Genomic DNA, 288,358 nt, shown 5'->3' on the forward strand with positions numbered 1-288,358 from the left:
GGCTTCAGAGGCGAGCGGACACAACAGGTAAGACTTATGAAAGACCCTCTAGAAACCGTAATAAAGGTGGGAGGTAGACTAGCCCAATTCTGTGGGCATTAGAATTTAGTGAGTCAGGATACTTGGATCCCGGATACAGTCAAAGGGTACAAGATAGAATTCACAAACACACCAATACAAAGGAAAATACCTTAGGAGATGACCCTCTCACAAGAATATTATGACCTTCTCACAAAAAGATTCAATCCTAGTGGCAAAGGAGTTAAAGGACTTATACACTAAAGGGGCGATCCGAGAGGGAACAGAGTTAGGTTTCATCAGTAATATCTTCCGAGTGGAAAAGAAAGACAAAGGAATGAGGCCTGTTATAAACCTAAAAGAACTGAACAAATGGATGGTTTACCACCACGTCAAAATGGAAGGAATTCACCTACTCAGAGAAGTACTGAGGAAAGGGGACTGGCTAACTAGTCTAGACCTAAAAGACGCATACCTCACTAATCCAATCGGGCCACCACACCAGAAGTTTCTCCAGTTCACGTGGGAGGGCAAACTCTGGCAGTTCTGCAGCCTCCCCTTTGGTCTCTCATCAGCCCCCTGGTGCTTCGCCAAGGTCCTAAGCCCAGTAGCAGGATAGCTAGGAGCAAGAGGAATAAGACTGATATTGTTTTTAGACAACATACTAATAATGGCCCAATCCAGGGAAATAGCGTCACAGCACATAGACCTCACCATAAAGTTATTAGAATACCTGGGGTTTGTCATAAACAAGAAAAAGTCATCCATAATTCCAAGCCAGGATACTCAATTCCTGGCCTTCATCATAAATACAATTCAAGCAGAATTAAAACTACCTGGGGAAAAAGTAAGGAAAGGTCGAAAAGATTTACGGAAAATACTAAAGAAAGAAGGATTCCCAAGCAAGAGTCCTAGGCTTCTTATTCTCGATGATCAAAGCTATAGCTGCATTACCAGACTCTCCAGAGACTCAAGGCCAAAGCATTGAGATCAAACCAATCTTACTCCCAGGCAGTATCCCTATAATCAGGCTCAAGGAAAGAACTACTCTTGTGGTTGAGAAAGGCAGAAGCATGGAATGGCAGAGCCATCTTTGGGGAGGAACCAGAGATAGTAATAGATTCAGATAGGAGTGCGAGATGTGGCAACTCATCAACGGGGAAACGATGGACAGAACAAGAGAAGGAGTTACATATCAACTGCCTGGAACTATTGGCAGGCTCCTTTACAATTCACAGCTTTACTGGGGACTTAATGAAGTACTCTGGCATGCTTTGCATGGACAATGTATCTGCAGTTAGATATGAAAAACAAAATGAAGGGACCCCACTCCAAAGACCTTTTGGACCTAGCCAAGAACTTCTGGGCCTACTGCCTAAACAAGGGCATATCAGTAATTGCCGAACATATTCCGGGCCTGGACAATTGGGTTGCAGACTGGTTTTCCAGGAATTTCAAAGATTCTAGCAATTGGAGACTAGACAAGCAATTCTTCAAGACTATTCAATTGTAACGGAGACCCTTTGGGTAGATCTCTTTGCAGACAGACTGAATAGTCAACTACTGAAATGTTTCAGCTGGAGGATGGACCCTCAGGCCTTGGGAGTGGATGCCTTCCTTCAGAAATGGCAAGGGGTAGCATCCCTCCCTCCATTTGTCATGCTATCAAGACTACTATTACAGGTTGGCAGGAACAAGGAAACAACAGTAGTAATAACACCCCTCGAGCATGTTTCCCAATGCTAATAGAAATGGGTATAGACCTGCCAATCTTAATACCAACATTCGAAGAAATAATAAAAGTCCCTCAGGGAGAATCACATCCTCTTGTACAGCAGGGCCTTCAGACACTAATAGCCTGGAGGATTTCAGGAGACAGTGGCAGATGCCAGGACTTGCGACAGATTCTTTTATACTCATATCAGAGTCATGGTCACCTGGCAGAAGAAAATCATATAGACTGGCTTAGGAAAAATGGGTTCGTTGGTGTCTTCGATGGAATTACAATCCTGTTTCGACCAATTTAGTGCACGTAATTAACTATCTATCTGAAATATTCACATCAGGACTGTCCTACCGGACAGTTAATGTCTACAGATCAGCCATTGCAGCAGGCCGTTGCCTTGTAGACGTAACTTCTGTGGGTCAAAACCTACTAACTAAAAAATTATTGAGAAGTATGCTTGGTTTAAAACTACCTTCTGCAAAATACTCTGCCCTATGGGTCATTAGGGATGTCCTTCAAGTGATTACAAGCTGGGGTGAAAACTCTGGACTATCTTTAAAACAAATATCTTTCAAACTCACTGTTTTAGTATGCCTAGCCCCCTCCAGATGGAGCTTAGACATGAAAGCCTTAGATCTCACCAGAAGGGCCTACCAACCAGAAGGGCCTGCTTTTACTTAAAGAGACGAACTAAGACTATGTCAACTTCGGTTTTCTACCCCTTCTTTACACAGAATGAAAGACTATGCATGGTGAAGCGCCTGATGGAGTATGAAAGAAGGACTAAAGGGTTAAGAGGAAATGTTGAACAAGTACTAATATCCCATAGGTCTCCCCATAGAGCAGTCTCCTCACCCACCTTGGCAAGGATGGGTAAAAGAAGTTATGAAAGAAGCAGGAGTAAATATACCTATATTCGGTGCTCATTTCCTTAGAGGGGCTTCAGCTTCCGAAGCTATTATTTTGAGTCGGGGTCTACAAGATATCCTTAGAGCTGCGGATTGGTCCAACAAAAGTATTTTTAAAAGCTGTTATTTTAGACCTGTAACGAACGCAATTGATAATGTGCTGAACACACTTTGAACTTGTATAATGTTAGTCTCCTTGACATGCAATAAAATTTAGATTTTTCACAGCCTGGTGGGCAGAAAATGTGGATTTTATTAAAGACACGGAAACTAAAATTATCCTTCCACGAGATACCGTCCTTATTGGGTAAAATGACTGTCATACATTAGATCACATTTCTAAAAGTGATAACTGAGCAAAACTCCAGTGTTTGAATTGTTAATTTTGTTTAGAGTTGACTGTTTTATAGAATAATTGTGACCAACATTCTCATTTCCCCCTCCATTATTTTTGTGTTGAAACTTACGCACAGCTGTCTGGTTTGCTATGGACATCTTGTGGGGACAGTCTGAAAGCTTCCCTAGGAATGCATGCCGTCCATTGCTTACCATTGGCTCGGTGTCTTGTAACTCACATTCGCTTGCTTTCTATTTGCTGCTTTATTTGTTTTAGGCTGTCTAGATTGAGTTTGGTCCTCCTGTGTAGCATAACCTATTTACTATATTCTCCTTCCACTAGTGCTTGCTTTCTGTAAACAGGCCTTAAACCTTGTCACATTTGCTGTGGATTCAAAGACAGAGGTCAAATGTTTCTAAGCGCTCTGACTTCAGAGAGAGGTTGGTGTTTACTTCTTTCTCTGACTTCAAAGTGAGAGGATTTATGTGACAATCTTGCTGTAAAAGCAAAGGCTTTTTTCTAGCACACAACAACACTTAAATGTCTGTAAATGATCTGTACACATATTTCAGACTACATCAGAATTAGGAACGCTCAAACTAAGCACTTTCTTTGTAATAATTCTGACGTGTGGAACAAAATTGTTTAATACAATCAAAACCATACACTAAGTGATGACATTTCCACATATTGTTTGTGCGCTGTATACTTTTATCAGTAAAACGGTATGTCTTTGCAAATGTAACGGTCATTTCAATTGAAAAGGTGTTGTCTGTAATGGCATTAATGGGGTGTGGAATTCAATAAAATATCCACTTGTCCATGGGGCAGGCTGCTTCATAAATCTACTTGTCCTGTAACAAAATCCACTTGTCCCTTTGGTGCCATGTAGTGTGGCAACAAATTATGACAGCAATCTCATTGTATAAGAGTGCTGATATAGCCTCTCTGATTATGCCAGTGCTCATACCATAGTAGTGTTTGAACACTTGCAATCCTCTTATGTTGCTATGTTTCCGTAGATCTACATACTGGGGCTGAAGGCAGTAGTAAGCAATAGTTCCAGGGTTAGAATGCCTTTTTGAGTCTGTACAAACCTACTAACTTGCATGTTTTCAGGGTTTTCAACAACTCTTCTATAATCTTTTCCCATACTGAGAAATGTTGGACATATTCTCCTGACAATGGCAGATGTAAATCTTCTTCCAGAGTTGGGAACAAAGTGGTTGGAGGGAAAGTGAACTTGCAAACACTCAAATTTTCGCTTGAGCAAATCTACACATGCATATTTGCTCATGCTAAAATGCAGTTCACAAATATTTTCTAGTACTATTTCTTCTCCTACTTCTGTAAATTCTTGGGAATTCACGAAAGCCATAAAGCTGCTCTTAATGCAAGGACATATACCATGGGTGCACTTTTGAGACTTTCTTTAATAATTGGGCCCCTAATTTGGTCTGGCGTTGACCATTACCTTTTTTGTGTTTATTAAAATTCTGTCTCTCTGTCTGTATCGGCTGGCCTTACTGTGAGTGACAGCATTCTGCTCTTTCACAAGGACCATATCGGCACACAAAGTAGTTTTGTTCAGTGCCAGTAACTACTGTGGCAGTGTGTACTTTTCGAGACCAAAAACAATTTTTGCTTTCGCCAATGTTTGTTATAAGGGTGAAGGTGCGGAATCTCCCACACCAATAAGGTTTAACAAAAACCATGCCAAAACAATTCACACATTGACAAAACTAAAAAGCTGACCACCAATTTCAGACTTTGCCAATGCTTGTTTATTTGTGTTTCCCATAATCCTACTGAAACTGATTACACTGATTTTCCATTATGAATATTTTGGGGAAATACTAGCATGCATCAACACATGTTACGACATGATGCTGCAAAGAAATGGTACCTGAAATTTTGCAGTAGTTTAGCTAACTTTTTTTTATCCTGCTTTCATTTTTTTATTGAACATTTTATTTTGAAAGCAAAGAATCATCAATCTTGCTATCAAGCTTCTGCAAAAATCTGCATCAAATCAGAGAGCATTCTGGGAGCATTATACATAACCTCATATTGCTAAACTTTGGAAACGTTTGTACACATTTGAAATGAAACCACTGTCATTACTGCAGTCAGAGCTTACTACATTTTACTAAGAGCGCTCACCCTAATAATAAAGGCTTTCAATTAATGAACCATAAAATACGAGTTTGAACAGCATTAACATACAAACAAAAATATTACCTTAACTGCAGAGAGTGCTCTTCCCTGATCCATAATGTGGTACTGCAAACTGGCAGCCAAAGGGTTTGTGCTGCAGGGGGTTGGGCCTACTTGTCCCAAGGACGAAATACACATGGAAACTTGTTGACCTTGACCCCAAACAATATGTCCTGGTGTAGTGTAGTTCCTATTTCCCTTATAGGCTCTGTGCATTGGAATAATATACACTATAGTTTTTGCATAGGACTAAGGTCAGTATGCTCCTATCGAGTAAATTAAACTTAATTACTTTGTGTGCCAGCTAACTCAGAGGTCACTAGAAACTTCTCGAATGGACAAGAAGGGATTAGCTTCTGACAACCACATAAACATGACAACTTTGTTTCCCTTAGAATCGGAACGTGTCTCAGAATCGTGGAAACAATAGGTAACAGTTTCACTCACTCAATCGTGCATGCTCAGTTTCTCCAGAGTTACACAGAAATAGATAGACGGGTGTTTCAATAAAAGGGGTTTATTGAACAGTCTTGTTTCTCATGTAAGAGATGTGAGCTGTTACGATCATTAGACAGAAAGCAATATATAATACGCACAGCGTAAGCAGTAAGAAGAAATAATACTGCAATAGCATTGTCTTTTAGCTATGACATATATTCATATATACATACATAAATAACACAGGCTAAAATGTGAATACTCGTCTGATGCTTCTAAATAGTCCTACCCTTGTGTACCTAACCTAAGTGTAGTGCGAGGTAAGAAGTAGGTGCTGTTTTCTATAGTATGGTATATACTAAGTTTAGTATGCCAAGAGTCCCTCTAGGTTCTAGTTGGCTCCATACCTTTAGAATGAGCGAGGTGGGAATCTCTATCCGGGTCTCAAACTCTAACACCCCGCGAAGGGAGTCAGAACACTGGAAGCTGGATTCTCTGCGAGCAGGGATGACAGCGTCTGGTCAGTGCATCAGGCCGGGATATGTTCTCTTCCGAACTTGCCGTGGCGAACCGTGCAGTCAAGTCGTGCTGAGTCGTGCCGTGGTTTGCCAGGGTAAGGGGAGGCATATTTATACCTGGAAGGTCCTTAGGAGTGCTAGCATTGACGTAAAGTCGGGCAGAGGAAGACGTCATGGATGAACCCCTAAGGAATAGTAGTTCATGCATAATAGATGAGTTCTTGGAGAAATCAATAATCCTAGCTAGGGAAAGTCCAGTTCGGCTTAAGGGTCTGGTTTCTAAGAACTCGTTGTGACGTGGGATGGGCGGATGTAGGTGACCATGCCTGTATTTGGTTAGCATGGTTAATGCCTAAATAAGGGCTGGGATTCTATGCCTAAATAAGGGCAAAGCGAGCTGTGCCTATATAAGGACATGATTCAGGGAAACCTATATACGGGTATCTAAATCGAAACACAACACTGGGTGTTGGGCTATAGGAATTCCACTTCCCTGCAGTGTGCATGCATACTCCACTCTACACAATTTCACTCTACAACGCTCAATGCCCCTCCACTCCCTTCTACGCCCCTCTACTCTGCTCTGAAAGTCTATGCCACTCCTCCATGACACTCTACTACACTCTACAACATGGCTGAATCACATTGGCAAAGCGAATAGTTCTTGGATATGAGAGCGCTCTTAGCTTTGCCAATGCTTGTTTTTTAGGGGGTGAGCCCTGCAGGGTGCTTTGTTTTTAATTCATGCAGGTGCAGGGCTAGCTTCAGGCCTCTGCAAGCATCTGTTTAATTGCTGATATTATGCAGAATGCAGCGATTAGACCAAGAGAAAGAGGTGCATACACATATAAATGTGTTCAGCCGAGCCTAGTCTGTGGCAGCTGAAATGGATATTGATTGACATTTCAGCCTATTGGCAGCAGGGCCCAATATAGGAGGGCCCGTCTGCTGCATGCACCATGGCTGCAAGACCCAAGGGAGGGGTATGCCCACCTGGAACTCAGACAATGCCCAATTACTTATCGGTAATCTTCATTACTCCTGGTCCCGTTGTCCTTGTCCCATTCATTTATAAAGTGAGATAACCTATCTCACCGACAGAAAAAAAGAACAAAGAAATGCTAGCCCTACCCCACCCTCTCCCTCTGGTAGTACATAAGCGTACCGATCCCAGCTTTCCTCCTGAAAATACCAAGCCCAGATGAAGGCCGGCAAGACAGGGAGGGAGGGAAGTAATGAATGGGCCGAGGACAAAGGGACCAGGAGTAATATGCCCCCAGGTCCCTCCTGTCCTCGTCTCATTAATTTACAAAGTGAGAATACCCAATCAACCACTGGCATTCATCCACAACACACCACCAGGACACAAACCACATCAAACCCCAATGATTTATTGAACAGCAGAACAAGAACATAAGGAGCACACAGCATGCAGTACCCCCAAACCAAAATTGGCATCATCCCCCAGCAAATTCTGGAGCCGATAATGCCTCACAAAGGTATTAGAGGTTGCCCAAGTGGCTGCCCTACAGATCTCGGACAGAGGGACCCCACCGAACCTCAGCACAGGAAGCAGCCATACCCCCCCCCCCCCCCCGAGTCGACAGCCCCTGCACCCTGCTGGAAGAGACCCAGAAAGAGAGTAAGCCAACCCAATGACCTGTTTAAGCCAATGCCCAATGGAAGCCGAAGAAGCCTTCCCACCATGAGAGGCAACCCTACAGGAAACTAAAAGGGATTCAGACTTCCGAATGGAACGTGTGCGGTTCAGATAGACACGCAAAGCCCTGCACAGACACATCCAACAGAGACTAAGAAAGTTCATCGGGAGAGTCAAGATCAGCACTCACGGCAGGCGAAGTCAACTCCTGGGAGCGATGGAACTGAGAAGACACTTTGAGAACAAAAGCAGAATCCAGCCGAAGGACTACCCCGTCTTCTGAAAAGAACAAAAACAGCTCTCGCGCCATCAGAGCCCCCAACTCCCCCAGGTAGCGAGCTGAGGTAATGGCCACAAGAAAGACCACCTTAAAAGTAACAAACTTAATGCCCACCTTAGATAAAGGCTCAAAAGGAGAAGCCACCAAAGCTCTGAGAACCAAAGGCAAATCCCATAAAGGAAAGGAAGGCTGCACCACAGAACAAGATAAGGAAAAACTCTGCAACAGATGAGAGGCCAAATTCAACACATCCGATAAATTTCCCCAAGGGGAACGGAAGGCCCGTATAGCGGCCCACTGAGCCCTCAAAGTGGAAACCGCCAAACCTTTCTCAAAGCCCTCCCAAAGGAACTGCAGAAATTCCTGCAAAGAGCAAGCCAAAGGGGACTAACCCAGAGCCAGACGCCAGCGCTGAAAATTACCCCAATGACACCCATAGGATTTCAAGGTAGAAGGTTTGCAAGACTGCTGAAGGGCCACTGCTAAATGTTCCGGAAATCGCTGATGTCGCCACCCCTGCCTCTCAACTTCCATACAGACAGCCGCAGCTGTGGGAGAGACAACATTGGAGTAGACCGCAGGGGAGACAGAGAGCAAGGGAGAAACCAGGGACCCTGCACTGCTAACAGCAGCAGAGAGGGGAAGCAGGACCGACAAGGCCAAAACGGAACCATCACCTCCCGGGACTCCCAGCCCAGGCGAGCCAAAAACCAGGGAATCAGAGCCAGCGGAGGGAATGCATAGAAGAGGCGAGACGGCCAGGGAATGGTCAGATCATCCACGCCCAGTAGCCCTCATGATGAACCCGGAAGCAGGACTGGGGCAGCTGGGCATTGTGCCGGGAAGCAAAGAGGTCGAGATAGGAAAGACCAAACCTCCTGCACACAAGTTGAAAAGCCACTGGAGTCCGAGACAACTCCTGAGAGTCAGGGAAAAAATGGCTAAGAGCATCCCTCACCCCCTTGTCCACACCCCGAATATGAACAGCAGACAGAGACAACAGATGCCCTTCCACCCAACAAAACAAAGGAACCACCACTGCATTCCGAGACGTGGACCTGGAACCTCCTCGATGATTCAGGTAGGCCAGTGATACCATGTTGTCAGAACGCACCACCACATTGCGCCCTGACAACTGGATGTGAAACCCCATCACAGCATGGGACACTGCCCTCAACTCCGGTCAATTGGAAGAATGCTGAACCTCCAGAAGGGACCAACGACCCTGAAGAGACAGATAATCCAAGGTTGCTTCCCACCCGAAAGAACTGGCATCCGTAGCCAGGACCGCTGGAGAAGAGGGCTTTAGCCGCAGACCCCGAGAAAGATGGTCCAACACCGCCACCAGAGCAGGGCAGGGAGGATGGAAGGGGACAAGGGAATCCGAAGGGCCTGATTTTGAGACAATGGATTCCAACGAGCCAACAGATACAACCACAGAGGACGGAGGTGAAAAGGAGCCCAAGCCACTGTAAACACTGTCGCCACCATGAGACACGGAAGCCGCAACCAGAGGCGAACAGTAAAGGAATCCCCCTCTCAGAATCTCTGAGCAAGGAACCCCAAGGTCACCACCCGAGAGACCAGCAGGAACACCCTGTTGAGATCAGTCCGAAAGTGAGCTCCAATGACAGTCAAGTCCTGAGAGGGCTCCAGCTGACACTTGGGAAGATTCAGAAGAAACCCATGAGCCCTCAAAGCAGAGCACACCATTTCCCAATTCACCACCAACTGGACCCAAGAAGGAGCAAGAATCAACCAATCATCCAGGTAAGGGTAAACCAGGACACCCTGAAGATGCAAGGAAGCCACCAACGGAGCCACCACCTTGGTGAACACTAGCGGAGCCGACCTCAGGCGGAATGGCAGGACCTGAAAATGAAAATGACGGCCCTAAATGCAAAATCTCAGGAACCGACGAGAGCGGGGGTCAATCGGGACGTGATAATAAGCGTCCTGGAGATCGAGGGTTCACATGAAATGGCCTGGAAGAATCAACAGAATATAACGCTGAAAAGTCTCCATCCGAAAAGGCCAATGAACCACCTATTTGTTCAGAGCCTTCAAATCCAGGACCAGCCTGAACCCCCATCACTTTGGGAACCAGAAAATTCACAGAGTAAAACCTCCAGAGGCGGAACAACCTGAATTTCCCCTTTGTGCAAGAGAATCGACCTCCAGAGACAGATCAGACCTCTTGGCCAGGCAGGATGGCCAAGGAGTCGGACGAATCCCTGATTCCGGAGGAGGCGCCGAGATTTCAATGACATGACCCTAACAAACAATGTCCAGCACCCACCCCTCTGAACAGGACTGTGCACAAGCCGTTAGGAAGAACCACAGTCGACCTTTGACCAATAATCCGGAATCTGCAGCCATATAGTCAGGAACGTAGTTTGGGAGGCGGGGACTTAGCCTTCCTCTGCCGACCCCGACCAGAAGAGAACTTCCCGTGGCCCCTGGAAAGCAGCCTACAAGAGGGAGGATGGAAAAAAGATTTAGGCTTAGAGGAAATGTTTGCAGCAGAGGGCTGCTTAAAGGAAGAAGAGCGCTTTTTCTTCTTAAATAACTTATGCAATTTCCCCTCCAACTCCTCCCCAAACATCATTATTCCCTGATAAGGCAAGCGTAAGGCACAATCCTTTTGAGCGGAGTCCGTCTTCCAGTTCTTCAACACCAGATTGAGGCCCACTGGACAGGACAGAGGCTCTCACCACAGCGAAGGAGACATCAGTAAGGAACTACACCAGTCTTTCGATATGCTCCAAAAGTCAAGAACAGTCGGAAGCATCATCCATCGTCTGATACAGAGCTTTGATATCGGAAATCAGGGATTGAGCCACATAAGTACCATAAATGCCAGCCCTTAGAGCCAGATGAGAACCAGAGTACACCTTTTTGAGTGATGCATCCACCTTTTTATCAACCGGATCCTTAAGCACCGCAACCTCAGCCAAGGAAGCCTGACCCACAAGACTGGCCACAAATGATTCAATAGGAATAAAGTCAAGAAACTCTTCAGCGTCATCCAGGAATTCACCAAGCCCCCCAGCGAAACCACGGACATCACCCCCTCCCAGAACCTCTCGCAAAGCTTGGATCCTACTTCCATCTGAAAATCAAAGGCCTCTACGACCACTTCAACGACTAGACACCTGACACCGAAACCACCTCCCTCTCCTGCAACACCAGATGGACTACCATCTCCTCCTGGACCCCAGTCACCACCGAGGACACCACCTCAACCATAAAATGCATCCACTCAGGGGCCCCCACGGACCCCTGCCTCCGCACATCAACCACAGAGCTGCCACTGCCATCGCCCCTGAACAATGACGCACCATCAACACCACCTTCAAGACTGGCACCTTTCCCAATGACTGGAAATGCGCAGAAGTCAGACCCCTGCTCAAGAAGTCGTCAGAAGACCCCTCGGACCTCAAGAACTATCGACCCATTTCCCTCTTCCCCTCCACGGCAAAAGTCGCTGAGAAGATCGTCAATGTCCAGCTAACAACATTCATCGAAGAAAACTCCAGCCTCGACCCCTCCCAATCCAGATTCTAAAGCAATCACAGCACAGAGACCACTCTACTCACCGCCACAGATGACATCCACTCCCTCCTCCACCAAAGACACACCTCAGCCCTGATCCTAGTTGACCTCTTTGCAGCCTTCAACACCGTCTCCAACTGCACTCTCACTGTCAGACTCCACATCGGGATATAGGGAACCAACCTCAAATGGATCCGTTCCTTCCTCACCGGCAGATCCCAAACAATCAGACTGCCACCCTTCCTCTCAGAACCCAAGGATCATCGCTCAGCCCCACGCTCTTCAACATCTACATGACCCCCTTGTCGCCATCGTCAGACAGCACGGACTCAGCATAGTATCTTACGCCGACGACACTCAGCTAATCCTCTCCCTCACCTAGGATCCCGTCACCACCAGACTCAACTTCCAGGTAGGAATGAAGGATGTTGCATCCTGGATGAACAGCAGCTGCCAGAAGCTCATCTCGGACAAGAGAGAGGTCCTCGTCCTTGGACCCTCCCCTTCAGCATGGGACAACACCTGGTGGCCTACTGCCCTTGGCAGCCCTCCCACCCCCACGGACCACGCCCGAAACCTGGGCCTCGTACTCGACTCATCCCACTCCATGACCCGACAGGTCAATGCTGTCGCCTCCAGCTGCTTCAACACCCTCCACATTCTCCGAAAGACCTTCAAATGGATCCCACCCGAATCAAGAAAGACGGTCACCCACACACTCATAACCAGCAGACTGGACTACGGGAACACCCTCTACACCGGGATCAACAAGTCTCTGCTCCACAAACTTCAGACCATACAGAACACCCCAACAAGACTCGTCCTCGACATCCCTCGACACAAGCCCATCACCCAACACCTGCGCAACCTCCACTGACTCCCCGCAGAGAAGAGAGTCACTTTAAAGATACTCACCCATGCCTACAAATGCCTCCTCAACATAGGACCCCAATACCTCAACGAGAGGATCTCCTTCCACGTACCCAAGAGAAACCTCCGATCGGCTGACTTCGCCCTCGTCAAAACCCTGCGCATCCACAAAGCCAGGACAGGTGGAAGAGCCTTCTCCTACATCACGGCCAAGACCTGGAACGAGCTCCCGATCGACATCAGACGAGCCCCCTCCCTAAACATCTTCGGTAAGTCACTCGAGACCTGGCTCTTCGACTGAACTGAGCTGCTAAACCCCCCCCCACCACCCTCCCAGCGCCTTGAGGCCCTAAAGGGTGAGTAGCGCGCTTTCAATTCCCCCTGATTGATTGAGGTAACTCCTTAGACATATCCTGAAGAGGGTAAAGTTTCGCCATAAACCATGGAAGCATGATACTGTCGGGATCCTTTCATTCCTGCATCAAGACCTCCCTAATGTAAGGATGGCCAGGAACATCGACAGCGGCCGCATTTGGAACTGCCCCAACAAGGAACCACCAGATGTGCTAGGAGCCACATCATCCAGAAAGCCATGTTAGATTTTACATGTTTAAGCAATTCTGGCAACACACCCTTGTCAATGTACTTTCCCTTATGCTACACCCCCCCCACCAATCTTACTCCAAATTAGAAGAATTTGAGGAATGAACTGGTAGAGAGCCCTTGAGACGAGCCGCCCAAGCCCCCATCTCTCGCAGAGTTTCCTTGATTAAACATTTTATCCGAGCATGAACCCCCGTCCTGCGGTGCTTAGATTGGGCTGGAGAAGGGAAGAAAGAGGACTCAGAGGTGGAGCGCTCCCTATGGCGGCTTTTCCGTGTATGCTTGCCCATGACAGAAATCAAGGTCACCAGTCACAAACAGGACCAGGAACCACAGGTGTCAAAGTCTCATGAAAGCACCACCACCAGGTGGAAAGACACTATCAATACCCTGCAGGAGTGCCAATGTCCAGTCTCTTGCAGAGTTTCCTTGATTAAACGTTTTATCCGAGTATCATCCTCCTCCCTGCAGCGCTTAGACCTGGACAGAGAAGAAGACAAAGAGGACTCAGAGGAAGAGGAGCGCTCAGATTAATCAGCTGTCTCTTGACAGTGTTTTCCGTCACCACACCCATGTGATCAATGTAAGCTAGCCAGCCTGCTGTCTCTTCAAGAGTGAGGGTGCTCTTTTACTTTTACTCTTGGGGGCTGTGAGGTACCCGGGTGTCCTGGGGGGCTTCCCTCCCACCAGTGCCTGAAGAGAAACTGAAATATCGGGACTTGCCTGAAGCCACGGCCCTCCAGGATCGTGGCGAGCATCCTCTCGGCGTTCTTTGCCTCTCCTGGTCATCCAGGTGCTTCTTCGTGGTCCTCCTCCGCTCTCTGTCGGTGGTTCTCAGGGTCTCCGGCTTCCCGCAGCGCTCCTCCATCACCGCAGCACTCGCGCTCCAGTCTCTCTCCGTCCTGCTCTTCTACACTGGCGTCGTCCTCTTACTGTGTCTCACCCGGGATCCGCCCTCTGAGTTCCTTATTGGGTGGGACTCAGGCGTCCTTGTGAAGTGTACGCTAGCCACTAGACCGTTCTCGTCGGGTCTAGACTGGAGGGAAGATGCGGCCATGATACAGTCCCTGGGAGCCTGCGATACTAGACCACACACCACCACCAGGAGGGAAAGACACTAGCAAGACCCTGCCGGAGGGCCAATGTCCAGTGACAACAGGGAAGATCCAGTATTCCGTAAACCACCTTGGGAGGACCTCGAGGACGCACACGGAGGCCTCAAAGTATTACTGCCAGATAAAAAGAGGAAAGTGAAGTCAAACAAGCAGGAAATACCTAAAAAAAGGAATACACAAAGACGGCTATGCTGACTTATTGTAGCCGGCTCCTAAAAGCACTCCACGTAGGAGACCAGAACAGCAGAGACTGAATTCTGGTCCCGCCTGTCACCTGGAAGTCAGGGCTCGTGACCCAGAAGAGGTCCTGCAACAGCTACCATCTTCACAAGTGTGAAATGCTGCACCTCCCGACGAGCCCAGCAACCTGGGAGGCGCGGACCAGGACACCTGCTGCGAAAACTTCCCGAGGAAAATTATCAACTCCCCCCAAGCCCAGCAGGGAGAAAGAGGAAGTCGCGCCAGCACGTCCTCTCTGCCCAGCAGCAAAAACGTACGTGAAAACCTCTGGAGCATCCACGCTCCTGCATCATCTCCTTCTGTCAGTAGACAGAAAAAAAAGAACAAGAGAAATGCTGGGATCGGTACGCATATGTACTCCCAGAGGGAGGGGGTGGGTAGGGCCAGCATTCCTTTGTTCTTTTTTTCTGTCTGTGAGATAGGTTAACTCACTTTGTAAATGAATGGGATGAGGACAGGAGGGACCTGTGAGTAATGGCACCTTTTCAAAATCATGATGGATTAGAGGGGGAGGTGGGGTTGAGAGGGTGGGTGGCCGTGCAGTGAGAAGGCCGCGGGTCCCTGAGAAGCTGCCCACAGAGCCTATGTCTGGCACCGGCCAATCAGACCTGCTAGTATTACCAATGCTTGTTGAGTTTGCTTTCGATGCAACAAGTTTGAGGACCACTTTACTAACAAGCATTTACAATGCAATAGGTCTTGCAATGACATTATTTTGAGCTATTGACCTTGTAAATGGCAATGCCTTTAAACAAATTAAAAGGCATTGTTATTTACAATACCAAAAGCAACACCTATCGAATTGCATAGTGAAGATGGCACCGCACTTATTAAAGTAAAAAAAAAAAACACAAGCTGAAACACAAGGGAAAGAGAGACACAGGCTAAACACAAGGGAAAGAGAGACACAGGCTAAACACAAGGGAAAGAGAGACACAGGCTAAACACAAGGGAAAGAGAGATACGGGCTGAAGCACAAAGGAAAGAGAGACACAGGCGGAAGCACACGAGAAAGAGACACGGGCGAAGCAAAAGGTAAAGAGAGACACGGGCTGAAGCACAAGGGAAAGAGAGACACGGGCTGAAGCACAAGGGAAAGAGAGACACGGGCTGAAGCAAAGTAACAAAGCAGAGGGACAACTTTTACCTAGAGAAAATGGGCCCCGAATTATGCGCAGAACTTCAAGTTTAATTCACAGATAAGGCACGAATAAGGAATAAGGCACAACTACCCATCAAAAAAGCTTGGCATTTGAACCATGAGATAATTACCATCTGTCACAAGGTTAGCCAACTCAGCCACACACACACACAAAGCTTCTTTGCAAGGCCCATGAGCAATGGTAGTACTATGGTACTCAGCCACTAAAAGTGTAACAGCTCTACTGAGAGGTACAAGTACTCTTCACTAAAGTAAGTAGCGAAAGATTGAACTACAATGCTACTTTCAACTCTTTACAGTTTACAACAAAGAATCCGAAGACCGATCCATTAACCCGACTCCGTCTAAAGAATACATTTTCGTCCATACAACTAAGGTAACTCGCCTTAGAATAATTTTCTTTTAAAGTATGCTCGACAAAATCGCAATAAAAATACTTAAATGAGTGTCCTCACTTTTTACAGCTGGCGAATCCTTCCTCTGATATATTGGAGCTACGGTTCTCCAAGTTGCAAACAATTCACTAAAACAATGTAAGTAAATGAGTAGATGAGATAGAATGTGAGACTTTGATTTTCACATGGCTCTTGACTTTTGCCACAATTTTCGTATTATTTATTTATTTTTCAACTTTAGATTCTACCTTCGCTAGATCGGCTGATCTGTCCTTCATTCTACCGAGGTAAATTAAGTTGTAATTGAGACATTTAGTTGTTTCGATGAGGTGTTGGGCGTCCAGTTTACTGAAAAGGTTCTTGTTGTTTTAACCTACAGGTCCTGATGAGAACCCCAGGAATGAAGGGGTATCGAAACGCGTAGACCTTGTTTTGTGGCCATAAGAATTACAAATGCACCAAAAAGAATTGAATATAGAGATTACTTTGTATAGCATTTTTTCTGTGGTCTAGATAAAAATAATCTTACATATTCCTTAAACTAAAATCCAGATAATTTAGTTCATGTATGTTTTAGGATGGTTGAATGTGAATAGTGAATGGTATGTATGATCAGAATGTATGGAGTGAATAAATGAATGGTGTGATGAATTTCGTTCAAAGTATGACTCATTCAGAGATGGTCAAATCTTTGATTTCTTCTGAAAAATGGAAGGCAAAAAAATAAAAATAAAAATAAATAAATTCATTGATTAATTCGACGAAAACAAAGGTCTAAAGCGCATTTTGTTGTTCTTCAAGATGTGCCCTCACAAGTGAATTTGAGGTTTAAGATTGGTTGCAGTACTAGCGGTTATGTTGTTTTTTATTATATAGAGGCCTAGCTTTACTGCCGTTGGTCTACCTCCAGTGTTGGTATTGGTTTAGAGACATCACTAGCAATAATGAAGGGATTGAAATCTGGCTCGCCAGTAGACCCATGCCCGGCAAAATTTTTGCCATCCATAGCAGAGATTTTGAATCCTATTGTCAACTGTGTGGTAAACACATCCCTTCTTAACGGCCAGGTACCAAGATGCTGGTAGAGCGCGAAAATTATTCCTCTATTAAAAAAACCTACGGCTGACCCCATGGTCTTCGCTAATTATAGACCCCTTTCTCTTCTCCCTTTCTTTGCAAAAACAGTTGAGAAATATGTTCATACAGTAATCAGCAATTTTGCAGAGGCTAATAATCTGTTTCATTCTAGTCAATCTGGTTTCAGGCAGAATCATAGTACAGAGACGGCATTGCTGGAAGTATCTGAATCTAACAAAGAGACCTTGGATGTTGGTGGCAGGGCGGTCCCGGTTCTCATAGACCTCTCTGCGGCTTTTGACACCGTGCCCCACGGCCACCTCCTACAGAGGCTGAGGGCGAGTGGTTTTGAGGGCACGGTACTGAAGTGGTTTGCTTCCTTTTTAAAAGACAGAAATCAGGAGGTCTGGTCACCCCCTTTCTCGGCCAGTATACCATCTTTGAGTGTGGGTGTACCACAGGGCTCTATTTTGAGCCCCTTACTTTTCAATCTGTACCTGGCCCCTCTGGCTATTTTGGCTGAAGAGAACAAGGTCGCAATAATATTGTATGCTGATGATACTCAACTGCTGTTCACTTGTAGGAAGGGAGAAGAGTTCAATGGGGAGAAGATTAACAACTGCCTTAAGAAAATGTTTGCTTGGTTTAACTTTAACCATCTGAAATGTAATTCAGATAAGTCCGAGATCATTTTCTTCGGCTGCCCCCTGCTGGACGCTTGGAAACAATGGTGGCCACAAGATCTGTCTACCCCGCAGCCTGATGTTAGGACTGCGAAGAATCTGGGAGTAAAAATGGATGACACTCTTTCTATGGCAGTCCAGGTGCAGTCAGTAACCGGAACCTGCTTTGGTCTCCTGAAGATGCTTTAGAGGTTTCTATTTCTATTATAGACCCCGCACAGAAAAATAGTAATTCAGGCCCTTATCATCTCTAGATTGGACTATGTCAACGTCCTCTATCTATGCCTCCCGCAGTCCTTACTCAACAGATTGCAGGTGGTGCAGAACGCGGCAGCAAGGGCTGTCCTGAGTCTCGGGATTAGAGAGCGGATTTTGCACCATAATCTGCATTGGCTACCTGTCCGCAGTAGAATTCATTTCAAAGTCCTGGTTTTGGCCTTTAAGGCCCTGCATGGTGTGGGAGCGAAGTACATAAGCAGAAGAGTTTCCTTCTATGTTCCCAGCAGATCTCTAAGATCTGCTCATTTACATTTTATGGTCACTCCCAAGTACCTTAGAGCCCGCAGAGGCGGTCGCTCTTTTCAAGTGTTAGTGTCTGGGCTTTGGAATAAGCTTCCTCTCCCACTTAGGAAAACTACCAGCTTGCTTGCTTTCAGGAAAAAACTGAAAACCTGGCTGTTCCAAAAAACATCTTACATCATCTTTTCCTCGTCTCCTTTCTTCTTTTCCCCTCCTCTTGGTTCCTCTTGTGTGCTTCTCTGTCTTAGCACCGGGACACTCTTCTGAGTAGCCGTGCGCTCTATAAATCCACTTTAACATGACATAACATAACAATCAATCATGGCATTTGTAAAGTGCACTACATAACTACGAGGGTCTCAAGGCACCGAGATTGAAAGCACTCCCGGGCACCAGTGAGGCGATGCTGCTCTCGCAGGAAGCATATGGTTAGTGAGTGTGTGTGACAGAATATGAAAGTTCACTGCTAATGACTCACCAGGTGCGGAAGAAGCAGGGCGGCCAACTACGTACTTGAGTGATTCTGCACAATAAACAGTTGGCATTAACAAGCCGGAAACCCCCTTTTATAAGTAATGGAACCAAAACATTAAAAAAAACAGCTCAAAACAAAAACAAGGACACTAAAAAATCTGAGGTGCATGTCATACTCAGTACTGAAACTGCTGCAGTGACAGCAACAGTACGTAATGCACTAACATAATAAACACCCTGTTTCCAGACGGTACATTATTTGGAGGGCAGAACGGAAAGGCAAACAAGAAACGACAAGCAGAAAGTGGTGGAAGCCTCGCACAGGAGAGAACCGCTCTCAACCTCCTGCCCCGGAGCCGCTGCTGGACTCGCAGGGTCCCAGGGCAGAGGCTAGCAGCGCTGCTGTCTGTCCAGGCAGCCCACGGAGCCCCAGTGCTCAGTGTCTGGGTGGCACCCACAGATGCCCTCTCTCTGGGCACTGGTCTGCCGCACTTACCAGCACTTGGGGAGGCACCAGCCAGATTTCTTCTAAGTAATCAATCAATTACAACCTACTGCTTAAGTCCAATCCTGTATATTCCACAAAACCATATTTGTGAGAAAAAAAATAAAACACATGGTTTGTATCATACGGATCTGCTCATGTTTGCTCCTCCTAGCTCTACTATTTCTAGAAGACTTTGGTCTGCTATGCTGTAAATACAAGAGGGCGGGGTGCGCTGTGAGGCACCAGTGAGGGGCATGCGTGTCCTGCCAATGATGAGTCAGCATTTCCTAACAACACGCGCTTGCCACAGACAACAGATTCGCATGACATCATGCACGTCAGGACGGCATTATGCCACATGACTCCACACGCCGCCGCCACCAACTAGGTCTGTAACAGTGGAGAAACTGCGCTGCCACACGTAAGAACCTATCGAGGAGTCGCACACCAAGTTCCAGGCAGATAGAGACCTCTCGCCGCACACACCCACCCAGACACCATCTCCGATGCCTGGGTTGTCTCCTCCCACCCTCCTCTCTAGTCAGGTACTCACCTGCAGCTGCCAGGACACACGCGCTCGGAGAGGACTATAGGTTCACGAGTTGAGCGGTTAGCTCCTTCGCAACAGCAACAACAACCGCTGCTTGCGAGTTTGAGGATTACACATAAACCAAACTTCCTGCATCTCGTGTCAGAGTGCGCGTCACAGTGCCACGTCACTTGCCTCGCCCAGCCATCTCATTGACAGCCGGAGCTCTGCAGCCTATTGCATGCAGTGTTGGGAAATTAAACGGAGATAGGGGCGTTCTTATCAAACACTCCTGTGCATTCCTTTCCAAACAAGTGAACACTGTAGCCCCAACTTTTAAAGAAAAAAAAGTATGATGCCCGTCATTCTCAGACTAAAAACATAGGCTGCTTTGCTCATGTTGAAAGGGCTACGAACTGCTACTTGAATTCGTTGATATGATCTCTCAATTTGTTTTCAATAAGGCTATTCTGCCTCTGTGTCTTTATTATTCCCTTGTTTTGCTATAAAGTGAAAGCGCGCCATGAGCGTTGTGCCTGCCTGCAGCCCTGCCGCCTTTTGGGACACCCATCCGTACTGGATCACGGCTTGTTTATTTAACACGCATCTGAAGATAAGAAAGTGCTTCACGACAGCCGTAAACCAAGCCATCCAGTTATGCAGAACAATATCCTTGGTGCAACCACATCAACTGTTGTGTGGCTAAACACTTATAAGGTCCCAAAGGCGAGACCTATTGGCCATGCCAATGCTTGGTGTGGTTGTGTGTGCAGTTGTGTGTGTGGCTGTGTGTGGTTGTGTGTGTGCGTGTGGTTGTGTGTGTGGTTGTGTGTGTGGGTGTGGCTGTGGGTGCGTGTGAGGATGTGTGGTTGCTCCAGAGCGGAGTGCAAAATCCCTCCCTACCGTCACGGACCAAAAGATCTCACATACACACACTATCCATCCATTCGCTGGTGGGGCCCATAACACCAACATTCACTCACCATCGGTCCGTTCGAGAGGCGATTATCCTTCCAAGCGCTGGAAATGGGGGGGAAAAATACCACTTTTAACCTAATGAGCAACAAATCTACACAACCTTCTAATACTCATTAGACCCTGGATTTCACCTTTGGTATTCCCCTCATAAACGGGACGGGTCTGTTAGTTGTAGGTTTAAGTGAAATTCTAATATTCTAATTGACCTTTTCATTAACACATTTCAATGAATAAACAACCCAACTCATTTCTGTAGATGTTCAAATCCAAATGTATATTAATATTGCAAATTAAATCATTCATTTGATCAAGTTGCCATTCATATTTACCTATTTTGGCTAAAGTCGTCCTCTATGTCAAATTTGGCAGTCTCGCAAATCTATGCCCATCAATTTTAGTAGGTTCAGTTCATCAGGAGTTTGGGCATTAATTCAGTCCGTCAAAGATTCAGGCTAACAGCTGTCCTGCAGTGTCACCGTCCTCTCCGTCAGCATATCATCAGGAAATCGAAGGAGCGACCTACAACCTCTCTATTCTATGGGTTTTTATAATAATTTCAATAACAAAATGTAACAAAAATGAGTTTTAAACTGTTCTGATTGGCTGGTCAGGGGTCGTCCTACAAAGTTCTCATAAGGTTTAGTCCATGGTGTCAGCATACTTGCTGGTTCAGTTTTTTTAAGAAAGTCTTTTGTCTGTAGTGTTGGCACTATTCCCAGTGCAACCTTGATGAGTACAGCTTGCCTGGGGTCAGGACGAGGCCTTGTTGCTCATCTTAGCGCAGGCGCACTTCACCCAAGCCTTGTTCAGTGTTGGCAGTCGGGTTAGGCATCAAAAGCAGCCATCGTTCGATAGGCCAAAATGGTCAACTTAAGCAAAGAAACACAAAAACGTAATTAATACATAAAAATGACTATGCAAATGTTATTCCCTCGCTAATACCCATATGTGTGTGTATTTATCTAGCCAAAAGCAACACTCAATGCAGTTTATACTTACTACATAAAGCCCGAATCACAATTACATCACAAAAGCGACATATATCATGCAATATTCTAATTGTTTATCATTAGTATGCGTACAAAATTTAGTTCACATAATTAATTAGGCCATGCAGATCCCACGTGTAATTCATATATTAGTAAGATTGGTAAATATTTTCCACATCACTCCAATCCATTAGTTCGATTATAATTAATTAATTAATCTAATTAATAAAACGACATGCAAAATGGGGTGGGTATACAAATTTTTGCATAACCCGCTCCAGCATAGTTGTGTGTGGTTGTGTGTGTGTGGTTGTGTGTGTGGTTATGTGTGTGTGTGTGGTTGTGTGTGTGTCTGGTTGTGTGTGTGTGTGTGGTTGTGTGTGTGTGGTTGTGTGTGTGTGGTTGTGTGTGTGGCTGTGTGCGTGGTTGTATGTGTGGTTGTGTGTGTGGTTGTGTATGTGGGTGGTTGTGTGTGTGGTTGTATTTGTGGTTGTGTGTGGTTGTGTGTGTGGTTGTGTGTGTGGTTGTGTGTGGTTGTGTGTGGTTGTTTGTGTGGTTGTGTGTGGTAGTGTGTGTAGTTGTGGTTGTGTGTATGTGTGTGTGGTTGTGTGTGGGTGTGGGTGCGGGTGTGGTTGTGGGTGTGTGTGTGTGGATGTGTGTGGTTGTGTGTGTGATTGTGTGTGGTTGTGTGTGTGGCTGTGTGTGTGTGTGTGGTTGTGTGTGTGGTTGTGTGTGTGGTTGTGTGTGTTTGTGTGTGTGGTTGTGTGTGTGGTTGTCTGTGTGTGTGGTTGTGTGTGTGGTTGTGTGTGTGTGGGTTTGGTTGTGTGTGGTTGTGTGTGTTTGTGTGTGTGGTTGTGCGTGTGGTTGTGTGTGGTTGTGTGTGGTTGTGAGTGTGGTTGTGCATGTGGCTATGTGTGGTTGTGTGTGGGGTTGTGTGTGTGGTTGTGTATGGGGTTGTGTGTGTGGTTGTTGTGTGTGTGTGGTTTTGGGTGTGGTTATGTGTGTGTGTGTTTGTGTGTGTGTCTGTGGTTGTGTGTGTGGTTGTATGTGTGGTTGTGTGTGTGGTTGTGAGTGTGGGCCAACCAGTGTGCGTGTTTGTAAAACTCCTGAATCCAAATATAAAAAATGTTTTTGTGTGTGTGGTTGTATGTGTGGTTGTGTGTGTGGTTGTGTATGTGTGTGGTTGTGTGTGTGGTTGTATTTGTGGTTGTGTGTGGTTGTGTGTGTGGTTGTGTGTGGTTGTGTGTGGTTGTCTGTGTGGTTGTGTGTGGTAGTGTTTGTAGTTGTGGTTGTGTGTATGTGTGTGTGGTTGTGTGTGGGTGCGGGTGTGGTTGTGGGTGTGTGTGTGTGATTGTGTGTGGTTGTGTGTGTGGCTGTGTGTGTGTGTGTGGTTGTGTGTGTGGTTGTGTGTGTGTGTTTGTGTGTGTGGTTGTCTGTGTGGTTGTCTGTGTGTGTGGTTGTGTGTGTGGTTGTCTGTGTGTGGGTTTGGTTGTGTGTGGTTGTGTGTGTTTGTGTGTGTGGTTGTGTGTGTGGTTGTGTGTGGTTGTGTGTGGTTGTGAGTGTGGTTGTGCATGTGGCTATGTGTGGTTGTGTGTGGGGTTGTGTGTGTGGTTGTGTATGGGGTTGTGTGTGTGGTTGTTATGTGTGTGTGGTTTTGGGTGTGGTTATGTGTGTTTGTGTGTGTGTCTGTGGTTGTATGTGTGGTTGTGTGTGTGGTTGTGAGTGTGGGCCAACCAGTGTGCGTGTTTGTAAAACTCCTGAATCCAAATATAATTTTTTTTTTTTAAATGCTCAAATCTGCCCACTGTAATGTGTGTTTAAAATGTGACCCCGTAAACAGTTCTGTTTTGGATGTCATTGTTTAAAAATGTGAAGCTTTTCCTGCATAAAAGATTTTGTGTTAAAATCGAAACGGAATTGCAGCACAGTTGCAACTTAAATTAAGGCGGATGTCTCGGTATGGCTTGTTCTCTCCTGGCGCTCGTGGTTTGTTTACTTGTAACACGTGCAAATGCTAAGCTATTAATGAAGCTGGATGGCTCTGTCTGGCTTCGAGCCCCGTGGCGCCTGTTGTCTGTTCCCTCCTTAGTATTAGTAAATGCAGTATTTGAAGAGCAGATATTTTAGCTACTAGTAATTGTGTGTTTATTTTTAGCCTTTCTGCCCACTTGTTTCCGCTTAATCTTTGCACTCTCCTCTTTGCTCAGCTTTTCAGTCTTTTTCTCTTAAATCATTTTTACTTTTGTCCGAGTTTCTCTCTCAGTTTGCACCCTCACTTCTGCTCAAATCTCTTGACCCTAGCTCGTTCTACTCTTAGTTTTTTCGCACACTCTGCAATCTCACTCTTCGTTGCTATTACAAGGGCACTGCCCACCTTCTATGGTGTAGTGCCTGTCCCTCGCAGCTTGTTCACTCTCTTGTGCTCCATACAAGCCCTTCCTGCCTTCACTGGAGGCTGTGGCTCCCCCTTTCACCAGTGGATAGTGAAGTATCAGTAGATGTTGTAGCACCCAGAATAAATATTATTATTATTACTGTTATTTGTAGAGCGCGCAGCTACCTCCAACGGAGACGTCCCGGCGCTAGCAGCATGAGCAGAAGTATAGTCAAGGCACTGGAGAGTGCTAGGTCCGGTCGAACAACCATGTTTTCAGGGCTTTCCTGAAAACACGTTCTGATGTGGACTTCCGCAGATGTTCGGGCATAGAGTTCCACAACGCGGTTGTTCTTACCGAGAAAGCCCGGCCACCAATCCTAGCTTTCTTAAAGTGTGGAATTACCAGTAGCTCTTGATGATTTGACCGAAGTGCCCTAGTTTGGTGGTATTTCTGGAGTCTTTGCTTAAGGTATATTGGACCCGAGCCTCGAGAAGCTCTGTAGGCCAGGGTTAGTGCCTTAAACTCTATCCGCCTTTTTACCGGCAGCCAATGTAGGCTCCGGAGATGCGGAGTGGTGTGATGGCGAAATGGGACATTCCTAATGAGTCTTGCTGCCGCATTTTGTAAGATCTGCAACTTTCTGATAAGATACTCTGGCAGACCAAGATACAGACTGTTTGCATAGTCCAGCTGAGAGATGACTAATGCATGGACTACTGTCTTTCTACAGTCGATCAACATTAGCTTCAAAAATCTTCTCAAGGTTTTTAGCTTCCAAAAGCACGTAGAGGAGACCTGTCCTATCTGGGATTTGTCTGACAGGTTGGCATCAAATTTAAATCCCAGATTTCTGGCTGAGGTTGCCGGCACGGGGGGGATTCAGTTCAGGAGGCCACCAGAGTTCTGACCTGGGGGGAGATGGTTGATTAAAAAAGAGTATCTCCGTTTTTTTTGCATTTAACTTCATGCAGTTATCAGTCATCCAAGATGCCACTTTCAGTAGACATCGCTTGAAGTTAATGAATGCCACCTCTGAGTGTTCCCTAAAGGAAAACACAAGCTGAGTATCATCAGCATAGGAGATAACCTTTACCCCTAGTTGTTCAATTATAGGGGCCAGAGGAGCCAAATAAACATTAAAAAGGGAGGGACTCAGGGCTGAGCCTTGCGGAACTCCGGATATCAAAGGGCTAGAAGAGGACACATACGGGTGAAGGAGCACTTTCTGGGATCGTCCCTCCAAAAAGGAGCGGAACCATTTTAAGGTGGTTCCGGTCACTCCTAGTGAAGCTAATCTTTCTATAAGGATCTAGTGCGACACCGTATCAAATGCTGCGGACAGGTCCAGCAGCACTAGCATTGCACAGTTACCTTGATCCACCGCCTCCCTTACAGTTTCTGCCACTTCCAGCAAGGCCGTCTCGGTACTATAGCCCGATCTGAAACCTGATTGTGAATCGTGAAGAAGTTTATGAGACTCCAAGAATTCGGCCAGCTGTATTTGAACTTCCTTCTCGAGTACTTTAGCTGGTACTGAGAGAAGCGAGATCGGCCTGAAATTCTTTAAGTCTGCTGGGTCTGCATCTTCTTTCTTCAGGATTGGCTGGACAAACGCAGTTTTCCACTTGATAGGGTAGGTGCCTGTTTTCAAGGAGGAATTCCAGATAGAGTTAAGTAAGGGGTTCAGCCAGGGGGCAAAGATTTTAAAAAACTTAGGAGGACAAGTGTGGCTGGGGAGCCAGACTTAACTTTGCACAGCTCCAACAGAGAAATACCTGGGCTCAAAGGGCGGAACTCCGACTAGCACTCCACATGCTGATCTGTCGGAGAGGTCTCAACCAATAGCCGCGGAATAGTTGTTTGAGGGAACGTGGCATAAATGGATTGGATTTTTGTCTGAAAAAAAGTAGCAAGATCTTCACATAAGCTAACTGAAGGAGCAATCGTACTTTTTAAGGCTTGTGGCTTCAAGAAGCCCTTCATGATCTTGAAAACTTCTCTTGACGAATTGTCAGAAGCTTTAATTTGATATGCGAAGTATTCCTTCAGGGCATTACGTTTTAGTTTGCGGAATCTTTTCAGTGCCGTTCTGTATGTGCCTTTAGCCTCGGCGCCATACTTTTTCCGCCATAGCCGCTCTAGACGTTTACAGAGGCTTTTCTCCTGACGGAGTTCTAGCGAAAACCAGGGAGCTGTAGGTTTATTTCTAGCCGATTTCACGGTGTTCAAGGGGGCTACTTTATCTAGAGCTGTTGTAATCCAATTATCAAAGGCTGATGCATCTTGATCGGGGTCTCCCGTGAGTAGAGGGAGCGTTTCCTGTAGTTCTAAACCCATAGACTCGGGTAGGACCTTGCTCCAGTTTCTTCTAGCTTCAAACTCCAAACTGGGCTGACTAGTCTCTATCAGACCTGTTAAAGTGAAGGGGACCAGTCGATGATCCGTCCAGGTCAGTGGTAGAGGGTCCATTACCTTGAGGGTGGGATCATTAGAAAAGATCAAATCTAGTATGTGACCTGCTACATGAGTAGGTGCCGACACCCTCTGAGTCAAGTTTAGTCCTACAAGAGTATCGGCCAGTTGTAAGGCCGAAGGGCAATTCTCTTTGTCCATATGGACGTTAAAGTCCCCTAGAACTAGAAAGTTAGAATATTTTAAGGATAGGTCTGCAATAATGTCAAATAGTTCCTGCCAATGAGAGGGCAGGGAGTCAGGGGGTCGATAGACCTGAAGACCTGCATACGAGAAAGTTGGGGACACTTTAATACAGAAGGACATTGCCTCTATAGACCCTACATGATTGATTTTTCTTGAAGAGATTTCCCATTCCTACCTCAAGATTACTGCCAGTCCACCCCCTCGTCTATTATTCGGCCGGTTAGCTATGGCCATCCTATAGCCCTCGGGAATTGCCAGGCCTAGGTCTGGATTAGAGCTATCTTTTAGCCACGTTTCAGTTAGAAACATAATATCCCAGGAGTTTACTTCCAAATTGAGCCATACGTCATCTGTATGTTTTGGCAGAGACCTGCAATTAATCATGCAGGCCTGCAACTCCACTGGTAGTCGTGAATATCCTGTTGATGATAGTGCCACAGCACCACCCAAACTCCTGTCCCCTTTCCCTGGTTGCTTCTCTATGCGAAACGGACAGGCATCACAAAGTGCTCCCGAGTGGTCCTTCCTCCCACCCATCATACACCCCGCTTGGGCACAACCGAGTAGCTCCTCTCTAGACCACGCAATTCTGGCTGAAGAATTATATTGAGCAGCGCGGCTAGTGCTAGTCGCGCCACGAGCGCGGACGGGCGCAGACGGGCTTGCCTTTAGCGCGCCTTCGGCGCCCCTGCTGCGCGCGTCCGCTGCGCGCTCGGTTAAGCATGGTGCTTATGTACAGAATCCAGCCACCGGAAATGCGCGAGAGAGGGGGGAGGAGCCACGTCCCTCCGCATCAATCGGCACAACAGCCGTGGCGGACCGGGGACGGGCAGAGCAAAAACCAGGTATGTGCAAAATAGGCAAATATTATTTTAAAAATCAGATATCGAATACCACAATTATCACAACTTTAAAAGATTTAACAGATTTAACAGATTTAAAAGCTTCTCAAGCGATTCTAGCACCCAACATACAGCATGCGTGCTACTAACTGCTGCGCGCGAGCCTTCCGTTTGCTGCTTATGTGCAGAATCCAGCCCCCGGAAATGCACGAGAGAGGGGGGAGGAGCCACGTCCCTCCGCATCAATCGGCACAACAGCCATGGCGGACCAGGGACGGGCAGAGCAAAAACCAGGTATGTGCAAAATAGGCAAATATTATTTTAAAAATCAGATATCGAATACCACAATTATCACAACTTTAAAAGATTTAACAGATTTAAAAGCTTCTCAAGCGATTCTAGCACCCAACATACAGCATGCGTGCGTGCTGCATAGCTAAATACTTACAAGGTCCCAAAGGCGAGACCTACTGGCTTTGCCAATGCTTGTTGTTCAAAGTTGGCAGGTTTTACGAAAGACTACTAATCCATTAGCTTTTAACGCTAGACAGATGTAGTGTTGCGCTCTAGTCCTCACGCGCTACGTGGTGACGTAGCGCGCGAGGATGCATGAAGACGGGCTAATGCACATGTGCGAGGCGGTCCGAACACCGCGAGGTCGCGTCTTTTCCGGCGCTCTCCGGCAAATCAGAAATAAAGTATATTTCATGTTATTTCATTACTCCTGGTGGTACTTATTCCAAGCAGAAATAGCAACATTACAGTGGCGACGAGAGTTGGGATCCGAGTAGAAAAAAAAAATAAGGAAAAAAAGGGGGAACTTAGCCACCCCACCAAGAAGTGCTGACTGGCCGTGAAGGCACCAGAAAGGACCACAGGAGGGGAACCACCATCAAGGAACACAACACTGCGGGAGAGCGTGGCAGAGGTGGCAATAAGGGACAGAAGACAACCACAGGGTAAAATACCAGAGGTGGAAAAAAACAAAAAACGACGAAGACCATCTCCAATCCAAAGAGACCCTGGCGGAAGCAGCAGCACGCAGAGACAGGGGAGCGGGTGAACCCCGACAAGATCAAGCGCAAGGTGAGAGCGCGGACGTGCCAGGCAGTCCGAGAGACCCAGAGGCGGTGCCAGAAGGACGCGCCACGATGAGCACGCAAGCATCTTCACTGACGACGCCGATCCCGTTCCTGCCGAGACCAGGAGAACCTCAAATTAAATGGGAGGATTGGAGAGAGTACTTCAAGAATTATATTGCAGCCCTGGAAGATGAAAATGGGGAGGCCTTCCCCAGTGCGAGGAAGAAAAGGATCCTACTGCACAATTTAGGCCCGGAAGGGATAAGAGTCTTTCAGAATCTGGTACCCGCACCCAGGCCGGACACGGATGATGACGTATTCAGACACGCCATAGAAGACCTCGACACCCACTACCGTCCTGCGGTGTGCGTCTCCATTGACCGGTATAATTTCCAGCACAGGAAACAAGAAACTGGCGAATCCATAGATGATTATGTGGCAGCGTTGAGGAAGTTGGCGGTAACGAGCAAGTACGGAGTCCTGAATGACGAGTTCATAAAAGATCAGATAGTTATGCACACCACCAACAAAACAGTGCAAGACAAGTTGTGGACAAACAGTGAGGCATCACTGAAGGAAGTAATAGCCATGGTGAAAAAGGCGGAAATGTCGAAAAGGTGTGCTGACGCAGCAAAAAGGGAGACCATCCAGAAGACCATGGTGAACAAGATGGATGACGCTGAACCACAGGGAAGGAGCAAAACCATGCCCCCCTGAAGGGAAAGGACAAAATAAGTGGAAAGGGAAACCGGGACAAACATGGAAGCCGAATAGAGACAATATTACGACGTGCTACAGGTGTGGTAGTCAAGCGCATGCTGCCCAGGACAAACGTTGCCCAGCGTTCCGAGCAAAATGTATGTTCTGCGGCATAATGGGGCACTAAGAAAAGGTTTGTCGCCGGAAAACGAAGAGACCAATGGTGAAGTACGTGATGCAAGACCAACAGGAGGAAGAAGAAGAACAAGATGAGGACGATGGTGTATTATGCGTGGACGAGCAAGTGCTAGGCATCGAGGGCAAGCGCTCCCGCAAACCACAATGTGACATGGTAATAGGAGGTGTGAAAATCAAGATTGTAGTAGACTCGGGATCTCCATACACCATTGTCCAAAGAGCAGTGTGGAGGGAAGAATTTGAGCCCAGCTTGGGTTCAGGGCTAGAACCACCGGACATACGACCAGTGTCGTACACAGGCGAACCCATTCCAATGGTGGGATACAGGAAGTTGAACATCGAATTTAAGGGAAGATGTGCGGAGTGCAAATTATGTGTAGCAGAAAAAGGCCGATCCGTCCTAGGATGGATGGATCAAGGGGACCTGGGGATCAAGTTAGACCCAGGAGGGGACAAGCAAGTGCTCCTGACAGCTCCAGGGAACTGGCCGGAACTAGAAGAAATGAAAAGCAAATTCCTGAAGGTATTTGGCGGTAAAGTTGGCAAATTGGAGAAATTCACACACAAGATCGTACTCAAGGAAAACTCAAGGCCGGTATCACACAAAGTCCGCAACGTGCCTCTAGCCATAAAAGAAGCTGTACAACTGGAACTACATAGACTAGAAGAAAATGGAATAATAGATAGAGCCCATAGACAGCTCGGAATGGCTGGCTCCCTTGGTAGTAGCCATGAAACCCAATGGAAAAGTCCGTCTGTGTTGGACCTTCGAGAACTGAACAAGTGCCTAGTAGTGGAGAAATTCCCATTGCCGCGCATTGAGGAAATGTCCAAAACGAAGGGGATAAAGTAGTTTTCCACTATCGACCTCACCTCTGCCTATCACCAGATAGATCTACATCCAACAAGCCGGAAACTGACATCCTTTATAACGCCTTTTGGATGCTATCAATTCCGCAGGATGCCGTTTGGTCTCGCTTCTGCAGCGGCAGTGTTCCAGAAATTAATGCATAGCCTCTTCAAGGACATCGAGGCATTCAATATTTCCAGGATGACATACTGGTGATGGGGTCAGACAGGAAAGACCATGATAAGAAGTTAGATAAGGTACTTCGGGTGTTGGAAACCAACGGCCTGACCGCAAAATGGGAAAAGTGCCGACTAGGAATGACGTCTGTCACGTATTTGGGACATGAAATAGGAGGACAGGGCATCACGCTTAAACGCGCAAATGTGAAAGCGATCTGCAATGCTATGGCTCCATCCAACAAAGAAGAAGTGAGATCCTTCCTAGGGATAGCAGAATATTATAGCAAATTCGTGCAACATTTTGCCACCAAGACACACCACCTGAGACAGTTGATAAGGGACAAAACAGCGTTCAAGTGGACAGAAGAAACACAAAAAGAATTTGAAGGGTGATAAGTAAGCAAGAGTGGACCCAAGCGTACGAAGACGACAGTGAGATTAGGGAGGTCAAAGAACACATAATACATGAATGGCCCGAGAAAAGCTTTTGCGAGAGGCGCTCAGGAAGTTCTATGAAGTCAGAGAGGAGCTGTCAGTGGGAGACAAAGGGATTTTCCTGTACAGATGTGATAAAGTTATTCCCCCGGCAGCGTTAGTATCTCGCCTGGTCGTGCTGTTGCACGAAGGACACCTAGGAATAGTGAAAACCAAGATGAGAGCAAAGCACATGAATGGATATCCAGGTGGAGAGACATGTAAGAGAATGCGACCAATGCCAAAGAGCAGACAAGACACTGAATCCTTTAAGGCCGGCATTGGGGAAATTCACTCTACCGAAGGATCCGTGGGAAGAAGTGGCGGTGGACATTCTAGGACCTGTGCTGGACAACCAAGGGACGCCCAAATATCTGTGCGTTCTTGTTGACAAATACTCTAAATGGCCGGAGATACATATTTAAGAAGCGATGAATACGGAAACAGTGATTAAGTTCTTGACTTCACTTTTCCTCAGGGAAGGAATCCCGAGAACCATCCTGAGCGACAATGGACCACAATTCACATCAGAAAAGTGGTACAAGTATGCAGAGAGGAATGGAATCAAAATACAACACATTTCCGTGTATCATCCGTCGAGTAATGGACAGGTGGAACATTTCAATAGAGTCATCATGGGATCCATCCAAGCAGCCATCATGATGGGCAAAGATTGGGAGAAGGAGATACAGAACATGATATGGGCATACCGTATCACCCCCACAGGCACGGGATATAGCCCTTTCCAAATCTTGAGAGGAAGGCATCAATTCACCAAAGACAATGTAACGTGGAGAGAAAAGACGATAACTAGTAAGTGGTCTCCGGCAGTAGTACAGCACAACCTAGAGAAGGCCCAGAGGATATATACAGAATAATACAATCAAAGGAGAAAAGTGAAGGCCACAACCCTGGAGAGAGGGGAATGGGTGAGAGATTAGCCATAAGGAAAAAGAAGGGAGACAGCAAATACAGCCTACCTCTACAAGTGAAAGAAGTGTACGATAGGGCAGCATTGCTCAGTGATGGGAAAGTGTGGTCCCAAGACCGTATGTCCAAATGTAACAAGATCCTACGATGGCCCCCGGAGGAAAGTGAAAGGACACTACAAGACATAAGCCCAAGAGAAAATGAAGGAAGTAACGCAGCTGTAGAGAAAGACAGGAGAGTAGAAGAAAGCAGCGAGGAGCATGGAGAGCAAGTAACACCTGAGATCGAGGAACAGAGTGGAGAGGAGAGTAGAACCCCGAGGAGAGAGGAACTGAACACACCGAGAGGCCAAGCGGGAAGCTCCGCAGAGGAAGGTACCCAAGAAGATTCCTCCACTCCGGTAAGGCGCACTAGAGCGGACAGAGTGGTAGTAAGACCCAGCCACTTCCGAGACTTTGAACTAGAGGGTAGCTAAGCGACCCGAGGGACTTTATTGACCACAAATCTTTGTTTGAATAAAAGAAGGGAGATATGTAGTGTTGCGCTCTAGTCCTCACGCGCTACGTGGTGACGTAGCGCGCGAGGACGCGTGAAGACGGGCGAATGCGCATGTGCGAGGTGGTTCGAACACCGCGAGGTCGCGTCTTTCCCGGCGATCTCCCGCAAATCAGAAATAAAGTATATTTCATGTTATTTCATTACTCCTGGTGGTACTTATTCCAAGAAGAAATAGCAACATTACAACAGACTGCAATCGTCCCACCTGCCAGCGTCCTCCCTGTTATTCCTGGCACAACAGTCCTGCTTGCACAAGCATTAAAACACTAATATTCTGTGGGCATGGACCGCAGGGCAGACACACCTAAAGTTAGTAAAGGGGTGTAGCAGGGCAACCATGGCCTGCAGCACAAAGCCTTGAATCCGCCGCACACTGGGCAGATTCTAGCCCAAATTTCGGCAGCCCGCCCAACACGATGTTTTCTCACACAATTGGGCAAAATATATCCCAATTGTGCGAGAATTAATCCAATCTGGCAGCACTGGATATCACCCGAACGAATCAAGCGCCTGCGCAGTGCAACATACACGACTATCAGTGAGTCGACAGCACGCATGCGTCTGTGTATGGAGCTGGGGCTGGTGACATTGACGTGCGCGTTGTCGGCAGAAGAACGGCCCCGTATCTGGTGCTGGCCGTCATGTCACCACTGAGCGGCGGTGGAGCGCTGCTTTGCGCACTAAAATTGAGCTCCCGTACCTCCTTTCTCAACCGGGTGAGTTATATACAGAAACAGCGTGTATGACTGACATTGAAGAAGGACTAGCTTAATACACGCAGTGACATAGCGGCTAGAGCGACAGGCTCCAATAAGTTAGGGGAAAGAATAGAGCGACCAAAATAAAGAAAGGCATTTCTGTTTTATAATGTTATCTGCAAACGGTGTAATAACACTTGAAGTCACATCTACAAAACGTGTAGTTTTGTATTCCTTGGAGGAAGGTAAAATTCTTGATACGATCTTACCTTGGTAACTGACTAAGTGTGCATTGAAATCTCACTCTGTTCTGGTTCACGGTTTCATGTTATTTTCTGAAAGTTGTACTTTTGCTTTACAGAAGACACAGTGCGCTGGAAGCAATTGGCTCCTCTAAAATCGAACCTTTCCAAGATGGCCGGTTCCATAGCGTGGGCCATGATTGGGTGTGAGGTTAGGAACTAGTGACAGGCTAAACGTCAGAGCATGATTTACATATTAGGAGTCCCGAGCTATTATCTGTTTTGATTTTGAAACCTGGCTATTGGCGAATTGGTAGTGTGCATTTTATAATTGTATTTCACACCCTTAGTATTCTGTCTTTATATTTCCACTCAATCACTCTTAATTCAAATTATATAATCCACCCTCAGTTACCAAGTGCATGTAATGGAGCCATATATAAAGCAGTGGGAGACGTATGGGTATGAAGCGGAGGAAGCTCATCACTGAGGTCACGTGCAGAGTGCGTATGTCATTCATGAACCTTGGGGAAGGTCTGAGACAAGAGCCGGTAACTGCCCCAGCGGGGCATCCCCTGAAAAGAGGAGCGAGCTCCCAGAGACCCGGGGCCCAAAGGGGGCGGCAGGAGACGCGTGACCGTGTATCTGGTACTCGCTGATGCTTACCCCCTCCGGGCATTGGAAGTGGCTCGCGGCTGGCACTCCCCTGAGTGCAATGGCTGAGGTGAGGTAATGGCGCCTCATAACCCAATTCAGACTACTTTCCTCCCGCTTTTTTATTTTTTTGGTTCTTTCACTTTTATTACATACTTCTCAAAGCAGGAGAAGTATGACAACTTCTCATTGAATGATTTACATTCCAAATATTTTTCATATCTTGGATCGTTTATGGGCTTTTAGAGCAAAGTGAATTTTGTTGGCTCGGGTGAATTTTGTTGCCTCATAGTTGGCTTGTCTGTACCCTTTTCTGAATCCTTTTGTTCTTTGAGGGTGTTGGAACTAGTTTTTGCACAAAAATTGCATGTTGTTTTATTAAACCAAGTATTACCATTTATGCCTTGTTAGTTAGATATCATTCCCAGGCTCTTTTGACTCAGTGCACTTATGTATTTGTGTTATTTATATGGATTTTATTGTCTGTTTAAGTTGTGGCTGTCCTGAAGAAGGCATCTCAAAGGGGAATAGACAATTTGAGAATTTGTCCAACACCTAGCCACTCTACTTTATTGAGAACAATTGATTTTATGCAGATTATGTGCTTTGTTTTTTTATGTGTGAACTATAACACTATGAATTACGTTATACTTGTCTGTATTTTGATTGTTTTATAATCCTGTATGTCCAATCAGTTATTGAATTACAGTTTTTAATATGAATTTATATCAATAAAAATGGAAATATTTTAATAAATGTTAAGTGCACTGTAGTCTATAACAAATATTAATGAGCTTGGTGTAGGTCGCTCCTTGACCAGTTAATTGCCTAGGTTTTGTTTCAAATCTCTAACGCAGGTGCTGCCACGGTCTTGGTAAGTGGATTGCATTGTGACTGGCTTTGCTTTGGAAGTGGCTTGAGTTGTGACTAGCTTCTGACTTTGCCTGGGGCAACTCCAAAACAAGCATTTGCAATGCAATAGGTCTCTCATTTACGCGAGTTTGAGCTTTTGGCATTGTAAGTGAATGAATGAATTTTTATTTTTGCATAATTACTTAAAATCTTTGCAAAATTTCAGTACATTATCCAGAATTACAATAAAATACGTATCTCATGACATTATAATACATTTATCTAAACGTGTATAATAATTTAAGACTCATTTGGTCAGTAATACCAGAACGTATCTAAAATGTGACCTTGTTCTTAAATTCATTGTTTTTAAAATTAAATATTAGCAAAGGTCCGTATTCCCTGGCTTTTCATGGGAAGTTAATTCTTAGTTTATTGTGTGGCTTATAGGTGCCGTGCAATTCTTTCCTGGGAGGGGCTAATCGCCATACTGCTCCTTCTGTAACTTCCGGGGGCTCAACAGTTGCCACCCCACGTTTTTCCTCTGTGTTGTTTTCGATTAGGGCCCTTTGTGTGATGAAAATGGCTTTTATGTATGTTTTTGGTTTTTAAAACATAAATAAAAGTCTTTGTTATTTACAATGCCAATAGGTTAAACTATCGTAAATGAGAGACCTATTTAATGAGGTTCAGAGGTTGTGGTCTCAGTAATTTGTCATTCCACTGCTTCACTAATATTTCTGCGCTGTCGTCCATCTTCAGTTCTTTTGATGGGTTTCACTGCAGTGCATTAACACAGATTTAGATCCTTATTCATGCTAATGGTGTTCACTGGAAAACGTAAATAAAATGAATACCATATACTATCATGACCAGGCTTCCATACCCTTCCTATCCAATATTTGGCTGGCGTGCAGTAGGTTGACCAACTGGCATAGGTGCAAATTCAGGACAAAAGGTCAAAATTCAGGACAAAGGGTCAAAATTCAGGACAAAAATAAAGGACAGAAGGTCAAAATTCAGGACAAAAGGTACATTATACAGATGCATCAGAGGAGGTCGCACAATAGTACGTTAGTAAATAGACAACTAACATAAGTGCATGTCAAAATAAGACAGCTGCATCACAGTAATTATTTGTGTTTTATTTGTTCTGTCTTATGCTGACCTGAGAGCCACAGAAGTCAGAAAGGGCCAATAAACACTGTTATCTAACCCTGTGACACCCCTACATAAGCAGATTCACAGTTTCACAGGTCCATTTCTGTGTTAGAAATGGGATTTCTAGTTGGCTAGGGCATGTGCCTAAGCCAGGCAGAAACCACCACTCTAGTCAGGGCAAGGGAGTTACACGCTGAAGATAACCCCTGCTCACCCCCTTGGTAGCTTGGCACGAGCAGTCAGTCTTATCCCAGAGGCAATGTGTAAAGCGTTTGTGCAACACACACACATCAGCAACACACTAGGCACACCACAAAAGAAACTCCACACAAGGTTATATATAAAAATAGCCTTTGTGTTATCCAAAACACATGAGAATAGTAATCACACAATCTACACTGTGCCAACTGGCACTATTTACAAGGGATTATATACACATGACAGGGCCAATTGGGCCACTGTCAGAACCATCACTAGCACAAATAGTAAATGTAGAACACAACCAATGATGACTCGCAAAACACTGTACTCCGCATTATATCCTGCAACATAAATCATATTATGTAATCGGCATCACATCAGGCGTAAAATACATTATGCGCCAACCTCATAAGCCTAAACACATTAGGTAATAATATCCTCACCTGCATAAACACATTATGCAATAACCTCATCACCTCCTAAACATAAACATCAGAGGCATAAATCAGGGTGCATCAATCGCATTTATCATGTCAGCAGGTCACATTAGGGCCTGGCGCCCTACCAACCTGACTGACCCCCTGGCCAACTGGCCTTCTCAGAGAGCTCAAATGCTCTATGTCCATAATGTCAGGGCATGCTGCCAATACAGCAGAATCCAAAGTGCGCAACTGCCCTGGCCTAAACATTGCAGCAGCCACTAATTGCTGTGCAGCTGTGGAGAAAAATGTGGGCACTGGCACTCGCTGTGCCCTCTGGGTGGGTCCCCACTGGGACTCTGTAAACAAATGTACCCCACTTTGCAGTTGCCCGCTATGGCGGCGCAACTGAGGGAAAAACAGACACTGACACTACCGTGCCCCTGGAGTTCCCACTAGGACTCTAAAATAATAGTGCCCAACGTTGCAGCTGCCCGCTACGGCGGTGCAGCTGTGAGTAAACAAAGAGGCCCTGCTCTGGGGCTCTCTAAACAAAACTGCCCCCAAACAGATCGTAGCACTGGCACTAAGGGGTCCTGGGGGAGCCCCAATCACCGGGCTCCTCCGGGTGCCAAGAAGAAGAAAATGCCCCCTTTGTTGGAGCAGCCCGCTCTCTTGCGTGTCCGCTCACTGGCAATGTGCCTCGAACCTGGCCCCTCTCGGGGACTGGGGAAGTCGGGCATGGAGCTTTGCAAGGCTCCGGCTGAGCCCCTCCACTCGGGGCTCTTCCATCTTCAGCCTCACTCACTGGGCTTCTGGGCAGGACTCCTCCAAGCCAGGTGGCAGGCGTCCAGAGAGCCCCCCACTCCTCGGGGACTCTCCTCTTCTGCAGCGCACGCTGGGCTTCCCTTAGCTCACAGGATCCCCACTTGGCATTTCCAGGCTTCCGGACACAAGCGGCAGGCCCTGCGACTTCCTGGTCTTGACCGGGCCGCGGCGGTGATTTCTTTTTAGCGCCATAGTGCGGGGTGAGCACCCTCCTCACAAATCAACCCACTAGCAGGGTGGGCACCCGCTAACAACTCCAAACGCGGTGTGGGCACCCGCCATCAATAAAAAGCACAAAGCGGGGTGGGCACCCACTCGACAGCGGCAAATGCAGGGGAATCCCCACGTCGGGATTCCCTCTAACAGGGCTGCAGCTGCGTGCTGCGAAGCCCATGCTCTGCTTTTGGCGCAAATTAAAATCTATTGCTCTCAAGTCGCTAAGTCCTGGAAAACACAAGGCAAAGTTCTTGGGTCCATGGGGCATAGCTGGGCCCAGGGAGGCCAGCACACAGGGCCCTCCAGCATGGAGGCAAGCCCCTGTGGCGGCTCCTCCTGGGTCTCCAGCAGCAGCAAGCCCCCAACAAGTCCAGGAACAGTACAACAACCAGGGGGGTCACAGCCCCTATATTTATATTCCACATTCCATTGTCTACCCTGGCACAGGGCTTGGGGAAACCAGCCAAAACTGGTTCAGGGGGGAATTGGAGCACTCTGTTTACCAGGCTCCTCTTCCCCTTTGTCAGGTGGGGGCTCGGTGATCAGACACACCACACGGGGTGGAGCCAGCATTGTACAGGCTAAGCACAGACCTATTCAGGGACTTCTCCTCCCACTACTCCAAATGTAGATGTCCCATTCAGCCTAGTGCTGACTCACCCTGCCCCTCCTGGAGTCACACACACCTCATCAGCTCCTGTCACTCAAAAGCCAGACATGCAATTCACATCAGGCAGGCAGACACGTAGCACACAGAAATGGCAACTTCTAAAAGTGGCATTTCTAAAGTAGTTATAATCTGTGCACCCCATTGCGCAGCATTTATTATTACCATTCCAAATATACTAAACTTGACCACGCTGATCCTCTCGTATCAGGAATTACCACTGAAACACTTATCATTGAATCCGCAATGCATTCATATGGGAGGGCAGCCCCACAGTAGTGAGAAACCAAAATGGCTGTTTGTCACTACCAGGACATGTCACGCACTTAAGGTCCTTTCTTTTACTTACAATGCACCCTGCCCAAAGGGCTAACTAGGGCCTACCTTAGGAGTGACTGACATGCAGTAAAAAGGGGGTCACAGACATGGCACACACTTTAGGTGCCACGTCACAACGGCATTAACACTCCGCGCACAGGCCCTGCAATGGCAGAGGCCTGAGCTAGGTTTTGGTGGGTGGCGCAATCAGCGCTGCAAGCCCACCTGTAGCATTTAATTTACCAGCCCTGGGTATATGAGATACCACTTTACAAGGGACTGACAAGTAAATTAAATAGGCCAAACAGGTGTAGACCAATCTTACCATATGTAACACAGAGAGCACACACACTTTACACTGGACAGAAGTACTAAAGTGCCCAGAGGCCTAAAACCACCAACACCATGTTAGAGAAAAGGCTAGGAGAAAGACAAAAAGTTTAGGGATGACTCTGGTAAAAAGGGCCAAGTCCAACAATAATCATCCACAGTCAGAATGACAATGGGCCTGTCCAGAGACTGAGCGAGGTCGGGGAGGGGCTGCTGTAGCCTCTAGAATTCAAAGAGAATTGCGAGCTGGCTTTGACCATCGATCGTTGCAGGGGAACAGCACAGCTTGCTGCCATCCGCAAAATTACAGACCAAAGGCGTCCGTGAAAGAAATTCTCACGGACAACAGACAAGAGAACCAAATAACAGGCAGTCCGTGAAATTTACGGACGGTTGGTCACCCTAGTGTGCAGTTATGTAACATCACTCGATACATCATGTTAAAATTATGGCCACTCGACATTTCCAAATAACAACTCTTACTTTTGCTCCTTCTCCTTCCAAGGGCTTCTCCTCCCCAGCAAGTGTTTATTGTCATTTTGATGTTTTTCATTGATTCTGATGTGCAGTATTGCATTGTAATACATCTGAAATTGGTGTGTGTAAAGTGGTTGGGGGCTCTCTGAACAGCAAGAGTGTATAATGGATCGGGTTTGGTTGTGACCTCGAAAGCCATCTCAGCTGGTAGTAATTTGAAGTCACATTGTCTGAAAGGCGTTACAGCCAGATGACGAGATTGACTAAGTGCCAGGGAACGTTCCACAATCAAGTGAGAATTCTCTCGCTGGCATATCGGGGATAAGGGAAGCTGAGCTGCCGGGCCTGTTGAACACCTTCCCTTTATCCAGAGATGCGATGCGTTATTTGTTGAAAACTGGGTGCTTTTTTTTGTGTCAGGGCAAACTAGTACATCCATCGGCATCCTCACACCTGGGGACCACAATGTCTCGCGTTGAGTTTGAGGCACGAGATCGCTGCCGCCACTTTCTTTGCCGGTTAAACAAACACCCCCTTGTGCCCTCTTATTATTCAAGCCAGATTGATGACAGGGCGCTTATTCAGGTACTATAAACACAAGCATTTGCAATGCAATAGATCTCGCATTTACGAGAGTTTGAGCTATTGGCATTGGTAAATTTGAGACCTATTGTATTGCTAAGAAGCGGCTACAATTGCCCACCTGCTTTGAAAGTGCGCATGGTGTGCTGAATGTTGCAGGGAAACATGCTGTTCCTGCAGTACCAGAAACTCATTAAAATAAATAGTGCTTACAGACTAAAACAAACATACCATGTAACAACAGAAGTAAAAGGGCCAGTCCTTATGGGATGTTACAAATGAAGACCAGGCGGTACTAGGGAGGGACTAAAAAGCCCATTAATGAATCAGAAGCCAGTATTAAGGAAGGATAATGACGCAAGCCAATGAAAAATATGTGTGAAAGGTAGGTTGGGCTTCAAGTACATACTCTAATACAGCATGCCTCGCAGAGCAGCGCATGCGCTGCCTAGGCTCAACCTAAATAGAAATAGATGGGGGTACTCTGAAGTCCTTATGTAATGTTACTGGTTCCCTTGTAAAGTGCTCCGACACCTTCGGGTAATGTATGCGCTGTATCAAACACATAAATAAACCAAGTTAAGCTGTATGCAAGTGACAACATGGTGCTTGACATCACATCGTGGCATCACAAGAAGTGACATCACAACCCATGACCTCACAGGCAGTGACATCACAACAAGTTACATCAGATCTTGGGGCTTCACATGCGTTTTGCAGATCTATCATAAGTACATTTGAGCGCATTATGAGATTTAACAAATGAGATTTTGCAGCTGCGTTTTGCCAAAAAAGTTATGCAACCCAACGCAAAATGTGGACCTCAGTTTATACATTTATATTTTAAAAACTCTGCCACACAGAAGTTAAAAACAAAGAGAAACAGAGCAGTACATCTATTCTGCTTAATTGGTTGTAAAGTCTGCATTTTAAAATGTATGTTCTGGGGTTGAGGCACCTTGTGTGCCCAGCAAATCCCAGGAAACAATAATAATGGTAAGATAAATTTGGCGGGTGACTCATTTGCTAGAAATACCTGTGTTTTCTCTGGTCCCAGTTCTGAATCAACGCAGTGTAGAGGGTTAATGTGTCTCCTGCCAAGCACAACATCTAACATGCAGATTTTTATTTTTTGTAGCTAGGTGAGTTACTGCTTTTAACACAGCTAGATCCTTTTGTTACTCGCAGTTCATGAATTGTAATCTTTCTAATGTAACACAGCAAGCTATAAACTACATGTGACTCCCACACCCTGTAACCCTCGCTCTCTTACGTAAAACATCTTGTACATTGATTTATACATTTATAGGATTAAATGTCAATGTGTGATGTGTACGTGTGATGTAAAGTGTTCGGACACCCTGCATTGGGATGAGTAGTGATAAAAAAGAAATGACAAAATAGTAGTATTCAAATTTATTTGTGTACATACTGGAACTTACCAACACATCTCACATTCTTACAGTACATCCATATCTCTTATACACAGGGACTGAACAACGTAAAAAGCATGCCTCTCTTAAGTACCCATGGAGAGATAACAAGATGCGTGCCTTTATTTCCCCTCCATTGGATTTGCATCTAGCTGTTAGATTCCGAAAGCTCCCAGTCAGGTTAGTGGAACAAAAATAGGCCTGACGTGCCTTTAAATTCAGCTATGTTATGGACCCAAATGGAGTCTGAAATATGAAAGCCTCCTAGCAGCTGCACGTTGCTGCTAGAAACAAAAGCAGACAGAGGGTAGGCGCTGCTGAATGCGTCACAGAGTCTGAAAATTACACCAGAACAAGTTCAGTAGATTTCATTGACCACTTCTTGCAGGGTGGACAGCGTCCGCCCAGTGAAAATAGTGGGTGGACGCCGTGTACCCTCAACTTGTGACATGAGCTTTGCCAAAGTGGGATGCTAGGCTAGGGTTTCCACCTGACTGGTTTTCTATAGGCACCACCGGTATTTTAATGTTCCAGCCGGTAAAGAAAAGAAGCAAAATCATCCAGAGCAGGTATTTTTAGCCCTTATCTGTGCATACTTAATAAGCACATATAAAAAAAAACAAAAAACTTTTATATGTGTTCTAGAGCTACGTTAATGATCCCTGACTAGGTAAACAAAGGCTGAAAAGTCATGTTACAAACTAATACATAAGGTTTTGTTTGGTATCGAGTCTGGGCCTTTTCAGACTCTTTAAAAAAGAACCAATGGCCAGTATTTTTTTCTTGGAAAGGTTGCATACCATATAGAAAGCAGATGTTTCTCATACCAAAATTTTTAATACTATTTATCCTCTTCTACACTATCCATTACTACAAGACTAAATCCATGTCTTAAATTATAAATCCATTCCAAAATGTTTTATTTTTTTTTGACAAACCATACCAGTAACCAGCATGTATACCAGGAACATATTTGCTCTTATTTACTATCTTACTCTGACCAAAAGAGGTCCTAGATATAAAGATGCCATCACAGGGCGTTAAAATGACCGAGAAATTTTTTTAAAAAAAAGGGATCTCACAGGACACATGACTTTGAGCAGATTTCAGGAAAAGATAATATGACCTTTGATACCATTGCCATCTCCATGGGTTGGGGAAACTATGCCTTACAGATAGTGATATCTTGTTGCTCCCGGAGGAATCGTAGCAGCAGTTGAGAATTGCAAGTCTCATCCAGTTAAGCTGTTTATTTATCCATTCCAGTATTAGTCCTCACCTGTGTCTTGGGGCCATCAAGTGTACCAACGTTCAACCTTACAGTACTAATCGGATCCTTATCTTGGCTTCCCATCTTCACCCTTATTCCTTTAAGAGGAAAGCAGAGTGAAGTCCTCGGAGACTGCAGAAGCCAAATAGGCAAAATGAGTGAGGTGGAAAAGGGGAGAAGACAGGAGGCAGAAGAGAGGAACACAGAGGAACAGGGAAGAGTCGGAGATAATGAGGGAAGAAAGTGAGGGTCTAAAAACATAGGACTTTAGAGAGAAGAGAAAACAGAAGAAAGACTAGCAATAGTCCGAAATTGGGAGCAGAAGAAAGCAAGGGCATAAAAGGAAATAATAGATCTTGAAACAAGACAATGGCTGAAGTGAAAAGATGGGGTAGTACAAAAAAGGAGGAGTGGGGAGGAGGAGAACAATGGAAAATAAAGGCAAAGGAATGATGGCAACTGACAAATTACTAAAAAGGATTGAATGCGAAGAGGAGGTAGAGGAAAGACGGAGCGCACAGTGATGGGGAGAATGGAAGAGAGAGATGATGAGCAGAAGTGGAGAGAATGTATAAGAGGAAAGTAGATATAGAGGACGGGAGGTTAATAGTGTACTCTAGAAGGTGAAAAAGAGAGATATGGGAAGAGAGGGGCAAAAAGTAAATTAACTTAAACTGACAAAAGTTAAATTGACTCAAATGTGTACAAGTTAAAAACATAAGTACAATAAAACTCTAAAATGTATGAGAATTCTGTTGTGGCAAGTTAACGCCATACAAGCCTAAACAAAATGCAAGTTCTATCGAACTATGATTTGAATACCAGCCCTGCTTTACAGAACTTATAATAATGTTGCTCACTGAATGCATGATATTGTTGAGCTGCTTTATGTTGTGTGATCATCAGCAAACACCTCAACAGCTACCAATTCCTCAACAACACTGAGTCTGGTTTCAGATCCAACCATAGCCTAGAAACTGCCCTCATTGCCTGCACAGATGGCATTCACTTGATGGACAGAGGAGACACGGCGGTATTCATCCTCCTGGACTTCTCCGCAGCATTTGACACAGTCTCCCACTCCACCCCATCCTCATTCAACGCCTACACGACACTGGAATCCAAGGACACACACTCCGATGGATTTGTTCCTTCCTGACGCGAAGGACCCAGTCACTCAGCCTGACAACATGTACCTCGGACATCCTCAACTTCATCTGCAGAGTTCTGCAAGGATCCTCCCTGAGCCTGATGCGTACATGCTCCCTCTATCCATCATCATCCGCTCTCTCGATATCCGCGTTCTCTCCTACGCCAATGACAAACAACTCATTCTCTCACTCACTGACAACACACCCATTACCCGGATCAAGTTCAATGCCTGCTTGACTTAAATTGCCATGAAGGGCATCCATCTAAAGCTGAACACCGACCTAACCGGAATCATGATCTGTGGGAACAGCACTTGACTGTGGGACTCTACCTGGTGGCCAACAGAGCTAGGAGCAACACCCACCAACCAGACCAAGAACCTCAGGACCATTATCAACAGCAAACTACATATCTGTACTGCCAAAACGTTGCTCAAGTGCACTTTGACATTGATTAGTTAATTCCGACCTATCAAATGAAAGTTACAACAATTTGCAAAGCTAGATAAAGGTGTAATACGTGCCATGCTGATTCAAGACAGCTAGCACAAAAATGTAAATTTTAAGCTTTCAAAGTCACTGCTCGTACAGGTTTGGTAGTCCAAATTAAAATCTTGGACAGTTGATCATTTAACCTTAAATACATGTGGGGTACCAATTAAGCACTGTGTCTGCGTGCTTCTTTACGTAAAAGCTTATAAGGACACTGTTAAATGATTTCCCCCCCTGAAACCTTTTACAAAACATCTGAAGGCATTGTAGGAAATTCCAGATTTCCTGTAGAGTCAATCTAGGTTGTAAAACAACCCAGATATGCTTCATTACAGCAGGTAATGGCAGGCATGAATTTAAGTTTGACTACTTTTAGCAGTTTTCATGCCATTGCCTTGAATAAGTTCCACAATTCAAATTTTAACAAATCTTATTTTGGTTTCAAAGATGCAAGATGGTATCTTATCTTAGTCGTGGAACTGCAAAACTATATTTTCATACGATAATGCTCTCAGTCTTGGTTGACCATTAAATATCGTTTTTTAGAACTTCCTATCAAATAACAAAATAGTAGATTTTGCAGCTTTAACCTTTAAGGCATTGGCCTAGCAATATATTTTCTTCAACCCCTTTAAAAGTTGTTTTAAGCCGACAGTAGGCTTTATAAAATAGTGTTGTCAGCATATTGCAATATTATATTGGATAGCCACTTAATTTAAGTGGGCAATATCTTAAGTTGTGTAGAGTTCTTTCTATTTTGGCAGCATAGAGGCTTAAAATCCAGGATGCCAATTCACAACAATGCTCTAACCAGCTATATGCAAATGACTAGAAATAGTGTTTCTGCCACCCAACTGCGCTTGTTGGGACCTTTAATAGCATCAGCCAAACACCCCAATGATAGCTTCCTCCAAGTCTTTCTTGTCCCACAAAAGCAATCTTAAAATCTCTCAGCACTGATCATATATCGTCCCACCAAGCGTTGCATGTTGCTGTGCTTTGCCACTTTCTCGTATGGCACTGCCATTTACTTTGGATTTTGTATCATAGAAGAGGTTTTCAGTACAGCCAATTGTCATACCTTGCCGGCACCGCAAGAACAGCAGCAGCACATCCTTCACTTATACAAACAACGGTTACAGTGCAAGTGGCAGCTGTGTATGCTGCATCTCCTACAGAACCGGTGCAATGTAGGCAGCAGCAGCATAAGATTCCGTCTTAATTAGGAAATGTGTGTACTTCTTGGACCCATGTCCTGCCATTTGTTTGTAGTACTCTAATCTGCAAACATATTTTCAGTGTGCAGAAGTCCAAATGATTGCCATTGCCTGTGTTAATTTGTTGTTAATAATCAGCGGTCAAAGTGCATTAAAAAAAGTATGGGAACTGAACTGCTGCATTCAATGGAGGCACGGTTATTGAGCGCGGGGTCAAAGGTGTGGCTAAAAATAACAAAATATTCTGTACTACTTTTGGTGTTTCACCTTCAGCTAACTACATATAAAATAATGTGCAGCTTAAATGAAAAATCAATAAAGTTAAGGTAATCAGTGGGAAATACACTAAAGGTCACAAAACCTCTATTGGTTAATGCACTGCAGAGGTCTGTGTGTGTAACCAGAGAACAAAAGAATGTAATCTTGGTTGGTGCAGTGAAGAATAGTGACTTGAATATTTTTAGTGCTACGAGGTCCCATCCTGTGACGGAAAGTACAGTGAATATGTAAGTCATTATTTTAAAATTGCATTTAACACAGTAGGCTGGCATCATGGGCAGGCGTTGCTGGAGCTTCGCGTTGGCGGTCCCAAAGTAGCAGTCGAAGCTGTAGCACGAAGGGGCGGCTGCTAGGCTTTGCGTTGAATCGCAGTGCGAGTGGCGAGATCTCAGTGTGAATGGGCCCGTTCACAGCAGAGAGGAGCCCAAGTGCTGTAATTCAGCTCCCTTGAGCCAGACCAAGGGTTCAGGACAAGGGTTCAGGACCTAAAGGGCACCACTTGGGGATCAAGAACTCACTGCAGCCGGGTCCAGGGGCTGGTTAAGGATGTTGGAGAGCCTTTTATGTCCCAGAGGCTCAGATCAGGAGGCCAGCTGACTAGCCCTTGGAGTCACTCTGGTGTCCTGGGTTCAAGGATGAAGTTGCAGGTCCAGTTCTTACTTGGGCAAAAGGACAGCAGGTCTTCACATCAAGGCAGTAGTCTGGCTGAGTGGCAGTCCTTCAGCAGCTGCAGCTCCGCATTCCTTCCTGGCGGAGTATCCACAGGTCCAGATGTGTACTGGATTATGGTGTCTGAGGTCCAGTATTTATACGAAGCTGTGCCTTTATTAAAGTTTGGAAGAAGCTTTAAAGGTTTCTCTTCAAAGTTCCCAGGCATCCTGCCTTCCCTGTCCTGGCTCCAGACTAACAACAGGGGATATTCAGCCCTTTGTGTGGAGGCAGGAAACGCAACGTTCATGTGTAAGTGGGGCTGTGCCAAGCTCCTTCCTTCTAGAGATGGCCCGTCCAGGCACACATAAGATCCCTAATGTGTGTGGCTGTCTAGGAGGAATACACAAAGCTCAACTTTCAGCTACACCTAGTCATGTAACCAGGGACAGGCACTAAATAGCTAAGGCAGGAAAGTGCCAACTTTCTAAAAGTGGCATTTACAAAATTGTAATTTAAAACCCGACTTCGCCATAAGTCAGGATTTTAAATTCAAATTCCAGTTACACCAAACATGAACTGCTTACCTGTTCCCCTTTGTAAAATGTAATAAGGTAACTCCAGTGTAATCCTATGGGAGAGATAGGCCTTTCATTAGTAAAAAAAAATACTGTAAGAGTCTTTCACTACCAGGACATGTAAAACTTAAAAGTACTTGTCCTACTTTTTTACAACATTGCACCCTGCACTCTTGGACTCCCCTGGGGGTGATTTATATGTATTAAAAAGGAAGATTTGGGCATTGAAAAAGGTTTATTTTGCTAGGCCGAAATGACAGTGTACAAATGCACACACATGCTGCAATAGCAGGCAGGGGCTACTTCAGTGGGTGATGCAATCGGTGCTTCAGGCCCACTAGTAGCATTTAATATTCAGGCCCTGGGCACATGTTTTGCCACTTTACTGAGGACTTATAAGTAAATTAATTGTGCCAATTGGGTATGAGCCAATGTTACCATCTTTTAAGGAGTAAGCGTTTGGACTTTAGCGCTGTTTAGCAGTGGTAACATGCACAGTCCTAAATCCAGCAAAGATGAGATCAGTAAACGTGGAGAAAGAAGGTTTGAAGGAAGACGACCCAAAGGCTGGTATGTCTAACACCCAAACTGTACTGAGTACAATTTTGTATTTATATAACTGTCCCAGTCCTAAGGCCAGCAAAGACAAAATCAGTAAAAATGGAGGAGGAAGGCAAAAGGTTTGGGGGAAGACCTCCTTAAGGTTGACCGGGCTAACACCCAGACTGTACATAGTGCAATTTTTTATTTTATAGAACTGTCCCAAAAAATGACAGACTTCACAGCTCAGCCGGTAACCCCCTTGCTGTACCACTCAAAAACAAATCTGTGTCATCAGGAAGGTTCAAGGGATTCCATCAGTTAAACCCAATACTGTCTTCCAAGCACCCTTTACATTTGCAGAGTGTTAGAAGGTGGTTCTGACACCATGGGCCGCCCGGATTTTTCGCTTTTTGAGCACCTAATTGTTGAGCTTTTACTGTGGGGGAGCCTCATAAGTTGGGACTCACCCACAGTGAACTCATAATGAAAGAGACTGCATGGGGATTTTACTGGTGTCCCCCTGGCTTGACCAGGCCGCTGCGCAGCAGCAGGAGTGAGGGACATCAGGCTAGTTACATGCAGGCACATGTGTACATGCGTGTGCGGGCTGCGCAGGGGGGGTTCCTGGCGTGCGCAGCCCCAGGGCAGATACAGGGTGAATGGTGTGGCAGGACTTATGCAGAATTGGGTAGTGACATGGAATAGGCTTTATACACTGGGAAGAAACATGCCAGGGAAAGTCAGTGTGTTTTACTGCGTTTTTCACATCATTATTCCCTTATGGGGATGTGGAGCCCATGGGCTAGATTATAGATTAACTTTCCTAAGGCCTACAGATTCCAGACACGCACTAACGTCCACTGTAACGGGTGTGAGAATAAGTATTCTGCAGAGTCCAAAGTCATATTTGTACTGCTTTTGGGTCATCCAGAAATGTCATATTTCTCGGAGTCTGCCATAACCAGGGCCTGGCTGGGGCCTGCCCTCAGCTGGCTGGATTGATAACCTTTCTTCCACGAGCTAAGGCCTCCTCTCCAAGGAGGAGAAGATGGGTGGAGCTACAGGCTCATCCATCAGCAGCCATCACTGGGTGCCAGGCACCAGGCTGCACCAGGGAAAAGGCAGCTCTGGGGGGAAGGGGCTTTTACAGAGACCATGTGGCAGGACACCCTGGATGACGCCATCTTGAACCAACCCAGAGGCCTGGGCAAATGGAGGGAGCAGGGGCAGAGAAGTGATGTGTCGCTGTGTGATAGGGCAAACAGAGACTTCCTGCCAGCCCCCTCCCCATCTTCTTAAAAGAACTTGCACAGGAAGAGAAGCTCTCTCTGGGTTGAGGTCTGCTGAGGCAGAGGGTGCTGGAGCCTGGCGCAAAGGGCAGTTGGAAGGAGCAACCCCCTGACTGTCCCAGGACCCTGAACAGCGCCAGGAGAAGAGACCAGGACCAGTGCGCAGAAGCAGGGGCCTCTTCACAGGGAGAAGAGAGGCCCAGGAGGGGAGACAGGCGAAAGGCTGGCGCAGGGAGCCAGTGAAGACAGCTCTCTGCTGCATCCACCCTCTTGGAGACGAAGAGGGCGAAGGAGAGTGCTGCCAGTGGCTGGGGAGCGCCACCAGGAGCAAGAAGAGGCCAAAAGCGACAAGATCGGTCCCCTGGGGCCTGAGATAGGGCCCCCAGAAGGTAGACGACCTTTGGCTGACCGAAGCGCGTGGGGCTCCGCCGCCGGTCCAGAAGATGCCCCTGGGGTGGGTCAGGTCCCGAGGGCTGCCCCCAACACGAAGTAAATTGGCCAGGATCCCACCCTGGCCCCCGGCGACAGCGGAGGGCAGGGGGCGCCGTTGCGCCTCCCGCGAGGAGGTCTCTGGGGGCCCGGGACCCCATCGCCGGGCCCCGAAGCAAAGCCGGGGAGCGCCGTCGTGCTCCCTGTGAACAAATTCCCACTGGGGGACCAGGAGCCTACCCTGGCCCCCGGCGAAGAAGCGTCCGTCGGGGAGTAAAGAGGGGACAAGGGGACCAGGACCCCATCCCCGGGCCCGAAGCGTCTGTCTGGGCCTGGAACCCCATCTCTGGGCCCTGATGATGGCGTGTCCTGGCGGCCCCCTCGGGGCCCGGGTGGGACTGGGCCCCCGAAAAGAGGCAGAATGGCCGGGGGTGGGCTCCTCGAGCCGCTTACACTCCCCTGGGGGTCAGGGTGGGAACGGGCCCCCCACTGAGGCACAGGAATACGGCAGAGGACTGATAGCGTGGCTCTCCACGGCACAGCGGGAGAGCCGCTCATCAAATAAGCAGGAGCCCCTATAATGCCTTGCAGACCTGGACCGGCCTGCAAGGGGAAACCAGCGTTTTTCTGCTTGTGGTGGCCCCCGGAGAGCTGGATCACCACTGCATGTGTGCCCAGGTGCCTGGGGAGCTGCAGGAGAACGCAGTTTCCCCCAGCACGAAAAATGGAAGTCCCTCCCTAAGTCTCATGGGGACTGAAAAAGAATAACCCCTCAAGGGCTCAGCCAGCATTTTAACACCACCTGGGCTGGAACTTTTGTTCTACAACTGGAGGTGTATTGAGAAGTGCACCAAGGGATGAAGGGCTGAGTTGGGGATGTCTAGAGAAGGGCATCCCCTGGAGGTGACGAGGTGTAATTGCACCAGAACTGCATTTACTAACGTTATTTCTTTTAGAGGGACTGAAAGTCACATGTGGAAGATGAAGTACCTGTGTAAGGTGATGTTAAGCTAAATGGGGTTATGTTGCTGGACTTTCCTGCTAGGGGGTCTGGCTGTATTTACGTAATCCTATGATTCCTTTTAAAGTGAAGTGGTGCAACTGCAGGAGAAGAGCAGTTGCCAGGGTTCTTTCTTTTAAAGGGACTGTAAGTCACATGTGTAAGGTGATGTCGTAAGCGAAGTGAGGTTATGTTGCCAGACGTTCCTGCTAGGGTGTCTGACTGTATATGCGTAATCCTGTGATTCATCTGTGATGCCTTTAGGGGCTGTAATTGCAATGCATTCTAATGATCCACAAATGTGATGAGTACTGTCATTCCAAGGTGATACTTAAACATGTATTCTTGCTGCTGCGCTTAGTTGAAGAACCCAGACTGCTAGCCCTTAAGATGTAGAGGTGTATACTTCATGGTCAGTAGGAACTGCTCAGTAAGGGTCGTGTGTCGCCAAGGCAGGGTTACCTATTTTAAATGCTTGTTGAGATAATGGGGTGAGTCGCCACTGGGATGGTGCCAGTGCACAGGGCCCTTGCTGCAGGTTATGTTCAACTAACTGCATTGGGGGCAAGATGATGTGCATACATGGGAGTGGTGGTACTTGACCCCCAACCACCCTGTGGGAGGGGTGGAGATGTTATGCAATGTCACAAAGTAATTTCCAACAGCTTATGTATATTTGTAAATTGGTGCATAGTATTGAGTAGTGTGTGTGTTTAATAAATGTACTCTTACTTTTATAAAGCAAAGTACAGACTGGACAATCAATTATTGAGTGTTATTTCTGCGCACCTGCAAATGGCGATTACTAGCCCACACCACCTCCCTTGAGTAAGCCACAGACTGCTCTGCAACGCTGCCCTCTGAGAGTCAGACTCTACAACTGGGTGTTTGGTTCCCAGTGAAGGACAAATGTAGTCATATTGTTTGTGCAGGCCGCACAGATACTGCCTCGTTTTCCAACACAGATTAACCAGTTGAGCACATTCACATTTCTTTCATGCAAGCAGACACCCTGGCAAGTATGTTTTGTTTCTTTTTTAAACTGTCTGCCCTCTTCGATTTCACAGCACAGGAGACTCCCTGCCTGAGACAGCAGCTGAAGCATTTAAATTATCTTAATTAACTGTTCTGGGACAATTGTCTTTTCACACAAAGTAGGGGAACTGGTTATCATACATTAATAAAGTTTGGGCATGACGTGCCTATCCTATCCTGCCCACTTGGACCTCTGTTGATAATGCCACAAATATGGTAGGTTTAACTTTCAAAAATGCTTAAAAAATGTCTGAGCACACTTCGTATTGCTGAAGCAGGACTTTGGTATCTGCAGCTGGACCTCTGTAATTATACCATAGCTTGTTTTTCTTGGGCCAGTGCTGGGTTGAAGTAGAAGAATGTGTCAGTGGTGATTCCTGTGTAGATCATGACAACAATGCCTACAAATCTGCCTGTCTCCATTTGTCAAAAGTTTGTGAAATAGGCGGCTTATGTGCATTGTATACCACGAATCTGCTCAGTTACAGTATTCATAGTCTGGCCTTATGAAGTCACATGTCAGACACAACAAGGTTGCACCTCAGCAGATTGAGGTTCCCAAAGATGGCTACAGAACATGCTAAAAGGTAAGCATGTCTTCAATGGAACCTTCAAATGAAGGTGTGACGGTAGGGGCACTGTACCAAGGAAACAATTAGGTCTTGAACTCCTCTTCACTTTAAGTTTATTTGTACCGATGTCTCCAACTCACTGTGCATGTTGTTATTGTGCGTTTTCCTTGCAGGTGACCACGTTTAATAACTTGCTTTGTAATGATCATTCTCTCTTGCTTCAATGTAGGGCCTTGCAATGGCTCTTCTGGATGGTCCACAGGTTGATAACACTTCACAGTTTCTACAGCGTGTCCCTCATCGGCAACATCCTGGAATACTCAAACTTAAAAAAGTGACCGTACCACCAGATGTGATGGATGGTGCCCAGCTCCTTGTGCAAAGTAAATATGACTTTATTATTCGCTCTGGTAATATTTTTGTCGAAACATAGAATTTTGTGCCCCCTTGCTCCTGTGTTATTTTGTTTTGTGCTCTTCAATGTGCTTCTGTGCCTCTTTTGCCTCTTAACACCTCTGTGCCTATTTCCTGTATTTCCATACCCTTTCTGTCTCTTTCTGCCTATTTTGTCTCTGCCCTTTCCCTCCATGCACCTAGTATATTGAAGGTGCTGGACCCTCATTTCATCTTTATGCATACACATCTGAATTCTTTGCTCTTATTGGATATGTCTCGGAGTGCTTTCTGCCTCTGTGTCCCTATTACTTTTCTCTGTAGACTGCCCCCGTACATTTTCTTCCCTTTTCCATGCCCAATGTACGCTTAAAGCAGGCATGTAAAATGCAGGCTGCAGGATTTCCTCCTTTGTGTTCCACCACATGGAGCAAAGATAAGGTTCACCGTCGCTTTTCCCGCCTGCGATACTCTGAATGGATGCAGGAAGTGAATTCTTTGATTTGCCCCCTTATTTGAGTCACACCATTTTACTTCACTTCGGAAGGGAGATTTGTATGTATTATTCCCAAGGACTTGAATTTCTCTGGTGTACATAACCGTTATAACAGACGAGAAGCAGTACATGTCATGTGTCAAGCAGTGCTCGGCTGTTGACACTCTTAAGACTTCAATCTTGTGTCTAGATAAGCAGCATTCCGTGTATTTCTGTGTTTTCTACTTTGAAGTTCATCTAATGTTCTTGAGAAGTTTTCTTCTAAATTTCATTATGGGATAACAGTAGTCGTATTTATAGACCAGCTTCTCCTCCCTCTTTGGACCTACTTAATAGTGGCTGTACTGCTGACTTGCAGTGAACACGAGACTGGCATGCCGAAGGAATACCAAAGGCAAGTCAATCTGTGCCTGGACCGCGTCAAGCGCCAGGAACCGTGGTTCTCTTCCTACCCACCAATACTCTGCAGCACTCCTCTGGGCTCTCAACCCAGCCGTTGCTCGCCGCACTGCTGCCACACCACACCACACAACACATGGACGGAGTGTTCCCATGCACTCTCCACACCATACACCAACCACTCCCTCACCAACAACACACAGTGCCTCACTCGCTGACACTAAATCAAACCAGCCACCCACTCACACAGATCAAACTCCACCCACACATTTCACACTCTCATGCATGCTACTCAACATGTTCACTCACCAGACCTGCCTAAGACATATGGGACCTGCTGCACGACCATGCTGTCGACCTGCTCTTCCTCATGTAAACTTGGCTAAACCCTACTTCTGCACCAGACATCGCTCCAGCTGTCCCCACTGGCTACAAGATCGCCAGGCAAAACCATCAGCACAAGCCTGGGGGTGGATTCGGCATCATTTTCAAAGCTACCATCCACTGCATCCACTACATGGACAGCCCCACCAACTATATGAAACACTTCACGTTCAAGATTAGTGTTGCAACTAAATTCTTCCTGGGCGAAATCCTTGTATACAGACAACCAGGACATCACACCAATTTTACCAGCAACATCCCTGACTTTGTCGTACGACTCATCAACACCAGCCCCTTCATCTTCCTCGGAGACCATAACTTTCACGTAGAGGGCCACGCCGACCCAAACTCTGACTTTTGGTAGAAACCTTGCCCTCACCCAGCACGTTACCGAACCCACCCACACTGCCAGACACTTATGGGACATGATTTTCTCCTTCACCAAAATCACAGTCGAAAACCAGCAACTATGACTTGAATATACCAAGCCCTTGTGAGTTTCAGCATACCCGTACCCCACTACCACAGACCTACCAGAACTGCCTTCTTCAGCTGGAAATGCGCTGAGTCAACAAATGATGGACTGAATGCTGAATGAATCAAACATTCACCACCAATCAAGAGATCTGGGTTAAATCCATTGTTCTTTTGCTCACTACACCATCCTGGTTTGGACCTAGCCATATGCATTTCAGTCTTGACCCTGACCCTCATTGGAACGGTCCAGCCCGAACTGCAGAGCCGGGTCCTCCCTGGACCAGAAACAAGCATCCTGGTGTTGTAATCTTCCCTTCCTTTTTCCCCACTCCCACCCCTTGGTACAGTCTCTTCTCCTCCCCCCCCCCCTTTCCTTGGAACGTTCCGTTGGAGTTCGCCTTACAATGTTGGCATGCCTCTGGCAGTTACGGAGAGTGGATGACAGAATAAAGACGTTTGTACTCACTTCTGCTTCATAGTACTTATTTACATCACTGGCGACGATTTTGGTGCAGGGGGCTGATTTTGTCATTTCCCCTTTCAGTACTCTCTACAGTTCCGTACTTCAGCGTCCACAGTTGTGTGCTGGTCCTGCAGTTTTACTCCGTCTCATTGCCCTCCGGAGAAGTGGTCTCCTTACACCTCCCTATGAGTCGAGCCTTCTCCTTGCTCTCCTTTTCCCGTGTGGATGTCTCATCTGCCTGGCTGCTGGACTCCGTCTCAGGGGTATCCTGTCTGCGTACCCTGCCTGCTCCGTTGTCTCAGTAGTCACTGAAGGGAGCCTGCTCTGCCACTCTGGCACTAGTGGTCTCCTCACACCTCCCTGTGAGTCGAGCCTTCTCCTTGCTCTCCTTTTCCCGTGTGGATGTCTCATCTGCCTGGCTGCTGGACTCCGTCTCAGGGGTATCCTGTCTGCGTACCCTGCCTGCTCCATGGTCTCAGTAGTCACTGAAGGGAACCTGCTCTGCCACTCTGGCACTAGTGGTCTCCTCACACCTCCCTGTGAGTCGAGCCTTCTCCTCGCTCTCTTTTTCCCGTGTGGATGTCTCTTCTGCCTGGCTGCTGGACTCCGTCTCAAGGATACCCTGTCTGCGCACCCTGTCTGCTCCGTGGTCTCAATAGTGACCGAAGGGAGCCTGCTCTGCCACCCTGTGCCCACGGTCCACCGGTTCATCATCCGTCAATCGCCTGTCTGAAGTACCCGGAATCTCGAAACGGACACCGGTGCACTGTCTACTTTTAATTCACCCCTACCTCGCGCCTGTGTACCTTGAGTTAAAACCATTTCTCTGTTGTGTGGAGCGCTTTCACCTCCCACCAGATCCGCGGATCATGTATCTCGTCAAGACCTCCACTACGCTTGCGCCTTGAGGTAATTTCATCCTCCCTCAGGGGCACTTTTGTCAGAACCGTAGTCCCTCCGACCCTGCGGTTCCTTGTGCCTACCTCGTCATCCGCCATGTGCCTGCTTACTTACGAAGTCTTTCAGGTACTGTGCATTTTTATAACTTCCTTCGCATCTGTTATCCCCAGCTCTTCGCTATCGCTCTGCAGCCATCTCCACCACGTCAAGTTCAAATTCATCTCGGCGTACATATATGCGTGTGCTCACGCTCTGCACGGTGATACACACACCCTTGTTTCTTAAACCTTTGCACTGTGTGTGCACCCGTACACGGTGACACGCACACCTTCACTCAATTTTCCACTGTGTATGCACCGTGTTCCAGTCACATACACACCTTTTCATCGTCTTCGCTTCCACTGGACACACACGCTGCTCCTTCTCCTTTTATGAGGTACATCTGCCTCATACCCTTTCCTGCCTTCCTAACAGTGTGTGTACACTCCACGGTGATGCACACCATACTCGACTTCTAATACCTCATATTTCACCATGGGCCCCCTCATATGACATTACTTCGCGTCATATTGCAAGACTTGGGTTGCAAATTGCACATCTTACTTACCTCCTTCCCTTCCAACACAGAGGTGCACCTCTACGGTGATGCGCACACCTTACTCTGACTTCGAGTGATCCAAGTGCGTACCCTTGTGTCAGTATGCTTTCTGGTTTTGAGGATTGTCAAATGAGTTTTGATCGCGATCTATGTTGACTCACTTACTTGCTGTACTTCCTTTACATGTGGTGTGGGTTATTGGTGCACTGACCCTTTTACCGTGACATGCACACCTTTACTCCTATCTCGAGCGATCCAAGTGCATACCTATGCGACAGTATATGTTCTGTTTTAGGATTGTCAAATAAGTTTTGATCGCGATCTATGTTGACTCACTTACTGGCTGTACTTCCTTTACATGTGGTGTGTGTTATTGGTGCATTGACCTCCTTTTACCGTGACATGCACACCTTTACTCTGATATCCAGTGATCCAAGTGCATACTTATGTGACAGTATATGTTCTGTTTTTAATGGGATTGTCAAATAGTTGTGATTGCGATCTATGTTGACTTGCGTACCAGCAGTACCTCTCTTCCAACTAGTCTTGGTTATCTGTGCACTGATTTTTCCTTGCTCGCTGTGTGACTTATTGTAACTTTTGGGCAGTGTAATTGTTTTAAGCACCTTCTACCCTTACTATGGCTGTACCAGCTATGAGTCCACCACCTTCTTTTCTTAATGAGATTGGGGAACCGGAAATCCACTGGAAGGAATGGATTAACTTGTTTGCTTCATACTTTATCACCATGGGTGGCAAAAAGTTTTCTCTCTTCGCAAACAACACACCCTATTACATAACTTAGGTATTCAAGGTAGAAAGATATACGATACCTTACCGGAACCGGAGTTAGAAGAGGATGAGGAGAATATGGATGTATTTTAAGTTACCCTTTTGAAATTGGAAACACATTTTGGTGACAGGATAAATGTAGTCTTGGAGCGGCATAAATTATTTACTTGCATCCAAGGGAACCAAGAATCCGTCACCAACTACATAGCAGCACTTAGAGGTCTAACCAAGACTTTTGGTGAATTAATACACGGCGGCTTCGGCTGCGGAGGGATCGCACTGCCCAGAAACTAACAGAGGATCCGCAGGAGTGAAATTGTTCATTTCTTAAGGGTGCTGCAGGTATCCTACTTAAACATGCGTAGTCTTATCCAGGAGCCCACTGGAGGGCTGTTGAACAATGTCCCAGACTGAATTGACTGTAACCAAACCCACTGGAGGGTAAAAAATGTGTAAATTAACTTCATATCCCAGCATGAACTGAAACAGATTCTACCAAGAAGGCTTACCGGAAGCCAGCAAAAATGTGCAAAGCGTGCAGGGGAGGATGGAGCAACACACCTGAAATGGGTACAAGACATACGCCTCGGAAGAAGAAGCGCGAAGGTTTCGAAACACGTTAGGCTGAGGGACCCCATGACGGGATGAGAAGCCGCATGTTTTGAAAATAAAGGATTGATGCCTTATCTGCTTTGGTGCGCGGCCTCGTGTCTGAGCGACTTTGAGCGAAAAAAAAAATATATAAATATATGTCATTTGAGATGTCATCAGTGATATAACTGACCAGGTCATGAGTGATGTAATATGTGACATCATCAGCAGTGCATTAGCTGAACTAACTATAACGGGGGAATTTCACGGGTTTTGTACGAGAGAAATGTCCAACTAACTATAACGCCCCTGAAACCTATGGTTTTTTTCAGTGAATTTCAACGTTTTTTTAAATGCTATTTTCTAACTATAACGTGCCTGAAACCTATGGTTTTTTTAAGTGAATTTCAAAGGTTTTTTAAATTTATATATTTAAGTATAATCTTTATATGTATGTTTTCTTACTGTTTTTTTTTTTTTTAGGTTTTTAATTGTTAATTTGTAAATGTAATATTTGTTGAACAATATTATATAATTTTCTGAAAATTGCATTTTTTTTTTCTTTTACAAAATTAAAACTATTAATCCAGGGCTCGACAAATCCACTCGCCCGCTCGCATTTGCGAGGGAGAATTGATGAGGACGAGCTATTTTTAGGTCCTACTCGCCCTTTCTGGCGAGTAGGAAGACAAACCAACTTTTGTCCTCTGTCTTTGAAAACGGAGCAAAAGCGATAAGATGATAAGATTTAAAGGCATTTTTATTGCTCACAAAGGGAATGAGCAATAAAGATGCCTTTAAATCTTGTTATCTTGTCACTTTTGCTCCGTTTTCAGAGACGGAGGTCAAGTAGGTTGTAGTGAGGTCGAGGGGATTTTCCAAGGGACTAGACCCGCAGGACTAGTACCATTTTTTGGATTTTTCGAGCCGTGTAATCTCTAAAAATGTTTTCTTTTAATTTAATTATATAATGTCGTTTGTCTTTTAAAATATTTAGTTTTTTATTGGGGAGTCGCGCATCAAAAACGGCGGGTGCGCGTACTCCAGCCGCCATATTGAAAAAGTCATGAAGGATCCGCGTACGGTGTGCGACAGGTGCGTGTTTTCGTGTTGCGTTATATACGTATAATATCGCGTGATGTGCGCAATAGGTATGCGACAGGTACTCTATTCCTGCTCCCGCGTATTCGCCTCATGTGCGTATTACGGTACGCGATGTCTGCGTGGTGGCGGGACCCGCGTGACATCATAAACGTGCTGGGACGCGCTGGGTGCATGATTCATGTAAAAAATATTATATTATAAAACTATATGTATGTAACTTTAATGTACATATCAGGGCAAGAGATTATCTAAACTACTCATAAAACTTATATATTTGTGCTTGTAATAAACTTATATTTGTTTTAAACAAATATTTTCGTGGAGTCGCGTCGGGTGTGATTGTGCGCGCTGGGTGCGCGATTCCCGTAAAAAAATGTATGCTGTAAAACTATATGTATGTAACTTTAATGTACATATTAGTGCAAGAGATTATCTAAACTATATATAAAAATAATATATTTCTACTTCTAATGTACATAATATTTGGAATATTTTCGCGGAGTCGCGTCGGGTGCGATCTCCGTACGCGCTGGGTGCGCGCATCTCATGTGACCCTAAAAAAAAGGATTTGATTGGTTCCTAATATTTCCCTCTGTAACAGTTGAAGGACCCCACCCATTTTCTTCATTCTTCTTGGAGCAGCTTAAGGGAAACATCTCTTCTCTTCCTAGAAGTTATTTGACTTATTTTTTTTGGTGTTGATTTACACTGAACACTTGCAATGGCATCTCAGCAGGAAGAAGTTCGCCTTTTTTCAGAGGAAGAGGTGTTACAGGAGCCACCACCCAAGAAGAGACCGGAGTCAGTAGTGTGGAAGTTTTTTACTTTTCCTGAGGGAGAAAAAAAAGTGAATGCCACAAAGGTGACATGCAAGCTGTGTGACAAGGTGCTGTCAAGAGGCAGTAATAAGAAATACTCCTGTGGAACGGCTAATATGTACAAACAACTTCGTACTATTCATCCCCGCAATCTGGCACGGGAAGATATGCGACGTGCAGCAGAAAATCCACCACCAGGAGTTGCCAGCACCTCCAGAGCATCGACATCCATGGCTCCTCTCAATATTAGGCCTGAATTCGCTTTCTGGGAGTAGCACTGCATCAAGTGCAAAAAGGTGATCTGTTATGGGGAACAATCTGTGGATGCAGTATGTGCTGCACAGAGAAATCATAAATGTTAATTTTTTTTTTTTCTTGTTGGAATGGTAATTAATTCCAAAAGTTGATAGTTTACTTTGTTGCTTTTTTTGTTCAGTTTTTAAAAAAACACCCAAAAAACGTTCCTCAAAAACCACAACAAAAAAAAAGTTCTTCTCAGAACTACCTTATCTGGTTAAAAAAAGAAGAAGAATTGCATGATAATGTTTGAAAGTTTGGTTGAGTATATCTGTAGAGTATGATTGAGTGAAAGAATGCATTAGTAGTGAATGGTGATTATAAGAATGCATCACTTGTGGGTGCATTATTACACGAGTATTTCTAATGTATGAGGAGGATATTAGATTGGAGGTGCTTAGGAAAGTGTGAATGGGTGATTGAGGAGGTGCATGGGAGTGACAGAGAATATTGTAGGTGTACTTGTGTTAGTGGCTAGGCCACTCCATAAGTACATCACTAGTAATTGGAATGATTACAGTGCTGCAAAGAAAGTGCCTGGTCAATTTATAAGTGCTTAGGTATTGGCGGAGTGATAGGATAAGTAGATAGTGCTGGATGGGTGATTGAGGAAATGCATGGGACTAACAGGAGGATTGCTAGGCTGCATGGGTGGTAAGTGGGAATGTGCATGAGTGTATGAATAGTATACACCTGGTTGGTGGTCTGCATGCATACTGTATAGAATATTGGAGGTGTACTTGTGTTAGTGACTAGGCCATTCCATAAGTACATGAGTAGTATGCGGAATAATTACAGTGCTACAAATAGGGTGCCTGTTGAATTTATAAGTGGATGGATATAGTCAAAGTGATGGCATAAGTAGATAGTGCTGGATGGGTGATTGGACAAGTGCATGGAACTAACAGGAGGATTCCTAGGCTGTATGGGTAGTATCTTAGTATTTACAAGACTGTTCCAATAGTGTGTGGCTGGTTGGAGGTCTGGAAGCATAGTATATAGAATATTCTAGGTGTACTTGTGTTAGTCACTGGGCACTCCATAAGTACATCGCTAGTAATTGGAATGATTATTGTGCTGCAAACAGAGTGCATGCTGAATTTATAAGTGCTTAGGTTTTGGCAGAGTGATAGGATAAGTAGGTACTGTTGGATGGGTGATTGGAGAACGGCATGGGACTGACAGGAAGATTCCTAGCTTGCATGCATACTAACTGGGTGTTTGCAAGAGTGTATCAATAGTTACTATGTGGTTACAGCTCTGTATGTATACTGCACAGAATATTGTACCTGTACTTGTGTTAGTGGCTAGGCCATTCCATAAGTACATGACTAGTAACTGGAATGATTACAGTGGTGCAAACAGAGTGCATGGTGAATTTATAAGTGCTTCGCTATTGGCAGGGTGATAGGATAAGTAGATAGTGCTGGATAAGTAATTGCAAAAGTGCACCGGATAAACAAGAAGATATCTAGACTGCATATTTACAGTGCTGGTAGTTGACAGCAGGGAGAGTTTATACGTTGTATTTTGGCACAGTGATTAGATAAGGACATATTTGTGCTGAATGATTAGAGTATTGCAAAGAGATCACCTGAGGAAATGCATCAGTGTTTCGGTATTGATAGAGGTATTGAATTACTACATGCTACTAGTAGATGAGTAAAGAACTGTATTATGAGTAACAGAGTGATTGGTGGACTGCATGGTTAGTACCTGAGGTATTTTAGACATTAATGAGCAGTGAATTGGTGGTTAGAGGTTTGTATGGATAGTGCACAGGTGAATATAGTAGTGGATGGGTAGTGTTTAGAGTACTTAACTTTACCTTTACAGTAGTTGATATCAAAAATATTCAAACATTTTTTGCAGTTGAAGATGAAATGCTGAGTAGCCCTCAGATGTCTACCGAAAAGTTGGTACAAGTTAATAACGACCTAGACCACCTCCATCAGGAATATAGGGGGAAATTGGAACTAAAAGTAAAAGCCCAGTGGTCAGCTCATAACCTGCAGCATTATGAATATGGTGAAAAAGCGGGGGCTCTTCTAGCCTGGAAGGTGGTGGCAGATCGAGCTAAGTACAATATAAGTGAATTAACCATCGATGAGAGTGAGGCTACCTCATATAAATTTGAGGATATGCAAAGGTGTCTCTTTTCTTTGTTTTCGGATCTCTATAGGGAAGAGATCACTCCACAGAGAACATCCAAAAGTGGCAGCGGCTTAAAGAACTGCCTGTTTTAACTGAGGGTAGTCGAGCCTCACTCGATGCCCCCATTACTGTGAGTGAAATAAAAATACATATCAAAAAGATCATGAACAACAAGGCTGCGGGGACTGATGCTCTCCCAGGTGAGGTATATACAATCCTCCAGGACGAATTGGCTCCAAGGCTGTGTGAATTATTTAACTATGTATATAGCCCAGAAGGTAGAGTTCCGAAGTCCTGGAAGGAGGCTACGATCGCCATTATTTTAAAGCCAGGAAAGCATCCTCTTAAAGCCGATTCATATAGACCAATCTCCCTGCTCAATGCCGACTATAAGATCTTTATGAGCATTTTGGCAGGGAGATTGGTCAAGCTAGCCCTGCAGCTGATAAACACGGACCAAAAGGGTTTCATTCCGGGGAGGTTTATTCAGGAATAGACCCTACAGTTAATTGGTAGTATTGATTTAGCAGTGGCTCGGTCAGACCCCTCGCAGTGGCGGCATTCGACGCCGCCAAGGCGTTCGACAGTGTATCTTGGGCCTTCCTGTGGGAAACCCTAAAGTTAATGGGATTTTGTTCAATATTTACATAACTGCTACCAGGGTGCCTCAGCAGTGATTTTGTTAAATGGCATGTTAACATCAAGCTTCAATATAACGAGGGGAACGAGGCAGGGTTGTCCCATCTCGCCCTTACTTTTCGATCTATATATAGAGCCTCTTGCCCAAGCTATAAGATTGGATGATTCAATTCCCCCCTTTTGTGTCCATCTATATAGCAGCAAGTCCGCTCTTTATGCGGATGACTTGCTGCTTTATACTGACAATCCTGTTGAGGTACTCCCTAGAGTGGAAGCCCTCTTGGAGGAATTCGGCTCATATTCAGGATATCTTGCCAACTCCGCTAAGACGGAGGTAATGTGTTGGAACGTCAACAATTGGGCTGGTAAAATAAGCAACAAATTTAGATATCTTGGGATAATCATAGTTAAAAACTTAGAGGATATCGCCAAGATTAATCTAAAGAAGGTGTCTAAGGAGATCGACCGCCTCTTTCTAAGATGGAAAAACTTGCCTTTGACAATATACGGCAGGGTAAATTTGGTAAAAATGGTCATCTTACCAAAAGTTACTTATCTTTTCAGTACCATCCCCCTTGATTTTCCATGTAGAGATATAAGTAGAATCCAAGGTAAAATAGGTAGCTTTATTTGGTCTAATAAAACCGCAAGGCTCTTGTGAGAAAGTGGCTCTGTATATACTGTTCCCAAATGGGTACAGGGTGTACAGAGTCCACAGTCCCCAGAGGTTTGGCAGAGTTTAAAGTTAGATATAACCTTCCTCTCTAAAGTGGTAGCTTGGTCAAGCAGTAAGGCAGTATCAGAGGACAGTGTAAAGCATTTGTTGCACACACTCAGTCAGCAAATGGTCTCACAGGGATGTGGAATTCCTATAGCCAGACGCCCGGGACATATTGTTTGGGGTCAAGGGCAACAAGTTTTAAGGTCTATTTTGTCCTTGGGACAAGTAGGCCCAACCCCCTACAGCACAAACCCTTTAGCTGCCAGTTTACAATACCACATTATGAATCAAGGAAGGGCATGGTCTACAGTTAAGGTAATGTGTGTCCATGTGTTAACACTGTTCAAACTTGCATTTATGGTTCATTAATGCAAAGCCTTTATTATTAGGGTGAGCGCTAAAAGTAAATGTTGTCAGCTCTGCCTACACTACCGACGGTGGTTCCAGTATAAACATGTACACACGTTTTCAAAGTTTAGTAATATGAGGCTATGTACAATGCTCCCAGAATGCTCTCTTGATTATATGTAAATATTTGCAGAAGCTTGAAAGCAACAGTGATGATTCTTTGCTTTCAAAATAAAATGTTCACAAAAAAATTCAAGTAGGAAAAAATTATTTTGCTAAACTACTGTAAGATTTTAGGTACCATATCTTTGCAGCATCATTTAGTAACATGTTGATGTATGCTTGTATTTCCCAAAAATATTCATAATGGAGAATCAGTGTAACCAGTTAAAATAAGATTGTGGGAAACAAAAATAAACAAGCATTGGCAAAGCCAGTGGGTCTGAAATTGGTGGTCAGGCTTTTGGTTTTGTCAATGAGTGACTTGTTTAGGCATGGTTTTTGTAAAACCTTATCTGTGTGGGAGCTGCAGGGCCCTCGCCATTATAACAAGCATTGGCAAAAGCAAAAAATGGTTTTTGGTCTCAAAAAGCACACATTCCTAAAGCAGTTCCAGACACTAAACAAAACTTTTGTGTGTTAATATGCTCCTAGTAATAGAGCAGAATACTGTTACTCACAGTGAAGCCAGCTGATAGACCGAGAGAAGGAGAGAGAGAGAGAGAGAGAGAGAAACAATTTTACTAAACACAAAAGGTCATGGTTAACCCCAGGGCTAATTAGAGACCCAATTATTAAAGAAAGTCTCAAAAGTGCATCCATGGTATATATCCATGCGTTGCGTGCATATATACAGTCTCCGTGAATTCACAAGAATTTACAGAAGTAGGCCAAGAAATAGTACTCCTAGAAAATATTTGTGAACTGCATTTTAGCACGAGCAAATGTGCTTATGTAGATTTGCTCATGTGAAAATCTGAATGTTTCAAGTTCACTTTTCCTCTAAGCACTTTTTTCCCAACCCTGAAGAAGTTTTACGTCTGCCACTGCCAGGAGTAAATTTCCAACGTATTTCAGTATGGGAAAAGATTAGAAAAGAGTTGGTTGAAAACCCTTAAAACATGCAAGTTAGTAGGTTTGCACAGACTCGGCATTCCAACCCTTGAACTATTGCTTACCACTACCTTCAGCCCCAGTATGTAGACCTGCAGAAACGTAGCAACATAAGGGAATTGCTAGTATTCAAACCCTACTATGGTACAAGCCCTGGCATAATTAGAGAGGCTTTACAAGCCCTGGCATAATTAGAGAGGCTTTATCAGAACTCTTGCTTAAAGAGATTGCTGCCGTAATTTGCCGCCACATTACATGGCACAAAAGGGACAAGTGGATTTTGTTACAGGACAAGTAGATTTATGAAGCAACCTGCCCCATGGACAAGTAGATATTTTATTAAATTCCACACCCCTGGACGGTCTCACACACTCAATAACTGAACTCTAGGCCAATGGTTTATATATAAAAAATATATGCTTGTTTTATTTTAGAACCAACAATAGGTATTAAAATATACTTTCTCAGAATGAGATGCTTTATATAAATACTTTTGCAATATGCAATTGGCTTTTGTAGAAAGTTACAAGTTGTTGCAATAGGCAACACAATTTTAAACCCAATAATGCATTGAGTTCAATAGAAGATTCAAGTTATTTGCAATAGATTACTTTCAGGATTACTTTTGGGATTCCAGGACTGGATCCTAGATTCAGTCCTGGGACAGTACTTAGAAACAAGTGATAAACGCCAACTTAGTTACTGTTATGATTTTTAGACAATATTTTGCTATTTTAAAAGTTGACACTTAGAAAATATTTCATAGAAAACAGTCAATGATTCCCTATGGAAGAAAATTGGGTTACTGGTAAGTACGGTTGTGAATATTTTTCAGGGTCAGTGCTGGGCACCAAGATCCAGCACTGGGAGCACACCTAATAGCAGGTGAGTATTTTCCATTTTCGTTACTCGGCTGATTTTTGGTGAATATTTTAAGTTTTGAAAACTCCACACTTAGAAGAAATTTCAGAAGAAACCAGTCAATGTTACCCAATGGAGAAAATTATCGGCTTAGAAACCAGTCAATGTTACCCTATGGAGAAAATTGAGTTATCGGCTTTAAGGTAAGTGCTCGACTGGCAAAGTTAAGGTTCTGGGCACAGACTCGGGGGTCTCCCAGGGTCAGGCAGGTACAGTTGTTTCACCCTCAGCGGCACAGGGGCAGCCGGGTGCAGAGAGAGTTAGGCCCAATGTTACCCTATGGGAGGCAGGGGGGGCCTTGGTTAGTGGCTGCTGACTAGCAGGCCACGCGGCTGTGGGAGCTGGGCTCCTGGTCACTTGCTCAGGGCAAATGGGGAAGTAGATGGGTGTAGAGGTTACACTGCCTGGGCCACTCGGGCGGCTGGGTGCAGGGTGCTTTTGAGCCTTCGGGCGCTCAATTGATTTCAATGGGAAAGCTCCGGTTTAGAAAAAGACGCAAGCTTGGGGAAGAAGATTCTTCAGGTGCCACCACCACTTCGAGAGGTAAGTTGGGTAGTTGGAGGATAGGTAGGTACCCCGGAGTTGGGCACAGGGGGCCGCAGGGCGCCGGGTGCAGGGGTGCCTTTTGGTGTCGGGAAATCTTACCCTCTGTTGACGCGGTTGGGGGGGTACCTGGTTCTGAGGCTGCAGGCGTCGTCAGGAGCATCGAGGGAAGTCCTTGGGTGCCGAACTCGAGGTCACAGTCGCCGTGGGGTCGTCCTCGTGGTCTTTGTTCACTCCGGCACAGGCCAGGCTTGGCGGGTGCAGAGTGTGAAGGGTTCGCGGTTCCGGGCTGATGCCAGGGATTAGAAGCAGATTTTGAGTAGAGCCTCTACTCATGAGAGTCCCAGGTGCTTAGAGCCAAAAGGTAGCCAGGTCCTCCGGGGTTTGTGACGTTGCTGGCCACAAGAGGTGCCGGGTTGTAGCAGGAGCAGGTTCGAGGGTCGACAGGCCGGTAGGGCTGGGGCCAAAGCAGTTGGTGTCTTCCTCTTCTTAGCAGCTGCAGGGCAGGTCTTCTTTCTTCTTGCTCTTCTTTGTATCTTGGAATCTGGAATCTAGGGAAGGAAGGTTCAGGGTGCCCCTAAATACTAGATTTAGGGGCGTTACAGGTAGGTAAAGGGCAGGGACCAACCCCCTATTCTGCCCTTTCTTCTGTGGGAGGGGGGCAGTAGCCTAGTCCTGATTGGGTAGGGCCTCCCATCTTCAAGATGGCGAGCGCCCGGAGATGTGCTTCACCTCGCCTCCCCCACCTGAGGGGTGGGGTTGGCAGCCTGGCACATCCCATGTCCTTATTTGGGGTTTGCGGCCAAGCTTCCTGCCAGAGTGGTGGGTTGCAAGTGGCCTGGGGAAGCTCACAGAGGCGGCATGTCTTTGAAGCTTCCCCCTGCCCATCCTGGGGGAGTAGATCTAGCACCTCGCCCAGGATGTGCATTGTTGCAGGCCCAGGAGAGCAGGGGCTCTCCTACCCAGGGGTCCAGCAACATGTCTGCTGTGTGGCAGCCTAGGCAGCCTCTCAGACCAGACGTGGATTGTAGGTTAGGTTTCAGGGGGCCTCTCTAAGATGCCCTCAGTGTGGGTTTAATGTGCTGAGCAGTTTGATACCAAACTTCCCAGTCTTCAGTGTTGCCATTATGGTGCTGTGAAGTTCGTGTTTGACAAGCTCCCAGCACCATGTACTCTTAAATGGCAGTACTGCACTTACAGGGCCCAGGAATGGACCTGGGTACTGTAGGGCCACAAGGCTCATGCTCCTGTGACCACGCCACTGGCATAGGGCACCCAGCTAGAGGGGTGGCTGATGTATGCCAGGGCAGTGTAGGTTGTGGGCATGGCACACAGGGATGTGTGCCATGTCTGCTCTGTTTTGTTCTATATCCAGACACTCTGCCTGCAAGGGCCGTGTGTGTGTGTTAGGGTACAGGGCCTCTAAGGGTGGCACAATGAGTGCTGCAGCCCTTAGAGGCCTTCCCTGGTCACAAGGCCCTGGGTACCTACGGTACCATTTACCAGGGGCTGACATGTGGTCAGGGTTTGCCAATTTGGGTTGGAGGTTTTGGTTTAGGGAAGGAACATGGGCACCTGATTGGCAGGAGCCCAGGGCACACTTAGTCAAAGTACATCAGCAATTCAGCAAAAAGTGGGGGCATACCATGCAAGAAAGATGGCACTTTCTCACAGCTCTCATGGAAGAAATTAAGGTGCAAGCTTCTGAAAGGGGGCCTTGCGCTCCCTGATATACTTTGGTATTCTTTTGCTTTTCAGTTTAAAAACATTCGGGCACTACTTGGGGGATCCAATTGGGGGAAGATATTAAACGAAATGGTTACTTTTGAGAGTGGAGCAGAGGGCTTCTTATATAAGTTCGGGGCTCCGAGGTTTTAAGAAGGTCCGCCTAAAAGTTCTAAAAGCAGCCTTAAATATATTGTATAGGGTCAGGTTAAAAATGGGGGATCGGTTACTATTCGGATTCCCCTGGGTTACCCGCTTGTCTTGAGGGTAGCCTTGCGTTGCCTATTAAGAAAGCCGGTATCCTGATTTGGTCCGATCTTTTTTTGATAAACAAGTTTTATTGTTTTAAACAGCACAATAACAAAAATAGTCTGGTATTCCGAATCAGTATTACACAGCAATACATTAGGAAGCACCCCCCGCCCCCCCCCCCGCCCCCAGAATCCTCCCCCCAGCCCCCACACCGCCCCATTAAGGTATGTTGCCTAGCCATTTCCCCCAAACCTTTCGGTATTTCTTGGGGCATCCTCGTGCCTGATAGAGAGTACGTTCCTGCGCCGCGCACCAGTCCACCCCAGCGCCCCATTTGGCCACACTTGGCGGCAGCGGCTGCTTCCATGCCGCAGCAATGTCGCGCTTGGCCACCATCAAGGCCGTCATGAGAAACAGTTGCTCTGAGCGCGTGCCATCTAAGCCATCTGTGATGCCCAGCAGCGAGTGTCGTGGATCATGGGGCACCTCCCACCCCAGGACCTCCGTAAGTTCGGTCTCAATGCCCCTCCAGAACCCCTCCAGGGCCGGGCAGGACCACACCATATGCAGGAAGTCTGCCGGGTCGGAACCACATCGGGGGCAGGCCGCATCCCCGGAGAGGCCCGCACGGTGAAGGCGAGCTGGCGTGAGGTACGCCGCGTGGAGATAATAGATTTGGATGAGTCGCAGCTTAGCGGAGGCCGTCACCAAACGGGGGGCCATAAGGGCGTCCCGCCAGTCGGCCTCGTCCAGGGGACCCACCCATCCCTCCCAGCGCTCCTTAAGACCCGCAAGGGATGTAGGGGTGCAGTTAATGAGGGAGCGGTAGATCCTGGAGATGCCCCCCCTCCCCAGGTTGCCCAGCAGAACCTGAGCCTCCGGAGGGCTGTGATCCGGCAGCCGGACGTCCAGTGGCGTGTAGGTGCGTATGGCGTGGCGCAGCTGGAGGTACCGGTAAAATTGGGAGGAGTGAAGGGAAAAACGCGCTTGCAGCTCTGAAAAGGAACACATCCGCCCTCCCCGCCAGACGTCCCCCAGCTGGGAAATGCCGATAAGATCCCATGATTTGAAGCCTTCCAGCTTTGTGACCTCCCGCAACCACGTCCCGTGCCACAGGGGAGTGACCCGGGTCAACCGTCCCGTCCATCGGGTGAGGCGGAGCGCCGCTCTCCAGGACAGGAACACAGCCCTGGTGATGTCCGGGCAAGAAGCAGGGATGGGGGCGCCGTACAGGCGGTCTTGGATGTCGGAGAAGCCCAAGCCGTTAAGTTCCACCCTGTAGGCCGGGTCGGACCAACCCCCTCCATACCAGTCGTGAATGACCAGTAGGCGGGTGGCCATGTAGTAGAGGTAGAGATCAGACATGCCCAGGCCCCCGTCAAAGGTGGGAATACGGCACGTCGACAGAGCCAGCCGCCGCCTCCCCTCGCCCCAGAGAAATCTCGTCGCCATCCCGTCGAGCTCGCGGAACCACGGGCGCGGAAAGGAGAGGGGAGTGTTTTGCAAGACATACAGAAACCGGGGAAGGATCATCATTTTGTAGAGGGCGACGATTTGGTCCGATCTTATATCTTCAGATGTAGTACACCGCTGGGAGGTATTGAGATCTAAAATAGGAAGTTCTTTCTCAAGATTTAAATATTTACAACTGGCCTCCTGGTTTACAGCAGAGAAAGATTCTATTGGTGGAAACTGGGAAGTTGAGCTTCGATGTCAGAATGTGAATCTCATAAAAAAGGAGGTTGGGTATTGGCTTAGAAACCAGAAGCTTTTGGATGCCAGTGATATAGATCTTCCCCCACAGAATGTAGTCTGGAACACGTCAGCCCTGGAAACTACTGCCATCGATCTGTATGAATCTTCTCTCCAGACATTATATAAGTTGGTTAAATCTGCCTCGTTAAAAAAGAACCATCTCTATGTAATTAACAGATTATACTATACCCCCATGAAAATGGCTAAATTTGCCCCTTTATCTTCCTCAAAATGCCCAAGATGCGATTTCTCCCCGGCTGACGATCTACATATATTTTTTGAATGTGTTGTGTTAAAGGGGTTTTGGCAGAATGTGGAATGTGCACTTGGTGCTATTTTTAAAGTTAAGCTCAATTCGAATCTATCCATAGTAATATTTGGCATCGACAACAACCTGATGAACTTGTTGTCGGTAACACAAAAAGGCTTACTTTTGAATTTGATTCTAATTGCTCGGAGGGAGATTTGTAAGCTATGGAAGGATCCACGGCCCCCGTTGTATGAGAACTGGCTGAGGGCCTCATTGGGCATGGCCCGTTTGGACTTGGGACAATTGAATGATAATGGATGTAACACCGGATCACAGTTCTTAGTATGGGGAAGAGAAATGAGACTGATTCAATGCCCCTGAGTCCAATGATTACACCAAGCTTCACACGAAGAAGCTGGCCTAGCTAGGCCTACAGCTAATGCAATTGCAGAACCCCAGGGTACCTAGGTTGGAAGGATGGTTTCTGGCTTATATTTGCAGATGCTAGATGGTGATGAGGACAAAAAAAACAATTAAACATTTTTTGCAGTTGTTTTTTATATTTTAAAATTTTAAAACTGTTGAACTTTAGAATTAGAATCTCAAAAAGAGAAGAAAAAAATAGTTATATAATATTGTAATATTTACAACACAACATAATTGTACCATTATATAAATTATTTAGTTAGCCTTTTTTGCTGTTCTCACAATATATTGAATTTCACTATTCATAGTGATTTCAATGTTACTCATCACATAACAGCGGGCAAAAAAAAAAAACAATCAATAAGCTTGTATAAAAAAAACAAACCTGCGTCAAAAATAATTTCAACATAGTCAAGTATCTCTGCACACTGAGTAAAAAAAACATCCTCAATAACATTGCATATAATACAAATATCAAATAAATAAAATGCTTTGTGGTAAGAGAATTTTGTCACTATAATATGAAAGAACAGAAACAATAATTCAATCCGCTATTCTTCTTAACTTGCATGTTCTCTAAATCATGTTCTTTAAAATATTTGGTGTCAGAATATATCTGAAAAACTGCTTAATTCATATCAATATCTTTCCTCTAGGCTAAATGATATTCCTGAAATCGTTTATACTGAATTTGTCCAAAGTAATCTCATTAATGAATAATAACATATTCCCAAAAGGCCGATTTATGTTCTTAGAACTTTGGCTTTAAAAATATTAGGTATGCATTTGGTAATTCCTTAGGCAAACGATATTTAAAAACTAAATGAGTATCATTATAATATGTCCATCCATTATTGCATTTTAAATAGACTGTGTAATGTCCAGATGTTGTACAAGGTCCATCGTGGAAAATAATTGCTACTGCTACAAAAGTTCTTCATGATATGGATAGGTGACTTGCTACAAAAGTTTTAATTAAAGTTTCCAATTTTCTTCCATCAGCTGTACAACGTTGTATCATTAAAATTATATATTGTCCAAATCTTTCTATAAATAAGGTTGATAACGTTTCTGATTTGCATTGGCTACACTCCATGTTGTGATTTGCTGCTTTAACTAATTTGTTGAAAGACCCTGTTTTACAGTCTGGTATTGTCAAATATATGAATCTTTCAGTGTCTATGTTAGTGGTAGAAGTTATTTTACAATTTTCACATTCATGTTTCCATTCATATTGAAGTCCAAACAGATTTTCATGCGCAGTCTCGCTGGCGAGATTTAGTGTTAACAGGGTATTTTCAGTAAGGGGCATGAAGCCCCGCCCCTCTTTCCCATTGGCCGGCGTCACCATTTATGGTAAACGGCAGCCAGCCATTGGGAAAGAGGTGCTGGTGACGTTTTCGCTTGCCTTTTCGAGCCGTCCCATTTGGGCGGCCTCGCCTGCTTTGCGTTTGTCGCAAAAGGTTTCTTATCTTTATGGGACCAAACACATGGCCCCATAAAGACAAGAAACCTTTTGGCAGACGAGGCCGTCCAAGTGGGACGGCAGAAAAAGGCAAGCAAATACGTCATGGTGTGCGCTTTTATATAGCATGAACTCGACCCAACTGTATTGTAGCGCTTTACATGAGCACTACTTGCGTCACACAAGGAAACGCTCCTTTTTGGTAGGCACGGGATAAAGTGATTTGCCCAGAATCAAAGGCTTTTGAGCCAATATGGAGCCTTGTTTACTGTACCCCGTCTTTTGTCTCTCATACCCTCTGTCTGTCCTTCCTCACTCAGTCCTCAACATTGTGTCCCTTATCCTGTCCAGACTTCCATATCGATCAAACTCAACACTACAGAAAACAGTGATTAGTTTAAAGAAATAGGGCTGGAAGCAAGTCTCCCCCCCCCCCCCCCCCCCCCTCCACGAGATGTCCCCATATCAAATTGCATCAAGGTGGCTGTAAGGACTTGCTTATTTATTAGGCACCAGTTTCAAGTTGGTCTCGTTAAGTAAAAGGCACGAAAGTGCCAGCATGGTTACAGCACTCGTTAAAAAAAGAAGAACTGACTGAAGTCACCATCATGAATTTATTTCCGTGTTTTATGTGTGACATTCGAAGTCAATCCTTTGTTTTTACCAAATCCGCCCTTCGAGTCATTTAACTTTTTAACCCCATCGTTTTAATGGTGAAAGCTCAACTACAAGTCCCAGAACGCAAAGTGCTGGGTGAGCGAAAAGCCCGAGCTGGCTGAAACTGACATACGTGGCAGCCATTCCTCCTTTCTCACGCTAATGACATGGGGCGAGTTAACCGTTATAATAGCCCCTCCCCGACTCCCTCCCCATTACTACGCACACCCTTTTTTCATGCCCGCCTCCTGTGCCTTTCCCCCACTCCTCCCCCGTTCACCAGTGCTGCCTTTTTCCTTCCGCTCTCACCCCAGCCTCTTCTCCACTTTACTTTGCTCGTTTCCTGTTGGCGCTCCCCGACCCCTCACTGCTGATCACCCTCTCCACTGGGGCCCTTTTCGGACATTTTTTCTCTCTCGTTTTTGGCCTTCCCCCACCCCCTTCCTCTTCTCCCTTTCTTTCTTTTTCTTGTCACCTTTTTTGCTTCCTGTCATGCTACACCCCCTTACTCTCCCTCCCAGACCTCTTACATGAACTAACTGCCTACACCCCGTCTTACACTTTTTTTTCTAATTTCTCAGCGTTATACCCTGCTTCTCCGCACACTTTTCATCTGGCATAACTCACCCACCTCCTCTCTCTGATGTGGCTTTCAATAGTAGCCCTTTTTTTGTTTCAGCCGCGTTTCAGCTGTAGCGCAAAGAGGCCCTTTTGAGGCCGATAAGCGCTCTATAAATCACTCCCTTTCTCTGTTTTTTTTTGTTGTTCAAATTCTGTATGACTTCTTTCACCTCCTTCGCCCGCGCCCAGTCACCATCCCGCCTTCATTCATTTTACACCTCACACCCTCTACTCCCCGACTCTTATCTTTGCTCCCTCACATTTTCTGTCACCCTCTTTCTCCCTTCATTTCTACACTTTCTTCTCAATTTATCATCCAGCTTTTTTTGTGTTTTTTTTTTTTTTTGCAGTTTTATTTAGTACTAACTGGACCCCAAGGTAATGGAGCTTGACACCACCCCCCCTTCTTTCCTCTCTAATGCACTTTCGGCTTCCACTGCCTCCGCTATGACGCGTCTCCCTACTCCTCTACTACCGCCCTCGCGCCTTCTCCTGACTAGACACCCTTACTGTCATTTCCTATGTTTCTCTCCCTGTCCTTTCATCTCCTGTACACAGCTCTTCTTCTTCTTCCTTTCCACTCCCCCCTCCCTTCTCGTGACCTCCAACAGGTCTGTTCCCTCTCCCCGCACTCCTTTCTTTTCAACTTTTTCCTATCTCGCTTACCATCCCGCCTTCTCCTTCTCCACTACTCTCCCCTCTGCATTAGCCCTTCCCCTCTCTGCCCATCGACGCTCCTTCCTTTCCCCTTTTCGGAAAGTTCCAATGTTTTCATCTCCCCTTTCATCACCACTACCCTCAGCCCTCCTCTTCATCTCTTCCCTCTTCATCACCTTCCCTCCATAAGCCTCACTGCCCTGCACTCTCCCTCGTCAGCATACTTCCCTCCTTTACTTCTCTCTGCTCGCACCCCTCCTGTGTCTTGGCTGGACCTGCCTGTCCTCCGTTCCACCACTCTCACTCCCAAACTCAGCTGTTCTCAGCCCTGTCTATCAACTGACCTTTCCCTTCATTCACCTCGCCCTCTCTCCTCAGCCCCTTTTTGCCGAATAGCCCCCCTCTATTCTACACCTTTCTTCCCTCGTCCTTCCTCTGCTAAGCCCTCTCCCTTCCGCGATCATGCCACCTCTCCCCACCCTGGCCACCTTCCTCTCATCTTGACTCTCTCACATTTAGTGTCTCCAGCCCCTCGTCATCTTGTCTACTCCGCCTGCCCTCTACGCCTGTAGAAAAAGAAGAGCCTGTGTACAGGAGAGAGCAAAATCCTATATTCAATAGGTCACCTTCTGCGCCGATGAGAAGGGCGCTGCTGGGTGAGGTCAGCCTGTGTACAATGATGAGGGCGGCTTTGGAAACCAGAGGTCGGCCAGCGAGTGCATTGATTAACAAGCATTTGTAATGCAATAGGTCTCGCATTTACGCAAGTAAATGTAAATGTTGTAGACTTGTAAAGCGCACAGCTGCCCCAGCAACGGGGCGTCCCGGCGCTGTAGACCGCTGGGGAACCCGTCCTGGCTATCCCTGTGAGATGGTCCCTTTCTGGGTATCTCCAAGGTGAAACCAGGCATCCCCGGCGTCTGTGGGGGGCCGTTGTAGAGATGAGGCAAGCTTAATGCCCAGAGTTGCCGAGTGTGTTCCTGGTTAGAGTAGGTACCGAGGCGAGAATTATCGAGTCCGTTTTTGACCCTGGTCAACGACCCTGCCGCGTCGGGAATTGAACCCTGGTCCCTGGCCGATTCTCTGCTTATGGGTCTGCCGCCTCTAACTAGTGAGCCACACCTCTCCACAAGTTTAAGGGATTGGCATTGTAAATGACAATGCATTTTATTTATCTTTTAAAAACAAAAATAAAAGGCATTGCCATTTGCAATGTTAATAGCTCAAACTCTTGTAAATGCGAGACCTATTGCATTTTTAATGCTTGTTCTTTTTGCTTGCAAGCTCAACATTATCTTGTTTTTTTTTTCTTCTCTAAATTCACTACAGATATTCTCATATCTCCGTTTTCGACCTACTACACGCTTTTCATAAACAGGATATTCACCTAAATTAGTAGCATATTGCCTTCTTAACCGATTATACTCTCTTACACAATTTGAATCTGCACTAATCTTTCTCTCATCAAAATCAATCAAATACAATCTAGATAAAGTTCTGACTCGGGACAAAGCAACATATGCCATACCCTCTTTAAATACGGTTCTTCCAATGTTTATCAAAGCCCTGTCTACACTTAAACCTTGAGATTTATGAATAGGCACCGCATATGTCAAAGAAAGAGGAAACTATTTCCTACGAACATACAACTCTTTAACTAGCAAAAAAACGAGCAGAACAACGAGCAATTTGCTTTACTTCTTCAATCGGATCAAATTTGATTTTCAAAGATTCAATCCCATCTCTTTTTTGATAATTGACAAAATCAACAACTTTTCCCACATTCAAATTACGCTGTAAAATGACCCGACAGTTTACACATACATATACATGTTTTTCTAAACCAGCAGTTTTAGATATAGATTTTTCCAAAGAATCCAATTTTGTTTGTAATTTTCCTGTTAAAATAATAGTGACTCATTCATGCTCTATTTTATCAATGGCTTCCATTTTTATTATTTGTTCATTTTCAAGTTTTAAAAGTTCTTCATTGAATGTAGAACATTCTCGCAGTGTTGGCATTAGGCAGATTATGGATTTATTTTCTGCAATTTATTTGTATATTTTTGCAGGAACTATATTTTCATTTGGAAACAAGTTTGTAAGTAGCCGACTTTGCAAAGCTTCTTTGCCATGTTCTGTCAATACTCCAATTCTTATATCTTGAGGAATGGTTCCACAATCTACATCATTTGCCTGTCGTATATTTTTACTAAGTTCTTTGTAGTCAAAATATGACCAAATGTTAACGTTTCCAACACTTCCCAAAGACTTTCTGGTGTCTTCATGCAGAAGTGTTTTAAATGCTAGTTGTCCTTTTACAGGAGTAAGTTGCAGTAGATCACCAAAAGCTATCACATGTTTTCCTCCAAATAACACATTGTATTCCGTTTTTAAAATGTGCTGCATTCTTAAATGCACAAAGGCAAGCATCAAGTTTGAGACCATGCATACCTCATCAATAATAAGCAGTTTCATTTTCTTTAGCACTCTTGAAACTTCCTAACAAGCTTCTCCAGATAGCTTGTGATATTCCAATTTATTTTCATGCTCTACAGGTAGCATTAGTAAACGATGCAATGTAATCCCTTTAATGTTGTGTGCTGCCAACCCAGTTGGAGCAGTTACAACAGAAGATAAATCTGAGTCCGTTGTTTTCTGTAGATAACTGGTCAAAACTTTAATTAAGAAACTTTTTCCTGTATCAGCTTGACCACTGACATACATTCGGATAGATTGAGATGATGTGCATTCTTTCTTTTCATGAAGAAAACCATGGTCGATCTGTTGTTTCACTTGTTGAGATATATATATATATATATGTATGCTCCAAGGTTGTCCACCAGATTGGGGAGCACTCAAGGACCAGCGATACCACATGGACCATGCAGCTATTGTGGTGCAGCCTGACGCGTTTCGCTGATATAGCTTTCTCAAAGGCTGATCACTCCTGTTCTCCAATGGCGTGCGCAGTCATTCAAATCACTCATGCTGCTTGCTGATAGGTCAGCCATCTCGCACAGAATTGTGGGGCATGTAGTGTTCATGCTGCGCCATCGAACCTTGTATAGGTGCCAGGAGACTGAAGATTTCTAATGCTTCCCCTGTATGGGTCACAAGGGCTGGAAAGTCCTTATTTTCGGTGCCAGTTCTTCCACAGTGAACCGGGCAGATTCCCGACCCAGCGGCCCGCTTTGATTGATGCGGTGGTGCTGCCCCCGCGGCTGGACTGCCGCGTGTAAATGTATGCTCCAAGGTTGTCCACCAGATTGGGGAGCACTCCAGGACCAGCGATACCACATGGACCATGCAGCTATTGTGGTGCAGCCTGACGCGTTTCGCTGATATAGCTTTCTCAAAGGCTGATCACTCCTGTTCTCCAATGGCGTGCGCAGTCATTCAAATCACTCATGCTGCTTGCTGATAGGTCAGCCATCTCGCACAGAATTGTGGGGCATGTAGTGTTCATGCTGCGCCATCGAACCTTGTATAGGTGCCAGGAGACTGAAGATTTCTAATGCTTCCCCTGTATGGGTCACAAGGGCTGGAAAGTCCTTATTTTCGGTGCCAGTTCTTCCACAGTGAACCGGGCAGATTCCCGACCCAGCGGCCCGCTTTGATTGATGCGGTGGTGCTGCCCCCGCGGCTGGACTGCCGCGTGTAAATGTATGCTCCAAGGTTGTCCACCAGATTGGGGAGCACTCAAGGACCAGCGATACCACATGGACCATGCAGCTATTGTGGTGCAGCCTGACGCGTTTCGCTGATATAGCTTTCTCAAAGGCTGATCACTCCTGTTCTCCAATGGCGTGCGCAGTCATTCAAATCACTCATGCTGCTTGCTGATAGGTCAGCCATCTCGCACAGAATTGTGGGGCATGTAGTGTTCATGCTGCGCCATCGAACCTTGTATAGGTGCCAGGAGACTGAAGATTTCTAATGCTTCCCCTGTATGGGTCACAAGGGCTGGAAAGTCCTTATTTTCGGTGCCAGTTCTTCCACAGTGAACCGGGCAGATTCCCGACCCAGCGGCCCGCTTTGATTGATGCGGTGGTGCTGCCCCCGCGGCTGGACTGCCGCGTGTAAATGTATGCTCCAAGGTTGTCCACCAGATTGGGGAGCACTCAAGGACCAGCGATACCACATGGACCATTGGAGAACAGGAGTGATCAGCCTTTGAGAAAGCTATATCAGCGAAACGCGTCAGGCTGCACCACAATAGCTGCATGGTCCATGTGGTATCGCTGGTCCTTGAGTGCTCCCCAATCTGGTGGACAACCTTGGAGCATATATATATAATATTTGCTCCAATTGCCCACAGATGAGTCTCACTCAAGCATATGCATAAGGTGGCAAACCTTTATTAAGGGTACAAGCGGCCTTCACTCCACAGCTTCAATCAGGCAGTCATAATGCGAATAGCCTAACGCGTTTCAAGAGTTTTTCCTCTCTTTATCAGAGGCAGTCGCTATCACACATGCGTGCTCCGGTCTCCCTTTCATAATGCATAGTTCACGCCCCTGGATGGGCGGGTCAAATGGCCCCACAGCATTATGGATGTTGAAGTCCCGGTACATCAGTCCATAGATGGTGCACTAATTTCTGCCACCATTTACAACCCGCCAATGGGTCGCCACAGAGAGTGTCCGCTTCTAATATATATATATATATATATATACTTTTTTTTGGGGGGGGAGAGTTTTATATAGCGCAAACTTGTCCCGAATCCTATCAGGTATCAGAACGCTTTACATAGCACCAGTTACGTTACATGAGGACACGCATTCATTTTTTTTTGTTAGGCACGGGGAGATTAAGTGATTTGCCCAGAATCACAGGATGTTCAGCGTCATTACCAAGACTCGAACCCAGGTCCGAGATCGAGCGCCCTAGCCGTTAGGCCAACTCCTCTCCCCATTTCTTTCTGGTCAATATTTAGTTGTTCTTCCAAGATTCTTAAGTCCATCATATCTTCTTGAGCTTGATGCATTGTTGTTTCCGCTTCACTCATGGCGATGGCTGCTTCATTTTCAAGAATTGGTTGTCCTTGTGGATCCTGACTCAGTGGTGCAAAACTTTGACTATCTTGAGAACTGTCTCTAGCAATATCAGCTGCAATAGGAGCTTCTTGATCTATTTCTTCATTCAAAATTTTGAGATAATTTGCAAAAACTGTGCATTCAGTGCTATCTTTACATGCATTGAACGAATCTTCATAGCACTGAAAATCTCCAAGTAATTCCAGTTCTTTATGCCGAGGCTTGAAGAGTTGCAAAAGTGCCAAATAGTCAAATTCTTTTTTTTATCAGGAGTATCACAACTCCGTTTCCTATGATTAATCAGATTTCCTTTACTATGTTTCACCAAACATCCTTCTAAACCAATCACTGCATATTTTTCTTCATTTATGTTCTCTGTAGTATTTATCTTAAAACTATAATTTTGCAGCACTTCATAGAGACATATGTTTTCAAGATGAGGACTTCTATTTGGATAGTATGTATCCAACATGTTTGTTTTAACAATATCTGTGCTTTCCGGTTAATTTAATGCTAAATATTCAATTTCTTGTATAGTTTTAAGTACTCAATTTCGCGTTGCAGCAAGACCTAGACTAACCTAAATAATTCCTCTTAAATTTGAATATAAATTTACCGAGGTTAACCAATCCGAACATTCGTAGGATCCAGTTTCTCAATGTAACAGCATCTTCAAACTAAAGCTATACAATTTCTTACTGAGACTCTTCTCGTGGGAAATTTCTTTCAACTTTATCTTTTCTGATTGTGTTATGTATGATGTTACATACTGAGCAACAGCAATGGAATTATCCGCAACATACTGGATATCCATATTAGCATTCCACATTGAGAGAATAACAGGATTATAATCATTAATATACTTTGATTCTTTGCTTCTTTTCAAATTATAAGTATTTTTGGGAGATTTTCTAGTAATGGTATATCTCACTTCTGACATGAAACTGTTTACTCTTCCTTTGGATATTACTGGTTGTGGAAATCCAAAGCGACATTTGGTATAAAACTTTTCCTTTTGACTTGTATTTCCATCGACCGTATTTGCCACATCGATGACTTTGAAACCGTAACGCTTTTTGCCTTAAGGTGTTTTGTTCTTTTGTTTTTGGTATAGCACATGTAACATAATCTTTTATGAAAGATAAACACAGTCTCATCCGAGTTAGTTCCAAATTTGGGTGCATCCTTGATCCATAAAAGCATATGTATATGAGGAGCACCTCTAGCTTGATACTCCTTTCTCCAAAAGAAATCAATAACTTCTCCAAGAGGAGGATTCTTTTTATTGCAGATGAAAGACATAATAGCTTCAAATCTATGATTGAAATATCTGCATACATTTACAGGATCCAAAGAACACAATTTTCCAGGAGTCTTGAATTCAATGTTTTTAATATTTGAATTTGCTTCTTGAAGAAATTCAAGTAAATCATCCCATGCATATTCAGCACAGCTTAGAGTAACCAACCACGTAGGAGTTCCTAAGTTCTTTAGCATGCACTTAAGTTCTCCATGACGACGATACCAATACTCATTAGTACTACGCTGACATGCCATCAAATTAATCAGTTGAGATTCCAGATGATCATCTCTCTGATATACTTTATCCATAAATTCCTTTGCAGAAACATTTCGAAGATGTACTCCTGTTTTTAATATAGGGTTGACTGCATATGAAAGTGCAGACAAGTCACTCTCAAACAAAAGATGAAATATATATGGAATGCACTGTGGAAATCTTGGATCTTCTGCATACAATTTTGTTGTCCGATATTCTGATGTAGGAATCTGTACTGATCGTTCGTCATATCGTCCACCTTTTCCAGTTGGAAACCGCTGCAGAAAACAAGCTTCCAAACTTTTTCCCCAAACACTCATGTGAGTCCCCTTTGCTTTTTCATTTGGAACAATTCAATAGTATTCAAATGTAAAGGATGTACACTATAATGTTCATAAATTTCTTCATGTCCACTTTTTCAATTTGGCCACTTGACATTTCGTTATCATCTCCTAAAAGTATTTCTTCTTCTTCCACATACACATTTTTGTAGTAATCATTGTTTTTTTTTATCAGATACAATGTTGCCTTTTGCACTTTCCTGACATCTACTAATTCCTGCCAGATTGTCTTACTCTTAGTAGGAACACCATTAACTAGAATAATTTTTGGTTCACTTTCTTCTTTCTCCACACCAATAGTTTCAATATTTTTCTTGAAATCTAGAGGTAAATCTACAACTCTTCCTTTTAATCCTCTCTGTAAATCTGTGAAAGGCAATTTACCTGTTTAAGGCTCCACACAAACAATAGCCTGAAACGGGTGCACAGACTGAATCAGAATAGACTCATACGTGTTAAATCCCTCAGTTCTGGAGGAATAGCTACCAACTCCAGATCATTATGGACAGCTCTTCCTGGCATTTTATTATTTGGTATAACCATATTTACAAATATGTTGATTAGTACCCAAATCAAAGCAATCCTCTACCAACAAATAAGTTGCAAATTCCTTCCACTTATCGTTATTTTCTTTTTCACTTTTTAAATACAGACCAACAGTGCTAGTCTGATAATTATAGTGACTTCGTCGACAACAAATACAAGTATAATTTGGCCTTTCACACGAAATTACCATAAACTTTGTAATTTCTTCTTCAAATTTCTCTGTACTAATATTTTCCACATTTTCTTCAACGCCTACTTCGATCAATGTCTCACTTTGTCGACTCTCTTCTTCCGGACCAAAGTAACGAAACTCTATCTCATCACAAACTTTTTTTACATCTGATAATGACCCATGCAAAAGAGCAGTAAGTCATTTAAAAATATTGCTGGACTTTTTGCATAATACAATCTTCTGACTAACTTTCGCATTTGAGACTGAAGTACTGCTAACATTCTAAAATGATGAAAAAGACTTTGACATACTTTTCTAGAAAGATAAGCCAGAGAATGTCCTTGCAAACCAGTATTTTTTCTCACTCTGCAAGGATCTAGTCCTTGTAACATCTTAATCTTTTGCTTAACGCTTTTTTTGCTATACTTTCGTAAGAAATTACAGAAAATATCAATAGTTTCCTGTCTTATACTGCAAATACTACTACAATCTCAAGTATACACTGGAGCTTTAGTACGTCTGCCTAGAACTTCATCAGCTACCACTTCTTCTACATTTCTAGGAAACATCTTTTCTTTTTCAATTGTAGAAGCGTCTTTAACCTCATAGCACGACCAGTGGTATCAACTGCATACAATAATGTATTGGTTTGAAAATAGCTCTCTTCATTAAAAAAGGCTCTGAACTTGAACTGTGTTTCCATTCACCCAAAAAAATCACAAAAGTTAGTTCTGTTAATTACTCTCTTCTTTTTACTTTTGGCCTTCATAAAACGTATTGGCTTATCTAATTCTGTTTAATATTAAAATGAATAATTTCCTTTTTAATTCAAAAGCCTTTTCAACAATCGTTTCAATCTGTAATTCGTTGGGACCCAATGGCTCCCCGCAACCTTCGGGAGCCGGCATAGCTTTTCGCGCGAGGAGTCGCGTACCCCTCGCGTTCACACCACGGGCCGCGACTCCTAATTTTAGCTGGAAATAAACCCGGCTCCCACCATTAATTTTTATTCGCTAGGGACCGTGGGGGGAGCCCCAATGCCCCCACGGTCCCATCGGTTCCCCGCGACCTTCGTGAGCCGGCATTGCTTTTCCACATGGGGAACTGCTGGCAGCTAAGACCTCCAAAGAAACTACAAAATCCCTAATAACCTTTGAGGCGTACTCCTCCTTCTTCACAGCCAAAATTAACTCTCTAGGAAAGGAACTTCATCCCGCCTCAAACTTCCCATCCCCTCCTGCCGGAACCCATCTCTCTTTTCACCCCCACCCCCCAAAGGCTATACCCAAAAACCAAGCTCACTGGTCCAATTTCAAGTTATATGAGGACCACTCCATCTTGAAAATTCTATCCTCCTTAAAACCGAATAGCCACTTCAACGACCCACTCTCCTCCAACTGCTTTGCAGCGACCCCCCCCCCCCCCCATTCATCATTCCCGTTTGGACTACAATTATCAACGCCTCCATTCTACAAGGGTCCATACCCGACTCCCTAAAAACCAGGCAATTCATCCCCATCCTAAAAAAAGCCACTCTTACTCCTGCTATTCCAGACAGCTTCAGACCAATATCCAATATTCCTCTTCTTGCGAAAGTGCTGGAGAAATGTGTGCAACTTCAACTGAGCCAACACATCGCTAATTTCAACCTGTTAGACGAAATCCAATCTGGTTTCAAGCCTGGGCATATCACCGAAACCACTATTCTTCACATTGTAGACGATGCTCTTCAAGCCCTTGACCAAGGCAAAACCTGTCTCCTTATCCTACTGGATTTATCTTTGGCATTCGACATAGTCAACCATGAGAAATGACTTGAATGCCTCGCACACACATTTTTTTCTGTGTAATTAATTTGATTCCAGCCTACCAGGTAACATTTGAACAGTACAGACACATAAATGACATTTAGTAGCAATCTGAGAAGATATAGGTTTATCTGTAATACTGTCTAAAATAGTAAGCATACAACTAGAACCCTGAAAAAGAAAATCAAGGGGCTGATGATGATGATGATGATGATGATGATGATGGTCTGAGTCAACAACTTGGAGTCTCATTTAGATTTGGCCTGAAAGGGGGCATTCATCAGAGGTTTGTGGATTCCACACATGCACGAGTCACGTCATTCAGAGATGTTGGAGATGCCCTGTTTCTGACAAACAAGCACTCCCTGTCTGTGCTTTCAAAGACCCCTTCCTGTTAGGTCCACAACTGGCATCCAGTGGCCACATCCGAATCGTGGTTCACACTTGACACATGTACACTGCTTTTCCAGCCCTCTGGTGCATCGAGGTCACAGGCAGGAGAAGATGATCTTGTGCTGCCAGCTCGCCAATGAATGTATCGTTCCTTAACCCCTTCTGTGCTCATGACGGAATGGTTCCGTTATGAGCACAACTTCTATAGTGTGCTCATGACCACCCCCCCAGAGAAATGTTAGTCGTTCTGCCCCTCTCCCCCACCCTCTCCCCCTGTGAGGGACAGAAAGCCCACTAGGAACCAGGGATTTGTTGTTGTTTTTTTATGTTGCGGTGGGGGCTGCCCAAAAAGGGCATGGTAATTCCCCCTCTCCCCCTGAGAAATTTAAGTCTTTGTGCCTCCCCCTGGGGGGCAGATGGGGGCAGTAGCCCCAATCTGCCCTCCCCAGGGGGGGCGAAAAGCCCACTAAAAACCAGGGTTTATTTTTTATTGACGTTCGGGTGGGGGCTGCCCAAAAGGGCATGGCAATGCACCCCCCCAGAGAAATGTAAGTCTTTGTGCCCTCCCTGGGGGCCAGATGGGGGCAGTAGATCCCAATCAGCCCTCCGGGGGGCAGAAAGCCCACTAGGAACCAGGTTTTTTTTTTGTTCGGGTGGGGCTACCCAAAAAGGGCATGGCAATGCCCCCACCCCCAGAGAAATGTAAGTCTTTCTGCCTCCCCCTGGGGGGCAGATGGGGGCAATAGCCCCCAATCTGCCCCCCCCAGGGGGCTGAAAAGCCCACTAAAAACCAGGGATTTTTTTTGTTGACGTTGGGGTGGGGGCTACCCAAAAAGGGCATGGCAATGCCCCCACACCCCCAGAGAATTGTCAGTCTTTCTGCCCCCCTGGGGTGGATGGGGGCTGTAGCCTCCAAACTGCCCTCCCCCCGAGAGGGCAGAAAGCCCACTAGGCACCAGGGATTTTTTTTTTATAATGTAGGGGTGGGGGCTGCCCAGAATGGGCATGAAAATGCCCCCACCCCAAAAACTATTACCACAGTCTTTCTGCCCTTCCCCGGATGCATATTGGGGCAAAAGCCCCTTATCTGTCCCCCGGGGGGGTAGAAAGCCGTCTAGGCCTCAGGATTTCTTTTTTTTAAATCAGGGTTGAGGTCAGCCCAGAATAGGCATGCCAATGCCCACACATCCTCCAAAAAATGCCACAGTCTTTCTGCCCCCCCGAGGGGCGGATGGGGGCAGTGGCCCCTGATCTGCACCCGGGGGGGCAGAAAGCCCACTAGGCGCCAGCGATTACGCTGGCTTTTTTTTATGCGTGGGGGCTGCCCAGAATGGGCATACCGATTCCTCCACCCCCAAAAACATAGCCACAGTCTTTCTGCCCCCCTTGGGGGCATATCGCGCCACCACCCCAATTTCCCCCCAGGGCGGCAGAAAGCCCACTAGGCACAGACTTGTTTTTAGCAATGTGCCTACCTGTGGATTTTGGGCCCTAGCGCAGCGGACACATAGGGAAACTGTAGTGGGCTGTTCCCACGTGTTCAGGTGATGAAGTAGACGTAGCCGAGATGGTTTTATGTAGTTTATTAAGTCCATAAGTAGCTGTTACAGCAAGCCCCACCAGGAGCAGCCTCCTAGCTGCTCAGCCCATCTTCCAACTGACAACACTCACACACCAGGCACCCAAGCATTCCGCTCATGTCACTCACACCAACATTCTACACGGAACACTCACACTGGCTGAGCAGCCAGTTACAAAGAGAAAGGGAACATCTATACATAACCTAGTAAACCTATACATTTTTTTTTAAAACTGGACACCAAGGGGAATCCAGGATGAGGTGACTTGAGTGCCTCTCACCAGGTTCTGTTACCCAGAATCCCTTGCAAACCTCAAACTTTGTAATAAAAAAAAAACATTTCCCTCAAATTTCTGTGTTGGAAAGTTCTGGAATCTGTGTGGATCCACAAAATTCCACCCACCCCGCATTCCCCAAAGTCTTCCGAGAAAAATAATATCTCACTTGTGTGGGTAGACCTAGTCCCCGTGACAGGAAACAGCCCAAAATGCAACGTGGACACAACATATTTTCACAGTGAAAACGGACCCTTTTTTTGCAAAGTGTCTAGCTGTACATCTTTAACCCTAGCTCTGCTGGCACCTAGAGAAATCTAGCAAACTTATACATTTTTTAAAACTAGACACCCAGGGGAATCCAGGATGGGGTGACTTGTCTGGCTCTCGCCAGGTTCTGTTACCCAGAATAACTTGCAAACCTCAAAACTTGTCAAAAAAACACATTTTCGTCAAATTTCTGTGGTAGAAAGTTCTGGAATCTGTGTGGATCCACATAATTCCACCCAGCCCGCATTCCCCAAAGTCTTCCGAGAAAATTGGTACCTCACTTGTGTGGGTGGGTCAAGTACCCGCGACAGGCAAGGGCCCAAAACCTATTGAGGCGACTTCAAAATTACCTATCACAAAACAACCTGGTTTTGCAAAGGGGGGTCCCATGAGTTGTTGGCCCTTGGCTCTGCAGCCACCTAGGGAAACCTACCAAACTCACACATTCTGAAAACCAGACAGCCGGGGGAGTCCAGCAAGGTATGGCTTGCGTGGGTCCCCCAACATTTCCCTACCCAGAATGTTGACACTCTCTGAGCATACATCCTTCAGCATGCAGCTGCTATGTCTCTGCAGCACATGCGTGAGCCTGTGTGTGTTTATCGCTATCCTTTTATTCATTCTACATTTCCTCTCTCTGTGCTACTCACCTGCCTCTTGGTTTCTGCTATCCAAGGCCCTCTTTATGAGGGACACCTGCCACTCTCTCCCCTCGTGGGGCCTGCAGCCTTGCGTGTGCCGCTGGTGCTCGTTTCCATGCCAGTCTTGTGTTTGTGTGCAGGTGGCAGTGCCTGGTTCTCTGTGCACTCAGTATCTGAGACTCTGTGCTTCACCTTCCATGTGTGCAGCCCACTCCCCCTCCTTCGAGAGGGGTGCACATCACCGTGTAACACTGTGACTTTTGTGTCTCCTTATCGTTTGTAAGGCATCCAGGTCTGTATTCAGTGCTAGTGTGTATGTGTGTTTGTCACGCTCGTGTGTAAGCAGTGTCCTTTTGTGTCCATTGTTTCCATTCCCACTTCCCTTGCATATGCTGTCTTCCCCTGCCTGTAGTGTCTTACTCCCCCATTTAGGTAGTGCCCGCCCCCTTAGGGGGTGGGGGGGGGGGGGGGGGTGGGGGTGTGTGTGTGTGTGTGTGCGCTTCTGCAGAGCCCCTGGCCTCCTCATATATAGGTTCAGAGTTCTGATCCGAATAACAAGCTGTTCTGCCCCCTCAACCTCCATTAAATGCACTGCTCCACTTCCCTCCACCACCCTTGTTTCAATCCCTCTTGTGCCCCATGCCAGGTGTCTGCGTATAACTCTTCCTCTGCTCTCTCCTTCTCTGTCGCTACAGGAAGCTCCATCACACGGCTGGAGGAGCGCTGTCAGTCCCTCACAGACTTCCTGTGGAGCCGCAAGCGTCCCATGGAGGATCGAGAGCTCCAGAGGCGAGCCACAGAGCTGGAACAGAGCCTGCGGGGGAAGATGGCACCGCAGTCCGGCCCGGGTAATCTCGGATGGATGGTTTGATGATTGATGCTGGGGGCGCATCACCAGTGTAGAAGCTTGTTTGGTGGCCAAATGTACTATGAACGAATCTCCCAGCTTCACACATGGATACCCGGGCCCTATGGGCTGTATTTGTTCAGTTCCACATCTTACGTGGTATGCATGTCATGCACAGACGTACAACCTTCATAGCTTGGACTTTATGCAAAGCCCACACCCTCCACATGTGCTGCTTAGACACACCTGCCCATTCCTTATGGGATACTTTTCGTATATTGACTCACACGCTCTCCACATAAGCACACATCCTTATCAGGTGCACTCTGCGCAGACTCGCATCTGCCATTCTGTGCACTAGGGTTATAGACCCTCACCCTGCATGGTGTGCACTCTATGCACAGATGGGCATACTCCCTGCTGGGGACGTGGTGCAAATAGCCAGACCTCTAAAAGAAAGCGTTCTACTTAACAGTCCACTATAGGACTTCAGCACCAGAATGGAGTTGGGCATTGAATTTAAAACTCACCAAATCACTTTGCGAAACAAAACGTGGAACAAAACAAACTGGGACCAACAACTATTTCGTGTTAGTAGTAGGATGTAGGAGAGGGGAATACCTGACAGTGGGAGCAGTTTGTGGGTATTAGTGCGGGATAAGCCACTCAGAATCCATTGAACGGAGTCGTTTGTGGGTAGAGAGGTGAACGAGCAGTAGGCATGTTTGACTGAACACACATAGGGTTGTTCCCTTTGCCCAGTGTTGTGTGCTTCGGATGGATCCCGTGGCTGGCTCTGGGTGCTGGGCAGCGCCTGTGGTGGGGCCTTCTGTTTACCACTCGTTTCCAAGGCCGGCAGTACACTGTATTGACCCTGTGTGCGCTTTGTGCGCCTGATTCCAGATTGGACAAGCCCTCAGCGCTCCCTCTCAAGTGTGGAGTTCAGAGAAGGCAAACACAATAACCAAAAGCGCGAGGCAAGCATCAGACTGGGAAGAGAAGCTCTTTATTGAGAGTAAGAAAAGACAGGGTCGTGTTTAGGAGCGAGGAACCCCCAGGCAGCAGAAGCTCAGTCCGGTCTTCTGCGCACATGAGGGGTGCTTTCCAAAGTGTGACCCGCAGCGCCTCCGCTCAAAAGCATCGGGTACTCTGCACCACGGTGGCTGTGGTGCTTTCTCTGCAGGGGAGGAGGCCTCTGCGTCTGAGGATGATGATGGGTTCATTGATCCTGAACTGCATGTGGCTCCAAAAAGCACGTTTCTCCCTTGTGTGTACCGAATATTGTTGCAGCCGTGTCGCGCCAGTTCCAGGGAACCTAGGAAAACCGTGGATAACTTGGAAATCTCCGTAACGGCAGTTTTCCGTGGGAACTCAAGACACTGTTGAAATTTCGGGAAATGCTGAGACACTTCTTTTTAGGTTTTTGCTCTCACCCGTTATCAATGCTTGAGAGGCAGAGAGCACTGCTGTTCGATGTGTGTTCACTGCAGAGGCATACATAGTTACATGAATAGAGCCATCCAGCAAATTGCTTCTTCCCCCAAAATAATACCAGGATACATTGTACTGCTTTGGACTTCCAGAGGGTAACTGCATATCGCAAGGATGCAGCGAACGATAGGGTGGTCCGGTGAGTGTACTGTGCGGTCGGTGTGAGCACATTGGAAAGCTCTGGTCTTCCAGAGGGTAACTGCATATCGCAAGGATGCAGCGAACGATAGGGTGGTCGGGTGAGTGTACTGTGCGGTCGGTGTGAGCACATTGGAAAGCTCTGGTCTTCCAGAGGGTAACTGCATATCGCAAGGATGCAGCGAACGATAGGGTGGTCGGGTGAGTGTACTGTGCGGTCGGTGTGAGCACATTGGAAAGCTCTGGTCTTCCAGAGGGTAACTGCATGTCGCAAAGATGCAGCGAACGATAGGGTGGTCCGGTAAGTGTACTGTGCGGTCGGTGTGAGCACATTGGAAAGCTCTGGTCTTCCAGAGGGTAACTGCATATCGCAAGGATGCAGCGAACGATAGGGCGGTCAGGTGAGTGTGCTCTGCGGTCGGGGTGAGCACATTGGAAAGCTCTGGTCTACCAGAGGGTATCTGCATATCGCAAGGATGCAGCGAACGATAGGGTGGTCCGTCCGGTGAGTGTACTGTGCGGTCGGGGTGAGCACATTGGAAAGCTCTGGTCTTCCAGAGGGTAACTGCATATCGCAAGGATGCAGCGAACGATAGGGTGGTCCGGTGAGTGTACTGTGCAGTCTGGGTGAGCACATTGGAAAGCTCTGGTCTTCCAGAGGGTAACTGCATATTGCAAGGATGCAGCGAACGATAGGGTGTTCGGGTGAGTGTACTGTGCGGTCGGTGTGAGCACATTGGAAAGCTCTGGTCTTCCAGAGGGTAACTGCATGTCGCAAAGATGCAGCGAACGATAGGGTGGTCGGGTGAGTGTACTGTAAGGTCGGTGTGAGCACATTGGAAAGCTCTGGTCTTCCAGAGGGTAACTGCATATCGCAAGGATGCAGCGAACGATAGGGTGGTCGGGTGAGTGTACTGTGCGGTCGGTGTGAGCACATTGGAAAGCTCTGGTCTTCCAGAGGGTAACTGCATATCGCAAGGATGCAGCGAATGATAGGGTGGTCGGGTGAGTGTACTGTGCGGTCGGTGTGAGCACATTGGAAAGCTCTGGTCTTCCAGAGGGTAACTGCATGTCGCAAAGATGCAGCGAACGATAGGGTGGTCCGGTGAGTGTACTGTGCGGTCGGAGTGAGCACATTGGAAAGCTCTGGTCTTCCAGAGGGTAACTGCATATCGCAAGGATGCAGCGAACGATAGGGTGGTCCGGTGAGTGTACTGTGCGGTCGGAGTGAGCACATTGGAAAGCTCTGGTCTTCCAGAGGGTAACTGCATATCGCAAGGATGCAGCGAACGATAGGGTGGTCCGGTGAGTGTACTGTGCGGTCGGTGTGAGCACATTGGAAAGCTCTGGTCTTCCAGAGGGTAACTGCATATCGCAAGGATGCAGCGAACGATAGGGTGGTCGGGTGAGTGTGCTGTGCGGTCGGTGTGAGCACATTGGAAAGCTCTGGTCTTCCAGAGGGTAACTGCATATCGCAAGGATGCAGCGAACGATAGGGTGGTCGGGTGAGTGTACTGTGCGGTCGGTGTGAGCACATTGGAAAGCTCTGGTCTTCCAGAGGGTAACTGCATATCGCAAGGATGCAGCGAACGATAGGGTGGTCGGGTGAGTGTACTGTGCGGTCGGTGTGAGCACATTGGAAAGCTCTGGTCTTCCAGAGGGTAACTGCATATCGCAAGGATGCAGCGAACGATAGGGTGGTCGGGTGAGTGTACTGTGCGGTCGGTGTGAGCACATTGGAAAGCTCTGGTCTTCCAGAGGGTAACTGCATGTCGCAAAGATGCAGCGAACGATAGGGTGGTCGGGTGAGTGTACTGTGCGGTCGGTGTGAGCACATTGGAAAGCTCTGGTCTTCCAGAGGGTAACTGCATATCGCAAGGATGCAGCGAACGATAGGGCGGTCAGGTGAGTGTGCTCTGCGGTCGGGGTGAGCACATTGGAAAGCTCTGGTCTACCAGAGGGTATCTGCGTATCGCAAGGATGCAGCGAACGATAGGGTGGTCCGTCCGGTGAGTGTACTGTGCGGTCGGGGTGAGCACATTGGAAAGCTCTGGTCTTCCAGAGGGTAACTGCATATCGCAAGGATGCAGCGAACGATAGGGTGGTCCGGTGAGTGTACTGTGCAGTCTGGGTGAGCACATTGGAAAGCTCTGGTCTTCCAGAGGGTAACTGCATATTGCAAGGATGCAGCGAACGATAGGGTGTTCGGGTGAGTGTACTGTGCGGTCGGTGTGAGCACATTGGAAAGCTCTGGTCTTCCAGAGGGTAACTGCATGTCGCAAAGATGCAGCGAACGATAGGGTGGTCGGGTGAGTGTACTGTAAGGTCGGTGTGAGCACATTGGAAAGCTCTGGTCTTCCAGAGGGTAACTGCATATCGCAAGGATGCAGCGAACGATAGGGTGGTCGGGTGAGTGTACTGTGCGGTCGGTGTGAGCACATTGGAAAGCTCTGGTCTTCCAGAGGGTAACTGCATATCGCAAGGATGCAGCGAACGATAGGGTGGTCGGGTGAGTGTACTGTGCGGTCGGTGTGAGCACATTGGAAAGCTCTGGTCTTCCAGAGGGTAACTGCATGTCGCAAAGATGCAGCGAACGATAGGGTGGTCCGGTGAGTGTACTGTGCGGTCGGAGTGAGCACATTGGAAAGCTCTGGTCTTCCAGAGGGTAACTGCATATCGCAAGGATACAGCGAACGATAGGGTGGTCCGGTGAGTGTACTGTGCGGTCGGAGTGAGCACATTGGAAAGCTCTGGTCTTCCAGAGGGTAACTGCATATCGCAAGGATGCAGCGAACGATGGGGTGGTCCGGTGAGTGTACTGTGCGGTCGGGGTGAGCACATTGGAAAGCTCTGGTCTTCCAGAGGGTAACTGCATATCGCAAGGATGCAGCGAACGATAGGGCGGTCAGGTGAGTGTGCTCTGCGGTCGGGGTGAGCACATTGGAAAGCTCTGGTCTACCAGAGGGTATCTGCATATCGCAAGGATGCAGCGAACGATAGGGTGGTCCGTCCGGTGAGTGTACTGTGCGGTCGGGGTGAGCACATTGGAAAGCTCTGGTCTTCCAGAGGGTAACTGCATATCGCAAGGATGCAGCGAACGATAGGGTGGTCCGGTGAGTGTACTGTGCAGTCTGGGTGAGCACATTGGAAAGCTCTGGTCTTCCAGAGGGTAACTGCATATTGCAAGGATGCAGCGAACGATAGGGTGTTCGGGTGAGTGTACTGTGCGGTCGGTGTGAGCACATTGGAAAGCTCTGGTCTTCCAGAGGGTAACTGCATGTCGCAAAGATGCAGCGAACGATAGGGCGGTCAGGTGAGTGTACTGTAAGGTCGGTGTGAGCACATTGGAAAGCTCTGGTCTTCCAGAGGGTAACTGCATATCGCAAGGATGCAGCGAACGATAGGGTGGTCGGGTGAGTGTACTGTGCGGTCGGTGTGAGCACATTGGAAAGCTCTGGTCTTCCAGAGGGTAACTGCATATCGCAAGGATGCAGCGAACGATAGGGTGGTCGGGTGAGTGTACTGTGCGGTCGGTGTGAGCACATTGGAAAGCTCTGGTCTTCCAGAGGGTAACTGCATGTCGCAAAGATGCAGCGAACGATAGGGTGGTCCGGTGAGTGTACTGTGCGGTCGGAGTGAGCACATTGGAAAGCTCTGGTCTTCCAGAGGGTAACTGCATATCGCAAGGATGCAGCGAACGATAGGGTGGTCCGGTGAGTGTACTGTGCGGTCGGAGTGAGCACATTGGAAAGCTCTGGTCTTCCAGAGGGTAACTGCATATCGCAAGGATGCAGCGAACGATAGGGTGGTCCGGTGAGTGTACTGTGCGGTCGGGGTGAGCACATTGGAAAGCTCTGGTCTTCCAGAGGGTAACTGCATATCGCAAGGATGCAGCGAACGATAGGGCGGTCAGGTGAGTGTGCTCTGCGGTCGGGGTGAGCACATTGGAAAGCTCTGGTCTACCAGAGGGTATCTGCATATCGCAAGAATGCAGCGAACGATAGGGTGGTCCGTCCGGTGAGTGTACTGTGCGGTCGGGGTGAGCACATTGGAAAGCTCTGGTCTTCCAGAGGGTAACTGCATATCGCAAGGATGCAGCGAACGATAGGGTGGTCCGGTGAGTGTACTGTGCGGTCGGGGTGAGCACATTGGAAAGCTCTGGTCTTCCAGAGGGTAACTGCATATCGCAAGGATGCAGCGAACGATAGGGTGGTCGGGTGAGTGTACTGTGCGGTCGGTGTGAGCACATTGGAAAGCTCTGGTCTTCCAGAGGGTAACTGCATATCGCAAGGATACAGCAAACGATAGGGTGGTCGGGTGAGTGTACTGTGCGGTCGGTGTGAGCACATTGGAAAGCTCTGGTCTTCCAGAGGGTAACTGCATATCGCAAGGATGCAGCGAACGATAGGGTGGTCGGGTGAGTGTACTGTGTGAGGTCGGTGTGAGCACATTGGAAAGCTCTGGTCTTCCAGAGGGTAACTGCATATCGCAAGGATGCAGCGAACGATAGGGCGGTCAGGTGAGTGTGCTGGGCGGTCGGTGTGAGCACATTGGAAAGCTCTGGTCTTCCAGAGGGTAACTGCATATCGCAAGGATGCAGCGAACGATAGGGTGGTCGGGTGAGTGTACTGTGCGGTCGGTGTGAGCACATTGGAAAGCTCTGGTCTTCCAGAGGGTAACTGCATATCGCAAGGATGCAGCGAACGATAGGGTGGTCGGGTGAGTGTACTGTGCGGTCGGAGTGAGCACATTGGAAAGCTCTGGTCTTCCAGAGGGTAACTGCATATCGCAAGGATGCAGCGAACAATAGGGTGGTCGGGTGAGTGTACTGTGCGGTCGGTGTGAGCACATTGGAAAGCTCTGGTCTTCCAGAGGGTAACTGCATATCGCAAGGATGCAGAGAACGATAGGGTGGTCGGGTGAGTGTACTGTGCGGTCGGTGTGAGCACATTGGAAAGCTCTGGTCTTGCTCTTTGGTTCCAAGCTTCAGCCTGGTCCAGTAGAGCTGTGGTCATCTCCCATTCCTGTCCGCGCCAGCTTGTCTGCAGTCTCTTGCAGGGTGTTGTGCGGTGGGTAGGGGGTTGGCTTATTTCTCTATGTTCTCTGTCATGTGGCACTTGCTCACCCATCCCCCTCGGACACACAGGGAAGCACTGAGGGGAAATAGAGAAACTTTGCAACAGGGAAGTGTTGGGCGGTCACACAGGGGCGTTGGAGACACTAAAATTCTGGGGGGGGGACAGGGACAACCTTGTGCACTTTCCAGTGACCCTATACAAATCACCGCCCGTTAAACAAATACAATTGCATACTTTTGAAGTGAAATATTGAGAAAAGCAGGCATGTAGTCACAGTTTGCATGTATGCTTTGTTATTTACATTCATATAGTAATGAGACCAAATGTTTAAAAAAACATATATATGAATCTTGCATCTTAATGCACAAAGGAAACAAAGGCCGCTGACTTAGGGTGGGGGCGTCGTGTTTGCAAGTGCATTATGGTTTGAAAAGTACCTGCTGCTGCATTCCTGGTCTCCAGCAATTTTCAGGCAACAATAAAAATGTGAAGATAACTTTGGTGATTGGTGATTAATGTTCTTTTTTTGAGAGAGATCGAAGGCTTGTCTAGTGAAAGTTTTAATTCAAAAGGCCAGTGAGTTACTGCTTTTGTCTGAGACATTCTTTTGGTATTTGAAGTTTATAAGTTAAAATCCTAACATTGAACAGTGAGCTATTAACCGTCATCAAAGAGCTGCATAAAAACTTCAATGTATAGATTAGAACGTTATGATTTTTCCCCAGTCTTTCCCTATCCTAATGTTGGAAAATGGGTTCATTAGGATAGAAATCTTCTGATTATTGAAGAGAACCCCCCAACCATGGTGTTATGTTTTACATTCTGAGTTTGTGTTTCTCTAGTGTTGCAAAGCCGCCCTGGGCACTCCCCAACTTTTTGCTGACTGGTACTGTGGTACCTGACTGACTGACCCTGGCCTCTGCCTAAACAGCCAGTGCTATTCTGAAAGAGGCACTTAAAAATACAGTGAAAACACCTACATACACTAGGGTGCACTATGGGTTAGGGTACCCCTATGATTGGCATGACCTCTCCTATAAGGCCCTAGTACATAATAGGGCAGGGGGGGTTAGAACTACTTTTAAGTCCCTAGAATATAATAAGGCATGGCAGTTTAGAGGCCAGCAGCCCTTTCTGCGCTTGCATGTGTGCACTGCTGAAGCCTGAGGTCAGTTTAAAAGTAGCCCTGTGTTATAGGGCTGCTTTTAAAATGCAAATTGTGCCCAAACTCGACTTTTGGGTTTGGGGAACTTACAAATTGATCAACTACAATGTTGGGGCAAAATTAAGTGGAAAAATGTTTTCCACTTAACTATGGCTGTATCATAATTGCCACATAATACATCATCTGCTGCATAATCTAACGATTTCCTCCAAAACAATTTTGTAGCTCAAACGGATCCCAAATTACTAAAAGAAATGTGACTTGTGTTGCTGTGAAGTTTAGGGCCCTTTGTAAAGGTTAGTAAAGAAAACAATTCCTAAGAAAACAATTGGTCCCAGACACTCCTAATGACACTCAAGTTAATACCTGTAGGAGAGTGTAGTATGCAATCAATTCATACCACTGAAAATGTATAATGTAAAGGCACATTCAACAGGGAAATCTCATAGATAAGAGGCCAACCAAAGTCAATTAAATTGCAAACATCAATTTATTTCCCGCTGAATCATATTCATAAAATGCAAACTTAGGGGCTGACTACGATGGCAGGCGGACTTCAGTACCACCGCCATCGAATCGGGGAATGGGACCGCTGGCCTCCAAGGTGGAGGCCCCACGATAGGCATTACAATGCGACTGCCACTACGGTGTTCGCAGTGCCTATCTTTTACATTGCAGCAGGTGCTGCTGGCTGCATCATCCGCCGCAAAGTAAAAAAAAAAAAAGGAACATGTTAAATATATCGGTGCCTACCACATGGTGCAGTGATATGTTGTGGGACATCATAGATGCCCCCCAGGACCCATGTCTGGGGGCCAGGGGTAAAGGGGCCTGCTACGGGCCCCCAATGTCCCTTTCGCCAGCATTTCCATGGCAGGTGAACCGCCATTGATAAGCTGGCGGGTAAGGGACATCGTAATCCCTGCTACGGTGCATGGTAGGCACCACCAGCATTGTAGGAACCACGAGCCCCTCCACCACACCGGCGGGCTCAAGAAGCCCGTCGGGTGCGTGGTGGTTGGTCTTTCCGACCGCCAGGTAACCACCCGCCATTGTAATATGGCGGGCTGTGATGCAGTCACTAATGGCGGTGGGACCGCCACCGACTGGGTGACGTGGCGGTCCCACTGCCATTATAATCACCCCCTAAGTTTGGTGTGCATGCAAATCCTACATTGCCAACCCCTGGCAAGTTGCACTGCTAGTGCTGGAAAAAGGCCAATGGAGGTACCAATGGGTGAGGTGGACTGGCCTCAAGGGCCTTGTGACCTCAGTGACAGATTCACTGTCGATCTAGGATGTGCTTCTTCATATGCCTGCCCGTAAGACTGGAAGTGAACTGCAGTATGGATTGTGGTGGACACGTCCACCTGCGGGTGCTAAGACACCTGGGCTTCTAAGGTCTATCGGGCCTTCTAAGATGTAGCATCGGAATAAGCTCTGTCAGGAGTGTGGCATGGTGAACTGGTCATGAAGGTCTGAACATGGTTCTCCAGTTCCAAATTCAGCAGCTCTGACCAGAGTGCCACATTCTCTCCCACACTGAACACCATACTGCCCCACTGAGAGAAACTCGCACTGCCTTCAGCACAACTCAATTGTGCTGCGACTAAATTCAAATTATGCACTAGACAACAGTAAAATGCTGCCTGAAAAAAAATGAATAACACCCTGGAAAAAGCGAACACTCCTAGGGAATGCAAGAATAAGCAAAGCATGTGAACTGTAATCGGAAAAAAACATGGTTACCTTAACGGTTTTAAACTCATTATTCAGAAATCAGTAAGTGATTTTGCCTGAAAAGTTCAAGACATGGCTACTGGACCAGGAAGGGACCCCTTTCAATGTCCATTGCTTATATCCTTTCAAAATGTATGCAGTTTGGTTTAAAAAAGACCACATCCCCAAACATAGAGCCGCATTTTATAAGCTAAAATAATTAAAAAGTTGAAAACGATCATATTAAACGTTTCCACTCTACCCATCAACCAGGTATTGCAGTCCCTTTAGGAATGGCGCACTGACCCACCCAGGGAAAACAATGTTGTTCAAAGAAAGAAGATAAAAAGAAAGTAGCGCTTTCACTGGCAAACTCTGTAAAGTGGCGCTAATGTGTGTGGGTGTAAATAACAGTCTGGCCTGTCTGCTGTCCACTCTGTATCGCTTTATTTAGGTATTTAACTATTTTTTCTCTCCATTCCGAGGTTTTTCTTTTCAATAGAAAACGGTCAGAAAGTGAGGACATTTACAGCCAAAGTGTTTAGCCTTTTTTTGGATCAATTTCACAGGGGAACAAATAAAGAAAAGGAGAGGCAAGAGAGAGTACCTTAAGAGCTGCCTCTTGAAATCAGCACGTAAGCAGGAGCGAGACAGAGACAGAAAGAGATGGAGGAATAAAGAGAGGAGGGCAGCCGCCAGAGGCAGGTCAGGAGTAGTGGACACGGTCCTTGCCATGAAGGAAAAGAGACAGCGTTTATTTTTTCTCCGTTCTCTGCCCTTCCCAGACCGGCTGAGCCTTCCTGCAGCATAACAAAAGGCAGAGGGCGGGTGGCCTCTGACTCCAGGCAGGTCAAGTGCAGGGCCATTAGGTAGCGCTTTCGCGTGCTAATGGCCCTGCGATAACAGAAGGGAGAGGGGAAATTCCTTTGTCCCCTCGTCCCCCCCATCCTTGTCCCCCCCACTCCAAAATCTGGGGGGGATATATCCCCCGCGTCCCCCATACTTCCTACGCCCATGCGGTCACACATGCCTTCTGTACATCTCATTGCCAGCGACAAGGAGAGTGTAAGTCCCCATGGCATGGTCAGGAAGTGGTTTGCTTCACAGACTCCCTTTCTGTGGCGCAACATGACATGCGGAGCCACAAAGAGAATGGTGAGCGCCAGGGGCGTAACACAGGCCCCCGCATCCCCAGCGGTGCGGGGGGGCCCGACCTGCAGGGGGCCCCCTCCCCACAGTACGAATGCCGCTGCCCGCGTCCCACGCAGTGGGACATCAGCAGGGCAGCTCTCTAGTGGCCGCCCGTCGCAGCCTTCCCCCTCTTCTGCCTCGCGCGTGAGGCTACGCCCAGGGAGGAGACCTCCCAACAGTGTGCAGGTGGAGGCGGGCCGTTGGGGGTGGGGGGCGAGGCTAGCCCCCCTACTTAGGCGTCCCTCTCGCCCAGCTCCTCCTCTGCTTGCTGCGTGCCGCTCCAGCTCGGACATGCGTATTCCCACCCTTTCCGCTTACCCTGCGTGGCGGAGACAGCGCGTTATTGGAATGTTTTAATGTTTTCTTTTGCGTTGCAGGCGGAGTTACAGGGCGATCTGGATGCAGACGGGTACAGTAAGGGTACCTCTGCGACAGGCGGTACAGTAAGGGTACCCCTGTCCGGCACAGTAAGGGTGCCCGAGCCAAGGTCCAGGAGCCGAAGGGGGTTCTGGGAAGACCGCGACGGCGCCCCGTTAGTCCTTCGGGCGGTTGGGGGGCCTGACCAACCGGGGGTGTGCCACAACACGCTCCGCCCCTGTCGGAAGGGGCGGGAGTAGGAGACAGATCACGTGACCCAGTGGATGATCTGAAAATAAATATGTGCCACACTGCCGGGCATCGACCCACCGTGTGTGCTGGCTCACCAGGCGGGCGGAGCAGCTAGGGGCTGCTTGCCCTGGATCGCCCGTAAGATAACCCAATTTTATTGTCATACTTATGTTGTATGAAATAAACCTGCAGCAGTTCTTCACCCACAAAGAAAGTGTCAGTGTAATCATTGGGTGACGTCTGTGCATGTGTGTTGATTGAAGCGGATGACGGTGTGGTCACTAGGCCTGAGCGCTCCGTATTGAATCCGGAGTGGGGGCTCCTCCGTGGACACGGCAGGGGGGGCGCTTAATCTTTCGTTACGTCACTGGTGAGCGCCGAGCTCAAATCTGTGTTGTCCTGTCCTTAGTTCGGTCGGGGTCAGCAGCAAATGTCTCGCCACTTCAGCAGCCCCCCTGGCAGCCTACACAACAGCTGGCCTTTGCTTCTGGTGCTCACAACTGCGGGTTCTTGGCATGCATGGCAACATGTTTTCTAATTCGTCAATTCAGGGCAAAAGCGAGCCTTTGTCTGCTCCAGACTCGGTGGTAGTACATGCAAGTTTTCTTCTCCTTTTGCAATCTTTTTCCTAGTTTGGGACACAGAGCTCAGACTGTAAGATTCAAGGATGATAAAAGTTTTAGTCAGAATCTATAGCAGTCTGTGCGAATTCAGAACCTTACAAAAGATTATACTACAAAAATAGTATTATACTGTTCCAAGTCGCTGTCTATTATTTAACCTTTCTCTGAATATTTTCAATATCCGTTTCTTATATTTTCTTAGCTGCTTCTGTAGCAGCTGTATGTGGGATGGCCAGTACATTTAGCACAATTGAACCTTGTTTGTTTCTCCTTCTTTCCTCTGGACCTTTAAGGAAAATAATAATATTTTCATTTTCATGCAATGTATCTATAGGCTGTGTGTTAGAAAGTGGATTATTCATTGGTGTGGATGGGAGTCCATCACAAGGATTAAGGCCACAGACTTGTTAAGGTAAAAGGCAGCTTCAAAAATGTAATCTGAGCTTAGATCCCCCCACCCACCCCCCTCCCATAGGTAGGTATGTCACAGAGCTCATAGGCTTAACTTAGAAAAATGTGTTCTGTATATAGCAGTAACAAAAAAAGTAAAAATACAGCACAATAAACAGAGAAAGATTTAATGAGTAAATTGACACCAGAATCACGACAAATTCTGTAGGAAGACCGTGGATATACATTTTTTAAACTTAAGGCAAAATGATCCAAGAATAAGTACAGTACCAATACAAAAGGGTTGGTTCAAAGGTAGGTGCAAAAGCACAAAAAGAATGTCCGACGCAAGGACTTTGTCAGACACGAAAATTGAATTACTCCTGCTCTGAGTTTTTTCTGTCAAAACAAATGGCTTCAGCAATATCTCATCCAACACCTACACAGCTTCTAGTGGGCTTTGGTGGACACCGCCTGCAATCTTGCTCCGCTGGAGGATTTTCACTTCCAGCTCAGAGACTTAGGCCCTGATTACAATGGCGGTCGGACGAGCATCCGACCGGCATTGTGTTGGAATGGAATCCAACTGACTAGTAGTTGGAGGTTGCATCTGACAAACTAGGATGTGAATGCCCATGAGGTAGTCGGAAACAACAATTTCTCTATTGCGGCTTGTACCTCGGCCAGAAAAGGGCCGCAACACAACCGCATTGGAAAAATGGATGTTTGCAAACATCCATGCGCCAGGCACCACTAGGTGCCTGGCACGCGGTGTATGGATGTTTGGGGGGGGCACCACAAGTGCCCCCCAGGCCTCATAGTGGAGGCCGCAGACAGACAGAGACCCTGTTAGGGGCCCCTAAAGTCAGTTTCCGACAGCCTTTTTATAGCGGTCATCCTGTCATTGAAAGGCTGCCTGAAGGGGACATCGTTATCCCTACGGCGCTGCCTGAGCCTTGTTGGTGATTACTTTCCGACCAACGGTCAGAAGGGCTCCTTGAGCCTGTCGGAATCGTCATTTGGTCCCTCCACATACTGCCTCCGACCGCTGTGCATCTTATTGCCACGGTCAGACTGCAGCCCTAGATGTCTGTCTGACCACAACCGACAGGCTGTTGATTGAGGTCTGACTAACACCATAATGAGGGCCTATGTTGGACCAGGACGAACCCGCATAATGCATCTGCATGCGCTCCGATGCTGTTGGCCTGAAACCGTGCATAGGTCCCAGTCATTCGCGAACACTTGCTACTTATTAGTGCTTTCTATTTCATGGATCCTTTTATCTTTAAAACAATCATATTTCTGGTTATTCTTATTGGATTTATTTAGTTTTTTTCTGTTTATCTCAAATTGCTTGTGACATCTTTGTGTCGCATCATAACTTTATTTCTGTTTTGGTACTATATAATTACTTTGCACATTGGCTATAAGTTAAGCTGCTTTGTGCCATAGCTGCCAGGGGATTGACCTCAGGTTAATTGAGTGACTTTAAGGGTTCACCCAGAGAAGGGTTGTGGTTATTACTTGAGGTGGGTAGTGACCCTCTTAATTAATAACTCAATTGTCTACAGGTGTAGTCTCCTCTGATATTGATTGTCAATTGTTACGGTGTGTGTGTAGCTTTCAAAGTGTGAGCTATCCATCAATGTATTGGTATTAGGTTTGCTGTACGTTTTGATTAAATTTTGTTTCCAAATTTTCAGTATTGTTATAAGTAAAAGAAAGGCTGTGGAAGCCCTGTTGGGACAAAACCTCAAAGAAACTAAACAAATGCACTGTTGAAAATTAAACAATGACGCCATGGATGATTTATTAAAAGAGGTTGAATCACTATTAAAAACACAAGAAACTTGTAAAGGGCCTAACACTTAAGGAGAAAAATTTGTGTAAATGTTTGAAAGAAATCTAAAACGCCAAAGAAAACATACCGGCCCTTGCATATGACCTCAATGACCGATTTCATTCTACTATTAATTAGAAAAGGGCCTAAAGCCCCGAATGACCATGTTTACTTGGACCCAATAGTAATATGCTCAATCCTCTTCGAGTCCCTTATGCGTATACAATCTGAACCCGCAGGGCCTGCAAAAGATTGGAGGTAAAGTGTCGTAGTCACCGTCCTTCGAAGCATACGCTTGCAGATACACCACACAAGTCAACATTAGATATTTCTAATTTGACCAAGGCTCTAAAAATGGAGGTAGTGGTAGTAGTGAATACACCACCAGACTATATCAGTAAGCTTACTAAAATAGATACTGCTATAGCCAATACTGAACTTGCTCAAATGACCTCTAATTGTGATTCACTTATTACAACTCATTTACTGAAGGACTCTAGCTAGAGGGTAATTGCAAGTCAACTGCCAGATAAAGCTACCTCTACCAAGTAAGAAGGACAGACTCCTAGAATCACCACACCCAGTGGGACTTGAGAAATAGCTATAATCCCTCTGGTTGGAAGTTCAACCCATCTTGTGAACCAATCTTGAATGAACCCAGTGGTAGTATGTGACTAGTTCTATCAACTCTGGGTATAGAATTCATACTGATTATGCATTGGGGGATACACATTGCCTCCAAAGGCTTGACCATCAAGGTATCTTACCAAAATCCAGCTCAAGACTTTGATGTCAACCGCTTCCAGTCCTATTGACTGAAAGTGCTCAAATGCTTGTGCCTAACTTACAGCAAGACCAAAAAGGATCCTTGGGAAGGCCGCAGGGGAATGTAGGAAAGTGCCCCTTTTTGACATGGTCACTCCCACTTTTTGCCTGGTATTTGATGTGATTTTGACTGGGAGTGCACTGGATTCCTACTTACCAGGTGTCCAGTGCCAGATCTCTTACCCAAAAACTGCAATTGTACCTCAATTGGCCATCCCTTCAGCACCCCCTGTAAGTCACCCCTACTGCAGGCTTTCATGCCCTAAGGCAGGGTGCTCTGTACTACATGTGAGGACATATCTGCATGAGCAAATATACCCCTGTGCTGGTCTGCTCTATTGCTGCCAGTACAGGGGAACATGGAAGCCATTTTAAGTACATGTGCTGGAGACTGGTAAAAACGAGTTTCTCAGTTACAAGATTGCTTCACTGAAAGTATGGTTGTTTGGTATCAAACATGTCGTATTAACAAACCCATGCTGATGCCACCAGAGACAAGATTCTGTCCCCCCCTCAGGAGGCCAAAAACCAAGCCTGCTCGGGCAGAGGGTGCTTACACCCCCACCCACAGGATGACCTGCAGATTAGCATTGCAAGGTAGAGGAGCTTCAAAGAGCCCACCGCCTTTGGTGTGCACATCTGGCTTCTCTCACTGGAGATGAAGCAAACCCCCTTTGTCGAGAGCCCTTTGGCACCTGGACAGGTGGGAAAATTAGCTTGTCAGATAGGTGTGTCCACCCTCAGACCAGTACCACCCCTTAGATGGGCTTCCTGAAGTGGAGGCAACTTTTCAGAGTTAGTCATTTTAGTAATGGCACATTTAGGAAGTCTGGGACAGGGTTATGCCCTTTTCCCACAGGAAGTGGTTGCATAGGGGGCCTGGTGACCATATGGGTAGTGGCTACTTCCCTGCACTCTCCTAATGCACTAAATTCAGTATTTATGGGAGTCCCTGGCACCCAAAGAGCAGATCCTGATGACCTAGAAGAAGGACATGACGAGCTGTGAAAGCATCAGACTGAAGAAGAGCGACTGAGTTGGCACCAGTCCTGCTGGCCTGTCTGCTGTTCCTCGTCAAATTGCGCTAAACACGTCTCGTCCTGCAAGCTGTTGTACCTCCAAAGGCTAGGAGGACTGAAGTACTGGGAATTTTAAGCCCAGCGGTGCAGGGGAACACACCCTATGACTTCGGGTTCTTCCTGTTTCAGACCTACAGAAACACGAGTCTTCTGGATGAAGTCAAAGATCAGTTTATTGGCTGCAGACCAATTACAGGTATCCAAGAAGTACAACAGCGTGTATGTTCTTAGGAGACTGCTGAAAATCACAGAAACGGGCTTCTCCTTAAATACAAAATATCCTGCCTCAGGCATACATTCCTTGTTTTATGGCATGGTCATTCAAATGTATACATTTCAAACGAAAAGGCAGAGTCATGATGACCATCCCACATTCCAGTTAAGCCAGCCCGTAATTATTTACCCAGCAAGGCTCAGATCCCACATCAGATATCGATAGGCCCCAATAAACATGAGCATCTCCTGTTTGGAAAACAAGCCATAAAGCAGGAACAGTCAGGTGTGAAAGAGATTAGCTGGAGGCTCGTGTAGGATGAAAAGGTTTTATGGTGTGTCAAGCCCTGATGCTAATCACAGGTGGCCAGAGGACGGGGAGCTCGTGAGACCGGACTGACCTGGGGCAGCGGAGCCAAGCTGCCCAGGTCACAGAAAAGTCAAAGGAAGGCACATGTGCTCTAAAAGGCCCGTATTTGCTTCATGATATGTAGCCTATGTGAGGGCAACCATAAGATGGCCACCGCTCTAAGATGGAACCCACGTAGTGATGTATAATAATGTATACACAGCGCATTCATAGCTAAAACGTTATACAAACCACTTGTACATACCGCATTAACCATTCGCGGTTCACTAATACCGGGATTTGATTTGATTTATAATTTTATATCGCGCTGAATCACCCCTGGGGATATCTCTGCGCTAGCAACAGCGAACTAGTCAGGAAGCTAGAAAAGATGAGTCTTCATAAGTTTCCTAAAGCGGGAGAGAGGCATTTCCATACGAAGGAAGAGAGGAAGACTGTTCCAGAAAATAGGAGCCAGATATGAGAAAGCCTTGCCACCTGAACGAGCTTTCTTAACTCTAGGAACAGAGAGCAGTTTCTGCGAACCCGATCTGAGGGAGGATATAGGGTGATACATTACCAATTTCTTAGCAAGATAGTGAGGGCTAAGTTCATTTATAGCCTTAAAAATCATGCAACCAATTTTGAAATGCACTCTTTTCCTAATAGATAGCCAATGTAATTCCCGCAGAAGGGGCTGTGAAGGAGTCCTGGCTGGTGAGTCAGTAACTAGGCGAGCAGCCGTGTTCTGAACAACCTGCAGTTTGTCCAAAGAGGCGGCATGAGCAGAGAAAAGAAGAGCATTGCAATAATCTATCTTGCTCATGAGTAATGCTTGAATTAAAGTCTTCCTGGTGGAATTAGGAAGCAATGGAAAAACTCTTCTAAGTAAACTTAGGATGTGATAGCAAGACCCTACAATGGTGTTAACGTGGGTTTGCATCGTGAGTTTTTTATCAAGCTTAATGCCTTAGTTTTTGACTACCTCTTTAGGAGCAGGAGGTTTACCCAGCTCCTCAGGCCACCATCTAGGTGTCCAACAGATGTCTGCACCTCCGAATAATAGGATCTCAGACTTCTCAGAGTTTAACTGGAGATAGTTGGTTTTCATCCAGGCGGCAATAGCCAACATGCCCTGAGAGAAGATGGTATGTGTGTCGGATCTCGTTTTATCGAAGGTGAGGAGGAGCTGGGTATCGTCTGCATAGGAAATGGGGTTAAACCCCAGGTCTCATCAGTTTGGCCAGAGGCGTCACATAGATGTTAAATAAGGTGGGGCTCAAACATGAGCCCTGCGGGACGCCTCTGGTAACCTGTGTGGGAGTCGATGTAAAGGGCCCCATTGCCACTGGCTGAGTACGGTTAGACAAAAAATTAGTCAGCCAACTAAGTGCAGATCCCTCCACACCAATCTCCTGGAGTCTTTGTAGGAGGATTTGATGGGAAATGGTGTCAAAAGCTGCTGATAGGTCAAGCAGCACCAGAAGTGCCGCTTGACCTTGGTCCAGAGCCATTCTGATATTATCCACAACCTCCACCAGAGCTGTTTCAGTGCTATGTTTAGCACGGAAGCCTGACTGAGAGACGTCCAGAGCCTTACAAGACTCGAGAAAAGCAGATAGATGTTTGACGTATTTCTCCGCTATCTTGCTCTGTAGAGGGAGCAACGAAATAGGACGATAGTTTGATACTTCATCCGGGGAGATGTTAGAATTCTTGCGAATAGGAATGATCTGGGCATGTTTCCATTTTAGAGGGAGAGTCGCAGATTTTAAAGAAGTGTTGACTATCGAGCAAACTGGGGGTGCCAGCAGGGCCGCAAAACGGGAAGAGATTTTAGCAGGTAAAATATCCAGTGGGGATCCAGATCTGGTGCATTCCAAAAGAATTTGCACTTCGGTAACAGAGATAGGGGGGAAAGTAGTCAAACGAGGTCCCTCAGTAGTAAGTTGTGGCATAATTTCTGCAGCGCTAGAAGCAAAAGTATTGGATGAGGTGATATTATGATAAATCTTCTCAATCTTTTGCACAAAAAAGGAGGAACTGTTGTCACATAGTGACTGGGAGAAGCTATCCTTAGTCTGGCAAGATTTGGGGTTTATAAAATCATGTACAATTTGAAAAAGTAGCCTTACATTATTGCCCGCCTGCTCCAAAGTTGCTGCAATATGGGATTTACGGGCTAATTTAACATTTTTATGGTAAATTGTCATAGCTGCCTTATACAAGATTTTAGCATGTTCGTCGTGTGAGCGGCGCCATGACCGCTCCAGTTTTTTACAGGCGCTTTTCTCAGCACGCAAATCCGACGTATACCAGCCAGAGGCGGAGCTTTTAGGTGAAAATCTGAGGCGTTTGAAAGGAATTACTTCGCTCAATAAATTACTAACTCTCAGATTAAAAAGATCGAGCTGTTGATCTACATCCTCTAATGTGCTATCCCACTCTGAGAATGGTAGGGAAAAATGGTTGGCAGTTAATTTATGCCAGGATCGGTAATGGCGTGTATTAGAGGTGTTTGACACCGGGACAGGGTCCATAGGCCCCAACACTTGAAAATATATCATAGAGTGATCGGACCAAGTAAGTGGTATCGTTTCACCACATTTAATATCCAAAGAGTTGGAGAGAATGAGGTCCAGGGTATGCCCAGCAATATGTGTGGGGGCAATATTAATAGTCTCTAGACCCCCTGCAGCTAGATCCTGTAGGCACAGGGTAGCCTCTTGGTTAGAGGCATCTTCACTATGGATGTTGAAGTCCCCAAGTAGGATAAATTTACGTGTAGTAATAAGATGGGGGGAGATAAATTCAAGTAGCTGATTAGTGAAATTTAATATGGAGCCAGGCGGTCTGTATACTAATGCGCCTTTCCAGATACATCGTGTAGAGAGGTCTAGTCTGAACACAATGCATTCGAATGCTTCCGTACCCAGCTGATCAAGAATGGTAACAGCCAGTGATTCTTTATGAATTATGGCTATACCTCCACCTATTTTACCTATTCTGTCACGCCTAAGAATGCGATAGCATTCCGGTAAGGCTAGAGCAATGGCCGGGGTGGAGGATGGTTTGAGCCAGGTCTCAGTTATAAATCTAATGTCGGGCTTCTGGTCGGTGAGAATATCCCATATATATGCGGAATGTCTAGGCAGGGACCTAACATTGACTAAGATGCAGTGCCATGCTTTGGGCTGCCCACCCGGAAGCGGATGGCTAATAGACTCTGACCTCATGGAGTTGGGTAGGCAGATACAGTCAGGTAGAGGAGGTAGTGTAGTAGGACAATAACAATGCATGCATTGAAACTTACATTGCAAACATGAGAAGGGGCCCTCAGAAGGATTGTAGCATAGGCCCTTAGAACTCACCCTATTTAAGGATTTCAACTGCTCACGTGTGTATATCCGTGTGGGAATCATAGCAGGACTGGATGACTGCAAACATTCAGGGTGTCTAGCGGCTGGCGGCGACCTGGCGCGGACGGGCGCAGACGGGCTTGCCTCTGGCGCGGACAGGGGTAGGGCCCTGCCTCCTACGCGGTCCCAAATTGCAAAGTACGACAGGACTGCCTGCCTTCAGTAAACACTCAAGAACTCCTAAGGAGCAGTGAAGCTGATCCCCTGCATCCTGCAGGCACCCCAAAGAGAACTGCAAGGACTCCGGAACTGGCAAATACTAATCCCTCCATGCACCACTGCACCTGAGCCCCCAAGCCCGAGTCAAAGTGGGCCAACAGTGTTAGCCTTCAAGAGACCGAGTCCAGCTTGGTTTTACCCTTGTAAGCTCTCCGACAATACCTGCAGCCTCTGTTTGCAGGCTCCCTAAACAACGAGTGCTGCCAGACAAAAAAAAACGGCACCTCCAAAGACCCTCTGCACCCGTCTGCCCTAGCTAGAGGAGAGAAGAGGACCACTGCTGTCCTCACGTCCCCTAGCATCGCAAGACTTGAGCCCTTCGAATTGGTTCAACCCAACAGGCCTCCCAGTCTGAACCTGCAGACCAATCTCCAATAACTAACATTGGGAACCCAAAGCTGTATTGCACCCCTGCAAACACCCGCCCCAATGTCTCTGGAGGTGACCTGCTGATGCTTCCTTGGACGTTGGCTCATACTCACCTTAAGTCCAGGAGATTGGTTTCATAAGTCACTGTACTGTACCTGAATGCCTTATTTATTTTTCCTCCCATAAGATAACATTGCAGCTTCAACTTTTTAAACGCAACAGTATTCTTCTTGAAAAACGTACTTACCTGATTGTATTGATTCTGGTGCCTAAATATATATACAGATACGTGTTATTTTTATAAAATTGTATGGTTCTCCGTATTGAGTTGTGTGCATCATTTATTGACTACGGTGTGTATCTGCAGATGTCTAACACTTCTCTCTGATAAGCCTGTGGCTGCTATTCCACACTACCCCCAAGAAGAGCACCTTGGGATAGTTAGAGCAAGCCCCTGTTCATTCATAAGGGAACCCCTGGACTCTTTGCACGATATACCTCATTTTGGTATATCCTATATGTGAGAAGTTGGCCTGGTATATGCTGTCCGCTAGTTATAGAGGGCACCTTGTACCAGTCCAAACAACCCCTTATTGGTTATAGGTTAAAGACAACCTTTATTGAAAGCTATCCTAGTGGTAGCTATGGAGAGCAGCCTTCAGGCTAAGTCTTGAAGGAATGTAAAGCAGCTTGTTTTACCAGTCTAATCTCTTGAATGCCTAAATGAAAGATAACCACACCAGGTGTATATATATATATATATAAAATATGTGTATTTATTTCTAAACACACCCTCCTAGTCTCTTTATCAGGCTAGAGGTCAAAACACATAAGTTACACTTCAAATATGACAGTAATCAGCACAAATACACATCAGGCCCTAGGGGCGAGCCAAACCATATACTAAAATAGTGGTATAAGAACCACGGCTTAACTAGACACAAGGCCTAGAGCTTGTAGAATCGCTGGGACCCCAAGGAACCACCCAAGGTAGTGACACAGGGGACCCACAGGGACCGTGTGCAGTGTGAGAACACAGCCTTTAACTTCCGTTAGCTTCTATGGGGAAAGTCACGGTTAGATTTTTATAGATTAGGGACACTTAGAATCGAACTAGAACCAAACCCTTTGGGACTTAGGAAGTTCTAGGGCCAACATCCACGGGAGCACCGGAGTACTCGTGTTACCTCACCCAGGGAAGCCGGGTGCATAGGTGTCAAATGGTGTCGGGTAGCGTCGTCGATTTCAATGGGAGCTGGCAAAGAAGTGCTGCTGCCAGGAAGATGAGAAGTGTCCGAAGAGATCCAAGCCTGGATCGAAGATGAGAAGAACCTGAAAGCAGAGGGGACAGAGTCTGGGTCACTTGCCAGTCACCAGGAAGGTGATAGACGGATGCCCACCGATGTCAGGTGCTTCAGGTGAAGAAGGTGAAGCTTGACTCTTCAGCCACGAGGACCAGGAGGCGTCGAGGACGACCAAAAGCTGGATTCGAGCTGTCCCACAAAGGATGTCGAGTGCTGCAGCGTTGGTGCCCGGATTGGACACAACAAGCCTTGGCAACAGCAACCCACGCAGAAATGAGAAAGATGCTTCGGTGCAGACCAGCAAGGTCTGAGGGACTCACCACTTGATTGAGAGTCAGGGCACTTCTGGAGCAACCAGGGAAGCCCAAGGAAAATCAAAGTTACCCCTTCAGGGACCCACCAGTCAACGGACCAGGGATCGCGAAGGGACCGCGAGAGGAAACAAAAAATGGCGGCCCACGGGTCACTCCGGGTGACTAGGCCGACATTCTTTGGTGGATCTGCTGCTCGAGGTGGGGGCTACAAGTAACCCCAAGCACGACTTCAAGAGACATCGAGAAGTCAATGCACTTGCAAAAGTCCACGGTGACCAGGAGTTCCGGTTCCACGCTACTCACGAGGGCTGCGGGTCTCAGCTTTGCTGGGGACTCGGGTCAGCCTCTGAGATGTCTGGAAATCCTCTTCCTGGGCTGCAAATACTTTGGAGTCTGGCGGGAGCTTCGGAAATGCAGACCGGCAAAATGCTTCGTTGGTGCCTGCCAAGCAGGGGAGTCACTCCTTGACCCCAAGGGAGATTTCTTCAGTCCTCTAGTCTTGAGTAGAGTGTCGAAGTTCCAGGATTCAGTTGCAGAGTTTCGTCCAGGGATATCTAAAGTTCTGGTTACAGAGGTTCCTTACTTATACCTAAGGAAAGGGTTGGACTAGCTCTAGGGACCCACCTATGGGAGGGTTTGGAAAGAGGGGTGGCTACACCCATTTCCTTTGTCCAGTTTCGCGCCAGAGCAGGGGCTGGAAGCCCCTGAACCGGTTTGAGCTGGACTATGCACAGGGACACCAAATGTGCCCACAGTGCAGGACTTCAAAGCACTCCGAGTGCTCCCACCCAGCCCTAATACACATAAGCCTGTCTGGGAGGTGGTTACACCTCCCTGTGACTGGAAACCTATTGTCCAGGCCTCCCCTGCCAGAGTTTCGGTCAGCAGCAGGAGGCCAGACTTGTGTCTGTGGCTGCAGCATCCATTTTGTGATTCCAGGGCTCTATTAGATTTCTACCGGGTATACCAGTGCTGCCATGTCTCTCCCTCTAGAAGGGTGGGATCATACTCCCACACCAGTTACTGGTGCGGGGGTATGATTCCAAGGTGTTTGATACCAAACAAGACATGTTTCCGTGCAGCCAGTCCAAAGTTAGCATTAACCGTTTAAAATATAATGCACTTAAGAGTATATGGTCAGGCTGCACCACTGACCACCCCGGAGAAAGGATTCCGAAAGCTGCAGAGGGGCTCAGCTCATGCCTGGGCACCCTCTCACGTATAACCAAGCACTCTGCCTTCAGGATTGTTAAGGCCTGCCATAGGAGTCAATCAATCAATCAATCAAGGCATTTGTATAGCGCGCTACTCACCCGGAGGGTCTCAAGGCGCTTGGGGAGGGGGGGGGGGGGTCCGCTACTGCTCGAACAGCCAGGTCTTGAGTTGCTTCTTGAAGGCGAGGTGGTCTTGCGTCTGTCGGAGGTGGGTCGGGAGGGAGTTCCATGTTTTGGCGGCCAGGTAGGAGAAGGATCTTCCTCCCATGGTGGCTCTTTGGATGCGGGGGACGGCGGCGAGGGCGTGGTTGGTCGAGCGAAGCTGGCGTGTGGGTGTGTAGAAGCTGAGGCGGTTGTTCAGGTATCTCGGGCCTTGGTTGTGTAGGGCTTTGTGTGCGTAGGTGAGGAGTCGGAACGTTATTCTCTTGTTGACTGGGAGCCAGTGCAGGTTTATCAGGTGTTCGGAGATGTGGCTGTGTCGGGGGATGTCGAGGATGAGTCTTGCTGAGGCGTTCTGGATCCTCTGGAGTCTCTTCTGGAGTTTGGCAGTCGTTCCGGCGTATAGGGCGTTGCCGTAGTCCAGTCGGCTGGTGACGAGGGCCTGTGTAACCGTCTTCCTGGTCTCGGTGGGGATCCACCGGAAGATCTTTCGAAGCATGCGCAGAATGTTGAAGCACGACGAGGAGACGGCGTTGACTTGTCTGGTCAATGAGAGGGAGGAGTCCAGGATGAAGCCCAGGTTGCGTGCGTGGTCCGAAGGTTTGGGTGCGCTGCCCAGGGCGGGGGGCCACCAGGAGTCGTCCCAGGCGGAGGGTGATGATCCCAGGATGAGGACTTCCGTCTTATCTGCGTTTAGTTTCAGGCGGCTGTTCTTCATCCATTCGGCTACATCTTTCATCCCTTCGTGTAGGTTGGCTCTGGCTGTGGCGGGGTCGTTGGTGAGGGAGAGGATCAGCTGGGTGTCATCAGCGTACGAAATGATGTTGAGGTTGTGTTGGCGTGCGATGGCCGTGAGGGGGCTCATGTAGACATTGAAGAGGGTGGGGCTGAGCGAGGAGCCTTGGGGGACGCCGCAGATGACTTTGGTGGCTTCTGATCTGAACGGGGGGAGGCGGACTCTCTGTGTCCTTCCGGCGAGGAAGGAGATGATCCATTCTAGCGCCTCCTCTTGGATTCCGACGCTGTCGAGGCGCTGCACTAGGGTGCGGTGGCAGACAGTGTCGAATGCCGCGGAGAGGTCCAGGAGGATGAGGGCCGCGGTCTCCCCGTTGTCGAGCAGGGCTCGAATGTCATCGGTGGCTGCGATGAGGGCGGTCTCGGTGCTGTGGTTGGCCCGGAAGCCAGACTGCGTAATGTCGAGGGATCCGTTCGTCTCGAAGAAGGTTGCCAGCTGCTTGTTGACGGTCTTCTCGATGACTTTGGCTGGAAACGGGAGGAGCGAGATGGGGCGGTAGTTTTTGAGGTCGGTGGGGTCTGCTGCTGGTTTCTTCAGTAGAGCGCTGAGTTCGGCGTGCTTCCAGCTCTCCGGGAAGGTAGCGGTGTCGAAGGAGGTGTTGATGATGTCTCGTAGGTGGGGTGCAATGATGGTGTCGGCCTTGTTGTAGATGTGGTGGGGGCAGGGGTCGGTTGGGGATCCGGAGTGGATGGAGTTCATTGTGCATTGCGTTTCTTCTGTGTTGATCTGGTTCCAGGCGTGGAGGATGGTGGTGGGGGGTGCCGTTGCGGTCGTGGGGTTCGTCGGCTCTGTGCTGAAGCTGTTGTGTATGTCTGCGATCTTGTTGTGGAAGTAGGCGGCGAGGGAGTTGCAGAGGTCTTGTGATGGGGTGATGTCGTTGTTGCCGGCGTTGGGGTTGGAGAGCTCTCTGAGGATGTTGAAGAGTTCCTTGCTGTTGTGTGCGTTGTTGTCCAGTCGTTCCTTGAATGCAGTTTTCTTGGTGGCGTGGATCAGTTGGTGGTGTTTTCGAGTGGCGAGTTTGAGGGTGGTCATGTTGTCTGGTGTTGGGTCTCTGCGCCAGGTTCTCTCGAGGGCTCGGCAGTTCTTCTTGGAGCTCTTGAGTTCGTCGGTGAACCATGGTGCTTTCTTACTGCCGGGTCTACTGGGTGGGGTCCTCAGGGGGGCGAGGTCATCGGCGCATCTGCTGATCCACCTCGTGAGGTTGCTGGCGGCCTGGCTGGGGTTCGCTGAGCATACGGGGGGGTCCTGGCTCAGGGATGCGGCGAGCTGATCGGCAGTGATCTTGTTCCAGCTTCTGCGTGCGGCCTGTTGGTGGTGGTGGGTCGTGTTCCTTCTGAAGCTGAAGTGGATGCAGCTGTGGTCCGTCCAGTGGAGGCCGGTGGCGTGGCTGAAGACTATGTCCTTGCTGGAAGAGAAGACTGGGTCGAGTGTATGTCCGGCGTAGTGGGTGGGGGTGGTCACCAGCTGCTTGAGACCGAGGTTGGCGAGGTTGTCCAGCAGGGTGGTGGTGTTGCGGTCGTTGTTGTTCTCCAGGTGGAAGTTGAGGTCCCCGAGGAGGATGTAGTCGGTGGAGGGGAGGGCGTGCGGGCTGATGAAGTCGGCGAAATCTTCGCTGAATTGTGTGCGTGGGCCCGGGGGTCTGTAGATGAGGGTGGTCTTGGGATCGGTGTGGATCTGGAAGTGCATGTGTTCGGCGGTTTTGAGGGTGTCGTCGGTTGTGGTTGTGATGTGGATGGTGTTCTTGTGGACTATGGCGATGCCTCCTCCAGTCTGGTTGGCGACGCGATCTCTCCGGGTGATCTTGTATCCGTCCGGGATGGCGATGGCGATGTCGGGAGCTGAGGAGACGTTCATCCAGGTTTCCGTGAGGAAGGCGACGTCTGGAGATGTGGTGTCGAGGAGGTTCCAGAGTTGGACGGCGTGTCTGTGGACGGATCGGGTGTTGAGAAGGATGCACTTCAGGTGGTTGATGTTGGTGCTCTTCTTGGCAGGTGAGGGTGTAGTGCAGGTCCGGATGCAGGTGAACTTGCAGGCACGGCAGCTGAAGGGTCCGTAGGTCCGTCTCGGGGTGGCCCGGTAGCAGCCCTGGATCCGGCCGGTGTTGAGTGCGAAGAGGTTGGTGGCGTCGTAGGTCAGGCGGGTGCGTTGGCGACGGCGGGAGCCAGGGGGTCTGGCGCTCGGCGCGGTCTTGGCGCAGACGGGCTTACCTTTGGCGCACCTTCGGCGCACAAACGGCGCGCCCGCTGCGCGTCAACGCTGCGCGTTTGCCACTCTGCCATAAGAGGAGAGTGGGGGGGCGGAGCGAGGGAGGAGCAGCTGGGAGCGGGGCGGCGAATGGGAAGGCTCTCTGGTGGAAGGGGGCGGGGCCACAGGGGGGCAGCGGCGGGGAGCGGGGAGGTGGCGGGAAACGCGGCGGGGGCACAGCAAGGGAACAGCGGCCAACAGAAAACAGGACAAGTAAGGGGGCAAAGGCTGGGCACAGAAGGGCAGCAGAGGAAACAGCGATATTCAGAGGGGACACAAGGCACAATACACAGGAGACAGGTCACGGAGCGGGCACCAGGGGAGAGGCAACAGACAGCAGGAGAAGCGGCGCTGCGCTACGGAGGTTGAGACCTCACCAGAGGTCAGGAGCACAGCTGCGGGTAGCGGCGGGGTCGTGGCAGCCTGGGCACACCCACAGGGAGTGTGCGCGGAGCGAGGTGGTGTGACCGGCCCAGAGGGTCAGAGGTCACTGACTGCTAGGTTTGTATGTGCAGTGATGGGTGAGGTGTAGTGAACCTATACCTCAGTAAGGGCTGCATGCACCACCTTACCCAGGCTGCAGTAGCAGACCTGTGGTGTCATTTTGGGTGGCTTTCCAGGGGTGGCATAATACATGCTTCAGCCATTGGTAGGCCTCTGGGGTACCTATGCCCTGGGTACATAGTATACCATATACTAGGGACTCACAAGGGTACCTCAGGATCCAATATGTGGTTTACCTAAAGTACATGCAATCAATTTAGAGAGGAAGCAGTTAGGCTGGGGCCCTGAATAGCAGGGTCCCATCCAGACTAAAGTCGAAAAACAGTGAAACACCAGCAAAAAGTGGGGGTAAACATGTGAAGCAGATCCTACTCTCCTACTATATAAAGAGCCAACTTCCTACAGGGAACAATGAGGCGGCACCAAGATGGCTAGCACGACCACCCAGGGGTGTTAGTGTGATCGGTGAGGTGGCCAGCGGGGTGTTGCGTCTTGGAGCCTGCATTGTTGGCCCATGCCCCCTACCCCACATGCTGCCTGCTCCTGGGGACTCAATGGAGAGATGACTTCGCTCTGCCTCGTGGCCTGGCTCCGCTGTAATTCTTGGACCCAGATGTGATCTCAGACGCAGATTTTAAGGGACTCCTCGCATCATTCTCGACTCGCCTGAGTTGCAACCCATAGTTTCTAGTAGACATCAACAGCCTATAGTGTTGTCAGCCTGCGAGTGGCTGCCATCTGCTGTTCCTCAGGGGCGGGGGGGACGTGTGTGGTCCCTCTGGTATTCCAGCATGGACCACTGTATCTCCTTTGATGGTGTCCCTGAGGTAATCTACAGCTACACATGCTCTCCTCACCGTGGAGAACTGTGGCGCAAGCTGGCTGTGGACCAGCAGATGTAGTCCCCACCACTGTTTTCAGACTTGGCCAACCTGTTGCTATCTCATGTAGGCTCCTAGCTCCTCCCCCACTCCTACTAACTATTGTGGGGTGCAAGCACTGGCAGCCTGAGTTTGACATATGTTCCTCCAACCTGTTGCACTCTAAATTCAACGGCCACTGTCATTACTTTTGCTGTTGTAGCACCTCTGCAATGGGAAAAACCCACCACTTCCCAAGCGCAAAGCAAAATTGATTATTCACAGTTTAACTTAGAGGCCCCATGAGTTGCTAGAAGTCGATGATCGGTCCACTGGGCCACCGGGAACAGAAGATTCTGCGACTATTTTTCAGGCCAATCTAAGATCAGGCAGGTTGGAATCAATGTCTCTTTTTTACGCCAGGACCACTGTGGCTTCTCTGAGAGGATCTCCTGGGCAGAGGGTTGTATTTTGGAGCTAGAGAAAACCGTGCAGGAGTTCAACCTTTGTATGATATTCCTGAACCGGTCACAATGGGAGACTTTAGTTTGACTCTCACCTAGTTCTTTTTGGGCTGGGGGGCGACAAATGTTTCTGGGGGGAAAGTATGGAGTGGGGTGTTTTCGGGGGGAAAGGGAATTGGTTCTGAGTTTTTTTCCCTCGCTTTTTGAGCCATCAGTTCACATATGATGTTTGTTGTATTACATTCTTGCATGAGATGACACCTCCTATTTACATGCATTCCACAGCCGTGCTACCCTCTTGAGAACCCCAGCTGTTGTCCCACAGGTCAACACATGACACTTGAGGTAAACCCCCAATGCCATGTATGCAATATATATCTTTACACTTATGACATGAAAGTAAATGGCTGTATCAAGAGTAGAGTGGTCCCACGATTTGCACTAACTTTCAAAACCTGTTCAGTAAACCAGTATTAGATAAGTTATCATGGGGATGGTGGAAAATCAGAAAGTATCACACTTCCAAACATGGGGATGGAGGAAAATCTGATAGTATCGCACTTCCACGCAGGTCTCAATGTAAAGGTTAACACCGTAGTGCAAGTTTTACACTTTCTGTTAAACAAGTGGGAAATCATTGCTATTGAACGCAGCCACTTCTATGTGGTATTTGTGGATCTGTGGACCGCCTTTGTCCTTATCCCTAGGTCTAAACTCTGTGAGATTCTCAAAAACATGCGAGTGCCATCAGATTTACTCTACAATATAATCCAGTTTTACGCAGATAATGGTGCTCAGGTGCGGTTGGGACCAAATTGTGTTTTGACCAATGTGAGAAATTGGGTTGCTGGTTGACTGGGGTGTCTGCCCTTATCGAACAACAGCCACAGTCTCTTGCAGAGTGAACCACAAAGTGTCACTAAATTTACCTGTGCTTAACCCTGGGTAGCTTGTATATAACAATAGGGGTTAGCCCTACTAATCCTACTTGAACTGGGCAGGAACTCAGTGAAACAGACAAATTGGTCACATGTGGGAATCAATAGATGTCTAACTTAGCCAGTACGCTTATTGATCGGTTACTGGTCTGGTAAAGACTTTCAAAGTATTATTTATTAATCTTTTTACAAAGCAAATCCCCAAACTCATAAACTGGGGTACTAAAAGCAGTGTATTTGCATATAACAATAGCACAAAAAATATCTATTCACGATACACAACAAGACATACTTAAAAAAAAAAAAATTGTACATAACTCTGTAAACAACTGCAAAAAACAACATACATGCAATGAGTGGTTGCACCTGCCTTCAAAGTAATGTCAAAGGTGGGAGTCCGTGGGACTCGCGTTACCCCTACTGCACCACTTTTTTTGAAACACCGTGAGTGCCCCTCCTATAGGCCTGCGTATGTTCTCACCCTTGTCTATAATACATTGTGGGCGCAGAGGTAAACACTTTCCCTCATTTTCTCTGGGCCTCACACCATGCAAATGAGGGAACACCTTCTCATGAGTAAGCTAGCGCTAACTGTGTGCCTGCGTTATCAATATCACAGAAGGGGCTGTGCAAGCATCTGCAGTTCCTTCTGTAATACCATTGTGCCTCTGGTCGTCTCTCGGATAACTTGAGTTATCTTTTCTTTGAGAAACCTTTGAATACCATTAACCCTTTGAACAACCAGAGCATTATATACTAAATTAAGGCTTGGTATTCTCTCTTAGGCTTATTTTACTTCCAAATAGTCTCCTGTTGACCCAGTCCCTCTCCCTTGTCCAGCTTGTATTCACTCAACTGTTAGTGAGGAACATTTTGTTTATTTTTTGTGGGTCGTACTGCAAATTAAGATTTAAGTGGATTCTTCCCTTATGCCGGTACCTGGAAATTGTTCAATGAAAGGTGGTTCTAAGGATTTATACAACTAACCTCTGTGTTCGTCTGGAATTAGCATTGGCTAAATTCTTACAGTCTGCCTGCTATAAAAGATCCTCAGTGACTTTATTCTTACGTCTTTATGCACCACCTATGTAGTTTTAGGTTGATATTCGTTGTATATAATTTATCTTGTTTTAATTTGTTTGTGCTTTTGTGGATGAGTCATTGTACCCAATCTAACCAAATCAATAAATAAGGATAGACCTCTACAAAATGAAAAGGTTTTAGGATCGTCCTAAGGGAGAAATGGGAAGAGATCATTTTAAGTCAAGTAGGTAAGTTATTTCACCATTGGGGGCCAAAAAACCGTAGCGAATGGCCCACAAGACTGGAAAAGTTTATATGTGGGAGTATGAAAAGAAGTTACGAACTGGAGTGTGGTGGTCTAGTAGAAAATAATGCGTGAACCAGCAAGTAAGCACGTCTCTGTCTGGTTGAAAATCCTATAATACCAAGAGCTTTAAGCATCACTTACTGTTTAGTTGGAAACCAGTGGAGCATAATCTTAGAATAAGTCACATGTGAAATTTATGGAGTCCATAGATTACCCGTACTGACAGATTCTGAATTCTTTGAAATTTCACCAAGGAGGAATCTGCCAGGCCTTGATATAAGATGTATCAATAATCCAGACTAGGTAGGGTGCATACTGACACTAGGCAGCTGCCTAAGCTAACAAGCATTTGCAATGCAATAGGTCTCGCATTTGCAAGAGTTTGAGCTATTGCCATTGTAAACAACAATGTCTTTTATTTATGTGTTTGGAAAAGCTGTATGCGGTGCATAAACACGCCCTTTGTACTTTTAGTCCTTGCTTACTAAAAGGAAGGCTGGCAGTAAAAGAGGCATAGTTATTGCCAGCGTTGCTTCTCATAAGCGACGATTCAAGTACAAAGTGCATGTTTACGCACCGCTTGCAGGTTTTTAAAATACAGAAATAAAAGGCATTGGTATTTACAATGCCAATGGCTCAAACTCTCGCAAATGCGAGACCTATTGCATAGCAAGTGCTTGTTTTCTTACTGCATAGTAGAACCACCCTTTGTGGAAAACAACAATCATGTCATGCCAGCTAGTCTTACAGGCATTCACAGATATACAAACCTACAATATGTTTCCTATATTGAGGTTTTGGAATGTTCCGCTTTTTTAAAGCACAATAAAGATGGGGGGCTGTTGGTGGGGGTTGGTAGCTATACACTGGTAAACGAACCCCGCCAGTCATTTATTCCTAAATGTTCCCTCTACCGCCTCGTATCTCAAACCGTTGGCTCATGCAGCTAACCTCCACCAAGCAACTCAGAGCCAAGAAAGAAGAGCAACAGAGAAACTAGCCAACGGCAAGCAGCAGGCGGGATTACCCGCCAGTATACTGCTTACTCCAGGTCTGTCTAGGCTATTTGTAATGTTAGCACGCCATCTAGCGCAAGTCGATGTAAAGACTTGCGTTGTAATGGCATCGCGTGGTTACATTGCGTTCGTTGTAACGACCGCAATTTAACAGCATCGCGGTGTACTGAATGCGATGTAAATTGGGTGACAAGAAATGAAAACTTTGTCAACCTTTCCAAGGATTATCCTGAAGCCTGCCTCCGATTGAAAGGGCCCCATTTAATCAGGCCAGGGGCTGTTCTCCAGTGCCTCTGTAAGCAGGCAAGAGATTGAGAACGAAAAGGGGAAAAAAATCAACTCCTAGCCAAGAACAAACATTGGGAATGTCTGCTGTGAGTATATGTGCTGTGGTGTGTGTGTGCGTTTGTGCTGTGTGCCTTTGTGTGTGTGTGCGTTTTTATTTAGTGTGATGTGATTGTGTGTGTTGTCTGTGTGCACATTCTTGTTTTTTTGTGGGTGTATTTGCACGCGCACAAGTGAGCGTAGCTGATTAAACGGCCGCACAAAATGATGTGGGGCTCCTTCGGCCTTTCTCTTCACCAGCATCGAGTAATGAACATCGAACTTTTGCTCCTTCTACTCTCAGGGCTCCGCAGCTGACTCCCCTTTGTGTGGGCACAGCTCAACTTTAAAAGCCCCTTTCAGGCAGCATGAATGCACTTCATTTTGCCAAAAAGAACTTCGTATTGAAAGGGAGAAAAAAGGCGCGTTGTTTGGGAAAGGAGTACAATTGGGGCAAAATGAAGAGCTTTCTGTTTCCATTATGAGCATGTCACTCCTTTATTCTCAGCTGTTTATACTTTCCCGGCACAATGATGCCTCTTGGCAGTATTATGCTTCCCCTTTTACACTAGGCGCATTGAAAAAGCCCTCACATCATGACCATGGCAATAAAATACTATAGAAATGTGGGTATAATGTCGATTTGCATTCGGCGAAAGCGCTCGAGGTAAACCTACAGGCAAAAAGAATATTCGGCTAATACGCATTTATCATTCGCACGAGGAACACCAGAGTATACATGTGAAAGGAAAAAACGAGAAGCAGCCGACAATAATGATGAAAGCGGGCGCAGCGCTAGCCCTAAACTATAAAGCGCAGCGCCCGTGCATATTTAAGATATGTGCATGGCGGCCCATGAAGCAGGCCGCAATGCACATAAAAAGAAAAAAACATGAAACCGGGTGCAGCGCTTGGCGCTGTTGTGATAAAATACCGTAAGCACAAAACAGAATAAGTAGTCCCAAACGAAAGCCCTAGACACTTTACTGCATAACAAAACCGTAGTTGGTCGGTGCTGCTTTGTATCGGAACAGCCAACCTATTCAGAGCCTAGAAAAAAGAGCAACGGAGGAGTTAGCCAACGGCAAGCGGCAGGTGGGATTACACACCAGTATACTGCTTACTCCAGGTCTTGCGACGGCGCATGCGCTGTCTAGGCTCGACCTAAAAAGGGAGGATCTTTTTCACACATTTGAAAATATGGAATCAAGACGAGACAACCAAATTAATTTGGACTGACAGAGATAGTTCCTGCTCAACTAAGACTCCTCCAGGTTTATCTTTTGTTGCAATGGGAATAGAATTACCAATGGACCAAGACCATAGGGGCGAGGCCAACACTTTGAGTGGTTCCAACGTAGCATGATCTCTTCTTTATTTGCATTATGTGACATAGTGCTAACTGCTTTGAAGACAAAATGTTAGAGGCTGCAGAGTTCAGTCTCTGTACCATAAGTGTATGAAATTGCAATACTACTAAAAGACCCAATCAAAGATATCAGGGAACAGAAACAACACATGGAAGATCAAGAAGAGCCCAAGGGGACCCCAATTTAGACTGCAAAGGGAGGGGACAAAAAAGGCACTTAAGGACAACCACTTTGGCCTGGCTCACTAGGAAAGAAGAGAAGCAATCTGCTACTAAGACCTTGATACCGATCAGACCAAGAGTCTCTATAAGAGTTGTCAGCCATAACAAATGCTGCAGATAGGTCCAGCAAGATGGGCCCAGCAGAACTGTCCTGGTTAAACATCATGGTTTAATAGGTGCAAGAGGTAGTGCCGTTTTGGGGCTGTGTGCAAGGCAGAATCCCAGTTGTCAAGAATCAAAAAGGTGGTTGTTTTCTAAATAGTTAGCGACAACACCTATTGCGTGTTTACCCAGAAAAGGCAGCAAAGTAATGGGTCTGTCGTTCTCTAGTTTGGTGCTGTCAACAAAGGTAGATAATCATAGAAATTCAACGGCCAGCAACTGTGAGAAACATTTCCCTTGTCTTCCAGATGTACCACAACCGAATTACTTATTTACATTCCCTAGAAAACACAAGTCTGAGAGTATCGAGGTGGATAATTCCCCTATAGGGGAACAGATGCACTGATCTGCACAAGATAGGCACAAAGAAAGGGAAAAGATAGTCTTTTAGGTATGGGTTAGAGATCTTGAATCAAGACCCCTGAGAATACAGTGCTTGAGAAGGTATTTAAGAGCAAAGTGAAATGATGGGATATCTGTCCCTCTCTATACTGTAACAGAATTTTCAGTCTCTTCATTCAGGTCACCACACCTAAGCTATTTCTACCCATTTCTCTCCTCCATTTCTTTATGTGAAGTGCATGGGACAGATGATGATGATCTAGGCACTGGCCGGTGCTGACTTGATGCTGGACACTGTTGTCCTAGAAGTGACATGCAGACCCAGGCCCTCAAGACAAACCATGACCTTGGAGTCTAACCCTGTTGCTCATGAGCTTAGTTAATAAATCTAGTTACCATAATCTCATTCATTTCTCGATTCTATTATCAATTTAGTGTTGCAGGCTGATGAGAGTGAAGAGGCACTGGAAGAGGCGCTGAAGCAAAAGGTGATGACCACTCTGCGGAAGAACACATATCACTGGCAGCAGCTTAGGTAAGCATGCCAATGAGGTAATATCCTGAAATATCTCCCTGCCATATCTAGGGGATAGGAGATGTTAAAATGAGCTGCAAGACAGGAAAACATTTGCATCCCTTGTATCCGATTCCACTTCCTCACATTCCCCCACCACCTGTTATCTGATGAAGATTATTTACCTTGAACATAGCTCTGCGAATAGCACAGTCTAAAGAGGGAAAAGGCAAAAGAGAGAGGAGATAGTTACCGAGAGGGAAGGCACACAGGAGGCAGTGTTGTGTTCCCGCTGGTTTCCTCTCCTCAGGATGACGCTGATGCTTTAAAGGGTCCACCTCCCATCTGCCCCTAGTCCGGAGGATGTGTAACACACACGGACGGAGGAGGCAGGTGAGCGAGGGAAGGGAGGATAGGGACGGCTGGGAGGGAGATCTGAAATGAGACAAACACACTATGAGCGATAGCCTGCTCTGCGAATCCCCCTGGTTCCCATATGTGGGTGGCTCGCTTACCTGACGTCTCCTCCCGCCTTGTGGTTGGGAAGTGGCATCAATCTCCTCTTTGAAGGAAATGAAGAGAGGTGGGCAAAAGGAAGGGCGTTGCGCCTGGCTAGGTTCCTCCTCACGGGGAGTCCAGGAGGTTCCGCTTAGGTGGTGCAACCCCAACGGGGAATGCTGGTGAGGAAATCCTCTGCGTAAGTTCGGAGAGGTTCGTAAGAGGTCACTTGGAACCGTGGGCTCACGGAGCTGTGGTGCTCCCACGGGGTGATTTTGCCTCGAGTACGAGGAGGTCTTGTCCAGGTATCTCGTTGGCGCTGCTACTTCCAGGCTCTGTAATCCTCGAGCCGAGGAGCGCGATACCTCGGGATTGCTGAGGCCCGGAAAGTCCTGGGCGGAGCGGGTACGCTGCCACTCTATGCTCCCAGGTGGAGCCAGGAGCAGAGGAGCGAAACCCCACAAGGAGTAGCCCGAAATTCCGTGGGCGGAGGGTTGCACTTCGCGCTGCTACTCACTACTCGCGGTGAAGCCGGGAGCTGAGGAGCGCGATCACAGGAGGAGCCGCACGGAAATCCGAGGGTCGGTGATGAAGGGGTCGAGCCGCCGCTCTCTACTCGCGGAGGAGCCTGGAGTGGAGAAGCGCGACCGCGCAGCAGAAGCAGCCGTTGGTTTTTTCTCTGGACTCAAAACGGGTGAGGCTTTCAGGAAAGCCGATGCGGAGACTTGGGTCTTCAGGGTACGTAGTTTTCTCGCCGAACAGGACGTCTGCACGAACCAACACAGAACGGGATACATCCGGGAATATTCGGCGCCCTCTTGCGGGTGTGTCCGGCTTATATGCCTAATGGCCGCGTGACCAATCACGTGAAGCGGGGATAGCCGGGGGGGTCTGGGAATTGTAGTCCATGGCCGGGATTGGTTGTCCTGTATCCATCCCGGGGGTCGAAGAACCCGGCACTCAGCGCCTTTACCGGGAGCGAATCATGACCGCACATCCCCTCTCACCCCTCAGGGGGCGATGAGCGCGGGACCAGGTTTGTTCGGACACCGGCGATGGAAAGCCGCCACCAGACGGTCGGCGTGGAGCGACGACGCCGGTTCCCACGAGTTCTCCTCCGGCCCATACCCCTTCCAAGCCAGGAGATACCAGAGTCTGCCACGCACCTTCTTCTCAACTTTAAAAGCCCCTTTCAGGCAGAATGAATGCACTTCATTTTGCCAAAAAGAACTTTGTATTGAAAGGGAGAAAAAAGGCGCGTTGTTTGGGAAAGGAGTACAGACAATTGGGGCAAAATGAAGAGCTTTCTGTTTCCATTATGAGCATGTCACTCCTTTATTCTCAGCTGTTTATACTTTCCCGGCCCGGCACAATGATGCCTCTTTGCAGTAATATGCTTCCTCTTTTACACTAGGCGCATTGAAAGAGCCCTCACATCATGACCATGGCAATAAAATACTATAGAAATGTGGGTATAATGTCGATTTGCATTCGGCGAAAGCGCTCGAGGTAAACCTACAGGCCAAAAGAATATTTGGCTAATACGCATTTATCATTTGCACGAGGAACACCAGAGTATACATGTGAAAGGAAAAAAACGAGAAGCAGCCGACAATCATGATGAAAGCGGGCGCAGCGCTAGCCCTAAACTATAAAGCGCAGCGCCCGTGCATATTTAAGATATGTGCATGGCGGCCCATGAAGCGGGCCGCCATGCACATAAAAAGAAAAAGAAAAAAACATGAAACTGGGTGCAGCACCCATTGCACCACGTATTCGCGCTCGTGGTGGACCCATACGGGAGCAGGGAGCCTCCGGACGGGGCCGAGCGAGGGTTTGAGCAAGGAGACGTGGAACACAGGGTGGATGTGTAAACGAGCAGGGAGCTTCAGTTGCACAGCCACGGGGTTTACGTGTTTTATCACTGGATAGGGGCCTATGAACTTAGGGTTAAAGACGCTGGGACGTCTAAACCTGATGTGTTTTGTGGACAGCCATACTCTATCCCCTTTATGGTACACCGGATTGGGCCTGCGACGTTTGTCTGCCTGGTGTTTGTATCGAGCTTTGGCTAGTCGAAGGTTCGTGCGTGCTTTCGTGAGGGTTAAACGGATTGTAGATAGTCTGTTTTGTACATCTGGAAGGCTGAGATCAGTGTGAGGGAGCAGGAATGGTGTGAACCGAGGATGGTACCCTGATGAGAGAAAAAAGGGGGTTTGTTGTGTGGAAGCATGTACGGAATCGTTATAGGCCACTTCGGCGACCCACAACCAGTCCACCCAAGCGTTGGAGGCCTGGTCCACATAGCACCGGAGATACTGCTTAAGGGTCTGGTTGAGCCTCTCAGTCTGCCCATCGGTCTGCGGATGAAAGCTGGTGGACAAGGAGGACTGTATACCCAGTTCGGCACACCATACCTTCCAAAACCGTGCCGTGAATTGAGATCCCCGGTCCGACACTATGCCTAGAGGAAGGCCATGTAGCCGGACAATGTTGACCAACAGAAGTCTGGCAAGGGCACCGGCCGTAGGTATTTGTTTACATGCCAGGAAGTGTCCCATCTTGGTAAGGTAGTCGACCACCACCACTATGGCCGTACAGTTCTGATCTTTAGGCAGTCCAACGATGAAGTCCACCGAGATCCTCTCCCAGGGAGTTCGGGGGGTTGGCAGTGGGCGCAAGAGGCCCTGTTGTTTGCGATGATCGGCTTTCATCTGTGAGCAAATGTTACAGTGACTGACCCATAGCAGAACGTCCGGTCTGACCGATGGCCACCAGAAGTGTCGAAGGACTTTCTCAAGGGTCTTTGTTCCTCCCATATGCCCGGCACAGGGCAGTTCATGGCACCAATGGAAGACGAGTTTCCGTAACTTGAGCGAGGGGACCAGCACTTGCGAGCCCCGCATGGGGATGCCGTGTCTGAGGCGCCAGTCTTTGTGTCCTTTCAACCACGAGATCCAAGAAAACGAGGCGACCCCTCGCTTTATCTCGAGCAGGAAGGACTCCGATTCGGTTCTTCCGATCACTTGTCCTGGGGACAGGATAGCCTGCTTGGGTTCCACCGCCGGGAGGCGGTTCCTGTCTTGTCTGGACAAGGCATCGGCCTTTTTGTTTTGCGAGCCAGGTAGGTATGTGACGATAAAGTGATATTCCGCGAAGAAAAGCATCCATCTTCGCTGCCGGGGAGAGAGATGTCGAGCCGACCGCAGGAACTGGAGGTTTCTGTGGTCTGTGAAGACTGTGACTTGATGTTGGGCCCCCATCAGCCAGTGTCGCCATTCTAGGAATGCCTCCCGGATAGCGAGGAGTCCTTTTTCGGAAACAGAGTAGTTCTGTTCAGCGTTATTCATTTTCCGGGACATATAAGCAACTGGGTGAAGGTGCCCGGTATCCGGATGCCGTTGGGAAAGAACCGCTCCTACGGCTACGTCAGATGCATCCGTCTCCACCATGAAGGGAAGGTCGGGTTTGGCGTGTCGCAGGATGGGAGCAGACGTGAAGGCCTTCTTGAGTTGGTCGAAGGACCGTTGGGGGTCGGCCGACCAGTGGAACGGCACGTTCTTCCGCGTCAATCTGGTGAGAGGTGAAACCATTTGCGAGAAGTGGTGGATGAATCGGCGGTAAAAGTTCGAAAAGCCAAGGAAGCTCTGTATTTGCTTCACCGCTTGCACCTTTCTGAGGGACATCACCTGTCCGGTGGGGGTCAAGTGGACTCCGAGGAATTCCACGGTGGTAACATGGAACTCACATTTTGTGAGTTTACAAAACAGGCGGTGGTTCCTCAAGGCTTGCAACACGAGCCCCACATGGACGACATGCTCTTCCTTTTTTTTAAGTTTAAAGAAGAGTTTATTGAAGTTCATTAACAGATTAACAGGAAGACATAGAATTAAAATTCATCTCAAATAGAAAAATAAAGCATCATAATTAAAAGAAAGGGATAAAAGATAAGGGAAAGAGGTAATGGGTAGAGGGGGAAAAAGTATCATCAAATAACACAAAAGCAGTTGCAATAAAAATGTAATCACTGTCATATAAAATTATATAAAAGAATAAGAAAATAGGTCAAACGTACAAAAAATTCTCCAATAAAGGAAAAATTAAAAAAAAAAAAAAAAAAAATATACAAGATAAGCATAAAACAAGCAGTAAAAATATATACATGAAATCATCAGGAATGGATTTATGGGGGTTTGGGAACTTCTTCTGTACGTGGATTATGTAGGGATAGGGATCGAGCAGACATATCTAAAAAATCTGTAATGGGAAGCCATAATAAATCACGTTTAATGGCAAGCGCAATGGGATAAACATAGGCTCTGTCAAGTCTATGATGATAACAGACTCCATACCACCAAGCCTGAAATGAAACCTTGGAGGTATCCTTCCAAGACTTAGTGATTTGCTGAAATGCTACAGCTAGAAGTAAATCAATAATGGACGTATTAGTGGTGGAAGAGGACCATATGTCGGAGAGACTACCTAAAAAGATATGTGAAAATGTGGGAGGGAAAGAGGTGGAAAAGATCTTATTAATCTGATTCCACACATCAGTCCAAAATTTATGAATCCTCGGACAGCAGAATAGCATGTGCTTAAGATCTGCCCTCGATGCTGAACAAGACCAGCAAGTGGGAGGGATGGAAGGATCAATTGTATGCAACTTGGCAGGAGTAATCAAAAGTCTATTATATATATAAAAAATAACGTTTGAGTTGTATTCGCTGCCCTAGAGGACTTCCTTATCTTGATCCAAACCTTTTGCCACAAGGAGACAGAAAATGTGTCCTCTACATCCGATTCCCAGTCCGTTTCTGTTTTAGATTTATCCCGAGAGCCAGAAGTGTCTCTTAGCTTTGCATATATCTGGGAGGCAGAAGAAGCAAGCAAGCAAACAAGGGAGAGAAAGAGGGGAAAAATTAGTGCGAGTGGTGGAATTAGAGAGAGTGTCATAGCTGTTTTGCAAAACCGTACGCAGTAGATTATATTTGGGTTCAAAGGAATCATGTAAAGAGAAGCGAGATTGAAGAGTAGAGAAGGGGACACAAGCGTCTTCATCAAACAATTGATGGATCCAATTAATACCAAGGTTCTTCCAGTCTTTCCAAAAAAGCATCCTATTGCGAAGTTTAATAAGAGGATTATACCACAAGGGAGAGTGTAAAAAACGCGACCGGTCATCTAAACCTCCCAGGAAAAGAGGAGAAAAGATTTTGCGAGAATTTTTAAGAATCGGGAGGGAAAATTTATTTGGAATATGAGACAGCGATACAAATTCCTCAAAGGTAAATGGATGAAAAAAAGACGATTCAATCTCAACCCACAAAGGTCTTGAAATGACATCAGATAACAAGGGAACAGAGTGTTTAAGGAAAAATGAGGAATGATAAGAGGCAAAATCCGGAAAATTAACTCCACCCAACTGCTTGGGTCGTTTAAGTTTTGCAAAAGACATTCTAGCTTTTTTATGCTGCCATAAGAACTTAGACAACGTAGAGTATATATTCTTATAACAAGACTTAGGTACATTAACAGGGAGATTGGACAGATAAAATAAAATAATGGGAACCAACATCATTTTAATGGAATCCAATCTTCCCCACCAGGATAAAAACAAAGGATGCCAACGGGTAGTAGAGTCCTGAATTATTGTTTGTAGATTTTTAATGTTAAGTGCTACAGTGTCCTTGATAGAGGATTTAAACCAGAGGCCTAGATATTTTATCTTAGCCGGACTCCAGTGGAAAGAAGAAGCCAAGAAGTCTGCATGAAAACAAAATTTATTCAAAGGGAGAATTTCACACTTGTCAACATTGAGTTTATAGCCCGAGACTCTCGCAAAATCAGATACCTCCGACAAAAAGGATGGGATAGAGGATTGGAAATAAATAATAGAATATCATCCGCATAGGCAGAAAGCTTCAAATTCTTATCCCCATAGGGGAAACCAGTAATATCTGTATTCATACGAATTTTTATCAGGAAAGGTTCTAACGCCAAAATAAAAAGAAGAGGAGAGAGTGGACACCCTTGTCTAACGCCTCTGAAGAGAGGAAACGAGGAAGAAACAAGGCCATTAGCCAAAATAAAGGATCTGGGAAAGGAATACAACAAAGAAACATAAGCAAGAAATTTCCGACCCAAACCAAGCAAGGACTGCGAGCATAAATTGCCAATTAACCCTATCAAAAGCTTTTTCAGCATCTAATGCGACAGCAGCTAAAGAATGCGGAAAGGAAGGAGACTTACTCAGAACATTGAAGAAAAGACGAGTATTGTCAGAAAGATGACGTCCTTTGATGAAACCGCATTGTTCTTTGCCAATTATACTAGGTAAAATTTTGTCAAGACGTAGTGCAAGAATTTTTGCAAAGATCTTATAATCCAAATTGATTAAAGAGATGGGCCTATAATTCATACACAAAGTATGATCTTTATTATCCTTAGGTATGAGACAAATTAAGGCCTCTTGAAAAGACCCCTCAGACTTTTTGGAGGATATAAAAAACAAAAATAATTGATGAAGTTTGGGAACAAGCAAATTCGCAAAGTGTATATAGAATTCTATCGTAAATCCATCTGGTCCGGGAGCCTTACCTTTTTTAATTATTCGAATGGACTCTAGGATATCCTTAGGACCTATATCTGCCTCCAATGGGGCAAAGTCTGTGTCTGGAAAGGATGGAGAAGGAATGGAAGATAAATAATGGTCAATATCTGTTAAAAGAGGAGGAGATTCCGGAGTATAGAGATTTTGATAAAAATTAGTGAACTCTGCTAGGATATCTTCATCCTTATGAAGAGTGGGGCCTGACGAGGAAACAATAGATTCAATTTTCGTGCGCTCTTGTTTAACTTTAAGATACTTGGCAAGAAGATTGCCTGCCTTATTTTGCGCACAATAATATTTGGCACTGGATTTAAGTAAAATTAGATTAGCAGAGTCCGTGGAGAGTTTATTAAAGGAGAGTTTGGCCTTGAGAAGTTTTTTCAAGTCAGATTGAGAGTTAGTTAAATAATAGCGATGTTCCAATTGCTTAATTTGTGTATTAATGGACTGTAAGGAGTGGGATGCAGCTCGTCTCTTATGGGAAACAAACGAGATAATGAAATCTCTAGAAGCAGCTTTGAAAGTGTCCCATAATACCTGAGGGGATATTAGAGGAGACTCATTTTCAGTAAAAAATAGGGATGAAAACTCAAGGAAAGCTGGAGTAAATTTAGGGTCTAATAGGAGAGAGTTATTGAATCTCCATCTCCTAGTACCTTTTATGGGGGGAAGCAAATCAAGTTGCAAGGAAACTGGGGCATGGTCAGAAATTAAAATGGAGCCTATTTCAGAATGGGTAATGTGTTGGATCAGAGCTTTAGAAACAAAAATATAGTCAATTCGGGATTGAGTAGAATGAGCTGGCGAGTAATATGTGTATTCCTGGAGTGTAGGATGACAGAGTCTCCAAGAGTCAACAAGAGAGCGTTGGGATATAGTGGATGTAAATTGAGTGTGCATGGACGAGGGGGAAAAACGTGAATGGGATTTCCGATCTAAAATAGGATCCATAACCATATTGCAATCCCCTCCTAAAATGAGATAATCATCAGAGGATTGCATCAACGAGACTAACATCTGGGGCCAAAAAAGCTTATCATGCACAGTAGGAGCATATAAATTAAAAATAGTTAAAGGGACTTTATCAACCAACATAGATACAATAACCCACCTACCATCAGAGTCATTGGTTTGATTTACAACTTTAACATTTAACCGTTTATGACAGAGAATTGCAACTCCATTACGCTTCCCTGATCCAGGAGATGCAAATACATGCCCTACCCAATTACGACGTAATTTGGCAACTTCAACCTCTTGTATATGAATTTCTTGTAATAGCACAATATCTCCCTTTAAATTTGCTAAATGGGACAAAACTCGTTGCCGCTTAATGGGAGAACCCAAACCCTTAACATTCCAGGTAAATATATTTAGCAACATCTAACTATACATCTCATAGTAAAAGATATCATTTATATAAGAAACAATCAGGCAAATAAGTATCCATAAACTCATCATATAGAAATTGGAGAGAAGTAATATTAACACAGGAAGAGAAGTGATAAGGTACAATAAAGAAGTATGATAGGAACAAAATTGAGAGCGAGGAAGTAAGAAGTCTAGTAAAACAGAAGGAGAGAAAGAGATAACAGAGAGGATTAGAACAGAAAACAGAGAGACAACGACAACATCATGCGTAATGCAACAATAAAAGAAGAGAAAAGAAGAAAAGGAATTGGAAAAAGAAAAAAGTGACAAAGAATCCATACTGGAATAACCAATACAAAATAATGTCGATATTTGAAAGAGAAGAGAGCTAGCAACATAGGATGAGAAGAAGAAGTAATAAAGAGGTGTAGAACAGAAAACAGAAAAACAGCTGCAACAGTATGAAAAATATAACAATTAGAGGGAAAGAAGAAAGAAAGGGAAATAGAAAAAAGTAGGAAACAGTGAGTAGGGGAAAAAACAGTACAGAAGAACGCTAATATTTGAAAGGAAAACCAAAGAGTAAAGAGACATGGTAATACAAACCAATATAATAAATCAAAAAGACATACCACAAGTAAACATTGAGGATGGGGGGGGTGAAGCCACATAGGAAAAGGCAGCATACCAAGACGGACAACTCCAGGACTGACGAGAGCACGAGGGATAACGACCTCCAGGGAGAGCGACGGAGGAAGAAGGAAGGGATTGAATAATGCATCTACAAGAAAATGGAAAAGAAAACATGTTAACCAACAAAGTCACAGACTAAACAAGGAATAAATGCAAAAAAGGTGGACACGAGGCAAAAAATCACAACAATGTTAATACAATAGGGAAATCACGCTCTGGACATGTCCATAGATTCATCTCTACAAGTATTCAGAAAATGTTGGAGAAGCGCGGGATCGTCATAGTTAGTAGTCTTGTTCTGATAGGTCACTTTGAACAGGCACGGGTGAAATAAACCATAACGAGCATTTAACGCACGAAGTGCAGGCCTCATATCCAAAAATTTCTTCCGGCGATCCGCTGTGGCTTTGGAGTAGTCTTGAGCAAAAAACAAAGTAGAGCCATTCCAAAGAATCTTTCCTTTCTGTTTGGCAGCCTGAAGGACCCTGAGCAAGTCCGTATATTCCAAAAAATATAAAATGACACCCCTGGGTTTCACATGAGCGGAAGCAGTAGAAGGACCTGGACTATGACCCAGGCGGTGAGCTCGCTGGATGTTGAGAGGGGGTGACTCAGGAAAACCAAGAAGCTTTGGTAGGAAAGATCGAAAAAATACCAAGGGGTCAGGATTCTCAAGGCCCTCCAAAAGGCCATAAATGCGTAGGTTATTATGCCTATTTCGGTTCTCCAAATTCTCCACCTGTTGCGTTAGATGTGAAATTTCCCTTCGCATATCAGGAATATGATCTGTGATAGCTTGAATAGAACCGACATGAATCTCAAGATCATCCACCCTCTTCTCCGTGTTCGACCAATTATCTTCAAGATGTTGGAGACGAACATTAGTCTCTGTCATATAGGGTTTACGAGAGCGTATCTCCTCTAACAAAAGTTCCATTGAAATTGTAGGTGAAGTAGTAGGAGGAGAAGGAGGAGTTACCTCAGTTCTCTTACCAGATGTTGAAGGCGAGACAGAAGGAATTTACGAGACTACTTTAGCACTGGCACCAGGAGGAGCAGAAGGCAAAAGCTTAGAATTTACAGAGTCTGAGTTAGCGTCCTCCATAGTATCTTGTAGCACACTGAAAGGATTAGAGTCTGCCATTGACGCATTTTTACCCTGCTGGACACTTCCACGGTTAGTGCGAGGCATTGCCATATAGACCAAAATACAAAAAGCCACAAAAATAAATAAAACTGACTTGAACAGGCAAAATAGTCCAGTGAGACTGAAACGGTGTAATTAAAAGAATTAACGCCTCAGAGTAAAAATTGTGAATGAAAAGATATATAACAACATCAAGAGGATGCAGGAAACAAAAAAAACTTGAAGAAAATGAGGCCAAAACAGCTCACCGCTGGTCACATGAGGAGCCGAGTATGAGGAGAAACTCCATCGCGGGAAACCGGAGCATTCAAAATGGCGGCCGCGGCATTCAGAGAGCCGCGAGAGGAAGTAAAAGGCAAAAATCTGCCGAGTCCATCAGCACCAGAAGTCGGCAATGTCCCAGGCGGAGCAGGCGAGTGTCCCAAACATGATGTTGCTGGCAGAAAGTCCCGAAATGAGGAAAAAATGCCCTGGGGAGATCCCAACGCGCTACTCCCTCACGGAGCTCCGACGAGCAGCGGCCATTTTCCGCGGCGTCCAAGCCACGCCCCCACGACATGCTCTTCCTGAGTGGCTGAAAAGATCAGGATGTCGTCAATGTAAACCACGACAAACCTATCCAGAAAGTCTCGTAGCACCTCGTTGAGGAAGAACTGGAAGGCTGCCGGGGCGTTGCAAAGCCCAAAGGACATCACTAAATATTCGAAGAGCCCAAACCGTGTCTTGAAGGCGGTCTTCCACTCGTCGCCTTCTCTCATTCTCACCAAATGGTAAGCCCCTCTGAGCTCCAGCTTGGTGTAGATTTGTGCCTCGCGCACCTGTTCCAACAGGACCGGAATCAGCGGTAAGGGGTATCTGTTCTTGATCGTCAGAGCGTTGAGGGCGCGGTAATCAATGCAACAGCGTAGCTCGCCATTGGCCTTTAGGATAAAGAAGAGCGGCGATGCGGCAGGTGACCGCGAGGGACATATGAACCCCAGCTTCAGGTAGGTGTCCAGGTACTCCCAGAGGTGACTTGTCTCCGGCCCGGTGAGCGCGTAGATTCGTCCACACGGGACTACCGCACCAGGTACTAAATCGATGCGGCAGTCATACTCCCGGTGAGGGGGCAGTTCTTCTGCCTTTTGAACATTGAACACCTCTTTATATGACAGGTACCATGTCGGGAGTGTGACATCCTTCTCTGCGGCCATGGCTACGTGTTGAGAGGTTGACTGACCTGCTTCGTGGTTGTGGGCTGCGCTGATGCATCAGTGACGACAGGAAGTGGAACGGAATGAGATGGTATTGGTGGACCATTCGATCGTCGGTTCGTGTTTTCTTAACCAGTGTAATCCAAGAATGAGTTTGCATCGCGGGGCTTGGATTATGTTGAACTGCAGCCACTCGCCATGATCCTTCCCTATGGTTATCCAGAGAAACGGGGTAACGTATCGTATGGGCCCAGACTCCAGTTCCTTCCCGTCGACAGCAAAAACAAGTTCGGGCGGCTCCTTGGGTGTTAACTGGATCCCGAGCCTGTCTGCTTCTAGTTTATCCAGGAAACATCCGGTCGCTCCGGAGTCTATCATGGCTCTTATGGTACGTGTTCGCTGGTTGATTACCGCTTTCAAAGAGATGAAGTGGTCAGGTTCTTGCTCATTGTCGGATTCCATAGAAGGGATGGAGTGTGGGCTTGAAGGCTTCCCTTCCTGGTCCTTCAAGCTCTGCAGTTTCCCGTTGCCCCTTCCTCGGTTGCGAGCGCGGCTTGCCCGGGACGTGGTCGGCTCGTCTTGGGTCTAACCGGGCACTCTCGTAGGAAGTGGCCTTTTTTGCCACAGTACAAACAGAGGCCCTGTTTGCGGCGATGGTCGCGTTCGCTCAAGGTCAGCGAGGCCCTCACTGTCCCGATTTCCATAGGATCCGATCTGGGGCCAGTGTGGTCGGGAGCTCGGTTATTCTCATACGAGGATGACGTCTTGTCTCTCCGTTTAGGGTCTCCTTTTCTTTCTCGGAGACGATGTTCCAACCGGGAGGCCAACTCTACCATGGCGGAGCAGGTCTGGGGTTGTGGGTCGATCTGGGCGATGACGTCTTTTAATTCGTCCGTGAGCCCTTGGTAAAAGATGGCAGACTGCTTGGTTTCAGGCCAGTCGGTTTCTGCCACCAACCGACGAAAGCTGTTGAGATACCCTATAAAGTCATTGGGTTTTTGCCTGAGTGCCAGCAGGTCGCGGTCGGCCGAAAAGGTGTCGGCCCGTCGGTCGAAGGTTCCTTCAAACGCACTGTGGAAGGCGTCCCAATCGTACAGCAGGGCTTCGTCCCTACAGACTATGGGGACTGCCCATTGAGCCGCGTCTCCTGCTAAATAGGAAATCAGGAAGGCCACCCGGGCCTGGTTGGTAAGGAAGAGTTTTGGCTTGCAGTGGAAGTGTAGCATGACTTGCGTCATGAAGACTTGGACTTTGTGTATGTCCCCATGAAACCGTTCAGGTGGTGCCAATGGAACATGTGCTGGCATTTCCATCACTACCTGCGGGGTCTGCGGGGAAAAAGGGGGCCCTGCATCGAAGGGGTTTTTCTGAAGACGATCGATATGCGCGTGTAGAGCGGCTGTTTCTGACCGGGAAGCGGCCAACTCCACCTCCACCTCCACCTGCACTTGGGCTAGCGCGGCTAACACGTCTTCTAAGGTGGCCATAGCCTAATCAGCGTGATCGGGAGGCGAATAAGTCGTGGGCCGAATATTCTGTCGTGTTCCCGCTGGTTTCCTCTCCTCAGGATGACGCTGATGCTTTAAAGGGTCCACCTCCCATCTGCCCCTAGTCCGGAGGATGTGTAACACACACGGACGGAGGAGGCAGGTGAGCGAGGGAAGGGAGGATAGGGACGGCTGGGAGGGAGATCTGAAATGAGACAAACACACTATGAGCGATAGCCTGCTCTGCCAATCCCCCTGGTTCCCATATGTGGGTGGCTCGCTTACCTGATGTCTCCTCCCGCCTTGTGGTTGGGAAGTGGCATCAATCTCCTCTTTGAAGGAAATGAAGAGAGGTGGGCAAAAGGAAGGGCGTTGCGCCTGGCTAGGTCCCTCCTCACGGGGAGTCCAGGAGGTTCCGCTTAGGTGGTGCAACCCCAACGGGGAATGCTGGTGAGGAAATCCTCTGCGTAAGTTCGGAGAGGTTCGTAGGAGGTCACTTGGAACCGTGGGCTCACGGAGCTGTGGCGCTCCCACGGGGTGATTTTGCCTCGAGTACGAGGCGGTCTTGTCCAGGTATCTCGTTGGCGCTGCTACTTCCAGGCTCTGTAATCCTCGAGCCGAGGAGCGCGATACCTCGGGATTGCTGAGGCCCGGAAAGTCCTGAGCGGAGCGGGTACGCTGCCACTCTATATGCTCCCAGGTGGAGCCAGGAGCAGAGGAGCGAAACCCCACGAGGAGTAGCCCGAAATTCCGTGGGCGGAGGGTTGCACTTTGCGCTGCTACTCACTACTCGCGGTGAATCCGGGAGCTGAGGAGCGCGATCACAGGAGGAGCCGCACGGAAATCCGAGGGTCGGTGATGAAGGGGTCGAGCCGCCGCTCTCTACTCGCGGAGGAGCCGGGAGTGGAGAAGCGCGACCGCGCAGCAGAAGCAGCCGTTGGTTTTTTCTCTGGACTCAAAACGGGTGAGGCTTTCAGAAAAGCCGATGCGGAGACTCTGGTCTTCAGGGTACGTAGTTTTCTCGCCGAACAGGACGTCTGCACGAACCAACACAGAACGGGATACATCTGGGAATATTCGGCGCCCTCTTGCGGGTGTGTCCGGCTTATATGCCTAATGGCCGTGTGACCAATCACGTGAAGCGGGGATAGCCGGGGGGTCTGGGAATTGTAGTCCATGGTCGGGATTGGTTGTCCTGTATCCATCCCGGGGTTCGAAGGACCCGGCACTCAGCGCCTTTACTGGGAGCGAATCATGACAGGCAGGGAGGCACAACTACTAATGAAGGTTTGCACAAGGAATGGAGGCAGCCTGGCAACTTAAGGCTGCCCTAATGAGACATATGTTGACATTGGAATCTTAAATGAAGTAAAAGAATCTTCTTTGTTTCACTTAGAGTGGTAGTCCATCGCAACAAGGATATATTTAATCTCTAAACCAAAACTCTCAACGGGCCCCAGCATGTCAGGATTTTTACCCCTGGATTTACTGGGGAGGTTATTTGGACTTTGGGGTGGCTTTATGACTCACTATCACTGTTGGTGAAGCTGGTTCAGTTTTTCACTTTTTTCTCAAGCATGAAGTCTAGCCCAGGCCACCAGCCCTGGGTGTGATTTCTACTCTTGATTAGATTTCTGCCCAAGTGCCCTCCATGGCCTGTATCCACTAGTTTGCTCCACAGAATGCAAAGAGGAACCATCTTATCTAATCTCATCAGTTTGTCATCAACCACACTCCGCTCATTCTTCACCTCCCAGTATCTCCTTATGTCACCCGAAGGTTAAATTGTTTTGGCCAACCCTTCAAATTATACTCTCTAACTTTGAGTTGAGTTGAATCATTTTGTACTCCCTCCTTCCATTACCTCTTATCTTCTCCACAATTGTATATATTGAGGATTATGTCATTTAAATTGTCATTCCCATCACAGTCTTGAGTTGTATTGAGGGTCTGCCTTCTGAGGTGATCTGCTGCAAAATAATTGGGGCCAGAATTATGCTCTAGGTTAAAATTGTAACCTTCTTGTCCTAACTATCACCTGGAAATATCTGAGATTAAAGGATTGTGCTCAGTGCGTATTGTTAAAGGCATGCCCTATAAGAAGAAACTGGAATGTTTAACGGCCCAGAAACAGGCCAATGCCCTTTCAACAATCGAATGGTTGCATTACAGACCCCTTAAGGACCTGTCGGCAAAAGAAATAGCCTGCTCTTCTACATCCACAATTTGAGACAGAATTAAAGACAGATTGTTGCGGAGGTCCTGCGAGGGAGTGATCGAGTTGGAGGTGGCCGATGGCAAAGAGAAATGTTTCCCAATGGTCGTGATTTCTTTGCTGGCATTGATGCGTCTGCTAGAGTAGCACATTTGGTACTTCGTATAATTTGATGGCAGTGTCTCAAGGTGGATTTAAACTTCTCATGTCTGTGTTATCCTGACTTATTCTTCATTTGTGCTCCTGTTTTTTGCAGTGGCTCCCCTGTATGCCAATTGACCTGGGGTCTTCATCCTGTTGTATTGCTGTATTTGAGGGGGGCCAGGGAGTCCATGCAGGAGGTGATCCAATTGTTGAATATCTTGGTGAGGCCTTGGGCATGTTGTTGTGTTCCAGTCAGTGGATGCTAGACCGGTGTTCTGGTTCTTGTTAGTTATGCTGTTCTAGTTTCAGTAGACTGGTGCGGCGGTGCTACTCTCTCCTATTTGTTCTCTTGTGTAGGCCATTGTCTTGGACTTTCGCTGATTTCCTTAGCCCTTTTTCCTCTTTGAATAATGTAAAACAGCAATAGGGGTGTGTTTTTAAGTGGGTTTCTTCACAGGAATGCTTGTGATCAAATCCAACAATTTGCAAGTATGTGGAAACGAATTACAACTACAGACCTGACCACTAAATAGCTGGGGGATGCACTGCATGTGAATCTACAACAAATATCAAAATCCAAAAGCAGTGTTACCTGTAAATTACTAGTTTCTTAGCAACTCGGACAAGTCCTTTAGCTCTTCCCTGTGCAGTTTAGTAAAATTATCTCTTTCATATGCGTGATCTGTTCAGTGGCTCCTCCCTGCACATTTTGTGTCTGTTAGCTCCTAGGTATGCAGGGCTAGCACAACACTGAGGCCACTGCAGGCAGCTGCCTCCTAGTCCCCCAGAAATGACAAAAGGAGGTGCTGGTCTTAACGCATGGGCTCAAAATACACTGTGTTGCTAGGGGAAAGGGAGCATCTGCAATTTGGTTATATGGGTGTCTATATGTCATAGAATACCCTGTACTCTGGAGCAGTCAACGTTTGTCTGTGTTCTGGGCCAGTCAGCTCACCTTTCTGCCTTTGGTAGTTTTATCCATGCTGCTAAGATATGCCATAGTGGTTTTCCATGCTAGGTTTTCTCAGCCTTTTGATTCTCATGCATTTGGCTTTTAGACCCATGTCTCTGACTTGTATTTTAATTGCTCATGGTTTGTTGACAGGTACGACAAGGAGCTGAGCGTGCTATACCTGGCAGCACGGTTTGGAGGAGTTCATGCGGCTGTTTCACGAGCTTTCCATGAGGTGAGTGAGATCAAGTTGTTCTGTACTATCCAGTGGTGTTATAGTCCAGGATGTCGTTCTCTGCCGGGTTTGGGGGTGGCGCCTTCCAAAACGTGAAATCATAAAGCCCGAGGGCCACTTCTTGCCCTTCAAATGACTTCTAAGTTTTAATCTTTGGTTTGTTTTGTGTACCTGAAAGGAACGGCTTCAGCAACATCACACTAAATGGAAAGGTGACCTGGAAGTGTCCTGTCACTTTCAACCTTGAAAAACATTGAACATTAGTGGTCAGTTTCTACATTTACTCCATATTAGACTACCCTAATGCCCTACACTTCAGACTCAACAGTCCATGCGGTGTCTGCTTAAAGAGCCCATAGCAGCCCTCGGAGCTACTACTGGCCTCAGAACGAGACCATGTGTCCTAGACTTGCACAGCACTCTGCTGGTGGGAGACCACATCTACTTTAGAATGGTTTGCCTCCTCTTTGCCTAATGCCTAAATCCTTGTGCCCTGGATTACCTATACCTAACAGTTACAGCTTTTCCTTCCTTGTAATAATCTCCGTTCTCATGGTGGGTGCTTCTTCTCTATAGAAGATTGTCTAGACTGCAGCTTATGTAAGGATGTTTGGCTCTATATCTCCCTCTTTACCTTCTGGGAGTACTTGATGGCTGGTTAGTTTAGAAGACCACCACCATGAAACCCATTTGGGTGTGTTGCACTTTACCAATGCTGTCAATTAGTCTGTCTAGCTCATTTGCCCTCTCCCTGCCTGACTTCTGGTCTCCCTCACTATGGTCTCTCATTGTTACAAAGTTTGTCTGTGAGCTAGGTTAAGTCTTTGATGGTTTGCTACTCACAGTACAGCGCATGAGGATTTTAATACATACAGCAACTGACCGAGCCTGTTGCTCATGGAAACGATTGTTGCCCTTTGAGGAATGAGCAACAAGGCTACTGCACAGGAGTCAAACAAGACTGTTGCATGGCATTGTGTAATATAGGAGTTCTAATTCCTTAGGTATTTGGGTTATATGGTCTAGTTCTATAGTTTAGTGCACTAATCATGGTTTATTCTATGACATTTTCACATGCAGCGGGAACTCAGATCAGGGACTGTCCATGTTGCAGATGTACCACTAGCTGGCCTGATAATTCTAATCAAGTAGTAACGATCAGGTAATAAAAGTATGTCTCACTGCTGTGCTTGTTTACTTTGCAGATTAAAAAGCGGGTGCCAGATTTTGCACCACAGACACTGCTGGACTTTGGCTCTGGAACTGGCTCAGTAACTTGGTAAGGGCTCCTTTAAGATTTTTGTTAAAGAATTGATAGGTTCTCTATTTCCACAAAATAAAAGGTGGAAGGCAAATCACACTATTTACATTTGTCTATAAATGTACTGACAAATCAAAGATTTTTTTACTATATATATATTTGTTGGCTTGTGTGTGCTTTCAAAGCACCACAAGGAGTCAGGAGTGTATAGATCTTACAGTACACTTTGAGAAAGTTCCTGAAAGCATTTCAGGCAAGTGTGTTCTAGTCCTTCATCATCCCCTCTTTCTTACGAATGCTGTAGGCATCTTTCCCCACCTAGGAAGGGTCCATGAAGTGCTAGCCATTGTTTTGTATTATCTTTTGTGGACAGTAGCAACAGCCTGAACTAATTGAGATGCGCTGAGGATGCTGCTGCCCTCTGAGAATTTCTCGAAGAATGTGTAAGTTGCACTCATTTTTAACTGTTGCTCTGCACCAGGTCTACAGTAGATAACCTTAATGTTTGTGGCATGTGTAGCTGTAAGTACACATGCTGTGCAGTCTTCTGCCATATAGTGATGAGCTCAGATGTGTACAACTTGTTTCTTTCTTCGACGGTTTATATTCGTCATGTTTTGTTTGACTCCATCTCCGCGACATACCTCTAGACTTCCACCGTCTGGGTCGACAATGTGATGCAAAGGACTCCATTTCGATTCTGTCCTACTTGCTACGCCATGTACCCGAAGTCCGACCTTCATGAAGTTTGCAATCTTCTTTTTGGTATGTCTTGTGTCCCGTAAGAAAAAAACTCAATGCAACCGACGCTTTCGTCTCCTTGCCTCAGCGACCATGGCACACATACGAGAAGCAGAAGACACGCCAGATGTCTTTGGAAAGCATGAGGAGTATGGTATAGAAGAATCAGGTGCTCTGGGTGTTGAATTGGAACCAGCCTTCTCGCCGAAAAGAGCAGACTCCAACACTGACATCAAGGCTGAACAACCTCTGCCTAGCCAACAGCAACAAACGTACTGATGCTCCCCCCTACTCACCACCAAGAGGCGTCCACTTCAAGCTTCCATGCCTAGGAAGTATCTGGTGTGCCACTGCCTACTGGCCATGGTCGACACCTGCATTCCGAGATGGAGCAGACACCAATTCCACATTCGGCATCAAAGAATAGCGTCGTCTGCTGTCTCGGCACTGGATCCGGAGGTGCACCATTGACCACCCTTGGAGCCGAAAGGGATGGAGCTGAAGATTTCAGAGGCAAGGCATCTTGCACTGGAATATTTGGAGTAGAGTTTGACAAAAGGCTGGGTGATCTGAAGCAATTGGTGCCAAGATTGTGCTTGGCACACGCTGATGGGCGACCATCCATCCCATTGAGGCCCTCTTCCACTGCTCTCTCCGCTTCAGCTTCCAAGGACTTTTGGCAGCCGATCCTAGAGTGGCTTTCAGAACATCTGGATGCTCGACAACAGAGGATATATAGTCAGCCTGACTCTACTCCTCACAAGGGTAAATTGACTTGTGAGGAGGGCATCAACCCACCAATGCCGGTCCTCCCAAGAGGCTTAAAAAGCACAACAGTGCTACCTCTCCGCTACTTCCTCCTTTAACTTCCCTTCCTCCTCCTCCTATATCTCTTGTGTTAACTGTGGCGTCAGCACAACACTCACCTAGAGGTTCTTTGTACTCAGGGAACAGCAACAGTCCAAGACTCCCTTATGACCCGTAAGGCTCAGACTCTTGGGATGATTGTGATATTGAACCCCCTGCAGACGCAGACCCAGATTTGTATCCTGCTAAACATTCCCCACCAGATGATGTCACTGCATATCATGAGGTATTACCCACTGCTGCCACATTTCACAATGTCAAGCTGCACATGCAGCAAGAAAAAGATGATTTCCTTGTTGAAACCCCTCTCCTCCACTCAACACACGCTCCAATACCTTCCAGTGCTGAAAGGGGTCCTCAAACCAGCCACCTAGATTTTTAAGGAGCCAGTCAAGAATGATCACACTTAGGGTAAATAGGAAATATAAAGCCTCCCCTAGTGACCCTCTATATATTTGTGGCTAGTTACCTCCTGACACCCTGGTGGTACATCCTGCCAGAAAGCGTTCCAGCACCCAGAGCACTGGTGATGCACCCCCACCTGATTGGGAGAGCAAGAAAATAGGTGCAGGAAGGAAAAAGGGCGGTAGCACACTCCACTACTCATTGGTGAATAGCCAACTCCATTGGATTGCTCTCCTAATATGACCGCACTCAGTGGGACCAAATGGCAGATTTGGTAGAACATCTTCCAGAACAGTACCCCAATAAAGGTCGTCAGCAATAAGAGGCAGAGGGAAAGGTTATCTTGAATACTAATATTCAATGTGTTTTAGACGCCGCAGATACAGCCGCATGCGGCATTAATTCCAGCATTCTTTTGCGGCGCCATGCATGGCTGAGGGTATCTGGGTTTAAACCAGAGGAGCAACAACTCTTAATAAATGTGCCTTTTGATGGTGAGCATCTCTTTGGCTCTCAGGTTGATGAGATGCTCGAAAAAACAAAAAAAGATAGTTATGGCAAACGGAACAGGCGCCCTCCAAACACCGCCCACTCGAGGCTCCATTCAGCGCTCACAGCCTCGTGGCAAATCCAAGATGCTCACTTCAGAATCCTCTGCCACATTCACCAGAACACTGCACCAATTCCCCTCTCAGGGTTACTACAAGGGTGGATACCAGGGTGATAACAAGAGTAGAGGTGAAAGGGTAGGGTCATGGCTAGCTGGCCAAGATGGCGGTCGTGTAATCTGGTGACTCCATATCAGCCCAAATATAATCCTGTAAATTCCTCCAAATTGGGTGTCCTTTATCCCGAGAACAGCAAAAGAAACAAATGATGGACTGAATGCTGAACAATGCAAACGTTCACCCCCAGGAACAAAGATCTCTGTTTAATTCATCGTTCTTTTGCTCACCACACCACTCCTGTTTGGACCCTGCCATATGCAACTCAGTCTTGACACTGTACATTATGGGAACAGTCCAGCCCGAACTGCCAAGCCAGGTCCTCCCTGGACGAGAAATAAGCATCCTGGGACCGGTTTAGGGGCATCGCCTCTCATCAGCCAGGCTAGCTTTAATCGAGTGGTTCAGTGAGCACGGGAACCACGTCTGGGCATACCCTTCCCACTTAGGGCGACAAAAGAAACAAATTCTAACTGTGCCACTGGATTCAAGCTGGCACATCTTGAATCCAGTGAAGTATGTGCCCATTTCAGTGTTGCTCTAGTATTAGTTTATGCTTTAGATTGCCAGACTACTCACCAACCCTCCCACTGCTCTCTGCTTCCACCTAAACTAGTGCACGTGTCAGGAAAACCTTCCTAATCCTTATTCCAGAATGAGTTTAATGGGAACAGTAGTACGTGGTCAGGAATACAGCTCTGTGTGGGACTCCCTGCCTCCAACACCCTTGTAGTATTTTTATCAGGTGTTTGATCAGGTTGGTACACCAAAATAGGCATCTCTAGAAAGCGTTAATGCTGTTTTTAACTGTGAGTCCTGTCTCCCTGTTTAGCACATTGATCCTATTGGGTAAAGTCATTTTCTCTTTTGCAGGGCAGCACATACAACCTGGGGGAGTAGTGTTCGGGAGTACATGTGCGTGGACAGCTCGGCTGAAATGAATGAGTTATCAGAGTTCCTGTTGAGAGGTGAGCACTTACTCCTGTGCTACCAAACCTGGTTACTAGAAACGCTGTACTGGGTCAGATCTTTACACCAGCTTGGTGGCGTATCATTTTCACAGCTCACATAGTCGGGTCACATTTGGGAATAAGTACTGGGTCTCTGACCCCCTAAAATCAGACACTACTGGACGTGTAACTGAATTCTGTCTGAAGAACTGTTTTGCTGGTTAAAGGACTAAACTAGACTGCTGATCTGCAAGGCCTACTTTTCTGTTTGTTGTCCTGCTCCTCTGTTTGTTGCCCTGCTGCTGTCTCTGCTGAAGGAGAGCTGGACTCTTCCTTCACTCCAAGTGATCTCCAAGGGCTTGTAGGCGTGCCTCCTGTTGCTTGAGACTCAGGGATATTTATGTCTCTACCCCTGCTCCTGTGTCTGGTTCACTGGAAGTGGCCCATATACTTGCAACATGAATCTCAGAGATTGCAGAGATCAATGCATCAGACGTCGTATCACCGCTGCAGCTTGCTTAGATCAACACATCCCCTCGAATGTGGGCAGAAACTGGCGCATCGCTCAACGCCTCTGAACTCCGGCACCCGCCTTCGGAACTGACACCTCACCTCCACTGCATGTAGAAGATAGATGCATTTTGCGGTCCTGCACGTTGACGCATCTTGCTGCTTGCGACCAGGAAAGGTACTTTGTTCCCTGGTGCCTGCATGAGTCCTGTAGCCAGCTGGTGCTCCGTCGTGGTCGGCCCAAACTTTGACTTTGTCCCGGTAAAGCGCAACCTAAAGTATCCTTTCCAACTATACTTGCTTCTTATTGCTAGAAATTGTTTTATTCTTTAAAAATTAATATCTCAACTTCTGCATGTTGAATTTTTTGTCGTTTTGGTCTTTTGATTTATTTCTAAAGTCATAGTTTATTTTTCTAAACTGTTGTAAAGTCTTTTTGTGGTGTTGTTACTGTGCGAGTTATTGCACAAATACTTTACTTATTGCCTTCTAAGTTAAACTTACTTGCTCTGTGCCAAGTTACCAGAGGGTGAGCACAGTATAATTTAGGTTGTGTCATGACTTACCTTGACTAGGATTGTTGTCCGTACTTGGACAGAGTGCATGCCTCTGCCAACTAGAGACCCAATTTCTAACTGATACCTACAACATAAATTACAGTGTCCTCACTTGCTCCAATCTTCAAGGTTATGGATATCAAATTCACACCTACATTAACCTGTGGGACAGAACTACTTGGAGAAAGAGACCCATAAATGCTAGATAAAGCACACTCAAACCCATGTAAGCAACTGTCTAGGCTCCATCCAGAAAAACACCTCTCATGCCCATAATGGATAAATAGACCTTTTAAATCTGTGGGAAATGCCCATCACCAAGGCGGCATTCACGAAACTTGTAAATAACTTCTTTGAAAAACGTCTCCTTCCAACAAGACTTGGATAACGAAAAAATCTTCTGCTTCGTTCGTAATAACATCTTACAAACAGTCACAACAATATTTGAAAAAATGTAATACTTTGCACTGGACACTAAAAGTTATCTCCTACAGAAGAGCTCCTTTCCCACCAAAGCCTAATTTCAGAATGGAAAGAAGCCTGGCCTACGCAAGGTAGCAGATTATGTGGCTAGGAGAAGCAGTCCGTTCTACATATAATGTGTACATGGTCGGCATCGAAAGTTCGACTGAGGAAAAATCTTTGACTACATTTTAATCCGCTAAACACTAAAACTTTCAGGCAAGCTCTCATTCAAGGTTTGAACCGCTAATTTACACAGCTGATCTGTAGATATGTGGAATTTATGGATTTGGTTATTCGAATGTTATCTCAGTATATTATCACCATGCAAAATTACTAAGTAATTTGAATTCTGTTTTGTGATATTTTCTGATCATTTTGCCTCGTAAGCGGTTTTATTAGCCATACAACCAAATCTATATGTATTGTTTTCCATTTGGCTCTATGTACCACTTTTAAATGGCTGATGGGGCTGTGCTTGCACTATAGAAATACCCCTAAAAAAAGGAATTTGAGAAATGGTTATGTCTGAATCATAAAATGACCAGAAAGGCTTCTGTACTATTTACTCCTGAAGTACTCACCTATTCCACTGTACACTGCTGAACATGTTTAGCCATACTCTGTTTGTGTAGTTATAAAGACCATGTCTAAGTTCTGCACAGTGAGTATATTTTGCCGAATATGTCTGACCTGTACCTAATGTGTCGACCTATTCTTTCAGGCGTTTCAAAGTCACGCGATGCACGAATGCCAGGAGTATATTTTAGACAGTTTCTGCCTGTCTCTCCCAAGGTACTGTGTATTTCATCAAGTTAGTTATACGTACAAGGATGTACTACATAGTAATCGCTACATCTAACAATGAAATTGCGGTAGCAAATAATATTAATGGGCACTTAAAGGGCATATAAAAAAGTGACTCTTAGAATCCCAACAGGGACTTCCTGTAAACACTTGTCCGCAGAAGAGATGGCGATTGGTTCCATACACAAAGTTCTCAGTTTACCAAATAAGAATTATCTTTTTGTAAACTAGTCCAGAAGTCTTCAACTCACCTGTTTCCTGCCTAAGCTCTTAACGGTCCCGTGCTTGTGCCATTCCTGTGGAGTCTCCCGAAGCTACCTCTGCTTGATTTCTTCAAGTCCGCTCCCCCTTTAAAAGTGCCTGCTTTTGTTAATACATTATTTTTGTGATTGGTCATCCAATTCCATTGTTGTATTGCTTTTTGACTTTGAATAGTGCTCAGTTTATCATCACTCCCACCTGCCTTAGAGAAGCCTTGTGCTCTGCTTCAAGGGTTGTCACTTTGGGTGCCTTGATGTCTGATGTAGACATTTTCTTTGGTACTGAATTTAACGTACACAGCCATTAGGTTTAAGGATAAGGAGGTTAGACAACCTCGCTTCTTGGATATTGCTAGCTAAGTACACCTTTACGTGAATCAAGATTTACCATGCTTTGAGCACACCAGTCAGTCAGAAATGACTCCTTCATCCTATCTGTAAACTGAGTTCTTGCTGTGATAGGCAAGGAGGGTCCCTTCATGTGAAATAATCCTTCTATGCTCAGGGAGTTCTTAAATATCTACGATTTGATCTAAGATTTGTCTTCACTCTGAGGGCCTGTTTTCAGTCTTAGTTGGAGGGTTAGAGTTACAAAATAAGAGAATGTGATGCTCTGGATTCCCTGTCACTTGAATGTCCAAGAGCTTACTGTAATATGTTATGTTTTGTTTCTGTTGTGAAAACCGTCTTCTTGGCAACCAGTGACACAGATACTTCCATCTCCTTTAGGTTGGGTATGACCTGGTTACGTCCGCATACTCCCTAAATGAATTGCCGAGTCAACATGACCGCATAGAGACGATCCAAACTCTCTGGAGGAAAACAAATGGTTTCTTGGTGAGTATCTAATCCCACTGTGTTTCCACCTTTTATTGCAGGATTTATCACAATGTTTCAAATGCAGTTAGAGAGTAATACAAATGGGCGGGAGAAGCCACATGATTCCAATCCAGATTTCCAGCCTCTATAAAGGCCTGAGAATAAGAAAGTGAGTCCTTTTGATTGTCATTCATTACTTATCATTCAAGACTTCATCGTTAAGGAGACCAATTATGTAGCATACATGAGCTTTTCCATAAAATAGAATTGGCATAGGAATTGAGGCTACCTGCCTTTTTTAGTTCTTCCATTAAACCAATGATTTTAGCTAATTCTAGTTTTTGTTAATGTTTCCTTGGTAGAGATTTAAATTGTGTTCATAATTCATTTAATTTATTGTGCTGCATTGCTTTTCCTTTTTCAGTAAGGGACTGGATGTGCATTCGTGAAAAACACAAATTTGCCATTCAACCGTACACTGGCTGAAGCGCATACTCCAAGGGTATGGCAGTAATGACGTGTTCCTAAGGAAATCGAAAACAGTTGTGAATCCATAGACCAATGCTATGTCTCATACGAAAGCAGCCTCAAACTTTAGGATGAATGCCAAAGTTCTATGGAACATGGAGTAAAGTATACATGAAGTATACATATTGCTGAATCCACATATCAAACAGTGCAATTCTTGGCCAAAAGGGTCTAATAATTGTCTATCTTGAAGGAAGGACTGTCCTATGTACAAATACTGTCCTCATCTATGTGAAATACAGCTTTCTGCGCATCTGGGTTCAATGGCAACTTAAGTATTAATCAGTCTTCATGCAGGTTTCACATGAAAACTCAGAGTCAGTGGTTGTGAGAAACCAGGACCTGTCTGCAGTATCCCCAGCCTTTTGGTCCTATTTTGACTACTAGATGCTGGTTTTCTGACTTGGTTTGTGCCCTGGGCTCTGCTAACCATACCCCGGGCCAGTGCTCTGATTAAAAGTACATGGTAATTGGGTATAGTCGCAATTGGTATTAACAACATATCTGTAAGTCTCAAGTACATGGTAGGGCATATAGGTTTAGAGGCCCAGTAGATTTAATGCACTTGCGTGTTTACTGCTTCCATGCCTGCTTCCTTTTTAAAAGCCAGCCCTGCCTTACAGGCTGCTTTTAAAGTAGAATTATATGCAAATTCGACTCTGGAATTAAAGGTTTTACAAAGTAGTAAATTACCTTATTTTTACATATGTCACCCCTAAGGTCTCCTCTAGGTGCCACAGGGGTAGGGTGCCTTGTAACTATAAGCTGGGACATTATAAAAGATGTTTTATATGTCCTGGTGAAGGTAAAACTGTCAATTTCATTGTAATGCATTCACTGCATAGGCCAACATAGGAATGATTTAATAAAGTATTAATATTGATAGGAGTGAGCTAAACATATAATCCAAGTACTTAAAAGAATAGTTATGGTAAATCCAACAACTTGCCATTGTTAGGTTTGTCATAACTATTACAGAAAAAAAGCTATAGAACTCTCTTTTCTGCAAGCCAAATTCCAGCCTTCCAGCAGCCCTGCTCTGATTGGTCAGCCTCTGCCATGCTGATCCAAGCTTTCCTAATCAGGTGTGACATGGCCTGCCTTGAGACAAAGGATTTCCTGTCAGCGGAGAACTGCAATCTGCAAGGCAGTAAGGGGGTGGAGGGGCCAAACTGGTCTTCAAAGAGGGAATGATAGTTTGGACAGGACACAGCCTCAGCCCCACATCCCGCACCCCCAGCCAAACAGGAACCCCAGTGATTAGATATGTGAGGGCACCGTTAGGGGAGAATTAGGGAACTTAGCCACACAAGTGGGTTGGCTTACCTAGATCTTACCCTCCAGAAGAAAGTTTCTCCCATTTGGATTTTGGGAGAATAGTGCTCTCACACTTTTGAGGAAATGGTCATATGCCTGGGTGACTCCCTGAATTCCATTGGTCAGGGGTGCCACCCCCCTGCTTGCCACCCAGGAACTGTTAACAAATATGGGAGTGTTGTCCAGCAACTCATATCTGCTGCCTGAAACAACAAGGAGAAGAAGGACTGCCCTGCTGGAACCCTGAACTGCACCCAAAGGATTGCACTTTGAAGAACTACACCTGCTGCACAATCTGGTATTACCTCCCTAAGGACTTTGCCTGACTTTGCAGTGATTTAGGAGAGGACTCTCTGCAAGTTAACCGAGCCCACCTGCATCATCTCCACCAAGAAGTCCCCATTCTGGAGTGCATCCAGTGGACGTTTAAGGATTTCGACAGGTGCATTGGAAGAATTGTAGTCCCCACATACCAAGGACCATCTCAGAGCTTCTAGACTCTTGGATTGGTGTTTTGGACACTTTGAACCCACAACAGGATCTTCAGGAAGAAGTTCCAGAAGTTTGGAGCAACTTTTGGAAAAAGCAACATACGGTGACTGACCCGACATTGAGAGTCAAGCCAGCTGCGTCGAACCACGACCTGGCCTGGATTTCAAGATCATCCAGCTGAAAGCTCCTGAGGTCAAAACTTTTGGGAGTTAACCATGGGCTCGCTCTGAACCAAGCCGACTACGTAGATGCGAATCTGGACTGAAGAGGAGCCTCCCTCGACGTTGAGAGAAAAAGCTCCGTAAAAGTAAGTGCAAAGGTAACATTTTGACCAAGGCCTCCCGCTTAGTGAATCTGACCAGGGCTTCATCGCCATCAGCTTCAAACTTTGACTGTTTCCCAGACAAGCGCAACCAGATGTCCCAGGTTGGCGCTGTTGGTTTTTAAGCACTAGACCGTGTTTAGTCTTTAATAATTCATATCGCCGGTTCCCTACATTGGAGTTGAGTCATGTTTGTGCCTATATGTTCAAAAATATGATCCAGGTTTCTAAATTGGTGTTAGATTTGTATTGTATTGTACTTATTTAAAGTATTGGTGTTTTTAAATGGTTACACACCTGTCTCATAAGTTTAGTCTGCCTGCTTGCAGCCAGCTACCAAGGGTTGAGCAAGGGAATAATTTATTGAGCACTTGACTATACCTTTTATTCAGTTTTTGGCCTTATTACAAGTGGTAGATCCCTACTTATCACTACTAGTAAACAACTTTCTAACAGGGGTGTTACCGGAGAATTGGTATACTAGCTCGAACAGGAGTGCCCTGTTCAGAAACTGGTCCTCTCCAGATAGGTAGTGATGGGCTTGTGTGTTGGGATGCTTTGCTCATATTGGTGATCTAGCCAGTAAAGAAAAGTATTTGACAACGAGCAATTGAACCACATTAATTTTCTGGAGGTGACATAAGTCCATCTGGCTCCCATGTGGTTCAAGTCAATTGTATTCCAATCAGGAAGTACTGTGTAATGGAGAAACATACAACATTTTTGAAAACCTTGCATATTTTCCTTCTCCCTGAAAAGTTAGAGGAACCGGAGTATATGGATCTAGGCAATTATACTCTTACAACATCACCTTCCTTCCAAATTTAGATCTTTATTTGCACTCTACTGTTGTACATGTTCACTTACTTTCTTTGATGTTCCTGAATTCTTTCCATTATTTTGTCACGATCTACCTCTTTATTGTTAACAACCAGCCACAAGGGACTTAGTTTAGTGCCAGGTTCCCTACTTTTAAGGGACTTAAATGGAGATACACCAGTGATGGAGTGAGGGTTAACGAGATGGGACCAAATCATTTCATCTAATGCTTACTTTATGATCAACCGGTTGACTCGTTCAACTAATCCATTTGCTCTTGGACAATAGAGTGCGGTTTGCAAGTGAGTTACTGAAAATTTGTGTAAAAATTCTTTCATTTGTGATTAGGTAAATTGGACACCATTGTCCGATACCTGAGTTTAAGGTACACCTTCAATGCAAAACACTTCTTGTAGGAATGTTATAACAGTGCTGGTAATGATGTTGTCCACAATTTTTGAGGGCCACCCATTTAGAATGATAATCTACTAGTGTCAATATGAACCTTCCTCCTATTCCCATAGCCTTCACAGAACCAATAATGTCCAGAGCCAATGTGTTCCAAGGAACAGGAGGTACTTCTACATCAGAAATGTAACTTTTGCTCTCCTGTTTGCTCTTAACGCTGTATGCACAGCTTATACATTGGCTCATCTCAATAATGGAGTCCATGCCTGGCCACCAATAATGAAGTCTGGTCTTGTTCTTGGTCCGACTCCAACCTAAATGGCATTCATGTGTCAAGATTATGATTTTTCCATGCAAACTTTCCGCAGGTACTAATTAGTTTATCCTATACACATTTTGGTCACGAATATACAATTTGTTTATCACCTCCCAAAATCCTTTCTCGTCATTCTTAAGACCAGAATTGTTTTTAAGCCATTCCATCCTAGCCACCAGTGTAATGAAGAAACAACACCAGGTAGGGCTCAAAGCTTTATTCAGCTTAAGTTACTTCGTCGACATCCATAACCCAGAAATGGTAGTGCTCTGGGAGTACCCATTAGAACCCTGACAAACATTCTAAGGAAAGGGTAAGAACAATGAAAGAGGGGGGGAGGCGGAAGGGTCCAATGGGAGAGAGAAGGCAGGGAAAATAAATGGGAGAGGATACAACATACTGCATTTCTATACTCTCCATCCAGATAGAATGGCATAAAACCTAGACTGCTTCCAAAGATCACCCGGTTTGTTGGGCAGTTTCTTATGGTGCAAGACCAGTGGTGAGGTTCCTTACAGTATGCAGAAAATGGATGTAAGGGTTCCAGTGGGGTTTTAGTGACCACTTTCTCTCATCCCTTCACCAGTTTGATATATTCCTTTATAACACTATATTGACATTTGTTTGAAGAATCACAAGCTTCACAGAAATCAACGAGGGAATTAAAAGTTAGCACATTTTCTATTGGGTATGTTGTATGAACAAAGACGGTTTGACGGTACAGATGAAAATATGCCCACATACCAAAAAATGGACCTAGTACAGGTGGTTGCAAGAAGGAGCTTCTGTAGCATACCATTGAAATCCCATACTGTGCTTCCATCTAGAGGAATGTATATAATTGTCAGAGAAATATTGCCATACTAATCCTTTTGATTGCAGTATTTAGGTTTGGTGGTGTTTGATGTTTATAAAACTAACTGCACTAGGTAAGCTGGGTTATCCACAGTTTTTAAGAATTAGAATATGTTGCAATCTTCATTGGAAAAACGGATGCAGTAATGAAGTGAAGTTTTCATTGGAATATCGCCAATGTACTTCCTCCACAGTAGTAGAAAAGCAGAACCTTTCGTTCACATATAAACAATTTACAGACCAGTATCGAGTGAATCTACATAGGACACAGAGAAATTGTTTCTAAAATATATCCACTATTTACGTATTTTACTGTCTCAAAGTGAGGGTTTGTATGTATACATCTTCATTGAAATATGGTCAAAGCCACATTTCGTCCTAAGCATTACATGAATTAGGCTATCATTTTGGCTACCAAGAATTTAATTTTGTTCACAGAGATTAGAAAATGAAATGTTTTTTATCTGCCATTTTGTCTTTAATATACGTCCGGTGTATTTTACAAGATTAGAATTATGCTTTTCTCAGAATTTGCAGCTCAGTGTAAATTAACACATTCCATTAGGCACAAACCAAGCAATGTCTACAAAATTATATATATATTTCTAAAAAGTAACTGATAGTGTTTATTATCCAGGTTTTAATTGAAAATGGAACAAAGGAAGGTCATCAGATACTGATGGAGGCCAGAGATTCTATCCTGAAAGTAAGTCAACATTAAGGAAAGTAGACTTGTCTTCTGGAGTTTATCAGCTGTTCTTAGCCAGACACATGCCATAGTTTTTAGTTAAGCCTTATTGCTAGTTGCTAGGAGCATCAACAGTGGTTAACACTCTCTGGAGAGGAGACTAACCAGTATTAATATCTCACCCCTAATGTTTGGGCCTGAATCGAAGCAAGGACAACTAATGAGGTAAATTTCAACAGGTGTTAACGCCTAGAGGCATGCGAGCAGTAACACTATGAGCTTCAGTTCCTCTAATGTTGCACAGAATAAGCAGAAAAACAGGCAACTGTCCCTGTCTGCTCTGTGCCCCTGATGCACACTCCCTGAACTTGTAATGCATGCGAACATCAGTAGATAAAGCGAGCGTTACGATTAATTGAACAATTAAAGCCTTCCATGCAAGGTGACCTGAGTTTGTTTTGTTGAGCACATTTGGAACAGAAGGTGTGATCAAGTGAATGCCATGTGCTGTGATGTTGGAGGTTTGAACCAGTGGAGGAGTTTGTAAAGATGTGTTTATCTAGCGGTGAGAGTGTTGGCCAGTGGTTGTCAGCCGCCTTCGGACCTGAAGGCTCAGGATCTATTCTTATTTTCTGATCTTATTTTCGGTGTCAAAAACTAACATTCATTATTAGCTTGGAGCTGATGGGGTCTCTTCTTATGTATTCTGGCCCTTTCTCTGTACAGCTGGACGAGGAGCAAGAGAGTAAGGTGCACAGACGAGGGCATATCTTCGCCCCGGTGAGTACTACACACACTACTTCTATGCTCATTAATCCATTCCACATCTCTGTACAATTAATACTGCAGATATGTAGTCTTTGTTTAAAATATTGATTTTTTTTTTTCCTTCATGAATATTAAAGACCGGTGCATTATGTGCTGGTTGTCTCTCAGCAATTATTCTCTTTAGTGGGTTTTGCAGATGTGAAGCCCACCTACTTTAGCATTAAATGGACGGCATATGCTCTGGGTTCATGAATAAGCTTTTGATGGGCAAGGTTTTTCAAGCTCCCTTTTAATTTTTTTCATAGTGGAGGGGGTTTAGTTTTGAGAAGGGTAATCTGACCAAATCAGGTTGAAGAGTGAGTGCCCTTTAAATACAACTTTTGTTTCACTAGTTTAATCCAGCAAGTATAGGGAAAATTCCAGTTGTCCATATGCCATTAATAATGTATTTCAAACCATCTTTCCTTAGAGGATTATTGAGCATTGAGGAAGTTGTTAAAGATCAATGATTTGATATTCCAATTTGGTGGAGTTAAGGCAGAGAACACCACCAGTAAACCTATTACTTTTTTTTAAAGCAAACTGTAGATTTTTAATTTCTATATTTGAGGTTTAACCAATTTCATTATTAAATGTTTTGTGCACACATAGTAACAGTAACATGCTATAGGCCTTTGTATTTTTCAAATTTCAATTGTTTCTAGGCAAGGTAGACCTGCATTTTAAAAAGGGCACGTGTTAGTTGATTTCCTTGCTTGTAAAATGTGGACATTATGTTGGTTGTCGACAACCTGAAGCTGCATTTAATACGCGTAATGTTTGTTTCTCGTTTATCATGTAGAGAGGATTTTTTTGTTCTTTGAGATTGTGCTTGAATTTCATAATTGAATAGAGGCTTTCAGCTGCACCTGAGAGTCCGAACAGCCCGTATGTCTTATCTGCTAAGTTTGAAGGTCCCATGCGGATCCTGCTTGTGGGAAGTTTTGTATATATCAATGGGATTTTAAGCTGTTTTTTCTTGATTGGTTGGCTGTTCTGAAAGGTTACACATTACTGATAATGCTAGAAGTCTGTCATGTTTAAGAATGTGTTTGCAGCATTTAAGTTCAGTTCTACTTGCAGCTTCTTTTAGACAGAGATGCCTTTCCAACTTAGAGCAGATATGTTTTCCATGTCCGATGGAGTTCAACTGACTTATGTGCAAATGTCTTCCCTGCTTACTAGGCGAAGCTTTAGTTGATCTATAGACTTATCCTTTTAGGGGCTTTACATTCTGATACCTTCTGCCTGACCTCTCCCAAACTTTACAACCTTTCTCTCGTTTAGCTGAACAGGGATTTCCCATTAAGGAAATGAGTGTGCTTTGTGCTATGTTGAGATAACATTTATTAGTTTGTCTTTGCAATTGAGGTTTTGAATTGCTTTGATTATGTTGATTAATGCATTCACGCATTGACTATTGGCTTCTAACAAATTTGCGGATTTGACTTTGTAACCGTTATAATCTTTTACTAAAACCTTCATGGTTTGCATTCCAATATTCTGCCATCTTTGTTGGGCCAAATGTACTTCATGTTATGCAGTTGTATTGATTGGTGTGAAAGCTCAATCAGAACTAAAGGTCTACCCTCTTGTGTGCAGCCAGTACCAGAAATTCGCACTGTGAAAAGTGCTGCATTAATGGCAAACCACTCCCCATGAGAAATTTCATGGATCTTGATTTTATTTTTTTAACAGTAGACTGATATTTCAGCATCTAACTTCACAGCGCAGGTCCTTTTTTAGGTCTCGCCTGGCGAGAGTAGCACATGCGCTGCTCTCGCCATGCGAGTGCCTTTTGCAATCGATTCTCGAAAGCCTTAAATGCACGTGTAGGGATGGACAAAGATGGCTGCTTTCGCTATTTAACCAAACCTAACAGCGTGCACGTACGAACAGTGGACAGTCCGATGCCATCTTAGCTTTCATTGTCATGGCAACTAAGCTTCTTATCGGAAGCTTCGTCACGCTGCTTTTTAAACACGCCGGCTTCCTTCAACTGTGGCTTCGTCCACAGATGTGCACGCGCGCACGCATGGTGGAGTGCTTTCACTTTAAACAATGAGCTGGGGTAGACCGTGCATGTGCTGTCCGGGCGCATCCCGCATGCCCTCCATTTACGAGAGAGCTGGGGAGAGGAGGCGTGCGCGCTCTAAGCTCCCCGCACGCGCCACCCCCATGCTCGTGCCCTAGCTGGGCGAAGACAGTGGCAGAGCAGAGGCTCTGGTGCCCAGGCCGCATGCCCGTCTCGTGGCGGCAGCACCGCGCAGCGCTCTGCTCCATGGTCCGCGCACAACCACTGCTGCAGCCCCCGGGCTCCCTCTACTGCTGAGCTTAGTGGGAGCCTCGACACCGACGTCAGCCAGGTAACTGCCGCACTCTGCACCCGGGGTCTGCATGTGCACATGGATACCCTCATCTCCCTTCAAAACACGGTAAGTTGGGTGCACACATTGTTTTCAAGTTGAATTCCTCTAAAGCGGTCATCTATGCATTTTAACAAGGATGAATTGCAAAGTGTGAAATACATGTAAGTGAATTGTACTAGCAAAATAGTGGTAATTTCTATGTGAAGGTCAAGTGAGTAGTTTGGCAATTATAAAGCCGCCACTTTATGACTGCCCACTAACAATTTACAGTGCATGTGTCAAACTCCTCGCACATGATGGCTCAGTAACTTAAACCTGTCCACATCGAGCTAATGTAAGGGTCATACGTTCAATTCCCGCCAAGGCCAAAGCTTCCTTTAAAATGCCCGGTTGAGAAATTGAGTTGGGACCTAGTAAAGCTTCTTTTTAACAGGGCTTAGAAATGACAGGAATGTGACGTAAAGGGCTAAGAAACGCAACTAAATCTTTCAGCCAAAAGCAGCAAAGAAAGCATGACAAAGCGCATCAAAAATATACAGGATTCAAAAAGCGCATGTGAAGGAAATGAAAAATTAACTATGCTAAACAGAAAGCAGAAAAGAGTAAATAAAAATAATGTAACGTTTTCCTTGACCTATACTCGCCTCAATGCCTACGGCCCGCAGGAGTCAGAAAACAAGAATGAGACCGGCCTGAGCGACTCTTCCAATTACGACGACTTGCCGAATCTAACGGATTGGTGCGTTATCTTAATACCCCAACACTGATAAAATATGGCTAGATGTAGGTGTACATTATCTAAGAAGCATTGTTAAAGCCAATAGGCCTCATCTCTCGTTGGGGATTTGCCAGTGCCTTTTGTCTGTGCTGTTCCACATTGACAAAAAGAAACAAGCATTAAAAATGCAATAGGTCTCGCCTTTGATTAAGTTAAAGCCATTTGCTTTGTTATACAATACCATTAGCAGAGCAAATGGCTTTAACTTAATCGAAGGCGAGACCTATTGCATTTTCAATGCTTGTTCTTTTAATCGTTCTTAAGAAGTGAATGGTTGTCCTAGTTGGAATGTGCAGGGTTGAATTTTACTGTTACCCTTAAAGATGGTAGCACAGACCAAATGGATTTGGTTTCCTATACTCACCATGAAAAAGATTATATAAGAGACACAGTTATAAATACCTCAGTAAGTAAATTGCATATGACCTGCTTGTTAGACATTTTTTTGCAAGAATTAATTTGATGGGATATTTATTTTGCATTCTGTAACATTACCGATTTATTATTTAATAAACTTGTAAAGATATTGAATCACCTCAGAAATGGAAATAACTCCTTTGTCATGTAATTATGGCAAATCCCAAAACTTGATGCACCCTGTTACTTGCTACCTGTCCGGGAGAAAGAATAATTCCTTCTGGCCTTGAAAGATGTACTCTCCCATTCGCTATGGTGAGTCAGATTTTATCAGGGCGAGCTAATTTTAGGATTTACTTGCCCTGTCTGGTGAGAAAGCTTGAGCTGGCAAAGAAAAGGTGTTCTGTTCATTCAGTTAATGGGCGATACAGATGCCTTCAAGTCTTGTTTTTATCTGGTCACATTTGCTGTACATTTGACCGCCTATGTCTGCTTACCAAATGCTGCTTATTTTATCCTGGTTTACATTTCTTTCTCTGATTACAAAGTTACAACATTTTGTAAAGTGAACTGTCTGGCACGCGTGCGGGGCGCCCAGCATTTAAATAGCTTGTCAATGAACTGTACAAATATTTAAAAACGTGTTTCAGTAATTGGGAAAGCAGTCTTTTTGTAGTTCTGAAGTGAGATGGAAACATAGTTTTTTAATGGTATCAAAACAAATCCGAAAGCTTTACTTGGTGATGTGCAAATGGTAAATATTTGCTGATGCCCGATTTCCACACATTATCGTTTGTACGCTATTTAGTTTCATCCCTAAAACTGCATAGCATTGGAATAGTTGGTGGCCAGTAGCAATATATCACATCACATCATGCTTTAGTGATATATCTATTAAAAGTGAAAGTTTTTAAATATGAACTGAGAAAATTCTGCCCCCACCCTGGTGAAATGGTTATTAGTGAACTAAGAGGCAAGTCAGGAGTCATGTGTACCCCATATGTGGGCTAGAGTTCTATTATACATGGAGCAAAAGTTTAGTTAATTTAATCAGACAAAATTGTTTGTTGTACTTCAGGCATGCTGAACTCACCTATGTGGAAGTGGTTTTGTATGTGATAATGAAAAGAAAAGGTGGCTCAATTAAGTAAACGATTTGCCTAGGATCACATAATTTGAGACTGGTTTATGGGTCAAGCGCATTGCCGTTAGATCAAGTAGATTATTCAAGTCACTAGACCTGCCGGTCTGGTACCAATTGTCCCATTTTATTTCAGGCCTGTTCTACCCGTACCGGGAAAGTGTATGGAATTTGTGGTGATCCTGCATTAGATGGTAATGGTCTTGTCAGTTGTTCATTGGCCAATGGGCCATGGAGAGCAGGTCATCTTGATACAGTTTTTAGTGTCTGCATTTACTTGCCTATCGTTAGTTGTTTTTTCTTTAGGAGATCCGGCTTCTCCCACCTATATCCTAACATTGTTAATGTCCGCCATGAGTTTTATCCCAATGACTTGACATGTTTACTGACTTCTAAGAAAACAGAGCTCTGTGATCTGTTTTATTCATTCCAGTAGGTATAGCGCTCCCACTTCCAGCACTCAGTGGCCAGCTTAGTGAAACCCAGATGGTCAACTCTTAAAATATGTCCTGCACTCTGCTGTGGTGAGCTTGGTGTTGATGGGTGTGTTGTGCTGCTGCCAAAAAAGAAGGCTCCCCATTTCTATTCCCACCAGCAGGATTAATAGTGCACAGTCATAATGACCAGTACTGATGAGGAGAGAACTGGAGTGTCACCCCCTTGTGTTTAGTATAACAGTGGTCCTTGCTGCATCTATGCTCTGAGTTTTTATTCTGATGACAAGCCATCCCCAGGTAACACCACCATCTTCTCTTCGCCCAGCTTGTGTATCAGCACTCTGTGCCATGTCGATAAAGCACTTATCATGCAACACACCTTGCCAGTCTGAAATGCCCTATGATGATAAGACTTCTCTTGTTATTTTCCTGCACTGAACCATCTTTCGAGGAGCCGGTAATTTGCAAGGAGCAGCCTGGGGCATGGTCTGCTAAAACAGCACAGCATTCTAATGCCTTATCCAGACCTCGTACAGAGGAGCCATTGCCATTTCAAGTTCCAAGTTCACGTTTTTCATCAGTGGTGGGATAGGAATTCATACAAAATATTCATATGTGTTCACTGAAGGAGCATTGCCCATGCAGCGCGCACTCGTTGTCTGTGCTTAAAAATATAAGATGTTGAATGAAACATCTTTGAGTGATTTGTACTTCCCCCGAGTCTTTTGTCCTCGCATAGACTAGGTTTAGGGGTGCGCCAACGGCTAGGACCCTAAATGGTGTAGTCCCATGCCGGACTTTGGTGCTCCCCAACTGGAACCGTCACTGATATTAAAATGATTACATCCAGTAGAAGGTGACACACATTCTTATAAAAATGACAACGGTTGTTTTTAAGGCATTATATAAGGAATTAATAGGCAGTTCACCCATAACATGCCATAAGTAAATTGAGTAGCAAAGCATACAAGTCATAAGTACAGAGAACCGTTACAGTTCTGAATAAAATCCGGCATAGAGTTGCCTTTCCACATAGATATCCGCAAGTTCTATTATAGGACTTTAGACAAAGTATACGAATACTTGGTTCTCAGATGGTACACCAATGGGGACAAGTAAGAAGAAACATTTTACCACCAAATACATTAACATTTTCTCTCACGATAGTAACTCATTTGGACTACTGGCCTTCTCAATATTTACTTGAGGAATTAAATTGATACATTGTATGGCATTAGCCTAGGACAGTGAAAATGCCCTTGGTTAGGTACAGTGGGAGAACGTTTCTGGGAAATTTCTCTGGTTATTAGTGCGAGTATCGCAATTCTTTATTTAGAACATAAAGAATAGCAACAATTAACACTTGGCATTCGATGACATTGATGCAAGATGGATGACAGTGTAAACACACCCTAAGTTAACGTAAGATCAATTCATAATGCGTTTAATATGCAGAAAGAAAACAACTCTCACACTTTCGAAATGACATTGGTCATTGGTGATTTAAGGAAATGTACAATCTAAGCAATATTTTGTTTATCTTGCTCTGTACAATTGTTAATATGTAGTAAAGCAGTACTCTTTATTATTCTTGATAAGATCAAAGTCTGAGTGACCCCACTCGAACTCAAAGTAGTTTTTAAACCCGTTTTGGAGTGTGTGGTGCCATTGTCGATAAGTGTGTCAATCGGTCTCTGAGATTAAGGGTTGTTTCAGATGCCGGGGATCACAGTGGTTACTGCACTAATGGGAAACTGTCTTTGACTAGGGGTGATCCAGCCAGCTGATCAACACTTTACAGCACTGCACACAGTGATAGTGGAATCTTTGGAACTAGTTGTGACAATTCAACTGAAGTATTTTGTGGAGGTCACAGAGTACCACAAGCTATATTGGATACAATTCAGTTAGACCACATACATTATCAGATTTTGTCGTGTTACTCATTATGGATGACAGTGGTGTGGGAGCCCTGATAATACTGGCTGTGTGAGTGGCTTTTGGCATCGTCAGTCCATGGTTAGTGCACAACAGATCAAGGGCTCTATTGTCTCTTGCTCCCACATTGTGCATCCCAGCTACTAGTATCAAGTGTGAGAACAAGGAGGCTCCTTCCCTTGGTAGACATCCAAATTTGCCTTTATTTGCTGATAGAATAATGTTCTCCAGTAAGATTATTTTACTTCTTGAACAGCTTAATGCCATCTGAACTGGTTGGTATGACTTCAAAGCTTGTTAACGGCACTGTCTGGCATACAGTATTTGGTTAGACCATTCGAAGGACTGATGCAGACATGGCACCATTGAGTCTTTGAGGAAAACTTTGCTAGCGACTGAAGCACATCTGTTGTTGGGGTGAATGTACACTGTTGGTTCCCAATACTGACAAATTGCTCAAAATTGAATGTGACCTGTGAAGCGAAGCAATTTTTGTGCATATGAAATGGAATGAAAGAATTCACTTTTTTTGGCCCCTGGAAGTATGTCATTGAGATGGTCCACTTGGAGAGTACAGTAATTGGAAGAGTATTGAGATCTATCATTGCTGGATTCCTCATTCTGCCACCTCCAGTAATAGCGGGCTAGGTGAAATGTGGAGAGAACACTTGAGCATGGCAAACTCACAATGTGCTTGATTCCCAACAAGTATTTATAAAACATCTGGTATGTTGTCTCAGTATTTTCTTTTCACATTCTGTCCAGGTTATCTTCTTGACAGCAATGAAACCTACTGCTTCCCTAAAATGAAACTGCCGTATTTTACTTTCTCGGCTTATATTGGCTGTTCCTGCCAGTGCCTTAAGATGAAAGAAGCTACAGAACCATCCTTAGGAAGGCCATTAACGCTTTAATTGATCTCTTGAAGACCGCTATCAAACAGTTGAAACCCTGTGTGTTTAGGCGCCCACTTTTCTTAAATTGCGTTCCAAAATGTTTGAAACGTGAGAAACTGATTCCGTTGATGTTGGACAACAATAAATGGCACAATACACAAAAGAGTTGCCAGAGTCGCTGTTGGTGGTACTAAATATCCGTGCACCACATGCTCTACCCAGAGCCATGAACAGTCGTAGTCACTCAGACTAAGGGCCTAATTATATCTCAGCGGACCGGTTACTCCGTCACAACCGTGACGGATATCCCGTCCGACTAAATATAAATCCCATTATATCCTATCGGATTTATATTTCGGCAGACGGGATATCTGTCACTGTTGTGAAAGAGTAACCCGTCCACCAAGATCTAAATCAGGCTCTAAGTACTGAGGTAATGCATGAGCTACCCTGGGGTGGTGCAGAAGGAGGTCGCCGAGGAAGATGTAGTTTTCGGAGTCGATGGTGAGCGGAGCAATAAAATCTCGAATGGCATCGCAGAATCTGTGGCGAGGTCCTAGAGGTTTGTAAGAGAGGGTGCCTATGATAGTGGTTTTGCTGTCTGTTCGGAGTTTGAGGTTGAGGTGTTCCATGATCGAGGTGGCATCGTCTGCTGTGATGGTGCAGTGGAGGGTTCCCTTGTGGATGATGGCCATTTCACCTCTGTGCTTTATGATGCAGTCTTGGTGTGCGATCTTGTAGCCGTTGGGCGTGGCTGAGGCGATGTCTGGTGCAAATGTGGCTTTGAGCCAGTTCTCGGTATGGAAGATGCCATCGGGGGTAAAGGAGATGATGGTGTCCCAAATATCGGTGGCATGCTTTCAGAGAGATTGTGCCTTAAGCAGGAGGCATTGGAGATGGTCTGGGCTGGTCGTGGTAGGCATGGTGATGTTTGCAGTGTGTGTCGGAGCTTCGGTTTTGCAGGAGAAGATGCAGCGCCGGCAGGTAAAACGTCCTATCTGGGAGAGGTACGGCAGCAAGTGCTGTTGCGGAGTCCTGGGTCAAAGGCTTGGAGCTTGGCCGCGCTATATCTTCGAGTGGCAGTTGAGCCAGGGTTCCTGGTTCTGGGCGCGGTCCAAACGCAGACGGGCATAGATGGGCTTGCTTTTAGCGCGTCTGCTGCACGGTCACTACAGCCTCCATTACATAGGTCTTGGGAGGTGGAAAGTTCGCTGGGAGGTGGGGGCAGGGCCAATGGGGGGGCGAAAACTGTGGGAGGCGCGTTTGGGAAATACAGTGTAAAGAACAACAGAATATGGCAAATAAAGACAAAATCCAAAGCAATAACAGTGCACAAAACCAGGCAGCAGTGAAAAACAACAGTATAAAGGCAAAAGCAGAAAACAATAACCGGGTACAAAATCAAGCATAGCACAGTCAGCCAGGGGGAGCAGAAAATATTAATACAATATTTTTCGTCTGCTTAGTATGAAATTATTTTGCGGCCTCTGATGAAAGGCTTCGCAGACGACGCTTGGGGAAATACATTAATATTCTGCTTTGCTCAGGATTTGTTTTGTTAAAAATTGTTCTGTATGATGCTTGTGTCCTTTTCTATAATACGTCCTTGCTGTAACCAAACTTCTTGCTTCATGTGCCAGAATTCATCTATCTGTATATTTCTATCAATGATGTCCACTCACTTTATATGAAAACGTAAATGTGTTAAATGTGAGAAATTACATTCATGTTTCAGTGTACAGAGCCATGCAGATACTTCATGGTGATATCCCATCAAATTTTTATCAACTTTTTTTCATCAGTGCCCACACTCACTGCCGTGCCCTCTACTGGCTAAGACACATACTGTGCCCTGCAATTTTATTCAAGCCTACCAGCCCCTGCCCTTTTCTTGGGTAAGTATTAGAGCAGCACGCATTAATCTCTCCACTCATATGCAATATGGAAGGTATGGTGTGTTGACAAATGACGGCTCAGGGCAAATTTCCATGCCATTGTTGTATGAAAGCAAGTTTGCATAACCATGTTATCTTTTTTATGAAACATAGACACAGAATAGTCTTTTTGTGATCAAAATGTAAAATTAGCAGCTTTTTTCCCCCGTACTTTCCCAAGGATTAAAAACATTGATGCTTTCAAGTTTATCAATTCCCTTGCCCGGTTCTTGACTCCTTCAGGAATTAGTTCAAATTATTAACAAAATCTGACTATGTTGACCTCTCTGAGATCCACATCTTACAAATTAACCTATCCCCTCGTTTCTGGTTAAGAAAATGTGGATGTGTAGTGCACCTCAGGATGCTGGTCTGTTTTGTTTCAGGCTGGCCAAGGTTCGTCTCAGACGTGCGTGCCGCCACATACACAATCATTTTTCTCCCTTCTGGCATTTTCTCCGTGGATGAGAGTGGTGTACCGCCAGCCCTCTGAAATTACCTCAAGCCCCCTGCCAGCAAGAATCCTTCTCTCTTTGCGCTACAGATTTACATTTTGTAATGCATGATTTCCTTACTGAGCCTAATACTAAGTTCACGAAAGCCAGTTTAATCCGGCTTAAGAGTAACAGCAGTGTTACATGACCTCGAGATGGTGGTTACATCTAGGATATACCTCTTCGTGATTTGAGGGGCCCCAAAATAGTGAAAATTTCAGGCCGCCTTAGGGCGAGCCTGGCCATCTGGGAGGAAAAGTATTAGATCCTTTGACCAGTAATTCATTCAGCGTTTAATTCTGCATCTAAGTAGGAGCCTTGCTGAAGTATAGAGGAAAGAACGTTGGATGATCCAGGAGCAGAACCGTAGCAGGCTACCACTCCTAACTAGGTTAGAACCAAGTCTGGATTAAACTGTGAAGCTACAACTGGCCTGAAAGTAAGACATACCTTCTTGTGGCAGAAGCTGGACTGACCAGTAGGAGGACTGACTCACACCAGGCGAAGACAGATCCCAGCTGCCTGAGGTAGATCTCTGTGGGTCACTCTGAACACTAGGCCTCCCTAGCCAGCTGCCTACCACCGGAAGTATCATCTAGCTCACGCACTTCCAGTTTGTACGAGAACTGACTTGTGGTTACTGGACAAAGGAGCTCCACTAATTTTGTCCAGTCTTCTTGATTGCTGAAATGGAATTTCTGTGAGTTAACATGCATACAAACCTACTCTCTACTCACTTCAACTTAGAGGTAACAAAAACAAAATGCGAATTGTCCGCCCTAAATTAAAATCCCAGACGGAGCATTCTCAATCTCTTACAGGAAATGCTAGAGGCTCTCAGGGTCTGTCTTCAATGTTGTTCTAGTATGTTTCAAGAAATGGCTAGACCTACAGTGCTTCTACCCTACTAATGGATGCCACCAGCGCCCCGATTACTTGCTGGTAATCTTCATTACTCTTAGTCCTTGACCCAGTCATTATACCCTCTATGCCCTCCCTACTGTCCTGGTCTTTGACAGAACTTTGGATTACAGAAAATGCTGGGAGAATGCTATTCTATTATAACACCCATCTGACGGCGGGTGGGGCTAGTGAAAGCATTCCTATTTTGTTCCCTGTGTTGTGATCAACGACAATCCTCACTGTCGAGTACAAGGGATGAAGAGTTAATGTCAATTCCTATATAGCGAAGGCAAAACACCAACACACTCTCTCTCTGATCCCCAATAGTGAGCGTGTGTATCTGGTTGAATATAGCTCCTTACAACGCGGTCGTTACGATGACCGTGTTGTTAGTAGGCAATACCAATACATCGCAAGTCATTAAAACGACTTGCAGTAGGGGGCGCGCTGGACTTAGGAATAGTATTATTTACTATTCCTACTGCAGTTTGCGCAACAGGAGGGAAGGTGTTGGATTTTAAATCCAAAACCAGTGCGCCCCATACAGCAAGACATTGTAATGACTTTCAATGTAATGGTATTGCTTACTAACAATGCGGTCGTTGTAACGGCATTGCTTTGTGGAGACAGCATTGTAAACGCTGTTTCCCATCTGGGTGGGACTCCTTTAAGCAAAGAACCACTCAAGATAGCCACCTCACTAATGCATCTGAGACTTGTAGACCCTTCAACTCTTCATATCCATCTGGTGAAGCACAGTCTAGAACTACGCCACCAGCAGTTACCAGACCTTTATACTTGCCATGACTGAGGCCATCTATGCCCCTCTTTGTGGCATGAGGGTCTTTGGAATGGCAACTACGAGGGTGCAAGTCTGGAACAGTGGGACACGAACCCTTGTTTTTGTTCCTGACTGATCAGAGCAGTAATATTGATGATAGCCTTTGAGGGTTATATCTGTAGCACATGATTGAAATAGCAGTTAAAGCGTTAGCATGATGTATGAGGTTGAAGACGGTGGTGTTTTAGAGAGCCCGTCATGTGCAGCATTATATATGAGGGATCAGTGTTTAGTCCTAACAGTTTGAAAGACATGCTTGATACCCTCAGCACTCATGTGCACCTTCTGGCCCTCCCACCTTGAACCTCTGTATGTCTTCTTGTTGCAGCTAATATTCTAACTGGGGTTACCCACTAGGGTCAGAAGGGATGCGACGAGGGGTCTCTAGACTAGAAAAGGATGGTAGAGGTTTTGCACTTAGTTATTGTACCTGCACTCTTAAAACTAACCTTTTACATATCCCTCGATTTATTCGAGCGTATTGAACACCAGTGTGTTAATGCAGATCCCCTTCCAGTAGAGCCTTTGTACCAAGCTGTATCGCAAATAGATATTCTGAAGAAGCCCTTAATTCAGGCTGATACGCTGATCTTTTGTTACAGAATCCTTGTACATTATGGGAAAAATTCTCCTTCCTAATAATGCGCCGGGGACCAGGAGACGGTGTAGAGCAATGGCCACGCATCACTCAGCCCGTCCTTCGCAGACCTCGGCATGTGCACTGTCGCATGTGCTGCCCTGATGGAATGCTTCAGCATATGGTCGTCACTGCACACAGACATGGCAGGTAAAGTCTTCCGACATTCTACAACTTTAGCATGGGAACATGCAAGGTGAGTCTGTGCAACACACAAGGCTCGAGCAAGCCCTTACTGAGGCCTTCATCAAACAGAAAACACATGCATTCCAGTAGAATTATCATATCTCCTGAAAGCCCTCTCTCAATGGGACCCTTATTTTATATAGCACCACCATTCTGGCTTGGGTATCACTTTCTGCAAAGCAGGAGGTTTTTGTGGATATAAAACATGTTTTGAAGACAGTCTGTCAGTGCTTGTAGCACTATTTTTGGGGCTACTCGAAACATGGTGTTTGACGCATGTGTGCTGTAGATCACATGCTTTGCATACTCCTGTCATCTAGGGTTGGGTCCGGATGTTTGCAAGTTGTTTTTCTTCGAAGAAGTCCTTCCAGTCACGAGGTAAGGTGACTCGGGCCCAGAGGGGATTACGGCCATTGTCCATCGTTATGTTCCTAGCAGGCTGCTCCGGTCCTCAGATAAGAATCTTTTAATAGTACTGAGGTTTAAGAAGGTAAAATGGGGAGGTAGAGCTTTTTTTTCTCTGGCTGCCAAACTGTGGAGCTCCTTCTCGGAAGAGCTCTCTAGTCAGGTGTCCCACTCTCTCTTCCGCAAAGCCTTAAAGACTTGGCTATTCGCACAGACTTCAGTATGAGCATGTCTTTCTGTCTGCACCCTTAGGTCCGCAAAAAGCGCCTTGACGCCCTTGGGCTAAGTTCGCTCTCTACAAGTTCAATATTCATTCATTCACTCCTCCTTTCGGTAACAACGTGCATGGGCATTGACTCCGTTGTTAGAATGTTTTTTCCCGCCATCTGGTTCAGATGTGAATTGATGCGCTCGCGTTAGAAGCCATTCTTCAGGACCCCCTCGGTGCGCACTCCACTCTACCCTCAACAGTATTGTTTTCGTACGCATATCCCACTTCTCCGCATATCGCATCGGTCGAAGAAAAACTTCAATTTTGAACGGGAAACTCATGGAAGGCCGTCAGGCCTGACCGCGTCGGTACACCTCGCAGTCGATGGAACAGACTCCATTCAAATTCTGTCCTCTGTGCCACGAGAAGTACCCGCGCAATGACTCGCATGAAGTGTGCAACTTGTGCTTGTCTCCCAAGCACATCGAACAGGACTACAACGCGTGCAGATCGTTTCGTTTCAAAAAGACTCTCCGCGATAGTTGGGCTCGGCGTCGTGAAATGCAGAGCCAGAACGCCGAATATAAGCCGGACATCTTCGGCAAAGGTTCCGAGCAGGAGGAGGTCGACGCACAAGGTGCCAAAGAGGGGATGGAGGAGCCGTCCATCTCGGTGCATGAAACTGACTCGGAGATAGAAGAGGACTTACCATTGGGTCAAGGTCGCGTGAGGACAAAACACCCCTTGCCCCGAAATCAAACATAAGACTTTGGTGCCACCTCTACCTTCGGGTCACGGTCGGCACCGAGACAATGTTTCTAATGCCCCACCTTTTGGGTCCCGCACTGAAACAAGTAATCAAGCCTTCCGACTCGGGACCGAGTCGAGTCGACCTAAAACAGGGTCGGAGGCGAAACCAGGGAGCTCAAAGCCGAAACACGCTTCGTAGCCGAAACCTTCTGCACCGAAAGGGCAATATATTCCGGTACCGAAGTCGTTGGTGCCGAAATCGAAAGACGTTCCTCCTAGAACACGGGATCAGATTTTTTACTTTCCACCTCCCAAAACAGATCCTGGACAAAAAGAACTGTACATTAGTCCAGATACAGGACATCTGATCACTAACCTGCCTCAAAAGCATTAAACCAGAGTCTGAGGACATTCTATATACAATTCCACTGAAGAAGAATAATGCTGGGACTAATCCTTCTCTTCCTCCTCTTCCAATACGTTCCCCTACACCACCACCACCACCTTCTCCTACACTAGAGCCACTGCCAACTACACCGCAGGACATTCCACCCTCACAGCCTGATGATTATCACGAAGATAATTTAAATAATGTAGATGAGGAAGATAACCCATTACCAGTAGACCTCTGGGGGGATTACAATTTAGATCAGCCGGCAGATAATGACCCAGATCTTTACCCTGCAAAGCCTGCTCATCATGATGATGATGTAGGGTATTTAGAACTGTTGGCTAGAGCTGCACAGTACCATGGAGTACAGTTACACAAAGAATCACTTGAGGAAGATTTCTTATTTGAAACATTAGGCAGCACACACAGGTCTACCCAGTCTCTCCCCATGTTTAAGGGCATGATGAGACATGTAGATGATATATTTAAAGATCCTGTAAGAGCTCAAATTCTCACTATGAGAATAGACAAAAAGTACAAACCAGCTCCATCTGATCCAGTATACATTAAAGGACAGTTGCCTTTAGACTCCCTAGTTGTTTCTAACTCCCTTTAAAAGGTTAATTCACAAACTTCTGCAAATGCTCTCCCTCCAGACAAAGAATCTAGGCTGCTAGATGCTTCTGGTAAGAGAGTAGCTGCCCAAGCTGCAAATCACTGGCGTATTGCTAACATCCAAGCCCTTTTAGCCAGATACGATTGACCTCACTGGGATGAAATGGTACAATTGCTCCAATATATCCCAGATGAACACAAGGCTAAAGCACAAGATTTAGTGCAAGAAGGGAAGCTCATTTCTAATTCATCAATTAGATGCACCTTAGATGCGGCTGACACTGCAGCCAGAGAAATTAATACCAGTGTGTTACTCAGGAGACGCTCTTTATTAAGAATTTCTGGTTTCAACCATAACTTCAACAGTTTATTCTAAAGACTCCATTTGACAAGCAACACCTTTTTGGACCTGAAGTAGTAAAATCTGTCCCTTTGTCGACCCTGTTCCACAGACAATGCTACGACAGACCCATCAATGACTAGTTAGGGTGTGGCGTCAACAGCAAAAAGATCTCCACATAAACCAATTAGAGCTACTAGCAGTCTTTCTAGCGCTCAAAGCCTTCCAAATTTACCTAATAGGCAAAGCTGTCCTAGTTCGCACAGACAACATAACAGCAATTTATTACATACAAAAACAGCGGGGGCTCATTTTCTCCAACTGTCGCGCCTAGCATAAAACATTTGGAAATGGGCAATACACCACAGAATTTATCTCCTAGCCGAACACCTTCCAGGTGTAAACAATCCGATCGCTTATCTCCTAAGAAGACCGAGACAACAAATCCATGAGTGGGAACTTCATCCCCAGGTTCTCCTACCGTACTTTCAAAAATGGGGATTCCCTCACATAGACCTATTTGCAACAGCAGAAAACGCAAAATGCCAAGTCTTCACCTCTAGAATCCCACACCCACTATCCAAGGGAACTGGTCAGGGATATTTTCCTATGCTTTTCCGCCTCTCCCACTCATTCCACTTGTAGTTCGGAAGCTAAGGCAACGTTCCCTCACACTGATCCTAATAGCTCTCACATGGGCTCGTCAACCCTGGTTCACAACTCTGTTGGAGCTGTCAGTAGTTCGACACCAAAAGCTGCATCTCACCTCCAGTCTTCTCACACAGAGCCATGGAGAAATCAGACACCCAGACCCCTAAGAACTCAACTTGGCACTATAGCTCCTGAAGTCACAGAGTTTGGTTATTTAAATCTTCCACCAGACTGCATGAATATTCTGAAAGAGGCCAGAAGATCTACTACAAGAGCAGGTTATGTAGCTAAATGGAAAAGATTTGTTATATATTGTCATAGTAACAACATCAATCCATTACACGCATCCATACAGAACATCATCTGTTACTTGTTACACTTACAGCAATCTGGTCTAGCCTACAAAGCCATCCGCTTACATCTAGCTGCAATAGCTGCGTACTTACAAAATTGACACTTGTCTCTATTCAGATTACCAGTTATTAAAGCCTTTATAGAAGGAATACAAAGGGTAATACCACCAAGACTTCCACCAGCGTGGAATCTCAACATAGTACTTACACGGTTAATGGGTTCACCCTTCGAGCCAATGCATAGGTGTCAACTGCAATTTCTATCATGGAAAGTTGCTTTCCTGATCGCAGTTACTTCACTAAGGAGAGTTGGTGAACTCCAGGCATTACCCTTAGAAGAACCCTTCTTTCAGCTTCACAGAGACAAAGTGGTTCTTCGTACTAACCCAAAGTTTTTAACTAAAGTGGTGTCTGCCTATCACATCAATCAATCAATCAGTTGAATTGCCTGTGTTCTTTCCTCAACCTGATTCAGTGGCAGAAGGACCTCTACACACCCTTGATGTTAGAAGAGCTTTACTTTATTATATAGAAAGAACAAAAGACTTTCGCAAAACAAAGCAATTCATTGTTGCTTTTGTTCCACCACACAAGGACAATCCCATATCTAAATCGAGCATTTCTAGATGGATTGTCAAATGTATACAAACATGCTATGCGAAAGCAAAGAGAACTTTAACCATACCACCTAGAGCACATTCCACTCGCAAAATAGGGGCTACTATGGCCTTCTTGGGGAATATTCCCCTAGCCGACATCTGTCAGGCAGCAACATGGTCTACACTGCACACATTCACCAAACCATATTGTGTAGATGTGTTAGCAAGGCAGCAAGCTCATGTAGGCCAGACCGTACTCAAATCACTGTTTCAAACAATTACAGCAGCTACTAGTTAGCCACCGATTTGGGAGCATACTGCTTTATAGTCTATGCAAAGCATGTGATTTACAGCACACATGCCTCAAACAGATAATGTTACTTACCCAGTAAGCATCTGTTCTTGGCATGTAGAGCTGTAGATTCACATGCGCCCACCTGCCTCCCCGGTCACTTTTAGCTGTTGTAGTTCTCACTTTATATACATACACATGGACATCTCTATTCTACACTCACTTACTCCATTATGACCCTCTGTGGCAAAACAATCTAACAACGGAGTCAATGCCCATGCGCGTTGTTACCGAAAGGAGGAGTCCCCTTACCTCGTGACTGGAAGGTCTTCTTAGAAGAAAAACAACTTGCAAACATCTGGACCCAACACTAGATGGCAGGAGTATGCAAGGCAAGTGAATCTACAGCTCTACATGCCAAGAACAGATGCTTACTGGGTAAGTAACATTATCCTTCCTACAAAGTAGAAGCTCAATTGCCAAAAAGTATGAGCTGTAACTACAAAGTGCCACAAGTGTTAAAACAAGCAATCAATCTACTATCTCTTTTTAGGAATAGTTTGGAAATAGCAGTAATTAATGGAAATTCCATTCTAAAATTTGTATTAAAATAAAAAAGATTAGTCTTATGCCTCTTTCTCCAGATTTATTGTACTAAAAGATAAATGAAGGCATCCAGGTTCAAACAGCTAGGTTCAGTTATGCATGTTTAAATGTTTTTATTTTAATGCTTTCAGTGGAATTTTGACGCACTTTGCCAACTAGGAATTCTGGATTATAATTCTGCGCAATACATTTTATCTCTTTGTGCCTCTGGGTATAGCAAACACACTCTGTACTCTTGACGTACGATTCAATCCGGTAGACTTTACTTCATCCTTACTACTCGGCTATAGGCATGAGAATCTCGGTAGCAGACAGTGAGAGGCCCCTCATAAAATCCAGTGAAACGCAACTTGCCCCCTCAGTAGCCATATTAAGCTGTGAGACATATATAATTGTTTCAAAGCTAAAGATGGTAATGCGTTGACGGAGGAATATCTTTTGATATCAAGATGATTGTCTGAGCTAAGCACTTGACGAGGAAATTGCAGCAGTGGTGATTCCGCTCTTCCTCCTTCCGAAGTTGGTCAATTCAGTGCTGTTACATTGAGTTATAAGAACAACTGTTTCTTCAGTAATATTCATCTGCAGCTGTTGTGAGAGGAGTCTCTCACTTCAGAAGCCTTAACCCGTGATACCTTTGAGTTCTTAATATCATAGAATGCAATTCCTAGATTTTCTTAAAGTTGGTGCAAGTGTCTTGGGGCAGAAACTTTGTTTTGACGTCATACAAACCCATCACGTTAACTTGCATTAAATTCCCAGGTGTTAAAACGAGTACTCCGAGTTCTTAATCAGCTTGGTATCATGTTTTATATGTAAACTGTAACTTGCCAAGTGACTCGATGCACGCCTGTGTGGCCTGTAATATGTTTAGTACGCAGACCCATTTGACGAGTTTACATAAACATAACACCTTCATTCCATTTCCCAGTAAACCTCAATTAAAAAAACGATGCGACAAACTACCATGATACAAAGAATACAATGAAACAAAAAAAACTGACATAAGCTGGTCCTGTATTCCTTCATTGGATGAAACTGCGGGTTTCCCACATGCAATTTCAGCATGAATAAAAATAGGCGTTGCTATTACCCAACTGAAAGGCACTTGTTTCAAAATTGTAAGTTACTTAAATTTGGGCTACAATCCTCTTAGCTATATAAGTGATTACCATTTGCAAAATGATTATAAATATTTTTTTTAACCTGCTTTGATATTCCGTTAATTTCTGAAATCCTTTGCCATAAAGCTTTGCCAGATAATTATAGGCAAGAAGAGCACACCAGGATGTCTGATGTTGGTGAAGTTTGAATCAGTGGTTTAACAATTAAAGGCAAATAGCAGACCTCATGTCTGAGTGCTTTGCTTACAATTCATAACTTTCAAAAGGCCACCTTTCATTTAATCTTTTTGAGCATACAACTTCAGACTATTTTTTATTTGTCCAAGAAACTACCTCAATTATATTTTGTAATACGAAGAGATTGGTCAAACAGTTGGACGATTTGTGTATTTACAGGCAGGGCAATGTAGACTTTATTATGAGTAGGACTTAGTGGGGAGCTTTGAGGTGCCCCAAATTGTTACGTTTGCAACCTAATGGCATACAAACTTCTTGATATCAATCCACAAGAAGGGATCTTGACCAGCCAATATTCATGATGTAGGTCACAATTTGCGACCCATTGGGAAACTCTAACAAACACTGGGATGGTTTCCTGCTGGGGCCAGCGTACCACCATGACTGTGATTGCTTTTAAATGAAGCATGTTTTAAAAAGAAAAATGAAATGTTTCAGTTTCATTTTGTAAGAGTAGGCAGTGCCCTGTTGGACCACTGTCCGCTCTTAAAAAAACCTTTTTCGAATGCATTCATAAAGGGGAAGGGGTCCCCTGGGGACCCTTTCCTGTTTGCAATTAGGTTACCACCAAATTGAATTTGGTGGTAAAAAGTAAAAGTTTTGCAACCACATTTCGGTCATAAAACATTCTTACATACCACTGCAAGTCGCTATTAGGAAGGGACGTCCTTAACACGCCCTTCCTAATTCCGAAACGCTAAACCATTTTGCGAAGTGGTAATAGGTTATCGAATCGTATAATAGGGTTTGGTACATATTAAAAGGCTTATTTTCCAGTCGCAAATGGCCAGATTCTGCAAATAGGCCCGTTTGCAACAAGAATAAAGCTACATGCATGAAGCCTCAAATCTAAAAGACATAGTTTTTTAGCTAATTTATTAGCAATCTTTGACTGCTGTGCTATGAAACTCATGATATGGCTTCCTCTTGGAAGGGCAATGCTTACTTGGTCTGGGCACTTCAAAAATGTGATTAGAAAGAATTGCAATTTGCTGGTTGCTACTTTAGTCAACCATAGCTTCTATAAAAAAATATTACATCTTTTCTAAGTATTTTCAGATAATCATGATAAGAGCACTGTGTCCTTAAACCCACCGTTTGTTCGAACTTACTACAGCATTTGAGTAATTTAATTGGGAGGTTACTAGGGTCCGATGTAGCTTAGGCTGAGACCAAGACCGAGCTTTGTCCCAAAAAATGAATTAATGACATGAGTGCATAATTAAATGTAAGTGGAAATTGAAAAAATAATTCTCAAATTAAAAAAAAAAAAAACCGATTCACAGCACTATATCGTTTTACCGTCTGTCACTATCTTTCATTATCAAGGCATCTATACTATGTCCTTTAAAGTTTTGTTCCTTGACAACCTAAAGCTCGAAGCCTTCTGTCACCTCTCAACTATACATGCAACCTCGACTCCCTCAAAGTCAGTGAATGAATGAATGACTTTCATATAGCGCTCAGCTACTTCGAGAGTGTCCCGGTGCTCAGCATAGAGGAAAGAGGCAAAGCCCCCACGAGTGTCCTCGGTCCTAAAGCTTCAAAGATATGTCTTGTCGACCTCTGAGGCGGAAACCGGAGGATTGTTTGTATTTCTGTGTTTTTAAAAAAGCTTATCACTTTCACTGTTTTTAAAACTCACTCACCTGCACCTAAAGCGCTCGCTACTAGCGCCTAGCAGGCTTCCTGAAATCCCCCTGACACAGCCGATTGACCGCTGAGACAGGGAAACTCCCCTCCACCCGCCATCGCGGCTCGAAGGGTAGACACGCCCACTTCGAGGCCACGCCCATCCCCCTCCTCCTCAAATGTGTCGGCCATACCAGCGCAGCGGACGAGCGCAGCGGGAGCGCCGTCTGCGCGCCGAAGGCGCGCCTAAGGCAAGCCCGTCTGCGCCCGTCCGCGCACGACCGGGCCTAGGGCCAGACTCTTTGCCGGACCCTACCGCCACAAGGGTAAGCTACTCTCGTCGAGATCTTCTTAGTCTCAGACCCACTAAAAACAGCACATGTCACGTAATGCACGATCCCAATGGTCATTTTACTAGCTGTAATATCTGTAAACCAGAAAAGCTACTCCTTCACAAACTTTCTGTCCCACCCCCAGGCCTTAAAATATCGACACTTATTTGCAGATCGCTTCCCAAGCACGTCCTGCTCATTAATCATCTTATTGTCGACCTTGATCTGGACATACTTTTCCTTACCGAAACGTGGATCACTGGGCATTCTAACTCGGACATAGTTTTGGCTTTACCCCCGGGCTTCCTTATTATGTCCCAACCCCGCCCCTTAGGTAGAGGAGGTGGACTAGCCATCATCTATCGGGACCACTTCGCCTGTCGAACCAGTGAGATTCAGAGCCAGGAGTCAGAAAGCTGCCTCTTCACGATCCAGCTATCCCCGACTAGCTCCCTGTCAGGCCTCCTGGTGTATCGGCCCCCCGGGCATTTCGGACCCTTTTCTGCCGCCCTTCTGGAAGCCGTCTCATCCTCGGCCCATCTGACACCCAACTTCTTAATAACAGGAGACCTAAACATACACTTCGATGACCCACTAGACACAGGGGCATCCGACCTAATCTGCGACCTGGCGGCCCATGGCCTCCTCCTTGCCAATACCGGAGCCACGCATACGAAAGGGCACCTGCTTGATCCGGTGTTTTCCAACATTCCTTCTCTCCAATTCATAAATGCCCTACCACTCCCGTGGACGGACCATTTCCTGGTCACGACACACCTACCAGGGGCATTTAGGAAACCCCAAAAGCCTACTACATACACTAGGGACAGATCGTGGGCCAGACTCTCGGCGGAGGACTGGTCCAAAGCCCTGGACTCCACGACCCCCACTCTCACGGATGATCCTTCCACCGCTGATATTCAGTTTAGAGATTGGATCTCTTCTTCCCTCGATAGTATTATTCCCATAAAACAACGTGTGAACAAAAATAGGATAAGGGGCCATGCCCCATGGTACAATACTGAACTCAGAGCTCTCCGCAAAGAGTATAAAAAGGCTGAGAGACTGTGGAGAAAAGACTGGCTCCATAGTAATAAGGACATGTACCACAGCTCGGTAAGACGCTACAAATCTGCCCTAAAGCTAGCTAAAGCCGTATTCTATGACAATAGAATAAAAAATGCCACTAATTCGTCAAAAGAATCATACCTTATAGTTAAAGAACTACTCAAAATCCCAATGGCACCCTCTTCTCACTCCCCCCCTCCGGATAGAAGTAAGGACCTGGCCACCTATTTCGACTCCAAAATCTCACAGATACTGGACTCCCTTCCAACTACCAGCCCACATAATCACACGGATATAGAGGCATGCACTAACAGCCCACTGCTGTCCACTTTTAGAGCAGTTTCCCTTACCGATGTAATTTACACTTTGGCCAAAATGAAAAGCGGATCCCCCCTTGACCCGGCCCCGGTTAGAGTCTTAAAAACCGTGTCTCCCAGCTTAGCCCCCACCATCAGGGATCTCATCAATACCTCTCTCTTCCAAGGCACGGTGCCTCCCAACTGGAAGAATGCTGTTGTCAAGGCTCTGCTGAAAAAGCCCCAACTGAACCCGGACGACTTGGCCAACTACAGACCCATCTCGCTTCTTCCATGTATCAGCAAGATGGCTGAGAAATTAGTGAATGCGCAATTATCCCAATTCCTTGAGGCGAACAAACTTCTACGTCCATCCCAAACAGGATTCCGTCCCGGCCATGGCACGGACACTGCCCTCCTCTCCGTCATCGAGGAGGCAAGGTGTATCCTGGATTCAGGAGGATCAGTGGCAGTGATCCTCCTGGATCTCAGTGCCGCCTTCGATACGGTGAACCACCGTGTCCTTCTACATCGCCTGGCCAGGGCAGGAATTGTGGGAACTGCACGCGCATGGTTCGACTCCTTCTTATCCGGCCGTTCATTTCAGGTGTGGGACGGCAACTCCCGTTCGGACCCACTACCACTCACGAGTGGTGTTCCCCAGGGGTCATCGCTTAGTCCCACCCTGTTTAATGTTTACATGGCCCACCTTGAAGATGTCGTGACCCCGTACGGGATAAAAATAGTAAATTATGCAGACGACACTCAACTCGTTGTCTCTCTTTCCCACCTGGATAACCACCCAGACAGCCTATTGAACTGTCTCCAGGATATTCACACCTGGATGTGCGAATCCTCCCTGAAGCTGAATGGTGCAAAAACCGAAATCATGCTCTTGGGCAATAAATGGACTTCGATCCCATCATCAGTCTGGCCGGACGCTTTTGGTGACATCCCTACACCAAAAAAAAATTAAAACACTAGGAGTATGGCTGGAACCTGACCTCACTATGAAGACTCAGGCAGCCAAAACAGCTGGAACCTGCTTTGGCCTCCTGCGATCTATTCGCAAGATCCTCCCACTCCTCCCCCCCCCCCCCCCCCTATCCAGGAAACTACTGGTTCAGGGGCTCATCTTAGCCCGGCTCGACTATAGCAACGCCGTCTACCTCGGCGCACCTGAATTCACCTTGGCAAAACTCCAACGCACCCAAAATGCGGCGGCGAGGCTCATTATGAACCTTCCACCCAGAGCCTCAGCCAGGCCTGCTCTTATGGCTCTGCACTGGCTTCCTGTTCGCCAGAGAGTGGAGTTTAAGGCCCTGTGCACCACCCATAAACTCGTCAACGGTGTTGGCCCAGCCGCCCTGAAAGACATGGTCATCCCCTACAAAGCCCCCAGACCCCTTCGCTCTGACGGCAAACATCTGGCCACGGTCCCTAAGTTCAGGAAGGCTCACACCGGTGGTCGACGCTTCTCGGTCAAAGCTTCCGCAGGATGGAACTCACTTCCACGCAGTTTGCGTATGGAACCCTGTCACGCCCTCTTTCGAAAAAAACTAAAAACCTTCCTTTTCCCCAAATAGTTTTTCCCCTCTCCCCCTCTCTCGGTCTCCACAGATTTACAGCGCGGGGATGCCTTCGGGTCACCAGGCGCTTTACAAATCGCAAAATAAATAATAAATAAATAAATGTCTTTAGGGCCTTCTTGAAGGATCCTGCTTTTTGGTTGAAAGTTCCAGATGAGAACGAAATCTCCAGGCTGTATGCAATGCCCGGGACCCTCTGGTACTGGCTGCTATGCGGCTTGGATCTGTTGGTGAACAGAACGGAGATCTTCAGATAATTCATACAGGTAATCAATCAACAAAGGGTATTCTATCTCAAAAAAATGCTTGGGCCTTGGGACGCCCCAAACATTAGCAGAGAAAAAGGACAAAGGAACCCAACTCACTAAGGAACCTGGGTGGGTAAATTGTCAGAAACGGTGGTTCCTGTGGAATAATAGAATACATATAGATAATAACGTGCACAATCTCAATGGAAGGGTTAAAATGATGCAAGTAACAAGGACCCCCTGAATATTAGACAATGAAATTCCTAGGACAGGGTAAAACACAGTGCAATGATAACTTCCTAGGCAATTATATCAACATATATAGTAATATATGTAGTGTGTCCATAAAGTGTAGCCAAAACAATGTTTAAAAATTCCATAGTGGTTTTTATTATTAAAATGATTCTCATGAAGTGAGAAAGTGTATTTTAAATAAAAAGCAAATCAACAACAAAGTTGTACACAATATAAACATTCAATGAAATAGTATATTTCAAGTTACAGTAGTGAGACAAAATAAAACAATATAGTGGCCATATGGTTATCTTCTACGCGCGTTTCGGCGAAAAGTACGCCTTCGTCAGGAAAAGCCACAATTCGTGTGAATTAAAAAGCAAATACTTGAGATAGTATTTACATGTATGATTGTTGTTTTTATACATTTTTTGCAATACAAAATTCAGCTACATAGTTGAGTGGACACATAACATGAATAAAAGTTAGTTTAAAAGCATGAAGTAGCATTACATACAATGAAATTAAGTTGGGATTGTGCATATCCGTAATGTACTATTATTTAATGGACATCGATGCAACAGTTATATTAGGCTAATGACTGAGAAGGAGAGAGAAGAAGTGAAAAAGTGTAAAGAGTAGATGATAAAGGTCTAAGTGTGAAAGGAAAAAGGCCAGGATATTTGAATGATTAAGACCATGAAAATGTCATGGGTAGAAACAATTGAGAGTTCACTATGAACAATGACATAAGGAATAATTAAAGATAAATCATAAATGATGCTTACTTAAGGTCGCAGCCTAATGGGCAAATGGGAAATCAAGTGGTAAACGAGAATGGAGATAGCCATGTAGCACAGGGTTAAAATGATATCAGAGGGTGAAGAAACCACAAACACCTATGGTTTTAGTTTGATACAATCATATTTTATATTTTACAAACAAAATTCTATATACAATATTAAAGAAAAATGTGCGTAGTGTCCCCAGTGAAAAACAGGAACCTGAAATATTGGTGAAATAATTGTGACAGTATTTTACAAGGTTTCCAAGGGATTCAAAAAAGTCGACCATTTAGCAACTCAATACATAATATACAGCAGCTATATACAATAATGCGCGCTGTTAATGGTTCGCTTTCTTTTGTTGTCTACGACGTTTCGACCCTATACGTGATCTAGGGTCTCATCAGGACCTATGGATTTAGGGACATCTGACGGGTAGAATGCGCAGCCGCGTGAGGTGTACTTGCCAACAGTGGGTGAAGGAGGAAAAGGAAAACGAGATACTCACAAGGACACCCTGCCGGGTCCCCAAGTGAGAGTTAAGACTGGCACTCTATGGGTAGCTGAGCACTGTTACTATGTTGATGATACACAGAGACGTGTATGAAGACGGTGAGGAGGGACTCTGGAGTTGGTGTTAATCACAAGCGGTGCTGTCACGCTGACCTGTGAATCACGAATGTTCAATATGGTGGTCTGTACCTACATATGGTATGAAGCCCATCTATAGAAGAGAGTATTTTTCAATGAAGACGAATCCTTCAATAATAGCAGTCCTCAAAGCGCGTGACGATCCCCTACGCAGGCAGCACAACAGCGTCAGTCTGTCTGCTGTTGGCCAAATTACCTCATTGATGGGCTTCATACCATATGTAGGTATGACCACCATATTGAACATTCGTGATTGAACGAGCCAGTAAGTGGCCATTGCAGCTCAGCATTGTCCCTCGAATATTTATTCCACAATGTGCTAAACACAATAGGGCCAATACCATGTTTGACATATATGGTCCAATTTGGGGTACCCTCCGGAAGTGCAGGCTGGCTCTCTTCCAACCGGGCATCAGTAGAACATCGACATCCAAAACATCCTAACTTACTTAAACAAGGCATCTTAATATAAGACACAGGCACTGTCCCTAACGTACAAATATAACACCAGCAACTGTAACAAAGGAAGAAAGAGAATGGGATATCCACATTTCTCAAAAATCAAGGCCAATTGTCCGGAAAGCACAAAGCACAGTTGCTACTCACACACGCAGGCATTTTACCAGCGCCGCCATCTGCGTCGGTCCACAGAACTCTGGATTGAGGCTGCAGGCGTCATCTGGAGGCTTGAGGCAGGTCAGGGGTCGCCGGATCTCGGGTCAGGATCTCCAGGGGTACCTCCTCATGGTGTTTGTTCACTCAAACACGGGCCATGCTCGGCAGGTGCAAACTGTGCTAGATTCGCGGTTCCTGGCTGGCACCAGAAGCTGCAGTTTAAACACGTCCGGTGTTCTCGGGAGAAACAGCTTGGAGAGTGAAGGCAGGCAGGTCTTCTGGGGTTTTTGAGGTTGCTGGCCGCTGGACACGCCGGGGTTTCGCAGGAGCAGGTTCAAGGGGAGACAGGCCAGTAGGGCTGGGGCCAAGTCAGTGGGTGTCGTCCTCTAGGTAGCTCTGTATGGCTTTTCGTCGTCCTTCTTTTCTTGTGGTTGCTGGATCTGAGGAAGGAATTTTCAGGGTGCCCCTAAATACAAAATTTAGGGGCATTACAGGTAGGTAAAGGGCAGGGACCAATGGGTCCCTTCCCTGGGGTGGTTACACCCCCTATTCTGATACTCTCCAGTGGGAGGGGGGCAGGAGCCTGCCCCTGGTTGGCTGGGTCCCCCATCCTCAAGATGGCGGGGACTCGAGGTTGTGCTTCACCTCGCCTCCCCCACCTTAGGGTTGGAGTTGGCAGAGGTGGGCACACCTCTCTTCCTCACTTGTTTTTCCCGACGGTTCTCCCGCTCAAAGTGGGGGGGGGGGGTAGAACCCAGTGGGGACCAGTTGCTGAAAGCAACAAATGGTCTGGAGAGGCTCACAAAGGCAGCATGCCTTTGAAGCTTCTCCTTCGTGAACCCTGTCCATCCTGGGGGAGGAGGCTTGGCACCTTGTCCCAGGATGTGCGTTGTTTCAGGACCCCGAGAGCAGCAGGCTCTCAACCTAGGGGTCCAGAAACATGTCTGGTGGTGGCAGCCTGCACAGCCACTCAGTCAGGTCACTGGTAGTTGGTCGTTTTTCAGGGGGCATCTCTAAGATGCTCTCTGTGGTGCATTTTACATTAAATCCCACACTGGCATCAGTGTGGGTTTAATGTGCTGTGAAGTTTGATACCAAACTGCCCAGTCTTCAGTGTAGCCATTATGGTGCTGTGGAGTTCGTAATGAGAACCTCCCAGCACCATATACTCTTAATGGCAGCACTGCACTTACAGGGCCCAGGAATGGACCTGGGCACTGTAGGGGTACAGGGCTAATGCACCACTGGCATAGGGCGCCCAGCTAGAGGGGTGACTGATGTACGCCAGGGCAGTGGTTTGTGGGCATGGCATGTCGACTCTTTGTTTTGTTCTGTACCCAGACACTCAGCCTGCAAAGGCAGTGTGTGTGTGTGTGTCCGGGCACAGGGTCTCTAAGGCTGGCACAATAAGTGCTGCATTCCTTAGGGCCCTTCTCTGATCACAGTGCCCTGGGTACCTATGGTATCATTTACCAGGGGCTGACATGTGGCCAGAGATGCCAATTGGGTTTTGTTTTGGGGAAAGAACACAGGCCCTGGGGTCCTGATTGGCAGGGCCCCAGAGCACATCAAGTCAAAGAGCATCAGTAGTCTGGCAACCAAAAAAAAAGGAGGATGGGGGTCTACTTCAACAGAAACCCACTTTCTCACAATATCTCACTCACTTCCTCCATCATTGGGGGTAGAAATCAGGTCCGCTTAACTCTCACTGAAGGTCCTGCCAGCACCTCAGGGCTTGGTAACAGATTGATACGTTGGCTTGAATTCCTCCGCTTGACCTGGATTTTAATGATCTTTTCCTCCAAAAGATCACTGGGTCCATCACAAAGGGCCTGATTGTTGTCTGGTCGTGGGGGTCAGCATTTTCGGATCAAAGAAGTTAATAACGATCTTAAAGATCTCCTTTCCATTGTTATCAGCCATTATAATAATATAGCTATAGAAGATGCTGCAGGCTTGTTTTAGATTTTTATGGTAGACAGTAATAGCCAGTTTATATCGTATTTTATCCACTTCCTGATAGTGTTCTCGCCAAACTCTCTCCAATCTTTTACAAGATGCTCTTTCCTGGACTAAGTCTGGGGTGAACCAGTGGGCTGAACACACCTTCATTCCCATCTGAGGGGCCCTCATGGGTGCTACTGTATCCGCAGCCTTCCAGATCCAAATATCTATGGCTCAATCATCTTCAGTGACTCTGCCCGTGGATTCGTCGAGGGCTATCTTGAGCTCAGGCTATGATACCTTATTCCAAGGTCTTTTTTTTCTTTTTTTTTTTAGTATTCTCCCCTCCTTGATGCCAGCCGTAGGCCAGGAAAAAGGAAGTAGGAAATTATCTGACCAGATCATTGGTTCAAGGGTTTCCCAAAGTACTACTATATTGGATAGGGTGCCATCAGGCCCGTGGCCAGCTGTGTGTGTAGGGCCAGTCTCCACCCGTGCGAGGTTAAAGGAAGCTAAAGCTTCCAAAAAGCGGTTACATAAAGGGTCCTCCGTTTTGTCCAAATGTAGGTTGGGGCCGCCAAGGATAGTAAAATTAGCATATTTCATGCACTCGGGGGCTAAAGCCTGATCTAAAGAGTCTATGAAGTCCACCGCATAGCCTCTGGGGCCATAGACTAGCACTCCAGAGAAAGATAGATTGGCGCTGGGAGAGCTATTGTAACCCAGGGCTTCTGCCTCTTTAAAATCCTCCAACAGGAATGTCTGTCATTTAAAAGCCTTCCTATATATAATGGTGACTCCTCTTCCCTTTTTTCAGTCCTATTTGCTTGTACACAAGTATAGTTGTCAGGAATGGCCAACTATAGATCAGGTCAGGAAGCCTCATTCATCCAAGTTTGTCAGAAAAAGCACGTCTAAACTATTGTCCACTTATAGATTATAGATATATAGCGCGTGTTTATGCAGTGAATGGGCATTTATCAGGGCTGTCCTAAAGCTGTCCGTGTTACGTGATATGCATGACAAGTTTTTTCCCCTCCTATTTTGACGGTGAATCCTATGTTTGTGAGTGGGGCTGGTGAAGAGGGGAGCAAGATTTCATATTCCCCACCCTCAATCCTCTCCGTTTTGAGACGGTATATATAACTCTGGGATGGACATCTACGGCAGGGGCGGCATAGTGGCTGGCGTTCGCCGTGGTCGGGTCGCTGACGGGCTTGCCTTAGGTGTGCGCCCGCTGCGCGTTCACACTGCCGACATGTTGATAGAGGAGGGAGTCCTTGAGTAATGGTGGACCTCCGTGACATAATCCTCCCCACCTTCCATCTCCAGTACCAAAATTCTGCCTATGTTTCTTGCCCCACACAGAATGAGCAATTAAGATGTACCATAGAGGTGCTTTATGCCATGGAAAACAAGCCTTCGTGAACAATCAAACAAAGTGCTATAAAATAAAAATTTAGCATCTAGGCACTGTCAGATTTATCACAATTCATATAAAGACAATGTCTTACTCTTGCCCTTTCCAGAGAATCTCTCTCACCCCTGATCATCAATGTTAATTCCTTCCTCACTCCGGGCAACTCCCCAGAAAGAAATCCACACTACACCTTGATCACTCTGCCAATCACCTACCCTTCATCGAAAAGATTATCGACAAAACAGTCTATGCTAAGATCCAAGATCAGATCGTCACTACCTGTTTGCAGCAAGAGTACCAATCTGACCTCAGATCTCACTGCAGCATAGAGATAACTACCTGTTCTACAGCATTCCTTCATGTGCACCATAATTTTCAGCGCATCTACATCGAGCGCCTTGTGGCTCTACTCATTTATACCAGCACCAAAATCCATAAATACATTACTTTCCTTGAAAGGTGTTGAGTTGTCAGCCTTAGGGTTGTCTTCCCCCAAACTTTATGCTTCCCCTCCTTCATTTTGCTGCACTTATTTTTGTTGGCCTCCGAGCTATTTGCACTTTGCAACTGCTAACCCCACTAAAGTGCTTGTGCTTCTTTACCTAATACATAGTTACATTGGCTTATATCAAATTGGCATATTTAATTTACTTGTAAGTCTCTTGTAGAGTGTTATACTATATAACCAGGGCCTGTAAATTGAATGCTAGCAGTGGGCCTGCAGCTTTTATTGTGCCACCCGCTTAAGTAGCCCCCTTAAACATGTCCCAGGTCTGTATTAAACAAAATACCGAAGCACACAGAAAGCAGTCCACTGTGATAGTTTATAATCCAATCTAATAATCTTCTTGTCTCAGACTCGAAGTATATATAATAGATGTTTTATTCTTTGCACAAACAATTGTACTTTCTGTTGTTGATGTCTTCAATACAGCCAAACAGCTGACACGTGTTTCGTCTGAAGACTTGCTCAAGGCTTCAAAATGAAATTTATATTGACTTCTACATATGCATGGAAGACATAAAGCATATTTCAACATCATTGTAGTGGCCATCACCAAAAGGAATGATAAACCACATCACACCAAAGTGTGGTCAAGAAATGTGTATCCCGAGACAGAGTAGTCCTGAGAAGTTTTCCACCACCTATATCAATCAGTGTAATGTGAGATTTTTTTTTTTTACAACAAGGTGATATTGAAATTGTGATGTTTTGGTTTCGCTAAAACAAAGAGGTTAGTGGTAGTGGTAAAGCCAATATAGAATGTTCCTGAAAAGAGGTATTGCCAGGGAAAGTTAATGGTATCCAACTCTTGAGCAAAGTAAAGCTTCATTGAAATGTAGAATCAATATAGAAGTCATCTCAAATCGAGTAAACATCTGCAGTAGAATGGGGCTGTAAGGAGTACTATGGGATGTCAGAAAGAACTGAGATCTTTAACTCACAGAATAGTACTTAAGATATGTTGTAACTGAGATGGCAGCATAGGGCATACACTGGTTACCGTCACGATCATGTTGCTTTAATTTCGCGAAACGTTCCATTTGTTCATAAGGAGATAGGCAAACATGATGGTAAGGCAAGTAAACAAAGAGAATAAATTTATCATGTGCATACCTTAAAAGAAGCTCATGTACCTGCATTCTGTGTGTGGCAGAACACGAAGTGGGTAGATGGTTGCAGGACCTTAATAAGCCTATGTTCGAGGCATTTGAGCTGCAGATCGCACACATTGTATTAGATCGCCATCTGGTGTTGGGCTCGGATGCTTGCACCTTGTTGTTGTCTTGGAAGAAGTCTTTGTAGTCACGAGATGGGTGACTCCTCCCTTGGACGATAGTGCGCATGGGCATCGACTCCATCCTCAGATTGTTTATTCCGCCATTGGATTCGGATGCAACCTTTGCGCACCTGTTGGAAACTTCATCTTCAAACTTTTCGACGCGCAAAACTTTCTCTAATTCTTCGGAATGGACTTCGAACGTCTAAATCTTCGACGCGCCTTTTTCCAATCGTCGACGCGGGCCGTTGAGCCTATCAACGGCGTAAGGCCTACGGCTCATGGAAAGGACGCCGTTCAAAAAATGTCCCCAGTGTGGAGCAAAGTTCCCACACAGTGACCATCACAAGGTCTGTAACCTATGCCTCTCGCCAGAACACGACGAGTCCAACTGCCAAGCCTGCGCCTCTTTTCGATCGAAAAAGACTAGATCACACTTTGGCTCCAAAACCCAAACCCTCGGAACCGAAAAACAAGCCAAAGGAGTCTACCACACCTCCTAAGGCCAAGGAGCAGAAACCTCAGCCCCACTTGCAACCGAAAAAATCTGCGCCGAAAGCAGTTATCGAGGAAGAGGAACTTTTTCATTCGGATCCTGTCGATCCCAAACAGAAAAAGATCTACATTCATCTCAAAACAGGACATGTCACAACTGTGCCATGAAAAAAAAGAGGAAGCTAGACACAGCACACACTCCTCCAGTGCCTGTTGAGGACTGTGCCACTTCACCTATACCACCTTCTTCTCCTATCCTTCCTTCTAATCCCGTTACTCCCCCTAAACTTGTTACACCACCTCTGCCTGTAGCTTCTCCACTACATACACCACCACTACACGATGATGATGACGATGACTTAGGGAGAGACCCTAATGACCAGTTCACGGATCCACAGGACACACCACAAGATGATTGGGATGATTACAATGACCCAATAGATCCATCAGACCTCCCAAGCCCCCAACCATACCTAACAAAACCATCTCCCCCAGACGACAACATTGGTTTTGGACAACTTATCAATAGGGCTGCTGTTTTTCACGGTGTGCACATGAACTCAGACACAACAGAGGAGGATTTTCTTCTAGATATGTTTGAACAGTCCCAAAAAACTGTACAAATCTTACCAATGTTTAAAGGGGCCATTAAACATATTCAAAAATCCTGTACGAGCCAGGAGTCTTAATCCTAGAATCGATAAAAAAATATAGACCTGACCCTGCGTACATCAAAGGACACCTGCCTTTAGATTCACTAGAAGTTTCCAACGCTAGGAAACGCACCAATTCACAAACATCCGAGGATGCACCACCCCTCCGATAAAGAATCTAAATTGCTAGATGCATCTGGCAAAAGGGTAGGTGCACAAGCGGCCAATCAGTGGTGCATAGCCAACACTCAAGCAATGCTGGTTAGATAAAATAGGGCCCACTATGACCAGCTGGCAACCCTATTACAGCATTTGCCGGACCAATACAAAACTCAGGCAAATTACCTAATACAAGAGGGCAAAATAATAACAAACGCCTCAATTGAATGTTCCCTTGATGCAGCAGACACTGCCTCTAGGTCCATTAATTCTAGTGTTTCGCATTTCAGGCTTTAAGCAAGAGGTCCAAACAACCATTCTCAACCAGCCGTTCAATCAAGAACAACTTTTTGGACCGGCTGTGGACACTGCTCTTGAAAAAATGAAAAAGGACACAGAGACTGCGAAGTTCATGGGAGCATTGCAGTCTCCACACACACATGGCTCCTTTCGTCGCTCCTATTATAGAGGAGCCTCCAAAAACGTCGGTGCAGACACCTCATCTTCGTTCAAAAATACCACTCCAACATCCCCCAACAAAGGCTGTTTTAAAGGAGGATACCGGGGGAATAACAACAAAGGAAGAGGCCGAGGTAAGAATAGCACTCGCACCTCCCCTGCTAATAAACACTGACTTCCCTCAACTCCCCCCAGACCATTCCACTCCGGACGGGGGAAGATTATCACAGTTCCTACCTGTCTGGAACTCCTTCACAACAGACAAGTGGGTAAGATGGATTATCCAGTATGGTTACTGCCTGAAACCCCTCCAAACATACCACCCAAGCAACGCCCAATGTCCACAGAACATCTTATACTTTTAAAACAGGAAGTTCTCTCACTGCTTCAAAAGCAAGCCATAGAGCCAGTCCCCTTACCACATCAGGGAACAGGGGTTTACTGACTGTGTTTCCTAATCCCCCAAAAAGACGGGACTCCAAGGCCAATACTCGACCTCAGACCCCTCAATCTGTATATACACTCAGTTAATTTTCACATGATCACTCTACAACAAGTGCTTCCACTGCTGCAACAAGGAGACTTCCTTGCCACACTAGATCTCAAGGACGCCTCCTTCCACATTCCCATACATCCTGCACACAGGAAGTAGCTAAGGTTCGTAGTGGACGGACAACACTATCAGTTCAAAGTCCTTCCATTAAGTCACCACCGCACCCAGAGTATTCACAAAATGCCTTGCAGTGGTAGCAGCACACTTAAGGAGACAACAAATTCATGTCTTCCCATATCTGGACGACTGGCTAATAAAAGCCAAGTCATTCAACCAGTGTGTTCAACACACTCATCCAACCATCCAAACATTGCACAACTTGGGATTCACAGTCAACTACACCAAGTCGCATCTCCAGCCCTCTTATGTACATCAATATCTAGGGGCCACAATAAACACTTCCACAGCTCTAGCATATTCCAGTCCAGCCAGGGTAGCCAGTATACAAGCCCTCATCACCAAATCTTAAACTCAACACTCTCTCCCAGCCAGTGTTCATGCAACTCATAGGCATGATGGCATCTTGCATATTTGTTGTACCTTATGCAAGACTTCAAATGGGCCCCTTACAAGAATGTCTAGCACATCAGTGGAATCAGGCTCAAGGACAACTTACAGATCTGGTGTTGGTGGACAGCCGCACACATCGCTCTCTGCAGTGGTGGAACACAACAAACTTATCCAAAGGGCGGCCGTTCCTCGAACCTCTTCCACAGATAGTACTGACAACAGAAGCATCACTCACAGGATGGGGAGCCCATCTCCTCAATCACACAACTCAAGGCAAATGGACCACTCACCAAAAAGTGCTCCGTATCAATCATCTAGAACTACTAGCAATATTCCTAGCACTAAAATCGTTCCAACTACATGTGCAGAACAAGACGGTCCTGATCCGGACAGACAACATGACAGCCATGTATTACATACAAAAACAAGGAGGCACACATTCTCTGCAGCTGTCCCAGCTTGCACAGAACATTTGGAGATGGGCCAACCCACAAAACATATACCTGCTTGCACAACACCTTCCAGGTGTTCACAATCAGAATGCGGATCTTTTAAGTCAACAGACACAGATTCACAAATGGGAGCTACATCCCCAAGTTCTTCTACCATATTTCCAGATGTGGGGCCAACCAGACATAGATCTGTTTGCCACTCACGAAAACGCAAAATGCCCAACCTTCGCCGCCAGGTTTCCACACCTGTTGTCCAAGGGCAATGCGATATGGATGAACTGGTCAGGCAGATTTGCCTACGCTTTTCCGCCACTCCCACTGATTCCCCTAGTGGTACGCAAGCTCCGACAACAGTCTCTCAAAATGATCCTGGTAGCTCCCACATGGGCACGCCAACCGTGGTTCACAACACTGCTAGAACTCTCACTAGTTCCACACCAAAAACTACACCTCTTCCCATCACTACGAATGCAGAACCATAGAGAGATAAGGCACCCCGATCCAGGCCAGCTGAATCTGGCAATGTGGCTCCTGAAGTCCTAGAGTTCCGTTATCTTAACCTTCCACCAGACTGTATGAACATCATTAAAGAAGCCAGGCGCCCTACCACTAGAGCTTGCTATGCGCAAAAATGGAAGAGGTTTGCCATTTACTGTACTAACAATATCGATCCACTGGATGCGTCCATTCAAGACATCATTTGCTACTTACTACATTTGCAAAGATGTAATTTAGCATATTCATCAATACGTTTACATCTAGCAACACTGGCTGCTTATTTCCAAAACCGACAACACTAGTCACTTTTTAGGGTCCCAGCAACTAAAGCCATTATGGAGGGCCTTAAAAGATTTATTCCTCCCAGATTACCACCCTCTCCGGTGTGGAATCTAAACATTGTACTTACTAGGCTCATGGGACCCCCATTTGAACCTCTACATAAATGTGAACTTCAGTTCCTTACAAGGAAAGTAGCTTTCCTTATTGCAATCACCTCTCTCAGAAGAGTAAGTGAGATCCAGGCTTTAAACATGCAAGAACCTTTCTTACAAATACATTGTAACAAAGTAGTTCTCAGAACAAACACAAAATTCCTTCCTAAAGTCATCTCTGCTTTTCATCTTAACCAATCAGTGGAGTTACCGGTATTTTTTCAAAACCCAGACTCTGTAACGGAGAGAGCTCTTCACACACTAGACGTCAAAAGAGCACTACTTCATTACATTGACAGGACTAAATCCTTTCGGAAAACAAAACAATTGTTTGTAGCCTTCTTCCCACCTCATAAAGGTAACCCCATCTCCAAAGCTGGGATTGCAAGGTGGATTGTTAAATGTATCCAAATATGCTACCACAAGGCTAAACGCACATTAACAATTCCCCCTAGAGCGCATTCCATACGCAAACTAGGGGCTTCCATGGCATTCTTAGGGAACATTCCCCTAGAAGTCATTTGTAAGGCAGCAACATGGTCTACCACACACACCTTCACTAAACACTATTGTGTTGACGTGCAGGCCAAGCAACAAGTTTCTGTAGGCCAAGCTGTTCTTAAAACACTCTTTCAAACTACTGCAACCGATACAGGTGACCACCGCTAGGGGAGACACTGCTGTACAGTCTATGCAAAGTGTGCGATCTGCAGCTCATATGCCTTGAACAGAAAATGCTACTTCCCAGTATGCATCTGATCTGAAAGAAACACGTTAGTTAGATTCCTCACCTTAGAATATCCCCAGGCGTCAGACTGGATCCGGAAGATTTTTTGTCAGCAATACCCCTTGCGCGTCGCTAGGCGTCGTCTGCGGCTCCGCGTCCGTCGTTGGCGTCGTGCGCCGGAATGACGTTGTCGGAGTACTTAGACGCCGCCCTCGCGCGCTGACGTCAGTTCTTCTTTTTTCCGCGCCAGTAAGCGCCGATCCGGGAGAGCTACCCCTTTTTAGTCTTTTTTGACTAAAATATTTTTGACTATTTTGTCACTCTCGACATCTGGTGCCGGTAGGATGCCTGGTTTCCAGGCTTGCGACGATTGTCATCGACTGATGTCGGTGACCGATCACCACCGCCGGTGCCTCTACTGTTTGGGCCTCGACCACGACGCGGAGTCGTGTTCCGACTGCAGGGCCCTGACCTCGAAAGCTAGGCGGGAGCGGTCCCGCAAGCTTCTCGAGATCCGCCACTCTGCTCCGCGCCCCTCTCGATCCCGGTCCAGGAGGAGGTCCAAGGATCGGTCGCGGAGCCGCAGTCGACACCATCGATCGTCTGGCTCTTCGGGTAAGTCCAAGTGATCCAAGAAGTCCAAGAGGCAACATCGCTCTTCGGACTCCCCTCGCCGGTCGCGCGACTCGGCCGAGGGACAAGGTGGTTCCACCCCCGCGGCTCCATCAGAGCTGCAGGCGCCGCGCAAGTCCCCATACCCGCCGGTCCCTGGGACTGACGCGACGCCGGCGAAGATCAGTGCCTTCCTCTCGGCCATGAGGGGCCTGGCTCCGCCGTCGACGCCCGCTGGCGCGCCTTCGGGCCCCGCGGACTCGACTGGGCAACCTTGCGCGCCGGCGACTCCGGCCCCGACGCCGCAGGTCCCCGAGGGGCCCAGGCCTGGGCCCCCGTCGACGCCGGTCGACCTCGTCACGCCTCCTCCGCCGGCGTCGACACCGGTGCCACCTCCGACGCCGACTCCGGTCGACGTCGTTCCCCGGTTTAGCCCCGGTCCGGACCCGGCGCCGGTGCGGCGTCCATCGACGCCGCATCCGGCGCCGCTAGGGACACGATTTGTCTATCGTCCGGCTCCGATCATTCCTCCTGTTTACCAGTAATCGGATGACGGGGGCGACTGGGAGGGGTCTGAGGACCCTATGACCCTCCAAGGTCAACTTTCTCAGGACTGGGCAGATGAACTGGGGGAGGCCAGTGGTCTGGATACCTCACCGGACACTGGATTCATCTCTCCTCCGACTGTGGCTTCGGAGGAGGGTGCAGCATTTTCTGTGGTGCTGCGCAAGGCGGCGGAAGCCCTTGGGCTCGAGCTGCCTGCCGTGGCTGTGAGGACGAACATCCTCACCGAGGTGCTTCAGTCTGCAGCAAGCTCCACTGAGCCTCTGCTGCAATTCAATGAGGCCCTCATTGACGTTCTGCAGGGCACGTGGTCCAAGCCCTCCACAGTCCCTCCTGTGGATAGGAACGTTGCCAGGCGCCACCGCCCTGCTCCGGCCGACCCCAGTTTCCTGTCCCAACACCCCACCCCGAGAGTCTGGTTATCCAGGCCTCTACCTCCCAATCCTCCTTCCCGACCGCTCCTCCGGACCGGGATTCCAAGAGACTGGAACAGTTCGGTAAGAAGCTGTTCTCCTCGCTCAGTTTGGGCTTGCGGTCTTTAAACACCGCCTGTCTCTTGGACCGTTTTTCCCACTCTCTGTGGGATACGGTGGAGGACGTGCTACCCCTGTGTCCGGAGGAGGCCAAGACACGACTCTCCCAAGCTTTGGCCGATGGGAGAGATGCGGCACGTCATGCAATCCGATGTGGACTTGACACTACGGACTCGCTGGGTAGGGCGATTTCTACCACGGTGGCGCTTAGACGCAACGCCTGGCTGCGGTCCACGTCATTTTCCAGGGATGTCCAGAGCACTCTCATGGACATGCCTTTCGATGGCACTCGCCTTTTTGGTGAGAAAGCGGACAGTGCGCTGGCTCGCTTTAAGGACTCCCGGGCTACGGCCACGTTCTTGGGCCTCTCGGCCCCAGCGGACACAAACTTCCGCTTTCCACTCCTTTCGTGGCCAAGGAAGGGGCTCCTCCTCCTCACGTCCGCCAAGCCACCGGCCGCAGAACCAGCCTGCACGCGGTCGCGGACGTGGTTTCCGCCGAGGCGGTAATGGAGGACGACGAGGTCAGTCCACAACCACCCCGGCAGCATCCGCCTCCAAGCCTTCCTAGTCCGAGCTTTCCGGCCCATTCCTCGCCAGTGGGAGGCCGGGTTCGCCATCACCTGCTCCACTGGCGTACCATCACTTCGGACAGGTGGGTGCTGCAAATACTCCCTCCCCTTCGAGACGACCCCTCCAGCCATGCCACCGCAGCACCACCGTATCTCGGAGGATCATTTAAATCTCCTGCGAGAGGAAGTTTCGGCCCTCTTGGCCAAAGAGGCCGTCGAGCGCGTTCCGAGCCCAGAAGTAGGTCGTGGTTGTTATTCCCACTACTTTCTGGTTCTCAAGAAGGGCAAGGGGGGCCTACGCCCTATCTTTTACCTCAGGAACGTCAATGCCTTCCTCCGGAAGGAACGGTTCAAAATGTTAACTTTGGCTCAGGTTCTAGCTGCCCTCGACCCTGGAGACTGGATGGTAGCGTTGGACTTGCAGGACGCATGTTTCCACATCCCCGTCCTGCCGGCCCACCGGCGTTACCTGCGGTTCACGGTGGGTCAGGAGCACTTTCAGTTCACCGTGCTCCCCTTCGGCCTCACCAGTGCCCGTCGGGTGTTCACGAAGTGATGGCGGTGGTCGCAGCTCATCTGCGCGGATCAGGGGTTCCAGTCTTCCCCTATCTCGATGACTGGTTGTTGAAGGCGGACTCGCCCCAGGCAGTCGTCTCCCACCTCCAGACTACGGCGGATCTCCTGCATTTGCTGGGGTTTTCCATCAACGTGCCGAAGTCACACCTGAGCCCCTCTCAGAAGCTCCTCTTCATCGGAGCGGTTCCCGATTCGGCGCAGTTCCGGGTTTATCCACCGGAACAGCGGGTCCGGGATATACAGGCCCTGATTCCCATCTTTCGGCCTCTATCCTGGGTTTCGGTCAGGCTAGTGTTGCGGCTTCTGGGGCTGATGGCCTCCTGCATCCTACTAGTGCATCACGCCAGGCGGCGCATGCGGGCTCTGCAGTGGGACCAGAAGTTTCAGTGGGCCCAGCATCACGGCAACCTGTCCGACCATGTCTTGATCTCGGAGGGCACTGTACAGCAGTTGCAGTGGTGGCTCACGGACCGCGATTGGGTCACGGGCAAGAGCCTCTCCCTACCCCTACCGGAGCATGTCATAGTGACGGACGCGTCCCTCCTGGGATGGGTTGGCCATATGGGAGAGGCGGAGATCAGAGGCCTCTGGTCTCCGGCGGAGTCTCGTCTCCACATCAACTTGTTGGAGTTGAGAGCGATCCGACTTGCACTGAAAGCCTTCCTTCCCTCTGTCAGGGGAAGTGTCGTGCAGGTGTTCACGGACAACACCACCGCCATGTGGTATTGCAACAAACAGGGCGGGGTGGGGTCGTGGACCCTTTGTCAGGAGGCTCTGCGCCTCTGGACATGGCTGGAACACCAGAGCGTCACCCTAGTGGTTCAACATCTGGCGGGCTCTCTGAACGCCAAAGCAGACGAACTCAGCCGCCGGTGCATGATGGATCACGAATGGCGTCTGAACTCCGAAGTGGCGCAAGGTCTCTTTCAGCAGTGGGGAGAGCCTTGGTTAGATCTATTCGCCACCGGCGAGAACGCGCAATGTCAGCAGTTCTGCGCGTTGGAATTTCCAAGGCGGCACTCGCTCGGCGACGCTTTTCGTCGCAAGTAGAGTTGCGGTCTGTTGTACGCCTTTCCGCCTATACCACTTCTGCCCAGAGTGCTGAAGAAGATCAGGCACGACCGGGCCCAAGTCATCTTGGTGGCTCCGGATTGGGCACGAAGGTACTGGTATCCCGAGCTACTCAGTATGTTGACCGATCCTCCGATACGTCTGCACCTTCGGGAGGATCTTCTGTCGCAGCAGCAGGGGACGGTCCTCCACCCGAACCTGTCCAGCCTCCACCTCCATGCGTGGAGATTGAGCGGCGGCAGTTGATGCCATTTGACTTGTCTCCTGAAGTCTGTGATATCATTCTGGCAGCCAGGCGTCCCTCCACAAAGACGGTATACGCCTGCCGGTGGAACAAATTTGTGGCATGGTGCACAGCAAAGGCTGTGGATCCCCTTTCCGCCCCTCTTTCTGAGGTTCTCCTCTTTTTTCTTTCTTTGGCCCGACAGGGCGCTGCCCTGGGCACCTTGAAAGGTTATCTTGCTGCCCTCTCTGCCTTCTTGCGGCTTCCAGATCAGCCCTCTCTTTTCAAGTCCTCTGTAGTGTCACGCTTTCTTAAAGGCATTACTCACACGTTCCCTCCTGTCCCTTTCGTAATGCCTCAGTGGGACTTGAATCTTGTCTTAACATTCCTGATGTGTGCTCCCTTTGAGACCCTTCACAATTGTCCTCTTCGTCTTCTTACTCTTAAGACTGCTTTCCTGGTTGCCATCACCTCGGCTAGACGGGTGAGTGAGCTCCAGGCTCTATCGTTTCTATCTGTTCATCCGGACAAGGTTGTCCTTCGGCCTCGTCCCTCCTTTCTTCTGAAAGTGGTAAATCCCTTTCATCTGGGGCAATCTGTCACCTTGCCCACCTTCTTTCCGCCTCCGCATCCTTCCAAAGAGGAAGAGCGGCTCCACCGTCTGGACCCAAAAAGCTGTGCACAAACGGACCATCTCCCGGTGGGTCGTTTTGTGTATAAAAATCTGTTACTCCTTGGCAAAAAAGGACCCTCCTGTTGGGCTGCGAGCCCATTCTACTCGGGCCACGGCGGCTACTACTGCTTTGGGACGGGGAGTCCCTTTGCAGGACATCTGTCAGGCGGCGACGTGAGCTTCACTGCACACGTTTGCCAGGCATTATTGTCTTGACAGCCAAGTCCGGAGGGATGGCTTCTTTGGCCGTTCTGTCCTCCAGGACTTTCTGATGTGATCTAGGTTCGCAGACCCACCACCGGGGTTGGTATTGCTTGGGTATCTATTCTAAGGTGAGGAATCTAACTAACGTGTTTCTTTCAGATGAACAAGTTACTTACCTTCGGTAACGATGTATCTGTAAGAAACATTAGTTAGTTAGATTCCTCACCGACCCACCCATCCTCCCCGTTCTGCGAACCGTCATCTAGGGTTAAGGTTATCCTTTTCAGGCCCCTAGATTTTTTGGCACCAGTGTCGGTCTCTTGCATGGCTCTGCGTTCCTGGCGCGGAAAGCTGTGTACAAGAACTGACGTCAGCGAGCGAGGGCGGCGTCTAAGTACTCCGACGTCATTCCGGCGCACGACGCCAACGACGGACGCGGAGCCGCAGACGACGCCTAGCGACGCGCAAGGGGTATTGCTGACGAAAAATCTTCCGGATCCAGTCTGACGCCTGGGGATATTCTAAGGTGAGGAATCTAACTAACTAATGTTTCTTGCAGATAAATCGTTACCGAAGGCAAGTAACTTGTTCTTCTTGGCATGTAGAGCTGCAGATTCGCACACGCCCACCCACCTCACCGGGACCTGTATCTGTTCCAGTACTATCCTAATTAGATATACACACGTGGACATCTTTTTCTTTTCTACTAACTCCATAATTTCCCATCATGGCGGAAAACTATCTGAGGATGCAGTCGATGCCCATGCGCACTATCGTCCAAGGGAGGAGTCACCTATCTTGTGACTACAAAGACTTCTTCCAAGACAACAACAAGGTGCAAGCATCCGAGCCCAACACCAGATGGCGATCTAATGCAAAGTGTGTGGATCTGCAGCTCTACATGCCAAGAACAGATGCATACTGGTAAGTAGCATTTTCCTTTTTTTATATTATGCGGGTGAGTATCCCCTAAACATATGATCGTAAATAAAAGCACATCCTAAAATCACTCATGAATGAGATGGGGACACTTGACCATCGGGTGGGAAAGAAAGACGACTGATTATAAATATGTATCCATTAAATTAAAGAAATGTCAATTGAGGTCTGTATAAAAGCAAAAATATTATATGTTAATAAGGAACTAGAATGTATCTGAGTTGTGTCCAGCGCGAGTATATCGCAAAAATGTGTGATGAAAGGCATATGCATCAGCAAAGGAACATGATGAGCCTAAAAAACAAGTCAAAAGGGAACATGGTCAAAAACGGACCTCCGCGTAAGCTGGCAGTCTTTGAAAGTGGGCCTGTATGGCAAATTTTGTTATGACCAATGAGAGAGGATTCTAAGCAGGTCCCAAATGTCAGGTAGTAAGAAGATGGTCGCCATCATGGAGGGTGGCCTGTATGGCAAATGTCAAAGTCTGGTGCAAATCGCACAGTCTGTGTAATGCATGGGTAGAACTTGCAAAAAATAAAAAAAAGCCAGAAAATAAGTGGTATGGGGAAAGTCACAGGCACCAAAAAGGAGTACACACTTGTAATGTTATTCAAAGTGATTAAAACTTGTGCAGGAACATCCCGATAGGTTCAGATGAAAAAAGAGGGAGGGGGGAGAGTGAAAGGGAGAGGGCGGAAAAGGATTTCTGCCTGAATCAGAACAGAGACAAGGAAAGGTGTTTATATCTGAAGGTGTGACCCGTATATGTATACATAGATATGTCATGTCACGTTACTATCTGGTAGAAGTCAGATAGGATCAGAGTAAACATGAAAAAAATTCAATCCAATCATGTGTCCCTCATAGAAGACAATGCAAGAATGGTACAATATAGGTGTACATTTCTAACAAGCAAAAAACCACTCTGTTCAATTGTCTATTGTAGAATAACAGCTACCAGATATATATTGTTACTTACATAGACGATGGGTATCAGTGCTTGCAGTGGCCTCATGGAATAGCATGTTACATTCTATAGATAGTATTCTGCTCAGAGTTACAGTATGGGCACGGGTGATATTATATTATTACCCCAGAAATACATGAAGGCCCCTGTTAGACCTGTCAGCCCTTTGGGTGGTCCCTCCTCATCATTATTTATTTTGTCCCACTTTTGCCTCAAACCCTGTTTGAATTTTTCCTTTTTGGGAACCACCAGACTTTTTAGTGTTGCTGCAGATTCAGGGAGCCATTTTAGCTACCCCTGAAACTTCTGTCTGAGGGCCTGAAGCACAAAATGGTGGCCACCTGTGACATCACCAGCATCCACTGGAACCTACCAGCACCTTCCAGAACATTCTAGAACCCTGTGACAGTTGGAGGCGGTTTAGAATGTTGGGAAGCTAAGAGAGAGAGTTGGCAGTTGGAGCTGGCAGTTGGCACCTGACTGGTGAGGAGTGAGCAGCAAAAACGTGAAGGAGGAAGGAGTGAAGCAGCAGGGGTGGAAACTTGTGCCTGGAGTGGGGTCCATAAACCCACCCTTGATACTAGTCCCTACTGACGGAGCCCAGCCTAGAGCCCTGTGTGGGAAGAAGTCAGAAAAACCATCCTGAGGACCTGGACAGCAGGAACAGGCCTTAGAAACAAGAGAACAGCAAGATCCTGACCTGGAAGCTGGTTTCCCTGAAGTCCGACGTCGAGTAGCCTAAGACCTGGAGCCCGAGGTGGAGAAGCGGCGCTGACTGGGAAAGCAGACGTCGTACCCGGAGCCGCCAGAGGTCGAGAGAGGGCGCCGTCAGAGGTCGTGAGGAATACCAGAGGTCGAGGAGGAAGTCACCCGAGGTCGAGTGAGCGGCGTCATCGGAGGAGTGGAGTCCGCCCTCCGGAGTCGTCGGAGACCGAGGTGAAGGGTAACGGAGGTCGGGAGTGAGGATCGCACTCCGGAGTCGCCGGAACCTGTGAGAATCGTGCCGGAGGTCGGGAGTGGAGGTCGCACTCCGGAGTCGCCGGAAACCTGTGAGGAGCACCGGAGGTCGGGAGTGAGGATCGCACTCCGGAGCCGCCGGAAGTCGACATCGAGGCAAGGCCGGCCGACGTCATCGAAGCCGAGGTCGCCATCGGACCGGAGCCGCCCGAAGTCGACATCGAGTAAGACTGCCCGACGCCATCGAATCGGAGGTCGAGATCGAACCGAGGCCGCTGACATCGAGACCGGATCCGCCTGCCGGCGTCGTCAAAGAACTGACATTGTGCCGAGGCCGCCGACATCGAACCGGAACCGCCTCACGGCATCGATACGACTCCAGCGGCGTCGGAGCATCAGAAAAAGGGCAGTAAGTGGAGTAGAGGGCGCCTAAGGCCCTGTGGAGACCTGAGAGACTGCTCTAAGGGGCTAGGGAGGTGCTGGAACCAACCTGACTGTGCCAGGGGTGAACTGGGACTAATCTAGAGAAGTTGTGTGGAGAGAGAGAGCCAGGTCTCTGGTATTTTCCCCCTTTATCTACCTCAGTTTAGGCCTCAGCCTTGACCAAGCCAGGGAGTAGACACCCCCAAGCCTTCCACATCCCCACAAGCTGTGCCTGGGCCAAATCAGCCCTTAGGAATTCAAAAGTGATCTGAATCCATGAGTGTCACTGTCAGCTTTTAAGTATTTATTAGGGGCACTGTATTTATTGTATTTAACCTATTTATTGTTCCACTGTATTTATTGGTCCACAGTATTTATTGATGCACAATATTTATTGGTTACAGTATTTATTGCCTCAGAATATTTAATTGCCTGTCTGTATTGCACTTTTATTTATGCCTTCAGTATTTATGATCACCCCTATTTATTGAATCATTAAGCCAGTATTTATTTGTCCTGCACTTTCTAAAAAGTTTGTAGATTGTGATTGTTATTTATTTTCTCCAATCAGCAACTAAGAGAAAAAGAAGATAAAGAAAGTTATTTTCATAATTTTTACGGTGTAGAGTCGTTTTTGGAAAGGATGCACGCATGGTTATTGTTTGGGTATGTTGTATGCTTAGCACGGAGCCTGATTCCTGACCACTCGAGCCAAGCTACCACAGTGTGTCCGGAAGACCACCACCACCCCTTCTAGTGTGGGAGTGGTTTTCCAACAGCCCCTCTCTATATTGAGGCCCATATCCACTGCCCGGAGTCGAGTAATCCATCTACTTTCGATACTCCTTAAAGCGTGGCTCATATATCCACTCCTGCGCAAGGTTCCTACCACATCCATACCATGGAACCTTATTTGAAATACTTCTTTGTGACCAAGTATTGTGTTGTAATGTACCGCTAATGGGTAATCCTTGTGGTTGTTCCTTATGCCCCTTACATGTTCTTGAATAAGTTCCCTCAACATATCTTAACGTACTATGCTGTGAATTAAAGATCTCCGTTGTCTCTGACATCCTATAGTACTCCCTACTGCCCCATTCTGCTGCAGATGTTTACTCGATTTGAGATGGCTCATATAATGCTTCTTCATTTCAGTGAAGCTTTGCCTTGCTCAAGAGTTGGATACCATCAACTTTACCTGACAATACCTCTTTTCATGTACATTCTATATTGGCTTAACCAATAACCCCTTTTTTAGCAGAATCTAAACATCAAAGTTTTAACATCACCTTGTTGTCTATTTTCTTCTCACATTGCATTGATGGATATGTGGTGGAATACTTCTCAGGACTACTCTCTCATTTCTTGACCACGTTTTGGTGTGGTTTATCATTACTTTTGGTGATGGTCACTACAATGATTTTGTAAAATGCCCTATGTCATCCATGCATATGTATAAGTCAATATAAATATCATTTTGAAGCCTTGTGAAAGTCTTCGGATGAAACGCTTGTCGGCTGCTTGCTTGCATTGAGGAAAACATCAACAACAGAGAGTACAAGTGTTTGTGCAAAGAATAAAACAAGTATTATATATACGTCATGTCTGAAACAAGAACATTTTTACATTGGATTATATTCTATTACAGGGGACTGATTTCGGTGTGCTTTATTTTGTTTAATGTCTATTGCCAACCTGGGTGTTCTAGTTATTGGCTAATATACCATAGGTGGCAGGGTTTCTATTACATGTAAGCACCAGTTCATTTTTGAGCTGGATACTCTGATTGAGCTTCCCTAATCTATCTGTGCAGCTATTTAATGTGCGGGGTTTCTTTGGCATAGCCACCACTGTTTTGTTCATTATGTCCCATGTCTGCCATTGCACCCTGAATTTTTAATTTGCCATGCCAACTTGGCATTAAAACCCCCTTGCCAACCCTTAAACTGTTTTACGTTTGATTTGTTCCTAAATTAATTTTTCACTACTTGGAGGCCTACCCCTCCCATAGGATAACATTGGGGATTCCTTATTTCTTTTTGTATGCTGCAATTTCCAATTGGGAGCTGGTAGCTATGCCATGTTTGGTGTCTTCAGGCGTAATGAAAAACCTAGTTATTGGAAAGGTCAGGTTTTTGATTATAGTTTTTAACTTGCCATTTTTAGAAAATTAGCATTTTTCTGCCCTTTTGTGCCCGCAGCTGGCCTGGGTCACATGACTGGGTGTAACTGACACTTAGACTTTTTAAATTATTCCCAGACAGTCCCACAATAGAGGGATTAGGTGTGCCTGAATGGGCCATGTGCTGGCAGGATGGGGCGGAGCTGTGCAAAGCCCCACTTGTAACTGAATAGCCTGTGGTCTGCCTTCACACAAAAGGGCCTAACACCTACCTATTGTCTGTGCAGCCAGCTTGGAGCCAAGGCAGTGGAGGAAGGGAATTCCATGCACTTTAAAGCCACTGCCTAGAAGGTTCTCCAACCTTTCAGAACCAGGGCCCAGGGGTATAAAAGTAGGACCTCAGATACCAACTCTTCAGTACATTTCTGGTCCTGTGGGTACTCTGCCTGAAAGGACAACTGCTTTGCTGCTGGAAGGACAGCCAGTCTGCTGGACTGGTGCTTTAAAAGACTGCTGATCTGCTGGATTGCTGCGCTGTTATGCTTCTGCTGATCTGCCTGGGTGCAAGGACTGGATCTTCATTTGTTCCAGTACCTCCAGAGTGACTTACAGGAGCTAGTTTGCTGGCCTCCTCTTCAGAGTTACAAGGGCACAAAAGGCTTCCTCTATCTTGAATCCGCACCTGGACGCAGCCTGAGCAAGTCTTGCCTTCCAAGTGGTGCCCCTCCAGTTCTGGACCTTTCGAAGTAGCGTTTAACATGCCCAGATAGCCAAAATACAAAAGTAAGCACTTCGAACATTTTAGGCTAAATACTGCCTTGAGAACCAGGAGAAGACCGGGATCAACCAGCTCGCCTATCCGCCCGAGGTGCATCATCGGTCAGATTACTTCGCAGCTTTTCCCACTATGTTCTTCTCTGCTTCAGCCCTTTTAGTAGTCCTTCGCCAAAGGTGGATCCTGTCTTCGGCTACAGCCCTCTGCCTCTTCTCACTGGAGATTTTTGACTTCCATTTCAGAGACTGAGGGCCTGATTATGACTTTGCCGGTCCTGTGACTGCGGTCACAATCTGGCGATCCAACCACTGCATACCTTGCAGTCTGCTGACGAATCAGGATGCAGGCGGTGAGACCGCCAACAGACCACGCAGGACTGCCACAACTGCCAGGATCTCGGGCCCTGTGGCGGTGGTGGTGGGGAAAGCGGTGATGTATGGAGGCGGTGCCGACATCAGCACCACCAAGGGGATTACGAACTTCCTTCCCACCGACCTTTTCATAGCTGGGATTTCGCCATGAAAATGTTGGCAGAAAGGAAAGTAAGAGGCCCCACGGTGATTCAGCCCAGTGGGATAGTGGATAGGTGCACATGTTGTGCCATCCTGTGCCTGCACCGTTGTACATTGTTCCATGCACGACATGGTGCATGGCAACAATGCGCCCGAAGGTGCCATTGCCTTCAGGCTCACTGATTGAGCCGAAGAATGCCACGGCGGCAAGACCGCCACTGGCACATTGCCAGCCCCACGGTGAACCCGTGATGCAGTGTTCGGGATGCCATCGGCTTGGCGGCCTTCTCTTGACCACCGCAGGCTGGCGGTGTGCCCGCCAACATCATAATCGGGCCATATGTCTGAACTTAGAAATCTTCACCGCGGCTTCTACCCAAGGCTATCCAACGATAGTGCTCCCTCCTCGGGCACCTCCTGCAGCCTTATTCCTCTGAACCTAACCTTTTCAGAACATTTTTTACAGAAATGTTTCTAAGTACTGAGGTAAGTACTTACCGAGCCAAATCTACTTCTTAATCCGAACCGCGTTCCATTGCAGTCGGACATATTGTTTTACTTCGACCCAGTCTTGCCCGACTAGATGTCCATGGTTTGATCTTTTAGCTTTTACTACAAACTTTTAAAAATCATAGCTTTGATTCTACTGATTGGATTTTTGTCGTTTTGATGTCATTTAAGTTATTAAAATGTACTATTTATTCTGAATTGGATCGGCACTTTTCTTGTATTGTGTTGTTTTTGCTTTATTACTGTTTGTTTGCAGCATAACTACTTTACAAATTCGCTCTAAGTTAAGCCTGACTGCTTTTTGGGCAAAGCTACCCAGGGTTAAGCACAGGTTAAATTTAGTGACTTTTTGTGGTTCACCCTGCAACGGATTGTGACTGTCACCCCAATCAACGAATAGCCAAGTTTCTCTCAAAACGCTTCTGTGTGCAAGACATATATGCTTCACATATGACACTTACCTGACCAAGACTGAATTTCTGTTTTTGCCAGAACATCAAGCAGCACTAGTCCAAAACGAGGTCAATGGTGTGAATCTTGATGTATTCAGACCCAACTTCCACTCAACACCAAGTCACTATGATTCACCCTGGACACAAACAGGACCCTCAAGGAGCACATAGGAAAACAAGCATTTGCAATGCAATCGGTCTCGCTTTTAGGATCTTATATATACTTAGTGTGGGAGCCGGCCTCGTGGCGTGGTCCTGTTTCCCTGCGCTAAGCCGCACGAGGTCCCATGCACATCGGGGCTCCTCCATCTTGGATTGCACGTCACTCCACGTGACCACCTGTATGACCCTGCTCTACCCGGCCTCGGTCCCAGCGAGGCCCGACATCGAGACGCCAACCCCTGGCTCGGGGGATACCACGTGAGCCCTTCCACTCTTGGCGGAGGGCAGTATCGATGGGACCCCCTACCGTCTCTCCACACCTGGGTGTGATCACCCCACAGCTCTCTGGGGCCTGGCGCCTCTCCTGCTGGGCGTCTGGCCGCCCCCTACCCGTCCTCTCCGCCCCCTCCGGGCGCACGGGTCCGGACATCAAAGGGCTCTCGTCCTATATTTGGGGCGACCCGACAACAGGGCAGTAGTTGTATCCTGGAGTCGAGAGCCCTGCTGATCGGATCGCGGCTGACCCTACAAAGAAGACTCACCCTGAACCACCCCTTGAGCCCTGCTGACGACGTCGCGGCTCCACCGTGCTTAAAGACCTTCACGAACCTTTGGGGCCCTGCTGACGCTGTCGCGGCCCGACCTTGTTGAACCTTACCACCAGAGCCCAGCTGACCTCGTCGCGGCTCGACCTAAGCGGAACTACCATCCGAGCCCTGCAGACGACGTCGCGGCTCTCCACGTCCGAGCCGCTCTGAGACCAGCATCCAAGGTCTGGCGCAGAGCCCTCCCGTGCCTGGCTGGCACTAAGACTGTCTCGCTACCCTATCCTCTTGAACGAACACTGAGACTCTGACAGGATCCCTCGATCCCTCTGTAAATATTGCACGTATTACTGCCGATAAAGAATCTAATCTCGCAACTACTATTGAGTCCTGTGTGGTGGTGTTACTGGGCCTAGTACGATCATAGGAGAAAGACCTCCGCGAGGAGGCTTCTCAGCGGCGCTCGGCTATAACTTTGCGGTAGGAAGGTGCCGGAATAGTCTCCCCGACTACCCGGCGGGCCTCCCTCCAACATTTGGTGGCCAGCGGCGGGATCCGAGCAAACGCAATCGTACAAGCAAGTAACGCAACCACTACCTGACCAGACGAGAAGAGAAAAAGGGAACCATGGATGGCCAAGAAGCGACCATGGCCGCAACCTTCCAGTTGGAGAAACTGGAGGAATACACCCACAAGGAACTCAAACAATTCTGCAAAGACAAAGGGATCCCAACCACAGGATTGGGCACCAAGGAGGAAATGCAGAAAGCCCTGAAAGCCTGGGCAGAACCCGAGACCCCTCCACCCCGAGCCGAAGGGACCTCGGCCCGGGACGGAAACCTGCCGACCACGGCCCCGACAAACGGGGAGCGAACCATCCCAGACACCAGCCTTTCCCCCGAAGAGATACGAGAACGGGAAAGGGCCCGGACACACGAAATGGATCTTGCCCGACTCCGGCTGGACGGTGAGCTCCTACTGGCGGAGAAAAAGATAGCCCTGGAGCAACTACGACTACAAGAAGAAATCGAGGAGAAGAAAAGGCATCGGGAGCTAGAGGAGAGACGGCTAACCCTCGAGCATGAGAGGAGCCTTAAAGAACTTGAACTAAAAGCTAAAGCTGGGGAGACCAGCAACCCCGAAGCCCGGGACGCTCTGCCCCCGACCGAGCCAAAGGTTCACATCCCCAAGGATGTCGTCAAGGAGTACTATAAAAATGACGACATCCAGCAATGGTTCTGAGCGTACGAAGTCGCCATGACCTCCCATCGGGTGCCCCGGAAGGATTGGGGCGCCGGCCTATGGGGGAGTTTCCTCAGCGAGGGACGGGATACCCTGCTGCAACTCCCCGACGCAGTGATGACCTCGTACGACCACATGAAGGAAGCCCTACTCACAGGCTACGGACTATCGGCCGAGATGTACCGGCAACGCTTCCGGGACTGCAAGAAGATCCCCGGTACCACATGGGTCGAATACGTGGACTTCTTCAGCCGAGCGTTGGAGGGATGGATCAAAGGGAGCAAGGTCACCTCATATAACGAACTATTCGACCTCATTGTCTGGGAGCACCTCGCCAACAACTGCTTTCTGGAACTAAGGCAACACCTCCTGGACAGTAAACTGACCGAGCCCCGGAAGCTCGCCGCCGAAGCGGACCGATGGGTCAACACCCGGGTCCCCCGGAACCCCGTGGGGGACTACCAACGGAGCACCACGGGACCTCCCCGCCAGCGCGCGGAGGAGGGGGGTCCCACCGCAGTCGAGAATTCCCAGCTGGACCGCCCAGAAGTCCGCCACGAGGGCAAACAACCAACCCCGCTTCCCCGACCCAGGGCCGAAGAGGGACCCCTATCGCCCGGTCTGGACCACGACCGACAGTAACCTGCTTCGGATGCCAACAGACCGGCCATTATGCAAGTGACCCGGCTTGCCCCGTGAACCGACGGAACGGGACCCCGGGGCCACCTCCCCGACAAATTTCCGCCGCAGCCCTGGGGGAGGGAGAGGACGAGGAGGAGAACCACGACGACGGGTCCCCCGAGTGGGAACCAGCCGCCATGTCGCTTGTATGCCTAGGCTCCCGAGAAATGGTGCCCCGCGCCACCATCCCAAGCAACACCCAGAAGTACCAACAGTGGGTCACCATCAATGGGCGACGGGCCGAGGCCCTCCGGGACACTGGGGCCAGTGTGACCGCTGTCCGCTGCCATCTGGTGACCCCCGAACAGATCCTACCCCATGTCCTCTGCCCTGTCCGGACCGCCGACAACACCGAGAGCATGTGCCGGATGGCTCGAATCCCCTTCGAGTGGGGAGGAGTGTCCGGCACCCTAAAAGTGACTGTCCGCGACGACGCCCCGGTGGACTGCCTCCTGGGGAACGACCTAGAGAGCTCCCCCTGGGCCCAGGTGAAGCGCCAAGAGCATCTGGGGATGCTAGGACTACCCGAGTGGGCCTGCGCCACCACTCGGTCCATGACCGTCCAGCCAGCTGCGGCCCCGGCCCCCAACAAACCGGCGGGCCCCGAACCATCCACCTCCTCCAGCCCGGAGGAACCTGACGAGGAGGCCGGGCCCTCCGAACTTTCTTCCAACGAGGCCGCTCCCCTCAGCGAGATCCCCGAGCTGGCCCAGTGGCGCCACGACGGGGGCCCCACCCGTGAACAGTTCCAGCAAGAACAGAAGGGCTGCCCGTCCCTCGAGGGGGCCCGACAGCAGGCGGCCGCCCAGGCTGTGGGGGACCCCTCGGGAACCCACTGGGTCTATTGGGACAATGACTTATTGTATAGCGAGCAGAAAGTCGCCGAACTAGGGGCCAGCCGGGTGCTGGTGGTCCCCCTCCGATTTCGAGAATTCCTCTTGAACCTGGCACATGACGTGCCCCTCGCCGGACATCTCGGGCGGGACAAGACGTACAGCCGCCTCGTGACCCATTTCTATTGGCCCCGAATGAGACGAGACGTGGACCAGCACTGCCGGTCCTGCCCGACCTGCCAAGCTAGCGGGAAGACTGGGGGACGCGTGAAAGCCCCCCTGCAACCATTTCCAGCCGTCCACACCCCGTTCGAACGAGTGGGGATAGACATCGTGGGGCCCCTCGACCCCCGGACCGCCCTGGGCCACCGCTTCATCCTGGTACTGGTCGACCACGCCACCCGGTACCCAGAAGCTGTTCCCCTCCGAACTGTGACCGCTCCAGTGGTGGGCCGGGCCCTGATGGGCATCTTCTCCAGGGTGGGGTTTCCCCGAGAAGTGGTGAGCGACAGGGGGACGAACTTTATCTCGAAGTACATGAGATCCCTCTGGCAACAATGTGGGGTCACCTATAAATTCACCACCCCTTACCACCCCCAGGGGAACGGACTGGTCGAGCGGTTCAACCGAACCCTGAAGGGGATGATCAAGGGCCTGGAAGAGCCCCTCAGGAGGAGATGGGATGTCCTGTTGCCCTGCCTCCTGTTCGCCTACCGGGAGGTACCACAGAAGTCCCTGGGCTTCAGCCCCTTCGAACTGTTGTATGGGCTCCCCGTCCGAGGGCCCCTCAGCCTGGTCAAGGAGGGTTGGGAGGCGAACGTCCAGAGTGCCCCACCCGACGTCTACCGGTACCTCCTGACCCTGCGGAACCAGACTCGAAAGTTCCGTGCCCTGGCAGAAGCCAAACTTGAAGCCAGCCAAGAAGATATGAAACGCTGGTATGACGAGAATGCCTCAGCCGTCGAGTTTGAGCCGGGCCAGCAAGTCTGGGTCATGTCACCCGTGGACCCCTGCGCCCTGCAGGACAAGTGGACCGGGCCCTTCAAGATAGTTGAAAGGAAGAGCCCCGTCACGTACCTGGTCGATATGGAGTCTCCGAGGAACCCCCTCAGGGTCCTGCACGCCAACCGGCTCAAGCCCCATTTTGCCCGAACTGAACTAAGCTTACTACTGGCTACCGACGATGGGGGTGAAAGTGACTCCGAGCCCCTACCAGACCTCCTGGGGTCCTCGAGCCAAGACGGCTCCTTGGAGGGCATTCACCTCTCCGCCACCCTGACACCAGAACAGCGCCATGATTGCCAGAAGCTACTGCAACCCTTCGCTGCCCTCTTTTCTCTCACACCCGGGGTAACCCCCTGGTGCGTCCACGACGTGGACACTGGGGATAGCCCCCCTGTACGACACCGCGCTTAAAGAGTGCCTGACCGAGTCCGGGCCTGCATAAAGACAGAGGTCGCCAAGATGCTCGCCCTCGGAGTCATCGAGCCTTCCGACAGCCCGTGGGCCAGCCCGGTAGTCTTGGTGCCGAAGGCCGCCGCCCCCGGCACGGCCCCCGAACTCAGATTCTGTGTCGACTACCGGGGCCTGAACGCAGTTACCAAGACCGATGCCCACCCTTTGCCACGAGCCGATGAGCTGATTGATCGCTTAGGGGCCGCCCGCTACCTAAGCACCTTTGATCTCACTGCTGGGTACTGGCAGATCAAGCTCACTCCCGGCGCACAAGAACGATCAGCTTTCTCTACCCCAGACGGCCACTACCACTTCCGGGTGATGCCCTTCGGCATGAAGAACGCCCCAGCGACCTTTCAGAGGCTGGTAAATAAGGTCCTGGCCGGTCTCGAAGCCTTCAGCGCGGCCTACCTCGATGACATTGCTGTCTTCAGCGACCACTGGGCCGCGCACCTAGGACACCTTGGGGAAGTCCTGGCCGCTCTCCAAAGAGCCGGCCTCACAATTAAGGCCAGCAAGTGCCAGATCGGTCAAGGATCTGTGACCTATCTGGGCCATCAGGTGGGGAGTGGCCGGGTGGCCCCCCTCCGGTTAAAAGTGGACGCCATCCAGGCGTGGGAGCCCCCCGCCACCCAAACCGCTGTCCGGGCATTCCTGGGCCTCACAGGCTACTACCGACGCTTCATAAAGGATTACGGCAGCATTGTGGGCCCCCTTACGGAACTCACTTCAAAGAAACAACCCAAGGCGGTGCACTGGACGCCCCGCTGCCAGACCGCGTTTGATACTCTCAAAGCAGCCATGTGCGCTGCCCCTGTGCTACAGGCCCCCGACTACAGCCAGGAATTTGTAGTCCAGACCGATGCCTCGGAGTACGGGGTCGGGGCAGTCCTCTCCCAGCTGGACGCCAAGGGCCTCGACCTCTTGTGGGACACCCCCGCGCCGCACGGCCACCAGCTGCTGCGTGTGCCCCTTTGCCTTGCCTAACTGCCTCGCCGCCGGCCTCGCTGCCGTCTTGGTTTCTCCCCATTTGTTTTCGCCACTTGTTTTGCCCCCCATTTGTGCTTGTTTTTCTGTAATCATTGTGGCGTGTTAACGTTTTTCTGCCTGTTTTCGCCATTTGTTTTTGCCCTCCATTTGTGCTTGTTTTTCTGTAATTATTGTGCCGTGGTAACAGTTTCCTTCCTGTTTGCCCGCCTACCTCGCCGCCCTCCGCTCTCCCTCCCCGCTTCCCGCCACCGCCATTTACCCCGCCCCTTTCTCTTCTGTACCCTCCCCGCTCCCGCCTCCCAGCTGCTCCGCCCACCCGCGCACTTCGCCTTATATGGCGACCGTGCGACCGCGCAGCGGCCACGCGCAGCGGGTGCGCCGATTGTGCGCCGAAGGCGCGCCAAAGGTAAGCCCGTCTGCGCCCGTCCGCGACCGGATCGCGACCAGCGCCAGGACCCCTGGCCCACGAAGACCCCGACCAACCCGCCTGACGTACACCGCCGCCACCCTCATCGCACTCAACACCGGCCGACTCCCAGGATGCCACCAAGCCACACCACGACGCACCCACGGACCCTTCAGCTGCCACGCCTGCAAATTCTCCTGCATCCGGACCTGCCTCGCACCAGCACCCGCCAAGTCGAACACCAGCAGCACCCACCTCAAGTGCATCCTGCTCAACACCCGCTCCGTCCACAGACACGCCATCGAACTCTGGAACCTCCTAGACGCCACAGCCCCTGACGTTGCCTTCCTCACAGAGACCTGGATGAACGCCTCTTCAGCTCCCAACATCGCCATCGCTATCCCAGAGGGCTACAAGATCGTCCGGAGGGACCACACCGCCAACCAGATGGGAGGAGGCATCGCCATCATCCACAGGAACACCATCCGTCTCACGACCAGCCCCGACAACACCCTGACCACCGCCGAACACCTGCATTTCCAGATCCACACCGACCCGAACACCACCCTCAGAGGCACCCTGATCTACCGACCTCCGGGACCACGCATCCAATTCAGCGAGGACATCGCCGACTTCGTCAGCCCGCATGCCCTCCCCTCCGCTGACTACATCCTCCTGGGGGACCTCAACTTCCACCTGGAGAACAACAACGACCACAACACCAGCACCCTGTTCGACAACCTCGCCAATCTTGGACTCAAGCAGCTGGTGTCCACCCCCACCCACCTCGCCGGACACACACTGGACGCAGTCTTCTCTTCCTGCACAGACATCGACTTCAGCCACGCCACAGAGCTTCAATGGACGGACCACAGCTGCGTCCACTTCACCTTCAAGAGAACAACGACCCACCACCACCAGCAACAGGCCGCCCGCAGAAGCTGGAACAAGATCACAGCAGACCAGCTCGCCACCTCCCTGAGCCAGCACCCTCCTGCCAGCTCAGCAAACCCCAGCCAGGCCGCCGACAACCTCACGAAGTGGATCAGCATCTGCGCGGACGAACTCGCCCCGCTGAGGACCCCGCCCAGCAGACCCGGCAGCAAGAAAGCCCCGTGGTTCACCGACGAACTCAAGAGCTCCAAGAAGAACTGCCGAGCCCTCAAGAGTCTGGAGAAGGGAACCTACACCGGACAACAGGACCACCTTCAAGCTGGCCACCCGGAAGCACCACCAGCTGATCCGCGCCGCCAAGAAAACTGCATTCAAGGACCGGCTGGACAACAACGCACACAACTGCAAGGAACTCTTCAACATCGTGAAAGAGCTATCCAACCCCAGCGCAGGAAACAACGACATCACCCCATCGCAAGACCTCTGCAACTCCCTCGCTTCATACTTCCACAACAAGATCGCGGACATACACAACAGCTTCAACAACCAACCAACGCACACCAAGACCGAACAACCACCCCCCACCACCACCCTCCACGCCTGGACCCCGATCAGCACCGAAGACACCATCCGCACGATGAACTCCATCCACTCCGGATCACCGACCGACCCCTGCCCTCACCACGTCTTCAACAAGGCCGACGCTGTCATCGCACCCCACCTGCGAGACATCATCAACACATCCTTCGACACCGCCACCTTCCCTGAGAGCTGGAAGCATGCCGAACTCAGCGCTCTACTCAAGGAACCCACTGCGGACCCTACCGAACTCAAGAATTACCGCCCCATCTCGCTCCTCCCATTTCCTGCCAAAGTCATCGAGAAGACCGTCAACAAGCAGATGGCCGCCTTCCTCGAGACGAATGGATCCCTCGACCCCTCACAGTCCGGCTTCCGAGCCAATCACAGCACCGAGACCGCCCTCATCGCCGCCACCGATGACATCCGAGCCCTGATGGACAACGGAGAAACAGCGGCCCTCATCCTCCTAGACCTCTCCGCGGCATTCGACACTGTCTGCCACCGCACCCTAGTACAGCGCCTCAGCAACGTCGGTATCCTGGACAAGGCGCTGGAATGGATCATCTCCTTCTTCGACGGAAGAACACAGAGAGTCCGCCTACCACTGTACAAGTCAGAGGCCACCGAAGTCATCTGCGGCGTCCCTCAAGGATCCTCACTGAGCCCCACCCTCTTCAACGTCTACATGAGCCCCCTCGCGGCCATCGCACGCCAACACAACCTCAACATAATCTCCTACGCCGACGACACCCAGCTGATCCTCTCCCTGACCAACGACCCCGCCGCCGCCAGAGCTAACCTGCACGAAGGGATGAAAGAGGTAGCCGAGTGGATGACGACCAGCCGCCTGAAACTGAACTCGGACAAGACGGAGGTCCTCATCCTGGGCTCTTCACCCTCCGCCTGGGACGACTCCTGGTGGCCTCCCGCCCTGGGCACCGCACCCAAACCGACAGACCATGCACGCAACCTGGGCTTCATCTTGGACTCCTCCCTCTCCATGACCAGGCAAGTCAACAACGTCTCCTCGGCGTGCTTCAACATCCTACGCATGCTACGGAAGATCTTCTGGTGGATCCCCACCGAGACCAGGAAGACCGTCACCCAGGCCCTCGTCACTAGCCGACTGGACTACGGCAACGCCCTCTACGCCGGTACCACCGCCAAGCTCCAGAAGAGACTCCAGCGGATCCAGAACGCCTCAGCCAGACTCATCCTCGACATCCCACGAACCAGCCACATCTCCGGACATCTGAGAGACCTTCACTGGCTCCCCGTCAACAAAAGAATCACCTTCCGCCTCCTCACCCACGCACACAAAGCCCTACACGACCAAGGCCCGAGCTACCTCAACAGCCGAATCAACTTCTACGCTCCCAAACGCCACCTCCGATCAGCCAACCACGCCCTCGCCGCCGTCCCCCGCATCCGAAGAGCGACTACAGGAGGAAGATCCTTCTCCTACCTGGCCGCCAAGACCTGGAACTCCCTCCCGTCCGACCTGCGCCTGACCCAAGACCACCTCTCCTTCAGGAAGAAGCTGAAGACCTGGCTGTTCGAGCAGTAACGGCACCCCCCTTCCCCCAGCGCCTTGAGACCCTACGGGTAAGTAGTGCGCTCTATAAATGTCTTTGATTGATTGATTGATTGACCGACCGGTGGCCTTTATCAGCCGCCGACTGCTGCCGCGAGAACAGAGGTGGAGCACCATCGAGCGGGAGGCCTTCGCTGTGGTATGGGCTCTCAAGAAGCTCCGGCCCTACCTTTTCGGTACCCACTTCAGGGTCCAGACTGACCACCGGCCCTTGCGGTGGCTCATGCAAAAGCGGGGCGAGAACCCCAAGCTGTTACGCTGGTCCATCTCGCTACAAGGGATGGACTTCACTGTTGAACACCGGCCCGGCAACGACCACGCCAATGCTGACGGCCTGTCCCGATTCTTCCGCCTCGGCGAGGAGAACCCCCAAGAAGATGGGTGACTCTCCCTGCCTTCAGCTGGGGGGGACGCGTGTGGGAGCCGGCCTCGTGGCGTGGTCCTGTTTCCCCGCGCTAAGCCGCACGAGGTCCCATGCACATCGGGGCTCCTCCATCTTGGATTGCACGTCACTCCACGTGACCACCTGTATGACCCTGCTCTACCCGGCCTCGGTCCCAGCGAGGCCCGACATCGAGACGCCAACCCCTGGCTCGGGGGATACCACGTGAGCCCTTCCCACTCTCGGCGGAGGGCAGTATCGATGGGACCCCCTACCGTCTCTCCACACCTGGGTGTGATCACCCCACAGCTCTCTGGGACCTGGCGCCTCTCCTGCTGGGCGTCTGGCCGCCCCCTACCCGTCCTCTCCGCCCACTCCGGGCGCATGGGTCCGGACATCAAAGGGCTCTCGTCCTATATCTGGGGCGACCCGACAACAGGGCAGTAGTTGTATCCTGGAGTCGAGAGCCCTGCTGATCGGATCGCGGCTGACCCTACGAAGAAGACTCACCCTGAACCACCCCTTGAGCCCTGCTGACGACGTCGCGGCTCCACCGTGCTTAAAGACCTTCACGAACCTTTGGGGCCCTGCTGACGCTGTCGCAGCCCGACCTTGTTGAACCTTACCACCAGAGCCCAGCTGACCTCGTCGCGGCTCGACCTAAGCGGAACTACCATCCGAGCCCTGCAGACGACGTCGCGGCTCTCCACGTCCGAGCCGCTCTGAGACCAGCATCCAAGGTCTGGCGCAGAGCCCTCCCGTGCCTGGCTGGCACTAAGACTGTCCCGCTACCCTATCCTCTTGAACGAACACTGAGACTCTGACAGGATCCCTCAATCCCTCTGTAAATATTGCACGTATTACTGCCGATAAAGAATCTAATCTCGCAACTACTATTGAGTCCTGTGTGGTGGTGTTACTGGGCCTAGTACGATCATAGGAGAAAGACCTCCCTATAACTTTGCGGTAGGAAGGTGCCGGAATAGTCTCCCCGACTACCCGGCGGGCCTCCCTCCAACACTTAGCTATGCAGCATATTAGCGTGGGTTCTGAAACATTTACTGTTCTAGCAGTACCACCCTTCACTGCCCTTGATACAACTTCAACGAGACTTGTTTTAGAGTATCATCATGTTAGACCTAAATCATTTTCAATGCTATATACAACAAAGCCATATATGGTGCTTATTTATTATATGTAACTAACTACTATTGACAAAACAAATAATTTAAACAACCTAACCAGCTCACACACTTGTTCTCCGCCTTCCTAGCCCTGCTCAGCTTTCTACTTACTGCAGCAAGGTAGGGGGTTCGCAGTAAGCAATGAGGAGAGAGGAAAGAATGAACAGTGAGTGGTGGGGCAGGAACGAGTGGAAAGAGCGCTGAGGAGGAAAGATGACAGCCTGCAACTGCACTAATATAGAGTGTTACATAGCAAATAAACCTTCACTGAGGGCACTGTAGCACTAAAAGAAATATTATCCAATATGGATGTTTCTTTACTGACCACTGTGTGTGCCTTCAAAATTACCCAACACCCATCGATAATTGTCAAATAGGTATAATCAACAGCTGGCTACAGTCTTTTTCTTTCACACTGAAGTTTCATATAGAGCTGTCATGTTGATAGTAGGATATACTTAGTTTCTGTAAGCCACCCAACACCTTCTAATAAGAAGAAAGCACTTCCATTCTGCAGTACAGTGACCTGCATAAAACTCATAGGCAGGGTACTGAGACCACCCCTTTTGAGGCAACTTCTGCCCACTTTAAAGTGCATAATTTGCAACTAGTTCTGTCTAGTGCTGTCATAAACTGGAAAAATAATCTACAGGCCCTCAAATTAAGGTCAGATCACTAGCAGAATATAATTTAATGTCTTTTTCTGTTTTTGTTTTTTTACTTTCTTTAGAATAAAACTGCAGTCCCCACATAATGGAATGTTCAACATCGTTTCACACTGAATGCACTGATACATTTAATTAACACACGAGGGGGTATTATTTGTACTGTCAGGTTATTTCTGAGCGCTCTCTTTTAAACGTTCTCGTAATAATCCAAATATAACTGAAACGGTGCCACAGGAGAGGGAGAAAAAAACCCTAAACCCTCTAGTGGTGGGCCGTGGCACTGATACATTTGTTGATTGGTCAATAATTACTAAAAAAAACAAATCTATACTGAAGCTAAGAATTCCATTAAAAGGAAAAAGAGCAAGAAGTCCAATGTGGGTTTCTCTGGAATATTTCCTCAAACAGTCAGGAAAGGTAACTCGCCGATGTATTTAGTTCATAGTCTTTTTTCTATTATCCACCTTTGTTTCCTTTGTCCCACTTATTGACAGGACCAGAAACGACGCATTGTCAGTTAAAAAAAAAACCTAAGAGGTCAGGATGAAGAGGGAGCTTTACCACATATACCTTAAGGGCTAAACATGCTTTGGGAAGTTTTTCTATAGTTAATGCCTGCTCTCGATCAAATATCCTTATTAAACATAATGTACAGCTAGCCATTTTTGTATTTCATTTCAATCCTATTTAGCCAAAAATTCTGCTCAATCACCCTTATTTATTTTTCGGAAACGTGCTTGTAGGCGAAATTGTTTTTTTCATTTTTGTCTCGTTTTTTCACGGCAGTACTTTCCTTATCCCCAACTCAAATTAGGATTATCTACAGATTATTTTCTATGGCCATAAAAGGACGTTAAAGCAACACACACATTGCGACAGTGTTCAGGGCCTACGTATCTAGTGCTCATTACAAGTTCTTACTCCAGTTTCAGGAGGCTAGCATGAGGGTGTTAATAATTTTTTTAGCTTATTTATCCAACTTCCATTTCTTCCCAGTGATTTTTTTTGGGGGGTATCTTTATGCTATAGAATCAATTATCGAAACAGAGCAATAACTTGTAGGTAGATCTATTAAACCATTTAATGGATAATGACAATTTCAGTCCAGCCAGTTGATTGGTATTACTTTGCTTTTCAAAACTGGATTAAAGTTCAGTATGGTATATGGTCGCCAAATCAATGGGTTAGATTTTTAAATGTCACTTGAAGCACTCTCCATCCTAAGCAGTTTCACTTACTTTTGTGAGCCCAGAATAGCAAGGACCGGTTTCCTAGTGAAGAGAGTTTGGATGGCAGTGCTTACTCCAGGACACCTTGAGTAGTATCAGCCTGGATCATCGAGTGCACTAAGTGCATTATAATACAAAAATAACAAATATTTGTAGCAATTTTGAACAATCCTAATTACTAACCACAAGGAACTTAATTTGCGTGGAGTAAAAATCATTTAGATTCGTTATTACGTCCATTTTGGTCAACTAGGTGACATGTATTGCCCAGGAAAACATGCCAATATGAATTAAAAACTGTGCAGGTAAGAGAACCCAAACTAAATCAGTTTCGCTTTCTGTGGGAAAGCCTCTATATTGTACCATGTAGTTCCACCTTATACATAACACTTAATACTTTCCGGATCATCATGTTCAGTGTCATTTATAAACAACAAAAGGAGAATTTGATGCCTTTCTGAATCACCATTAGCTCACAGTCATAGGCAAAATCCCTTTATCCAATCCCAGCAAAGATTGACTTTGGAATCCTTGCCTCTTCTTTTATGTGGTGAAGGGTATTGTTGGTAGATAACAGTATTTTCAGTGATATGACCACCGAAGGCCCTGATTTTATATTTAAAACAGAGCATTGGACTGTACCATTTCCCGCTCAAAGGCAATATTTCTCTCCATGCGTTTCCATGTCTGGCGTGTCACGCAGTTTGGTGCTTACTTTCCCTCCATGTTAAAGAACAGTAGATGTTTCAGCACGCAGGCTAATGTGCTGCATTACTAAATACATATAAGGTCCCAAAGGCGAGTGTTCATAGATATAAAAAGAAATAATTGGACGCATAAAACATGCCGAGCATTTTAAAAGAAAGTGTTTGATAAAGACAAAGTGCCTAGTCATCGCCACACTAACGCCCATCTTTGGCATTGCTACTACAAGACGTGATATGATGAAGAGGGAAAAGACAAAAGCACGGACAGTTAATTTTCAAAGGTACTTGCTGGGGTGACTTTTTCTAATCAGTCATCCTATAGAGTACAGTTTGAACTGTCTCATTTATAAAAAAAACAATATTAAATGTGCCTGCCAAAGTACAGCGGCACCAAAATGAAAGGCAATTATAAAACATAATTCCTCAAGTTATCTTGCGTGTCTTGACCATGGAGTTAACCTGCCCATTGAGTGTGTTCATCCTTTACCAGTGTTGTTAGATTTGGGGGTCTCTAGTTGGCAGAGGTAGGTACCTTTGACCAAGTAGGGACCCTTGCATCTAGTCAGGGTAAGGGCGTACACTCCTAAAATAACCCCTGCTCACCCCCTTGGTAGTTTGGCACGAGCAGACTTCTCTCTGAGGCAGTGTGTAAAGCATTTGTGAACACATACAGTGACCCAGTGACAACACTACAGATGGACACCACACAAGTTTTATATCAGAAATAAGTATTCTTTATATAGATTTAACACAAGACCATAAACGACAAAAATCCACAATACTGTACTTAAATGGTAGAATTAGCTTAGTACTCTTCAGATGTTAAAATGCGACACTTTGAGTTCAGTGTACCTTAGGATGCGTAACGCTATACAACGAAAGTGTTGTAGGGAAGGGGATGCGTCGGTTCCTTACACGCAAGGACGGTGATGCGTTGGGTCCCTACTGCTGCGTAGGGGATGCGTCTGTTCTTCTCTACAAGGGGAGGTGATGCGTCGGATTCTTACTGCGCTTCTGTGGTGATGCGGCCCGCAACACCGTGATGCGATGAAGATCCGGTACAATGCGACAAATATAGCATCGACTTCTTGATGCGGACCGCGACAGGCCCTGCGGCACACTTCTCCGGCGATGCGGTAGCATCCGACGCGACGTCGATCCCCTTCTCCGGCGATGTGAGGCGCTTCAGCAACGATGCGAGCCGCAACAGGCCCTGCGACACTCTTCCCGGTGATGCGGCCGCGTCTGATGCGACGTCGATCCTCTTCTTTGGCAATGCGAGGCGCTTCGACAAGGATGCGACCCGCGACAGGCACTGCGACACGCTTCCCGGTGGTGCGGCGGCGTCTGATGCAACGTCGATCCTCTTCTCCGTCGATGTGAGGTGCTTCGACAACGATGCGAGCCACGACAGGCCCTGCGACACGCTTCTTGCTCGTGAGTTGCGCTTCCAGCTCCTTGCAACACGCAGTCCCTCAGAAAGACTAATACAACTGCAGGCACTTCCAAAGAACTCTTGGGGAGATGGTTGGTGAAGTCAGTTGTTCCTGAGACTTCAGCAGGAGGCAAGCTCTTTTCTCAAGCCCTTGGAGATGCTTCACAAGTTGAATAAAGTACACACAAAGTTCCTTTCTTCTCTCTTTGGCAGTCAGGCAACCACTGCAGGCCAATCCTTCAAGCTTAGGGATAGTCTCTACTCAGTCTCTCTGGTTCCTCTCCTCAGCAAAGGTTTTTTCTTGTTCCCCAAAGTGATCTAAAGTTCTGTTCTTGGGTTTGGGTCCCAATATTTATACTCAGTTTCTCTTTGTTCTCTGAAGGCAGAGCAGGCCTTTGCCTAGTCCAAACCAGTCCTGGTCAGTGCTGGAGCACTCTGTTTACATGACTCCTTCTTTCCTTTCACAGTGCAGGGCAGAGACATCCGACGCACCACAGGAGGTGGGGCCAGCATTGTGGATGGAAGGCACAGCCCTATTCCGATCCCAGGTGCAACTCCTCCCACCCATCTACATGCAGATCTTTCTATTCAGCCCTGTGCTGACTCACCCTGTCTCCTGGAATCCCCCAGCCCTTGTCACTCAAACTCCAGACAAGGAATACACAACCTAGCAGAGGCAGGCTTTGATGGTTAGACAAGAAAATACCTACTTTCTAAAAGTGGCATTTTCAAACACAGAATGTTAAAACCAACTTGACTAAAAGATGTATTTTATCATTCTGAGTTCAGCCATACTAAACTCGAATTTCTACCATGTTCCCTGAGTCAGTTAGGATTATAAGATGTAATAATCAAACTGCCCATTCTGGCCTATGGGGAACAGGTAGCCTTGCAATAGTGAAAAACTAAAATGGCTGTAATTCACTATTAGGACATGCCACACACATCAGGGCTTGTCCTACCTCATACTTACAATGCACCCTGCCCTTGGGCCTACCGTAGGGGTGGCTAATATGCAGAAAAGGGAAGGTTTAGGGACTGGCAAGTGGGTGCATTTGCCCAGTCAGCATGGCAGTACCAGACTGCACACAGGCTCTGCAATGGCAAGCCTTAGGCACACTTAAACAGGCTGCTTCTGTGGGTGGCACAACCAGTGCTGCAAGCCCACCAGCAGCATTTGGATTTCCAGCCCTGGGCACTCCTGGTGCACTGTACTAGGGTCTGACAGGTAAACCAAACCAGCCAATCATGGAATCACTAATCCATACATCAATTTACCATAGGGAGTACTTGCACTGTGGCACTGGGTAGCAGTGGCACAGTGCCCAAAGCATCTAACACCAGCAAAAACACATGAGGCAACAGCGAAAAATGGAGATAAATGAATAAAGTGACTGAATTTTGTTCTCTGATTTTTTTTTTTTTTTCCTCACACATCCTCGTTTCTGAATGAGCGGTGGTGAAAGTAGTCTTTCTACCTCTGCAGATACTGAATAATGCCAGCTGTTCAACTCTCGATAAACTATCACAGATGGTTCGAACTCTCCCAGCTCCGTCCTCTGACCCAACTCTCCTTGACATTCACCTTGGAACTCACCTAAAATTAGACATGGTTTCTGCGGCTTAGTGCTCGTGTGATGTAGACAAGAAAGACCCGTCTCGTGCATCGGCCCTCTCAAACCAACAGACGAAACTCGGGCTACTTATGGGCCCCACCACCAATGTCTTACATGGATATGTCGTAGCATTGCGTTATTATTTAATGGGGTATTATTATATGATGATGCTGAACAGATTGGTGTTGGAATGTTAGTTCCACACATTAGCTGCTTCATTCATGAAGGTTAGGGCACTTGATTACAAATGCTCACACCACAGCATATACATTTCGTACTATGCAATAATCATGTGACATTTCATCAGGTATTTCATTCTTGCATGTCAGTGCACTGGCACCCAAATGCTCGCACTTCAGCATATAAAGTTCTCAATATGTACTATTCAGTAGTTAATTTAACCTTGCCAAGGGTGAATGTAAACCCAAAAAGCACAGCTGGACAACATTATGCACTCTTTTAATGACTATCGTGGTAAATGCCCAACAAATACATTTTTCACACATAAGCTTACCCGTGTTGTCTGCCTCGAATTCTACTGTGCTGCAGGACCTGCTGATAGGGATACCTTGCAGAGGACACAAAGGCCCCCAGAAGGGCGACCCCACAGCTGAGCAAAATTAAGCGAATAATTTTGAAGGTACCTAGTGGTTTGCAGCCTCTGATCTCCAGGAGGGCTTTAGAGGCAAAGTCAGACAATAAAAGTGGAGCCTTGTGCTAAATAGGTGCAGATGCCCAAGGGGGCGGGGCAAACCGGCGAGTGCAATCCGAGACTGCCTTCCGAGGTGCACCCGTGGGGGCTTCTTTCACCAATCAGCTCTTGGTGAGTATAAAAACGCTTCTGAAAACTTCAGAGTGAACAGAGAGCACTTCTTAACAGCCGAGCACTGCTAGCTTTCTCTGTATTGAGGAAACTATCAGAAACCCCTGCCGCTTGAACCGAAAAACCTCAAAATAAACCATACACTCCCAATAATGCTCCGTCATTCTAAAGCAGACTGCAAAGCTAACAGCAAGGAGGGTCTGACCCTGGATTGTTCATACTGCTTTAAACAAGCATTGGCAATGCAATAAGACTCGCTTTTACGCAAGACCTATTGCATTGCAAATAGCAATGCGTGTGGGTGACGAGTCACGAGGGGGGGTGGCAGCGAGAAGGCATCGGACTGCGGGGGGGGGCACAGGAAGAAAGTAATCTGTGCTGTGAATGGGCCAGTAGCCATGGGAGGACACAAATGACTGACACGGCTGTTATTGGGAGGGACTAAAAAGCTTAAAACCAATCAGAAGGCAGCATTTAGAACCTAAGCCAATGCAGAAGATGGGCCAGAGCGTGGGCGGAGTTTCCACACTATACTGTATAGTGCATGCCTCGCAAAGCGATGGAAGCGCATTCACGCTGCAACGCTAGGCGAGACCTAAAAATCGAAGACGGTCTGGTACCAGCTTTCTACTAAAGAAAGTGAAGCTGTTCCTCCCCGGAAGTAATATCAGAGCTGCTTTGGTCTTGCATTTGGATGCCTCGCCCTGCTTTATGGCCTCTTAGACTTCACAATACCCATATCGCTCCTATTCTGATGGAGCTCTTCTGTCTCCCCTTGCCAGCTTGAACCAGTTGCATCATTTACAAAGCAATCAAGAGCAGCACCCCTGCTTATTTGGCTGACAATCTCTGGTGCCTCTCAACATATCAGCACCCAGGACACCATCATACTTGAAGCATTGGAGAGCACAAAAGAAAACACAAGGCAAAAGGCCTTGTTCCATTTATGTCATTAAGATATGTAACAAAATCTGTGTATCCATCAGAACTGCTACAACTCTCCTCCAATTTACAAAAGAATTGATGAGGCTTCTTTATAAAGACCACTGCTTCACAATGCAGTAAAAGAGCACCTCTGCTCCCTGAACCCAGCTACCTCTCCAGTCACTGCTTGACTGTATCCTTGTCTTTGACACTGTAAGGTTGTGCTCTGCGTTTTGACTTGCTTCATGCTATACCAATTCCACATACTTGCAAATGACCCAACCTGCCTTTTGTTGTTTTCAGTTTTGAAAACGCTGTGAGTGGACGCATAGTAACCCCTTAAGTGCATAAATTAACAAAACAACACGTTTGCCTAATAGGCTGTATAGATGCCTGATTTCTTTAAATGGGTCCAACAACAATCTTCAGTGTTGCTCTAGGGTGCAAATGAGTACATGAGTATAGGTGTACAAGCTGCACATTAGACGCAAAACCGGAATCAGATGTAGTTTGTTTAGCAATGATTGCTAGTTCTTTATTCAATGGCCCACTGCATAAGCCTGAATCGCTTCATAATGGATGTTGGTGGGACAGGCTAAAGCAAGATTCGAGGAATTAGAATTTCCTGACCCCTTTTGTCAATTTAGCTCATCTGGCCTATCTAAATGTACCCTGTAATCAATATGTCCTACAAATAAATGTTGAAAACGTTAATTATTTCAACTTTTCTGTCTGTACTGTTAAAATAGCCTTTGTGATCTGGTTTAGCTTTTGTTTCACATCCTTTAGTCTATTCACATCTGGAATGGTCAAGGGCTTTTTTGTTTTTTATTTCAAATTGTTTTTATTAAAGTAACAGAGCCAATACAATAACTCTTCCGTAGACAAAGTTCAAAATAGTCATATCCATACATACAAATACAAAAAATAGAAATGAGTGACAAGACAAATGAAATGAAGAATAATACCCCGTTCCAGCTCGCATCATCAAATACAGGTACATTCCCATTACATTGCTTCGTGTGTGGGCGCAGCGCCCCGGACTCGAGGGGTCAATCACGCCTCACCTTACAACAACCCCACTCAGAGGGGCCAACCACAGTATACCTCTCAAGGTGGCTCGTAATGAAAGGAGGATGCATCCAACGATTTCCAAAGCTTTTTGTTAGAAGGGCTCCAGGTAGAAGCCTGCAGCGCCGGATTGCTAGACCCCCTCAGGAAAGATAGCCATTCCTGCCAGATTTTAAAGCTCACTTCAGTCGCATTTTTCCATTTGCAAAGAATCACTTTACATGCCATTGTTAACAATAAATCCATCAGCTGGCGATCTTGGTCAGTTGTTATTTGTGGGTCCAGTGCCCCCAGAATGACGTAAACAAATTCCTGTATAGGTTTTATCTTAAAAACATGAGAAATGCAATCAAATATCTTCCCCCAATAATCCCCTAATGAAGGACAGGAAAATAGCATGTGTGCAAGATCCCCAGTACCTGACTGACCGTTCCAGCACACAGGGGAATCTCTTAATTTACATCTGAAAAGCCTGTCGGGCGTCCAAAAGGCCCTGTTGAGAAGCATATATTTCGTCTGAAATAGGATGGGTGAGACTTTATGTGTAAGGGCTAACTTATGAATCACTTCCCAATCAAAGGATATGCCTGATAGATTTGGCTCCGCCTCCCATACGCCCTCCACTCTTTTGTGTTTTTTCATGGGTAGAGGCAACAACATTTTATATACCTTCGACACAAAGTGTCCAGCATGTATTAATCGTGGGATATGCTGTAATAGCCATGGGACATAAGGAGAGAAGTTACTCGCTGTCAGAATCGATTTAAGTTTTAGGAAATCATAAAAATCCATCGGGGTAAGATCATGCTGGTGCTGTAAGGTCGAGAATGGCAGCGGAGCCTTATCATCATATAAGTCCTTCACCAAATTAATGCCCTTCTTGGACCATGACTCCCAGAATATACTACTACCCCTATGTTTAAGATGGGCATTCCTCCACAGGGACATAAATGATGATCTGGCAAATGTCAAGTTTGTTTTATGCGTTTGGTCGAGTCTAAGTAAGGCCCTTCTAGTATTAAGCATGATATATTTAGAATGAGGAAGGTGTGACAGGTCCATCGTAAGGAGGGCCTCCAAAGGCGCGTGATCCACCAATGCCTCTTCAATATTAATCCATAATGGTGTATATGCAGGGGATTTTAACTGCCACTGAGCACCCTGTTTGCACAGAAACGCTGTCTGATAGCACCTGAAGGAGGGGAGACCCAGACCGCCTTTGTCTTTTGCTAATTGTAATTTCTTCAGTGAGACTCTGGCCTTCTTGCCCTGCCACAGAATATTCCCAAACAACTGATCCACCTTAGTAATAAAAGCATTAGAGAACGTCATAGGGAGCATACTGGCCAGATAGTTGACCAACGGGGTCGACATCATTTTAAGCGTCTCTGCTCTACCCCACCAGGAGAGAAACTTTGGGGACCATCCTTCCAGTAATGTAGAAATCTTTTTCAGGGTCAAGTCTTCATTTACTTTCAGCGTGGAGATCAAATCCTTATCAAAATCCAGCCCAAGGTATTTAAAACACCGAGGCTGCCATGTAAGCCCAGAATCTCCAATAATTCCCTTGTCCCCAACACTGTTCAAAAGTTTTACCTCCGTTTTATCTTTATTGAGTTTATATCCAGAGACTCTGGAAAATTCCTCAATGTCAGTCATGAGCGCCGGAATTGCTTCATCCGCTCTTTCCGACATAATCAGCACATCGTCCGCATAAGCCGTTAATTTTACAGTGCAATCACCAAACGGTATACCCGCTATATTTGGGTCATGCCTTATATGATATAAGAACGGTTCAATTGCCAACAGGAACAGTGAGGGTGACAGGGGGCAACCCTGTCTCGTGCCTTGTTGTAAGCAAAAGGGAGAGGAAAAGGATCCACCAGCCCTAACACGCGCCGAAGGGCAGCAGTAAAGGGACATTACCAGTCTAGTAAATGACTCCCCTAAATTGAATTTACAGAGAACAGCACGGAGGAAGGACCAATCAACCTTATCGAATGCTTTTTCAGCATCTAGTGTTATTGCTGCAGTCGGTGTGTCTAAAAGTTTCGCTTTTTCTAGTACGTGCGCCAGAATTCTTGTGTTGTCACTGGACAAACGATTCTTAAGGAAGCCAGCTTGGGATGGATGGATCAGCTGCGAGAGAACCCCCTGCAGGCAGGCGGAAAGTATCATGGCCAGGAGTTTGCAATCAATATTAATCAATGAGATCGGCCTATAGTTTTTCGGTAGCGAGGGGTCTTTCCCATCTTTAGGAAGTACAGCAATTATGGCCTCTGCCAAAGTACCTCTAACCTCACCCGATTTATTAATACCTTGAAATAGCTGTAGGAGGGGGTCGACCAAAAAGGAGGGGAAGGTTTTATAAAATTTTGCAGTGAATCCGTCAGGGCCCGGGGCTTTCCCTACTTTTAAGCGTTTAATTGCAGTCTCTATCTCTGAAGAACTAATTGGACCATTAAGACTGACCCGGTCCTCATCCGAAAGCTGTGGGAGATCACACTCATCTAAGTAATCCTTAATTCTAGATTCCTCTACCGCCCCATTTTTTGCATAGAGGTCCTCGTAGAAAACTCTAAACACCTCCGTTATTTTGTCAGGGTCTGAATGCGAATGCCCCAATGCATCTTTAATGACACTAATAGAGTTCTTCTGAACCTTGAACTTCAAGTATGAGGCGAGGGATTTACCTGCCTTATTAGACTCACAAAGCTTAAAACGCCTGCCCTTGTCAAGCCAGACTCCCGCTCTCTCACTAACTATTTTATTATATTCATATTTTTTATTCGCCAACGCAGCAAGAGACACCTCATCCCTATCTTTTAGATGTTTAATCTCTAGATTCCTAATGTCCATCTCCAAAGCCTCCAACTTCTCATTATAAGATTTATTCATCTCAGACCTAATTTTAATACACACTCCCCTTATAGTACTTTTCAGAGCCTCCCACCTAATGAGATCGGACGTGTCCCCCTGTTTATTAATCTGAAGGTAGGAGGATATCGCCTCCTGGATTGTGGACCGGTGTTTGTCACTAGTTAGGATTTCATCATTCAGCCTCCAAGATGTCTGACGAGAGGTTGGTTTAACATTCGTAATCGTTAATGAAATGCACGAATGATCCGATAATACACGAGGTTCAATGGTTGTAGAGTCTAATCTAGGAACGCCATTCTGTGTGATAAGGAGGAAGTCAATCCGGGAATATGAGTCGTGTGGTGGAGAATAGAAAGTATAATCCCTCTCAGTGGGATTCTGGAGTCTCCATGTATCCACCAAGTTAAAGCGCTTACACATACTAAGAAAAGCTTTATGAGCTTTTGTTGGTTTAAAGATGCAGTGTGAGTCTCTATCTAAAATTGCATCTATTGGAAGATTGAAATCCCCAGCTACTATGTGCAACGCATTGTCCGGAATAGTTTCAAGGTGTTTATTTAGTTTGTCCCAAAAGACCAGGTCGCTAGTGTTGGGTGCGTACACGCTAGTAACATAGAACTCTGTATTATCCTTACTCATCTTGGCCGTGACCCATCTACCATCTGCACTAACTTCAGACGATAAAACCTCCACCTTAGATTTCCTCGCAACAAGTATCAGGACACCATTCTTTTTATTCACAGCCTCAGCACCCACCACCTCATTATAAAATTTATTCCTCAGGTGGTAAAACTGCTTCGCATCAAGCTTCGTCTCCTGCAGTAAAACAATATCACCCCTCAGTCTTTTAACATAATCTAATATCTTCTGTCTCTTAACAGGCTGGTTCAGGCCCTTAACGTTAAACGACAGTACCTTCAGTCTGTCCAAATTACATACTCCCATCGGAGAGCTAAGTGAGCTATTTAGCATCAGGAGGTTGCATCAACATCACAACAAGCATATACTTCACAGTGTAAGCGGATTTAAAGCCGCAGTAGTGCCCGGCACCACCCACACCCACGAGAAGCAAGAAGATGGAGACCATGCAAGCCGGAACAAACAAAAACAAGAGCAAAAAACAAGGAACACATACCCCTACCCAAAAACCCCCCAGTCCCCCACCCTCCCCACCCCAACTGTACGATTTAGGCATGGTGACTGGAAAGAGAATGCGTCAGAACCCCCCCCCCCCCCCCCCCCCCCCGTGCATAGCCGTTACAGAGAGATAAAAACCATGGAACAGAGGAACTATCACCCTTAAACTAAGGCCTGTTACCACCCCTTAGGGGTAAAGGGCTTTTAAATGTGTATAGCAATTTCTCAAGATGTCCTTGTTTTGAGGGTTGATGCATCATATCAATGGAAAGTCTCAATCTTTCATTTATTTGTTGAGGTTTGCTTTACAACCTCAGCCTGCGATTTCATGACAGTAGTATGTATGCTTGTTTAATTTGGAGAAAGTTTGTATTAAAGAGCGTGATTCTGGAACCCTAAGAATGGAAGTCTTATTAAATGCTGTAAATCAATGATGTGGGGGTTTTGAGTTTCGTAATTCTATTTCACTTGTGTCATTTTGGTTGCCTTCTGTGTTCACCTGTATTGTGCATACTTGGGCTCGATATTGGTCTATTTTATTGTCTGCACATAACCTTTGTAATACAACTAAGTATTGCTAGCCTCTTTGCTGCACCGTTCTGTGGCTTGTAGTCTGTGACACATTTTCTATATCCTTTGAAACGTGAAATCCTCCGTCTTCCTTTAGGGACAGACGAGTATGTGTAGACTAAAGAAATGAATTTTCAAAGAAACGTGATCAAAACAATAAATTCATTGTTCCAAATCTTCTTTTCTGTGATTAGGGATCTGTATCGCTGTGCTCGAAACAGTGAGTGGGGAGACCGCCTGCCTATGATCATTCCTAGCAGGGACGGCGAGTCAGTCGTAGATGAGGCTTCTCCAGGCGACCTACAAAATGTGTGCCCTGATGAAATCCTGTCACCTAGCAGTCCAACGTGAGCAGTGACTGTTGTGTGCACTAACAATAACCACCTCTGCCTGTCCCCGACGTTACCTCTGCAGTGATGGCAGCAGCCTGAAGCAGTTTTATTGCACTGGCGTTGGACAGCTTGTTCTCTCTGGCTCACTGTCAAAGAAACTTACATCAATACACAACCCTACATTTCCTGCCCTTTTTTCTGGATGGGAAATTTGCATATATGTATATTTCTTTTTGTATAAATAAATGTTGTCAAGCATTAGTAGGGGATCTTCGTTTTGGCAAAAATTGTGTTCATCTTCACACAGTCATAATCATGTTGGGTGTCTCCAGGTACCGCAATAGAATAATATTCCACTCATTTTGAAATGCACATCCATCAAGCCATGAAAACATCACATGATTAACGTGACTGATGATTGCATGTGGCTGAGACGTTTTGTATCACTTAATGACAAGCCTGGAATGAAAGTTTAAAATTCATTTAAATGATGTTCTGCAAATTAACCCGACATAAGTACTAGGAGTTCAATGAAGAAATCTCTGGGTAGACTACGTTGACTTGGATCAAATGCTTTGTCTCCAAATACACTGAGAGGTGAAAAGTTACAACTTATACCCGGGCACTGTGTGAAATGGCATACCAATTTCTACATATCATCCACTTAGTGGGATTTTCCAAAACCCCAGCCCTGGCTTGCCTAGGATACTAAAAACACATTTACCTTACCTTCTGAAGACAAGTGTGCACAAAATCTTTTGAAGACCCCTGCAGAAAGTGTCAATCTGCTATGCAAAGAATATGACGCCGATTAAACAACATTTTAGGAAATACATTTATAGTGATAAAATCACTGGAGCAGGTCCCCTGAAATGATCCCCACCCCAGACCGCGTATGGCTCTGCCTACATCCTTGAGAGCAGGGCCAAACTCCCTACACTTCTGAAAAACCTTTAAATTGATCTGTTTAGTCGCTTGATTATTTAGCGATTTCTATTAATACTTGAAACTATATTTGTTTGTTTTTGTCTTTGTGCCGAGTTTTGTATGGGAGGAATATCATTAATAAAATGTTGTAAAATGACTGTAAAGTGGAGTCAAGAGAAGCAGCAGTGGAGAAGCAGCGCTGGACACACAATGCCATCATATCATACCCTTGCTCTTTCCTTTATCTATGTATTTGTATTTTTTAGATTGGGAATGTGGAAACAGTTTGCAACATAAGTTGTAAAAAGAAAGAAGAGTACATCCTGAATTTGAGCGAGACAAAGAAACCCAAATAACTTGTCTTGTCAAAATTGGAGTGTTTTCTAAAACTTACGAGCTCAATAATTAATCCGCCCCAGTGATTGTCCAGTGGTGAGGTTTGCCTTACAATTATTAAAACTTGGTTTTGTTAGACTTAGTATGGTTCCTGAAGGATCCCTAAAACATATAATCCTAGCTCAATTTGTGGTAAGGTTGTTCTACATGTTATTTTAAATATGTGAAACACCTAATGGGGAACTGCAGAACAACTAGCAAACATATGGAGCAAGTCGCCTGTGCATCTCCACAGCAGAAACAGACAGTTTGCAGACAAAACAAATTTAAGTGTGTATAATATTACCAAGAGAGTCTCTGACAAGACTGCTCATGGAGATTAGCGGACTGCATGCATCTAACCCTAGTAATAATAGCTTTAACAGCTTCACTCCTCTAAGGAGGAGAGTCTCCTTCGCTTGGACCCTTAAAGAGCACTGTGATTTTACATTGAACATACCAGAGAACACCTGGCGGGCAATCATCTCTTTGTGGGGAGCGCTGTAGTGGAAAAAAAGGCAAGGCCTTGCAGAAAAGGAACATCTCCTGCTAGATCGTGCTCTGCATTTAAGATCTGCTACATATTGGCCAGAAAGCAGCCTCTGAAAAGGATCCAGTTTCACCATGCCAAAGCTGATCTTACTGCATTGGCACCCGGAGTTCCTGTACTGGACATCTGCCAGCAGATGCGTGGGCATCACTCCATATATTCACGAGGCACTACTGTCTGTCTGTGACATGGACTCTATCCATTAATAAGATTCGAAGTCTAGGATTCTGCACACTGGTCAAAGCCATTTTACTGTTGGGGCTTTGCGTCTGGGGTGCAGAGAGCCTCAAAAGCAGCCGGTGTCGGTATGTGGGAGTTGGGCCGCCTGTCATTTCCACAGTGGAGCGGCATCAGAGCGGAGCCTCATGGCGACTCCTTCCAGCATGCACAGGTACTGCTCAAAAGTTTACGGATCCAGTCTGACGCCTGGTGAATATTCAAAAGGCAAGGAATCTGTGGTTAGAATGTATTACTGTTTGTCAATAAACGGAATGATATGAGAGGTTTGTTAAAATAGGGGCAGAAATATGATTATGATGAGAAGTTTCCAGTGAATTTGAGAAGATGAAGGAAAGTATCAAGGAGACACATGTGCTGTATTTGTTTTATTTTAAGAGACACATTGATTACCACAGATGCCACTCTGCAAAAAATGAGTATCATAGTTAAAATCAGAATGGCAAGGAAGTTCAACTTTCTTTTACCTGTAGAAAGTTCAAGGAAACTACCAACGCATGCTCTGGGATTGAACAAAAGGTATTGGCTGTGCTTGGACAAACATTTAGAACGTATTTATGGGTACTGTATGATGATAAGCTTTTAGCCTCCCCTTTGTTACTTGTGTTTCATGAAAGGTAACTCAAGATTTACATATTGCAACTCTAAAGTGAAGGAATATAATTTTGATGTTTAGAAATGCAGCAAGAATGGAGTATTGTTGGATAAATTGGTTGTTAAGGGTGGGACGCTGCCAATTAGAAGAATAGGTTGACTGTGAGAATGAAGTTGAGGCTAATGTGATCTTACACAATGTGACAATTGTTTCTAAACGGCGACACAGAGCAGAAAAGCAAATGGAAGGTTTTAAAGCTGAGGCTAATCGATTAAGCATCGGGATTCAAGGTCTGATGAAATATGAGTTTTTAATATGTGGAGGTACTTTTTTTCAGCGTTAATTAAATTGGTACATGACTGGAGGGGTGCCAAAGAAAAAAAAAACAGTTGTCTGTTGCTTGAAATGGATTCGGAGGTGCAATGTGTAGTAAAGAACATAGAGAGGTGCATATAACAAGAGTGCTGCCTGTTGTTCTATTTCGATTCCAGAAAACCCATACATCTAATTGGCATTAGATATTATAGGTCTGTGGTAGATTTTGGTATTGTAAGATATTGGGTTATTAGTTGGGAAGAATTTGAGCGCTTCCAGTCCACTATTGTCTCTTTACTGGGAAATAACTATCACATCATAGTACTTAACTTTCTTAAGGTAGCAAACAGAGCAGTCCAAAGCCTACTCAAGGGAGGTGGTGTGGGCTAGCAGTCCCAATTCAGTGGCACACAACAACACTCAGGTGATTGTTTTTTTCCGACATCGGGCTCGGATGTGTTCATCGCGCTCCAGTTCAGTGTTGTTACCGATCTAACTTTCGATGCGCAATCCTTCACCGTTCCTTCGGTATTGTCTCGATCGTGTTTCCCATTTGACGTGCATCTCTCCAAACTTAATTCCTTCAATTCCAGTCGTCGACGCAGGCCTTCGGGCCTATCTGCGCCATTAGGCCTTTCAAAAAGTGTCCTCAATGTGGATCCAAGTTTCCACGCGCCGATCTTCACGAGGTGTGTAACCTCTGCCTTTCGCCCGAGTACGAGGCCAAAGACTGTCCATCTTGTGCCTCTTTCCGCTCGAAGAAGACAATCCGGGATCGTCGAGCTCGAAAAACCATGGCTCGATCATAGACATCAATACCGGACGACATCTTCGAAGAAGGCGTCAATGTACCGGAGCAGGAACTCATCGAAGAGGGCATCATCAGCGCCTCCGAAGCGGACGACTCCGACGTCGAAGACATCACTCGAGGGCAGCGGGTCGTAAGTACTGACGTCGACCCCCTCCCCCTCACCCATTCCCAAAAAGGCTTGGGTCACACCTTCACCTTCAGGCCTAGGTGTACACCGGGACAAAACTTCCCACGCCCTGCCTTCGGGCCTGGCAAAGAAATCGATTTAAAAGCCTTCAGACCACTCGGGATCTAGTCAGTCTCCCGTCTGTGCCGAAACTCCATCCCCGACACCGAAGAAAAAAACACTGTCTTCATCCGCACCGATGCCTGTTCCCACATCGGTGCAGTCGGCACCGAAGCCTACCGGCTCCGACGTCCCGGCTTCGAGAAAGTCATCGGAAACATGCAAACAACCGGTTCCAAAGACTACGGGCGCTCAACCTTCGGCTCCGAAAAAGCCATCGGAACCGAGCAAACAACCGGTTCCGAAGAAACCAACGTAACACAGGAAAACTCCAGATTCCAAGCCTAAGGAGCATACAACTACTCCAAAATTTGTGCCACAGAAACAATCGGACCCGATCAAATCGACACCGAAGCCACCCATTCCACAGGTAGGAGTTTTTTCGACCTGATCCAACCCAAAAGGCTCTGGAAATAGACCCAAAGACTGGTCATCTTATAATTAGTCCTTCCAAGAAAAGGAAAATGGACAAACCCTTACCAGCTCCACTTCCTATAACGAAAAGAGAGACATTGCCACTTCTCCTTTAAGGATCCCTTCTCCACCTCCACCCCACACCTCTCCTATCCCATCTCCAGTACCCTCACCATGTCCTCCACCTCAAGATGATGAGGACACCTCTGGGGAGGAAGTAGATGACAAACCGTTAGACGAACCTAGTTCTCCTGATACCCCAGAGGACCCATGGGACCATTATGGCACCCCAGATGTTCCTGACACACCACAAGATGATGTCTACCCATCCAGACCATCCCCTCCAGAGGACACTATAGGGTTCATTCAGCTCCTACACAGGGCAGCAGAATACCACGTTGTAAACCTCCACACAGACCCCGTAGAAGATTTCCACATGGACACTCTTGAAATTTCTCAAAGGTCCACTTCCATTCTCCCAATGTTAAAAGGGGAAATCAAACACGCTCCTGAAGTGTTTAAAGATCCTGTAAGGGCCAGAGTAATTAACCCCAGGATAGAAAAAAAGTACAAGTCTGCCCCAGCTGACCCCGTTTACATTAAAAAGCAGATACCCTTGGATTCCCCGTAGTCTCCAACGCCAGGAAAAGGGCTAACTCCTAAATCACAGGCGATGCCCCACATCCTGATAAGGAGTCAAAACTGCTGGACGCATCCGGTAGAAGAACAGCGTCCCAAGCAGCCAACATATGGAGAATTGCCAACACACAAGCTTTGCTGGCTAGATATGATAGGGCACACTACGACGAGCTAGAGACCCTACTACAACACCTTCCAGATCAATATAAAACATAAGCCAATTATCTCATCCAGGAAGGCAAGCTCATAGCTAATACATCCATTGGTTGTGCTCTAGATGCTGCAGATACAGCATCCCGGACTATTAACACCAGTGTGCTTTTACGCAGACATGCGTGGTTACGCATTTCAGGCTTCAAACCCGAGGTTCAAACTACCATACTGAACTAACCGTTTGACCAGGAACACTTATTTGGACCCAGTGTAGATTCATCTGTAGAGAAGATTAAAAAAGATACCGACGCTGCCAAATCAATGGGAGCTTTGCAATCGCAAGCTCCTTTCGTTGCTCCTCTTATAGGGACGCCTCTAGAGGTTTTACCACCGATAACCCCTCCACTTCCTACAAAGGTTCCAACCAGACCTCATCTAACAGAGGCTATTACAGAGGAGGCTACAGGGGCAATAACAATAAGGGCAGAGGCAAAACTACCAATACTCGCACTGCCTCCACCCCCAAACAATGACTTCCCTCCACTGCCCCCGGACCCCTCTACTGCGGTCGGGGGAAGATTATCACAGTTCCTACCTGTCTGGAACACCATTACCATGGACAGGTGGGTGAAACAAATCATCCAATCCGGTTATTGCCAGCAGCTCACGTCAACTCCCCCAAGCATACCACCCAAACACCGTCCAATGTCCGCAAAGCACTTGACGCTTCTAAAACGAGGTGCTTTCCGTCCTACAGAAACATGCAATAGAACCAGTTCCTCTGCATCACCAAAACACAGGGATTTACTCCCTGTATTTTGTCATTCCAAAGAAGGACGGAACCCTCAGACCCATCTTGGACCTAAGGCCATTAAACCTCTACATACAATCAGACCATTTTCATATGGTCACTCTTCAACAGGTCCTTCCTCTACTCAAACAAGGCGTTTTCCTTGCCACCTTAGATCTCAAGGACGCCTACTTCCACATTCCCATTCACCCTGCTCAGAGGAAATATCTTCGCTTTGTAGTGGACGATTCAAATTACCCGTTCAAGGTCCTCCCATTCGGAGTCACCACAGCACCCAGGGTCTTCACAAAATGTCTGGCAGTGGTAGCAGCCCACTTAAGAAGACAACAAATTCACATCTTCCCATATCTAGACGACTGGCTCATAAAAGCCAAGTTGCATACCCAGTGTGTAAGTCACACACACGCCACAATCCAGCTTCTACACGACTTAGGGTTTACCATAAACCTCACAAAGTCTCACCTCTAACCGTCCCACATCCAACAATATCTAGGTGCCACCCTAAACACCTCAAAAGGCCTTGCATATCCCAGTCCAGCCAGGATAGCAAGCATACAAGCCCTCAAAACAAAATACCAGCCGCAACACTCACTTCCAGCTCGAGTGTTCATGCAGCTAATAGGGATGATGGCCTCTTGCATATTCATAGTACCTCGTGCAAGACTCCAGATGCGCCCCTAACAGGAATGCTTGGCACGTCAGTGGAACCAGGCTCAAGGTCAACTAACAGATCTGGTGTTGGTGGACGGCCACACACATCGCTCTCTGCAGTGGTAGAACACCCAAAACCTTTCCAAAGGGCGACCGTTCCTAGAGCCGGTTCCACAGATTGTGCTAACACCAGACGCATCTCTCAACGGCTGGGGAGCTCATCTACTTCATCACACCATACAAGGCACATGGTCACCTCAGCAAAAGTTACTCCACATCAACCATTTGGAGTAACTAGCAATCTTTCTGGCATTAAAATCATTCCAGAAACACATATCAAAGCTGTCTTAGTCCGCACGGATAATATGACAGCAATGTACTATTTACAAAAACGGGGGGACGCACTCTCTGCAGCTCTCTCAACTAGCACAGAGCATATGGAGGTGGGCTATTCCTCAGAACATATTTCCTCTAGCCCAACATCTTCCAGGAATTCAAAACCACATGGCAGATCTATTAGGTCGTCAGACACAACAGATTCACGAATGGGAACTTCATCCTCAAGTTCTTCAACCATTCTTCCAAATGTGGGGGCAGCCAGAGATAGATCTCTTCGCCACACATTACAACAAAAAATGGCCATACTTCGCCGCCAGATATCCACACCCATTGTCCAAAGGCAATGTGAAATGGATGAATTGGTCAGGCAGATTTGCGTACGCTTTTCCGCCTCTCCCACTCATTCCATTAGTGGTGCGCAAGCTGCAACAACAATCACTAACACTCATCCTAGTTGTTCCAGCATGGGCCAGACAACCATGGTACACAACGTTGCTGGAATTATCAGTGGTCCCGCACCAAAAACTACACCTCTCCCCAGAGCTCTTAACACAGAACCGTGGAAGAGATCTGACATCCAGATCCTGCACAGCTCAACCTGGCGATCTGGCTCCTGAAGTCCTAGAATTTGATTACCTCAATCTTCCACCTGATTGTATGAACATTATCAAAGAAGCTAGGCCCCCACCACTAGAGCCTGCTATGCAGCCAAGTGGAAAAGATTTGTTATATACTGTAACAACAGCGTCAACCCTCTGCTGCATCGTCAAAGATGTAATCTAGCATACACGTCAATTAGACTACATCTCGCTGCCATAGCAGCTTTCCTAAACAATAGACAACATCTGTCACTATTCAGGGTTCCTGCCATTAAAGCATTTATGGAAGGCCTCAAAAGAATAATTCCACCCAGGTTACCACCCTCACCAGTGTGGAATTTAAACATTGTTCTCACAAGATTAATGGGCCCTCCATTCGAACCTCTGCATAAATGCGAGCTACAATTTCTTACATGGAAAGTTGCCTTCCTTGTGGCCATTACTTCTCTTAGAAGAGTCAGTGAGCTACAGGCACTAACTATTCAAGAACCATTTTTACAACTCCATTATAACAAAGTGGTTCTCAGGACAAAACCCAAATTCCTTCCTAAAGTTATCTCTCTCTTTCATCTCAACCAGTCTGTTGAGTTGCCAGTGTTCTTCTCGCAACCACAAACAGTAGCAGAAAGAGTTCTTCATACTCTAGACGTAAAAAGAGCACTACTATATTATATTGACATAACAAAACCTTTTCGCAAAACAACTTTTTGCATCCTTCTCACCACCACATAAAGGCAATCCCATATCAAAATCTGGGATTGCAAGGTGGATTGTCAAATGTATACAAATTTGCTATCACAAACCAAAACATATGTTATCTATTCCCCCTAAAGCACATTCTACCCGAAAGATAGGGGCTTCAATGGCATTTTTAGGGAACATTCCCTTAGATCAGTGTTTCCCAAACTGGGATCCGCGGACCCCCAGGGGTCCGTGACACATTCCCAGGGGGTCCACAGGCAGCAGTTTTAAAAGCTCTGCAAAGTTCCTTGTATAATTAGCAGTTTTTGGGCAACAATAAAAGTGTCAAGAGAACGCCAGGGATTAATTTACCTGCTGGAGAGAGATTAGAGTTTTGTTCAGTTGCAGCTTTGAGTTATCTAAGGTAGCACAGAGGGTTAATATGCCTACTGCAATGAACGTGTACCATGCAGTTTAAAAAAAACTATTTTATGTGCATAGCTCAGTGAGTTACTGCTTTTCTCACTGAGATTCTTTTGTTGCTGCACAGTTCATAAGTTACAATCGTAATATAACACAGTGACCTATAAACTGTTAAAGAGCTGGTTGCAAACTGCATGGTACAAGTTAGTAACTTATATTTTTTCCCAGTCTTTCATTATCCTCATGCTGCTAAAAAGGTTTATTTGTGTAGAAATACATTTTTTTTATTAAAGTCAATGCTAACCACTTTATTTTCTGAATCCTGAGGTTTTGGTTCTCCAGAACAAGCACTCTTTCAAAATGCCTACTAGTATGGATGATGTGTGAATCCTACACCTTGAAGTCTCCTTTGCCTTATGTAACATTTTCTATACACTGATTTACACATATGGTTCATTGTCTCTATATGTGTGATATGTAAAGTGCTCTGACATCCTACACCGGTATAAGAGGTGCTATAAAACAAATGAAATACATGTGACAGAGGGGCTACGGAGAGATGAGAGGCACTGTTGGAGGGTGATAATAAGGGAATCATTGAAGAACCCCAATAAAGATTGTCGTATCCTGCTGCACAGTAAGGCCATCATGTACTATTCTTTAAAAGCTAAGACAATTCAATATATAATGATAAATGTGTTTTAGAATGCACTATTGTTCCCTACATTTTCTTGGGGGGAGAGCCTCCCCCTTTGTTGTGGCCAGGCTCACTCACTGCACTTGCTGTGCACCGTATGTGGACTGGTCTGGAAACGTTTGCCAGGGCTGCTTTGGGTTTCCAGTCCGCACCTGGCAGGAGCCTCTTACCGTGAAATAAAACCAACCATTTAAAAGTTAGTCAGGGAGACGCAGCACCAGCCTTCCTATTAAAACATATCGCTTTTTGCAATTCTTTCAATATAAAATACTAAAATCCTTAGTAATTCGAGTATTTGTTTAGTGTGCACATGTGTTTATTTTTTTTCAAGTTACTGTTTTAATTAAATTTAAGTCATACAAATTGCTTCCAGTGGTGACTCAATGCGGGTCCTCAGGAGTCAAATGTTTGGGAACCACTGCCTTAGATGACATCTGCAATGCAGCTACACGGTCTACACCGCACACATTCACAAGACACTATTGTGTAGATGTGCAAGCAAAACAACAAGCTAGTGTGGGCCAGGCTGTACTCAAAACGCTATTTCAAACTACTGCAACAGATACTGGGGGTCGCTGCTAAGGAGGAGTACTGCTATGCAATCTATGCATAGTGTGTGATCTGCAGCTCATATGCCTCGAATGGAAAATGCTACTTACCAGTATGCATCTGTTCTTGGCATACAGAGCTGCAGATTCACACGCCCACCCGGCTACCTTTATCTGTTCCAGTATTATCTTAATTAGATGCAACATACATGGACATCTATTTCTGTTTCTCACAAAACTACATCATTTCCCTTCTTGGCGAAAAAACAATCTGAAGATGGAATCGATGCCCATGCGCACTATTGTCCAAAGGAGGAGTCACCTATCTCGTGACTTCCAAAGACTTCTTCCAATGCAACAACAAGTGCAAACATCCGGGCCCAACACCAGATGGCGATCTATGCACAGTGTGTGAATCTGCAACTGTACATGCCAAGAACAGATGCATACTGGTAAGTAGCATTTTCCTTATTACACACACACTACTAAATACTATGCATTAAATTACAAATATAGACATCAGGTAGCTAGGAATACTTTTGTTTGGCCCTCTTATATAACATCGCACCCCTAATCGGTCCTGAAATACATAATCACAATACCCAGCTCCCCCTCTACACCAAATGCAACATCAGATTATAAGGTGGCAGGCCACTGGCTTTGTCAGGTTGTCACCACATCAAGATATATGAATTTAAAGGGGTCTCCTAATATTTAAAACCGTAATCGCATATTCGGATTCACCATTAAGCCCAATGGACTCGAGAATCACCCACCTATGCAAGTAGAAAACTATAATCATTGCATTATTCATCAACAGAATTTTTCAAAAAAGCATTTAGTCAAAGTAACCTCTAACACGTGACAGAGTTTATTTTTTATGTGCTTTAGACCACCTAATGCAGCCATAGGACCAACCATCAGTGGAGGGGGGTTCCTAAACACTTCTGAGCTGAAAAGCAACAGCTCCAGCCCTGGGAATGCTTTAAAATGAGATAAGCTTCTCCCAGGGTCATCCTTTCCCTGCCTGAGGAGACTTGGGTTGGAAGGTACACATTCCCAGAGGGGTCGCTACCTATTGTACAGCACCCACAACACATGGGTGCAATGTTGGTATTGCCCCTGACCCTCACTGGATCACTACAAGCAAGCAGTAGTGCAAAAGAACCCGGACAGGGCATTATAAGGTGTGCCTCGGCTGGATAAATGCATAATGTTAGGCTTGGCATCCTTGGTGTGTTTTCGCCTAACAGTTTGCCTCTACTGCCCATATTTTTGATGCTGTGCTGGATTTTGTTCTTTCTGGCTTAGATGCTTTGGGCACTTTGCCACTGCTGATCAGTGTCAAAGTGCAAGTGCTCTCTGTGTAAAGTGTTATTATAATTGATTATCCATGATTGGCATATTTGATTTACTGGTAAGCCCTTAGTAAAGTGCACTGAGTGTGCCCAGGGCTCGTAAATCAAATGCTACTAGTTGGCCTGCAGCACTGATTGTGCTACCCACACACGTAGCCTTCCAAATGTAACTCAGACCTACCACTGCAGTGTCTGCACGCAGTTTTTAACTTCTATGTCTGCCTGGCAAGTTCACCCACTTGCCAGGCCCCAATCTTCTCCTTTCTTACATGTAAGACACTCCTCAGGTAGGCACACGCTTCCCCCATTGGCAGGGTGCAGTGTATGTGATGGGTAGGATATGTACTGGTGTGTGTGACCTGTCCTGGTAGTACAATTCTGTGTATTTCATTTTTCACTATTGATAGGCTACCTGCCCCTTAGGCTAACACAGGAGTTACTTTATAACGCCTTACAAGTATAACTTTCCATTGGGAAAAGATAAGGAAATGGAGTTTAGGCTCTCTGAACTCAGAATTTAATAACCTATCTTTTTTGGGGGGATGGTTTTAAATTGTGTGTTTGAAAATTCCACTTTTAGAAAGTAGGCGTTTTCTGATGTAACCATTCTTTGTGCCTCTGTTGGTTTGTGTATTGACTGTCTGGTTTTGGAGTGACAGGGGCTAGGGATGTGTATTCACTGTAGACAGCCACTAGGGGGGTTGATGTGTGTCCTGTCTTTCCTGGATGACTCCTAACTGAGCTGAATAGACCTTGGATGCATTTCAAGTGGTGGGAGGAGTCTCACTTACACCTGAATAGGCAGTGTCTCTTCTTCACAATGCTGTCTCCACCTCCTGTAGTGATGCTGCATCAGAGAGGACAGAACTGGTTTGGACTGGGCTCGGAGACCCTTGCCACAAAGAGAACAATGACAAACTGGGGTATAGGTATTGCACTTTAAACCCAAGAGGATTAGATCACTTCTGAACTCAAGAGGAACATTTTGCCAAAGAGAAGAGCTGTAAGGAGGAGTATTGCCCATTTGCTGTGTGCTTTTATGGGTTGGCCTGCAGTTGCTGCTGCTTCAAATGAAGAAGACAAAGACTGGAATTTTGCTGAGAACCTGCTAGAAGAAGAATCTCGAGGGCTTGTGTGTGCTGGCCTCCTGTTCTGAAGTCTCAGGGAGACAGACTTCACCACCCTGAACTCCACTGCTGCGAGTTCTGACCTGCGGGGAGGTGGCTATTCCAGTTTTGGGCCGCTGAAGGTTATTCCCTCAGTTCATGAAGGCATCCAAGTTCAAAAAAGCTCAGTTCAGTTAGGCATGTATAAATTGGTTCCTTTTAATGGTTTTCTAAAATATCTAAACTGTTGATATGTCTTTAGAGTAGGGGAAGAGATTTGCCCTAGTGGATTATTTACATACTTTGCTGACATGGAGATCTGGATTATAATTCTGGGCAATTCATTTTGCCTCTTGCCTCTTGATATAGCAACCAGAAGAACACACTCAGTACTCTTGGTGTACAATTCAATCTGGTAGACTTTACCCCATCCTTAAAACTTCTCTATAGGGATGAGAATCTCTGTAGCAGATAGTGAGAGTGCCCTTATAAAATCCAGTTTGGTTCCTTGTCAAGACCCACACTCTTTCATCTTTATATGGCTCTCCTTGCTGCCATAATCCAGGCATTTGGGATGAAGGTTTTGTCATGCGCTGAGGATACACAGATCATTGTGTCAATCCCCAAGATTTCATGCTCCAGAGCAGAAAACGTCTTGCTATGTATGTTGGCAGTAGCAGACTGGATGGGTCAAAATTTTCAAAAATGTAATGGGGATAAAGCTGAGGTGCTGCTTTTTGGCACAGACTATTGAGCTGGAATAGCAGCTGGTGGCCAGACACACTAGGTACATACCCCATCCCAGGGAGGAAAGCAAAAAATCTTGGAATCCTCCTAGACACGTAAATCAATCTTAATGCCCAGGCTAATCACACTGTTAAAATCTGCATCTGGCTCATAAGGATGATCAGGAAAATCTTCCCACTTATTCCGCTGTCAGCACGTAAACAAGTTGCCCTAGCCATGTCCAGTCTGGATTTCTGTAACTCGCTATATCTAGGCTCCAATACGAGCACCCAGTACAAACTCTAAGTGGTACAAAATGCTTTTCCCAGATTAATTCTTGACATTCCTAGGCGCCAGTCAGCCACCAGGGGACTAGAGGCCTTATATTGTCTCCCTATCATAAAGCGCTTATGTTTAAATCACTCTGCATAGTGCATAAAGCCCTTTTTCGCCCCAGTCTATCAAGAATTAAAAATGTTTCACTGGCACTCTCCATTGATAAACTTGCAATCAGCGCATCAAAATCGGCTCATGGTGCCTAGAACTAAAAGGAAGAAATGGGGTAACAGAGCATTCTCAATTGTGGCAAGCAGACTTTGGAACCCGCGCCAGCAAAGCCTGAGGGCTCTCCCTCAGTTGTTGCTCTTCAGGAAAGCACTTAAGAGCTTGCTCTATACACAATTCTTTACTGAATATTTTTAGTATGAGCATGATTCTCTGGACGGTCGGCTACAGCACCTTGATGCCTTCGAATAATTGCCCCGCTTTATAACATTTTAAATCCAATTCCTGCTGTTGCAAGCTAGAAGAAACATAGAAAGGAAGAAAAACAACCCCGACGGCATCAGCGATGCCGTCCGTGAAGCCGCAACCTGCACTCAGTCAAGTAGCACCGCTCGTAAAGTGCATGACGCACCACCCCACCTGCACTGCAGCTTTGACTCCTGCCCACACCTGCAGTGATCGGTCTCCCTGACACCAGCGTTCGTGCTGATGGCGTCAGCGCCTGCATCCCAGTATCACGGAGCCGATAACTGATGAGGGTGACTTCATGAACTCATCAACTTCCCATCGCCTCACCCGAACCAACGTCTCACCTCCAATGCTGCTGTTTTCCCTTGTCCTGGACACGACACGTCACCTCCTCTCAGACGCCTCATCTCTCCTGTGGCTAACAGCGAACCGGCCTTGACCTCAGCACCGACGCCTCACCTCCACAATACCATGCCATGTCCATAGACTTCGTTTTCCAAGTTGCTGTTGTTTGAGGGTCCATGTGACTGTGACCAATGCCGCGCACCACGCTATTGGTGCCGTACTTTGGATTTATTTCGTTCACAACGTCATAATAGCCCCAGGTGGAGCTATTTGTTTCTACAAGTTCTATTTCTGCAAGTAACTGTTTTGAAGTGCTATTTTGATATATGTATGGGGGATTTTTGTTGTTATGGTCTTGTTTGACTTAGATAACGATGCTTGATTTTTCCAAACTGGTGTGGTGTCCATTTGTGGTGTTTTCACTGTTTTACTGTGCGTTTTGAGTACAAATACTTTACACATTGTCTTTGAGATAATCCTGTCTGCTCGTGCCAAGGTACCAAGGGGGTGAGCAGGGGTTATCTAGAGTGTGTATCCCCCTTACCCCGACCAGAATCAAGGATCCCTACTTGGAGGAAGGTACCTACCTCTATCAATTTGAGACCCCCATTTCTAACACATAGTTAATGAGTGAAAAGCTGCTTCGCTCTTTCTTCCAGTGTGGCCTTGCTCCAAGTACTCTTGCTTTGGGTGCTGCGGTCCTAACCTGGGGACGGACAGTCTTATAGTTTGTGGAGTCCCGCGTTGGAACCCCAATGCCCTTGCAACCCTAGCCAGCTCCATGCCTGCAGTCACACCTCTCCTAGGCCACGCGCAGGAGCTGGCATCTCTACTTCTACTTCTGCTCCTGAGCAGTAAGAGCAAATCCTGCTTGTGCCCTCTGCAACGGCATGAGCTGGGTACTATCCCCAGTCCGTGTTGAGCACAGGCAGGGTGCTCTGTGGTCGGGAAAATCCCCCCCCCCCCCCCTCAACCCCCTGACTGGGCAACTTGCCCGATCAATGCTGACATTGGTCTAAGGCCAGGGGAAGGGGTCTAGGGGTTCTCCTTGTGTCAGGCCTCAGGTAATTGAGTCTATCGGACCAAAAGGTGGCTCTTGGAAGGGGCCGCACACACACTGCGCCCCAGGATTAATACGTGAATAAAGTTGTGCCAACTGCCATAGCCGGGTCCTATGGGTAGTTGCAGAGCAAAACGCGATGCTCATTTGTTTCCAGGGGTCAAAGGTCAAATCTTTCTAGTGCCATAACTTGGTCCCCGCCATTGCTGATTTAGTTGACCTTTGGCTCGTTTTACTCCTGGTAGTGAGTTCAAGCCAACAGGTCTCCTGGCCTCTTAAAGGGAACTCAGTGGGGCTGTAGAGTCCAGCTATTCTTCCAATGTTACCTCAGGGGGCACAAAAGGGGAGAGCCACTGATCCTGGAGAAATCCATCTAGTCCCAAGGGGCAGCAGGAGACACATTCCTTAATCTTACAGGGTGGCTCAGGTGGCTCCTCTATCCAGCGGACTATTTGTTCCGCTGTTGTCCCCTCCCATATCTCGGATATTCTTCTGTCTCCCCTTTGTGAAAGGGCTTATAAGTTGAGGTATGAAGTTCTAGATGCAAGGCACCCCTGGTAAATCCTAGGATGCCACATCATCCCTCCAACACTGTCCTAAACCCATCCACAGCATTCTGGGATAATCCAGTATGGTGCTGTCAACGTTTTTCTGTGATGAGCTGCTATGATGGCCTCACTGCCAAATCCCCTCCCACCCAATCTTCAAAGGCAAGCCCCTCGTGTTGGCTCCAGATGTCTGGGCTTCCTCCTTTGTTCACTGCGATGAGCTGTCCCATCTCTGGTGCAATGTGGCACTAATTATCAGTTGCAGATTTATGTCATGCTCCATTTTTCTCTCCAGAACAGGGTCAGTAACTGATTTTCGATCCGAGATTCTTGCTGTGGTATACCCCCACACTTTTTACCTTCCCGATCCTAAATGTTTTTGTTGGATTTAGGAGTTTGTGCACTTTACCCCTGCTAACCAGTGCTAAAGTGCCTGTGATCTCTCCTTCAAAAGAGAAGAGGCATTTTAAATGTATTTTACCAACACTTCCCAGTGGTACACCCCTTCTCCCCCATCAAGCTTCAAATGTGTGGGGTTCATGATGCTCCTGTGTGGGTTCCCACTCCTCCTACAAAAGTCTTTTAATACCAGTCTGTGCATTCAGACCAAAGACATGTTTTGTACTGCACGGTCACATGCTGCTGCTGAGCTCTCACACAGTTTCTCCATTCACCCCTCTTACCCACTCACAAACGTGCATGCCTTATTGCAATAGATGCTTCCCCCACACACATTCTAGCCTTTTTTGTGCAGTTGCTAACTAACTTTTTGGCTGATTCACCCACCCCAAAATTAGTGTATCGATGCATTATTTCTGTAGTGAAAACCTAGAATAAGACTGCATGACTCACTGTGTTGTAATTGTATAGCTATTCGATCCGTGGCGGTACAGCACCCAGAATAATGTGCTGCATGTTTAAACACGTATAAGGTTCTAAAGGTGCCAATGCTTGTTCTAACCTAGTGTGGAATCTTTATGTGATGTTTTCACTGCTTTACTCTTTGAAGTGTTGCACAAATACTTTAAACATTGCCTCTAAGTTACGCCTGACTGCTGTGTGCCAAGCTACCAAAAGGGTGAGCACAGCATAATTTAGGGTATATTGGGACTTAACCTGACTAGTATTGTGGTTCCTGCTTGGACAGAGTGCATATCTCAGCCAACCAGAAACCCAACTTCTAACACGTGATTTCAGATACCCTGGATATCCCATCAGACATTGGCCTCGTCTCTCCTTCCATGGTGGCTACGGAAGGAGGGGCTTCTATTTCATTGGGGTCCAGAGGGCAGCTGAGGTCCTGGATCGGATGCTGCCTACAGAAGAGGTCAACACCTACGTCTTAATAGAGGTGCTTCAACCTGAAATGTCCCCCTCAGGGCACCTACTTCCTTTCAATGAATCGCCCAGCTCCCGGAGATCCAGCCTTCCTCACCCAGCATCCCACCCCTAAGAGCCAGGTAGTCCAGGCCTCGACCTCCAAAATTAAGCCTGCCATGTTCCCTACCACACCACTGGAATCCAAGAGACTGGACACCTTGGGGATGAGGTGCTTATTGTGCCGATATTCCTTTTCAATATGGAATTTCGTTGTGCAAGTGCTGCCCATGGTCTTGGAGAAGGCCCGAGCCATTCTCTCCCAAGCCATTGCTGATGGTAGCGATGCAGTGAAGTTCACTATCAGATGCGGTTTGGATACAGCTGGCTCGCTGGGCTGAGCTATTTCTTCCTCGGTGGCGCTTCGACATCATGCCTGATTGAGAATGACTGGCTTTTCGGGGATGTCCAGGCATCCCTTATGGACATGTCCTTCGATGGTTCTCACCTTTTTTATGATTAGACGGATTTGGCGCTAAGACGGATTTGGCGCTTGAGTGTTGTAAAGATAGAAGGGCCACCGATAGGTCATTGGGCCTCACCACGGTCCACAACATCTTCATTCAGCTCCGTCCGTGGCTACAGTAGGGGACTATCAGCCACCTCTTCAACCCCTAGCCACCACAGCTAACAGGTACCTCATTCCTTTGGTGGCTGCAGCTCCGACAAGCCTCGTGGGAACCAAGGCCAGAGGTCAAACTAATAGGCTCCCCTCCCCCGGCAGCTGCAGCCACAATATCCCTCTAATATGCTCATACACCATCATAGGCAACTTGTTGGTGGCAGGATTCGGCATCACCTGCCCCAATGGTGAGAGATAAAATTAGACAAATGGGTGCTTCAGATTTTACCTGCAGGGTTATGTCCTACCTTTCCAACAGGACCTGCCACCTTTACCTCCATCCACTGCTTGGCTGACAGAGGACCATCTTTCCCATTTGCCACAGGATGCACTTGCTCTTCTGGCTAAAGAAGCCATTTAGATGGTGCCAGCTTCAGAAGTAGGTCATGTTGCTATTCCCACTACTTTCTGATGCCGAAACAAGATGGGGGCCTCTGCCCTATACTAGACCTACGCATTTCAGCTACTTCCTGAGAAAAGAAGAGTTCAAGATGCTCACTCTGGTTCAGGTTCTGTTTGTGCCCTCCACCCTGGAGACTGGATGGTAGCTTTGGACTTGCCGGACGCCTATTCCCATATCACTCTCCTGCCTACACTCACGTGTTCCATGTAGTTCACAGTGAGCCATGAGCATTATCAGTTCACTGTGCTCCCGTATGGCCTTACCAGCACCCCTTAGGTGTTTGCCAAGGTCATGGCAGTGGTTAAAGCAAATCTGTGGAGGTCGGCGGTTCTAGTCTTCCCCTACCTCTGCGAGTGGCTGTTGAAGGCAGGCTTGCCCCAAGCATTTGCCTCCTACTTCCAGACTACGATGGACGTCCTGTATTCACTGGGGTTCACTATAAACATGCCTAAGTACTTCTGACTTCCTCTTAGATGGTCTTTGGCTCCGTTTCATCTGAGCTATTCTGGATACAATGCACTTTCAGGGAACAGCAAGTCCAGGGTGTCCAGGCTACGATTCCAATGTTTCAGTCTCTATTCTGGATTTTTGTGAGACTGACTCTAAGGCTGCTGGGCCTCATGGTTTACTGCATCCTGCTAGTAAAACAGGCCTGCTGGCATGTACAGGCTCTGTAGTGGGACCTGAAGTCCCAGAGGGCATAGGCTTAGGGCAATCTTCCTGGCCTGGTGCACATATCCTGGGGAAGTGCAAAACAGTGGTGGCTGATAAACCACGATTGGGTCAGCGGCAGACCTCTCTTTCTTCTCTACCCAGAGCTCACAGTAGTGGCAGATGCGTCACATTTGGTTTAGGGTGGCCATCTGGGAGAGGTGGAGGTCAGAGGACACTGGTCTCTGGCTGACTCTTAGCTCTACATAAACCTGTTGGAACTCAGAGCAATTCACCTGGCATTGATATTCTTTCGTCCTCCCTCCCATCAAGTCAAGGCTTGTTCAACTATTCACGGACAACACCACCCCCATTTGGTGTTGCAAAAATTAGGGTTTGGTGGGCTTGTAGTCTCTGTGGCAAAAGGCCCTGTATCTCTTGACATGGCTGGAATGTCAGGGCATTTTCCTGATGGTTTAACATCTGGCAGGGTCTCTGAACATCAGAATGAACAAACTCAGCCTTGCGGACGATGAATGACTTCTACATCTGGAGGTGGTGCAAGGTCTCTTCAAAGATTGGGGAGAATCTTGGTTAGATCGATTTGCCACCCCTGAGAACATGCAATGTCAAAACTTCTGCGCTCTGGAGTTTCCAGGGCTACTCTCATTGAGGGACGCATTTCATCTAGTGGAGCTCAGGACTCCTGTACGCACTTCTGACGATACCACTCCTGTCCCAACTTCTCAAGAAGATTGGGACCAACCATCTCAAGTCATCTTGGTGGCTCGGGATTGGGCATGGAGAGTATTGTATCCCAAACTCCTGGACATGAGTATCTGTCCCCTGATCAGGCTGGCCCCTCAGGAAGATCTCCTGCCACAGCAACAGGGCAAGGTCCTGCACCCAAACCTGCACACTCTTTTACATGCATGTAGATTGAGCGGCAACACTTCAGAGGCTTGAAACTCCCTCCAGAAGTGTGTGATGTCATTTCGACAGCCAGGCGTCCCTCAATGAAAACGGTATATGCCTGCCAAGGAAATTAATTTGTGGTTTGGTCTGCTGCTAAGTCCATTGTTCCTTTATCTGGCACCCTTGTCTGTAGTCCCCTTGTTTGCTTTATCACTTTCTCTGCAAGGCCTTGTTTGGGGCCATCTTGTATTTCGTGCAGTTGTCAGATCAACCCTCCCTCCTCAAGTCACCCATTGTAACTCGTTTCCTGAAAGGTTTGCAACACATGTTCCCTCTTACACCTTTCATTATGCCCCAATAGGACCCTAATCTAGGTCTCACTTTTTTAAAGTGCTCAACCTTTGAGCCTATGTAGGCACCACACATGTCACAGTGCAATTGATGCCTACTAAGCCACTTGGAGCCAAACGACACTACCTGCCTGCATGCAAGGGGAATGCAAAAAAAAACTCTAGTCTGAAATCTGGGTAATATTCTAATGTAAGGAATCTGTGACTCTATATAGTCTCTACCAGATAAGGTGTTACTGAAGGTAAGTAACTTATTGTTTAATTTACTTGTAAGTCTCTAGCAAATGGTACCACCTGTACCTGTATATTAAATGCTACTAGTGGGTCTGGAGCACTCATTGCACCACCGAATAAAGTAGCCTTTTAAAATATGTCTCACACCGGTCACTGAAGCTTGTAGTGCAGTTTTTAAACTGCCATGTCAATGTGTAAAAATGCATCTTTTGCCAGGCCTAAAGCTTCCTTTTTAATACTTGTATGTCTCCCCTAAGGAAGACCTCAGAGGCTAGGAGGGTAGGGTGCATTATATTTAATAATAGGGACATGTGTACTAAGGTTTTACATATCCTGGCAGTGAAATACTCCTAAAGTCGTTTTTCACTAAAGGCCTATCTCTTTTACTGACTAACACAGTGTTGGACTTGGCCCTTTTTGCAGGGTCATCCCTGAACTTTTTGCCTTCCTCCTGTTTTTTTCTGACCTGTTGTTGGCTGTTTTATGACTCTGGGCACTTTACCACTGCTGATCAGTGCTAAACTGCATATGCTCTCCCTATTGTAAATTGATGTATGGATTAGTGACTCCATGATTGGCTTATTGTGTTTACCTGTCAGACCCTAGTACAGTGCGCTGCGTGTGCCCAGGGCTTGTAAATCAAATGCTGCTTGCAGCACTGGTTGTGCCACCCACAGAAGCAGCCTGTAAAGTGTGTCTCAGGCCTGCCATCGCAGAGCCTGTGTGCAGTCTGGTACTGCCATGTGATGTGGCAAGTGCACCCACTTACCAGTCCCTAAACCTTCACTTTTCTTCATATCAGACACCCCTATGGTAGGCCTAAGGGCAGGGTGCATTGTAATTATAAGGTAGGACATGACCTGGTGTGTGTGTGGCATGTCCTAGTAGTGAATTACAGCCATTTTCGTTTTTCACTTTTGCAAGGCTACCAGTTCCCCATAGGCCACAATGGGCAGTTTGATTATAACATCCTAACGGACCCAGGGAACATGGTAGAATACATCTTTTAGTGAAGTTGTTTTTAACATTCTGTGTTTTTTAAATACCACATTTAGAAAGTAGATATTTTCTTGCCTAACTTTCCAAGCCTGCCTCTTCTAGGTTGTGTATTTCATGTCTGGTTTGTGAGTGACAGGGGCTGGGGGATTGCAGGAGACTGGGTGAGTCAGCACAGGGCTGAATAGACCCATCTGCATGTAGAGTGGTGGGAGGAGATGCACCTGGAGCCTGAATAGGGCTGTGCCTGCCTTCCACAATGCTGGCTTCACCTCCTCTGGTATGTCTAATGGCCCTGGCCCACACTGTCAGGAAAGAAGGAGTCCTGTAAACAAAGTGCTCCAAGATTGACCAGAACTGGTTGTGACTAGGCAAAGGCCTCTCTGTCTTCAGAGAACAAAGAGAATATGAGTATAAATACTGTGTGTGAGAAGGTGGCCTGATATATGCTGTCCACTAGTTCTAGTGGGCACCTTGTATCAGTCCAAACAACCCCTTATGGTGATAGGTTAAAGACAACCTTTATTGAAAGCTGTTCTAGTGGTAGCTATGGAGAGCAGCCTTCAGGCTAAGTCTTGAAGAAATGTAAAGCAGCTTGTTTTACCAGTCTATAATCTCTTGAATGATGTATTTAGGTTAACACGCATCCCTCTAGTCTCTTTATGAGACTGGAGTTCGAAGTACTTAGTTTACAAGATAGCAATCATCAGTAATAGCACAAATACACGTTTGGGCCCTAGGGGCGTACCAAACCATATACCAAAAACGTGGTATAAGAACCACGACTGGAATAGACACTAGGCCTATAGCCTCTAGAATCGCTGGGTCCCCAAGGAACCACCCAAGGTAGTGACGCAGGGGACCCGCGGGGACTGTATGCAGTGTGTAAACACAACCGCGGGTTCCCGTTCTCTTTTATGGGCAATGTCGCGGTTGGAAATGTAAAGATTAGGCACACTTCTAATCGAGTCAGGACCAAACCCCTTTGGACTTAGGAAGTTCTAGGGCTAGCACCCATGAGAGCACCGAAGTACTCGAGTTACCTCACCCAGGGAAGCCGGGTGCATAGGTGTCTTTTGGTGTCTGGTCGCGTCGTCAATTTCAGTGGAAGCCTGCAAAGAACTGCTGCTGCCGTGAAGAGAAGAAGTGTCTGGAGAGATCCAAGCCTGGATCTAGGATGCAAGGAACCTGAAAGCAGAGGGGACAGAGTCTGGGTCACTTGCCAGTGACCTAGGGCAGGATGGACCAATGCCCACAGATGTCGGGTGCTTCAGGTGAGTTGAGGGGTGTCTTGACTCTTCAGCCACGAGGTCCAGGAGGCGTCGACGAAGTCCACGAGCCGGATACGAGCTGTCCCACGAAGTCTGTCGAGTGCTGCGGTGTCGGCGACCAGAATGGACCCAACATGCCTTGGCAACGGCAAGTCACTGGAATTCAGAGAAAGGACTGCGGTGCAGACCAGCAAGGTCTGAGGGACTCACCCAGCGAGGGTAAGTAAGGGCATGTCTGGAGCAACCAGGAAAGCCCAAGCAGAAAAGGAGTTGCCTTCGTGGGGACCTGCTAGCCAACGGGCTAGTGATCACGAAGGAGCCTCGAGCGGTCGCACTTGGAGCTGGCCCACGGGTCACTCGTGGAGTGGAGGCCAACAATCTTCGGTGCAGGAGGTGCTCAAGGCTGGGGCTACTCGGAGCCCAAAGCACAACTTCGAGGAGGACCAGGAAGATAGTGCTGCTGCAAAAGTTCACGGTGTCCAGAGGTCACGGTTCCATGTCACCCACGATAGCCATGGGCCTCAGCTTTGCTGTGGACTCAGGATAGCCTCAAGGAAGTCTGGAAATCCACCTCTGGTGATGCAAAGACTTCGGCGTCCGGCGGGAGCTTCAGCGATGCAGACCGGTTAGTTGCTTCTTTGGTGCCTGCCAAGCAGGGGAATCACTCCTTGACCCCAAGGGAGATTTCTTCAGGCTTCTAGTTAAAGTAGAACATCGAAGGTCCAGGATATATGTTGCAGAGTTTCATCCAGGGTAATCTAAAGTCCTAGGGACTGGATTCCTATACTTATAGTAAGTTTAGGGGATGGACTAACTCTAAGGCCCCACCTATGGGTGGGCTTGGAAAGAGGGGTGGTTACATCTATTTCCTTTGTCCAGTTTCGCGCCAGAGCAGGGGCAGGTAGCCCCTGCAACCGGTTTGAACTGGAGTATGCACAGGGACACCAAGTGTGCCCCCAGTGCAGGACTTCAAAGCACCAGAGAGTGCTGCCGCCCAGCCCCAATACACATCAGCCTCCCCTCAACAGGAAACCTATTGTCCAGGCCTCCCCTGCCGGAGTTTCGGTCAGCAGCAGGAGGCCAGACCCATGTCTGTGGCAGAGGCATCCATTTTGTGATGCCAGGGCTCAGAAAAATCCTACCGGGTTTAGCCAGTGTGAACATGTCTCTCCCTCTAGAAGGGTGGAATGCTACCCCCGCTGCCAGAATTGGCGGGGGGGGGGTAGTATTCCAAAGCGTTTGACACCAAACTCGACATGTTTTGATGCAGCCATTCCAAAGTTAGCATCTACCGCAAGGTTATAATGCACTTAAGAGTATATGGTATGGCTGTATCACAGAACAGCCATAAGGAAGTATTTCTGAAAGCTGCAGAGGGGCTCAGCTCATGCTTGGGCACCCTCTCACATAAAACCAAGCACTCTGCTTTCAGGATTGTCAAGGCCTGCCATAGGAGTGGCTTATAGGTTTATATGTGTCTATATAGGGTACTGGTATATGTAGCCTATACCACAGTAAGGGGTGCAAGCACACCCTTACCCTGGCTGCAGTAGCAGACCTGTGGTGACAGTTTGGAGTGCTTCCCAGTGGTGGTATAATTCATGCTGCAGCCCCTGGTAGGCCTCTGAGGTACCTATGCCCTAGGTACATAGTATACCATATACTAGGGGTTTATAAGGTACTCCAGAATCCAATTAGATATGTACCTAATGTACATGGAAACCCTTTTAGAGAGGAAGCAGCTAGGCTGTGGTCCTGATTAGCAGGGCCACAGCCAGACTAAGGTCGAAAAACAGTGAAACACCAGCAAAAAGGGGGGGGGGGTACCCATGTGCAGCAGATCCTACTCTCCTACTCTGGGGCCCAGTCCCCAAGACTTTAGATCACTTTGGGAAACCAGAAGAACCTTTTCTGAGGAGATGAACCAGAGAAACTGAGCAAGAGACTATCCCTAGCTGAGTGCTGTTAGGGGGATTGGCCTGCAGTGGTTGCCTGACTGCCGAAGAAAGGAGAAAGGAAATTTGTGCTTTTCAAATCAACTTGTGAAGGATCCCCAAGGGCTTGAGATAGAGCTTGCCTCCTGCTGAAGTCTCAGGGACAACAGACTTCACCAACCAGCTCCCCTGCCTTCCCTTGCTGGGAATTGAAGTGCCTGATGTTGAGCTGGGCCTTCTGAGAGACTATGTGTCGCTGGGAGCTGGAAGCACGACTCAAGACGAAGAAGCGTGTCGCCGCTGCAGCGGTTGTCGTTGCATCACCGGAGAAGAGTGTCGCCGTCGCAGCACATGCCTTCGCATCACCGGAGAAGCGTGTCGCTGCTGTCGCCGTCACATCACCGAAAGCACCTCGCATCACCAGAGAAGAGTGTCGCCGTCGCAGCAGACGCCGTCGCATCACCGGAGAAGAGTGTCGCTGCCGCAGCCGCTGTCGTCGCATCGCTGAGAAAGCGTGCCGCCGCTGTCGCATCACCAAGGCGCCTCGCATCCCTGGAGAAGAGTGTCGCTGTCGCAGCAGACGCTGTTACATCACCAGAGAAGCGTGTCGCAGGGCCTGTTGCGTCTCAGAAGATTCGTTGAGTCGCCGCAGGGCCGTGGGGGGTGCACGCATCTTTGTCGCATCAAGAAGACGCCATTTTGTTTCATTGCACTGGATCTTCATTGCATCACGACGTTGTGGGTCGCACCACCACAAAAGCGCAGTAAGAAACCGACGCATCACCTCCCCATGCAGAGAAGAACCGACGCATCACCGTCCCCTATGCAGCAGTAGGGAACCAACGCATCACCGTTCTTTCGTGTAAGGAACCAACGCATCACCTTCCCTTCATCACTTTCGTTGTATAGCGTTACGCATCCAAAGGTACATTGAACTTAAAGTGTCGCATTTACCATCTTAAGAGAACTAAGCTATTTTTACCATTTCTAAAGTACAGTATTGTGGATTTTTGTTGTTTGTGGTCTTGTGTTAAGTCTATATAAAAGATACTTATTTTTATAATACAACCTGTGTGGTGTCCATCTGTAGTGTTGTCACTGAGTTACTGTATGTGTTCACAAATGCTTTACACACTGCCTCTGAGATAAGCCTGCCTGCTCGTGCCAAGTTACCAAGGGGGTGAGCAGGGGTTATTTTAGGAGTGTACCCCTTTACCCTGAGTAGACGCAAGGGTCCCTATATGGTCAAAGGTACCTACCTCTGCCAACTAGAGACCCCTTGTGACGGGGCGGAAGAGACAGTGGGAGCACTCACCCCTGACTGGAACTGCTGGTCAAAGGACGCCTCTTTGACCCCTTCTCTCCCCCTGCAGCAACCCGAGGTACCTGGACAACAGGAAGATTGGTATCCATATCGGCCACAGGATTGGCCCGTCGAAACCGGACAGGGCTCCTTTAATTTCGCCTTTCAGGACGACGAGACTCCTCCCACCGATGATGTCACGTTGTTAGGATACACAAAAGCCGTAGAAACCCGGAAGGAGACGGACGGCGTTTCCCTGGAGGTTGAAGGCGATTTGGAGTGGAGAAGAAGGACGGTTCGAAGAGCGCGGAGAAGAGGAAGTAGCAGCACGTTGGTGGAGAGGAAGGAAGGTGACGACCCCGACAAGCCAGGAGGCCAACGATATCACGAAGTGCCCTGCCACGTCCGCAGGGGAGGGGCGTGGCTCGAGCAGGTATGTGGAAGGGTAGCGGGCTGGCTGGGCAAAAGCGCCTCACCCCCTCAGTAAAAATACCCCCTCGTAGTGCCCTATTTGTATCCTGTCACCCTACCCGGTTATCACCCTGAGCACGTGCACCCCTTCACAGCAAAAAGGCGAGAGCGCACCGAATCACTGGGTTTCCTTCACTCCCGGCCCCTTTCTCATCGGGTCTCCAGACCACAGTCCTAATCCCTGGTTTTCTTTCTGTTTCCCTGACTGGAGGGCCATCTCCTCGAGGGACCCGTACCATGGACTCGCCAGCACCGACAGGGGACTGTCCCAAAGACCGGATAGAACCGCCACAGACGAACACCTCCCTGCGTGCACAGCAGACAGCGAAAAGGGACAGAGGACCACTGGAAAACCCATTGTTTTACGGGACTGTGTTAAGATACTGCCTAAAGCTACGAATAAAACCCTAAAACCAAAGTACCCTACTTGTTCGCCATCTCTGTCTCACCGGCCCCGCCACACCCCTAAACCTAACATTGGTGGTCAGCGGTGAGGATTCTGGACTTGCATTTGTGACTCCTATACAGTGATTGGTGGACACTACTAGTGAGTGCAGACCAAACGCAACCACATACATTTTGGTAGATTGTTTTTCCTGGGATTTCCTATTTTTGCCAAAAACTGCCAAGTTTAATCACCATGAGTAAAGCAGCATCCATTGCATCTGTGGATTATGATTTTGAAGAGGAGAAACTAGAAAGCTACAATGTGAAACAGCTAAAGCACTTCTGGAAGAGATTTAAAGTTGCTATGACCGGTCTTTCCAAGAAGGATGAGTTCCAAAAGGTGCTGAGGGCCTGGGTGGAAGCAAGGAGCACCCCTGAGCATGTGGAGGGGGCTGAAGATGCAGATGAGCAGCTGGAAGGGCCATTGGGTCCAGGGGGAAAGAGAGTAACTTCCCCAGCAGGTAGCAGTGTTTCTGTCAAGGGCCTGTCCCCAGAAGAGCTGGAGGACAGGGAGAAGAGTAGGATGCATGAGATGGAGCTCACCAAGCTCAAGTTGAGTGGGCAGTTAGAATTTGAGTTACAAACTAGGAAATCGGCCCTAGAGGAAAAGAGGATGCAAATGGAACATGTGTTGAGAATGAGGGAGGTTGATTTGGAGCTCGTGAGGCTTGAGGCCATGAGTGTCTCAGACCAGCAACAAGAAATGTGTGTAGCTCAGGAAGCGAGCTTTGCAGAGTTGGAGGTGGAATCCAGTTCAGATGGTGGCAGCAAAATTGAATTTTTTAGTGCTGAGGGTGTAGTACACACACCCAGAGATGTGGCGCCTAACTTGGAGTGGGTTGATTTATGCCAGGAAGTTCTAGGGTGTGAGGTAGCTCCTGTGGTGCACAGTGTCCCTGAGATAGATTGGGGAACTGGCCCAGGGGTTCATGGTCCTAGTGGTGGGAGGGACACCCTACTGACTTTAGATGAGAGGTACAGTGTTCCCCCCAGGGTTGAAGTCCTTGTGTGTGAGTGTGAAGACCGTCCAGAAGAGTATGGGTTGTGTGACAGAGACAGTCAGATACTGTCTTGCCAGTCTCAGGAGAGTGGTGTGCAGTACGTGTGCAAGGCACTGGATGGAGAGGTGAAGGATAGTTCGGTTAACCCTTGTAGGGGGCTATGTAATCCAATTGTGGGAGAGCATATTGTAAGTTCCTGTTTTCCAGAGCTATGCCAAAACCTGTTAGAGAGTAGTTGTGGAAGTTGGCAGAGATCACTGTTAGCATGAGCTGAAGCCATTTTGTTTTTGGCAACCATTTTAGTTAGTCATGTGCTCGTTATGTGCTTTCTCCCTCTTCACTATTGCCTGCCCTTGTATTCTGCTTGTGTCATCTGTTACAGTTAACTCCTTCAGCACTGAGTCAGAGCCTTGCACATGCTCCGAAAGACCTGTAGCTGAATGCACCTGTCCTAGTGTGTAACTGTCTGGCTGTTTCAACTGATGTCAGCAACTTCATCACCCTTCCCACTTTGTTGACTAAGTATTTTCTGTTACTCCATAAATGTGAATAGCTATTCTTGTGTATACTTGTACCGCCTCCTTTTGAGCTCTCATGCTTACTCAGCTACAAAGTGGGTATAAAAGGCCCATGGTTTCTGTACTCCTTGTACTACCTCATACATTGCATGAGGGTTCTGTATAGATGTAGTTCCACTCATGGGGTTTTAATAAACTATTGTTTTGATATTACAGCTTCTGTGTCAATCTCCATTTGTTGGTCCAAGGACTAGTGCGCAAAGAAGGGCAAACCCTTGCACCGGTAAGCCTTGGTAAGGCTTACCTCTACAAATTGGCACCCGTCAGGTGGGGCTCATCGGCGACTCGGATGCCCGAAGGAGTAGTCTCGACGGAGGTTTGGAATCTCGCTAAGGATGTACACTTCGTGAGGAGACCCTTGTCTTAGCATACCGAAGAGCTTTTCCGATTTTCCTTATTTGACCCTCCAGGTGGTGCCAGTCCCCGACTGAGATCCCTTCTGGCGTTCGTCGTGCAGAGACCATTTGGTCGATTCAGAGCTTGGCAGTTGGAGGCTGGAGACTTTTGTTTGGATAAGGTCGTTTGATGCAACACTTCTTGTTTGTTTGACCAAAATCTTGGATGTGTTTGGGTATATATAAATTGCAATTTTTTTAGGCAGGTAATGTATTCCATAGTATATTTACTGAAATCCTATGTGCAGATAGGCTCACCACTACCCGCAATAGCATACATTAAACAATATTGCCACCTTAGTTTATTCATGCTGATCTAAAACACCGTTCTCTACTCCTGTTTCTTTGCTTATCAGGTACGCTTGATACGGGCCACAGTAGTTTTTAGGCCGACTTTTCAGAGGCAATAGTCCATTAAATACGCCCGATTGTGTGTTACAGTACAATACGTCTGTGTGCTAGTCCTCTGTCTTTGGTATCTGACCCTTCCCCCACTGTAGAGCCATCTGCCTCTTTGCCAGCAGCAAGCCAGTGGCCACCAGAGCTCTGATGGGCTTTTCAATCCCCAAGTCATATCTCAATAGTGCTAATTTCAGGTCCGACTCTATAGCAGTGCCTGTGATAGTACTTAGTTCCTGAAATATTGCAGCCCAATGCACATTTATTACTGGACATAGCCAGGTCAAATGTAAGAATCCCGCTTTGTTCTCCCGGCACCTTTAGCACAGCGAGTCTTCTCGCAGCCCGTACCTGTGCTATTTCTATCGGGTATAATAAACTAGATGCAGATATTTAAAATGTATGAGCCTGGGGCAGCTATTTAGAGTGATCGGTTTAGTTTTGGCACAGCAGTATTGCCAGTCTTTATTATTTATAGGTTCCCCTAGATCACGGTGCCACTCTATCCGCATCTTCAACATCAATGGTTTGCGTGCCTCCTGTTCACTTGTATACAACTTTATGATTAGTTTACAAGGTGTTTCTGTCTGTATCAGTGTAGAGAGCGCCCCCACCTCCTGTGGCTCCAGCAGTCCCTCCCTTAGGAGTTCCTGCCATCTGTTTCTAGCCCTGTGATAGTGGTACTGAGCCAGCGTTGACATATTAGGGTGCCTCTCCTCAGTGGCGTAACAAAACTTGAGGGGGCCCCCTGCAGGGTACGTGGAGGGGCCCCCTCCAAATATAATCTGGAGCTCTCTAGCCGAAGTGCAGTGCTGAGGGGGCCCCCTGGAGGTTGGGCCCCCCCTGCACTGCGGAAGATGCGGGGGCCTGTGTTACGCCCCTGCCTCTCCTGAATCCCCTCCGAGCCATCAAGCGCCCCTTAGTGAAGAAATCGCCCATCGTATTTATCCCTAAAGTGTGTAGTGTCTTTCTTGCCCCTCCGTCCTGTACCATCGGGAACCATAGACACCAGTGTAGTGGAACATGTGGGGAATACAGCAGCACTCCATTCTGTCTACTCAGGAGTGCATGCCTGTGTCGTAGTTGTTAAGGAGTCAAAGACACTGCGTTGTCGGGACGGGTTGCGAAACAATGTCTGCTGCAAAGTGGTTGGGCTCACTGCCTCCCTATCCAGATGTAGGTGAGGCATGTCATGTGGTCCGTGGATCTAGTAATGGGCAAAAGTGCTCTGGGCTGCCCTATAATACATCTCCAGGTCAGGAGCATTTTGGTCCCCTGAATCATACGGTAAAGTTAGTTAGTCCCACTTAACTCTTGGTTGCTTTCCTGCCCAGGCAAACTTAACCAACAAAGTGCGTAGGCATTTAAACACAGTCTGTGTGAGTGATGTTGGAATGTTGTAAAAAAGGAATAAAAATCTGGGCAACACCACCATTTTCATTACTGCTATTGTGGAACACTAGCTGCAATAGCTGTTAGCATCTGCTGAAGCCATTTTGTTTTTGGCAGCCATTTTAGTTAGCCATGCGCTCGCCATGTGCTTTCTCCCTCTTCGCTGTTGCCTACCCTTGTTGCTTTGCTGAGAGACTATTTATATTTATCTCCTACAATACTGCACATGCTCAGAAGAGTCTGTAGCTGCTCATGCATCTGCCTTAGACTGTAACTGTCAGGCTGTTCTAACTGATGTCAGCAACTCATTACTCTTCCTACTTGTTGACTGTGCATTTTCTGTATGACCATCTATGTGTAACTCTTCTCATGTGTACTTGTACTGCCTCCTTTTGAGCCCCTGTGTGGGTATATAATGCCCCTGTTCTTTGTACTCCTTAGACTGCCTTCTACAGTGGCCTGAGGTTACCGTATTGACGCAGTATCCCTCATGTGAGGTTAATAAATGCATTATTTTTATATTACAGCTTCCGTGCAAATCTCTTCTTTGTTGGATTAAGGACCAAGTGCATCAGTGAACCCCTACAAAGGTTTCTATTTCTACACTATGCGTCCTATCATTGATAGTGGGAGCCTAATCCATCTGTCCACATCAACACTTAGTTTTTGTATTGCTGTCCCGTAGTTTTCTAATAACACCACTGATGGGTCAGTGTGCATTCGAATCCCCAAGTAGCGCACTGCCTCTTTTGTCCACATCAGGGGATACACAAGTTTCAGGGACTTTGTGACAGGGGTAAGTGGGAAAATGATCGACTTATCCCAATTTATTTTCAAGCCAGATAGTGCACCGAACTGAACCACCTCGTTAAGTACAGGGGTAAGATTAGTATTCAGGTTATTTACATACAAAAGGGAATCGTCTGCATAAGCCAATATAATTAGCCTATAACCCGGGAAACATTGTCCTCGGTGACTGTGGTACTCACGTAAAGCACAGGCCAGTGGTTCAGCCACCACTGCGTACAATAGAGGGGACAGCCCTGTCTAATGCCTCTGGAAACTCCAAAGGCATCTGAGACCATCTGCCCGACACACACTCTGCGGTCGGTGCTGTGTACAGTGTTGCAACCAGTCTCATAAAAATTTCCCCCACTCGTATTTTACAGAGTACTGCACACATAAACCTCCTCTGGTGATATTCTTGCTCTCTCAGCGCCGGGACACCCCCGACGGGGGTAGCTGCGCGCTTTATAAGCTTCTTAAATAAATAAATAAATAAATACTCCACTGAGTCAAAGGCCTTCTCGGCATCTAAGAATACCGCAGCTGCCTTGACTTCTGGGTTCAGACGCTGCATGACTCCGAATAGTGTGCGTAAATTATAGGATAGGTCCCTATTCGGGATGAAATCTGCCTGCTCTGGACCTACGATTTCTCGTAGCAGGTGCGCTATTCTACTATTTTTTCATACATTTTGGCATTCACGTTAAGTAGGGATAACGGTCTATAAGATGAACAATGTATTGTCGCTTTACCTGGGTTGAGCTCTGTAACTATATGGGCTTCCCTCATGGTGGGGGGCATTACCCTGTTTTCAGCCATCTCCTCAAATAAAATTTTAAGATGCGGTTGTCTCCTTCATCATCTATATCCTCTGTTATCCAATCTGACATTCTTGGGGGTTTTAGTATGTTAGCTAGCATCGCTCCCCCCCTAGCTCTCTCTCCATAGGCCCTCGCAGTTGCATACTTTCCCATATGCTTAATCTCGTCATTGGCTAATTCCTGGAATTCTGCCAGCTTATGTTTAATGTCAGCCCTCTTTTGTGTTACTCCCTCGTTTTTGCAGCGCTCCCTCCATAGCGGGTATCTCCTTCTCCAGGGCATGTAACCTGCCCCTAATGGTGCACAATACTTGTGCATGTTTGGAAATTGCTATTCCCCTTATGCCCAAATTTTAGCAAAGTTTTTATCTGTCCACTTCAATTACTCTGCTTATCCTTACGTTTTAAGATTTCGTACTTTCCCCAATTAACAGACCGTCTTACCATGTCATTGGTGGGTATTGGTGTTTCTCACACACCAGCTCTTCTGATCATGGAAGTAAGTGCCAGCGTCGACGTATATTTCTATTCCACACCGTATTTCGTAAGTTGTAAACAAGTTTCACTGCTCGTCCAGAGCTTGTGCTCCACCATCCTCGTTTAGTGTTGCCCTTGGGGAGCCTCGTTTACCTCTATCTCGTTGCAACTGCTTGACGTATTTTAGTGCCTCTGATGGTCTGTGAACTAATGGGATCTACCCTCCGATTGTATCCGCAGTTTCGCCGGGTATTGCATACTGTACACGCTGTGGAGCTCACGGAGCTTCTCTTTGGCAGGGAGAAACTGACGTCTCGCCTCCTGGACTACTGTGTGAAGTCGCTGAACAGCGAGATCTCCATGCCTTTCATCCGGAGTGTTCCCTGCTCTCTCGATTTAGGCAAGGCTGGGTCTTGATCTCTATAGTTTAGCAGTCTAGCTATGATTGGCCTCGGGACTGCCCCTGGCGCCGGATGAGGCACTAGGGAGCGATGGGCGTGCTCCACAACAAACATGGTAGAAAAGGTGCTACTGTCCAGGAGCTCCACTAGTATGCGCTCCATGTATTGCTCCATGTCACTCATGTTTGTCGACTCCACTATTCAAAGAATTCTGATATTATTCCTGAGTGACCTGGCCTCTAAATCAGCGTTTCCCAAACTGTGATCCGCGGACCCCCAGGGGTCCGTGACACATTCCCAGGGGGTCCGCGGGACTCGAGTGCCTACCGTCATAACGGTCATAGAAAAACAAAACGCCTATGTACCACAAGAGCTGTGAATGACAGCGTAGACGCAGCAAGATCACAATAAAATCTGGCCAATCACCCTTCAGCTTTAGGTGCAAGCTGAAGGGTGATTGGCCTTAATTTATTATTTCATTCTGCCTGCCTGCCTGCCTTTGAGTCGCGCTCACACAGCAGTGCGTGTCTCCTTGTGTTTATACCAGCCCCAGAGCGTTTTGCGGCGTAATGTCCCCACTCCACTTTCTGCCCTGAATGCAGAGTACAGCTGTGCCTCTTGTTTCAAGGCTAAGCAGCATTAGGTACCTCGTGCCGGCAGGAGGGCTCTTCACCCTGGAAATCAAAGAGAAACACATGAGTGTTTTACGGCTACACAAGGGGAATTAGCAGCAGTCTTTTGATATGTCTGATTCTAAACATGTGATGAGCGATCAGCTTGTTATATGCTAGTGGCAGTGAGGTTAATTTCTGCCGTCAGGGTTGGTTTCATGGAAAGTGTAGCTGCACTCGAGAAGTATAGTCCAAATTATTGAATTTTAACACGGTTCATTCATGGCACATTATACAATCTATGCGTGTAAACCTCATTCTGAAAATCATATTTACCCAAAGCGGTTGCAGCGTGATTGTCATCCCTTCATAAACTAAAGTACTTTCCCCCACAGGATACCACAACTGTGCCTTGATGACATACGCAAGTTTAAAGCGAATGCACGCATTAAAAAGGTGTTTCATTGTTATGTTATCAGCCGCATCAAAGTGAACGTGAACAACGCTATAAAAATCCAAGTTGCTTTTTCTAGAAGTGCGTCTTATTAAACACACTTAAGAGGGTCTTGTTAATCTACCTCCTCCCCGCCCTATCACTGAATAAATGGAACCCATGACTTCAAGGGGCTGCGCGCGTATTTTTAGTTTGCTCACTATGGGTGACTCAGTCACTGAGATAGATTTGCCATTCCTAAATAATTGTAATTCATAGCTCATGAAATTAAAACCTGAATGCTGATACTTGAATAGGCAGAAACCAAAAGCCTGCTACTAATGCCAAGTGCTTAGTCTGCCATGAATGAATTAAGTACCTCATGTTACGACTGGAGAACTGTCACCCGGTTTACTAATCTGTATTGCTTGTATTTTGATAATTTACGGGTACACAAATGCACTTAAAATAACTTAATACGCTACAAAATCATCTGCCTTGGCTTGGATTGTCTTAAGGAGCTTGACCATGGCTTTGTGTTCCCCCGCTTCTGTCTGCACTGTATCTTCAACATTCAACATTCTCTGTTCTACCGTGTCCAGTCTATCACCCTGCTTATCTAGATGCTCAGACATTCTCTCCATCCTAAAAGTAATGGCATCTATTTTATTATCAATTTTCGTGAGGCTCTGTTGCATGGCTCGCATTATTTGCTTGATGTCCGGCTCCACTAGTGCATCTCTTTCTACCTCCTCTGGCAGTCCTTCAGACTCTGGGGTGCAAACATGGCGGGGCACCGACCCCCTTCCCCCCCCTCGCCTGTGCACCCAGCGGCGCGTGCCACCGCGTCACCATGACGCGGTGGGCACGCCACGTCCGGGATTGGCTCGCGACGGCAACCCCCATGGTCCGGAAGCAATTAATGCGCTTCCGGGTCATGGGGGGGGGCTGGGGACAGGCCGTTGGAACTGGTCTGCCCCCAGTACTGTGATAAAAGGCCGGGGAGCGCGGGACTCGGTCTCTTTGTCCCGCGCTCTCCCAGCATCCGGACGCAGCCCTAGGAGGCTGCTCACGTTTTGTTTTTTGTCTCTTGCTGCAGGTTGAAGGAAGGACTTCCCTGGCGGTGACTGTCTACGAGGTTCCAGGTCTGGAGGTCGCGGCCCGGCGTGTTTCGTGGACGGAGGAAGGACTTTCCTGGCGGTGACTGTCTATGAGGTCGTCCTGGGTAGTGGTGTGAGGCGCTCGAGTCCAGCGGAATCACTGCAGCTGTGTGGCATCGGTGGACGGCGGCGCGAGTTGCCGGGGAGGCTTGTGAGGTTTGGTGTACGGCGCGCGCACGCGCCGATAAGGTATTCGTCAAGGGGGGGGGGGGGGCCAGGGGGCTAATTGTGCGGACCGGAGCGCGATATCGGGTGATCCTGTGCATCAGAGGCTGTTTTTTTATTATCAAGAGCCACTGTGGTTCAATGGTTAAAGGCTGAGACTCTTACTCGCAAGGTTAATTCTTTCCATCAGGCCTTTTCTGCTGTTCACACTGATTATTTTGCGGGTAGGATTGGGATCCGATGCCATTCATTTAACATCGCTTTGGCGCTACCTTTGAATGTGTAGGGGGTGGGGCAAGATTAATTAGCTGTGCAAGTGCATGAGAATATTATTCCTGATCCCGTGGGTGCAGGCCAATTTTTTGAATTTTCGTGGGCCTCATAATAACATCTGGGGGCATACAAGTGAAGGTTGGGAACTCTGAGGTAATTAGCATGTTTTTGGGGCACATTTTGTGTAAAAAGTGAGCCTGGTGTTCGGGGAGGTGAACGGAGGTGATTGTGGGTTTAATATTTTGCAATTGTTGTATGTTTGGTGCACATTTGTCCGCAATTACAGTGTTACCGGCCTTCATGTTTGAGTATTGAGGGGGGCATGCACAGTGGATACAATACTGCGATCGTAATATTGCGCTAAGCCTGTGTTGCTTGTTTTTTCCCAGGTAAAGAGCAGGTTGAATTGGGTTGACAGGGACATTGAGGGATAGGCGTGTGGGTCATATCATAGCATGGCAGGTAAGCGGGGAGCTAAGCGTTCTCGCATGGAGCATATGCTGGAGGCAATGATGCGTAGGATGGCGACTATGGATAGGAGATGGGGCAAGGTAGAGCAAATGGGACATAGCCTAGCTGAGCTCAGGCAGAAAGTGGAGGACCAGGGCGGGCCGTCCGGCAGGCCCAAGCGGACAATAGTACCCCCAAAACCGAGAGGGGAATTGGAGGCTCTCCCCAAGAGGGTTAGACATAAGAAGGGGAAGAATCAGGACCCCAAAATAGCGCCACCTTTAGAGTCACCTGGGGGGGGTGTTCCTTTTGGGCTTCCAGTAGTGCCAGAGATCCCAAAAGGGACTCCTGATTTAGTGCCCAACGTCCCAGGGTCAGCCGTGCCGGTATCTGCACCAGTTCCGGTGCCTCCAGCGGCTGAACCGGTAGTGCCAAGTATCATACCGGTTTTGCCCCCATCATGCCCCACTGTCCCGGTATTATCACCAGCAGGGGGTGGGCAGGTGCCGCTGGAATTAGCTACTCAAATAGCGGCAGTTCTTCCATGGTTAGGAAAGGGGGGAATGTTGCCCTTGTCGGTGGGCGCCGATCCTTTGGCAGAAGTGCAAAGAATGGTGGCAAAGATCATGGCGGCCCGAGCGGGGAACAGAGCCTGGGCACGGATAAGGCCACGCAATCACAGCCAGGGCTCCAGGAAAGCGACAGCGGAAAAGGCAAGATGGCGGAGTCAGTGGGTAAGGAGCTGGCTTTGCCATTGTTGGGCGCGGGGGTGTTACCTTCCAGGAAGGAATATTTAGCGCGGCATGTTGCGCGAGATGTGAAGGAATTGATTTGGTCTGGGGCGTATGTAAACATGTTTTCTTTGCTGGTGGACAACAGGGAAATGGAATATGCTAAGAGGCAGAAGGATTGGATGCTTCCCAGTGAGTGGCGGGTGGAAATGTCCAGATTCAGGGTAGAGGAGACGCTGACAAACTGGATAAGGGCATTTTCTGTGTTTATGGCCATAGTGGCGGAACGTACACCTAATATGCAAGCAGAAATGGCATGTTACCAGAGCAGGGTGGCGATGACACATGATAAGTATGGTGGCGTGGGTTGGAAGGAATATGATATGAACTTCAGGAAAGCGAAAGAGTTTGACCCTTCACTCACATGGGACCGGGTGGATTCTATCTCTTGGTTTGACCAGTTTGGCCCAGGGCAGCCGGGCAGTACAGGCCAGAATTGGGGCAAGGCACACATTCCGCCGCCACATCAGCCCTTTCGGCCAGGGCACACCGGGGGCTCGGCACCGGGTACTGAAAAAGGGGGAATGCGAAAAGGAGTGTCCTGGGATTTTAATAGGAAGTCATGTACCAGAGCTCAGGGCACTTGTAAATTCAGACACGCATGCGCCATATGTAATCGCCCCTCTCACCCAGAGTCAAAATGCCTTAAGAAAGGGAATGCCTTTTCAGGGACTAGAGGGGGAAGAAACAGGACTGAGGAAAAAGGAGAAAAGGTAACGCATTCACCCATTGATGTCTTTGCTATGAATCCCTGGTTAAATAGGTATCCAGATCATGCCACAGCTAGGATGCTGCAGGAAGGTTTTTTGTATGCTTTCAGGATTCCAGTTGGGGATTACAAAGGGACATCGGAGTGCAAAAATCAGTTGTCTGTCAGATCAAACCCAGGGGTTGTAGTGCAAAAAATTAAGAAGGAATTGGGCTTAGGGAGTATAGCGGGTCCGTTTGATGTCGCCCCTGTGCCAAACTTTGTCTGTTGCCCCCTAGGGGTGGTACCGAAAAAGGAAGAAGGGGAGTTTAGGTTGATTCATAATCTATCAGCTTCAAGAGGCAAGTCATTGACTGACGCCATCAATGAGGAACTTTGCAGTGTGAAATATGCTTCATTTGATCAGGCGGTAGAGATGTTGAGGGTTTTGGGACCAGGGGCCTTGCTGGCAAAATCAGATATGGAATCTGCATTCCGACTGTTGCCGGTGCATCCTTTAGATCATCACCTGCTTGGTTTTTCATTTCAAGGACAGTTTTACATGGATAGGTGCATGCCCATGGGTTGTTCGGTTTCCTGTGCTTACTTTGAAAAATTTAGTTCATTTCTGGAATGGGTTTTCAGACAAATGTCAGAACATCATTTTGTGATGCATTATCTTGATGACTTTCTCTTTCTGGGACCGGCGGGCTCCCAGGAATGTTCCGTGGCATTGGAGGAATTCTGTGTACTCATGCGTACATTTGGGGTCCCCCTGGCTCAGGGGAAGACAGTGGGGCCAACAACCACAATTGAGTTCTTAGGCATTGAAGTGGATTCAGTACAAGGGTGTTTTAGGTTACCTGAACAAAAGATAATGAAATTCCGAGCAGCTTTGCAAAAGTGTTTGTCTAAGGATAAAGTAACCCTACATCAGTTGCAGCAGGTTGTAGGCCAGTTGAATTTTGAGCTAAGGGTGATACCTATGGCTCGACCATTCTCTCGTTCCATCTCACAGGCCATGACAGGCTTACACGAAAAACACCATCACACACGACTGTCATCTGAGGTTCGCGAGGACATGCGGATTTGGATTGCATTTCTGGAGGGTTTCGATGGCAGGGTAGTGTGGCCCGGTCCCCCCACTACTTCTGCTGAGTTGGGTTTATGGACTGACGCAGCGGGTAGTGTAGGATTTGGTGCCATACTCGGGAACAAGTGGGTGGCCCAGCGGTGGCCGGGGTGGTGGCTCGAGAGTGGTTTAACAGCCAACATAGGTTTTTTGGAGTTGTTTCCCATTTGGGTTGCATTGACGGTATGGCCCCTTGATCTGCAGAATCAGTTTGTAATCTTTTGGTCAGATAACATGACAGTAGTGGAATCCATCAATCAACAGGCGGCAAGATGTAAAATGATTCTTCGCCTGTTGAAAGAGATAATGCTGCTATGTATGAAGCTGATTGTACAGTTTAAGGCTAAACATGTCCCGGGGGTGCGGAATAATGCTGCTGACGCACTCTCTCGCTTCAAGATGCAGGTTTTCAGGGAACATCTACCATCCGCAGAGACAACATCAGCACACTTTCCTGAAGTTCTTTGGCAGATTGGTGCCCCCAGCTACAGAACCTCGTGGCTGCTAGCCTAGCTCCCAGGACCAGGAAAGCTTATGAAGGGGCGTTTTGGTCTTACTGTACTTTTTTGGGCCAGGACTGGGAGGATAGATGGGATACGTCAGGCGCATTCCTCTTGTTTTTAGACAACTTACATAGGGAGGAGCGCACTGTGGCGGCAGCCAGGCAACATGTAGCGGCAGTTTCCTTCTTTGCGCAGATCAGAGACACAAATGATCCCACAAACAGTTTCATTGTGAGAAAGGCATTGAAGGGGTGGCGACGCATCCAGGGTGCGGTTCCTGACACCAGGCAGCCGATAGGGTTGGAGCGGCTGAGTGCGTTGCTGACGGCACTGGGCGCCATATGCAGTTCAGTGGGGGAGACACTATTATTGATAGCTGCCTTTGCATTTTATGGGGCATTCAGAGTAAGTGAATTGGTGGCACGCAACAAGCAAGATGGCCAGGGTGGGCTCCTAATGGTGACATTTTGCTTTTAACCATCAAAAAATCAAAAACTGATCAGGAAGCTCGGGGAGAAGGGGTGGTACTGCATAGGGCACAAAATAACCCGTGTTGCCCGGTAATGCATCTTGAAAATTACCTCAGACAGAGGAGCAGCGCGTTGGGTGATTCATTGTTACTACATGCGGACGGTACCCCACTTACCATGTACCAGTTTAAAAAGGTATTGGACATGGCAATCAGCAAGGCGGGCATGGATCCAAAGGTTTTTGGGACGCATTCTTTCAGAATAGGGGCTGCCACTTAGGCAACGGCTAGGGGGTTGCACTCCAGTAATGTACAGAGGATTGGACGATGGGCTCCCAATAGTTATAAGCGTTATGTGCGGCTGCACATGTTGTGAATACACAATACGATTGTGTACTGATGCTTGCCTTGTCTGTCGTTTTCTTCACAGTTTCTCAAACCTGTCACGCAGGGGGGGGAACTGCCATCGTCTCAACAGCAACACTCTCCTCAACAATCATCAAAACTACAGGTCATAGGGACACGTAATGTGTGGATTGTGGGGCATTCATATGTACGGCGTATGAAATCTGTTTTCCTTGCAGGTAATTACGGGAAAAGAGCAGAGCAGAGGGGTTTCACGATATCTTTCCATGGAAAAGGGGGCCTTTGCCTTAGTCAGTTTAGGGGCTTTATGATTGATCTTCTGAAGAGACACAGTCCTCCTCCCACTATCGTTATTTTACATCTGGGGGGCAATGACTTGGTGACGTTGGGCAGGAGGGTCTTGTTTGAGAACATAATCTCTGAGATTGGTTGGTTAGCCAAGGCGTGCCAGGGTTGCTACATAGTTTGGTCGCACATGATACCCAGATTTAAATGGAGAGGGGGGGACTCTGTGTGGGCTTTGAACCGCTCGATAAAGAGGGTCAACAATAAAGTAGGGAAACTGTTCAGATCTTCTAAATTACAGTGCATTCCACATGGGTGTGTCAGGGGGGAACCGTGCTTCTTAAAAGACGGGGTCCACTTGACTAGGTTAGGTAATTACATAATGTTAGAGAATTTCATGGCCTGGTTGGAGGGTCTGAGAGAGGGGGCATGACCTTTCTGAGGGATAGGTTGGGGGGGCCAGATAGTCGGGCAACTATGCTGGCCTGTGGCAGTAAGGTCATGACTAGTGAGCAGTAAATTTAAGGTCCTTAGGGGGCGGCCTCATTCTCGGATGGGGTCGCCCAGGGGGAGGGACAACGGGTCTCTCCTATAACTCCAGGGGCGGTACATCCGGTTGGCTTGATGGGTGCGGGGAAAGGAGGGAGTCACGCTTCTTTTAGGCTGGTTGGCCACCCAGTACTGGCATGGACGTCACTAAATGGCGCAGAGTGCAAGACCCCCCAAATTTGCATGGAGTTCTGGGAACGTATGGGGGTAACCGGGGGGGAAGTACCCTCTCGGTAAGCGGGCCCTCTGCGCATGCGCAACCCTACGGGGGGCGTGGTAAATTGATAAGGATCTGACACCAGTTAGTGACCTTGCCGTAGGCCCAAATAGGATACGCAGAAAGTAATTAATGTATGATTATGATTGTTATGTTAGATTCGGATAGGAGAACATTATGTTCGAGGCATGTGGGCTGCTGAATTCATATCTGTGCATAGATCGCCGCCTAGTGTTGGGTCCGGATGATTGCACATTGTTGTCCTGGAAGAGTCTTCGAAGTATCACGCACGAGATAGGTGGCTCCTCCCCTGGACTACAGTGCGCATGGGCATCCCCTCCATCCTTAGATTGTTTTTTTCCGCCATTGGGTTCGGATGTCCTAATCTTAGCTCTTAGAGTATTTAGGCCTATTACTCGTCGGTATTGTTTTCGTTCGGCGCCGAGTATCTTTATCGAAGTTAGTCATTTGCCCTTCGACGTTAGCGCCGATCAAGATCGACGATGGAACCAAAGACATCAAATAGCCCCTTCAAGCGTTGCCCTCTTTGCAACGCTAAATATGCTCGCTTCGACGTGGACCCGGTGTGCAACAGGTGCCTCTCTCCAAACCACGACAAAGCCATCTGTATGGCGTGCTCCCGGTTTCGATCGAAGAAAACACTTCGCATTCGTCGAGCAGCTCGGCTCGAGGCGCAGAAAGTAGCGCCAAACCCGGACAACATCTTCGGGACCGAAGATGAGGAGGTCGTGGACCTTGAAGTTCAAGGAGAGATATCGGATCCGGCGTCGGAGCGTGAATCAGACTATGATGCCGAAGACGAACATATTCTAGATGATGAAGAAGATGAAGTCGTCGAACAGGTAGGAGACAACGGAGAGGCCCTTGGGACCGAGGAGGATAGCTCGGAAGAGGAGCTACGCCCACAGGTCCACTCAGGGCCCAAAGAGACACTAGATAAGGCTTAGGTCGCGGGATCGCCACAAGGCCTTACCCAAGATCATTCCTCTCGTTCTTTCGCCCCGCTTAAATGCCCGGCGTCGAACTATCCTAAAGAGCCGTCTGTATCGAAAGCGCCATCACTCGATCGACGAGAATCGAAACTGAAGGCAACGGCACCGAAAGCGAAACCGAAAATGAAAGAGTCTCTCCACAGCGACAAGGCCTCGAAGCCCTCGGAGCCGAAAACGCAAAAGACGACTGTCGGCGCCGAGAGGAGTCTTACGAACGTCGAGCCGAAGGCGGCACCTCCACTCAAGGTCAAGGTTGCCGACACGAAAATATCGACGCCAAGGAGCATCGACACGCATATGGCGAGCGGCCCTCGAGAGCCACCCCATTCCGGTCTTCGTGTCCCGAAACCGACATCCGGTGCAGGGCCAGAGGCCACAACCAAAAGGGCGTCGAAGGATCGTGTCCCATCCGCGGCACCGTCTCCCTTTGTAAAGCAGAAGGTGTCGGAGTCGTTATTACGCATCCAAACCAAGGCTTCCATGGTTGGCGCAGACACGGCCCCGCAGCCCAAAGCGGTCAGCGCGGGTCACATCGCGTCGACGCACATCAAGTTTGGACTCCCACCAGCGGTGCGACCAAAAATGTTCGACGCCAAGAAGGGTCTCGACCCCCAAGAACCGATCAACCCGAAGAAAAACGTCGAGGCACCGACAAAAATTCCAACAGAGAAGAGAGCGGTTGCAATGCCTCGAGACGATGAGGATCCCAGGCAATTTATCGACGCCAATACTGGTAGACTTTCCATTTACAAACGGAAAATAGTGACAGAGACACCAATGGAGCCTTACAAAATTCCATTGAAGAGAAAAAGACCCACATCACCTGTTCTAGTGGAACAACTTCAATATTGTGCCACAGAACCTCAGTCATTCTCACCCACACACTCTACTGTGGATGCTTGCGAGGTTGATGATATAGAGGGCACTTATCATATGGACACTGACCCTGAAGACCAGAACCAGCCTTGGGTGGACAATACTGATGCAGGGGACCCACATACTGCTCCAGACACACCAGCATATGTGGTGAAAATGTCTCCTACGGAGGATACGGCTGCTTTCAATGCCTTAATTGAAAGAGCCGCCAACAATCATGACGTACAGCTCCACTCTGACCCTATTGAGGACGACTTTCTAATGGATACCTTCTCTACCTCAGAAAGATCTGTTAAGACTCTACCCATGCTGAAGGGGGTCCTCAAACAGGCTACTGACATTTTTAAGGAGACCACGAGGGCGAGAGTCCTTAACCCTAGAATTGAAAAAACGTACAGGCCAGCTCCTGTGGACCCTGCCTACATAAGAGGACAGTTGCCTTTAGACTCATTGGTGGTTTCCAATGCTCGGAAGAGAGCCAACTCACAGACAACGGGTGATGCTCCTCCCCCAGACAAAGAGTCTAAGGTCTTGGAAACATCAGGAAAGAGGGTTGCTGCTCAGGCAGCTAACATCTGGAGGATTGCCAACACTCAGGCGCTTCTGGCTAGATACGAGGTAAAAGATATGGCTCCACCTATTCCTCGTCAGGATCAGATACCAACTCTACTGACTCAGATACACAGAACAATATGCATCCACCTAGAAGAGGGAACGGACAACAATTCCGACCGAATTCTAGACGAGGAATGCCTAACCCTTATCATCAAGGAGGCTCGTGGTGGCCCCCAGCTCCATGGGGTTATCTATTTCCCCCTCCTTACACTCAGTCTCTACCACCCTTTGGTCCACAACCCCCTTTCTTTGGGCAGCCGCCTTTTTTAGGAGTAGGCCGTGGACGCAACAGGGGCAGAAGGAGAGGACAGCCTCAAGTTCATTGGTTGGCAGATCAACCACCACCCAACACCCGCAGCAGGAAGGGACAACCACAAGCAGGGACAAGCACGGACACAATGAGCTAGTGGTAAATCTTAGCACAAGAATTCTCACACCTGATGAATGATCGGTGCTCAACAAAGGCCTAGGTTTTGTCCCCACAAATGTGGGAGATCCTTTTCAATTGCGTTGCGAGCTAGCCAAATTCTTCAGAAAAATTCGTCTGCATTTCTTCTTCAAAGACAAGGATTTGACATCCTCTTCTGAAACTCTTTCAGACAGGAATACAGGCCTTAAAGTTCCATCCACTTTCAACCCTCCGGCCCATCTTACACCTGATCGAGTGAGAGTTTTTGAACAAGCAGTCATCCATGATATTACCAATATTAGCACTAGACCAAACAAAATATATCACAATCTGCCTCTTAGAGAGAAAAAAGCCTTACAAGCCCTGTCAAACGATGAGACGATAACTATCAAACCCGCTGATAAGGGCGGTGCAATTGTCATTCTGGACACCGATTCCTATCGGACAGAGTGTCTGAGACAACTGAATGACCGGACAGCATACGAACCCCTGACTACAGACCCCACTCCCAGACTATCTAGGGAGATATTCAATCTTGTGGAAGATGCTAAAGCTGCTGGCTGGATTACTGAGCAAGAATCGCAATTCCTCATAACCACACATCCAGTTATGCCATACTTTTATGTTTTGCCTAAAATTCATAAAAGCCAAAGACCACCTCCAGGGCGGCCAATCATCTCAGGCATAGGTTCTTTATTAGAACCGCTCTCCACTTTCGTCGATTTTTTTCCTGAGACCACTTGTAAAGGAAATGCCCAGCTACTTGCAAGACACTAAGGATGTCCTCAGACTTCTTCCAGATATCAGTTATGATACAGAAACAGACCTCTTGGCCAGTTTTGATGTAGAGTCTCTCTACACCTGTATCCCGCAAATGGAAACCTTAGAGGCCATCAGAAGTCTCCTGGATGCAAGAGATTTGGACACGATTACACCGGTCCATTTCATCATGGAATGCGCCAGACTGGCCATGATGGAGAATTTCTTTAAGCATGAAGACACTATCTATTTACAAATCTCGGGTACATCTATGGGCAGCATTTTCGCGCCCAGTCTGGCCAATCTGTACGTCCACCTTTTTGAGCAGAATAATGTACTCACCCAGACTAACCCTTTCAGAGAACAAATTACCATTTGGAAGAGATACATCGATGACATCCTGGTTGTGTGGAGAGGATCTTTGGCCTCACTACTAGAATTCCATGCCTGGCTCAATACCAAGAATGCCTTCCTGCGTTTCACAATCGCCTTTGACAAACAACGTCTTCCATTTCTAGATATCCTAATAGTGCCTAATCAGGGCAAATTAGGCTGTGAACTGTATAGGAAACCATTATCTAAGAATTCCCTACTCAGTTTCATAAGTCATCATCCCAGATCCCTTCGTGAAAACCTACCTGTTGGCCAGTTCTTACGCATTCGCAGGAATTGCTCGGATCTGACTACTTTTAATCACCACGCTGAGGATTTATCGAATCAATTCAATTCAATTCAAAAACTTTATTCGATCATTAATTAATAATCATAAAAGTACATACATACATAAATATAAAAACATGAGGATTCAGCAAATTTTAAATTAATCACATGTCATGAAAATGGTGCTTTTCCTCAGACATATCGATTTTAAAATATATACAGCAGTAAAAAAACAGATGTCCTGTGAATTAAGTCCAAATAAAAGCACCATGGCCGAAACAATATTGGATACATTATATTTTTTAAAAAGCGGTTTCAGATATACTTTTCGAAGATGGAGATAAAGAGGGCATAACAGTAAAAAATGCTCCGTACTTTGTTTTGTGGTCCCGTCACACGGACAGGGGGCGGTAGTATAAGTCTTCATTACAGGATACGCAACAAGCAAATGAACAATCCCCATCCGGAGTCTTGTCAACACAAATTGGTGGGAACGGATAGTAACCAATTTAAGGTATCCTGGGGGCCCCATTTCTTCCTTATTATATCTGTCATAAAAAACATGTGAGGAGAACTGAACAGTAGCTGCGTTACGCTTCATCATGCTAACCCTCAAAAATTCATGTTTAATCTCACTCTTCGTGATATCTAAAACACAAGAAGGGTTATCACAGACCCTAAAATTAAAAACATCATCAAATGTTCGGATAATATAGTTAAGCCACGGGATGCGGGAACATTTATCCAAGTAAAGACAATCAGAGATTATCTTTCTTGTAAAGCCAGTCTGTTCCTTAGACCAAATAGATCTCCATACTAACAGGGGTCTTAGTCTGATCAAGTCAGATAGATGTTCTAGACCAGACTCTTGATGGATCAGCTTTGTTGAGGAAGAAGATGGTAAACAAAGGAGTTTTTTGACGAATTTGTTCTCCTCAACCTGGAGCATGTTGTTATTACAATGGCCCCACACTCCTGAACCATATAGGGCCAGAGCAACACATTTATGTCGATATAAATACAACATGTCTAGTATCCGTCTTGAGCCTAGCTTGGATGCAAACCTAAATAAGCCAAAAGAACACTTGGCCATTTTGGCTCTTACATTGATCATTTCGGAAGTCCACATCCCCCCACTATTAAAAGTGATACCCAAATAACAAAATTTGTACACCACTTTTATGGTTTGGTCCATAACTGTAAAGGGCCTTAGGTTCTTAATTTTCTTCCCACAGGGCATTATAAAAGTTTTTGAATTATTAATTTTTAATTTTCTCCCCTTAATAAAATCTGCAAATTTATTCATAAGTTTTTGCAACCCTAAGGGGGTTTGTGAGAGCAGAACCGCGTCATCCGCATAAAGCAATATTGGGATGGACAAGCCACCAGCAGTCGGTGCATCTGCACTGGTGGACCGTAGTTCCGACTCAATTGCATTAATAAAAAGGGAGAAAAGGAGAGGTGCAAGGACGCATCCCTGCCTAATTCCGGATCCTATTTTAACACTGGGGGTACACTCCCCCGATTGCCCGTATCGTATCTTGGCTGTCAGGTTCCTATAAAGTTGGGCCAGGAAATAAATAATATCTTGAGGGGCACCCATGTCCAACAAGGTTGACCACAGAAGACCATGGTCAACCAAGTCAAAGGCACTGGACAGATCGGCAAAACAAAGAAACAACGAGCCTTGTTTGGCTCGTGTATATTTGCATATAATAAGGTCTAGGTTAATGCACTGTTCTATAGTGCCCAACCCCTTGCGAAATCCATACTGTGAATCTGCAAGGATCCCTTTATCTTCTGCCCATTCCTCTAGACGACTCAGTAATACTCTACTCATAATTTTTAGGGAAGCAGTAAGGAGGGAGATCGGGCGATAGTTTTTTGCCTCACCCCTCTCCCCTTTTTTATATACCGGGATAATAATTGATTCCCCCCAGGTCTGTGGAGCCGCAATCGTCGCAGCTGCATTAAAAACCTTTGTTAACAATGGGCTCCAAATGGAAATCTCGGCTTTATAAAGGTCAACGGGTACCCCGTCCGGGCCCGGCGCCTTTCCCCCCTTACTGGCCCGAATGGCTGCATCTACCTCTAAGACTGTGATATTGAGAGGTATGGGGATTAAAGCCATCGTTTCACTATCCCCCCCTACAGCTAGTCCTTCGGGGTTAAAAATACTAGTAAAATGAGACACCCATTGTTCCTCAGATACCTGGGCTGACATTACCGGGACTTCTTCATTTTGGAGGAAGGGACTATTTACAGTGGACCAAAAAAGCTTGATATCCTTAAGGTCCACTGCCTTGGTCAAATTGTTCCAGGCCTCTTCCCTTAGTTCCTGTTTCCTATCCCTCAGATGAATTGTGTATTCCCTTCTGAGGGTTTTAACTGCTTCCTTATCTCTGGGTTTACCCTTAAGAGCAGCTTTGAGTCTTTGTAAGGATTTAGTACATTCTCTGTTAAACCATCCCCCATTAATCCTAGGGCCCTTTGGTTTTCTTCCCGTTAAAATTTCAGCAACATTTTTATTAATAATGTCGAAACTAACTAAAATATCAACATTATTCTTTTCGGGTTCGAGACAGCATTCCACCTCGTCTATACAGGCAGACACGATAGTACATAGTAAATGTTCCTCATTTTGCCTACCCCATTTAATTCTAGGGCCATTAGGTCTATGTGGAACTATATCTGTCACTTCACCATGTAACGCCTTTTCTTTGGCCCCCCACAAAGAAAGATACATTGTTAAACAGTTATGATCACTTAGGGCCGGGTCTACTATTACAGGTAAGGAACACAGAGCTATAATACTGGTGGAGACAATGAGGTAATCGATAACCGTAGCACAGTTCCTACCAATAAAGGTAGGTACCGAATTACCCTCGCTGTCTACCCTAGGTAACATAATGCATAAATCCATTTTAAGCATAAAAGTGTTAAGGGAATCCCCATAAACCGAATGTATAAAGTGGGTCTGATCTTCCCCCACCTCATCCCCATGCCCACACACCCTATTGCCACCAAATGGGCACATGTAAATGTTAAAATCTCCGCCCCACAAAATATCAAAAGGCACATCACTGCACCCATATAGCCTTTCCACCTCCGCTTCAAGTTCATCAACCATATCTGTTTTTGAGTGGTTAAAGGCATTGTTGTAGTGGTTTATAACTAAAACATTTCGCCCATTCCTATTTTGTAACCACAACAACTGAGAGTGTAGACCGACGGTCCGGTGGATTTTTACTCGAACCGGTAGCCTCACAGAGAGCAATATCACCATTCCACCACTGGCTCTCCCCATGTTGGATGGCTGGGCATGGCAATTATAGGCAACATACCCGTCAAGATAGACATCTTCGGCCGCCCAAGTCTCCTGGAGACACAGGATATCAAATTGGGTTATAAATTCTAACCATCCTAGACATTCTATCTTGTTATTCCATCCAGCGATATTCCAGCTCGCCATCTTATATCCCCGTTCAATTAAACTAACAGCCTCAGTGGATGGTGGGGATAAGGTGTGGACATGGGTTGCTTCCCCTGGCACGGAATCTACAGATAGTAAGGTCAGGCTTGTGCTTCCATTGGCCGGGGTAAGAGCATCGGAATTACAGTAAAGTTGGGCAGAATTACATGTATTACCCCCAGAACTACATGTAGCATTGTATCCATTGGGTGAGTTAATACCTGTTGGACCTTTTTCCCCCGTGCCCCCACCCGTGTCTCCCCCTGTGTCACCACGGAATTCCTTCTCCCCCTTCCCTGTGGCTCGATGGCATCAATCGCAGTCTTCCAGGCCACTAAACACCTCAAACCTGTTGGTGGTATCTAGGGGCGTAAAAGGTTTGAGATGATCCATTCTCCTATGTGTTAGGGGGTTATACCTTGGGCCTATAGTATTCCACCCATACAAATCTACAACTAATGGTGGTTGCCTGTCGCTAAATATAGGGCCATTATTGTAGACAGGTGGACGATATGGGTTTGGAAGCATTTGCCTCAATAACGATGGTGGCGGAGCTCGCTGTGATTGATGATTTGGTGGAAACACCACTGAGCGAGGATAAAAATATGTTAGGGGACGGGGGGTAATAGGTTTACTATCGTGGTCTGACGGCCAATTAAGTATAAAATGGACGGCATTCTGATCTCTAAAATTAATGACCACTATGTCTCCCTCAATATCTTTGGGTCTTCCTCCCAGCCAAGGAAGGCGGCGGACATGTATAATTTCTCCATTGATATTATTTGCAATGGGTCTATACAGACTTAACCAGTGTGATATTTTATTTTTCAACTGGGTAAAGCTCTCCCGTTTGTCCTTCTCCAGCTCTGGTACCCCAGTAAGGACTACTACAAGGGGTACAGCTTCTGGTGGAAGTTCTGGAAGGGGACCCTTGTTATAATTATCTCGAGCCGGCCGCTCATTTCCTCTCTCTCTATTTATATTCCCTGGGGCTTGACCAGAATTATTCCGCTGTCCATTAGACGTTACAGCCTGTACTAATGTGGGTTTACTGTTAGGTCCAACAGGATTACTCCCTGATGTACTTCCACTCATATTAATTGAGGGTTGAGGCTGAATGGTAGTCTGATCAGGGGTAGGTATCGTTGTTGTAGCGGATGTACCTGATGAAGAGGGTACCATTGGGACTTGTATAGAGGGGTTAAACAACACTTTATTAGTTACAATCTTTTTCTCCAGTTCGTGTTCTATCTTCCCAAGTCTATCTTCTAGTTTGCTAAGTCTTTCTATGATAGCCAGGGAATAGGTCCTCATTATAGACTCTATGCTATCAATCAAGGCCCTGTCTGAAGGTTCCTGTAACGTCACCACCGTTGGGGGGCTATCGGCGATGGAAATAACAGGGTCAGTAAAGGAAATTACACATGGATGCGTAGGTGATATAGCTTTCCTTCCTTCGTCTGTTACTTTAACCAGTCCTCCTCTAGTACTATCATCCTTTTTAATACCAAAGTCTGCATGATTGAATTTCCTCTTTGGAGGGTTATTTTTACGCCTTTTAGTCGGAGGAGGGCCATGAATTTTAACTGGTGTGACTTTTTTTACTCTACTGTTGACTTCTTTTCTTTGTTTAGGGATAGGGGTAATTTGTGCTTTAGTTATAACAATAGATTTAGTAGTACTGGGAGTAATGACAGTGGTTAACAGATTACTAGTAGTGCCTAAGGATTCAGAATCACTCGTAGATGTTCCCTCTCTAAATATTAGAGGGATACTGTCCTGCGAGGTGGTGCAAATATCCCCCATAGAGCTCATTAACGCTGGTGACACCGGGAATGGTCTATTCTTTAGACTTTCAATCGACCGCCGTCGTTCAGCCCGGAGTTCTTCAAGGGTAGGGGGAGTTGGAGAATCCAAAAGGGTTTTCTTAAAGTACTTATCTAATTTCCCATTTACCAAACCCACCGACTTCTCAGGGCCAGGTAACTCCAGGGTTAAAATTTCAGTAGACATAATGGTTATATTATGAACCCCCCAAACACTTACACAGTAGTCCTATGATGATCTGTAATCGGGCAGGGATTCTGGCCCAGTCCAGTCTCTGTGGGTCTATGAGGGTCTTAGAGGGTCCGCCCTTAGTCCGGGCTTTGTCCCGGGTGATGTCCCGCACACGCGTCCCGCTGACGCGTAGTGACCTCAGGTCTTATGCTGATTGTAGATAGAGGGGGCGGAGTCACGGGAAGAGGCGGCAGGTGTGCTCGATGAGACACGCACAGCCTGCTGGACCTCGCAGTCCCGTCCTCCTCCACCGCACTCCCCAGTCTTTTTTACAAAGTCCACCGGGGCTCCCAGCATACAGGTCCAATGAGGCCAGTGCCCAGCGGGGCTCCACACGGCAACAGGCAAAGGGCTGGAACAGGGCAAGGACTCCTCAGCGAGCGGCTCCCGCGAAGCGGGGGCCGCGAGCGGTTTTCACCGGTCAGCAGGGGGCGGAGTCACGGGAAGAGGTGGCAGGTGTGCTCGATGAGACACGCACAGCCTGCTGGACCTCGCAGTCCCGTCCTCCTCCACCGCACTCCCCAGTCTTTTTTACAAAGTCCACCGGGGCTCCCAGCATACAGGTCCAATGAGGCCAGTGCCCAGCGGGGCTCCACACGGCAACAGGCAAAGGGCTGGAACAGGGCAAGGACTCTCAACTGAGAGATAGACAATATCCTAGACGGTTCGTCAAACAGGCCTTCAAAAGAGCACTGAACAATAACCGGGAGGCCCTTTTGGAACCTCCAATGCCTAAGCCCCCCCTGTCCAGAATGACTTTTGTCAACACATTTTGTACATGGTCTAATCAGGTACAAAAGACTGTGCGCAAGCATTGGCGCATACTGAACACAGGGAACGAGGTTATTCCACCTCCTCTCTTTGCCTTTAAGAGAGGGTCTAATATGCGCGATAACCTCGTACATACTAGACCCAGAAGCAGAATCTCTGGCATGACAAATACTCTATGGAATTTACCGCCAGTTCTTGGCCATTTTCCATGCGGCCACTGTTCTGTCTGTCCACAAACTGAGATGACTAAATCAGTAGACATAGGTACAGGCACACCTTGGACACTTCGAAAACAGACCAACTGTAATACTGAGAAAGTTATTTACCTGATTACGTGCCCCTGCTCTTTGCGCTATGTCGAAATGACAACATGAAAAGCTAAAACGCGCATCAACGAGCATAAAAGCACCATCAGGCAGAGCAGACAAGCTACGAAACTCACAAACCATTTTTTGGAATTCAAACATAAACCTGAAGATTTGAGATGGTTGGTTTTGGAACAGCCCTTCATTCCGACTCATGTGACTGACATCAAACGGTTCTTGTTTATCAAAGAACAAAAATGGGTTTTTAGACTTAAGAGTGACCAACAGGGTTTAAACGATAATATCCCGTGGTCCTCCTTATAGGATTTCATCTTTACCTAGAACCGTTGTGTATCTATCTCACTTTGCATTTAGGCTAGGAATACACATTATTCACGACAACTAGTGCGAGGGAAATTTTTCCTTCATTATACCCACTTTCCTTTGGATTCTCCCTGCCTCTTTATATTTCTTTACAATGCTCCACAAAAGAGAGGTGATTTACGTGTTACAGATCTCTGTGTTTAGATGTACACATTCTTTTCGTACTTCACAGAGTTCGCCGAGTTTCAATTAATTTTAAAACAAATTCTTCACTTATATTTATTGTTCACAGTGTATCGACACATATAGTGTGAACATCATTGTAGTAATTCTTCTGACTACAAGTCCCAGGAAGCCTAGCACTCCAGGGGACACTATGTTGTCTTTTGAACATTCGCGCGATCCGTAGCTTCTGAAACGGAAACGCGCGTACACGCACACCCATACTCTATAAGACACTTTCATTGCCGCCCGCCGGATACCTCCCCTTCCAGCTCTGGCGTTCGGAGCGGGGTACCGACGGACAGGTAAGCTTTTCTGTCTACTACCGTTTTCTCTGTAGTGTTAATCTGGGTCAGACACCTGCACAAAAACCCTTTCCTCTGTTGTATGATTCTGGGTCAAATCTTTGTAAGAGGTAACTTCGATACTTAAGCTGCTTGATCGGGCAGTATCACACAGCCGTTCAGGCTCTCTTTAGAGATGTATTATTTTTACCTCTTTTGCTTTTCTTAGACTATGCCGTAAGATCACAACGGTTTCTAAAAGACAGCCTGTTCTAGCCACTCACAGTCTACTCTCCTGCCCATGGGTAGTAGGTTGTTGATTCAATTTTGTGTTTGTCGTTTTATTATTTTTTCTGCCATGGTTTCAGCATAGCTTCCACTAGTACCAATTAAAGGGAATTCCGATTTGCCAGCTGAGGCAGTAGAGGCAATAGAGGGTTTCTGGCCCACGGGCATAACACAAGTTGTTTTTGGAATTTCCCTTTTTAGAGCGGTGCCTCAAAAGGCCTGAGCGGATGCCAGGTGAGGCGAGGTGCGTACCCACACTATTCCGGGTAAGTGCACATAAGTACGTGTGTCAATAATACCTTTTTTGTCTCAAAAAATATATCTTTTATATCCTTGAGTATTCATACGAATTTATGAGTGTATATTACATTGAATTACACATAACATTTGGATCGGTAATGTATACTGTTGTACTATATGATTAAGTAGAGTATCCTTATTAGAATACTTTTTTGTTTTGATTCTATTCAAAGGTTCACCACCAGACAATGCCTGTAACTGATCCAATGTGAAACACAGGACTCGATCAGGTTGTATCTGGGTACCAACCATTGATTCGGGCTATTGTCTAGTATCACAGATTTTGATTTTCCATCACGCTTTTTGCAGTAGCGTTTACATGGTCCTGACGAGAGCTTGGACTCCCCTGTCCACAAGCCGAAACATGTAGACCTATGATCTGACAGTTATTTGTTTAGGCTGTCAATACTGTTTTTAATTTGGCACCAAGATAGCGCCAGAATAAAGTACACAGTGTCTTGGTAGTCATTTTTAACCTCACTTTTGCTTTATCACTATTTTTCGCACTGCAATCATCACCCTACCGTTGGTAACGATTTGGCACGGTTGCCTGGGCTAACCAGGGTACCATCACAATCCTCATAGTGGTTGGTACTCTAGGGGATGTCCCTAGTTCCCAAATGATGATGAACCACCTCCGGTGGGTGATGGGAACTTTAACCTCAGTGGAGGTTTCCATATACCTGCCTTAGCTACCTCGGATCTTCTCTCTTTTTCTTGCTCCACCAGTATTTGTTCTGATCCCTGCATTCTAGACCGATAGTATACCTTTTGAGTACTGTATTTGATTTGGGGATTTATACTGTGCAGGTCTTTAAACTGATCCCTAGGACCCCCTCATACATCTCTTTGTTTGCTTAGATACGACAGGGCACATTATGATATCCTAGAGACACTGCTCCAGCACCTCCCAGATCAGTATAAAGAAGGAGCGGAATCCCTAATTATAGAAGGGAAGCTTATAAGCAACGCTTCCATTAAGTGCGCACTTGACGCAGCTGACACTGCAGCTAGGGCTATTAACACCAGCGTCATGTTAAGACGGCATGCTTGGTTAAGAATCTCTGGCTCCAAACCAGAAATACAAACAACTATCCTTAATCAACCTGTCAACCCTAATTCCCGCTTTGGCCCCGAGATTGACACCACCCTAGAAAAACTCAAAAAGGATACAGAGACTGCAAAGTCTATGGGGGCTCTGCAATCACAGCAGTTTCGGAGTGGGTCCTTTCGTCGCTCCAGCAACAGAGGGCCATCAAAAAGCCAAACCCCCCCCCAGTCGCAGTACACCAAAGGAGGTACACAGACCACCTATAATAAAAATAATAGAGGTGGATACCGTGGCAACAACGTCAAAGGCAGAGGCCGTGGAAACAACAGCTCCAGGTCCTCCGCCACCAACAAACAGTGACACCTTGTCACTGCCCCCCGACCACATAACACCTGTCGGGGGGAGACTCCAACAGTTCCTGCCAGTTTGGGAATCCATTACTACAGACAGGTGGGTGAGAGAAATTATACAGTACGGTTATTGTCTAGAGTTCACATCCACTCCACCCAACATACCACCAAGACACCATCATATGTCCGCAGAGCACTTGCACTTATTCCAACAAGAAGTTCTCAGTATGCTCCAAAAAGGAGCCATAGAACTCGTGCCTGCACAGGAACGAGGATCAGGGGTGTACTCACTGTATTTTCTGATCCCCAAAAAGGATGGATCTCTCAGACCCATACTAGATCTAAGACCTCTAAACCGTTACATTCTCTCGGAGCATTTTCACATGCTCACTCTGCAACAAGTACTACCGTTGCTCAGTCAGGGAGACTTTCTCGCAACATTAGACCTCAAGGATGCGTATTTCCATATACTCATACACCCCTCACACAGAAAGTATCTCAGGTTCACTGTTCTCAATCAGCATTACCAGTTCAAAGTCCTCCCTTTCGGGGTAACTACGGCACCCAGAGTTTTCACCAAGTGCCTGGCTACAGTGGCGGCACACTTGCGGAGACAGCACATACATGTCTATCCTTATCTGGACGACTGGCTTATCCAGGGAAAGTCGGCCCTGCACTGTGCCAGCCACATGTCCCACACCATTCACCTTCTTCACAGCCTGGGCTTCTCTCTCAATTATCCAAAGTCCCACCTTCTACCCAACCACGTACAGCAGTACCTAGGCGCAACCATAGACACTCTGGCAGCCACGGCACAACCGAATTCCGCCAGGATCAACAGCCTTCAGTTGCTCATAAAGAAATTCAAACCTCAACACTCACTCCCAGCAAGAGTGTTTATGCAGTTGATAGGCATGATGGCCTCCTGCATCTTCATAGTCCCGCACGCAAGATTACATATGCACCCGCTTCAGGAGTGCTTGGCACGTCAGTGGAATCAGGCCCGCGGACAATTAAAAGACCAAGGGCCTCATGTAGGAAGCCAAATACCGGTCGGTAACGGCCGATTTTCGGTAATAATACCGTTACCGACCGGTATTTTGGCCATTGGTATGTAGGGGGAATTCGGAATTTACCGAATCGGTAAAATTACCGATTCGGTAATAATACCGAATCGGTAATGTTACCGAATTGGTAACTTTTCCGAATCGGTAATTTTACCGATTCGGTAAATTCCGAAAGCAAAATCGAGATGTAGGGGGAGTGTGTGTGTGTGTTTATGAGTCGGTATTTACCACCAACTTATAGTTGGTGGTAAATAATGAATGTATGTGTAAATGCATTTTTACGCGCGTAGCTGTGTGCAATGTGGCATACATACATGCCCTTAGGGCATGTATGTGTGCCACATGTGCACACATGGCCGAAACAGGGGTGCAACAGGGTGTCAATGTGACACCCTGCCACCCTTGTATGTGTTCCCCCCATTACCGAATCGGTATTTACCGATTCGGTAATGAGGCATACCTTCCCATCAATGGGAAGGTATGCCTCATTACCGAATCGGTAAATACCGATTCGGTAATCACCGACTAGTAACGAATCGGTAAAAATTACCGACTCATTACCTACATACGAGTTACCACTTCTTAAATACTGAGTCGGTACGGCTCGGTATTTAAGAAGTGGTAACTGGTACGCTACCTACATGAGGCCCCTAGTGTTGGTGAGCGGTCGGGCATACAACTCTCTGCATTGGTGGAATCCACAAAACCTTTGCAAGGGCCGACCGTTTCAGGAGCCTGTTCCACAAATCATACTGACGGCGGACGCGTCTCTCCAGGGATGGGGAGCTCATGTACTCAATCACACAGTGCAGGGACTACGGATGACACAGCAAAAGAGGATGCACATCAACATTCTGGAACTGATGGCAATCTTCCTAGCCATGAAGGCATTCAAACTGCACCTGTGCAACAAAGTCGTGTTGATCCGAATGGACAACATGACTGCCATGTACTACATACAGAAGCAGGGAGGAACACACTCGCCACAGTTGTCTCATCTGGCTCAGAGCATGTGGAAGTGGGCCATTCGGAGGAACATCTTCCTCATGGCGGAACACCTCCCAGGCAAAGACAACCATATAGCAGACCTGCTCAGCAGACACAGCCACCAGATGCACGAGTGGGAAATACATCTGTCAGTACTCCAACCGTACTTCCAGCAGTGGGGTCATCCAGAGATAGACCTATTCGCCACAAGGGAAAACGCAAAATGCCAAAACTTTGCCGCCAGGTTCCCACATCCACAGTCGCAGGGCAATGCAATATGGATGAACTGGTCCGGCAGATTTGCGCACGCTTTTCCCCCAGCGCCGTTAATACCGCTGGTGGCACGCAAACTCGAGCAACAATCGATGACGCTCATCCTAGTTGCTCCAACGTGGGCACGTCAACCATGATACACCACGTTTCTGGAACTCTCCGTGGTACCGCATCAACGGCTACGGCTCACACCCACACTTTTAACGCAGAGCCATGGCGAGATTCAGCACCCAGATCTGCAACAGCTGAACCTGGCGATCTGGCTCCTGAGATCTTAGAATTTGGCTTCCTAAACTTGCCTCCAGAATGTATGAATATCATCAGGGAGGCACGGAGACCCACTACCAGAGCCTGCTACGCGGCTAAGTGGAAAAGATTTGTCATTTATTGTAAAAATAATGACATCAATCCACTGGATGCGTCAACGCAAAACATTATCTGTTATCTATTACACTTATACCGATGCAATCTGGCATACAATTCCATCCGTATACATTTAACCGCACTGGCGGCTTACCTTCAGAATAGGCAGCACCTCTCTCTGTTCAAAGTGCCTGCCATCAGAGCTTTCTTGGAGGGACTCAGACGTGTGATTCCCCCACGACACCCTCCTTCACCAGTCTGGAACCTAAATGTGGTCCTCACCAGACTGATGGGACCACCTTTTGAACCTCTACACTCCTGTGAGATTCAATTTCTAACATGGAAAGTAGCTTTCCTAGTTGCCATTACTTCCCTAAGACGAGTTAGTGAACTTCAGGCACTAACCATTAAAGAGCCATTTATACAAGTTCATGCAAATAGGGTAGTACTACGCACCAACCCTACATTCATGCCCAAAGTGATATCGCAGTGCCATATGAACCAATCCATAGAACTGCCCGTGTTTAATCCTAATCCTGAGAATGTAGCGGAGAGAATGCTCCACACCCTTGATATCAGAAGAGCTCTCTTATACTATATTGACAGAACACACTCTTTCAGGAAAACAAAACAACTGTTTGTTGCCTTTTCTCCACAGCACAAAGGCAACCCCATTTCCAAAGCAGGAATAGCTAGGTGGATAGTTAAGTGTATACAGATTTGCTATCAAAAAGCTAAGCGCACTCTAACAATTCCTCCAAGGGCCCACTCGACACGAAAGTTAGGGGCCTCCATGGCTTTCCTGGGAAATATTCCTTTAGAGGAGATATGTAGAGCAGCCACATGGTCCACTATACATACATTTACCAAGCACTACTGTGTAGATGTACACTCAAGACAGCAGGCAGCTGTAGGACAGGCTGTTCTCAAAACTCTTTTTCAGACTGCTGCAGCTGGCACGGGCAGCCGCCGCTAATGGAGGGACTGCTATATAATCTATGCACAGATATGAATTCAGCAGCCCACATGCCTCGAACCGAATATGCTACTTACCAGTATGCATCTGTTCTTGGCATGTAGGGCTGCTGACATTCATATCGCCCACCCTCCTCCCCGGTGCCTGTAGCAGCTGTAGCATTCAGTAATTACTAGTTAGCATGGTCATCATTCACTGTATTACACTCCATCTATGCCGCAATGGCGAAAAACAATCTAAGGATGGAGGGGATGCCCATGCCCACTGTAGTCCAGGGGAGGAGCCACCTATCTCGTGATACTTCGAAGACTCTTCCAGGACAACAATGTGCAATCATCCGGACCCAACACTAGGCGGCGATCTATGCACAGATATGAATGTCAGCAGCCCTACATGCCAAGAACAGATGCATACTGGTAAGTAGCATATTCGATTAGAGATATGTTAAGGTTAGCCATCTGAAATCTGTGCATATGAATTGTAATCAAATGTCGTGTTATGTTTCTGCGTATAATTTGTGTAAATAATGTTTATTTCAAAATTTTTAATTTTGTTTTTATATTTTAATAAATACGGCCGGGGGTAGTTCGACCCCCGCCTCCAAAAAGTAATTACCTCTCATGTCCCTCAATTAAAATGTGCTTATGTGCAGGGGGGAGGGGGAGATTCGGTAGTCCCAGACCATATTGACAGCATACTTTTAACTCTCTTTATTTAGACTTTAAGTTCCGTTGCTGTTAGCACCCTGGTTCTATCTCAGACAGTGTTCTCTCAGAGCCCCGTAGACGCCAGTAATTTAATACAGGCGTAGTTTTGTATCTAGCGTGCAGTCAGGCCGTGGGGTTGCTCCCTGCGGTGTGTCTTTATATGCTTGCCAAGACTTGTTTGCTTGCAAATTGTCCACCCGTGTTGGGCCTTGCTACAAGCGTTCACTCCTTTTTCTCCCTCACCAGTAGTCCGCTACGTGGGCAGCCTTTTGCTGCGGTGAGCAGGTAAACCTCCACCCACTATACTGTTCCTCCGCTGCTTTACTGTGGCCTGCTGCGGCCTACCTGGCGTTATCCTTTGGTGACTGAGCAGTTGCCTGTGTCAAGGACCCCTCCAGGATCGGGCGGTCCTCTCTGTTGCCTGCCGTACGGAGCGCCACACTCCCGATTCCTTCACTTGTCGTGGCTTGCTTGTGCCTCTGCACGTGATGCACTTCCCAGCTTAATTTCAGAATGTCGGTGCCCGCACCTCTCCAGACGTCAGGTGGTTGCACCCTTACTCGGCGCCGCAGCTTCACACGTGTCTTTGCTGATAGGCCGCACTTTTGCTTCCGACCCTGGTGGCACATCTTAAGTTGTTTTTCCAGGGTTTTTCCACTACCGCTATCTAATTGGGCTCATTATTTATGTTCACCCAGTATGTAGTGGGCATATGACACCAGGATTACGCAGGATTTACTTGTGGGTTTCTGGAGCTCTCCTAACTAGCCGCCATCTTCGAGTCAGGCAAGCTCCGCTCCCATGCGCCTTCATAGTTACCTGTATTCACAATAACAGTAAATTCAGGGGGCCTGTGGATTAGTACAGGGGTGCTGTCTTTACTCAAGCTTTGACATATGACATAACTGAAAAGTAGTTCTTCCATTAGTTGGTAAAAAAACAGGAAGCCCACTTTCTGGTTGTCTCTTAGTTTCTAGTCGCCCTATATGACCCTCTTTATATCTCGTTTCCATAGCGATTTAAGAATG

At 46.9% G+C, this 288,358-nt stretch overlaps 1 protein-coding gene and 1 non-coding gene across 3 annotated transcripts; both read left to right on the forward strand.

The window, feature by feature from the left end:
• The first annotated feature begins 33,159 nt into the window (after positions 1-33,159).
• Positions 33,160-228,199, forward strand: METTL17 (methyltransferase like 17). 2 transcript variants are annotated; one of them, XM_085651776.1, is made up of 14 exons: positions 33,160-33,342; positions 52,437-52,590; positions 87,484-87,636; positions 122,353-122,452; positions 138,895-138,976; positions 140,182-140,255; positions 143,849-143,943; positions 146,179-146,249; positions 147,251-147,358; positions 153,035-153,103; positions 153,812-153,865; positions 163,611-163,703; positions 166,583-166,767; positions 227,801-228,199. In XM_085651776.1, the coding sequence occupies exons 1-14, from the start codon at positions 33,268-33,270 to the stop codon at positions 227,955-227,957; spliced, it is 1,470 nt and encodes a 489-aa protein (XP_085507902.1). In that variant the 5' UTR covers positions 33,160-33,267; the 3' UTR covers positions 227,958-228,199. The 2 variants fall into 2 exon arrangements, with proteins under 2 accessions (XP_085507902.1, XP_085507903.1); XM_085651777.1 differs by lacking the exon at positions 33,160-33,342 and adding an exon at positions 34,027-34,290.
• Positions 34,035-34,339, forward strand: LOC146847640 (Nuclear RNase P). Its single transcript, XR_014959033.1, has one exon.
• Positions 228,200-288,358: the final 60,159 nt, after the last annotated feature.

Source organism: Triturus cristatus, chromosome 4_1 (genome assembly GCF_964204655.1).
Source record: "Triturus cristatus chromosome 4_1, aTriCri1.1, whole genome shotgun sequence".
Lineage (NCBI taxonomy): Eukaryota > Metazoa > Chordata > Amphibia > Caudata > Salamandridae > Triturus > Triturus cristatus.

Bases quoted from the DNA above. Each gene is read 5' to 3' on its own strand.
- METTL17 (XM_085651776.1), top strand. From the start codon at position 33,268: ATGTCACCACTGAGCGGCGGTGGAGCGCTGCTTTGCGCACTAAAATTG. The intron at 52,591-87,483 runs GTAAATATGACT...CTGTCGCTACAG, and splicing joins TGCCCAGCTCCTTGTGCAAA to GAAGCTCCATCACACGGCTG. The intron at 163,704-166,582 runs GTAAGTATTAGA...CTTTTGTTACAG, and splicing joins AGCCCCTGCCCTTTTCTTGG to AATCCTTGTACATTATGGGA.